Source organism: Notechis scutatus, chromosome 9, assembly GCF_049901735.1.
Source record: "Notechis scutatus isolate UNSWTSFEM ecotype Mainland chromosome 9, rNotScu1.2, whole genome shotgun sequence".
Classification (NCBI taxonomy): domain Eukaryota; kingdom Metazoa; phylum Chordata; class Lepidosauria; order Squamata; family Elapidae; genus Notechis; species Notechis scutatus.
The window spans coordinates 13,275,934-13,522,189 of record NC_142017.1 but is presented as its reverse complement, the minus strand read 5'-3'; the positions used below and the strand labels follow the sequence as shown (position 1 = coordinate 13,522,189).

The 246,256-nt window shown below is 37.7% G+C and overlaps 1 protein-coding gene across 3 annotated transcripts; it reads right to left on the bottom strand.

Annotated features, from left to right (window-relative positions):
- Nucleotides 1-3,271: 3,271 nt before the first annotated feature.
- On the bottom strand, nt 3,272-210,573 carry CDH8 (cadherin 8). 3 transcript variants are annotated; one of them, XM_087971614.1, is made up of 13 exons: nt 210,523-210,573; nt 186,936-187,390; nt 133,401-133,695; nt 110,681-110,800; nt 88,693-88,860; nt 73,651-73,838; nt 68,494-68,747; nt 56,859-56,995; nt 37,127-37,248; nt 26,870-26,987; nt 9,921-10,172; nt 4,727-6,786; nt 3,272-3,956 (listed from the first exon to the last, which is right to left on the bottom strand). In XM_087971614.1, exons 2-12 carry the CDS (start codon nt 187,185-187,187, stop codon nt 6,293-6,295), a joined length of 2,400 nt encoding a protein of 799 aa, XP_087827740.1. In that variant the 5' UTR covers nt 187,188-187,390; nt 210,523-210,573; the 3' UTR covers nt 3,272-3,956; nt 4,727-6,292. The 3 variants fall into 3 exon arrangements, with proteins under 3 accessions (XP_087827740.1, XP_087827739.1, XP_087827741.1); XM_087971613.1 differs by lacking the exon at nt 210,523-210,573 and adding an exon at nt 208,801-208,899; XM_087971615.1 differs by lacking the exon at nt 210,523-210,573 and adding an exon at nt 208,801-208,899 and having other exon boundaries at nt 6,604-6,786.
- Between the last annotated feature and the right edge of the window lie 35,683 nt (nt 210,574-246,256).

Sequence of the window (246,256 nt, the reverse complement as noted above, 5' to 3'; positions counted from 1 at the left end):
CAATGGTATCTAGCTCTGAAAAGGTTACTGATCCTTGAAATGTGGAATAGCTAAATAATAATAAAAAAGGTATTTGCTTTGAACCCTTTCCACTCCACAGCAGAATTTCTGTTGATTTCACCCACTAAACGCTATTAGATGAGACCATTTTCACAGGCACCTTAACATTTACCACAGATAGAAGTCTGATTAGTTCCCATCTTTCTTCAGATTCATTTTGTGCTTTAAAATTGCACAGAAACATAATTTAAAGAAGCACCCCATGATATAGGTTATTGCTACCTTTTTGACTGATGCCAATGAGATTTGTGACATGCTTTGATTCTCCTACAGTGGAGACAATAGCATTTTAGGAAAGGAGGGAGGGAATCTTATTACTGCTGTGGTCTCTGTTGCAGTTTCAATCAAAAAAAGGCAATTGGAAGGTCATATACTTGAGAGCTTCTCTGCAAAGAAACCTGTTAGACATAACATGAAGAAATGTAATCACAGGGAGGAACTACTTGGCTTAAATTTCTGGGCAACTTAGAAAGGTAATTCAATCCACATATTGGAATACTTGTATTTTGGATTGGAACATTGACATAAACCCCAAATTTCATCTATAAAAGCAAACCATATTTAAGTCTCTGTGAGTTTGTGCATGTGTGTGTGAGCGCATAAAAATTAGAATGCAAATCATAGTTTCATTAGTCAGCTGAAGTTCAAATTATCTGTGCATCATCAGACAACATTATCACAAACACCCGGATTTTCCATTGAGCACAACTATTTTATCCGCTCATTAAAATATTTTATTGTTTCTTATTTACTATTAAATGCATCCTGTGCCTTACAGCTTATTGAAGTACCCAATGTGGCTTGCAATATTACACCATTTATAGCCTGCCACCTGCCCTAAGGATCTCAGGGCCAATTACAAGCCATAAAATCCACAGGATAACATCCTGAAATGAAATAAAAAGAAACCATATTTCAGGACCCATAGTAATAGAGAAGTAAAGATTTTTTTTTTTTTTAGAAAGGAAAAGAGCAGACAACCAGGTTTGTAGCTGTTATGTCCAAATGCAAGAAAGGACAGTCAGAACATCCAGAGAATGAGATTCCAAAGAAATGAAAGTAATTTGACTGTTAAATACTAGGAAAGGTCTTCTTCAATAACCCAGTCTTGAATATACAAGAAGACGATGGAGTTCCTCTTGCTTTATGAGCTCTAAACATTATTCCAGCTGATGATCTTACTACTACATTCTGCCTTAGTTTCAAGGTTTTTTTGTCATCCATATAAAAAGCATTGCAATAGTCTACCAGGGAGGTTACCAGAAAACTATTCTATCCCAGTTTCCCATCCAGAGAAGCTCCTATGTCAGCTCCTAAACCAATTTTTGTGGTTTAGTGGCCTGGTGGTAGGGAGAGAGGGGAACGAGGCCATGTGAGTGGCAGGCTGGTGTGCATGTGCAGCTGGTGCGGCCCAGTTGTAAATAGGCCACAGCCTGGTAATTGGCCATAACCCAGGGGTTGGGGAACCTGTCCTAGGTGATGGATAGTTGGGCATTGAGCAATAGAGGCATTCAGGCACCATGTTTGCTCTTTCAAGGATGTGAAACTCTATCCATAGTTTTGTTTTGTTTTTTTAAACAATATTTTTCTCTAAGCCAGCTTACTATCAATGCTTTGAAGATAGTTTTACATTCATTTTATATTTTTCAACTGTTCTTATTCATTTTCACGAAGTACAGAGATGTCCCTTCCATTCTCTGTTGTTTTCCTGAGATAGGAGTTGGCCAAGGTGGCTTCTGTATTTTTCATGGGACAATTATTCCCTCCGTGGCCTGAAAATCTTGCAGGCCTATATTCAATCACAAGGGAAGACATCAGAAAGATAGAACTCCTTCTATCAAGGCTTTCTCAGCTCAGACAGGAAGCTTACAGAGTAAAGGAAAGTTGGGTAACTAAAAAACAAGTCAGTTAATGAATCTCTCCAGGATCTATTGACAATTAATTAATTATATTATTATAATTAACAACTACTTAATTAAATGGTATCAACATTGACAACAGTAAGGAATAGGTTCCAAATTACTATAACACCCCACCCCCCTACAGAAACATCCTGAGAAGGTGATAAAAAAATTGCAGAGAAATAACATTTCTAGGAATTTTCCCAGATTAAATAATTGTATATGGCTTATGGAGAACTATATTAAAAATAGGCATTATTTATTTTTAGTGTGTGTGTGGGGGGGGAGATGGGATTAACCATCACTTGGTGATGTTCATATGTTTTTGGGATCTCAATCTGCTGAGAGAAGAACATGAGTGAGGAAGAACTTGCAAGAGCTTCCAGTAGCCGTAGTTGTATGAGCATTATAGATACTAACATTAGATTCAGTTCTCCAGGTGCTGTACCCCCCACCCCCCCAAAAAAATAAAGGAAAAATGGCAATAGCGATTAGACATATATACCGCTTCACAGTGCTTTACAGCCCTCTCTCTAAGTAGTTTACAGAATCAGAGCATTGGCCCCAACAATATGGGTTCTTATTTTACTAACCTCAGAAGGATGGAAGGCTGAGTCAACCTTGAGCCGGTAAGACTCAAACTGTCATACTGCTGGCAGCTGGCAATCAGAGAAGTAGCCTGCAGTATTGCATTCTAACCAGTGCGCCTGAAATTATTTTCAAAAAACCCCAGTAGTTGTGAAAGTTCACTCTTCTTATTTCAAAAGGTTCAGAATGGCTGTATTTATCTGAAATCTAGCTGGTCAAGATTGGTCTCATGGCTGTGGGCAGAGTTAGCCTGAAATATTGCATCCTAACCACTGCACCACCATAGTTCTTGGAAGGATAGAAAGAAGGAAAATAAAATTCTCTAAAGAAATGGGGTCTTTTCAGAAAAAGTAAATATTGCAATGGATTTGTTCGTTAAGCATTGAATGCTAAACGGAAGGAGTTGTAGGGGAAAATGTGATGGGGGGGATATAAGGTCCAAGAAAAGAATACAGATGTGGAGTGAAATCTTCAAGAGGAACCCTTTATACTGCAACATTTTTTGTTAGTTATTTACATGAAAGATTTTAATCTGAACGTCATGCCATCATATGGAACTCTCCACCCCATGAAATTATAACTGCTTGTTAAATAACAAAACAATCTTCTTTTGAAGCAAACATGAAAACATTAAGTGCCACACTGGAACACTATTTCACCCTTCTGCACACACCCTTCATGCTGTTATGGTTAACTTTAATAAACAGCGATAAATGATCCTGTTTATAGTACATTTTTCAATTTATTTATGTTCTTAAGAATGTGGGAGGGAAGTGACATTTTTAAATAAATTGTAACATCGCCGTTATTACTTGTATCACACAGTCATTTGCTCACTTACATTGATACTCTATAGTACTGCATTCTCATTTTAATATATTGAGCAGAATGTTTTGAGATCAATAATTCAACTTTATTTAGTGGCTTTCAAGGATATCAGAGAAATGAACATTGAGGAAAACCTCCTTCCCACATTTATTTTATGAGTCCTAATGCTTAGTGGCTGATCTGCAAATTACAGATCAGATTATTAGACACACAAGGAATTTGTCTCCGCTGCAAAAGCTCTTGGTTTGGCATGTACTGCCTTTGTGTATGCTTGTGAATTGAACATAGAAAAGATAAGATAGAAAGAGTATTAATACTTTTGAAATTTGGTGTTGAAAATGAATCCTGAGATTAACATGAACATTGAAGAAAACAAACCAGTGAATCATTAAACAAGTCAACCCAGAGTTCTCACTCAAGGCACAGATGACCAGTCTCAAATTATCCTACTTCGGACACATTATGTGAAGTCCCAGCTCTCTGGAGAAGGCTGTAATGCTGGGAAAAGTAGAAGGAAAGAGAATAAGAGGATGACCAGCAGCAAGTTGAATGGACTCAGTTACAGTAGCGATGGGTGCACTGTTGGAAGACGAGAAAGACTAGGTTAGGGATAAATCAACACGAAGAAAAACTCTCTATGTGGTTGCTAAAAGTTGAAAATGACTTGATAGCACTTAATCAAACCAAGTGAGGGTGTGTGTAAAGCCCATTGTGTTAAATCATGCTATGGTTTAATTGTTTTGACATTGCATCAACCTAGCAATTCTGGCCATGGTGAATTTGAAACATGTACAGGTCTTCATAAAATCTAATTCACTTCTGCATCTTTTATTTTTATGGTTGGTCACACAGTCAGTTGTTTAGACTGGATTGCCATTTGTCCATCTATCGAGCCTTTCTCAAGGACCTGGCATAAGCAGTTGTTGTTGTTTAACAGTATTAAAGGCACTGTCACAAGATGTAAGATATTCAAGTAAAGCTGCCTTTTGCAATTGACTGGTGGATGGTATTCAAATTCCTTCTTTGGTTTCTTTCATCACAGTCATTCTACTTGAAGGGCAGGAAATTCATATATTGGCTGATATCCACATAATGTACTTATAATTTAAAAGACTTTAAAAGAAATTACAACTCTCTTCAAGATGCAGGTAACACCAAAAGAAACCGTGATCACAAAGAAGGTATTTATAAAAAAATATATATTTCCATAAAGTAGGAAACAATACAGGTATTTTGCTTTTTTTTTTTCCCCTTTTCTTTTTCTGAATACAATACATTGAGAATTTTTTTTTAAAAAAGAAAGCTTCCAAACAGAAATAGGGAAAAAAAGTAAAATGATTTTTATATACCATTTAATTTTATTACACAGACGCTACTTCTAAATGATAAGTTTCCATTACAAATTGAGGATGCTGACAGCTTCCATAGGTGGTTTTCTCTGAACAAGATTTTCATACAGAACTATGAATATTCTAAGGAAAAAAAGAAATAAAAGCTAAGAACATTAGCAGAAAATATATATATATATATATATATATACACACTGGATCCTTTTCTAGCACAGCAGAAAAACCGTATGGTATTTTGTGTGGAATTTTTAAAATTTAGAGTCATTTTTTGTTTGTTTGTTTTAATATTCACATGAACTGGTTTACTTCCACCTGTTTGTGCTTGTGTTGAACATAGTTAGAAGGCTTATGATATAAATATAAAAACATCCAAAGTTAATTTCCTCTAGGGACATTTTTTTTCACTCGCTAGCATTCATTTTTTTACTCCTCTACAGCTAACAATCCTTGTATTTTGTTTTTGAAAAAGCATGTTTCAAATAACATTCACTATATATAGAAGAAATCACTCTAAAACTTTTGTCAGTGGATGGAATACAATACTTTAGATGGTTATTTTTTTTCCTTATACACTTCCAAAACCCAACCTTAATAAATAAAAGCAGTAATGGACATCAATAAAATATTTATTTCAAGGATTAAACAAATAAATGCATTCTTTAGCAATAAAACCAGCTTCAGTTTCATATATGTGAGTCCATCTTTCACTGATTCCTTTCTTTTTTTTTTCCCTTATGAAAGTCAAAAAAGGATCAACCCGTCTAGAAAACAATCCATATTGTCAGATTTCCTCCCCACAACTGTGGATTTTGAATCCTGTCCCTGGAATGGATTAAGAACGTGTGAATATTTTAAGGCTTGACACAATATTTAAAGATGTTATTGTTCGGTCTGTGGTGGTTTTTTTTTTTTTTTTTTGCAGCCAACAATTATCTTATGTACAACTCTGAGTCACTGCACAGTTGAGGCCAAGAGGTTTGTTTTTTTTTTTTTTTAATCAATCCTGTCTTTAAGAAAAGAAAAATCAGCATTGGAAAGACGACTGATATTGCTTTAAATTTTTATGTTTTTTTTTCTTTTTCCCTTGTGAAATCTTGGTGGGTAGTAGGGAGATAAACTCTTTGTTCTTAATGGACTCTCAGAAGATAATCTTCTCTACCCCTCCCAAAAAATGTCCTACAGAAGTCCATTAGGAAGCAAAAGACCTTCTCCATTGCATTACTGGTTCCCGTTGCCAAAGATGATGAAAGCTCTAAACCCCATCTTCAGAGTGGTCATGTGAATATAGAATATCCAAAGACTTCTAGACACTCTACATACTTAACGCCACACTCCACGAGACTCGACCTCCTAACATATATATTTTTTGATTTATGCACTTTGTTTTTTTTTTTTTTTTTTTTGGTTCAACATTACAATGTAGTTGATTTTAAAAGATGACTGGTGCTAAAGTTGCCCCTAAACAAAAAGCCACATAAGTCATAGTGAACTGTGGTGGCCCTAGAATATTACATGAGAGTTTTAAGTCAAAGACTGGGAAAAAAAGTGAACATTTGTAATCCACTGTCAAGTTTCTTTGTCACTTTCCCCCACTGAATATAATTCCCCAAGTCTTTTAAAACGGGGTCCCCATTCACTGAGGTAGTCAAAATTTTGATCTGAGTCTGAAGTTGATGACTCTAAAGAACTTAAGGAACCAGCCACCGATCCTCTTCCCTCATAACCATATATCTGGATTGAGTCATATGGAGGAGCTGTGGGGTCATTATCAGCCTCGTGGAGTCTAACGTTGATAAATTCATCAACGTCAACCCCATTAGGGACTGGTGCCAGGCCCTGCCTGGGCATAAATTGAAGATCAGGTTTAATATCCTTACGGGGTAAAAATCCATTTATTCCGTCTGGGTTCTGCAACGTCGCGATGTCGAACGCTTCGGTGTCCTCTTCACCACCCCCTTCGTCATCGTACCGGATGATGTTTTCTCTCACGTCTTCATCATCTTTAATAATCAGAGGTTCATTCTTATGTCTCCTTAATGTTACAAAAAGCACCACAATGACTGCAAAGGAAATATCACAAAATGGTGAGCCCAGACAACAGTTTCTAATACAAAGTCTGGAATCATAATGAATGGAAGTGAGAAGAAATGAAAACATCCCAAACACCAAACTACTGACCCTCCATTTGAATCCATCTAGCAAAAATGAGCTTTTCCCACTCTAAATAATTGGTCAACTACTTCTTACTCCTCCCGCCCAACATTTGCCTTCCTCTGGATCATCCTACATTCTGGAAAAGCTGAAAATTCTTCAAGGTTGCTCTTTAATTTCTCTTCATAGGACTTAGGTTTATACTTATATACTTAGGTTGTAAGAGGCTCTTAAGTTAAGAGCCATGGTGGTGTGGTGGTTAGAATGCAGTACTGCAGGCTACTTCTGCTGACTGCCATCTGCCTGCAATTTGGTAGTTTGAATCTCACCAGGCTCAAGGTTGACTCAGTCTTCCATCCTTCTGAAGTCGGTAAAATGAGGACCCAGATTGTTGGGGGCAATAGGCTGACTCTGAAAACTGCTTAGAGAGGGCTGTAAAGCACTGTGAAGTGGTATATAAGTCTAAGTGCTATTGCTTCCTCTAATCACCCTACATCCCACATTGTAGAAAGGTTGACAATTTTTCAGGCTTTCTCTTTAGCTTGCCTTCATGGGACTTAAGTTTATACTTATACTTCTCTAAAATTTACTATAGCCCTTCAACCACAATTGCTGGAATCAATGGCCCAACCTGAAGCTATTTTCTCTCTTACATAGATAAAATGTGACACAATCCTTACAAGAAATGTTAATATAGGTATAAGAACATCCAAAGAAATAAATCCCACACACTATCTAAAGCTCCAAGAAATTGTAGTACGGGCGACATGCGTAACACGGGAACACAGCTACATACACTTTATGTCAGGATTGTATCCCACTGTGTCAAGTGTGGCCTTTGGCTATCAAGAAGTTCTGATTTAATTATTATTAGTTATAATTATTAATTATTTTAATTATTAGTTGTAATTATTTATGTGCCACTTAATTATTTATGTGGAGCTTTTGAGAGTTGAAGCTTAAAATACCTGGAGGACACTAACACTTTTTATCTGTGTTCTCTTAGCATAGATTTACTTCCATCAGGATTTAATTCCAAGTTCAGTTATTTGGAGCCAAATTATATTTCCTTCCCCTCCAGGAAAAGTGAGAAATTTAGCATACAAAATAAAATATTAAAATATTTTTAAATATCTTTAAAATATAGATGCACACTTGAGGTGTGTTTATGTGTACTATGGAACTAATATTTTACTTTCTTTAAAAATGGTTGGAGAAAGATTTATGCTTTGCTGAAATTTCTCAAAAACTTTATTCCCCTGCAAAAAAGATACCACTTGGAAACTTTTTCTTCGCTCTCTTGTTTTAAGTTTATTGGTATCAGAAAAGGTATTTTTGTAGGGTGAGTTTGTTGTTGTTACATTTCTTGTAAGGATTGTATAAACCTGAAAGCCCCCAGTTGTCCAGATCAACCAATCTGAAACAAAAAAGCACAACAACAAAACTCCCAGAAAAGAGTCTTTCTGTGGTCTTTCCTTCAGCCTGACGATTAAGTATGAAAAGTCAAGGAGAGAAGAAGGGGTATTCATACGCATCTTTGGTTATCTTAAAATTAAATAAATACAATAAAACAACAACTCTACTTGGGAGAATGTTCCCACAATTCTCTTGTCCTTTGGAAAACAAAAACAAATTTATTTCCTAAAATGAACATCTAGATTAAAATACAGGGTATTTTATTTTTATTTAGTTTGATATAATAACAAGGGCAGTTTGGAAAAGAAAATTGAAAACCAGTGAAGTCTTCTACAGATATTGACAAAATAAATCTTGGGTGTTTCTGCTTTATTTTCATTCATTACTAAGAATGCTTTTTCAATATATTTCGTTCTTATTTTTAGGCAAATTTATTTTCCAGCTTCTGTTGGTCTCTACAAGTCCTGCTTTGAAAAAGCCTATTTGAAATCTGAGAGCCAGGGAATCTATAAACTACAAGATGTGTTTTTTTTTTAAGAAAAATAATCATACACAAAAGTGAAAAAATGAAAAAGAGCCATGTTCACCTATGTACTAAATCAGCTTTCCCCAACTTGGATTCTCTCCAGATGTATGAACTTCAGTTCTCAAAGCTCTTAGCAATGGCCTCCTGCTGACTGGGGAATTCTAGAATTTTAACTCTATGGCGTTGTTATTTTAGTTCTATTTTTAAGCTTTGCACCTCCAGACTCAGCTTTTCTAAAAAAAAACTTCATTTATACTAAGATGTTTTGAAACTAGACAGAGATAAGTATTTGAGCCCGAAAGTTTGCCTGATAAATATATTTTAATGGAATGTCAACTCATTTTCAAAAATGTTTCCTTTCTTTTTATGTCACTATTTTATACTTTTTGCATCTCTCACATTGGGTTAAATTTGTATTAATGCTGTTAGGCATCTGGGTTGCCATTGACAGAAAAGTGGACATAATTGGAAGAAATTAAATGAATGAATGACTAGAATTGGCATATAAAAAACAGCAGGGGTTAGGTTAAATCAATCTATACTCATATTTCTTTCCCAGAAGTTTTCCCTGAGAAGTGCATTTGTTTATTCATGAGATTTATATCTCTCTGATCCAGATAATCAAGGCAGCATACATTTCCTTCTGTTGGTATTTTTTTCTTCTATCATAATTAGCCTTTGGTATGGTAGGGATATGAATATGATTTAGAAGAAATGCTTTGAATTTCACACAAGTCTAACCACAGAACCCCTCTGCTTTCATTAAAAGAGATGCAGATTTTCTTCAGGCTCGAGCTTGAAAAAAGTTGAGGCTACTTTAAGGGCCTCATTTCAAGGATTCAGTGAATGAGTTGAAACAACATTTTTAAAGCTCACACAGAAACCCAACCTCCCCCCCCCAAAAAAAAATGATTTAGGGAACATAAGAAAGATGTCTATCTTCTGAATCATTTTTGAAGTGGGAACACCCAAAGAGAGACCAGACCCAAGTCACCCTATGACCTTTTATGGCCTAAAATGAATTTCAATACTCGTCATCCCAGTTTAACATCCTAATCGCTGCAACATTTGTGTCTTTCCCAGCAATATATCCATACGTACCTAAAAGCAAAATGATGCAGGCCAGAATTGCTATTAAAGCACCCATGCTGAGACCGATTGGGAGAACATAAGCTTCAGCATTGCATGACTGGGCAATGCCATCATTGCTGCAGCCACAGACTTTAATGGTAAGAGTACTAGTGCTACTCATTGGAGGATTCCCACTGTCACTGATGATGATGGGTAAAAAATAGACTTCTTGTTTCTGCCGGCTGAATCCATTGCGTTTGGTCAAAATGTTGAACGTATTATCTGGAAGGGATGAGATGGACAGAAAATATTATTTTCAGCTTTCCTAAAAGTATTAGTCTTGTGGTACCTTCCTGGTTTGTTTTCTGTGCAATATTCTAAATATCTGTTATTAATGGAAGGGCCAACATGGTAGTGTTATAATATATGCTGCCTATTTTTTAAATGTTCATTTACCCAATATATGGGTTTACTTACCTTGCTTGATCTCCCTTCTCCTGGTTTTGTACTGTTGAGACATTTGCATTTGTAAGTGTTGGTTTTCCCTTTAAAATAGGATAATCAAGTTCTTGTGGTCTTTCTTTACCCTTTGTGTAATGCAACCCTGTGTTGTTGTTAGTTGCAAAGTTGTGTCCAACCCATGGACAATATTCCTCCAGGCCTTCCTGTCCTCTACCATCCCCCAGAGTTCATTTAAGCTCATGCCAACTGCTTCAGTGACTCCATCCAGCCATCTCATTCTCTGTTGTCCCCTTCTTCTTCTTTTGCCCTCAATTGTTCTCAGCATTACGCTCTTCTCCAGTGAGTCCTTCCTTCTCATTAGGTGGCCAAAGTATTTGAATACAACCCTGTACCTCTACCTTAAATTTATAGCTTCACAGTAGCAATGTGAACATTCATTCATTAGAAGTGCAGCCCTCTTTTGAACAAACTTTCCATTTGAGATATATTTTAATCAAAAAGAGAAATAATGAAACATCAGCATTAACACCTATGCCTTCTTTTCGTTCAGCAGTGCCCAACATTTGCACCTTGGCATCCTGGTGGAGGGAGGGAGGGAGAGGAGAACAGGGCTGTGTGAGTTGAACTGCTCATGTACGTGCATGAACGCCAGTCCACTGCTTGCACAAGTTGAGCTGTGCACATGTGTGTGTACCACACATTGCTTGTGTGGCCCAGTTGTGAATCAGCCACAGCCCGGTAATGGGCTGTGGGTCGGGGCTGGGAACCCTTGTTTTAATCTATGGGTAAGATGTCCCATACAGGTCCTGGAGATGAGAAAAGGCACACAAGGGAGAAAGGCAGAAATTTGACCATGGATTTAGAATATCCATTGTAATCCAATAAAGGAGAATATTTGTTGCTCAGTGCTGAAATGAAGGTTTGTTTGTTTTTTGGTGTTCTCTAAGCTTGGTTGCTTTCTTGAAGAAAATATTGTCCAAACTAAGTAATATCATCAGCGATGGGTAATGGAACATCTGCAAAAAACAGCCAAGAGTCAAAGAGCACCCAGGATCCCTCACCCATTGTATTCATTTGGATAAATGGGACAAGCAATGGCTTCAGTACAAATCATTATGTTTTCCCAAAGTGATATTATGTTTATTTTTAACAGCTTTGGGCCCAGTTGTCATCAGTAAAGCACTGGTCATTTAGCTTGTGTATTTACTGAATTTACTGAGTCCTTTCTTTCATTTAACATGTAAAATATAGCCCATGCTGCAAATGCTCAGGTGAAGTAAATGGTGCCTTTATTTAATAGCAGGTATTATGAGTATATTAAATCAAATAGCTAAGGATCCCTCAAGTAATTATTGAATTCATTTTATTCCTGAATGCATGAGATTTTTCTATTGCATTAGGGAACTCTACATTATTGGCAGGCAACAGCTTGCCCACTATTTCCCACCTATTAGCATCTCTGGGAGAGGCAGAAAACATTTCAGAAATGTAACGTTATTTGATGCATTTCACATTAGCTCTTTATTGCTTTCAGTTGCAGAATTATAAAGAGCACAATGACGGATGTTGGAATGTTCCTACTCAGAAGTCCGCACACTTCAGTTTGGCTCCCTCCCCACTCAAACACAATTTTTCATTTTCTTTTAGAAGTTAATTTGCAGGTACTATCCAATTAAGCTTTTTAGTAACTCCCCCCCCCCCACCTCAATATGGACTACAGGTTTTGTCTAGACTTTTTTTAATTTCAGGAAATCCGAAGCTTTCTTCCCATTTCTCCATCAAGCCATACTTATGGATAAAGCCACATGGGTGATGTTCTATTATCTATATTATCCAGCATCAATGGTTCTTGGATCAGTGGTTATTAATGGTCACCAAGTCTACCACCGGTACAGGTAGTCTATTTACAACCATTTGTTTAGTGAATGTTCGAAGTTACAATGTCACTGAAAAAAGTGACTTATGACTGGTTTCCACCCTTATCACTATTGCAACATCCTCATGGTCACAATTTGGATGCACAACAACTGCTTCATATTTATGATAGTTGCAATGTCTGAGCTCATGTGATCACCTTTTGCGAGTTTCTAAGAAGTAAGTCAATGTGGAAGTCAGATTCATTGAACAATTATGTTACAAACTTAACAACTGCACTGATTCACTTAACAGGTGTGGCAAGAAAGGTTGTAAAATGGGGCAAAACTCACACAAAGGGCTCACTTAGCAAGAGAAATTTTGGATCATACATCAAGGACTACAACCATTCGTTTACTGACAGTTCAAAGTTACAACAGCACTGAAAAAGTAGCTTACAACTGGTCCAAACACTTACAACCATCAGAGCAACCCCATAGTCATGTGATCAAAGTTTGAGCATTTAGTAACTGGCATATATTTATGATAGTTGCAGCATCCTGGAGTTACCTGATCACCATTTGTGACCTTCTCAAACATCTTCTGCCAAGGAAAGCCAATCGGGGAAACCTCAGTTAAGTATTTAACGAATTCTGATTCACTCAACTGCTGTGATTCACGTAACAATTGTGGCAAAAGAGGCAGTAACATTGTGTACGACTCATTAATAGCTGTCTTGCTTAACAACAGAAATTCTGGTCCCAACTGTGGTCGAAAGTTGAGGACTACCTGTATAAAAAGTCTTTGGTGTGAATTTCTCTCTTGCTGTCTCTCATCCAATCTCAGAAGATTTAATATTCTTACATGATACTAATAGATTCTAGTCATTTTTTTTTTAAATAAGCACAATTATTTAATGGACACCATCTGTACAGGTATCATTTATTAATCCCAACTGGCAATTTTCAGACTGCCAACTTTTGATCTTGGTGACTTTAAAATCTTTTAGTATAAATGGAGTAGCTTGCATAAAGGGGAAAATGTAACTACAATAATAGATCTGTCTTCTTGTTTGCTTGCTTGCCTGAATTTCTACAGTTTCAAATATTTTTTTATTTCTTTTTAGTAAAAAGAAAAACAGAAGAAAAACAAATAATGGGCCAGACTTATAGCAGCTCTGAAGATTTTTTTAAAAAAATCTGGTAGATACCAAAATAGTTTGACATAAAGCAGACCCATTGAGGTCTTAAATCCATTGAGACTTCTATGGAATCTTCTTATCTGATGGTGATTTTTTTTTTCAAGTTCAATCCATCAATTTTTTATTACAATCATAGACCAGATTCACTGTCCCACTAATCTTGAATTCCGTGAGATCTCAAGACAAGCTAAACCATTAATTAAACACAGAGAAGGTTGATACACTACTAACTACTACTTACACACTACTAACTAGAGCATACAAAACATTTGCTAGACCAATACTTGAATATAGCTCATCAGTCTGGAACCCACATTACGTATCTGATATTAGCACAGTTGAGAAAGTCCAGAAATATTTCACAAGAAGAGTTCTCCACTCCTCTACTCGTTGTAGAATACCTTATGCCACCAGACTTGAAATTCTAGACCTAGAAAACCTTGAATTACGCCGTCTTCGATCTGATCTAAGTATGGTATATAAAATCATACATTGAAATGTCCTATCTGTCAATGAATACTTCAGCTTCAACCATAACAATACAAGAGCACACAATAGATACAAACTCAAGGTTAACTGCACCAAACTTGATTGCAGGAAATAATAACTTCAGCAACAGAGTGGTCAATGTCTGGAATACTCTACCTGACTCTGGGGTTTCTTCCCCAAACCCCAAAAACTTTAACCTTAGACTGTCTACTATTGACCTCACACCTTTCCTAAGAGGTCTGTGGGGGGGGGTGCATAAGCGCACCAATGTGCCTACCGTCCCTGTCCTATTGTTTCTTTTTATTTTTCTTATATGTACCCATTTCATGTACTCATAACTATGTCTATACTTATACCTGTAATCTTATAATCGCTTGACAAAATAAAATAAATAAATAATAAATAAATAAATAAAATAAATAAAGATGCAACATTCTAAAATATGGTGGGTTAAAGATGCAGTTCAGAGTATATAAAAGTTGCCTGTGGTTGGGTTTTTAAAACCCTTCTGTACCATATTTTTTGTGCAATATTCCCATGTTAATAAGCATATTATTAGAGTAGAATATTTGTAGTTTAGGATTGAACTGTAGAGTCATTGGTGTTCTCTGAGTTTGGTTGTTTTCTTACAAATGTTTTATTACCCAACTGGGTGATATCTTAGCAATTAGTGAAGGTGCTGTTTGAGATCAAGATCAGAGAGCACCAAGGACAATTTTTTTTGACCCAGTAAACAATTTTTTTTGACCCAGGAATGTTTTATTTGGTTATTTAAAATATGGATTTAGAAACAACTTTAAATTTCATTTATAAATGGAATATAAATAATGGGAGAATTAGTGAAAAATATTGAAGGCAGTGGAGACTGACAGATCGATGTATACAGGCAACCATTTCCAATATTCAGTTCTTATGGTCTAGTTCTGAATCTGTGTCCAACAGTGATTGGAAATCCTTAGCATAATTACAGCATGATTATTTTTATTTTAATCAAGGATAGTTTTATTTATTAAAACTGGACCAATGCAGGGAGGTAAGAATTCAGGGGAGTTTAATGGTCAAACTTAACAAATGTTTTCATAAATTAGATTTAAAACATTAACAAGAAGAAAGACCAAATAGAAGAGAAAGCAAAACTGACAGATTCATCTATCCTTTGATTTAACATATTGCCTTGAGGTTACAGGGTGCTATCAAGGGGTTTAGGCACTTTTTATTGAGTTTCTCCAACTTGAGACTTACAGGCCACCTATCTTCCTGACTTACTAGATAAAATCACTTTATCTGACTGACTTTCCCTTCATGGCAAACACTTTAAAAATAGCACTTGAAAGCTGAGAAAACAGCAGGTGGCTTTTTGAGTTGTAGACACCAAGGCTACTGCATGAATTAGCTTGGAAACAGGTGTGCAAGAGGATAGTGGGTGTCTCGCTCTCCACTCATCTTCCCAATTAACCTCCTCATCCGTCATTATCTTGCTTTTCATGTATTTTATTTACCTGTGCCTTCCTTAACAAAGTAAAGCACTTTCCATGCGGAAATAAGTCAGTGGTTAATACTGGCTCTATGTATTGCTATGTTCTTCAACACTTATTTAGATAAAACTCAGCAATAATAGAAGAGCCAACATATGGGGGGAAGATAAATAATTGTATCTTACTTCTCCCCCCCCCCCTCCCTCTTCTTTCTCTGGTGTTCTGAAAATGGATTTTTTTTCCCCGAGGCCAAGAGTTACATCTGCCTTTGAGGGATATGGCAAGAGCCACACTTAAAAAAAAAGAAATAGATAGGGTCAGGACAAAAATTGAATTGGAGTTCATCCAAATTGAATCAAACAATAAGCTGCAGTTAATACTATTTATTTCCCATGTACCTAATGATTTCTTCTCCAGGTACATTAAAATTTATAATTTGGAAAGACAATTTGAAGGCCTTCATAGCTTAGGATTGTACAGACAGTCCTCTATTTACAACGTTTCATTTAGGAGCCATGCAAAGTTACAACGGCACTGAAAAAAAGTGTCCTAGATATTTTTTCACATGACGGTTGCAGAATCCCCATGGTCACATGATCACAAATTGGATGCTTGGCAACTTATTCATATTTAGGATGGTTGCAGTGTCCCAGGGTGATATGATCCCTTTTTGCGACCGTCTGACAACCAAAGTCAATGGGGGAAACCAGAATCACTTAACAGCCGTGCTACTAACTTAACAATGGCAGTGATTCACTTAAAACTGTGGCCATAAAGATCACTATATGAGGCAAAATTCACTTAACAAGTGTCTCACTTAGCAACAGAAATGTTGGGCTCCATTGTCGTCATAAGTCAAGGACTACCTGTACTTAGGTAGTTCAGAGACATGGTCAAAAAAGATAGTCTGTTCACTTATGAAGGACTTCCTATATTCTCCTTTCTTCTCTCTGACTTGGTTACATCATCCTTAAATATATGTAAAAATATCTTTTCTGAAGTCTGCAATATCTCTGATTGCTTCAACTTTTCTACTTAAAATTAATTTCTTTCATTGTGATCAGGACACTTTTTGAATGGTAAGTGTTGACATTTAATCCCACCTATTTAAAAAGGAATGTAATGGATGAAGCAAAGTGGATAGAATTAAATCATATTTTTGGTGGAAGTTACACAAACTTGTCCTTCTTCAAAACTTGTCTATTTCAGGACCCCCTTGGAAAGTCTGGTTTTCTTGCCTCAAAAAAAGTTACAGAAGACCTTCTTATCTATGATATTCAGCAATGTGAGAACTTGTCCAGAAGCTCATGTACCATCCATGATTGAGATTGGTGGCCTTTCCCCCCCACAAAAAAAAATACATTCACAAACCATTGAAATGATCTTTCATCCCTTTGTTGGGTGACCAACCATGAGATCTCTTGGTTAATGAGAAGAGTATAATATTGAAAAAGAACAAGCTGGTTTGTGTGGCATATGAAGGGAAGGAAGATTTTAAGCAGACTTGAGCCAATATTACAGTTGACTTAAAGCAGCAGGTCAACAGAAACAAACAAAAAAAAGTGCTTTCATGTCAGGCTACATTTGTAGACTGATTTAAAAGAGGAAAAGGATAAACAGCCTACATGTTAAATGTCTCTAAGCCATGCTTTTCTGAGAGCACCTGATGTTCCTTTACTTCATGAAACTTTCTTTAATAAGTAGACATCTGTAAGTTTCCCTGCTGTGCAACTTTCCAACTAGACGGCTAACTTTTCTTCTTTCCATTTTTTTTAAAATAACTGTTTAGAAATATCAAATCATTAACAACATTAAAGATTTTATTATAAGTTATCTGTGCTGGATAGGTTGCCTTTGAAAGGAAAGAAAAGAATTTTTAATTGGGAACTTTTACAGCTGGAGACTTGAGCAGCTTTGGCAAAGAACATTTCTTTATGTTTAGATAAAAGTTAGCCAGTCTCAATTGAAAATTGTGATGTTCCGAGTCCTTCTGTATACTTGGTTAGGAATTACAATATGCTATACTAAGAGGGGCATTAAATGGGATTTGAAGTAGGAGTTTTTTGGAATTCCATAGTGGTGTTTTTGTTAGTTTCGAAGTCATGTCCGTCCCATTGCAACCCATGGACAACATTCCTCCAGGCCTTCCTGTCCTCTACCATCTTCTGGAGTCCATTTAAACTCACACCTACTGCTTCAGTGACTCCATCCAGCCACCTCCTTCTCTGTCATCAATCTTTTCCAGCATTAGGCTCTTCTCCAGTGAGTCCTTCCTTCTCATCAGGTGGCCAAAGTCTTTGAATTTCATCTGCATGATCTGGCCTTATAAAGAGCAGTCAGGGTTGATCTCCTCTAGGACTGACCGGTTTGATTGCCTTGCAGTGCAAGGGACTCACAGGAGTCTTCTCCAGCACCCTAGTTCAAAGGCCTCAATTCTTTGGTGCTTAGCCTTCCTTATGGTCCAACTTTCACAGCCATACATTGCAACTGGGAAAACCATAGCCTGGACTGTACACACTTTTGTTGGTAGGGTGATGTCTCTGCTTTTTAGTACGCTGTCTAGATTTGCCATAGATTTCCTCCCCAGGAGCAAGGGTCTTTTAATTTCCTCACTGCAGTTCCCATCTGCGGTGATCTTGGAGCCCAGGGAGATAAAATCTCTTACTACCCCCATTTCTTCCCCATCTATTTGCCAGGAATTCAGATGGGTGGATGTCATGATCTTAGTTTTCTTAATGTTGAGTTTCAAGCCAACTTTTACACTCTCCTTCTTCACCCACATCAAGAGGCTCTTTAGTTCCTCTTCACTTCTTCCATTAGAAATTCCATAGTACTAGCCAGCAGTTGGAATAGCTTAGATCTCCTGATTAGTTTGGGGCACCTTTAACTATGCTGTACAGTTTCCCATTTTCATCATTCCATACATTTTGTCCTGGCCACTATCATTAAAGCCAAAGGATCCTGAGGGTTACAGCCTAGTATATTTTGTAGATTTTTTTCATAGGTTGTATTCCACCTTCTTAGATCATTTGGAATTTGGAATCAATGGCAAGGCTCTAGCCTATACTATCCAGATTTAGCCACAAAGATAATATAAGGCTTCTAAATCAAGATAAAATGTCCTGGAATGGGCTGAGGCATTTCCTAAATAATGTGTAACCAGAGAATTGGCTAGGTAATGGAGGTAGCCGAATTGTTAACCAAGCTAGAAAGTATGGAAAACACTAAGACAACGTACAAACCAGTTCAAAACCCAAGAAATTAATACCAGGAGTCTAGGGTAAAGTTACTATTCTAATAACAGCATATGAATTTTGTTTTCAGCACTGACTTGCTTCCAAATCACATGCATATAATTCACAAAGAATATCATGACTCAAAAGTAATTTTAGCTCCAGGGGACATTTAAACACTTTTGAGTCTTTTTACTGGAGGTCTATCTGGCCTCACGTTTCTTTTCAAGGAATCTGGAGCAACTAACAGCAGAAGCAATGAAAAGGGGGAAAAAAAGGTTGACCAAATAGCTTAGAAAGGATCACATTTTTTAAACAGTACAATACAGCAGGTTACAGACACCAAGCACAATATAAAAGACTCTTTATGTGAGCTTGACAATAAAGACAGAATTGTCCTATTTAGCCAGAAGGCTGATTAAAATAAATTATGCTACTTGATATTATCACTTTTATTGTCAAGCTCATATAAAGAGTCTTTTTATAAGCTATTTTAAAGGGTAATGTTGTGGTAACCAAGCTGTATACATGTAGACATTTTCATTAATGTAAAATGATAAATTTTCCATAAACATCAAGAATTTACAATGTATGTTCTGGAAAAATCAAATTGATGGCCACCATAACATTTTATGTTATAAATCTTATAGAACTACAAATGCAGAAACTATTTCATAATTCCAGATTACTCATTTTGTTTTGCATCTTATAACATCATCTGATACTCCGGAAACAACTATTACTACAAAGTATCCTGAATTCAGTCAAAAAAAATCACCTTGACTTGGTTCACTGGAACAATTTGATCTGAAATGATGATGATATTGATGATTTAATAGGAAAACATTTAAAAATCTACAATTTCTACATAGAATTCTCTGTTGAGAAGCTGGATTCTGGTATTTGATCCAGATAGGCTCAAGGTTGGCTCAGCCTTTCATCTTTCTGAGGTTGGTAAAATTATGACCCAGATTGTTGGGGCCAATATGGTGACTCTGTAAACTGCTTAGAGAGGGATGTAAAATATAAGTCTAAGTGTTATTGCTATTCTGATGGAGAGTGTAATGGTTTTCTTTTTAACTTTAATTTTGATGTTGGCATAGTTTTGTGATCCACTCTGGATTGGAGTTCATAATTTCAGCAGCCACGTAAGTCTAAAAAAGATAAAATAAATTCAGCTTTCAGGGACCATTAGTCAATGTCGTAGCCAATGTCTTAGCCACCTTGAATGCCAAATCTCACTATTCCTCGCCCAGAAATATTATTGTTTTAAAAGTGTCTTTCTGGTCCTGCAATAATTTAAAGTCTATACAACACCATTCAACAATACTGGAATCATTTGTAAATGAAACAGCAGAAAATATAGTCATATTACATTTATTGTAAGTGGTAGCATATGAGAAAAATAAGCTTACCCCTTCAAATCTTAGATATCACATTTTTTAAAAGAATCCTGGATCATCTCTTGGTATAAAAATATATAATAGGCTAATGGGTTTATAATCATGTTCAAAAAACAAATAATAGCATTCACATGAAAGATGAAAACAGGTAGAGAAGAACAACAATGAGCTTTTGGCCCATCAAATGACACCACTATTCCCCATAATGAAATATGACATGGAGATAATCAAATATTTTAAATCTTTGACTCTGGATAGCCGATCCTAAACAGATAGAAAATAATGACCTGTTGAATGTTTCTTTTCTGCCCTTTCCTCTTTAACCATCCCCTTTGGAACAAAATGAACTTTACATAATTATGTGTTTAATTTGTTCCTTTCAAAATGTCTGAACTTTAGATTCATGTAGATAATTGTCTCTAAAGCATGCCAAAACTTTTCTCTGATATTTTTCATTATTTCATTATTATTTTCTGACAAGAGAATAATATCCTTATAGGATCAGTTCCAGGCTGTATTCCTAGAACTTTTGATTTTTTTTCTCTCTTTTTTTCTAGGAAATTTCACAAAACTTAGGAACTCTAACCCTAATCTGTCCCTTCAGTATTCTTTTTTCTTTCTTTCTCAATTTCTCTTTTCTTTTTATATTTTATCTTATGCAGAAATTTAATAAAGTATATATATTTAGAAAAAAAACACAAAATTGTGTCTTTTGACCATGTCATGCAAGGGAATTCACTAGAGAAAGCAATGATATTTGGAAGAGTTAGTGGTAAAAGGAAACCAGGCCACCAAAGAACGTGATGGCTGGAAACGATCAAAGATGACACCAGCCAAAGCATAGAAAAACTCAAAAGTAGTGCAAGATCAGAAGATGTGGAGAGAACAGGCCCATAAAATCTCTAAGAATCAGACATGATTGAATGGATAAAATCATCATCGTCGTCGTCGTCATTTTTATGAAATTACATAACAGAGGTAGCATGTTAATGAATACCTAGTGTTTCTGATAATATAAGAAATAAAACATTTATTTGGTTTTGTGAGCTTTCTAGAGGCACTTGGCCAACTGATATCCTGGATGTTTAGATGAAGTAACAGAAAAACAGAACCATTCACATTATGGTTTTGTAGACTGTGTTAAAACTGCCTTTATACTAAGAGGAACCAAAAACTGACATGTTTTGTGCATACAATGTAAAGAGAAAATGACCAGAAATAATTATGCTTTGTGGCAAGTAGAAGGAGAAAACAATGAATAAAATGTATGAATAGGATTAAAGAGATTACTTGAATGTCCTTAGAAAAAACTATGGGTTACAATTAAATGCCGGTTAAGCCTCAATCCATAGGATCACTAGGAACTGGAATCAACTTGAAGACAAAAGAATAATTGGATATGAGTCAATCGGATCTTCTCTTTTACTTGTACTTGTTTGTGCTATGCTTAATAATTATGGAAAGGAGGAGGAAAATGTCTAGAACCATAGAAGTGAATTTTTCCTTCCCTGGAGAAAAGTTATTTTTGAGTTCAATACCAGAAAAGTGTGCTCGAAAGAGAAGATTATTTCTTAGTAAAGCTTGAATTTAGTATTCTTGAAACATTTACATTGATTTAATTTGTCATTCAGCTATTGAATAAAATCTGTCAAAGTCCACCCCACATAATGACCAGCTTCCTTGGCAATTTTATCTTCAGGGCTACAAGCATCCATCTCATCATAAACGCCACCAGACATGGATTAAATCATTCACCAAAGAACCTCACTGTGTAGGGGGATTTTTAACAGCTAAAAGGTGACAAGGCAGGTGACCAATTTAAATGCCTTTAGATCACACGTTCCTCCTCCCAGGTTGGATAATAGCTGTATCAAAAGAATGTTTGCCAGCTTTCCATGACTTCAAATGAAGGCTTATCTGCAGGAATATCCATTGATTTATCATCTACTGGATCCCAATGGTTAATAATAAAAAAGAAGAAGTATAGCTAGACAGGTTGAGGAGAAATTAATTCATATTCTCCCCAGCAATCCACAGTTGGAGAATACTAAATACAGCAATACTCCAGAGGTAGAACAAATGATTGGCACATAGATAGGAATGATATAAAACTGGCAAATTTAATAGTTTCTTTTCATTCTCCCTCTCTCTTTCTCACGCAGTGCACCCCTTTTCCAAGCAAAGGTTCATTTTCTAATACATCAGTTAATACATTTCTTTCTTTTTTTTAAAAAAAAGGAAAGAAGTTGCATAGTACGTGTGTGTTTTCCTGTGAGTAAATACTTGCCTATGTGTTTGCAAGCACCATTCCTTAATATAGAATATGCCTTTGCTACAATTTTTTTTCCTAACAGAACACAATTTATTCTTCTGTGTAATTGTTTTTTTTAAATTACATTGTGGAATATCAATGTGGTTAATAATGAAGGTAATATTTTTCCCATTGAAGTTTAACAGGAATTTATGCAGTTTACACCACTATTGCTAAAGTACATCCAGAGTGACGTTTGAGTTGTTTCCAAGCCAAAATTCAAATATATGCAAATGTTTTGTACCCCCCCCCCCCCAAAAAAAAAAATATTGAGAAAAATGAACATAAAATACTGGAAAGCATAAACTCCATTGAAATGTTTATGCTTAATACAACAGCAAATCAAATGAATAAACAATGGAAACATGGACCACAATAATCTTGTGATTACCAGGAAAAAAAAGTGAAGAACAGAACAATAATACAACAGAACAATAATACAATAACAATAATACAATAACAATAATACAGAACAATAATACAGTAACACCAGTTGAATCCCACCCCTGCATCCATCCACCCATCCACCTACTCCCTTATGTCCTTTTTTACCCAGATGTTTTTGTTCTACAGAAACTAACTTTACATTTTAGACTGCTTTCAAATTAACTGAAGTTTGGCACTCTCAGAATTTTTGTTCTGACTTACTTTAGGGGTGATTGCTTTATACCTGTTTTATGTTTTGAAGCAGGCTTTTTTTTAACTGTGACTTTTTCCTTGTATACTATTCAGGGATTCTTTGAGCAGAACAGGAAAAAAAATCACCTTCTTCTTCATCAATCTTTTTACAGTATTAAGAGCAGAAAAAGAAATGTTAATGACTGTGCCTTTCACAATTAGAACACTACTACAAGGCAATATAAGGAAGGCCCTTGTATGATCATTAGATCCTGGCTCTATAATCAACTGGACCCTTTATAAAATCTCACGTCACTAAACTTGAACAAATGGTTAGCTTGCTTTTGCCTCTACTCTCCAATAATTCATTATTTATTTGAAGTGAAAAGATTCTTCAATAATTCAGCTGCCAGGATGCTGATTTAATGAGTAAGTTTGAATGCATGTATTTCAAAATCTATTAAATAGGAGATAATGATTACTTTAAAAAATTGCAAACAAGTCTTGGCATTGCTTCCCCAGAATAAAGGTTATTTACTTAATGCAATGTCATCAAGTCATACAGAAATAGCATCATATCTATTTAAGGATAAAGTGTTCCTATGCCGTTGGGCAACTGAATTTAAGTTTCAGAAAAGAAACTGATTGGAGGGGAGAGTTAAGGATTATTTAGCATGCCTAAGCTTTAAAAATGCATGGGTGTGTTGCTTTCCCACAGTTATGAGTTATATTATTGCCATTTTTAATTAAAAGGAGGAGGGGTCTGATCCATGTTTGATGCAAGAAAGTCCGAAGTAGAGCATAAATAGAGATGGTTGTCCTATCCTCTTTGTTTTGCCAAGATCTTTGATCTCTCCAGATAATTGGTTCCAGAGGGGGTATTCAGCAGGTTCTGACCAGTTCTGGAGAACCAGTAGCAGAAATTTTGAGTAGTTTGGAAAACCGGCAAATGCCACCTGACTGGCCCTGCCCCAAAATATTCTCTGCCTCCCAAGTCCCAGCTGATCAGCTGGGTCTTCTTTTGTTGCCTTGCACAGGAAAACAGAGCTGGAAGGCAGGTTAGTGGAGTGGGGTGGGAATGGGATTTTGCAGTATCCTTCCCCTGCCATGCCCACCAAGCCATGCTACACCCACCAAGCCCACAGAAACGGCAGTAAAAAAAAAAATGAATTCCACCACTGATTGGTTCTGTTACCGAGTTAGCCTTTTCCTTAAATTTCTTCTAAAGTCTAAATGAATTGTATGTTACTGTCTAACATACAATTACGAGGCGTAAACCCATTTATTGGAAACAAGGTCTTTGGTTTTATATATAGCAATTGATTCAACATTAATGAAAATTTATCTCATGTCTTTCATCGGTCTTGTTTTCTCCTGTGTCAATACACTAAATTCTTTTAATTTTTCATTGCAGGTTGTTTCCTGAGTAGTTCCTTTATGGAAATGCAATAATTTGTAACCAAAGCATAATATCCAAAATCATCCACAACATTCTGCAGTAGGTGTTCCCAAGTATTCCCAAGAATCCCCAGTATTCTGAGGACTTCGAAAGGATGGTTGTGCAGACTAAAACTACATTACTATGCAGTTCTATCACACTGTAATTCATAGCCAACAGGTCTCTAGGCTATTGATATAACCTTAAAGACTCCATCTCTTCCTTTGACATGGCCATTAATGAGCTCTGGGAAAATCACTGATTGTGAATAGCAGTTAAAATTTTTGAACACATAAGTACAGTTCTCTTCCCTATCCAAAGCCTGCTGTTGTTATTTAACAGAGGATAAGCCTGAGAATAAATATATCATTAGGGGACAAGTAAGCCAGTAGACAGGCAAGCTACTAGAATATCTACTCATTGCAGAATACCTTATGCCACCAGACTCGAAATTCTAGACCAAGACAACCTAGAACTACGCCGCCTTCGGTCCGATCTAAATATAGTATATAAAATCATACATTGCAATGTCCTACCTGTCAATGAATACTTCAGCTTCAACCATAACAATACAAGAGCACATAATAGATACAAACTCAAGGTAAACCACACCAAACTTGATTGCAGGAAATACGACTTCAGCAACAGAGTGGTCAATGTCTGGAATACTCTACCTGACTCTGTGGTTTCTTCCCCAAGCCCCCAAAACTTGATGAATGATGATGAATGAGACTTCATCGAAATGTCGCCTAGATACTTCCAATTTTACGTGGGAGAAAACCCGAATAACCATATATATATATATATATATATATATATATATATATATATATATATATATATATATATATATATATATATATATATTCTTAAGTTTTCACGGTACTTACATGTATGGCATTCAGCTTTGTTGGGTATTTTCCCGTCATTGTAGTTGTGCTTTTAAAGTTGTAGCAACGTTTGGCAGAATCTCATCTGCCATCATCTATACAGAAGCCTGATGATGGCAGATGAGATTCTGCCAAACATAGCTACAACTTTAAAAGCACAACTACAATGACATGGGAAAATACCCGAACAAAGCTGAATGCCATATATATAGGCTTCTCTGATGATTCTGTGGCTAGGGTTTTCTATAGTGGCTAGGGTTTTGGTGCCATTGAAGTTGATGCTATGACCTGTGGCTTCCATGTGTTGGACTAGTGAGGAAGTGTGTTCCAGCTTTTTGACTTCATTTTTGTGTTCATCCAGGCGGGTACTTATTCTTCTATTGGTCTGTCCAATGTATGTGGCTGGGCATGATGCACAGGGGACTTCGTATATGCCTTGGTTTTCCAGGTCAAGGCATATACGAAGTCCTCTGTGCATCATGCCCAGCCACATACATTGGACAGACCAATAGAAGAATAAGTACCGCCTGAACACAAAAATGCAGTCAAAAAGCTGGAACACACTTCCTCACTAGTCCAACACATGGAAGCCACAGGTCATAGCATCAACTTCAATGGCACCAAAACCCTAGCCACTATAGAAAACCCTAGCCACAGAATCATCAGAGAAGCCATAGAGATTGAAAAAAGACCAGAAAGCATGAATAGAAGAGATGATTCCACCAGGCTGTCAATCATTTGGAAGCCTGCACTCACAAACAAAAAAATCTCCACACCACAAGCCAGGCAAACACCTGGGCACAAACAGATCCCCCCTGATACCTCCAGCTCAAACACACACCAACCAGGCACCCAGATGAAACCCAGCTTCCTAACTAATGATAGCCGTCCATTTACCTGAAGCCAAGCTGCACTAAAGGCCTCCAATAAAGTAACACAATGCTGCCAGCCAATCAAGATACAAAAAGAGCCAAAAACAGACAGAAGATATTAGAGACACCAATCAAGCAGAACACAGCAAACTCCGAGATCAATAAACACAGACCAAGACTCCCAACCAATCAGGATGAAGAAAAAACCATTCTGGCACAGCAATAGGCTGCCCCAAATTTAAATCTGAAACCACTGTAAAAGTCTGACTCACAGACGAACACTATACAGAGAAGCCTGATGATGGCAGATGAGATTCTGCTGAAACGTTGCTACAACTTTAAAAGAACTACAATGACGTGGGAAAATACCCAAACAAAGCCGAAGGCCATACATGTAAGTACCCGCGAAAACTTAAGAAAAACTTAAGAAAACAATATATATGTTTGTGTGTGTGTGTGTGTGTGTGTGTGTGTTTGTCCCTCTCCCTCTCTCTTTCTCTCACATACACATACACATACACATCTATCTATCTATCCATCTATCCATCCATTCATCCACCCTCCCACCCATCCACTCACCCATCCATCCATCCATCTCTCATCCAGATACCTTGAAAGCAAACATTGACCGTGTCATAAAAATTAAAGGCAAATGCTCATAGTAAAAGAGAGAAGGACATTAAGAACATTAGTAATGAACACAGTAAAAAGTACAACTGCCAATTATATTTACCTTCATTTTCCTTAATTGTAAAATTCGGGTTGTTGGCCATTTCAGATGGAAGGTTATAAACAAAATAATGTCCATTTTTGGGATCATCCTTGTCAATTACTCTCATGGTATGAATGACCTAAAACAGAAAAACAAATATATTTACATGTAATTCTGAAATGTTCAATATAATACTGACTAGAAACTGACCAAAATTTAGGTACAGTAAGAGGAATACGAGACAATTCATCTCCTCTAATGTCAGAACTTTCTCTTATTAACATTCAAGGGATATAACATTTTCCTAGGGATCAGGGAATTTTTTTTCCAATAAAATGTGTTAAATGTTAATTTAGGAGAGTCACAATAATTCTTTTTGAGATAAAAAATTTACTCTAAGGTGTCATTTTTCCAAGCTTTGGAGAATGATGGAGACACAGAAATAGTGACACTAATTGGCCTTGATTTCAGTGGTGGAAAGATAGGCAGATGCTTAATTATCCTATGGAGTTAAATAGTTCTCAGTTTTACTGTTTGACTTCAAAGTAATTCCTTTTGATATAAAGATAACTTTTTAAAGTGTTTTTAAGACTATACTTAGGATGTGTAATTTGAGCTACATTATGTTGTATGTTAGAATATATTTAGTTAAGTTCTCTAGTGCTCTCTTCCTTTGATAAACTAAGCATTTATCAAAATTTTGTTCATGCTAAATAAGGATGACTACAATGTTGTCATACATTAGTACCCTAGATGCTACATGTCCAATATCTGACTTATCTACAGGCCCTCAGATCTGTCTAGCAATCTTTTTGAAGAAAAAGTTTGGGAATCGGTAATAATACTACATTTTTACTGATAATTTGGCTCATGGGGCAAATGAAATAATGACAGAGAATTAAAAAAAAAATAACATTTTTTTTTAAAAAATAACATTTTTAAAAAAATAACTCCAGTGGAATACAAACTAGAAATATATCAGAAACATCCTGCAATTTTTCTAACTCACTTATAAATTGTGAAAAGATAAGAAAATGGGTTTCCTTCCAGATTGTCCACAAGAAGAACCTGAATATGTTTTCTTCAAGTAAATCTTATTTCCCCTTTTTGGTGTTTTCTAATGTTGTGAAGGACAGGAAGAAATTCACTTAACTCTATACCAAGACTGTTTTAAAATTTGTGCCATGATGACTTTATTGGGAGTCTGGTCAGACTCACAATTCAACACACCAAAAGCTTCTCATGATCTGCCTGTAGCATTCTTCAACCTGCCTTGTCACAAATGTGTTTTCCCCCCAAAAAGTAACTGGATAGCTTTTTCCTTAAAGAGGAAGGAGGACACTTTTTGCTTCTCATCCTGCAATATATAAGAAGCTTCACACTCATTCAGAGTGATGTGAGCTTGCAGCTGCTTCTTCCTTTTAACTGCTAGTGGGGGTGTGACTTGATTGGTTGGGGGCTTGGCTGTGTTCTGATTGGGTGGGGGTGTGTTCTCATTGGTTGGGGGTTTGGCTGTGTTCTGATTGGTTGGGGGTTGGCCATGTTCTGATTGGCTGGAGGTGTGTTCTGTTCAGGTGGGGGCTTGGTTGTGCTCAGGTTGGTCTTAGTTACTGGGGGATTTGAGCTGGTGAGCTGTGATCTTGCTGTTTGGCTTCGAGTTTGTGGTCGTGCTGCATCTTCATGGTGGGGGTCAGTTCGCTTCACCATGAAGATGCAGCACGACCACAAACTCGAAGCCAAACAGCAAGATCACAGCTCACCAGCTCAAATCCCCCAGTAACTAAGACCAACCTGAGCACAACCAAGCCCCCACCTGAACAGAACACACCTCCAGCCAATCAGAACATGGCCAACCCCCAACCAATCAGAACACAGCCAAACCTCCAACCAATCAAGTCACACCCCCCACTAGCAGTTAAAAGGAAGAAGCAGCTGCAAGCTCACATCACTCTGAGAAGCACAGAGCTGAAGACAGAAGCCTGAAGATGATGAATGAGACTTCATCGAAACGTTGCCTAGATACTTCCAATCTTACGCGGGAGAAAACCCGAATAACCAAAGATCCACATACAAATACCTCGAGAACCTCAGAATATATATATATATATATATATATATATATATATATATATATATATATATATATATATATATATATATATATATATATTCTATCTCTATCTACCTATCTATCAATCATCTATCTATCTATCTATCTATCTATCTATCTATCTATCTATCTATCTATCTAATTTTATCCTAACAACAATCTGATGAGATAGTTTAGGCTGAGAAAAAGGGACGGCTTTCACCCAGCATTCTCTTTGACCAAATGTTGGTTTGAAGCTGGGTTTCCCTGATCCCAGCCTAGCACTTTATTTATTATAGCAAATTTTAATGGTTGTACAGCTTTGCTTTAATGGGCAAATAAAGGCATGGGCAAAATGTCTCTGGTGTCCCTTTACAAAGCCCCATATTTTATTACTTCTAAGGAAGGAATCACATTGGCTGTGGGTACACTTGTACACTTGAAGGCACACTTGTTTTTATTGTACAGAGATAACCATATATAAAAATGTAGGCCAGATACTTAAATAAATGCAAAAATACCCATACTCTATCCTTGATAATTTCCTCTTTTCTTTTGCAAAACATTCGAAAAAACTGAATAAGTTTTCCTGAAGAAGGTTTTTTTTTTTTTTTCTGAAGAAGAACTAGTTAAACCTACAAAATGTCCTTCACATGTCTGATTTTCAAAAGGGATTCAAAATGTAGTTGAGATACTCAACCATCCCCATTCGTATGACGCATTGTATCACTAAGTGTGGGCAAACACAGGTATCATAATGTTGAAAAGTTATGTAACAGAAAAACAACACCATTGTAGTAGCATCTTCCCCCAGTTCCAAGACATAAATTAGTTCTAGGCTTTCTATGAGAAATTCAAATGATATTTTCAAGTATTCTGAAAAGAAAGTGCTGAAGTCTCTTTCATTGGTTGGGATGGGACAATTTCTTTTCAGAAATTTCAAGGCAAATTCCAGCACTGGGTTAATTTCTGTACTGAGAATGTCTTTTCTTTGCAATATATTTTCCCTCACACAGGGAAATACTAGAGCATATCTTAAATCTTAATGGATCACATTGAGAGTGATATTTTCCTAAAAGCAAAGAACAAAACATCCATGTAGATAAATGTATATCACAGCTTCTATTTTCAGAGAATGGGTTTGCATGTTTGATAATTTGTAGAGGTTTAAGTGGCTGGTATCTGTTTTGTTCTATTTACTCTTCTGATTTATGTCTCCTAAGATGGTAATCATAGCGTTTTCAAAAGACCAGTGTAATTAACTAGTGACAATCTGGTAGGTAATCTTCTGTGTTTGAATTAGATTACCCATCAGAATTTGGGCATTCCCACCACTAGCCAACATATAAAAGAGGGTAAATGAGAAGAAGCAATGTTAAGCTTGAGAAGAGGGCATGAAATGGATGGAAGGAGAATTGGACAAGTGAAGAAGCCAACAATTGGGTCAAGATCAAATAATGCATAGCCTACTTTTGAATATCTATACTTTAGTATAGAATTGAGGATCTGCTAGCCTGATCAGGACAATTCACACAACCCTCTTTTTGCAGCATTCAGAGCATCTCTTAATATTACTTCCAAACTGAATTAGCTTTATGAAAAAGTTAGTGCGTAGTTACTGAACTTAAAATTTAATGTAAACTGAAAGAAACTTAGTTTGGGGTTGAGTCTAGATCAATTCCTTGTTCCTTTACCACCCACTTTGGGGAAGTCAAACCCTATTGTGCTGCTCAAAAGCAAAATGAGGCCTCAGCATTCTTGCTGAATTGTAAGAGTTGTTCCAGTCAAAATCTGATATAACAACTATATTTTGATTCCCACAATGGATGAATGGCTGCAAAGGTAATGGAGTTAGCAGAGATGGCTAAACTGACTGCTTTGATTAAAGAAAAAAACCACAGTTGCTTTTTTTTTTCTACTTTGAAAACAATTATGTACTTCCAGAAAAAAACCGTCCAAAATTCTGGGAGGGGTGGGGGGAGAGAAAACTTTTGATTTTGGGTTTTACTAATTAGATAGCTTTGTTGTTATAGAAATGATTAGTTTATACTATTATGTAAAAGTAATAAATTGAAGTTGATGCTATTATCTTTTTCTACTGCACTGAAGGGATTTGGAACTCAATGCCTTTTCTTTCTTTTCCCCCTTTTCCTTCCCTTTTCCCTCTCCTGTTTTCCTTCTATTTTCTCTTGTATTTTTGTGTTTTATATTATGAATTATTTTTTTAAAAAATCTGACATAGCAACTAATACAAAAGGACATTAGAGGATCTGTAGTTGTCTTTCTGTAAGCTGCCAAGACTTACTACAACAGCAAGATGGGTGGCATACATGTAAATTTAATAAATAATAAATAAATCTCTAGACACCAGAATGAGCATGTGTAAAACTCATCCTCCCCTTTATTGTGAGATAAGAATATTTTATATCAAGCAGCCTCCCCCCAGTTGAAAGGAATGCCATAATAAACATTATTTGACATCCTTTAAAATGGAATTGAGTTGAGATAAAGTACAATGCCTTAGGAGATAAGAAATGATATTTTATACAAGTGAGTGCTCTTGAATAAAGGATATTTTTGGCTCAGTCCAATTTCTCTCCTTATTCAGATAGTGGGTATGATGACTCTTCTATGGGAGTTTTCTTTCCCAACTGGTGACTAATTAAATTAATTAATATTAGACTGTTGAGTAGAAAAAAGGAGGGGGAGGGGGGTGCCTAAGTCCTCAAAGTTGTGTAAAGAACACCCAATGCAACACAATATGCTTTTTCAGCAGATTCGAGTTTAGCAGTCAACTGTTACAAATTTGGAATAAAAGTGTAAAGAATTTATCTTGCAATGTTGTATATCAACAGTTTTTAATGTATTCATTCATATCATTGGCAGCCGTTGTTGCCGTTCTCAATTATAGCAGGATTCAAAATAGAACACATGGAGAAATGAACTGCACCAGATAGTTTACCCCGTATATTTACAGACTGCAAATCAGGTTTTCTAAGAGGTTGAGATGTAATCAACTCCCTTGAGGTGATTCAAACTCAATTTAACTTAGCTGTAAGTTAACCTGCAAATGTGTAAATGTATTCAGTGAGTGCATTTGTCCTTCATGTTATATGATAGAGATTTAACTTCAGAGAATCTGGGGAATTCAGTTTTAGATTAAAGGAAAGCACCTATAATTTAATAAGTATCTTCCAAAGGTAGTTTGTTATAGAATAGAATAACAGAGTTGGAAGGGACCTTCTAGTCCAACCCCCTACTTAGGCAGGAAACCCTACACCACTTCAGACAAATGGTTATCCAACATCTTTTTAAAAACTTCCAGTGTTGGAGCATTCACAATCTATGGAGTTGTTCCACTGATTTATTGTTCTAACTGTCAGAAGTTTCTTCTTAGTTTTAGGTTGCTTCTCTCCTTGATTAGTTTTCACCCATTGCTTCTTGTCCTGCCCTAAGGTGCTTTGGAGAATAGCTTGACTCCCTCTTCTTTGTTATGTATATCTACATACCAAATTGACATTTTAAAAAAAGCCCTCAGAAATACATTCATAGTCCTAAAAAAAACTTGTGTCATTCTGAATTATTGTTCAGTATCGAATCCCAGATATGTATAGCTTGGGTTCCCGATTCACGAGGCTGGAACATAAATGGTCACATCCTGGTTTGCTAGATTATATTAATCGTAACCCTGTCATTTCCAAATTCTTTTTTTTTTTTTAATGATCCAAAAGAGTAGCAGGAAAACTACAAAAGAAGGCAGGGTTAATTATAGTGAAGAAGAGATAAGTTAAGAAGTTCAATACTTTTACTTCTTTCACATGAAAGTTGAATTTTTTTAAATACTGAATTTGCATAATTTCAACTGCCTTTTTAAGGTTGTGATTTCAGTTTATCAGTGTTGTGATTTTAATTCATGAGATGGGTTAAGAAGGGATTCTTGCCTTGTAAAGCCAACATAGATATTATGAGATTTACTGAAATTGGTATGCATAATTAAATATTAAGTGGTTTATCAAGATGTGTTCTATCCTAAGAAGTTGTGTGGCTTTCTTTTTGGTTTCCATCCACCTCCATCTGCTTTTTCCATCCATTCTTCTAAGAAATTCACCTGTTCTTTTTAGCCTAATGCAATGCTTTTCGAATCTGGATAAATTACCCCAAATTGGGTAAAAGTGTTTTTTCATTGGGTATCAATTCATGTAATCCAAGCCCAATCCGATGTCTGTAATAGATAATGAAGTTAAAGTTTTGGGAAGCCCTAGTCTAGTAGTTATATACCTGCCTTTCCTTCAGCAACTCTCTCTCCATTATATGCCTTTTCTCAGCTATGTTTTCCTTTCATCATGCCACATAAAATTATACACTGAAATTCTCAGCCTATCATCACCAATTGGAGTTATTTCCTTCTTCCAAATCTATTACTTGTGGGGGTCCTTGGTTCTTGCTGAGCTAGATTGCTTTCCTGCAGACATTTTATTACTCAAATAGGTAATGCCATCAGTGCTAGAATGGAATGGGGCTTGGTCACTCCCCATTCACTTCTAGTATTAATGATGTTACTTTGTTGGGTAATGAAAGGTCATCAAGAAAAGGACAAAGCTCTGAGCGCACCAAGGACCCACAGTTCAAGCCTGAGTTACCTATATCCTCTTTTACTGGTAAGATACATTGTTAGTCAACATCTTATTACCATTACTTCTAACTCTTGAAGAAGTTAGAACCATCACAAATATTCCATCCTAAGGAAGCTCACCAAGTATGTCCTTGGCCACAGTCTTTTAGCAGTTTGACAGACAAAATTTGTTGTAGCTTTCTAATCAGAAAGTATAATCAGGGAAGGGGACTGGAATGGGATTGGCTGCTTGCCCTAATAGGGCAGCAATCAATCACTGATTCTTCTCATTTACAATATTTCTTTGCATGCTAAAGATAATTCTTTGAAAAATCCTCATCTTAGGGTCACTAGGAAAGTCAAGTGTTCAATCATTCAGCGATATGAAAGATCAAGCAATGATGATTTCTCCCACATAATGCATATTAAATAGGAAATTTTTTAAAAAGAATTGTGCTAGATTGTCCCAATGGCATTTTTCAAAAGGCAACTGTATTTTGTTGATTTTTTCCATGACAACATTTCGCTTTTCATCCAAGAATCTTCTTTAGTTCTGAAGAAAAAGAATGTGGTGGCGCACATGATTAGTTGAGTTGACAATCTCTAAGCTTGTGTTTGAGACCTAAGTGCTGCTGTGTGATGATATGAGTTTTCCTCATTTGCTCCAATTCCTGCCAGCCTAGCGATTTGAATGCATGCAAATGTGAGTAGATAAATAGGTACCACTTCCACGGGCACATTAAAAGGGACATGAAAGGAGCTCCCAACTGGGCATTCTCTGGGCCAGCGGTCGCCAACTGGTGTGCAGCTCAATTGATGTGGGCTGCAGAGAAATCTCACCCCCAGAGCACACACCCCCAAAGCAATTAATCCAGGCTGTGCAGAAACACAAGGCTGCACAGCCCACATGGCCTGTGGGAACCCTCCCTGTCTACTCACTCCTTACCCAACAAACTTGCCTCCTAAATTGCTATTTTTCCTTTTTCCGACCATCATCTGTTCTGCTGCGCCGGCCGATTTCGATTAGCTAGGAAACAGGAAATGGTTGGATTTCTTGCTTTCTAGCTAGTTTTTAGATCTTCGGTTCTGCTTTTAAGCACAGCTGAACCTCCATTAGGACTGAAGTTTCTATTATTCAGTGCAGACTCACAGCAAGCAAATTTGAGAGACTGAGCTGGCAGATAGATAGATCACTAAATGATTCTGTGAGCACCTCAATCTGCCTGCCTGCTTTGCTTGATTTTGGGTAAAAGTTGCTCTTTTGTTTATAAAAAATTCAATATTTATATAAATATTTAAAATATCTACATACAAGCCAGTCACATGACCACCAAGCCACATCCAAAAATTAGGTCATACCCACAGAACCAGTTAGTGGTCCCTGGGATTTAAAATTATGAGTTTGGTGGTCCCTGAGGTCCAAAAGGTTGGTGACCCCTGCTCTGGGCAATGGTGATGTCACTGGCTAATCCTTTCAAACTGGAAGCACCTTGGTATTTCTAACATGAATGAGAGTGCAAGTTCTAAAGAAGCTTCTTGGATGAGAAGCAAAAGGCTTTCAAGGAAAAAACCCCAAGAAAGTCCAGTTGTCTTTTGAAAAGCACCTTTGGGATAACCATGACCTGGATGATTGAGAATTTCCATAGACAATTGCTCTAAATGTTAAGTTCCAATTGAAAGAGTTTTTTTGCTTTGTCTCTCTCACTTTCTAAATACATGCAAGATAATTGGAAGAGGTATTTACATTTGTTCAAGGTTTTTTTTGTAGGAAATAACAGCATTTGTACCTATCTACTGTGAAATAATAGTAAGGTTCAATTTCCTGCCTTCCTCACTTCAAAAAACAGTATACTATCAGAAGGAAGGAATAAAGGGAGGGAGGGAGTAGGGAGGGAGAGAGGAAAGGAGGAAGGGAGGGAAGGAAGGATATCACAGGGATAAAAACAAGTGCCCATCATTATATAATTCAGATCAACTGTGGAAGCCATATTTCACTACTCTTATTATTCAATGTAGTAGTTGTTTGTTTGTTTTAACTGCCTGGAAATTCAGACTCTATTATCAGGCAAGCTGTTTTGGTAAATGGTGATTTTAATGACAAACCCCACAAGGCATAAAATTAGTTGGATTAACAACTTAAGTGACATGCTGTCAGTTGCTGTTTATTTAAATCAAAATGTCACTGCTCAAAAGTAAATCAGGTATACAGAAAGCTGGGGATTTCTGTCACCCATGGATTATAAAATTATTTGTCCTGTGTCACTTTCTAGGAGATAAGGGTAAATTATATCATTCAACACATTTCAACATTATGGGTCTTCCTGGATGATGGAAGTGTAGACATTTGGTGAGTGTTTGCATGGCCATCTGATCAAACAACTGGAAAGAACAAGTTTCTCCATCACTTATGTTGAACATGAACTTCCAAAATTCCAAGGCAGTTGCAGTCTTAAAGTGATGGGATTAGGAATCTAACACATTAGGGAATTCCAAGATGGGAAAAGTGTTATAGAGTTTATTTATTAGATTTATATTCTGGCTTTCCTCTAGGACAGAGGTGCCAAATTCAAGGCCCAAGGGCCAGATCCAGCCCACGGGGTGCTTAGATCTGCATTTGGGGCTGCCCTGGAAACAGTGAAGGACAGGCCCATGGTGCCTCTGCAAACAAAAATGGAGGTCATGGCTCTCCCAAGCTTTTCACTGGCAGAGGGTTGCAGTATGCCACCCCAGCTGAAAACAGAGCTTGTGAGGGCCATGTGTACCCCCCCCCCCAGTTCCGTTTTCACTCGCAGAGGGTTGCAGGATACCATTGCAGCCGAAAATGGAGCTCGGGAGCCCGTTTTCGCTGGCAGGGTGCTTGGGCCACCACAAGTACCCCTGACACAAGTGACATCATATGGCCATGCCCACCCCGGCCCTCTGAGGTCAAACACAACTCTCAAGCGGCCCTCAATGAAATGGACTTTGACACCCCTTTTCTGTGACCTTAAAGTGACTTATAGAGTAATCACTTCCCCAAAGTTTTCACAAGTCCTCTGTGAGATAGGGTAGAGAACAAAACTCACCCTGTTCAGCTTTCCTGACTGAAGGATGAATCTTGAATATTTTAGGTCCAAGATTGTAATTTTTAATACACTATTCCACATTGGCCCAAATATGCTTTTTCAAAAGGCATTTGGAATTTCTTTGTTTTTCCTTGAAGATATTTCACTTCTCAACTAAGAAACATCTACAGTTCTGAAGTTCTGTCAGAACTGAAGAAGCTTGAGAAGTGAAACATCTTCAAGAAAAAAAACAAAGAAAGTCCAGATGCCTTTTGAAAAAGCACCTTGACCTGGATGACTGAGAATTTCCATAGATATTTCACACTGGCTTTCTATACTGTTGAGTGACACAAATGGCCAGGGCTTGCTGTTACTAAATGGAGTAGAACTTTCAATGGAACAGGGCCAGTTTCACATCAAACTAGATCAACAGACAGGCAATCAAGAGGTGAGGGGGGGAGGAGAGCAGGAGAAGAGGGGGGAAGAGAGAGAGAGAAAAAACTGCTCAGGGCGAAGAACCAAGGCATATTTACTTTTCCAGTTTTTCCATTTTCGCATAAATACGCTTCATTCCCGGATACAAGTTCAGGAGCGTTGTCATTTACATCAAGAACTTTGATAGCAACAGGTACTCGAGATATTTGACTGGGATTTCCTAAGAGAAGAAAAACACAGCAGAGGGGAGGACAAAAAGAAAAGAGAAAAGAGAAAGGTAAGCATACTTTGTACCATACTACTAATGACATCCAGGGCCCAAAATAGATATACATTTTTTTTGTGCTGAAAGCTCAATGACCCTTTTCTAGTTCTAATAATTGGGCTGATTGATTTCAAATTGGAGGGAGAAGGAAATGAAGATACAGAAAAGGGTAGTATTTAACAAAGGGGAGAAGGGAGGACAAATAAATCACTACTGAAAACAGCTTCTGCTAGAGATTAAGTTGATGAAGACCTTGGATTAAATTGGTAGATGTCTTCTTTCTGATGAAGTTTGCATTGTCTTATTGATCAAGAGAATTCTGCATGGAGGAAGAGAGGCTGTAAGCAACCAAGATTTATTTTTATTCTTATCTTTCTCAGTTTACTCTATTAGCCAATCCGGACTACACATCTATTATTTCAACTTAGTAAAAAGGAAAGGGGAAAAGAAAGGAAGGGAGAGGGGGGGAGGGAAAGAGAGAGAGAGAGGAGACAGAAGGGTTAAAAAAATCCAACAGAAGGGTTCTAAAATATGGAAAGCATAAATAATAGAAGTTGAGAGGAATCATTAAAAAGAAAAGGACAAAGAATATCTCCTACTTATTCAAGATAGTCGGAATATTCTTGGGTTGATTTATTTGATACAGAAGTGGGCTTTTGAACTCATGAAAATTATGCACAGAGGGGGAAAAAGTCTGACCCACATTTATAACTACAATTTATCATACTTCTCTTAATTCATTGCCTGGTTCCTATGTGTGTTTGCTTTTATATATCCTATTTTGTTTCATACAGTTAATTTTCCAAACAAAGACCCAATCCAAAGATTTAGTTTATAATTGTTGATTATAAATAACATTTGCAGTCTTCTCCTTGACATATCAGGCTTTGAAGGTGACAATTTGCTGAAGATAGAATAGAATGATATACATTTGTTCCATATATGTGGATGCAAGTTAAGGCTGTATTGTGCAATTCCATAAGAATAAACCAGCCAGCCTTTGTCAGTATGTCAACTGCTCACTAGCTGCCAAGAAACTATATAAAGAAGAACAGTGAGAATCACTTTGTCATTCACTGATGTATGGTATACATTGAACATGAAAAAAACAATGTAAGTTCTTATCAGGGTGAGAATCATATCAGGGTATGTTCTTATTACATGCTGAATATCCAGAACTCACAAATATGTGCACGCACACAAAGAGAGAGAAAGACAGAGAGAGAGAACACATTGAATTTTCAGTGCCAAGTGTCACATTTAAGCACTCAAGATTTCCTTTTATCTAAATTAACAGAACAATGGCAGTTCAAATTTTAGAGACATTATACTGAAATGCAATTAATTAGATAAGCTTCTGAAGAAATTATTTATGTCTCTTGTGGCTGGTCCCAAATGTTTGTCTTTCATCTGAGCCACAAACATGAAACCTACAGTTATTATTCTTAGAAACTGGAAAACAATCTATATAACAATCTATATAACATTAAACAATCTATATAATTTGCAAAACTCACTGGAGAAAAACTTACTGAATACACAAATTGTCAAGATGGACAGACCAAGAAGATTACTTAAGACACAGCTGGAAAATTATTTTTTTCTATTTCTTTGCTCCTGTTGCTCATGAAAGTTTGATTCACTGCTGCCTGATATGTTACATAGCATGGGAGGATCTAAGTCTCAGTCCAGGTTTTGCTCCTGAAATACAACTATTTTTATTTCAGAGTCGAAGATCATCAGAAACCCTACACTGAATGTCCTCCCATAATGAGAAGTTGTAAGATGCTACATGGAACTAGTCCTTTCAGTGATAGCCTTCTGATTTGTTAATGTCATCCCTGATATATATTCGGAGTTGAGTTGATTGTCTTTTTGGTGTCAGCCAAATTTAGTTTATTTTATCAGACAGTTTAATCAATGCATGAACTAACGTTAAGCATGCATACCACTTAGAAACTTCTGAACTACTCTAGTTCTTGCTTGTAAAGGTTGTATTGTGTATTTTAATTAGGATATTTAATTGTGCACTTGTATTAGGATCTTTTTTTTAACAAAAACAATATGGTTTAGTATGTCATGAGTTACTCCTGAAAAAAAAAGAGATCCTTCAGAAGAGCAAGAAACTCTTTATGCCATTCCTGATTTGTATCCTCATCATGCTACCTAGCTGTATTGGCATTATGCTAAATCAGCCTTCACAATCACAGACAAGCAGAAAAAAATTCAATAGGTCATCTTCATCCTTGTGCAATACCACCTCATTTGGCAGTGCCCCATGCAGCAATAGAACCTATAATACACAATTAAACTGATATCGACATATTTAATACAAAGGCCTGGATAGTTCTTAAGCATGAACTCTTTTCAAAAAGAGATTGGACAACCATTTGTCTGAAAGGGTATAGGGTTGAACTCTTCTAACTCTGTTATTCTCTTAAGAGGTTTATCATTGTAGCCCAGATAGCAGCATATATAACAAGGTTTTATGCAACAGCATGGAAGATTCATCAAACCCTGGTGGGCCAATTTTCTTCAATGTATTCTATGTTACTATAATTCATTTACATGTTAGATATTATTACTTTGTTGTAATTTTAAATGTTATCACATTTAATAGAATTTTAGTATTTATGTTATACTGATACTTTAATATAGGCTGCCTCCTAAACCTCATAGATACCACTTAGGTTGTTTTACAAACATATTTTAACTCTGCCTTAAACTTTATTTTATCATCCATTAATATACTACATTCATACATTCATTCATTCATTTGTTCATTTGTTTGTTCATCCATCCATTCGTTCATTCATTCATTTATACAGACTGCTCTGCTTGTACCGGTCTACGCCTGCAATAAACTGAATAAGCCTATATGGTACAATGTGGTCCATGTTATTCAGATTTGTGTCCAGATTGGATTAGCAGATGCCCTATATCTTCACTCTCAACTTCACGGTCCATCCACTACACGAGAAGGATGCCACTGAATGGAACACTTACACTTTCAGTCTCCACATTCTACCCCTGTACTTATATAGGATATCACCAGGTTCTGTCTCATCCCTTCCAGCAACTTTCATTCCTTACTCCTGGGAAGTGATTCCATATTTCTCTCTGTGATCCAAGGCCCCAGTCACTCATGGCTATATTGCTGGCTCCCAAGAGTGGGCCATTCCTTGTGCCTATTTCATTGTGCCCATCCTTGACAAGCAACTTCCTTTCCATTGATTTACACAAGCCTTTAGAGGATACTCTTACCCCAAGGGACAGAACAAGTCCCTTTTACATTGCCTGGAGAACAGTGGGAATCATTTTCTGTTATTGTTCTGTTCTGGAATTTCAAGTGCAAATGTAACTATGCCACACTAATCAAGGCAAGATAATATGGGCCAAACTTGATTTTATTAAACTCGAAGTGTTGAAAGCAAACAAAATTTAATTATATCCATTATTTGGCTTCATATCAACCCTAAGTTTGCAGAGCTAAAGCCCTTCACATTTATATTCACATTGATCAAGATTGTATCTAGTTGTATAACATATCAAGATAACCTATTTCCCAATCACTTGTTTTTACTCTGTGTTGTTTTAATCCTTTTCTCCTCCTTCCTCCTGCTTCTCTCATTGTTATCTTTAATATCTGATGTGACGTGAACAATGTAGAGGGAGGAAGAAAGAAAGAAAGAAAGAAAGAAAGAAAGAAAGAAAGAAAGAAAGAAAGAAAGAAAGAAAGAAAGAAAGAAAGAAAGAAAGAAAGAAAGGGAAAAGCTTACACAGTTCCAGTTTTGAATAGCTTGGTGTTCAAGAAAAACATTCTGAAAGCCAGTCTGATCTAACGGTTAAAGCACCAGGCTAGAAATGGGAGTCTATGAGATCTAGTCAGCTGGGTGCCATTGAACCAGTCACTTTCTCTGAGCCATAGAAGAAAGTAATGACAAGGCACTTCTGAAGAACTTGCTAAGAAAACTTCATGGACTTGTTCAGGCAGTTGTCAGGAGTCAACACCACCTCCTGTCAACTGCTACACCCACTCCCACAGAGAGAGCAGGGGAGAGAGGGAGGGAGGGAGGGAGGGAGAGAGAGATTTGAATAGAAGTTGCATTCTGGAAGACACTTCTGAAGTGGAACTGTATGGAGTAGAACAGATGGTGGGGTTAAGACTGCTTGGCAATGTATCCTATATGGTATTTTAAGCACTATCCTTATTTGCCTGTTCATTTCCACTCTCATTTTAAGGTAGAACAAGAGAAAACAGAAACAGACAATGGCAAACAGCTTCTAGAGTACTGTCACAAGTGGTCAACATTGCTATTTTTGATTGTTTCAGAGGATACCTTTCTTTATAATATGTGCTTGTCGCAGAGTTTACTAACAATGACAAACTGTATTGAGAGACAACATTATTGTCTTTAAAAAAACATATAAAAAAGATAAATCATAATACATTTTCATGCCTTAGGAAAAGCACTCTGCATTCAGAATTTCCTACATTTATTTACTTCTTCAGTGAACTTAATACCACTATTATCCTTTTTCTCATTTATACAAGAAAACAATACAAGATTAGATATACTGACAGGTTTTTATCCATCAAACTCTCTTTCTTATGTTGTTTTAACAATGCACAGAACTGCATTTGTATAGAACAAAAAACTTGTGTATTTCTACAAATGTCTTTTGTAGGAGGGCAGCAGTGTTTAATACATCCCTGGGCTTAGGTAATGCAAAGGGTGATTGGAAAAGCAAATGAAAGTGAAATGTTGAAAATCACAGAGATGAAAACTTTACTTTTGTAAAAACTAAAAAAAAAATACTGAAAAGTCTAAAAAATACTACAAATCTAAAAATATTGAAAACCAGTGTTCTAAAGATTGTGCTACTGGTCTCAGAATGCACAAAGAATAAGACAGAGGTCACAGTGAAATTGTCAAAAAGAAGAAAGGGGCAACATCAGTCTCTCACTCCTACACATTCCAGGCTTTTCATAGATGTTTATAACTAGCTACATGTGAAATCAATCCTATGCATATTCACCCAAAACTCAGTACCTAACTGCATTTGTGGTCAAATTGTAAGCTATCCAAATACTGAAATTGTATTTAAAATGCTCTAATACAGACCTCATTTGGGACTGGAATAGGTGGAATTTAAAAGAATGGTTATTGCATTTCTGACATTTAATACCTACTTCGTTTAATAAGTGCTCAGTGGGCACACTGCCTCCAGTGTAAATGATTTTGGATAGCTTTCAAAGGACAAGCAGCTGAAAATCTATAAACAGTGGCAGTGAGCAATCTACAAGTCTGATTAGTGACTCTCCGAGTTTTTCTTGATTCACCTTCATCAGGTGACATATATCTGCCAAGGTCATTTACTATGTGAAGGATCAATAGGTGATCTGCAGATATACAGGCAAAGGTGAATTTTCATTCTTCATTTCCTGAAGTCACAAAGGATTTAGGATTTATAATCACATCAATGCTGAGGCGCCATTAATTTTTAAAAAAGCTACCAGGTCCAGTCTCAAGTTTCCCCACCAGATATGAAGTCCAGAGCATGTAAGGCAAAGTAGTCATCCATGTGCAGTTTCCTGGAAACACATCAAACCAAAATAGCTACTGCAAAGTTTAAGAGTGGAGTAGAGTAGAGTAGAGTAGAGTAGAATTGGACAGAACAGAATAGAATAGAATTCTTTATTGACCAGGTGTGATTGGACACACAAGGAATTTGTCTTCGGTGCATAAGCTCTCAGTGTACATAAAAAATGCATTCATTGAGAATCATAAGATACAATACTTAGTGATAGTCATAGGATACTAAATAAGCAATCAAATCATACTAGGAAACTAAATAAGACAATATATATTGTAAAGATACAAGCAACAAGGTTATAGTCATAAGTGGGAGAAGAAAGGTAATAGGAAGGATGAGAAGAAGAATAGTAATACAGTCTTAGTAAATAGTTTGAATGTGTTGTGGGAATTAGTTGTTTAGAAGAGTGATGGCATTTGGGAAAAGCTGTCCTTGTGTCTAGTTATTCTGATGTGCAATGCTCTATCTATAACATCTCCAGGATGTCAGGGGTCTGTAGATATTTTCACAGCCCTCTTTTTGACTCGTGCAGTATACAGCTCCTCAATGGAAGGCAGGTTGGTAGCAAATGTTTTTTCTGCTGTTCTAATTATTCGTTGAAGTCTATGTCTGCCTTGTTTGGTTGCAGAGCAACCAAAGTTGTTCAGTCAAGAGAAAAGAGAGGCTTCTGAGTGAAGGTAATATTCCTATTTTTATATACATCTATCCTGCTGACTCAGGTAGTGGTTACTGCATGCACAAACACTATTAGCTGGATAAAGAATCTCGTATCTGCAAATGCATCAGTGCTTGGATCAACTCAGATTCACATTTCTTAGGTTTATTCTGACCTCTGCTGAAATCTCAGGGTTTTAGGAAAACTTCTCTATCATCCTTATCAGAAGATGTTAGGTGACTGGAACCTTTTCAGTTCTCTGCATAGTTAATATTCCTTAACTGATTTGCTTGTTGGCAGGCAGCATAGACAGAGAGTTTTTTTTTTTTTTTATCAAATGTGCATGGTTATGATACCCAAGAGAAGTGGAGATTTATATCACAAAAATCTAGAAGGACAAACTACTGAAGAAACTTCTTGGATGAGAAGTAAAACATTTTCAAAGAAAACATGAAGAAACTCCAGTTGCCTTTTGGAACAATATCAGAAAGCGAAGCAGATTTTGAAATGATCTAAAAATGTGAAAGTGTTGATTAAAAAATACATTAAGGGGAAAAAAATTCAAAATGTTAAATCCAAGACAAGGGTAAAGTCTTCTGCAGACAAATTGATTGGAAAATGAAGAACTATATCTGTTGAATTCATCCTTTATTATCTCTTCTGTATGTGCTTTAAGAACTGCAGGAGGAAACCAGCCAAACCTGAACATTTTTATATTTATTGATCTCAAAAGGAGAAAGAAGGAGAATGTGCCAAATTCTCTCACTGAAATCAATGGCATTTAGATGGTCTCACATTTAAAGAGATCATACAATATACAGCTTTGTTTCCCTGAAACTTTTATTTTCCGAAGAATAAAAATGATTGCTTAATACACAACAAAATGTCAGAAAGTATTAGAGTCATATCTCAAACATATTGGTATTACTTCCTCTGCTCACGCCCGCAAATCAGGAAAACAAACTGTGACAAGAAAATGAAGCACTTATTTCTTTTTAATCTAATGATTTAGTTTGAAGGTAATAAAAGAAAAATTACCTTGATTTGAAAAATCTTTGCTTTAATCAGAAATAGCCATTGTCCATACCTATTACTTAAAATAAGTGATGGATTTATAGTACAAACAGTTGTGTTTAGTAGATATATCATAGGGATTCTCTAACTTTGGTGACATGAATCACAGAATTCCAATGCTTTCTCAGTGGGTAGGAAAAAGTCATTTCTGGGGAAAGCATTTTACTTAATTGTTCAATTTTGGAAAAGTCCCCATCTCAGTATCTGTATCTGTATGTGAAAATATTTACAGACCCCTCACATCCAGGACATAAACTGTTTCAACTCCTATCCTCAAAATGATGCTATAGGACAGTGATCCCCAACCTTTTTTACGCCGCGGCCCGGTATCCCCAACCTTTTTTATGGTGCGGCCCGGTACCGACATCAGCTGGGCGCGCCATCTTGTTTTGATGAAAAAGTGCTTCCGGTGAGCTTTCCCGGAAAAGCTCACCGGAAGCACTTTTTCATCAAAACAAGATGCCGGCGCCCAGCAAGCCAGCGGCCCGGTAGGACTTGTTCCACGCACCGGTACCGGTCCGTGGACCGGTGGTTGGGGACCCCTGCTATAGGACACTGCACACCAGAACAACTAGACACAAGAACAGTTTTTCCCTGAACACCATCACTCTGCAAATAATTCCCTCAAAACTGTCAAACTATTTACAAAGTCTGCATTACTATTACTATTCATCTTCTCATCGTTCCTTTCACCCATCTCCTCCTACTTATGACTGTATGACTATGACCTTTGGCCACGGAGTTGGCCAAAATACTAATTGCCAGAACCAAACCCCTGGTAGATAAGACACACATAAAGACTGAACTATGCACCCTGACTAAAGTACTGACAGATAACGGCTTCCACAAAAGCAATATCACTGGCTTGATCCACAAAAACACACTGAGACATAATGGAGACCAAGAAGATGAACAGACCTATGGAACAGCTGTGCTGCCCTACATAAGAGGTACGACAGACAAAATCAGTAAGATACTACACAGTCATCACATCAAGACTGCCTTCAAACCAGACACAAAAATAGCAGCCATCCTAAGAAACCCCAAAGATAAAATTGACCTGGAAAACCAAGGCATACATGAAGTCCCCTGTGCATCATGCCCTGCCACATACATTGGACAGACCAATAGAAGAAAAAGTACCCGCCTGGATGAACACAAAAATGCAGTAAAAAAGCTGGAACACACTTCCTCACTAGTCCAACACATGAAAGCAATAGGTCATAGCATCGACTTCAATGGCACCAAAACCCTAGCCACTACAGAAAACCCCAGCCACAGAATTATCAGAGAAGCCATAGAGATTGAAAAAAGATCTGAAAGCATGAATAGAAGAGATGATTCCACCAGACTGTCAATTATTTGGAAGCCTGCACTCACAAACAAAAAATCTCCACACCACAAGCCAGACAAACACCTGGGCACAAACAGACCCCCCCCCCGATACCTCCAGCTCAAACACACCCCAACCAGCCACCCAGAAGAAACCCAGCTTCCTAATAAATGATAGCTGTCCATTTACTCAGAGCCGCACTAAAAGCCTCCAATACAAGAAACACAATGTTGCCAGCCAATCAAGACAAAAAAAGCTATAAAACAGACAGAAGAGATTAGAAACACCAATCAAGCAGAACACAGCAAACTCCAAGACCAATAAACACAGACCAAGACTCCCAACCAATCAGGATGAAGCAAAAACCATTCTGTCACAGCAGTAGGCTAGCCCCAAATTTAAAACAGAAATGGCTGTGAAAGTCTGACTCACAGATGAACACAATACACAAGCCTGATGATGGCAGGTGAGATCCTGCTGAAACATCGCTTACAGGGTAGATAATATCGGGTGATTTAGGAGATTTATCCTTCCTGCCCTACCTCCTGCGAAACTGAACTGAACTGAAGCTTTCTATGGATAGCTGGAAATATATTTTCCTTATTATTTAGTTTAATTCGTACTGTAATGATGGTAGTAGTGGAGGTGAAGATGATGATGATGATGATGATGATGATGATGATGATGATGATGATGATGATGATGATGAAAGGAGGAGGAGGAGGAGGAGGAGGAGGAGGAGGAGAAGGAGAAGAGAAGAAGAAGAAGAAGAAGAAGAAGAAGAAGAAGAAGAAGAAGAAGAAGAAGAAGAAGAAGAAGAAGAAGAAGAAGAAGAAGAAGAAGAAGAAGAAGAAGAAGAAGAGGAGGAGGAGGAGGAGGAGGAGGAGGAGGAGGAGGAGGAGGAGGAGGAGGAGGAGGAGGAGGAGGAGGAGGAGGAGGAGGAGGAGGAGGAATTTCCATCCCTTTCCTCCCTCTCCAAAAAAACTGGTTAATTTAATCAGTCAAACCAAATCATCTCTCTCCTAACAAACCAACCTGGGAATGGCAGAAGAAACCTTGGGGAAGGGGAAGTTAAGACCCATCTCTTTGTTAAATACCACATATATTTCATATTCTGTTAACTGAAATAATCCATTGCTTCGGTTGGCCCAATAAGGTAATAAAATTATGGGATCACATCACAGAAAATGACATAAAAATAGAAAGTTTGATGTATTTCTAAAATATGAACCCTTGTATTTTGAGTAGTTGACTAAGTCTGTGACAATACTTGCCTGAGCTTATTTAAATAGAGCTAGACCCAATTTTTGCAAATGAATATGAAGTCCCAAGCAAGATGGGGAAACTACAAAAAACAACAACAACCACCCACCTTGAAGCCATACTTCTGCATTTTTATTAGAAAATGTATATAGATGTATTCATGAAGGCAATACAAATAGAGCTCAGTTCAAGGGAAATTATGTCATTTTACCAAGATAATATTTCTATGTGTACCAGTAAAGTAATAAATTCCTTTAATATGTATCTTAACTCTACAATTTAAGTAGTTTTTAACTTAGATATATGAATGGTCCAGGTCAAACATACATTCTGTGAGTTCAATTATCATTGTTTAAATTCTGCCTGCCTGTCTCAGTGTAGTTATCTGGTTGCCACTGTTATAATCTATTCATGTGATTCTGAACAATATTAAGTCCCCGTTTGTATCTACTGTTGTTTGCATCAATTAATTAATCATGACTGAAAGTGAGGATGCTACAGAACTATTATACCAACTTGGAAAACAATGAATCTAGAAAGATTTTTGCCTTGCACTAATAAGATTGAAATGAAGTCTATGCACTGTAAGCACAGAAAGAAGCATTGTAATTGTGATATGGGTACAACTGCATAGCACTGTGTAAATTTGAATAATCCAATCTCAAGTCTTAAGGAATTCCATTGTTCTCCATATATTACAGAGAGTAAGCATAGTGAAGTGGATGTTATGGAAGTTAAAAATAAATTTAAACACTCACAACATTTGATTTTGTTACAACCTTAAAACAGCCGTCAATAGAAATATTAATTGTGCACTTAAAGCAGAATCATAAAACCCACTAATGTGTTATTTGTCAAGCCTGAGGAAAAAAAACAGGAGAAATTAAAACTGCTAACAACTGCCAAGTTTTGGCTGTTCTGTTAGGATTTTCCACAGCAAATCCTGCAATTCAATCCAGAGAAAGAAGTGTAATACAATTCATTAAAATCAGTGGATCTGAAACCTACTTTTGGACTTCTTTGGGGTTTTGTACGTTCATAATACAGTATGAAAGTAAATTTACAGCTAAATCCTGTTCACTGAAGTATTCTATTGAAAAAACAAGCAAGCAGCAGAGCATAATTTAACAAGTCCATTGTAAGTCTTTATAATGAAGAGGTGACAGTAAAATTTGTTGGAAGTCCAGTCCAGTCTATTGAGATTCTCGCTCATCCAGGTCTTGTTTGTCCCAAAGGTGCTTTTCAAAAGCCAATCGGACTTTCTTAGTTCTCCTGAAGAAGCTTCTTGGATGAGAAGCAAAATGTTCTCAAGGAAAAAAGCCAAGAAAGTCCAGTTGCCTTTTGAAATGATGAAAATAATGTAATAATTCCAAGGGTTCCATGAAATTGAACTTGAGGCTGAGGCGCAGAAATCTATCTGAACAAAGTCAAAACAGAGTTTTGGGCATAGGAGTACAGACAGAAATTCTAACACAGGTTTCCCACAACTCGTTCATTCTAGAATGGCTTCTTTAACTCAAAGCTGATAGACCCCCTTCCAGTTTACAATTCTGATTCTGGAAGAGGCCACAATTCCTTTATAAGCCTGGCCCTGCAATCTGGCATTTTCCTTCTCTTGGTTCTTTGCTCTTTAACCCAGTTCCAGTGACATTCTTTTGGGATAATAAGTTAGGGGATTCCTCCAGGGATTGAGAAATGCAGGTTCCAAGACATGAAAGAGAATGACTTCTTTCTAGATTGCATCCTATGAGACAGAATTACATGCTTCAGGCATAATGCAATTCACAGAATCCCTGTGTTCACCTTCTGACAACTCTTCTTTTTGGAGATGGTCCAGGGAGATCATGGCAAGAAAATGCCACTGAACTGAGTGAGATCAATTTCAAGAGCAGCTTGTATAGAACTGTTGCACAATCTATTTTCTGTCAAAGTACAATCCCCTGGAAGCCACACAGTTGGCAGGCTTGAAGTGTTCTCACCTATTCTTTCTCCCTTCCCTTCGGATGTCTGTATCTTTCTTTCCCCAAGCTGCAGATAAAGGATTGCTAGATCTTGTGGGATATCTGATTTTTTTTTTCATTAGGCCTTTAAATTAAGGCTGAGGATGGAGGCACCTGCAAAGGGAGATCTGGAGAAAATGGCAAAAGCAACATCTTGTTGTAAGCTTGGTCCCATTGATATGTGACTGTGATGCCATGCATATAAAACACTTTTATCATTTGGATGAAAACTTCTGACCGCATTAATCTAACATCAAAACGAGGGCTACAAGTTGATCCCTTCCTTGCACAGCCTTAATCCTGTTGTGTAACTGTATAAATGATAGGCTGAGCTTTTTTCTTCTGGACCTTCTTTACCGCTTCTCACCAATACGAGGAAAATAAATTGTGGGAAGCCTTGTCATATTTTCGCAAGATTCTGCCGCAGAACACTCACCATCTCTGATGTTATAAACATATTGATTTGGCTTTGAATCTTCCTGCAGTAAAATTGGCTTCCAGGGTAAAGTTGACTTTCACTCAAGTTCTCTATTACATGTTAGAGCACAAAAATAGCCAATCCATTTTGCAAAGCGCTCCTTGTTAGCTGGATAAAGTATGAAACAACAACAAAGTCTTCAAGTTCAACTTGCTATATGATGTTTGTTACTTCTGAGTCATGCATTTACAGTTAGAGGAAACGTTTCCAATTCCTGGATGAGAGAGCAAAGACCAATCCCAGGAAACCAATTTCACTTCTTTAATATGTACTCTAAGATTGGACTGTACATTTCTAGACCTGAAGAGCTGGCTTGGCCTATTTTGACTGTGATTTACTCTGTGTCTTAATTTAACATTGCTCCTGATTCACAAAGGACTTTCTACCATCAAGTGTGAAGCAGCATTAAAAGGGAGAGAGAGAAGAAAACAAATCAACAATGGCATTAATCATTTCCATGGTTCCATTTTGATGAAACTGAGTAGCTGATTTTTTCCCCCTATAAAATATCTACTTAGCCCCTCGGAAATGAAGTTAAAAGTCCTGTTATCAATGTGATTTTTGTTTCGTTTCTTACCTAGTAATGGTTGAATAAAGGGAAAGGAAGGGAAAAGGGAAAATTGTATTCCATATAGTAATGAATTGTACAAAGGTTGGACCAGTGGTGGGATTCAAATTTTTTTACTACCGGTTCTGTGAGCGCGGCTTGCTGGGCACAGCAGGGGAAGAATATTGTAAAATCTCCAGTCAGAGGTGGTATTTGCTAGTTCTCTGGACTACTCAAAATGTCCACTACCAGTTCTCCAGAACTGGTCAGAACCTGCTGAATACCACCTCTGGGTTGGACTGGCTTTATATTTTATTGGCAAATTGCTTGACTAAAAGCTATACATCAGAATGCAGTTTTTCATAAATCCTAAGCCCCAAACCAACTGCATATTATATATTGAATCCTTTCATGCTTCTGGAATTCTATCTCTCATGTCTTTATATGTGTCTATTTAGTGCAAACAATCGCAAAATATTCCACATTCCATTCACCATTTTCTAATGTGAACACTTTAGGGAATCTGTACTGAGAAGATTTGCCTTCATATCCATCCTAAGTCATCACCTCCATTGGACAAACCTGGATCACTTGCTCTCATTCATGATGGATCTATTCATACTACTTCATATGACAGTTAAAACCACTAAAGCTTTATCTCTTTTTAGAATAGAAAGTAATTGTATGAAATTGATTAGGGGACTGGAGACTAAAACATATAAAGAACGATTACAGGAACTGGGCTTGGCTAGTCTGGTGAAGAGAGGACCAGGGGAGACATGATAGCAGTCTTCCAGTATTTGAGGGGCTGACACAGAGAGGAAGGGGTCAAGCTATTTTCTAAAGTGCCTGTAGGCCAGACAAGAAATAATGGATGGAAATTGAACAAGGAGAGATTTAACCTGGAAATAAGGAAAAACTTTCTGATAGTGAGAATAATCAACCTATGGAACAGAAGTTGCCCTTGGAAGTTGTGGGAGCACCATCACTTGAGACTTTCAAAAAGAGATTGGACTGCCAGTTGACAGAAATGGTGTAAGGTCTTCTGTTAATCTATTAAAATAGTACAAGCTTTCCTGCTTCAGCTTGTTGGACTAGATCTCAGAGGACCCTTTCAAAATTTCTGTTCTGTTCTGTTCCGTTCTGTTCTTTTCATGAGAAGAGTTACAGGTATGGAATGGACCATCCTAGATTTTTTTCCCCTTCTCCAGAAGTCCTAAGAGCTAAGGACCTCAGGAGCAAGTGAGTTGTTTTAGACTGGCCTAATGCTTGTGAACAGGCAGGGGACAATTCAGAAAGTAGGTTATCTGTTTGTAGTTTTCCTGAACCTTTTATATTTTTTGAACATATAAACTTAAGGGAAATCTATGAGAAACAAGATGACAAAAGAAGTATTTGTCCTAAGTAGAAATTATAGCCACTGTATCTTTTGCAATAACTCTTTTTTTTTTCCCAAAGAAGATGCTGTTAAAAACTTTTTGTAGTGAACAATGGTGCCTTTTGTCCAATCTATTTCAAATGTATTATTGTTGCTTAATTCATTAAAACCACACAAACAGTTTTGTCTTCAAAAGATGGGGCTGGTTGCATCTAGAAAGTTTTTTTCTTTTTCTGTTCAATGACTTTGGGGATTGAAATCTCAGTGCCTTTAATTCTTTAGAATAATTTCAAGGCCTAATCTGGCTTGGAAAGTCCATACAGTTTAGGAGCAGAAATAATTGGTTTATGACAAACATGAAATTGACTCCCAGGCTCCAAATAGGGATCTTTCTAATTTTCCAATAATTAGAACCCTTGATAAATATCCAGTGATGATTTCGGGAGGTTACCATTTATCTGTTTCAATCATTATGTTTATCACATATGCAGCAAGAAGAATTTATTCTATTTCTCTTAGATATAGTTTTCATGCACAGAGACACACATGTGGGGTGGGGGAGACTCCATATTTTCTTTCTCTAACATTAATTTTCTTTTTCCAAATCATTTCTACGAAGCCAAGTTTTTCTTCCCCACAGAATGCTACACAGTTTGGTCTTTGTTTCATTGCAATTCTACTAAGAATAGGCTTTCTATGGTGATAAATGCTGCATTGATGCAAGTTGGTAGGGATTATCTAAAAAAAAGCTTAAGATCAATTGTGTTTCTAAATTCCTTCTGTTGGATTCAGAAGCAGCATATTCTTCCTGTCTATTTAGTGGAATTATTAATACTAACCAGACGTGATTCAAATTTGAAGGAGAGATAGCCAAGGAATTCCCAAGACTTGGAAATTAAAATTATTGTCCAGAAAGTAAAAACAACAACATACAGCTTCAAAGCTATTGCCAAGAACCCTGTATGTGTCTATCCATGTAATTATCAAACATTGAGGTCAGCTCTAAATTCAGCTGGCTACAATTCATTTAGTTTTTTAAAAAAATCCAAACAACTGATGTGATAAAAATAAAAATAAAATTTTACATCTACTTAAGGGCTTGAACATTTGGCTTGAAGCATCATTAGATACTAGATGTTCACAAACATACATCTTTTCTCCTTTCTTTTTTCCTGACAGATCTTCTTAACATGATGGAGAAAAATTATATGTATGTATGTATGTATGTATGTATGTATGTATGTATGTATGTATGTATGTTTTTAATAAGAATCTACCAGACTGATAATATAATGATTATGGAGTTAGACTAGGACCTGCAAAGCCCACTGATCTTACTCAACCTTGGGAATTCAGTAAATAATTTAGGACCCATCACTTTCTCTTCAATCTACATCATGAAATTGGCAGAGTGATAACCTTGGAGAAAAGGTTTCTATGAACCACCCTAGAATAAATTTAAGAGCTGAAGACCAACACATTTCTAGATCAGTGGGTTTGAAAGAATTTTAATTTTAATAAGCAAAGTAAAATGTGGGAGACAACCAAACTGAGCCTGAGCGTGGGGTCAAATGCATCATTAGTCTGGCATCCCTGAAAGAGATAAAAGTCCAGTCCTTTAGATCCATTGACTCTGATCTGGCACCTATTTGCCCTGACCATTAGTAGATTAAATTCTTATGTGTAGGTTACACGGAATAAATCCACAGTGCTTTCTGAACTCTATAATTCCTGGTTTCTTGCATCTGATGAAAACTTATCTATGCTTACTTCCAATAGCTAATCTTGACTTTGATTTCAGGTCCTCCATCTTAAGTAGAAAGTGTCTCTTTAAATAAAAGTGTCATTGCAGCCTCTTTGCTAGAGAAAATTCATTCAGTAATGAAGTTGTCATCTTTTCAACAGCACTTGAACATTTATTTTAATTTACAAAAGCCTTTAAAAGAAATACATGATGTCTATTTTACTTTAATGAAACAGAATTTCCGCCCCCCATGCTTTGTGCAACCCCTGCTGTTGCTAATGTGCTTTTGCTTTATGTATCTGAATGATTGTTGTTTTGAACCATTTGCTTTAATTATTAGTACCACTGTTGTTTTACTTTACATGTTTGCAACAAGTAAACATTAAAAAACCCCAAACCAGCAATAGCAAGAAAACAGAAAACTGCCTGGTCACAGTTTAAAATTTATAGTTTTAGTAACTTAAACAAATACATACATAGATAGATGATAGATAGATAAGATAGACAGACAGACAGATAGATTTTATTTGCCCAATCTGGACTTGTTGGTTGGGTTTATTGTGGGAGAGTGAGTAAAATTTGGGAGTATAGAATCACAGCTCAGTCTAACAAAATTTTGTTCCATGCAGAAAGAGTCAGGAAGGGGATGGCATCTGTTCAAACTGCTATTTCCCCTAATGTCTAAAAGGTCTACACAGTTCATTTTTCTTCTGTTCTGCAAAGGTCACAATTTTTCCAACTGAAAATAAACTTTCATGTTTTGACTGTTCTGTGAGATCCTTCTCTGACCTCATTTGCCGGAAGCATTTCTAAATGTTCTTCTCCCTCTGGTTTGAATTCTCAGCTTCTAGAAGACTACAATTTTCTATGCCAAAAATTAGATTAATCTCTTCTGAAAAGGAGAGAATATGGTATGTTTGTGGAATGTACTATTATATATATACATACATACATATATAATACACAGATACTAAAAATGAAATCATGTCAGATGTCAATAATCTCAAATGCACTCAAGTTCATTATTAATAAGCTATAGCCCATACTGGACAATGGCACTGCATTTTCTCACACATTGAGTAGCAAATCCATAATAACATACAGTTCACTGCTCAACCTGAATTCTTACAAGCAACAGGAAACAACAGGTCAGTAACACCAACATGGCAGCCAGTTCCTGCAACAAACTAGCTATCTTCTTGCAACAAACTAGTTATCTACTCATATCTTTACTAAAGACCCATAAAACCTATACACCAGACAAGAAACACCTTCACAAGTTCTTTCTCCAATGTGATATATGTCATCATCTTCCAGTAATGATCCTCTAGATTCTACATGGAATAAACAGGAGAAACTTTGCATAAAATAATTAACAGACACAAGATTGACATCAGAACTCAAAAGAAGAATACCATAACATCAGAGCACAGGATTCAAAGTGACTTTAGCAAATTGGGACTTTAAGAATACCATCAAGTGAGAAACATCTAAATGTTTTGGGCTATCTCAGAAGGGCTTAACAAACACAATTGATTTTAATACATTGCAATTGCTAATCAGTTAAGTATTTGTAATCTGTCTCACATGTAACCTTCATCTGCATAAGTAAATTACCTTTCTTCCTCCCCTACCATTCATTTTCTTAAATCTTACTACTCTGTCAGTGGTGGGGTTCAATTTTTTTTTTTTTTACTACCAGTTCTGTGGGAATGGCTTGGTGGGTGTGGCAGGGGAAGGATACTGTAAAATCTGTCAGAGGTGGTATTTGCTGGTTCTCCAAACTACTCAAAATTTCCACTACTGGTTCTCCAGAACTGGTCAGAACCTGCTGAATATCACCTCTGCACTCTATGCATCCAATCAAGATGTGGCTTATGCTTTCTATGAAATGTTAGTAAGAAAAATAATTTATCAGGCTTTTGATTTATTTATTGCCATGATAGACTAACGCAACTTATTTCCTATATGGTCTGCTGCAAATGTCACACAGAACAGGATATGTGTTCTGGATATGAACTGGTCTTGCAATACACTTGTTAATTGTCAAACTCCACAAAATATTTTTTTCCTGACTTGTGCTAGGAATTCACCATCTAGCATTTTTTGTAAAAAAACAACAAAAAAAACAAACAACAGAATTTTCTGGATTTGCATGTTATAATTCTGCTGAACATTCCTTACAGCAGGTTTATGAGGTTACAAACAATCTGAGTATGTTAAAAAAAAAGTATTTAAGTGTTGCAAACTAGGGAACAAGTTTCAGGACCTCTTTCTGCCATGAAAACAAACCAAACCAAAAATCTACCTTACATTATTTAATGGCTCAGAATTGTGTAACAAACATCAAATCTATTAGCTGGAATTAGGTCGATTCAGTGCCCCATTGCTAGAAGTATTAATATTTACTGAGTTTTATTGTGCAAACTGAATATATTGCATTGTTGTATCCATCAGACTTCTTTCAGTAATTTATTTATTTGTTCAATTTTTATAACTGCCTGCCTCAATCAATGATTCTGAGACACTTTTCAATTCATTATGTATCTCCTACATCACCAGCCTGAATTGTTTGTATTACTTTTGGCTTGGAATTGTTATAGTAGACCCATTGCCCTTCATTCCCTTTAAATTAATTTTGTATCTGAACATACAAACACATTTAAAACTCAATAAATATATTTTAAACAATTCAATGTAGTTTTTGATACTTTTTGAGGTTGGTTGTTCAGATGCTTCATCACCCAACTAGGCAACGTAATCAGAGCAAAGTGAGGGTGGATTTGCTGTGTGCTTCATTCATATTGAAGCTGGTATTTTGGAACCAAATAATTTTTTTAAAAAAATTCTAGACCTAGAGTACATAAACCTGGTAAAATCTCTATAGAAATGTCTGCATTCCATTGCCAACACTCATTTCTGATTTGAAAATTTATCCATTTACTTGGCAAAACCTTAAAAGGAAAGGCAGGGTAGCCAAAGCTTTTTAGGAAACTAAACCAAGTAACTGGCAATGCTTTTTCAGGAGGCTGTTAAATTTTGTATAATGTTTATATCTCATGAAAGGAAAATGAGGTTGGTCCAAGCATCCAGGTATTATTTCAAAGGGAAAGAGAGAGAGAGAGAGAGAGACATCTACGTGCCATAAAAATGTCATTTCACACATGCTGCTGCAGTGTATTCATTAAAAGCATTACTTGGAGCATTTCCCATGCTATTCCATTCCTGGCTGGCATAATTTTACTCTGGTGGCATATCTGATTAAAAACAACCACAATAAACAAGAATACATGCAGATTACTCACTATAAACAATGATTTCCCTTTGTCTCTTTCTCTCTCTTTCTCTCTTCTCCCATCCCACTTTTCGGAAGACTAAGTGATAAATTACAATTGCTGGTGGCCTTAGCTCATTGAACCTTTCCAAGAAAATAGGAAACACACAACAGAGTGGCCAAAGACCAAATAGGCAAAATAAAAATGAACAATCACTTACTTTCTTCCATTGCTACAATGGTTATATTATGCCATGTGCTAGTTTCTCTGTCCAGCGGTGTGGCCAATGTTATCTTTCCATCTTGAGTATTAATGTTGAATTGTCTCTCAAGGTCAGTGTTCCGATCGATGGAAAACCTAGAGAACAAAGATCCTTATTAAATTATTCAACTTAAATACTTGTGCCTGATCTGAATAGCACAGCTTTCATAAGCTGACACATCTGTGTTTGGTTGAATAGCAGTTATGTAGCGTCCATGGATTCACGGAGCTCAATAATGATATAATTCATAAGGCCCAATAAATAAACAAATAAATAAATATAGACGGAGGATCAGGAAGCAGAATTATAATCCATGGAGTAATTAGCAATATGATCTCAGCGTGAAGGTTAGGAGCTGACACTAAGATCAGTCGGTAGCAGTCTTTTAAAAAACTACTGCGAATCAAGAGTTAATTAGATGATCCATCACTTTTATTGGACAATTCCTGTTGTATTTCATCACCACTGCTGATAATTCTGTCAATACATTAAGAGAGGAGGTTGTTTTGTACATGTCTGTGTGTTTTAAAGATGCAGCAAGCACTCTAACAAAAATGACTTTACAGTAATTAGATAAATATGTCATCGCTGTATGCTGTAAACCAATTCTCAAGACAATATCTGCTTTTTTAAAAAAACAACATCTTTTCACGGGTAAAATACTTTTAAAAACTGGAAAAAAAATTACCATTTTGTGAACTGATCTCATTGGTGTCTCACAAAACAACTTTGATCTGATAGCAGAGCAAACAAGAAGGTACAGGTGCATTATGCAGCCTAAATGCAGAAAGCCAATTTGACAAAGCAAAAAATTTCGATAGTAAATTGTTCAAACGGTGCATTGAATAAAATGGTGATTTAGAACTCCCTAAAAAATTTTCAAGAAAGCTTTTACGCCAGCCCATTTTCATGGAATTGTTTTATTAATGCATTACTTGTAAAAGAAACCAAACTGGGAAATTAAACCTTTAGATTTCTGACAGGCTATGCAGAGAGCAAAAGAGAAAGCAAGTAGGCAAAGGACTGAAGGGGAAAAAATGATATTAGTACCAGCAACCACAGCTTTTATGGTTCTACTAAATCCGAATGGAGAATTTAAATACAGAAGCATATTTGGTATCATTCTAAAATGTGACATCTCCAAACATCACACTAATCCATTTGCATCTATCTAATATTCTTCTGTACCATGCAGCTATTAATTAGAATTAGCTATCTCATACCACGGCTCAGGCTGTTGAATACTTGAGGAGTCTTTAAAATGTTTTTTCTCTCCAAATTTTGTTTTGACCTGATTTGGACCTGATTTGAAAAAAAATGCATTGTATTAAAACTTGGTTATATATCCAAATTATATATTTGTCATACATAACTTAAAGGAAAAAGAGGAAAAGGAATAGCAGTAATTGTAAATGTACCATGCCCCTATAACTAAATACCATGCAGGATAAAGCCCACATTTCATCCTATAACGTTGTAAAATTGGGGAATAAATATGGAGCTTCAAGGCCATAAGAACCTTCACAAATTATTATTATTATTATTATTATTATTATTATTATTATTATTATTATTATTATTATTATTATTATTATTATTATTATTTACAAATTAATAAGCATAAATTAATTCATTTAAATCAAGGGTCTTCAAACTTGGCAAGTTTAAGACTTGTGGACTTCAACTCCCAGAATTCCTGAGCTAACATGACTGGAGGAAGAATTCTGGGACTTGAAGTCCACAAGTCTTAAAGCTGTCAAGTTTGAGGACCCCTGATTTAAATGGCTTCACAGCATTTCAAGAGGAATAGTGTTTTAGTGCTTTTAAACCTTAGGTGATCTGACTAAAATGTAGTTTGAAAGGGTATTCATTTAAAAAAAAAATGGAGACAGACATGAAAAGTTTTGCAACCATAACCTGCCTCTTCTAGTATAGAAATATTCCATTGCTGGAGGTTTTCAAAGAATAAGGACTCTTCACTTGGGCAGGGGGTTGGGCTAAAAGACTCCCAAGGTCCTTTCCATTCCTATGATTCTAAAGAAAACATATGGTCTGATATTTGGATTAAATTTGTGAATTGATGAGCCATCAGAAGCTCTTTTAAATTGCTGGGTGGACCCTTATGCAAAATACTTTGTGTCAACTGTAGCAACATTATGCCAGGCAAAAAGAAGAGGTAGACCTGAAAGAAGGAAGGTTCTGCCTTCCTTCTTGTGCAGATTGCTTACAAATAGCAGCAATCTGTACAGAGATCAAATGTTGGCATGAGTCTTAGGTAACTCAGCCAACAGGTTCCATAATAATTCAAGAGAGAGATAACCAGGGCATGAACCAACTGCTTAGCCATCTTGGTAGTGAGGAACTGATGGATCCTTTGAATATTCATGAAATGGAAATGAGCACTTTTCATTTTTTTTTTTTAAAATGGAATGTTTTAAAAGAAACCTGTAGCTAAAGCTTTGAACCAAAGGGAGAAAGAAAAGTGAAGGAACGGAGATGATATAACCAAGATTGGGCTACAATAATGTCTGTCTTCTGTTTGCTTTCATGTTCTATTTAAGACTCATCCAATCAGAGATTCTGCTTGGACATTGAATGTCAAATCATTCAGAGCAGTGACAAAAGAATAAATCCGAAAACCATCAATATGGATGCAATAATTGCACTTGAAAGATAAAATCAAAGAGGGTCCCAAACAGTGAACCTGAGGAATCCCCAGGGATAATGGAAAAGATCAAAAGATCAAACTATTTCATGAAATCAGAAATGCCCAATGCAATAACAAAGCACCCCCTATGTCTTATGATCCCTGAGCTATCTATATATAAGCAATTTGACATTGTCTGTAAGGAGGGATGGATGGATGAAATTTCCAAATATTCATGAAACTGTGGTTTGATTGTTAAGTATACCAGTTAAATTGCCAGCTTTCTGAAGACAAAACAAAGCAGGATTTCCTTCTGCTCACTGTTCAGTTCAACTTAAGCCCCATCAGATAGATTTTGGAATGATTAAAGAACACATATTTAGAAAGATCACTAAATCTTTCTAATGAGCACTAAATAGGCAACCCTTCCATTAAAATGATGAACTCCAATTTACATCTGGAGCAAAAAGTCATATTTTCAATCAATTTTATTTAGTAACATAATGAATTTTAAGTTATAATCCCCATAGCTCTTTAAACAGAAGCAAAACTGGAGATTTGTGAAATTTTGCACATTGATTTTCAACAAGCTCTTTGTGAGATCAAATTGTATTAAAAAGTATTTTTTTTTCTAAAAAACAAAGCCAGTTTACAGGTTGGCAGGAAGAAAAAGCTTTCTTCCTTTGATTTCAGACCAATATATACTGTATATATCACATACGACGGTTTTGGTAATTATATGATAGTACCGTTCTTTTTAATGAGGGTATTGTCAAACATCTAAGCAACATATGAAGGAACATTTTTATCAAATGGAGGAAGGGCATGGAAAGAATAGCTTACTAATTAATAGCTTTTGAAATTGCTTCAGTGATGCCACAGTTTATTGAGTAGTGGTGGCTGGATGTGAAAACTGAGTTTGGAGGGAGTAGATGGCGAGCCACATTTCTTCAGTTGATGGTTCAGAAATATGGATTTGAATGTAACTCTACCTCCTTGCGGATATTCATTTCCACCAAAATGCTGTTTTGTATTGATGCAAATTAAAGCTTTACAACCAAATCTGAACCTTCCCAGCCTTTCAGCTTTTTCCTGCTGAGACGTGAATCACAATATTGATACTGTAAATCACTGTATCTCAGCATTGCCAACCAGAGAGGACATGCTACTAGGTGACTGAGATAAACAGCTATGGCTCGGGAAGGTACAAAATATTTTATCTGGAGTTTTAAAGCCTGCTGTGTATTAAGAAAATGATTTACTTTTGCTGAAGACAAAATACCCTTCTGGGCTCTATGTGTGGGAGCATATGCATGCACAAGTATTCTTTTCTTTAAAAAAGAAGAATGCAGAATGGAGAAAGACTAGATCCAAGAACCATTTGTCACCAAAATTTTTAAAAAAACAAGCACAAGTTTGGAACAGTGGTGGGATTCAAATTTTTTTTTTACTACTGGTTCTGTGGATGTGACTTGGTGGGTGTGGTGTGGTTTGGTGGGCGTGGTAGGGAAAGGATACTGCAAAATCCCATTCCTTCCCCACCCCACTAACCTGCTTTCCAGCTCCATTCTCCTGTGCAGGGCAACCAAAGAAGACCCAGCAGATCAGCTGGGACTCAATGGGAGGCAGAGAATAGATGGGGGGGGGGGCAGTCAGAGGGAGTATTTGCCGGTTCTCCGAACTACTCCAAATTTCCACTACTGGTTCTCCATAACTGATCAGAACCTGCTGAATACCAACTCTGCTTTGGAAGTATGGAAAATATCCCTCTCTGAATTCCAGAAAGAAGTGTTGGAAGTATATTATTTTAAAAAACATGGAGAATATAATATTTCAAAAAATTAAACTAACTGACATGAACCTATGGCTTTAATGCGTGGATTAAGACTTGGTTCTTTTTCTTAGATGACACCCTTCTCCAATTGTTCACATATCACTATACTATGCAATTCATCACAGCTCCCCTCAGTTTCAAATTACATTTTAAAAGGACTACATATGTTTGAGATTATAATGATTTTAAATAAAACTATGCCAACATAACTATAACTAAGAACATTTTAGTAAGGTCCTTGGTGCTCTCTCAGCCTTCTTGATTTCTTGCAGAGGTTTCATTAACCAAACTAAGGTAACATGATCAGTGATAGTGTAGCTAGTGTAAGCCCAGAGAACATCAAGGACACCTCATTTCAACCCTCGGCTGAAAATATTTTCCTTTATTGGTACATTTCAGAATCGACAAGCGCCAGGGAAATCAGAAGATACAGCTAGTTCAAATGAGTATAAACTTTTATTGTAAACTTAAGCTCCCTACAAGAATCTGCATTGCTAAAGGTCAAGGGAAATTAGTGGTAGTTAAGAACAGAAAGGAATTTGAGATGAGCTGGACTTAGATCTCTTGTAGGGACTCATAACTGATGATACATTTGATCCCTCCCTTGGTCATCTCCTGCAACTACAAGTATTTAGCAAACTTTGAGGTTCTAATATGCCCACACTTTGGTTACCCAGGTTCTTATGAAGCAACAGGGCTGCATGGAGATTCGAATCTTCTCTCCAAAAGATATTTCAGAGCATACAAAGGGATGAAAATATACCAACTGTATTTCTCCTCGGGACCATAGGATTTGGACAATGAATTTCAAGTACTGAACTTCCGTAGCTTGCTTCATAAAAGCAAGCTGGAAATGACTAGATTAGTTTGTCAACTTTAATACCAGCACAGTAGACAACTAACTCTTGAGATTTCTTTATTTTCATCATAGGATTTGAGTAAAGCGTTTAGGGAAAACTGTCAAACAGAAGAAAAAAGCCACATGAAAATAGACACATTGGTGAATGAATTGAAGAAACTAGAATTAAGACAAAAACAGAAGCCACTTTGGATTTAGACTAAAAGCTGGAAACTTTTAGTAAATAACTGGACTTAATGGATGGAATCGGACCAATGTGTTGTGAAGATGAAGTTTGCCAATTAAAAAAAATATATCTTGAAAAAGGTAGTAAACTAGATAAGATGCTGGTTTAGTAACTGCAAAAATGAGTAAATAATAATAATAATAATAATATTATTATTATTATTATTATTATTATTATTGTTGTTGTTGTTGTTGTTGTTGTTGTTGTTGTCATTCACACAGTCAACCAGATGATTAGATTCCATTTTTTAATCCATCTTTCAAGTCGTTATGATGATGATGATGCACAAAACAATGTGAAATAAACCTCTGCCTCCATTTCTGTGGAGCATTTATAATCTATCAATATCACTTAATAGTCATCAGGGTTCTTTTTTCAATCCAAACAGTCCACTTCAGCTTGTGTCCAGTTAATAATTCTAGTACTGTTTTGTCTCATAGGTATGGTCCAGGTATTGACAACTTTGATGTTGTTTCTGACATTCATTTTTATCTTTAGCAAATTTCCCATTCTTGATGTATTCCAAGATGTATTCTTTGCTAATCAGATTTTTGACTTGTCCATGCTTAATATTATCCAACTATGAAATGTTCAGATAATTGTAAGTTTTGTCCTGATGGCGTCTGATAGTTTGGTTATACGGCATTTCAATTCCATGACTGTGATTTTACACCAATTTATTGCTACTGTAGCAAATTTCTCGAGGCCAAATTCTGTTGCTGTATCTGTGCTAAACATTCTCACAGTGTTTGTCAATCATTGGATTTCAATTTTAGATTTTCCAAAAAGCTTCAGATTATGCATATAAAGCAAACGTGGGATGTTATTAGCATTGTTACTGTTGGATACCCAACATCTGTTTTCTTCAGAATCAAAGGAAAAGCAATTACAAATAATAAGGGTGGTAATGAATCGCCAGGCAGATGCCTCACCTAATGTTGATAAGGACTAATAAAGGCCTTATTTTTCATTTTCAACCATCAATTATTTCTTCCACTGCTTCTAGTTTAATGTTTTTATTGACACCAGTTGTTTCCAAACTTCTGATGATCCAACTATGTGGCAATGAACCAAATACGTTGGTACAATTGCCTCTGGTTTCACTGAAATAGCTGGTTTTAGTTCAGTTGGATGATTTGTGCCTCACAGCATTCAATTTTCCAAGTTATTGCTGTTATTCATTGTTTTATGATTTCCAAAGCTTCTTCAACTTTTCTGATGCTGAGCCAATATTTAGTTTTAATTAGACTTGTGTTGAGCGCACAGTCTATATATATTTTCCCCAGTTTATATATATTCTTTAAATTACTCGCATCTGACCTTAATTTCTTTACCTTTGTCTCCAGTCTAATTTTCCACTTTGGGACTGAATATAATTTTGTTTTTAGTTTTTGAATTTCAATTCCCATTTTTGTTGTATTGTAGGCAAGCTGATTAGCCTGTTCAATAGATGATAATTCTTGCAAGCATCTTATTAACATCCATTATAAATGCCGGGTTGTTTTTGGACACTACTTTCAGTGCAGGAAGTCTTTCTTTTGGTAGTTCTGCACCTAACACATTTTTCTTTTTTAATTTTCTTGTCTGGAGGTGAGTTTATAGTTTGCTTCATTGCTGGCCTTTACTGATTCTGTTGTTATTACTTCTTCTATCTTTTATGTAATTCTTATCAGCTGTTTTCTCCATTTTTATAATTGTTGTTCCTTCAACTCTTCTACTATTGTTTTGGAACTTCCATTTTCACATATATATTTTTCCTGAATCTCTTCCAATTGTGCATCCCTGAATAATTTATTTCTGGTAATGAACTTCCTTTGATCTGCTAATAATTACTCAGTGATAATTGATTCTGGATAGATTTAGATCATCATCATTCTTATTTCTATTGAGGATGGCAACAGATGTGTTTCAACAATGGAGAAGGTAATAAATCAATTTGTTAAATATTATTTTAAATTCTATAATAAGCATACTGAACTAGGATCAGATGGAAAAAATATCTAGCCATGGTTCAATTTATAAAATTAAATGAACAATACAAAGTTCTCAGTAAATCAATTATTGAATCTGAAACATGTGTCTTTCAACCATCTATGACAACTATTTCTAATTTATTTCAACATATTTTGCTAAGAAAGGGAGAAAAAGGGGACAAATCACATGTCTAGATGACTTACAATAGGCAGATTTACATAACTACATATTATGATATGCTTCAAGTAAAATATCTTTAGAAAGAAAGTTGCATACAGATATTGATTTTTGTACAATCTGTTTCCCTTCCCATTCACTCTTCTGATCACAGTTCTTTAGCTCACTCATCCAGTTGTGCTAACTACCTCTCGTCACGTCCCTAGATAGTACTGTACTCTGAAAGTCATGAAGAGTCATTGATGATGATTTAGCAACATTAATGAGGGCTACAGAACAGTTAAATTACCCAGGAAATATATTATTTGTATCCAAAGAAAACAATACCATATCTGAAAACAATTTCCTTTTATTTATCCTGAAATATATGGAATGCTAAAGTCTGCACTAAAAGTAAACAACCATAAGATTCTGCTCTACTTAACAATATAGGAGTCTATAATAGGACTGTGTATGCTTCAAAAAATATTTGGAACATGTGTTTTGGATCTTGCACAAGCACAATCTCTCTCATCCCTAAGGAGATCCTGACTTTTCTTAGGGTTTCATGTCAGCCTGAGGTGGGAAAGGATCTCACTGCTTTAAGGAATCTATTAATTAAAATGAATTTGTAGCAGATGACCAGGCAGAGTCACTTTGCATCCACAAGAAAGCTAAATTCAACCTCACTTGAATTCTAGTAGGAATTCTACCAACAATTTACTTGGACTGTTCGTAGTTCAGATTCTTGTTTACAGATAGTTTGAAATAAACTTGTATTCATTTTGGAATGAACCCTGGCTCCCAATTTTTTATTTTTTTTTGCCTGACAGAACTGAAATTAAAACATTGACTTGCTCAGAAACCACAGATCAGCAAACAGACATAAAAATAACCTAAAGAAATGCAGGCTGTAAGCATCATAAACATTAGAAAGGCTGAATCAGTATGCATATCAGACAGAATCCAGATGAGAAAAGGGAGACACACATGTCAGTTTTGTATATTTAATTAAAACACATGAAATGCCATCATACATGGTGGATTTTATGGGGCAGGAAATGCTCACAAGGCTTAAATAGGGTTATTGGCACGGAAAGATATATACTTTCAATAACCAGTCAGGAATGTCTGCCTCCAATTTTTTCCTCTTGTGACTTAATAACTTGAATTTTCTTATCTGATAAACCACCAGCCCTGCATAATCCTATTGCACAGATGGCGGCTTCAAAGAATTTGTTGTAGGCCTGCACTCATGAGGCAAAGTAACATTTCCAAAGCAATTAAAAATGAAGAAGTGCCTAAAGGTGATGGATTTAAGAACTTTTCCTCACGACATTTTCTGATCAGCCTGAATGTTTATGTAGATTTTTTTTTTTTAAAGGAAAAGAAAAAGCACCTTGAAGACTAGCAAATTCAATCTGTGGCATATATTTTCTTAAGCCAGAAAATGATCTTGGATCAGATGCACTTGATAGCCATTATATATAGTTTTTTGGATAAGGAGGAAGAGGAAGTGAGAAAAATGGAGAAGGTGGATCTTCAATACGGTGCCCATGGACATTAAACTACACACACACACACACACTCTTTTAATTATATTTAACATTTAAGCTAGCATGCTGCAAAGCAAAACACCAACCTCCAGTATCATTTTTATATCAAAGCATACCCTTGGGTGTATTTGTTTTGTTAGACTTATTATTTCTTGCAATCAGAAATTTCTTGGCAGTTCACAGTATGACCAAAAGAACAATACAATAAAAGACCTACCAGATATCATTTAAATTATTTCTAATAAAAAAGTCAACCTCTCTCATGGAAAAAAGAAACAAATGGATTACTAACAATAGTACAGTTGGAAAATAAAGACTGTAGCACTATACATTTCTATTTTATTTGTAAACATGCCCACTAGCTGGTTGGTGGAGGGTGAGCAGGAGAATAAAAATACTAACAATGGGTATCCAAGGATGCTACAAAATATGGAACATCTTAATTCTGGCAGACATCTTTTATGGCAGTTTTTTTATTGTTTGTTCTGAAGTTTTACAGCATGCTCAGTGGTCCAAAAGAAGCTGGGTGTAGGAAAGGCTGTGGAAGAACCTGGGATTGGAGTTAAAAGACAGACCAGCCTAGAATCTCTATGTAGCCACAAATAGACTAAGCCCAGCCACCCTTGAATCCCATTGAACTCAAGGAGAGGTACTAATTCTTAGTTGAGAAGATCCCTGCATAAACACAAGTAGCAATAAATCAATACATCAATTAAATTGGATTTTTAGGTGTAGACCTTGTCTTTCATGCTTGGCTCAGGGATCCTAATTATTATTTTTGTATATTATTCATCTTTCCTTTTATTCCAGGACAAATTTTTGAAGACCATATCATTTGAAGCTTGCAAAATATTGGGCTCTTATATATTCTTCCACTCTCTCACCATCTCCCCCACCCAAAAAAAGTCAGACATAACAGAGAGGATACTGTGAGAAATAGACACTCTTCAAGAATATTTATTTATTCATTCATTGGCTATTAGTTGACTTCACTTGTTCAGTTGGCTCAATTTAAAGGAACCCATTGGTTTGATGTTAAGGAAATCACCCTCCCCACCACAAACATATTTTTTTTTTCCAGGAATTACTTTGTCTTCTGTTTCTGCCTTCCTTATTTGTTCTTCCATGGCATTCAGAATAACCATGATCAGAGACTGTATAGTGGTTGTCCATCAGATGAAATAGAATAATTCTAATCAATATAAATCCAGAATTGAATCCAGAAAAAAATGAAAATGCTGAACACTTCATTTTGTTAACACCCCCCCCCCAAAAAAAATCAGTTTTAGGATCACTTTTTTTAAAACAATACCCAGAAATGTAAAATCATCTCTCTCTGGACCTGGAAAGATATTAGACACCAATGAAGCATGGGTATAATAAGGCCACTCAACAGAATTCTGTAATGCTGCACTTATTGCAAAATTAAAGACATCGGAATAGTTTAGATCTAGTCACATGGGAAGAGGAACACTGGATGATCCATTAACTTAAGTTTATTAGAAAATGTATGAACACAACACTGAGAGATTTTTACAGTAGCTGCATTGAAGCTTAACTGTCTGCTACAGTTAAACAAAGTGGTGTAGTATGCAGAAATAATTGAAGAACCGGTATTTCTAGGTGAGACAAACAAAGAAAAAATCCTCTTATTTGAAAATCTTGAAAACAGTGGACTGAGTAGACTTTTCTTAGGAGGAAAAATGATCTGACTAAATTTAATTCCTAAGTTCTCCACAGGGGATAAAAAGTCAGACACAACTGGATATTAGAGATGGTATCTCAGGTATCATGCACTATTCAGCCCTTTGAGGTGGCACAGTGGTTAGAGTGCAGTACTGCAGGCTACTTCTGTTGACTGCCGGCTGCCTGCAATTTGGCAGTTCAAATCTCATCAGGCTCAAGGTTGACTCAGCCTTCCATCCTTCTTAGGTGGGTAAAATGAGGACCCGGATTGTTAGAAGCAATAGGCTGACTCTGTACACTGCTTCGAGAGGGCTGTAAAGCAGTATGGAGTGGTATATAAAGTCTAAGTGCTGTTGCTATTACCTTCCTTCCTCCCTTCCTCCCACCCACCCATCCATCCATCACATGCAGTGATTAGAATGTAATGTTGCAGGGTAACTCTGCCCACTGCCAGAAGTTCAATCCTGACCAGTTCAAGGTTAACTCAGCCATCCATCCTTCCAAAGTGGATCAAATGAGGAACCAAATTGTTGGGGGCAATAGGTTGACTCTGTAAACCACTTAGAGAGGGCTGTAAAAGCACTGTAAAGTGGTATACAACTCTAAGTGCTATGACTATTGTTCAGCAGGAAGAATTGTTTTAAAGCAGGAGTACCTTATAGAGCTTGAAGATCCGTCTGGATCGTGGGCGGTCACCTGACCAATCACGGAGTTAATAGCCGCATTTTCGTGCACTTCCAGCAGATAAGTTGGTGATGAAAAGACAGGGGGTTCGTCAGCATCTTCCACTACAATTTTTAATGTTGCCGTATCTTTGAAGGGTCCCATGCTGATGAAACGTGGATCAATATAGACATTACTTGCTTCTATCTTCAGAGTATATGAATTTTTGGTCTCAAAATCCAAGGGCTGTTAATGATGACAAACACAAAAGCTTTTTCTAGATAGTCACAACAGCAAGAACAAGACAATATAGTGCTGATACATCTGCTTCTCCTCCATTTCTTGACATTAATGTAATCCCTTTTCCCTTTCTTTTCTTGTGACTGCAAATTTCATGAGTGTTTATTAATGTCTCATTTATTTGGTAAGCCTTAGTAAAACCCCACCAAACTGGAGATTTGCTGTCTCCATTTATTTATACTTTTTTAAAATAACAACACATATAAAGATTTCTCACTTGGATTTTTTTTTTCTTTTTTTCCCTTTTTTCTTTTTCTTTTGCTATAGAAAGATTTTTTTTTCTGCTAATGACCTACATTGCATATTAATAACTCCACTAATTGTCATTCTATTCACTGTAGTTAAGGAGCAAAGAGAGAGAAATTAGCAAATTTCATGTGGCAGAAGAATTCTATTGTTTGCAGAAATGTGTGCGTGTGTAGGGGGGAAACCAGACTGAAGGTATTGTTCTTTGATTGAGATCAAACAAGTCAGGACAATTGAGATCTAGTTATATGGGAAGGGGAACATTGTGGTATCCATTTCACTGAAGTTTATAAGAATAGTTGTGTATCATAACCATCAAGAGATCTTTACAATATCACTCTTGAAGCTTAACTTTCTGGTACAGTTAAACAAAGCAGCATTGGAGGTATGGAAAAGTTTTCAAGGTGTGCAACATATGTTTAGCTGTGCTTGGGATTTAACACAATATTAGCAAAAATTGAAGCATTTATGTCTGACAGGCCAACTACATTCAGATGCAAATCATACTAATTCCAATTCAAAAATGGCAAGAACATAATAGTATATATAATGGGAAAGACCTCTGCCTATAATCCCTATGAGTCAAAACAACAACAAACCTCTGAGAAAAAAAAGAAAGAAAACAAATTTGTCTTCATGGCATAAGTGACTTTAAAAATTACATTTAAAGTCCCCATTTAAACATGGCACATGTTATTTTCTCCTGGCTTAAAGAGACCCCACTATTGGTTTTATGAGACCTTAGAGTTGGTCATTGACAGCACAACTTGCAAGGAAATTCTGTGGCTGTTAAACTGAAGCTCATAGAATTAAGAAGGTGAATATAATTTTTAATCATTGAGAAACTGGTGGAGCACAGTTTTAGAGATTTAATCAACGTGATCTTTGTTTTCATGGAGGTTTAAGCTTTCTTCTCATTACAATCACAGGTTTTAGAGAGGTACCTTGAACAGAAAAAGTTGTTAAGTGCATAAGTGCACTGAAGATCTGAATAATTATGATTATATTAGTAAGCTAGTTAGTTAGTAACCTGCCCGTGACCCATAACCTGCCTTTTCAACATTTTCTCCCAAAACACTAGACTACAGGTCTCTACTCTTTACTATTATTCTTGGTCACAAAATCAGCCAGATGTTTAGATTGGGTTTAGCATTCTCATCTATCTATCAACTTCCTAAGGATCTGGAGTAGGCAGATGTTGTTGGATGAGGCTAAAGTTATTGTTGCAGGATATAAGCTGCTCTAAATAAAGTTGCCTTTTCCAATTGACGGATGGTGATTTTGTCAATGCCAATGGGTTTTATTATTATTTTGTGCACAAGGATTCCAAGAGACAGTATTACGAGACAAGAGAGTCAGCCCTCATACAATGGCTGTACATAGAAGCTGATGTGCAATTAAGTCAATTGTACATGCTATATGCAAAATGATCTTTGTATCAGGAGTGCCAAAAGAAAAAGAAAACAAAAACCCTCGACTTTACAGTTTCTCTGTAGAGCGAGAGTGATTGGATATTCATGTTCGCAATTTGCCAATCATTTCAATAGGCCTTGGAGAGAAGCACTTCTGATTGGTTTTGCTCATAAATATTTGAAACATGCAGATAAGAAATAATAATAAGAGTTACATGACTTTTTTTTTAAAAAAAGAGGCATCACAAATTTTATGACCACCCAAGATTAATATCTACTGCAACTTCAAGAACACTGACATGTACAGATTCACAACCCAACCCTTTGATGCTTCACAATGATTAACATTTCAAATGTACAAATTTGTCAAGCTTTAGAAAGATATATAAATTTGCATCACAATGTCCCATAGAATGGAACAAAAAGGAGGAAAGAAACCTAGAGAAGTTTAAATCTGCAATGCAAATACAAAGAGCACAAATAAAAATTCCAGAACTCTTTCAGAGAGTCTCGGAAAGCTTAAGTATATATTCATATTTTCATATCTTTTTTAAAAAAATCAGCAGAGTTTTTGAATCTAGTTCTAATGTAACTTTGCCATTTTTAGTAAACACGGCAAGCACTTGCTTCTCTGCCAACTCAGAAATTACTATGCCTTTGTACCGATGAATAGGTTGCTGGAAATCAGCATATACACAATTTGCCAATCACACAACGGTATCATTTGAACTGCTGCAAATTCAGCCGCAATAAATCATACGAGTCCAAAGCGTTTGTCAGCTTAGTGCTCCAAATGCACAAAGTTGTTATTATATACAGTATATTTGAAATTAAAAACAATAACAGATATGCATCTATTATGGTGTGTGTTACGTGAAAACTATGTGCTTGATTGCAACCAAGGTCTACTAAAGAGTGCTGAACACAGTGGAAACTTAACATCTCTAGAATAATCACTTTTCCTGAATCTATATAAGAAGCAAGTAGTAGCTTCTGATATAAAGGAGAGAAAGCAACATTTCATGGCTGTGGAAAATATCTTTTGATATGATATTTGAGCTGAATCACATTGTTCAAATGGAGTTTCAAAACATTAATTATATCTTAGGTTTATCTTATGGCCTCTATCTGTTTCCCACTTCAAAATGAAAGTTCAACAGTGATATTGGTAGGAGCCACTATCTGGTAACCCACTGCTCCTCTGCATGGAAGAGGAGAAATCACAGTGATTATTTTGCACTCGTGTCAGATAAACAGGTAACAGATAACAGATAATCAGAGTTGGAAGGGACCTTATAGGTCATCTAGTCCAACCCCCCACACAAGCAGGAGACCCTACACCATTTCTGACAAATGGCAGTCCAATCTCTTCTTGAAGGTCTCAAGTGATGGCACTCTCACAACTTCCGAGGGCAAGCTGTTCCATTGGTTGATAGTTCTCACTGACAGAAAGTTTCTCCTTATTTCCAGGCTAAATCTCTCCTTGTTCAGTTTCCATCCATTATTCCTTGTCTGGCCTTTGGTGCTTTAGAAAATAGCTTGAATCCTTCCTCTCTGTGGCAGCCCCTCAAATATTGGAAGACTGCTATCATGTCTCCCCTGGTCCTCTTCACTAGATTAGCCAAGCCCAGTTCCTGTAACCATTTTTCCTAAGTTTTAGTCTCCAGTCCACTCATCATCCTGGTTGCTCTTCTCTTTTTCTAGAGTCTCAACATCTTTTTTATAATGTGGTGAACAAAACTGGATGCAGTACTCTAGATGTGGTCTTACTAAGGCTTTATAGAGTGGTATTAATACCTCACTTGATCTTGATTGTATCCCTCTGTTAATGCAACTTAGGATCGCATTAGCTTTTTTGGCTGCTGCTACACACTGCTGGCTCCTATTTAGCTGGTTGTCCACTAAAACTCCAAGATCCCTCTCACAGTTACTGCCATTGACCCTGGTTTCACCCGGTCTGTATGTGTACTTTTGTTTTTTCTTGCCTAAGTGTAGGACTTTACTTTTCTCTACATTTAATTTAATTTTGTCAGATACGGCCCACTGTTCTAGTCTATCAAGATCCATCTGGATCTTGAGCCTATCTTCTTGGGTGTTAGCTATTCCTGCCAGCTTAGTATCATCTGCAAATTTGGTAAATTCCCCTTCTCTCATTGAAGTAGTTAATGAAGATATTAAAGAGTACTGGGCCTAAGACGGAACCTTGTGGCACCCTACTGCTTACTTCCCTCTATGTAGACTTAGACCCATTAAGGACTACTCACTGAGTATGGTTTGTCAGCCAGTTGCGAGTCCATCTAGTGGTGGTGCTATCTATTCCACTTTTTTCTGTCTTACTAAGAAGTAGGTTGTGGTCTACTTAAATATGTCAGAAGCACCGAGACAGTTTAGCCAATGACATCACCATTGCCCTGGGGACACCCAGTTGATGTCCCCTTGTCCCTGGCAGGAGCTTGAGTGGCAGCTCTTGGGTCTCCAAAATGGGCTTGCTAAACTCCTGCCCAGCATTCCAACCACTTGCATCACTGTCCTCCTAATTATGATAATGATGATTTTCCATCTATTAAAATACTTTGCACCAATTTTTTTTTTTGGGGGGAGACAGATGCCAAAAATGCCAACTAAACAAAATGACGATGGAACACAATCTATATTAGGAAAGAGTATATTGTTATTCAGAGGTGTTTTTTTTTAGGGAATTTAATAGATTATTGTAAAATGGCACTCCCTTAATTTGTGTGAGATCAGGACTAGCAGTGAAACTAGTTGGATGGACATTGAGAAAAAGAGTAGGATATAGCATACTGGAATTTACAACCACTGGATTTGGTGATGGCTTCAACAATATTACTAACTTCTTGGAACAACACATGACACATTCGTGTAATTCTATTGGCAACAACGTGGAAATGGTTTTTCATTATTTTCTTTTGGGATGTGTTTTTGACTTCTCAACTCAGTTTACAGTTCTTGAATTTCTTGGTGATCTTCCAAGAAATCTATTAAACAGGTCATATCCTGCTGCTTAGTCTTTTTGATATCAACCATGATAGCTAGGAAATCAAATATATTGAGCTGATCCATATCTTCTCTGGTCCCCACCCAAAATTGTGCACCTCTGCTTTAAGAGCTGCTTTGTGTATTGCCAGGGTTCACAAACCCATATTTCTTCCAGTTCCCATGCCATTTACCTTTCTTAATCTAATAATGCCTTCCTGAGATTGAGAGTCAGAGGTGATCTCAAAGATATCCATTCCATCTCCTTCAATAATGTCATAGGATGACTTCGCATTCTCACCAATGTCCAGGTCATTTGCTTTAACCCTTCCTATTGCTTCGCCGACAGCAATGTCTTCCAATACTGAGAAATGATACAAACCTGAGAGAAAGAGAGAAGAGGAGAGATGAAAAGAACAGCCATAGCCTAGCAACCTGAAGAACAGTAAAACTTATTGCATCACCTATTTTCTTCTTGTTCTCTATTTCTTAAATGTGGCAGTTTAGAATGTAGTCATATTTTTACAGGTTTCTTGGGCTATATGTCACATCATATACAGTACACTCTGCAACAGGATGACAAATAACTAGGTCTAAGAATGATTCATTGTTCTAGCCCACTTATAACTGATACTGCTAATGCAAAACATTCAGCTATTTTCAGCAACAAAATGAAAAGGAAAAAGAAAACATACAACTTTCCAAATGTTTTGAAAACTGTCTACTTATTTATAGATCAGCTGCTAAGGATATAAAAGAAATCTAGCACATATTTCTTTTCATTTTAAATTGTATGGTGCACCAAAGTAAATTCCATTATGGCATGGATGACAGCAACATGGGAATTTGATGCTTTTAACATGTTCAGTTAGAACAAAAAAGTAAGAAACATCAAAGAAGGTTTCAAAGAATGGTGTAAAACCAAGGTATAATTGGAAAAAGTACTTTTAAAATGAAGTTAAGCCAAATCCTCATTTAAATATTCCATATTTAGTGGGGCATTTCTAAAAGAATTCTTTGTTTTATGCTTTTGATTTCAGAAATATATTTGGGTGACTCAAGGTTTGGGGTATTAAAATGTCTAATGAAATATGGAAATGTGGGGTTGGCTATGTAGAAGCTCAGAACATTTTTAAGTGATTCATGGAAATGCAGAAATAGTCAAAACACGTTATATTAAATCTCTAGGTTGACCAGATCTGATGGGAATAGAAGGGGATGCCTTTAGTCTTCACCCAGGGCCAAATTCTCCATATATAATGGTCTGGATCTTTTAAAATCTTGATGCCAAACTCTGCAAGTGTTCAAGTTCTAATGTTCCAGACAAGTGATTTTTCCCATAGGACCATAGAAGGAGATGAAACTCCAACCTTGCTAAGAAACTTAATTAATAACCTTTTTTTATATAACTGGGCAGAAAAACAACATATCAGTTTCACTCCTCCATGGTATCACAGCAAAAAAAAACAAAAAACAGTGGAGAATTTATATATTGGCATACTAATTGCTGCTAATTAATTAATGTTTAATTATGGAGCTGAGTAAAGAGAGCAAGTATTGCCAAGTAGATGAATAAGATCTGGAAAGTTTTATCTATTTGGAGATGTTTGGCAAAATATCAAAGGAAGAGTATAAATGTAAAATAGAACAATGAACTCTTGCATTAGCTGAAATTTGTTCCTTCCAACTGACTACTTTAATTAGAATGTACCCTTTGTTTACCCTCTTTATTTATTTTATTCAGTCATTCATTCATTCAGTTTGTATCTACCACATTGAACCAAGCATTTTGAACCAACAGCAATATAACAAAACATCCATACTAAATGTAATAAAATCAATAATAATAAAGCCATCAGTCATTCATAGGTGCCATCTCAATTACCATAAGCCCTCTAAAAAGCTTCCAATTTTTAGCAATTTTCAGAAACATAACCACCAATAAAAATTATGATTTATGAAATAACATTCCATGCTGTTTATCATATCAGTGTAAAATATCCATAATTGTTTCAAATTGTCTGAGATAATTCAAACATTAAAAAAGGGAGATTAAGAATCCTAAACTTTTAAAGAACATTACATTGAGAATTGCAGAAGTTTCCTCCAAGACCTTTTCATTAAACTAGGACTAGTAGAACATGCTAATGGTTTCACCCATTCCTAATTCAAAACACAGGAAAATATTTCCTACCTGCTTAAACTGGTTTCCAACAGAGTATTTTACATCACCTATCAGTTTCTCATTACTTAGAGAAAGAATGGAATTGTTCATTCTAATGACATCTCTGACTTTTAGTAATGATCTGGAAGCTGGCAAAGCATGGGTAATCTCTGTCTCCTGAACATGTCTACAGATGGCCTAATTATGCATGCTTCTTAGTAATTCACTTGCTTCAGCTCTGGGTAAGAGGTGAAATTACCCATTTCAGGGACTACCTATCTCTGAAACCAATCAAATAGCATTCACGCATACCCGATGAGTCAGACAGTCTTAAATAGAAATACCAGGACTTCATCTTCTCATTTTTTGGTTCCTTTCATAGGAAGAATTTACTGGTGTCATAATATAATTGCCATAACTATTTGCACAGATTATCTCAGTATGTCTCAGAATGGTTATGAAATATATGTACCCAAGAAGCCCTGTTTTGGGGACACACATTTAGTTTAAAAATATTAATAAGTCTGTGGGTGAAACAGCATTATGCTAACAACAACAAAAAAAGTCTTTATTAATAAATTGTTTCATTCTGTTGACAGAATCCAACCATCCAAAAGAGATTTATTGAAAGATTTTGAAATCTATTGAATAGAACAATGGTAGACAACCTAATGCCTTCCAGATGTTTTGCATATTTTACCATTGTACTGTAGCTGATGATGAGTGGAAGTCAAAACATCTGGAGGGCACCAGAATACCTAACTTTAGGAGATAGCAACTCCATTTTAGGGTTAAGTTTAGGGAGTTTGCTATTTATGCTATGGATCCAGAAAACATTCTTTCTAATGGGTTGGAAGCTAACTGTTGATAATGGCATTTCTCTCCTGAATTGGTTGGTGGACCAACTTCTTGCTGGGCAAATAAGACATATGAATCAGCCTTTAGTCAAAGCTGGACATGTAAGGTTATTTGATTGAAGGCATTGTTAGAAAATAGAGGATGGTGATACACTAGTATTTGTTGAAGGTATATCCAGATGCCCAGAAAAAATAAGAAAAGGTAAGCTAAGCTAAGATGAAATTAAATGAAATGTATTCTGGGTGATAACAAGGAACATCCTTAGAGGATGAGTGTCAGTTTCCCTTTTGGTGCATGAATGCTTTATGACTGCTCACATCTACCATGACCAGCATGTTGGACATGTCTAAGCCACTTAGTGGCAGCTATTTTATGAAAGTAACCATGGCATATTTTCATCATTACAAATAGTCTCCTTGGCCCAACAGATTTGTCAACCTGAGCTATAGAGGATCACTCACCACACTTTAACATATGCTAATCTTCTCCCAAGTACATTACTCTAGATATGTGACACTAAACTTCCAGAATTCACTTCTCCCACATGACCTCTGCTAAGAATTCTGGAAAATGACTGCATACCTGCCTAACTACTAGCATGGAAAAGGTGATACAACACAAACATACTTAATACAATTTAAAAATTATTTCTTGTAGCCAAAAGTCATTGAAATTAAACTTCCAATGGGCCTTTAAAACCTAGGTATTTTCCAAGGATTAGATGGGGAAATAGAGTTGCAGTTAAAAGGCTGTGTATTTTTAAAGGTGCTACTTTTATTTCTTATGAATGTGCATTAATTTCTTTTCTCGTTGGTATAAATTTGCCACAGAAACTCAAGACCACCTTATAAAGGTGATGAATAAATTTAATAAATATATTTTATGTCTTGCTCTATTATACCATTACTGGCATAAAATTCAGATGTGTAACTATCCATTTAATGTTGCAAGCTTTGGTTTGGGAAGCTCAAAGAGGTTAGTAGAGATTAAACTGTGATTCAATCTAATATTTTGTCCGACTCTCGGAAGGAAATGAGGAAAAAAGGCTGCATGCAACTTTTCTTTCTGCCAATAGCAGCAAAAACAAATATAATATACTCTGCTTCATACATCTCCTTGAAAATCACCATTTGTGATGATTCAAGAGCCTTCGTGTAAAAATAAATATATAGATGAAAATAAAACCATACACTGGAAATGTTTATTTGTAGCCTTAAGATAGAATTGATTTCTTTGTTCCCTACATTCAGATTCTGTGCCCATTATATCTTATGCTTATTGCCTAAAATAATGCATTATGGGCTACAAAAACAAAATGGCAGTTAATTATGTACTGTATTTTTTCTTAGTGTTTCCAAGGTTGAAACATAGATAGGGATCTCACTGGCAACCACTAAAAATAATTCATAATATACAAGCAAGAAATGGAATTATAATAAAAGGCTATCGCAGGAAATTTTTCAGATGGGTTCTATTGTTTAATTAGGCATTTCCTTAATATATTCAAAAATACATGCCACAACTCATACTCATTTTTTCACTTTTTAAAAAATCTATAGTTTAAGGATATAATAAGTTGGATCACAGATTCCATTTAAAATGCCAGTACTGGACACAGTTTATACTCTTAATCAAGATGGTGACATGGTCTGATATATATTGTGGATACAATCGAATAGAAAATGAGTCCAAAATTATCTTCACTGAGGTGATTTCAAGAAGCAATCTTATAGAAGGCTGGAGGCTAAAACATATGAAGAATATTTACAGGAATTAGGTCTGTCTAGTCTAGTGAAAAGAAGGACTAGGGATGACATGATAGCAATGCTCCAATATTTGAGGGGCTGCCACAAAGAAGAGGGGGTCAACCTATATTCCAAAGCGTCAAAAGGCAATACATGAAAGAATGGATGGAATATAATCAAGGAGAGAAGCAACCTAGAACTGAGGAGAAATGTTCTGACAGTGAAAACAATTAACCAGTGGAACTGCTTGCCTTCAGAAGTTGTGGGTGCTCTATCACTGTAGCAGAGGTGGTATTCAGCAGGTTCTGACCATGTGATGACCCAGGGTGGGATACAAAAGCAACAAAGTCACAAAAGCAGGTGAAGTCCCTTTAATTCCTTCAACTTGGCTTCAAAGCTCCAATTATCATTGACTGGAGAAAAAATTCCCCCACAAACAGTTGCAAAAAGGGAGAACTTCTTCAAACTCAAAATACATATAAATTATAAAAGAAAAAACAAACTGAACAACTAATGAGACAAGGCAGGATGACTTGAAGACGTCCACAGATATAGAAATACACACATTGGGAAGGATGCCAGAACTCAGATAAGAACTGACAAACTAGAAATATTTTCACGCTTCGCATGCAGCACTGGCCCATGCGTCGTTTGTCCTTTTAAACAGTCCTCACAGCTGCAGCCCATGAAGGGGATCAAGGCCCTTTCCTCCCCCATAGACCACACCATTCACGTTTCTCCCTTATCCGCTACTCCCTGCATGCCCTAGGATGAAGAGGGGATGGGTCTAGGTCTTCCTCTGAATGCCCAGCCAGCCTGTGCCCTTCCCCAGTTTCCTCCACAACCTCTGGAGCCACACTCCCACTCCCTGTCAGCTGTTCATCCTCTCCCTCAGAGTCAGATTCTAACAGGGGCATGACAGACCAGTTCTGGAGAACCGGTAGAGGAATTTTTGAGTAGTTCAGAAAACTGGCAAATATCACCTCTGACTGGAGATTTTTCAGTATCCTCCCCCTGCCATGCCCACCAAGCCATGTCCACATAACCGGTAGTAAAAAAAAAAAAAAAATGAATCCACCACTGCACTGTAAGCTTTAAACAAAAAGGTCTGGACAGCTACTTTTCTGGAATGGTATAGGGGCTCCTGCTTGAGCAGGGGGTTGGACTAGAAGATCTCCAAGGTCCCTTTCAACTCTCTTATTCTGTTAGAATTCCACCTGCCCTGTAAGACACTACATAATCTCTCTAGAACCACCTGTACTGATCAAGACTTCCCAAAAAAATAATTTATTGGCCATGTTTTCACCACTGACAGGTATATGAGAAATGTTCCTCTTGATTTGATGTACAGGCCAGAGATAATATATCAGTAGACCTTTACATATGGAATATTTTTTTTTTTCTATGTGGAAAATTCACTGTTTCAGGAATGGAACATCTGGTACATCTGTTTGAGAAGATTTGCTTTCAGAAAACTGGATCCACAGATCCAGTTCATAGACAGATCAGCCCAAGCTGGAAGCCAATCCCAAAATTGTGAGTTTTGCACAAAGTCATTCACACCTAGGACTTTATAGGGTTCCCAAAATGGTTGGCTATGGCTTGAGACTCCACTTTATTAGGTAACTGCACAAAATATTATTCATTACATTAAGTTAAGTCTGATTCTGTATCAACTTGCTTCAAAATGCTGTACGGGTAGTCTTCGACTTGCGACATTTCATTTAATGACCATTCCAAGTTACCATGGCACTGAAAGTTATAACCCTTTTTCACACTCAAAACTGTCCAGCATCTCCATTGTCACATGCTCAAAATGCAGATGCTTGACAACTGATTCATATTTATGATGTTGCGGTGTCCTGAGTTCATGTGATCAACTTTTGTAAACTTCCGATGGGGAAGCCAAATTTACTTAACAACTATATGTCACTAACTTAACAACTGTTGTGATTCACTTAACTAACTATGGTAAAAAAACTATAAAATGGGACAAAATTCATTTGACATAAATGTCTCATTTAGCAATAGAAATGTTGGGCTCAATTGTGGTCGTAAGTCAAGGATTACCTGTATTGGTTTTTAAATTCCTTATTGCAATAGTCAATTTATATATACGGGAGCTCAAAGTTAAAAGAAATATTAACAATAATAATGGCAAAACCTTGTGAAAATTAAGACCATGCAAAACTTTGAGTTGAGAGTGGTTTTGAAACAAAATGAGAAAAAGAACATTTCAAATTAAATTAAGGTGCCTTCAAATAGCTCATAAATATTTTGGTCTTTTTAAAATGGGAGTACATATCATTACTAAATCAAATTCCTATGTCAAACAGATTCTACTTGGCAATTCAAATGGAAAATCTGAATTGACTTGACTTCTTAAATCAGATCCAAATTCAAAACAGATTTTAGTTCATTTATGCACCCATAGTATTTATTTATTCTTTTGGGAGAGGTCGTAGACTTTTGTGTTGCTGTTTTAAATGATGTAATTTTTAAAATCACTGAAGCATTCATTGTTTATTATCTTGAACAAAAATCACAGATTCTGAAAGAGAATTAATATGAGGAAAAATAATTTGAAAAGAGATAGCTATTTACATTGCTTAATACAGAACATAAAGATGAAATATGGCTTATGTAATATATATATATATATATATATATATATATATATATATATATATATATATATATATATATATATATATATATAATATTATATTATATTATATTATATTATATTATATTATATTATATTATATTATTATATAATGACGTGGGAAAATACCGAACAAAGCTGAATACCATACATGTAAGTACCCACGAAAACTTAAGAAAACATATATATATATATATATATATATATATATATATATATATATATATATATATATATATATGTATGTATGTATGTATGTATGTATGTTATAATATATATATATATATATATATATATATATATATATATATATATATATATATATATATATATATATATATATATTTTCTGAGGTTTTCGGGTATTTGTATGTGGATCTTTGGTTATTCGGGTTTTCTCCCGCGTAAGATTGGAAGTATCTAGGCAACGTTTCGATGAAGTCTCATTCATCATCTTCAGGCTTCTGTCTTCAGCTCTGTGCTTCTCAGAGTGATGTGAGCTTGCAGCTGCTTCTTCCTTTTAACTGCTAGTGGGGGTGTGACTTGATTGGGTGGGGGCTTGGCTGTGTTCTGATTGGGTGGGGGTGTGTTCTCATTGGTTGGGGTTTGGCTGTGTTCTGATTGGTTGGGGGTTGGCCATGTTCTGATTGGCTGGAGGTGTGTTCTGTTCAGGTGGGGGCTTGGTTGTGCTCAGGTTGGTCTTAGTTACTGGGGATTTGAGCTGGTGAGCTGTGATCTTGCTGTTTGGCTTCGAGTTCGTGGTCATGCTGCATCTTCATGGTGGGGTCAGTTCGCTTCATGTATGGCTCAGAGGGGTTTGAAGTGGGTAGTGATGCAGCCGCAGTGCGGCTTCTGGTCTGTGGTTGTGTCTCATCTTCTGTGTGGGTATGAGTCTGCTTTTTACGTGGAAGTGTGGTGGTGGCATCTTGTGTGGCCCTCGTGGGTGTGGGTCTGGTGTCATTCATCATGTTAGGTACTGTCTGTTCAAGAGGGCGGGTTTCGAAATGGCTGGTAAGCGGGAGGTGTCATCTCGTTTATTCATGCTGTGTGGGCGTTTTCTCTATCTCTATGGCTTCTCTGATTATTCTGTTGTTGAAGTGTTCGGTTTTGGCGATAGTTCTGGTATTTTTAAAGTCAATCTCATGTCCTGTGGCTTTGAGGTGTTGGACCAGGGAAGAGGTCGGTTCTTCTTTTTGATTGAGTTCTTATGTTCTTCAACGCGTGCACTTATTCTTCTGTTAGTTTGTCCAATGTATGTGGTGGGGCAGGCGGTGCAAGGGATTTCGTATACTCCTTGGTTTTCTAATTCGATTTTGTCTTTAGGGTTTCTTAGGATGGTGGATATTTTTCTGTTTGTGCAGAATGCTGTTTTAATGTTGTGTTTTTGGAGGATCTTGCTGATTTTGTCTGTAGTGCCTTTTATATATGGGAGGAGGGCTTTGCCGTTCTCTTGTTCTCTGTCTTGGATTTTGGTTGGGGTTTCTTTTGGATTAGATGGGTAATCTTCTTTCTTTGGAATCCATTGGCTGTTAGTACGTTGGTGAGAGGATTTAGTTCGGTTTTTAGGTGTTGTTCATCAGCTAAGCATTTTGTTCTGGAGATGAGTGTCTCAGCTACGGAATTGATCTGTGCTGGGTGGTGGTGTGAGAGTGCGTGTAGATAGCGGTTAGTATGTGTTTTCTTCTGGTAGATGGTGTGTCCTAGGGAGCCATTGGGTTTTTTGTATACCAAGACATCTAGGAAGGAAGTTGATTGTTAGCTTCTGTTTCCATGGTGAATTGTATTTTGGGGTGTAGGCTGTTGAGGTGTGTGAGGAAGTTGTTCAGTTTTTCTTTCCCATGTGGCCAGATTATGAAGGTGTCATCTACGTATCTGAGCCAGAGTTTGGGTTTGTGATCATGTTTTTCTAGAGCTTGTGCTTCAAAGTGTTCCATGTAGAGGTTGGCGATGACAGGTGAGAGGGGTGATCCCATGGGTGCTCCTTCTATTTGTTTGTATTTTTGTCCATTGTAGGTGAAGTATGTATTGGATAGACAGTAGTTGGTCAGATCTAGGATGTGCTGGGGGTTGTATTTGTTTTGGATGGCTGTCAAGGCTTCTTTTATTAGCACTTGGGTGAAGAGGGATATGACATCGAAGCTCACTAGTAGGTCACTGGGTTGTAAGTTTTGTTTCTTTATGATCTCGATGAACTGGAATGAGTTTCTTACATGTGAGTTGATGGATTCTGCATAGGGCTGTAGCTGTTTGGCGAGAAATTTGGCTAGGTTTTGTAGAGGTGAGCCTATGGAGCTGACTATTGGTCTAAGTGGAGTTCCTTCTTTGTGTATCTTGGGGAGACCATAAAGCTTAGGGCATCTGGATGATTTCTCTCTGGGTATGATTCTTTGCTGGATTTCTTCACTGATGGGGGAGGCTTTTATTTTGGATCTGGTGGTTTTTTCTAGGTAGGTGGTGGGGTCTGTCTTTGGGGTTTGTATGTGGGGTCTAGGAGTAGGTTGGTTAACTTGGTTTGGTAGTCAGATGTGTTCATAACCACTGTCGCGTTGCCCTTGTCTGCTGGTAGGATTATTATGCTGGTGTCTTCTTTCAGGTTACGTAGTGCAGTTTGTTCTTCTTTGGATAAGTTGCTTTTGGGTGGTTTGCTAGTGCAGAGGATGTTGGTGATTTCGAGTCTGATTCTATTAGCATCATCAGGGTTGGTTTTGGTCAGGCTGGTTTCAACTCCGCATATGATGGTTTCTGTGGGGATGTGTTTGGGAGCGACAGCAAAGTTGAATACTTTTGAAAGGACCTTGGTTTCGGCTTCGGTGAGGATCTTGTCTGAGATGTTGTGCACTGTTTGTTTCATGTGTGGCTGTGAGGGGAGGAGTTGGTTTCTGGCGTTGTTGTAGTTTTCTGAGTTTGTTGGTGTGTGTGTCTGTCTTGAGGGTGGTCTGTGTTTGGCTCTCCAGACAGCGAGTTGTTTGGATTTGTCCCAAAGTAAGGGGTGAATCTTGTTGCTGAGTCTGAGGTGAAGTGTGAGGAGATCTTTGTTGATTTGGTCTAGGAGAAATCTTTTTGTGTGAAGTTCATTTCTAATTAGGGCCAATTCTGTTCTTTTTAGGATGCGTTTGGTGGCTGCTGTGTTGGTGTGGAATTTCAATTGGAAGCTTGTGGGAATTAAATTTTGATCTCGGCAGTTGCATAGGAATGCGAGGTCACATAAAATGGAAGCTCTTTGGACTTCAAGTTTTTCATAAGTCCTGGTCAGATGGTGGGTTTCCTCCCGTAGAGGTGCAATATTTGTTTTCTGAGGTTCTCGTGGGTATTTGTATGTGGATCTTTGGTTATTCGGGTTTTCTCCAGCGTAAGATTGGAAGTATCTAGGCAACGTTTCGATGAAGTCTCATTCATCATCTTCAGGCTTCTGTCTTCAGCTCTGTGCTTCTCAGAGTGATGTGAGCTTGCAGCTGCTTCTTCCTTTTAACTGCTAGTGGGTGTGTCATACCCCCACTAAATCACTAAATCTCAAGAACCATAAAGCCTATAAACTTGAAATTTGGCACGTATGCTCCTCTTGGCTTCTTGGTGCTCGTTAAGAAAGGATTTTTTGAAATGACCATCAGATCATTAGTATTTCTTATACAGTAATTAACACGCTCTGATGCTAAGGAGTTCTACTCCCCTTGCCATCCGAAAAGAACTCCGTTCCAACTGCCAGTTGCCTCACATTCCGTTACCTTAGTTCAAACTGGCAGACGTTCCACTCCTTCATTTGGGAGTGGCCTGGGGCTCCTTACAGTACTAAATGTCGGTACTTCACCTAAATGTCTATGCCTTCCATCTATGGAACTGTTTCTGGACTCAAGGCAGTGGGAGCAATATTTCCTTATGTGTTTCAATCACCGACCACCACTGAGCCAACTGATTGTGAACCAAATTTCTCCTGCATAGCTTGATCACAAAGTTTCATCGTGAAGCATGATGAAAACTATCCAGCTAGTTTGATATAAGTGCCCCTAAAATTATTTTCAAGAGAACGCTGTAGTTGTGAAAGTTCACTGTTCATATTTCAAAGGCTCAGGAGGGCTGTATTTATGTGAAATAGCCATAAATACACATGTATATTTTGCTCAGAAACAATAAAGATACATAACTCTCTCAATACTGTCTGAGTTCATTAAAATTTATTGTGAATATGCCAAGTGTTACGTCTTATGAATATTGATTGCCTTCCTGTTCAGTGTGGTTCTACTGTAGCTATGAACATTCTGCTTTTATGCTTGTTTATTTTTATTTTCCCAGAAAATACATGTAACATTGTCTGTGTACCTATATATCTATTATATTTTTCCTCCAGGACTTCAAGGCAATATAAGTAGATATCACTAAGTACTAATTAGGCTACCTGTCAATTTCTGATTCAAATGTATTCCATGACTGATTCAAATGTATTCCATGACTGAGTAAGGATTCCAATCTGAATCTCGCCCTAGACCAAGACAATAATTACTATATTACTCTTATTTTCATGAAAATCATAAAAAGTTCTTCTGGCAAATATATAGAGTTGCTGCTGCTACTAATCTTTCCTGATAGCTAATATAGCTAGATTCAATTTCCTGTAAAATCAAACACAAAACTAGAGCTGTTTCAGACTGCCCAAAGATTTGAAGCCAATGTGTGCGGAGTTAATTTTTATTCCATAAAATATCCAATTAGATTAAAACAATGAGCAGCAAACGGATTACAGCCATAGCAGTTAATTGATGGCACCAAAACATTTCCTGTGGGAAACAGATTGTAATTTATCACAATCTGAGTGTGACTCTTAATGTGGTTCAGTCTTTTTTAAAAAAGGTTTGAGGGGCAATATAATATGATAGATTAAATGCTCACTATCAACCAGTATTATGTACAGGAATGGCCTATCCAGCGTAACTATGGAATAAGGAGTATTTTATAATTTCTCTAGCTTTAGCTAACATATAACCCATCATTTATGTGTAGTGGTTTATAATGAAATCTTTTTTTTTTTTCACTTTTAAGGGAAGAAATGAATATTAACTGCCTGTTCAAGTAGATGAATTCTTAGGTTTGTAGATTGGCTCTAATTCCTATTATTGATTCTTTTTTTTTCTTGTTCATCTAGAAATGATTCAACAGCTGAGAGATATTGAAATAATATTGTGATTCAACATTCAACTTTCTGATTTTAGCTATGAATGATTGTTTTTATAAGCTAACCAGAGTTCTTTTAGATAAGGAGTCAGACAAACCTTTTAAATAAATAAATATTGCAATATAAAACAGCAACCAATTTATAATTGTAACACAATGAGCAGCTACTATACAGGAAAAAATGCTGAGGGAATGACTAAGATTTAGGAGGTGGCCAATTGTGTTTGCATAAAGCACTTTACTTATTTTCTGAACTGGTCAATATTTTGGTTACACATAATACACTGACTATAAACTAACCAAATAAAACTGCAAGTCTACTAAGATACAGATGAAAATTAAGGTTAGCACTAACTAGTTTAATATGTGTGACCATACTTGCTCCATCATTCACTAACCTGATTAAATGTGTTGGGCAAACAGAAAATCTGTCTTTTTTTTTTTCTCAATTGTTCTGCTTCCCTTTCATAGACTGGTTATAATAAATGAAAGAGAAAAACAGCTAACAGTGATGGATGCTTATAAGAAAGTTATATCAGAATATACCTATGTCTAAATAAAACCAACCCTTATTATAACTCTCAAAAAGCACCATATAATAGATCAGCAAAGCATAGCACCAAATATGGATTTTGAATTTAAGATCAGCAATTAACTAGAGCTAGTATTGTTTTTCCAGTTTTTATCTTCAATTATGCATTGGTCGATTTCTTGCTTTTAACAACAACACTATGTATCTTTTTAGATATGTCACTCATTGATTCTAGCGTAACACTAATCTAACAGGGCTTTGAAAGCATTGGAGATAACAGAAGACTAAGAAATAGATAAAGAAAAAGACAAATGCAGAGAAAGGGGAAAAGGACTGTATGGATATCAATATTATAAACAGGTTTGTATTTTTTTTTCCTTATGGATTTCTAGGGCTCACATTTTTGAACTTCTCGTTAATTCAAGCCATGACCCTAAAGCTGTGTGACATTACTCAGTCCCAATGCTGTTATATATAAACCTTACATATCAATATTTATTCTCTGTATGTCAGACACCAAAAGTGCCTGTTAGAAGTAGGCATCTCAATAGGATGACTTGTTGGAATAGGGTGACCTGACTTCAAATCAATACTCATCCACCCTTCTCCTTTACACAGGTCAAATTTAAATTTAAATAGCTGCAGGGATCCCTAAACCTGTGGCCATCCAGAGATTGTTGGCAACATGATATAAAACAAGTCCCTGTGTTTATAATAAGCATTTTAAGGAGAGACTAAGTACAAGAAGGTCAAAAGACAAACTGTTTGAAGAACAATGAGATTGGATGTGTGATGAGTGCCAGGCAGAGAATACTGACTTCCTCCAAGCAGGAAAACAAGACCTTTTAGAGCTTTTGACATGGAAGAAAAAGTTTCTATTAGGCTTTTTACAGGCGTAACTTTCTTCTGCTTAGCAACTGGACAAATCTTTCACCCAGTTTATTTGCCCGTAGACTGGGAGGAGAAATGAAAGAAAGGCAATGAGAAGACAAAAGAGTCTAACATCTCTGGGTTGCTGATACACTGAATGATGCAACCATTTTATTTCTCTTTTCTGTTTCCCCAGATAGTCATATTCCAAATAGTCATATTAACCTGCTCGGTTGCGAGTTCTAATTGCTTGGCCTAGAACATGCCTAAATCTCACAATAAAAGCGTATTAAACCATGATGTGATCAGTGGGTTTGTTAGTTTTTGTTCTGCAGCTTGTGTGTTCAGTAACTTGACACTTCTTTGGGCTGAGAAGGAGTGATTAGTCTGAGATTACACAGCTAACCTCCATGCTCAAAGGGTATATGGGGCTCTATTAGCCCTTCGAGGTAGTCTGGAAAGATGCTCAACCAGGACTAGCAGCACTATGTTTATTGTAAGGTTACATTTAACAGAATCTTGCAAAACTGAAGGTCCCCTCCTCTCTTTTTAGTCTCTGGAAAACTAGGGACATTCTCTTCTGAAATGCTCCCTGTGTTTTTCTTCTACCTGCAGTCTGAAGTATCTGTTATCAGACCATTGAAATATGGTGGCTTAGTGGTTAAAATGCAGTACTACAGGCAAATTCTGTTGACTGTCAGCAATTTGGCAGTTTGAGTCTCATCGGCTCAAAGGTTGTCTAAGCCTTCCATCCTTCTGAGGTCAGTAAAATGAGGACCCAAATTGTTGGGATTGATATGCTTCCTCTGTAAACTGCTTAAAAAGGGCTGTAAAGGCCTATGAAGTAGCACATAAGTCTAAGTGTTATTGCTATTGTCCTGGCTGTGGATCTTCTTCCTGTTCCCCCAAGGCCATTCCCACACACCATCATAGTTTCTTTCATCCCTAGTCTAACACCTACAGCACTCCACTATTCAACTGTTCTATTTTATGCAATTAGCAAACTTCACAAATCATGCACTGTGGTTATTTACAGTATGATGTAAATACAATGGCTGGGTTTCACATACCACCTTAAAGAAGACACCCCTCTTTACAAACCACAGTGATTAGATTTACACAGTGTGCCAAGATAAAACCATACAAGGCACTTAGTTCCTTCCAATGATATGTATATCCAATTATTCTCTTTCTTGGCCTGACGTCTGATTATTATGGATGCATCAGAAATGTCACTTACTTTGTGCAAACTTTGGAGCATTGTCATTGACATCAGTCAGGGTAATAGTCACTGTGGTGGTTCCAGAAAGTCCACCCATGTGTCCACCCATATCCTTTGCTTGGATGACCACGGTATATTCCTCTTTGGCTTCCCGGTCCATGTTTGAAAGAGCAGTTTTGATGATAGCTGGGAAAAGAAAAAGAAAGAATAAAGAAAATATCATCCAAAAAATGGGAAGTGGGAATTTTATGCAATCTGACCAAAGCTGGATTTAATATTGGGGATGATGCTCTTGAAACTATATCCATTCAAAGGTAATATTTAAAATGCAGTAACACAAGAAGAACCCATCTGGATAAGGCCACTGGCTTATCTGGCCTAACATATTTAATATATATGAAATTTGGGGATCTAGTTTGGGGATTACTCACCTCCTTAACTGTCAGTTGATTTGACTTACCTGAATGTCTAAGTCAGGGGCAGCAACCTTAAACACTCAAAGAACCACAACCATCCTAACCAGAACCCCCCTGTTCATTCTGGAGCCAACCAGAAATCTGGTTCCCCCACCATATAGTCTCATCCTAGCATGGCGTCCTTTTTCCTCCGCCGACCGGAAGTCTGGTTCCCCCACCACAGTCTCCTCCTAGCACGGTGTCCTTTCCCCTTTACCTGCCCTAACCGAAAGCCCTATCAACTGATTGGCAACAGAGAGTCACAGCAGAGGGATGAAAGAGTCACATGCAGCTCCAGAGCCATAGGTTGCCGACCTCTAGTCTAGGTAAATATCCACTTTCTTCTTCACTGTTCCATGGATGTCCCTCCAGAAACTGCATGCTCAGTGGCAAAGGTGACTATCCTACTCAGCACTTTTATCATTCTATGGCTCAGGGTGTATGAGAACTATGTTTCTTTTGCACCCAGTAAACCACCTACACTTGGAAAGGAGTGCAATTGCCTGCTTCCACTCTACTCCCTGGAGAATGAGGTCAAGGCATGCTGGTAAGGATTCCAGAAGTAGAAACCAGACCACTAATAATAGCCACTAATAGCATGACCCTACCCAAATCTCTTCAGTTCAGTTCTGAAACCTTCTAAATTCACAATTAATTCTGCAGTTTAACTTCCACATTTGGCTCTCCTGCACTGTATGATGAGCTACTTTGCTTCAGGCAGCCCCAGGAAGGAAGGGAGATGAAAGGAAGGGGAAAAATTAAAAGAGAACTAATGCCTTCAGAATATATTTATTTACACCTATAGTTTAGCATGGGTAAACAGTTCCCTAAAAACAGGGAGCACACACACACACAAAACTATCCTGCATTTTATCTTTAATGATCAACTGTTAGTCTTCAAAGATGCTTCAGTTTTAGATTCCATCTATGTTTAAGTCAATCAGATAATTGCCTCTGGCAGTCTTTGTCCCTCTTCACCTAAAGAAAGATATTTCGAATATCAAGGAAATATGAATATTGTTGCTGTCCTTATTACCAAGCCAATGTTTCTATTAGTGATTTCCATTAGACTGGAAGTGCAATACATTCATAACAACACACAACCAAAGCATGGCCTACTTAGTTCTGGATGGATACCATATGTTATGTCTGGGCAGTGGGTCCCAAGGAGAGACGAGACTCGAAGTAGTGACAACAGCTCTTTATTAGGAAACCAGATACTGAGACAAAACTTCCAGCCACGGCAGCTCTTTTTATAGAGCTGGCTGCGGCTAGGCAGCCTATGACATGCTTTTGAGCTTGCCGCGCTTGGTTTTACCCAATCGCGGCAGCTGAATAAGAACCAATCAGAACGCTTAGTATTGTCCAATCATGGCCCGGCTTTTCCGGACCAATGGGAATGCAGGCCTACAAGCCTGCTAGTATGGAACACCCCTCCCCTCTTGGTTCCGTCCAAGGGGCGGGGTAACATAATCACGCAAGCAGGCGCGTCTTCGTACCTGCCAACTAGACTTGCGCTATTATTTGTCTAATTGTTCGTCTATTTTAGGCTTGAGTGCAAAAGGCACTCGGCACGGTTTGAGACGGATGGGAGCGATGTCAGGGCTGAGATTAAAGGAGATAGGGGACCCCTTGTACTTGCCTAAATGTTCACTGAAGACTTCTTGGAAGTCCTGGATGAGCGTTGCTTCCCAGTCTTCGTCTTCTGTGTGGTTGATGCCTGCCATCTCGATCCCCAATGGTGCGAACCACTGCAACCCGAGTAGGCTGGGTCGGTCTTTATCAACGATTGTGAGTGGTAGGATGGTGGTGTGGTTTTTGAAGGAAACTTTAAAATGTCCAGTGCCAGCGACCGGGATGCGATTACCTTGATAGTCTCTCAATATTAGCTTCTGGTTGCTTAGCTCTTGGCGGCAGATGCTGGGAATTAGTCGTTTTATGGTCCTCTAGGAGACCATAGAGAGGAAGGAACCGGAGTCTACCTCCATGGTGCAAGGTTGATTCTCGATGGTGACCTCTACACGTATCTTTCGTGCGTCTATTGATGAAGTGTGGCCGATGGTGACTGTTTGGTGCATTTCTTCTCTTCTGGGTACCTCGATGAACTTCCTGGGTCGGCTGTCCCAGTTCCATCGGCTGTCATTTTGGCGGTCCCGGTTCATGGTGGGGGTGCCATCACTTCTTCTTGGGCTGTTTCCCCGTCGTCGGGGGCTGGAATTTTGTTTGTTGTGGCATACTTTGGCAATATGCCCTCATTTTTTGCAAAAACGGCAAACAGCATCCAGGAACTTGCATTCGGAACGCAGGTGATTCCCTCCGCAGCCGGCACATTGGTAACTCGACTTACGACCGCGCCAGTCTCGTCGCTCGCGTTCCGACTGAAGTCTGTGAATTTCTTCCTCTTCACTGTCAGAAGGGGATTCGATGTCGCCGTGGTGGGTGGATGCTGTGTGTTTTTCTGCTGCGGTTGCCATCTCGCTGGTGGGTTGGCGGTCGGTTCCGTTTGAATGCCGCATTCGCGCTGCTGACTTATGTGTGGCCTCGGCTGCGGTGGCTTCGGCTACGGCGTCGGCGAGGGAGATGTCCCCTTTAGCCATCAGCCTGCTTTGGAGAGTTGGGTCTTTCAGGCCGAGGACGACTCGGTCACGCATGGCTTCGTCTAGATTGGCGAATCCGCACAAGCCTCCTAGGTTCCTCAGGTCGGCTACGAACTCTCCGATGCTCTTGCCCTCGCGCTGATCCCTCTGGTAAAAGTCATGCCAACGGATGAGGGTCGGCACCGCCGGTGCGTAGTGGTTCCGGAGGATGGGAGCTAGGGTATCCCAATCCATTGTCTTGACGTCTGCGGGCTTCGCGAGTGCCTTGGCCATTTTTAAACGGCGGGTCCGCAGTGTGTTAGAAAGACCGCTCGCTTCTTGCTGCCGGTGGTGTCCTTCAGGTTGTTTGATTCCAAAAACATTTGGAAACGATTGATGTAGGACTCCCAGTCCTCGCTGGCCGGATCGAATGGTGCGGGTGGCACGGCGCTGCTGGCCATCTTGCTGGTCGTCTATGTGCTTTCTGCCACATGCTAGTCAGCTCTGTAGTCTCAGTATCCCACCTTCGTCACCAGTGTTATGTCTGGGCGGTGGGTCCCAAGGAGAGACTAGACTCGAAGTAGTGACAACAGCTCTTTATTAGGAAACCAGATACTGAGACAAAACTTCCAGCCGCGGCAGCTCTTTTTATAGAGCTGGCTGTGGCTAGGCAGCCTATGACATGCTTTTGAGCTTGCCGCGCTTGGTTTTACCCAATCGCGGCAGCCGAATAAGAACCAATCAGAACGCTTAGTATTGTCCAATCACAGCCCGGCTTTTCCGGACCAATGGGAATGCAGGCCTACAAGCCTGCTAGTATGGAACACCATACAGTGCAGGGTGGCCAATACTATTTATTTTCAGTCTGGCCAGGAGAGATTTGGATGGACAAACAGGTCTCTTAAAGCATCTAAGAGTAGCTTAAACCATGGACATTTGGATGGCTTAAATGGGTGAATTGGGCGACTTAAATCCCTAGATTCTTAGCCTAAAAATGAAATGCTCATATAGAGACCTACAAACAGGATGCAAACATTGGTTTCCCCCATTCCAAAGCTCATCTGTATGAAGAATGGGAGATGCATTCAGTGCTCTGTGTGTGGGGTTAGGGTTAGGCTGCCACTAAGTTATTGTTTTTACTTGCACATCCCAAAGTTTCCCAAAGTTTCCGTACTCTAGCCATGCTGAACAACACCCTTAAACACCTGCAAAATGTTGTTATGGATCAGAAAATGACTGTGGTCTACTGGCTATGAGATCAGAACCAGTCTTTATATGTTGGCTTGGAAGGCTACTCTTGAGCAAATTGGCAGAGGCGCCACCCACTTTATGAGATCATTTGCAATTCCTTAGAGCACCCAACTCTAGTTTGGGCTCTGAAACTTAGAGAGGGAAAACCAGCATCCTTCCATCAGGTTTGCCCACAATCTCCTCATTTAAAAATAATAATAATAATAGAAAATATAGACATTAGAAAAGAAACCACAAAAGTCCATTGTAACAAGCTGAATTTCTTCACACTTTCTCTGCATACTGAACATGCAGTCTATAATAATGGATTAGTAGCCCCCCAGGCAGCAAGGATAAAAATGATAATACTGTCAGCTTTTGTGGCAGAAACTATCCATTTCCGGCGAGTGAAACTTGAATTTCCTTTCCTGCTTATTAAATAAATGATTGGTGGTGTCCATTCTTAGAACATCTGGCAGCTTAATGGGAGTACATGAAGATATTGTTTATGTATGTATCTATTTACATATTCTTAAAAATGTGCTAATTGCCTTCTTGGAAAGAAAAAAAGCAAATTTAATTGACGAGTCAGTTAAATAAATATCAGTGACAAAAGTATGGTCTGCAAAACAAGACATTCACAATAGGAAAAGACAGCTACAAGGAATGCAGCTTAAACCAACAGGAGAGTGAAACCAATTTTTGGAAGTACATACAACAACATATGTTTCTTTTTCTTTTGATAATATTTATGTTGTGATTGACAGGACTACTGAAAGATACCTGTAGAATATAGAATTTTCCTTACTTTAGGGTAAGAGCCCTTTGAGCATTGAAGTACTCTCATCTTTTTGCTTCCTATATACTGGAAGTCCTCAACTTGCAACCACAATTGACTCAAACATTTCTGCTGCTAAGTGAGACAGTTGTTAAGTGAGTTTTATGCCACTTTATGTTCTGACCCAAACCTTGTTCCAAAGAAACAAACACGAAATAGAGGTAACAGAAAAACCTTTTAATGATTATTTATGAATTCCGTTCATTCATGGTTAAAAGGCTGTTTCAAATTAATTATCTCTGATAAGAACGAGCCTTGCTAAGGTGGTGCAAGGCTGCCAAGAACACTAGATAAAGTTACTAAGAAATAATTCAAACACAAAGAGTCTCCAAACACCAACCAAGATATTTCAAACGTCCACAAGGCTTGAATGCAAAAGCTTCTTTGCTTCCTGCAAAGAACTCCGGTTTCTCAGCTGGCTTTTATCTCTTGAGGGAGGGGCCATTATCTTGCAGCCTTACTCCTGAGTCGCCCATGCTGATGCAGCTGCTCTTTCCTTCAAGCAGCCCTGCATGCATGCACACTAGGCACAGGCTCCTCGGGGTCCTCTTCCTCACTGCTGCCAGCCTCCACAATCTCCAAAGGCAGCATTCTACTCCCTGATGCTCCTGGCCCCATCCCTGGATCACACGCAGGCCCCTCATCTGTGCCCTCACTCTCCAAGACCTCAGCTGTCTGCACCTGCTGCCGGCGAACCACAAAACTTTATGACCTTTCTTGCCACAATTGCTAAGTGAATCACTGCAGCTTTTAAGTTAGTCACAGGGTGGTTAACGGAACACATTGACTTTGCTTGTCAGAAGGTCACAAAAGGTGATCAAATGACTCCGGAACATTGCAACCGTCATAAATGTGAGTCAGTTGCCAACTTGCGAAGCATCTGAATTCTGATCACATGACCATGGAGATGCAGCAAGTGTTGCAATTGTGAGAAATGGGTTTAAGTCACTTTTTTTCAGTGTTGTTGTAGTTCCAAAACAGGAACTGTTGTAAATCAGGAACTACCTATATAATCTGTTCATTAACTATGAAAAACAGGAAGGTGGTCTAGATAAGCCACGATGATTTCATTTTTGCCTTATAATTCTATGCAAATGGGGTCAGTGAGCAAATGATAATAAGGCAATAAAACTTAGCTTGAAGCTATGGTTTGCTTTTGATATACTGATTACAAATGTGCCTTAGAGTAGTATGTTAATAAGGTACACATGGTTCATTTAGAGTATTTTAGCTTATTCCTCATTTTTATATGTCCCTTGAACTTGTAATCACTCCCCGGGCAAAGAAAGAGTCACTGAAACAGTACAGAAAGCAAATTACAAATTGACCAAATAACTCATAATTATTGCGTCGATCCATTAAACCGCCTGTGGTTTATTTACCCAATCAAGATAAAAATAAATAATGTTTTAATGCAAGACCTGGGCATGAAATGTAGGATTGCTTGCCACTCAATCAAGATCTGTTTCATATCAGTTTTATGTGGCAGTTTAGCTGGAGGTCTGTTGTATTACCTCTCTTCATTAAAAAATGTTTTATGTTTTTTTCTGATTTTCTGTAGTAGATCTATTTGCACGTCAAACTTCCCAATACTGTTTGTATTTCTAATGAATGTCTTTTTTTGTCCACATGGTTGTACATGTAGTCCTTGATTTACAGTGGTTCGTTCATTGACCGTTAGAAGTTACAACAGTACTGACAAAAGTGATTTATAGCCATTTTTCCTCACTTATGACCATTGCAGCAGCTCCATGGTCTCAGCTGAAGTTCTGGAAACCGTAGATAGGAAATAGGAGTCAGCAAACTGGAAGGTTTGAAGTATCTTTATTCCTCTACGTACACAGTACTTAGTAAGAACGGTTTATTCCGATCCAGGTTAGCACTGGAAGCATCTGCCTTCCAGGGTAATTTATCCCCATACTCACCTAAATGCCTGTAACTCCGCCTTATGCTTGTTTCCCAATCACCCTATTATATCTAACCTTCCATAAACCCTGCATCCTACACCGCTCTCTCTCCTATCTCCGATTCCCAGCTAATTCCTTTTCCCCAATCCAACAGTTTTCCCGTTTTCAATTTTCCCGCCCCACAGGTGTTCTGGCTGAAAGATGTCCAAAGGCTGCTGGTAGGGATTCCTCTGTCGCCTCCCTTGTCGACATCATCGGTTATGTCAGGGCTTCCCCCACCCAACCATGGTTCCACATCCCTTGCTGCTCAGCTGCCCTCAGTGATGTCATCAAGAAGCGCTGAATCTTCCCGAGATTGAAGACGTCGTGGCCGTCGGGTGCCGATTCTCATGGATTCTCACACGGTCATGTGAACAAAATTCAGGAGATTGGCAACTGGCTCTTATTTATGACAGTCGCAGGGTCATGGGGTCATTGTGGAAGCCAGATTCCTTTAACAAACGTATTACTAACTTAACAACTACAGTGATTCACTTAACAATTGCAGTGAGAAAGGTTGTAATATGAGGCAAAAAACTCACTTAACAACTGTGTCGCTTAGCAACAGAAATGTTGGGCTCAATTGTTGTTGTAAGATGAGGATTACCTGTAGTTAACATATGTATTGTAAAATCTCAAGCACACAGGAATTTAATAAATAATTGTGCACCATCTGCAGAGAAGCTGAGGAACTGAGAATAAAATTAGGTCCTTTAAAAACACAGGCTAACCAACAATCTGTGATCATTACATGAAATTCCTTTTTTTAAAACTGTTGTTTCATGAACTGACTTTTGTGAATGCTTTTTAACATCAGGGAAGACGTATAAAACATTCTATGCCCTTGAGTATATAACACAACTCCCACCTTGTATTAAGGAATGAGTATTTCTTTGTCATCATTTTTTTTAAACTTCCTTTTTACCAATCAGCTATTGTCAGCTATGTTTTACACTGCAGATGCTAATAGGTGAATGAATAATTAGGCAACCATTTCCCAGCTGGCATGCAGTTCCCCTTTGTCAAACCTATTTCTCTTTATCATAAAACTGTCATAGAGAAACCATTTCACCATCAAATATCTGTTTAGAAAAGGGCAAAACAAAATTGTCAGTACTGTGACAGATGTAGAAGATGGCCACAGGGAAAGGGGGAGAGGAACCCCAGCTTTTTAAAAAAAGAATGAGAATTGGATTTTGGAAAATCAGTTCTGTTTTAAACTGCTTTCAGTTCAGTGCTTATTTGCAGAGCCATCACTCTGATAACATCAAAGGCAAATGGAATTATGTGGAAAAATTCTGGATTACATTTCACATCATTTACTGCCAGTTACAAGAAAAAGGTTAATGGAGCAAAGAGAGAAAAACAGAACACTGTACGTTGTTAGCTGACTTTAAAATAGGGTGGGTTTCCCCCCCCAAAAAAAAATCTAAGAAGAAACAGAAATGAATATTGAGCTAGGGCTAACTGGGAAGTTGGCAAAGTCAACTAATTAAACATCACTATTAAAGTGGTGAAGGGTTTGGTCTGCTCTCTGAGGTGCATATTTCTTCATTTTAGAAATTAGAGTACACCCCACTTCAGGGGTGCCACATCTTGTTGTGGACAAATAGCAAATGGCAAATCTCAAACAGGGTGCATGTAGTTTTCAGAGTGAGTAGAAATACTAACAAATTGCAAGGAGAATATAAGATTTTCTTTCCACTTTCTCCCCCCCACTCTGCAAATCCATATATTTCAATATCTAAGAAGGCAAAACCACAAAATATTTTAACCCTTGAAAACTATATCACAAAAGTGCTCTTACTTTGGGAATTCCTTATGAGTGATAAAAAAAAGGTCAGGAAATGATCTTAAGTTAAGTTTGATAGGTCCTAAAGGCAATATGTGATTGTTGTTACAAATCTATCAATATTTGCATCATTTTTGAACACACACACACACACACACAGACATTCTAAGAGAGGGGGGCAGAGGGAGAGCAGGAGAGAGGGAGAGAGAAGGAGAAGGAGGTGGAGGTGGAGGTGGAGGTGGAGGTGGAGGTGGAGGAGGAGGAGGAGGAGGAGGAGGAGGAGGAGGAGGAGGAGGAGGAGGAGGAGGAGGAAAAGACCTTGGTGCTCTCTGAGCTGTGTTGTTTTCTTGTGGATGTTTCATTACCCAACTAGGTAACATCATCAGTGCTAGAAAGGAATGGGGTTTGCTCCCTGTTTATATACAATAGCTTGCCCTGCCAGCATTGATAAGTTTCCTTCCAAGAAGAAGAAGAAGAAGAAGAAGAAGAAGAAGAAGAAGAAGAAGAAGAAGAAGAAGAAGAAGAAGAAGAAGAAGAAGAAGAAGAAGAAGAAGAAGAAGAAGAAGAAGAAGAAGAAGAAGAAGAAGAAGAAGAAGAAGAAGAGAACCAACCTTTTTTTCCTGATGTACTTCTTCCCCATCCACTAAGTAAATAGACTCTCAGAATCAGTCTTTTATTATTTTCAACATCCTTTCTCAAAACAGAGAGACAAAAAGAAAATGACAATGAACAGTAGAAAAGACCCTTCTAAGATGAATACCAGGTTTGCAAAAGCAGCAGAGATTTTTAATGGATCTGCAAAGATTGAATAACAGCTTTAAGAGTCTATCAAATGCTATTCCCTTAAAACTTCAATGTCATCAGCTGGCTTTTATAAACTCCTATCACAGTGATTCCCCCCACCCTCTCCAATGTGCTAATCATGCCATCACATTTGTTAAATCTGCAGAAATCTTTAAATGTATCAGAAACCTGGCAGTCCTCATCCCTGATACTCAGTGTCCATTGCTAGAGCAGCTTCCTTGAATTTTCAAATCTGCAATCTTTGTAAACCATCGTATTACAAGACAAAGGCTGGCAAGTTCTAACTTTTATCTGAACCATGTGCGGCAGCTGGGACAAAAGCCATACAAGAAGATCAGATACTGGTCTGACATGCACAATGTTCCTTTCAAAGAGCGATCTGCCCATTTAACATGGTGAATTGCTTCTTCTTCTTCTTTTTTAAAGTTGCTTGGGTATGCTGCTTATAACAGAGACACAGATGCCCAATCTTGCTTCGAATGCTCCATGAATGCCGATAATTCCATTTGTGCCCTCCAGATTCTTAGCCTTCTTCAATTTTAGTGGTTTCTCCATAGATTTTTTTTAAAAAAGCAAAAATTAGCCCACTGTGTTTTAGAGCGTAAACAGCCTGGCACCTATGGACTCCAATGTGGTCAGGCATATTTCTGTTGGTGAGCTCAATTTAACCTTTAAGATTTATAAAATAATAATAGCAATAACAATAATAATTGGGTAAGGGGGCTCTACCTATTAAAAAAAGAAAATACAAAGATATTGTGATGAAAGAAATTTGAAGAGTAACATGATTTATTTTCCTTGGCTCAAAAATTCGCAGGGATGGTGTCCATAGCCCTGAAATGAAAGGGTTGCACCTTGGGAGAAAAAACTATGAAACAATTGAAATGCAAATATATCACACTGATATCAAAGGTCTGTATTGTCAAGGCCATGGAGTTCCCAGCTTTAATGTAAAGCTGGACCATCAGAAAGCCTGAACAAAGAAAAAGTCATGTCTTTGATTTGAGGCACTGGAGAAAATTGTAGAGAACCCTTTGGACCAGAAGGAAAACAAATAATTCAAGACTAGTTGAAGCAAAACCAAACTGTTCACTGTAGGCATAAATAATGAAGCTACAGCTTACAGATATTAGACATACAATGCAAGGGCAAGCGTCATTGGAGAAGATTCTGATGCTTGCAGAAAATCAAAAGCTATTGAAAGGAAGGTCAACAGAAGAAAAAGTGCACAGAGACAGTCAATGAGGACACAAGAAAGTCACAGTCTTGATTACTGAGCTGGGGAAGGAAAGAAGGGAGACCGGGGAAAGGAAGGAAGGAAGGAAGGAGGGAGGGAGGGAAGGAAGGAAGGAAGGAAGGAAGGAAGGAAGGAAGGAAGGAAGGAAGGAAGGAAGGAAGGAAGGAAGGAAGGAAGGAAGGAAGGAAGGCTGGCTTGCAAAATTCAGGAAAAGCAATTACCAACTTGCAAAATGAAGGCAAAATGATGTTCTTTGGGTCATGAAGACTCAGAAGGAGTTGAATGATTAATCAACAACAAAAAGAGAGCATAATATGGATAGCTGGGAACAAACTTTACTAATGCACTGTATAGTGAGGAAGAATCTTTTGTGAAACAGACAGTCTTCAACTCAAAAAGGTGCTTCCTGCTGCAGAGACAACAAGATTCTGGATTTCAAGGCAAGAAGATACAATTCTTCTTGATGAGCTCTTTGTGTCAGCTGAACTGGCAGTTCCCATAGATTCTGTGCAAGTGTTTATCTCCCTGCCAAACTACAAATACACAAGAGCAAGTATCTAAACCTATCAGAACAGTCCTGATGTCTTCATGTTCTCATTATTGTACTCATTATATTTCTGGTACTAGATAGGTAACTTTCACAACAGAAATTCTGCCCTGTTTATGCAAGTTCTCTACAAGGTTTAGAACTTCGGTTATTCAACCATCAAAATAATTAATGTGCAAAGGCTAAGCCCCCAGATTAACTCTTTATCCTAAATGAGTAGCAACCGTCTGAAAACATTTCCCATTTCTTGTTATGGATATGGAGAACATCTCTAATGCTGGGTTCTCTTTTCTGGGTGGGTTGCATGGAAAATGTGAGATAGTCTCTCAGATTATTCTCCTCTTTGTAAGCTTTCAAACAATGCTAGAGACCACCCAGCTTCTGAAGCCGAGACTAAAATTTTGAATGAAATGTATGCAGTCACTTTGGCTGAAAGATGACCATCTGCCTTGGATACAGAAACAATGGAACAAGCAGTATTTTTTAAAACAATCAATCTATAGTCATATTCATTTTTGAAATTTATTATATTGAAAAGCTAAGACCTAGATTCTTTTTCTTTCTTTTAAAATAGCTTTACTACACTGAAGCTTTCATCCTTTAGATTAGTGCTTTAACATTTTAAGTTCACTCAGTTCACAGGGCTTCCCACAAGTCAAATAAGAAAGCAAGCTACTGTCTTAGTATAAGTAAGTGCATCTGGATTGTTATATACAGGAGAGAATCCTAGTGAGTTAAGTACTCACTGTTTCACTTTTAATTAGGCACAAACAACTTTTTGCGGGGTTTAAGAAACAATTTCTCACTTCTAATGTTAAGGCAACAATATTATGGTCTAATCAGGGGTGTCAAATTCGTGGCATCATGGCATCGTCATGTATGGTGCCTAGTGCATGACGCATCCAGCCCATGGGCCACGAGTTTGACAGCCCTGATCTATATGGTCTAGAGATTAAGGCACCAGTCTGGAAAACAGGAGATACTAAATTCTAGTTCCACCTTAGCTATGAAAGTTGGCTGAGTGATGTTGGGCCAGTCACTCTTTCTTAGCCCAACACACCTCATAGGGTTGTTACCATGGGGAAAATTGGCGGAGGAATATATATTGGATATGTTCCTCATTTTTTTTCTCTATCAACTTTTTCTCCATTGTGAAGAAATAGAAAACCCCAGGATATATAGTGGGATAAGTCTCGGTCCATTCCTAACGATCCAAAAGGCTTAGAATGTGTAAAGCTGCTCAGATGCTATGTTTGGTAGCATCTGGAGCATCAAAATTCCCCCAATTCAGTCTAATTCAAAAGGTGGGTGATCTATGGCTATTTAGATGCTTACAAATAATACCCAGAATTCTCATCCAGTATGATCCATGGTGAAGATGCTGGGAACTGTGGTTTTACTACCGCTGGATGATCACACTGTGGCTGTCTTCAATGTGATTGGTAAGCAACAATAGGATTACCATGTACCTTTCCTTACACACACCCAGTTTTTTTGTTTTCCTAATTATTATGTTGTTGAGGTTCTAATTAAAAAGAAGCCATCTATTTTCTGGGGACATGAAACCTCTTCATCTCCTCCTGATTTAAACAAATCAAACCTTTAAATAGAACCCAAGTGGTTGTGTTATCTAATTCTAGGACAGTACCTTTGACACTTCTTTTACACAGCTACAAACTGTCCCCTCACATGCCTTCATTAACACTTTTCAAATATTTGAGCAGTGAATTGGTAACCATCATAATTATCTCCTGCTCAATTGTTATCCAACTAATATCGCACATCAGATTCCATCATCTCTCTTTCTCTCTCCCTCCCTCCCACTCATTTTAACACTCAATTATTTTACCCCAGTGAAAGAACTCCAACACCGTTGCAATATTTCACCAAAGCAGAGTGATAAAATTGCATGCCACAGTAGGAGAAAGAAAAGGTGGGGAGAAAACCTCAAATGTGTCCAAGACTCTTGAAGCAAACAGCAGGAGATGCTGGAGATGAGCTAGATAGAAACGGTCAATAAATCAGAGATGGAGCCAAATTTTAAATTTGGTAGCCAAAGCTGGTGTCTGAATGAAGATTTGGTTCCTTGAGAATCAAAAATTGAACATTTCCTCACAAGGAAATACAATTGTATGAAAGTGCTTTCATTTTCTGATTTCTATAGTTTTAGCCTCCTTGTAACTCCAAACCAAGTACAGTGATTTGAAATGAGGGACATGAACTTTAGAAGAAGAAAGAAATGGTTACATTACATTAATTTTGAAATATATATGGAATTATCTTTGTCAGATTTATATCTTGAACACAACAAATATATACATAAAAATCACTGAAGATAAAAAAAAAGCCAGCTCCTTTTTACCAGTTGTAACTATGTTAGAATTCTCTCATAAGATACAACTTATATGAATCCCTTGAAATTCTGATTCCCTTGTGATTCCCTGATAAAACTTATGCATTACTTTATTTCTCTGCCCTTTCTACTCTGGCTCTCAGAGTGTCACATTTAGAAATAAAAAAATGCACCTCCAATGCAGAACAGATAACAGATAATCAGAGTTGGAAGGGACCTTGTAGGTCATCTAGTCCAACCCCCTGCCCAAGCAGGAGACCCTACACCATTTCTGACAAATGGCACTATTTCTGACAGATGGTACCATTTCTGACAGAGTCCAATCTCTTCTTGAAAGTCTCAAGTGATGGCATTCCCACAACTTCTGAGGGCAAGCTGTTCTGTTGGTTGATTGTTCTCTGTCAGAAAGTTTCTCCTTATTTCCAGGTTAAATCTCTCCTTGTTCAGTGTCCATCCATTATTCCTTGTCTGGCCTTTGGGTGCTTTAGAAAATAGCTTGGTCCCTTCCTCTCTGTGGAAGCCCCTCAAATATCGGAAGACTGCTATCCTGTCTCCCCTGGTCCTTCTCTTCACTAGACTAGCCATGCCCAGTTCCTGCAACTGTTCTTCATAAGTTTCAGCCTCCAGTCCTCTAATCATCCTGGTTGCTCTTCTCTGCACTTTTTCTAGAGTCTCAACATCTTTTTTCTAGTGTGGTGACCAAAACTGGATGCAGTACTCTAGGTGTAGTCTTACTAAGGCTTTATAGAGTGGTATTGGTACCTTATATGTTCTTCAAAGAATATGTTCTTCCTCTTTGCTTTGTTCATATGTTCTGCTTGCTTGTTAGATAAATAACATTTACATACAGTTGATTATCACAGGAACCACAGAATCAAAGAGAAGTTAAGGGCATCAACTTCAAATTACAAATAAACCCTGTTATCTTCTTCAAGCCTTTTAAGGTTTATAGGTTAACTCCAATTTTACCTGGAGACATCCACTCCTGAAAACCAATCAGCTCCAATCTAATGTACTCCGTTTAATAAACCGACTTCCTCATTATGCACCAGTTTTATGTTTGCATTACTCTCATGGTATATGGTCTCAATTGCCCACCTGTGCAACTACACAGCACTTAATGGTATGCTCGGATGTTACTAAGGGCATTGCTGAAAGTTAATAAGATTACAAAGATGACCTTGTAAACATTTTTTGGGAGGGGGGGGGTTTAACCCAAATAAAATAAAACACAACAGGAAACAGTTCATTCTCTCAGGTCACACCTGCTGGTGCAAAGACGTTAATAGGTGGGAGGTGGGAAGTGGGAAACACTTTTCAATAGAGGATCAGAAACCCATAAAGATACTTATATCAAAACTAGTTCAATTGATAGCATAAAGTCTGTTTCCAATTAATGTTCTCATAATGTTTTCTGAAGAGTGAACAGATTTGGTTTCATGACACTCACATTATTCATCCAAATTATGAGTTGGGTTTGCCTGAGATAAGTTTCTCTCAAGTTTCTACAACACATTAAAGTCTGGGCCATATGGATACCATCAAGCCAATTTACATCTCCCTAAGAAGAGTTGTGCTGTATTAGATGAAAAGCCAACAGAGTTGATCACTTTGATCGCAATTCTGATCGATCTTTGATCAAGATAACTACCTGTCTCTTTAGGTTCTCTAATAATCATTTACATAATTTACTAATAGAAAGGATTGATAAAATCATGAAAGGAACTATTATCGTTCAAGTCCTATAACATCCTATAAAAAAACTTCCTAGGACAGTAAAGATTCTCACAGTTTTGCTATGGAATTTTGATTTGAAACCAGTTATGTTGAATAACTTCACAAATTGCTGACCCAATTAATGTGCTAAATGTAAGTAGATGTCTTCAGATCAAATAAACAGTTTGGTGGTCTTTTGCACAATGTAATACAACTTAACCAAACCAAAAATGTGATTCCATCTGAATTTATTTAACTTGACAATTCAAGTTAGATTTGACTGGAGTCATTGAGAGAATTTGAACCAAACCTATATAAATCCATATCAATATCATTATCAATTTATATCTATTAATCTAATCTTCTGCAGTGCAAACAAGTTCAGCCACAGATAAACCTAACTTTCATATATATTTTCTACTTTTAGTGTAGGAAATAAGAAGAGGAACTCCTGTATAAGGAGTTCCCCAAACTCTGCAAAATGTTATAAATAAGAGAGACAAGAGAGACAAATGCTTTGAAAGACACCAGAAATGTTAAATACAAAACCATCCATCATGGATAAACTCCACAGCTAATTAAGTGGCAGACAACATTTGAAGAAGACACAGTTTTTAATCCAGTAACTAATGGCACTTTCAGGATCTAGCCCATCAATGGGTCTTAAGAAGCTTGTGGATAAAGCTGGTATTATAACTATTATAACCATGTGCTACAAGGAGATTAAGGGATTATTAGTTCTGGATCTGAACTAATATTCATTGGCAAATCTCTTTAGGAAATGAAATGGAAAGCTTTCATTTCTTGGAAAGCTATAGTACAAACAACTTGAGCCATAGGTAAACTTTCATTTTACACTGTTCATTTGAGAATGAAAGGGAAAGCTCCTAGTTGAGCCCTGATGCTTCAGCTACACATGCAGAAAACCCTAAATTCAGTGCCTGACATATCCAGTTAAAGGCTTACATTTATCACATGGTGAAAGTAGCTATACTTGGCACAAAATTATGCCAAGAACTTTGCCTGGAAAACATAGACAATGTGATCAGGAGATGTATAGAATTCATTTTTTTTAATCAGCTTATATTTTTAGGAAGTTGGGATGATTTATTCAACATGAGTAAATTCTTAACATTTAATTCATATTCTTAATAGGCCAATTTCTAGGCTTTTTTGTCAGTTGGTTTGTTTTTAAACAAGAGAAATATGATGCTGTAAATTGTCATGTTTTCATGTTTCAATTTGGAGGACTCCCAATTTTGAAGTAGACCTCATGCTACATTCAATCACTATGGCTTATATAGATATCAAAGTAATGAGTCTGGTATGAGACACCTTCTTGGTGTCTGTATCCACATTTGATAATGAAGAAAATATTTCTAAGTAAATGTGTTTCATTGTTCCTTGGGTACCAACTCTTCTTCTTTCTTCTTTCCTCCTCCTCCTCCTCCTCCTCCTCCTCCTCCTCCTCCTCCTCCTCCTCCTCCTCCTCCTCCCCCTCCTCCTCCTCCTCCTCCTCCTCCTCCTCCTCTTCCTTGAGGAATAGACTTAATCTTGCCCTCCTGACCAAAAGTAACTGCTGGTGAAATCTTAACTCTTTGTCCAGGCTGACAAACAGGTATTTTTTAAAAAAGATTTCTTTTCTTTTAAATATTGATTCATCTTACTTTAGTTAATGAGCACTAACTAAAACATGGACCCTTTAATGTTTGTTTGCCCAGAAAAACAAGTAAGATTTTACCATGGTGAAGAGAATTGACAATGTTGCATTACTAACCCAAAAGAACTGCCTAAAATGGATCTTGTAACAACATTTCAAATCCGCAAAGATCTCCAGCTATCCGAGGAACTGCATCTAGCAGAAAGGGGGAGATACGTTATGTAGAAATCCTCTATTAGTCATTGTCTCTGGAGGAAAACAGTCTCATCACAGCTGTTTCCATATCAGTTTGATATTTTCTTTCAGAAATGGCCACATAACAATCTTTTATTATTATTATTATTTGGGGTATAAACTTTGCCAGACCAATTCTTGAATACAGCTCATCCACCTGGAACCGACATTGTATATTGGACATTAACACAATTGAGCAGGTTCAGAGGTATTTCTCAAGAAAAGTACCCCACTCCTCCACTTACAATAGAATTCCTTATGCCGCTAGGCTTGAAATTTTGGGCCTGGACAATCTGGAACTGCGCCACCAGCGGTCCGATCTAAGCATAGTTCACAAAATTGTCTGCTATAATGTCTTGCCTGTCAACAACTTCTTCAGCCTCAATTACAATAATACATGGGCAAACAATTGATACAAACTCAAGGTAAACTGATACAAACTCAATTGCAGAAAATATGACTTCTGCAACAGAGTGGTCAATGCCTGGAACGTCCTACCAGATTCCGTTGTTACAACCCTAACCATAACCATAACCTCAAATTGTCTACCATGGACCTCACCCCATTCCTAAGAGGTCCTTAAAGGGGAGGATGCATAAGCGCAGCAGCGTGCCTACTGTCCCCATTTATCTGTATTTACTCTCTTGTTCTTGTTTATGTTCATAATTATACTTGTTATCTTGTACATATTTGACAACTAAATAAATAAATAGGTCCAAACATTTTCAGGAAACATTTGGAAAATGGCAAGGAGGAGGAGAGAACAATAATCAGATTAGGACAGGATTGTACAATTCCAGGATCAAATAATCAGAACAAATAATAGGAGGGATGGACAGAGAGAAGAGAAGACAGAGACACAGAAGGAGAAGAGAAAAAGAGACAAAGGATCAGATAAATGCATATCTCTGGGGTTGCAGAAAAAGAACAAATAGCAAACAAGATGAAGAATGACAATGAAAGCCACAGAATGAGGAAACAATGATCCAACTGGTCATGGTTTTCTAATATGTGTATGTTATAGGTATGGTGTGGAGATTAAAGCACCCGACTAGAAACTGGCAGACAGTGAATTCCAGAATCGTCTTGGCATGAATCCAGTTGTGCGATCTTGGAATTGAAGACACTAATATGGTAAATCTGCCACCTATCTGCACTTCTCAATCACAGGAAGGAAAGATAAATAGTTTCCTTATCGAATCTTTTTTTGTGATTTAAGTGCAGTCAGTTAGGATAGAGTTCACCAGAAGAGGTTTTTCTATAGTAAAAGAAAGGATAGTCATACATTCATCTCAGCCACTAGTTAAATGTCAGAATCCTCTCATGTGCTTTTCTTTGAAATTCTTCTCTCTGAAAAAAGAAAATAATAATAGCAAATTCTCTTTCACTGAAAAAGTGTTTTGGTTTTTCTTGCACAACTCTAAGAGATATTTTCTCTTCGCAAACATCTACTTTGTCACTCAGTTCTGTAGCCTGCCCACCGTTGCTGAATATTCTCTGTATTTATTTCACCTCTGGTGAACATAGATATTATAAAATCTGCAAAACTACTTTCTCAGTGAGGCTGTGAGAACTCGGTATCATTTATGTTTTATGCATGGGAGTCTCTGGAAAGTTTAAAATTCAGAATGCCACAAACTGCTGGAAACTCTACCCCTCTTTGTTCAGTTACTTCTGGCTTTCCAGCAACTTCATGTAAAACCTCATAAAAACACTCATGGTGCATATCATTTATTATCATACTTATTACTGAGAAGTGCTCCTATTATCAAAAAAAAAGGGTCTCTTTTCCAGCAAATTTCTCATCTTTTGCAAATATTTATGTGGTAAAGAAGAAGGTTTCTTGAATAACCAATTACCTACTTTTTTAATGATGTGTGTGTGTGTGTGTGGATAGATAGATAGATAGATAGATAGATAGATAGATAGATAGATAGATAGATAGATAGATAGATAGATCTTGCATTTAAAAAGTAAGCAATTGTTTATTCAAGAAACTTATATATTTAAGAAACCTATATTGCAGTGGGATGAACAGCAAACAAACTTAATAAAGTACTAAATCAATAAATTCCCTACCACCAGGAGACTGAATTTTATGTCACAAAATTGACTTCTAAAGAAGATTGAAGTACATTGTATGTATTATGTTTTGAGTAGTCAGAGCTTCTAATTCAACAATGTCATTCATTAGGAAGGGGAAAAAAGTCTCTCTTATTTCTTGAAGTTTTAAGAATCTTGTGTATTCATCTGAAATTTAAAGAGGGCATTTATATGGAAGGAAAGAAGGAAGGGACGGAAGGAGTATTTTTAGTAAAAAAAAATACTAAGAAATAAATAAAATGTAGCAACACACACACACACACACACACACACACACACACACACACACACAAGAAGCCATGAAAGAAATATTTATGCCTGAACCATTCAAAAGAAGAGCAGAAGACATAAAATTGTTTGGTGCACTGAAAGGCCATTTGAATCCAAAGAGTTCCACAATATTGTTTTCTGCAGCACAGTTCCTGACTGCCAGTATTAAAAATGCTGGTTCTACGCAAGAGCATATCTGTATATGCGCAAAGGGAGATTAAGAGAGAAAACATCTTCATAGACATCTTGTGCATAAGAAATATCACAGCCTCTGCACGTTTAACTCCCTCTGTGTATTTAAAACCTCTTCCTCCTCAATTGAAACCCTCAAATCCAGAGATAGAAAACAAAAATGATTCTGATTTAATTCTCTGAACTCTAAAGGTACATTGCAGTGTTACTTACATGCTCTCACATGATGAAAATGGTAAACGTTAAAATTTCTTGTTCTGTTTTAAGGATAAGCAATGATAATATAAGGGCACTTTTATCTTAAAGAATCAAGTGTATCTCTCACTCATCCTTTATCTATTGTCATTCTCAGCCAAATCTATAATCTAAAGGAGTGAAGCTGCATTTTCCCCCTCATTTAGTTCATAGTGCTGTGGAATCTCCTCCCTTCCCACTGCTTCCTGTTAATTTTTCTTCTTCTTCTTTTTAAATAAATTTTATTGTTTCCAAATTTTAAAAACATAAAATAAAACTTTATACATCTTCTTTTGATTTTAAAGCCTTAAGGCGAGGTCTTTAACTTTCTTCAAGACCTTGTTTGCTAAAAAAAAAAAAAAAAAAAAAGGTACATGAACCTGCTTTGAACCATTGTTATTGTGGTTCATCTAGCCTAGGATATAACCTAAGCCCAGAAGGCTACATGGTGCTTTCCCCAGAGTCTTGCAGGAACTCCTAGAGATCTCCACAATTGTTACCAAATGGTAAATATTGATATGAGAGAAATACAAAGGGAGTCCTTAGCCCAAAAGTTCTAGAGTCTACCCTGAGAGACTCTCCAAGGCTAGGAGAAAACCACATTTCACAGAGTCCTTGAAAAGATAAGATTTAGAATGAGAATATTGATTAAAGCATTGGACTAAAACTGGGCATATTCAGATGCTCAGCTACAAACTTGAGCTGGACTTTAAAACTGAATTACTGCAGAAAGTCCATAAATAGGGGGAAATCTTGAACTCTGCCTTAAGCTCTTTAAAGTAAAGGTAAATGTTCCCCTCGCACATATGTGATAGTTGTTCCCGGCTGAAAAGGGCGGTGCTCATCTCCATTACAAAGCCGAAGAGCCAGTGCTGTCCGAAGACGTTTTCGTGGTCATGTGGCCAGCAGGACTAAATGACAAAGGTGCACGGAATGCTATTACCTTCCCACCAAAGGGGTCCCTATTTTTTAATTGCATTTTTACATGCTTTCTAACTGCTAGGTTGGCAGAAGCTGGGACAAGTAATGGGAGCTCACTCCGTTATGCGGTGCTAGGGATTCGAACAGCCAAACTGCCAATCTTTCTGATCGACAAGCTCAGCATCTTAGCCATTGAGCCACCGCATCCTGTATGCATAACTAAGGTTCTTATAGAGGATATACTTTACATTTATTTACTGGGATATAAATGAAACCAATTACTAAAAAAATATAAATTTATCATTCCAAACTGGAGATGTCAGAGATTAAAAACATAGTCTCTTGGGTGAAAAACACATATTTTCTCAGTAACCCTTTCTTGTCTACATCGGTGTGTGAGCTAGTAAATTGGTTTATTTTGGTAATCACAAGTGATAACATAAGAATGCCACAAAATTCAATAAAATAATAAATAGTATCTCTGTTACACAACTTCTTCCCCCTCCACAAAAGTAACACAACTTTTTTGCCTCCATAAAAGTAACACAAGTGAGGTTTTATGACTGTAACAATAATTTGCATTCACAAATACTATCAAAATGAGTTCCTGTTCTTCATAAAGCAGACTAATTCACTGTTTGCTTTCTTCCTCTTACCATCTTAGTTACCTCAACAAAATTTATAAATGTCCTTGTTTCATTTTAAAGTTTCTGTTTTGTCAGTCCTTTGGGTGGAAGAGTGAGAAATGGCTCACCTGCTTATGCTCTACAGATTGAATAATGTTAGCAGCCATCTACCTACACATTACGTTTAAAAGCAGGACACAAAACAGCATTGGGGCAGCATTCCTTTTTCTCATATCACATATGAAAGTCAGTTGATATCCTGAAGCACTTACCTGTGTGTGGCTCAACTGAAAAATAAGGTTGTCCTTCCAAAATGCTGTAGACTAGCTTGGCACTGTTTCCATAAACAGGATCATCTGCATCGGTGGCTGTTACTTTAGTAACATAAGTACCTAAGGGCAAAAAGAAATGAATATTGGATTTTGTTCAAGGGTCTGAAATATGTTTCTCCCAAATATCAGTTCCATTATAACTTTCAAAGGTTGTAAGTTGAGGACTACCTGGAATCAGGAAAGCAAAATAGAAACAAATGAACAGAATGAAGCATCCGTGTTCAGAGACAATAAACCTCTCGTTGCAAATGAAGAGAACAGTGGAATCTTTCAGCAAGACAATGATCTGAAATTTACTTTCAAATGAACCAAGAAAACCATGAAAAAATGAGAAAGTCTTGAGGATGGTCTCCAAACTCCCCAGATTTGAATATCTTAAATTTACAAAGCCTCTAAGGATATGTAAGAATGTTTCTAATCTGGAAGTATGCTTCAAGGAAGAAGAGAGGGAGGGAGGATCCAAATTAGCAGAAAAATAGTTAAGATGGCTAGACTACACGAAATGTTTTGAAGTCATATTTTCTGTCAAAGGAAGAGTTGTAAGGAACTCCCAAATTGATAAGAGAGAATCGTTTGTGGTTTTCTTTCATGTTGTCTTTGAAAATAGATTTAACTAACGTTAGGCAAAATGAAGAAAAACTTATCAGCTCATCAAAGTAGAAACAGATAAATACATGCAGGCACCTCCCAAGCCATTAGAAGCTCAAATATGAATATAATTCTTCCAGTAATCATACTAATAGAATAAGAAAGCAGAATGATCTGGAAGATAAATATTCATTTTTAATATCATACCAATGTGGTCCTGTACATAGTAAATATTGTATTAATCTTGCTTTAATGATGGTAGATTCAGTAGTAAAATGTTTATCCTTGTGCACTGATGTAAGCATTGATCGATTTAATTATATTTATTAGGATTCACAAAATAGTCATGCTTTATCCCAAGAAGATCTTTTGCACCAAGGCAATAACACAGACTCCCTTGATGCTTCCATTAGAATTGTCAAGATAGGGCCAAGCTACCTTGATCAAGGGGGTTCCCTTGTTTCACATAAACACACACACAAACACACATAGTGGTTTCTGTACATGTGGTATGTGAGTCCAGATTTGACAGGCAAAGCAAAGCACAGTGTTCATTTTGCTCTGCCAGTTAGAAGCCATGTGTTGTGACACTTTTCAAAAGAGCTTAGAAATCTGCTTTGATCAACATGAAGTGTCCCTTTGAGGCTTTCTGCAGCCCTAATATTTATGTGCCATCCTTTGTTTTTTTTCTAAATCCGCTGCACATACAACATTGAGGTGCTGTGTCCTAAAATGTTAATTCAACAATACAAATCAAATATTTTAAAGCCACCCTCCCTTCCGCAGTCAAAGGGATAATCTCCATTGATTTCTGCTGGCCTTCTTCTTGTTCATTGACTTTTTCTGCAGTGAATCAAGTCCTATTAATTAATCACCCCCCCCCCCCCCGTTCAGTTTGAACTGATCTGCTTTAGCTGGACTGTTCTGATAATAACTACATCTCTTGAGTATCCTAGTTCCAGCCTTGTTATCAATCAAACCAACATCCACATCCTTTAGATGTACAGATATCAACTTCCAGAATTCTCTAACCAACATGAACATTGAAATCTAGACATGTGAAATATACTTAGGTTGGCAAAGAGTTAAACAGTGGTTTTCAACCTGTGGTCCATGAATCCCTGGAGGGGAATGCAATATCCTCACAGGACCTCCATCTCCTGGGTATCTGTGAGGGCTTGAAGGAATATTATGATTTAAATCTTGAATTAAGATTTCAGGGTCCATGGTGAAGAAAAGGTTGAGAACCACTGAGTTAAACTGTAGTTTACGAATGACCAAAAACATCAGTATTTTTTTTTTAATATATTAATAAAATAGGGCGCAGAGACTCTTCAATGAAACCTGCAATAGGCCTGTAGTACTTTGGAACTATCAAAATTATTCCTCGTTTAACATAAGATATTTTGTACATTTCACTGAGAAGCCAACTGATCCATGCTTCTTGGAATAAGAGGCAGAATGGAATACAGCCAAGATAGAACAACTTTCAAAGATGTCTAATAATTCGCAGCAATCTCAGCCAAAAAAGAGAGATATTTTTCTTCAGAAAGTCTCAATTTAAAATGGTGCATTTTAGAACACATTGCGAAGTGAGACTGCATGCATTGCAAAAGGGTTGAGCCATGCATGAATATACAGCATAGGCTGCAACACATTTTTTTTCTATTCATAAAGAAAAAGAGTTCTATGTTTTCAGTATAAAAATTTCAGGGACAAATAGTGTAATTTTATTTTAGAACAGTTACATTATTTGAGGTATCTTTTTTAATACTTTGTAGAGTGCAAAGCTACCTATCAGAATTGAGTGGACTTCCTAGCATTTGGGAAATAATCATATCAAAGGAGTACAAAACGCTAGATGAATAATATAATATATCATATTCCATTTAAGTTTTTTTCAGGAAGAGATTTCAAAGAACTTGGCAGTGGTTCAGCTGCCATATAGAAAACCAATGGTTTGAACGTGATATTTCTTTCTCTCATTCCCAGGTATAACAGCTTGAGGTAGCTATAGCCAGATTCTGAATATCATTTATTTTCTTTTCAATCACTTCCCTTCACTTAGTTTCTTTTACTTTGCATTGTTAAGAGAGTTCTTTCTTCAAAAAAAAAAAAATGAAATAAAAGCCCTTTCTTTAGCTTTTCCAGGTCACTCTTTTGATTTTGGTTGCAGAAAAAGCTAAACCGATCAAATCTGAGTCAATTCTCCCCGCTTTGTAACCCACATATCATTTACATCTATCTATTTGAAAAGGAGTGATGGCATTAATGCTTAGTGTGTCTAAAAACAACTATCAATAAGAAAAGTTGGCGGACAGAAGCTGATATGCATTCCTAGGCACACAAACTTTGACACAAGTCCCAGCTCTTACTTCTGAAAAGACATGTTTAGCATCTCATTAAGACTTGGCTTCTCCACAGGGATTCAGCGCCATTTCCAGGAATAAAATTCAGTGTATCACTTCCAAGTCAATCATTCCAGCTCCAGAATTGGCTCAATAAACCCAATTGCCACAGGAACTGTCTAACTGAAATCAAATAATAATAAAAAGCTCAAATAAGTCCACTGGAAGCTTCACAAAGTAGCTAGCCAAAAATTTCTGGATGCATAACCTAGGAGCATATAAGTGATTTTAGAGTGTAACTGTGAGTTAAGCCTATATGTATGTATGTATGTATGTATGTATGTATGTATGTATGTATGTATGTATGCACTGTATGTACATAGATAGATAGAGATATAGATAGATAGATATAATAGATATATAGATGTACAGTATATCACAGAAGTGAGTATATCCCCTCACATTTTGTAAATATTTAAGTATATCTTTTCATGTGACAACTCTTATAGCCTAGGCCAAGGGTCTTCAAATTTAAGACTTGTGGACTTCAACTCCCAGAATTCCTGAACTAACATGACTGGAGGAGGAATTCTGGCAGTTGAAGTCCACAAGTATTAAAGCTGTCACGTTTGAAGACTCCTGGCCTAGGCCATCTTTATGTAGAGCAACAATTCCTTTGTTCAGTTCCTCAGAGAGTTCATTGCCATGAGGTGTCATGTTGAACTTCCAGTGACCAGGATGAGAGAGTGAGAGCGATAACACCAAATTTAATACACTTGCTCCTCTTTCACACCTGAGACCTTGTAACATTAATGAGTCACATGACACCAGGGAGGGAAAATGGCTACTTGGCCATTTGGACATTATCAGTTAGGGGACATTATAACTTGGGGGTGTACTCACTTTTGTTGCCACTGGTTTAGACAGTAATGGCTGTGTGTTGTGTTATTTTGAGTATATTTACATTATTATATAAGCTGTATACTCACTATTTTACATTGTAGCCAAGTGTCATTTCTTCAGTGTTGTCACATGAAAAGATATACTTAAATATATACAAAATGTGAAGGGTGTACTAACTTCTGTGATATACTGTAGATATATAGATCAATATTAAACCTCATCTGCAGGATGCAGGCAGCACATGAAATCACGTCCCCTCCGGTCCACAGAGAAACCTCTCTCCATGGAAGCAGTCCCTGATGCCCAAAAGGTTGGGTGCCACTGTGTTATATAATCTATCTTTATAATTATATAATCTAGAGCCTTGGTGGCTCAGTGGTTATAGTGCAGCACTGCAGGCTACTTCTGTTGACTGCCGACTGCCGACTGCCGACTGCCTACAATTTGGCAGATCGAATCCCACCAGGCTCAAGGTTGACTCAGCCTTCCAGCCTTCCGAGGTGGGTAAAATGAGAACCCAGATTGTTGAGGGAAATAATGCTAACTCTGTAAACCGCTTAGAGAGGGCTGTAAAGCAGTATAAAGCAGTATATAAGTCTAAGTGCTATTTATATTGCTATCTTATATATTTTCAAGCAGTTGCTGAAGAAGCCTCACTTCATTCGGCATTTACTTCACTGTCTGAATCTCATGCCTGAAATTTTCTCCTCTCTCTCTTTTTTTTTTTTTTTTTGTGTGTGTGTAGAATGTAAATGCATCACTTTTCATAGCCTATCTTCAGTACCTAAAGGTTAAGGTATGAGTTTATTTGTTCCATAAAGCATCAATTACTTTATTTAAGCCTGTCCATCATAGCTGGTCTGTGTTCGGCACAAATACCTACAATTGATAAATCTAGAAGGCTGAGAGATTAAATATTCATCATATGATTTCACATTGTTTTTGTAATGTTGAAACTCCTTACACATTTTGGAACCAAATCTTTATGTCCTAAGATTTAAGGAAGAGAGTCCATTTCTTGTTTAAGCATGTAATCAGCTGAGTCTAGCTCATGTATCTCCACAGTTTGTGTTTTAATCACAGACTGTATTCACATGGAGATCTGTTGCTATAATGAAGACATATTAAACCTTAATAAATCTCACACAATGGATTACCTCTTCCACAATTGAAACTGAGGCTTTTAAAATTAGTTTGTATCACAAGCCACAATAATCTAATTTGGCTGTTGCATTAAAACATACTGGAGTAGACTGACACTAGCACTTTCACCTTCCCACAGAGCCTCAAGCCATGTCATTGTTTAGAAATCTCTCCCCAACCAGAACATCTCTTGCATTCTCAGTGACAACCATGTTGCCTGACATTCACAAACTTGGAAAGTCCCCAGAGTGAAGATTGCAAGGAAGAAAGTATTGAATTAATCATTGATGATGAGAACATCATGCAAGCAAATTGCATAAACCAAACAGAGAACCTATTTTGGTCTAGTGGTTAAGGCATCAGGTGAGAAAGAAGGAGACCATGAGTTCAAGTCCCATCTTAGCCATAAAATCCAATTGGGTGACTTTGGGCCAGCCATTCTCTTTTAGTCCATCCCACTTCACAGGGTTATTGTTCTGGGGAAAATCACAGGAGGAAGATGTGCTGATATGTTTGCCACTTCGAGTTATTTGTAAAAATAATACTGGTGGGATACAAAAAAAAAAAAAAAGAAATGTGAATCCACTCTTCTATATAAAACTATAAGCTCTGTTCCAGCATCCTCCTCTTCTGTTACTGTTGCTAGGGTTGCTATTTAATATTATCTATAATATATTTCATCACATATGGACCATTTAGCATCTGTAAACAGCTGGCAGACACTGACTTTTGAGATTCAGCACAGTATTTGACAGCATTCAACCATGTCCTGTAATGGATACTGAAATAAGTATGTATCTGTATGAATATGCATATGCATATGTGCTGCATATATGTACTTTTACTTATTACTTTATTGTAATTACTTACTACTTATAACTTACATGCTTATAGTTTTATGTATGTATAGGTATACATTATAATTTTACTTATTGCTTATAATAATTAGTTATTATAATTTACTTACGAGTAACTCTAACTTTTAAGTTATAATAGTTACTTATGATTTTATCTTTTTTATTCAGGTAATTGAGCGGGAAAAATAATTCATGGGTGGGTTTTAAATGTTAATTAAAAATAAAATAAAGCCCATCCATAAAGTCTAGCCATCCTGTAGAGCATTTACTTAAAAAAAAATCACGTATTTTGCAAATGCTGGAGTTTAAAAAGTTGACTAATTTTGCAGATTTATTTCCAACCTAATATCTCAAAGTATTTCATGTTATGTATGATTGGATTAAATGTTACTTTCCCCCCCTTTCTTTTCATTTTAAAGAATAGCATATTAGAACTTAGGGAAAAATAGTGATTAAAAGGGCATAAAAATAGCACAGAAGCACAAATTATCCTGTGAATTCACACTTAAAGGAAAGTCCTCAAATCTGCCCTAGATATACATGTTGCACCTGGATTCTACTGCAAGCAGACCTATAAATGCTCTTTATGGGAGTTGCACTTTACTCTGCTTTCCTAGTCTAGGTCAACCACTCTATCAAAGCATGTTACCAGCATCTCTGTTTAGATGACCCCAAAGCAGTGGTGGGATTCATTTTTTGTTACTACTGGTTCTGTGGGGCATGGCTTGGTGGGCATGGCAGGGGAAGGATACTGTAAAATCTCCAGTCAGAGGTGGGATTTGCCAGTTCTCCGAACTACTCAAAATTTCCGCTACCGGTTCTCCAGAATTGGTCAGAACCTGCTGAATACCACCTCTGCCCCAAAGTAAGCACAATTTATACAGGGCATATGCAATTTTGAATTAATTGTGTGAAAACTACCACGGACAGATGTTGTTGACAAGAGAAGTGTTGGCTGTTAAAAAAAAAAAAGATGACAATAATACAATCAAATCAGTTGGTCCTGTTTCATCCAGAAGAATTAAAAGCTAAGACGTGTTACTGCATGTGTATGGTGTGTGTGTGTGTGTGTGTGTGTGTGTGTGTGTGTGTGTGCATGTCTGTGAGACAGTGTGTATGTATGTGTACTGTTTATCTGTTTAATTCAGGCTATTTTCTGAGCTTAGCTTTCTTCTGCCATTGTCACCACAAACCTAATGAAGTAAGCCATTCTGCATTTGAGACATCTCTATTTTAAAGGAAGTGGCTGTTATTATCTAAATTGCACTTGATGTTGCTTATAAGAATATAAGATGTTTTGTAAAAGATGACTGCAATAATATCAGAATTATTTTTCTTCCTTTCAGCTACACAATTAATGCTCTTTTATTCAATATTAGCACATTTGGGATAAATATATACAGAACTTTTAGCACATTATTTTTAACAGCCTGCTGAATATGTGCTAATCACACAGTAAGTGCTGACTTCAAAGAAGAGGAATGTATATTAATTAATATCTTGTAATATGATTTAGATGTTAACCTTAATTCACCATTTTATTCTGTTTGTATCATGCTGAGATTTCACTTTGAAATCCCTTTTTTTATTTTATTTCACACCAGGGAGAGAGGATTAATGGAAATCTCATCCATGTCATCCTGCATAGAATCACCAACTATTCTACTCTGCTTTATTTCTTCCAAGTGCAGAATCATGCATTTGCCCCCTAAAGCATAGCAAAATACCCACTGCACAGAAGACAAATTAATGTTGCTAAAAAAAAAAAAAAAGACAATTTAGAATTATAAAGAACAGACAAAACACCCAACCACCACCAAGAAATAATCCAGCTAACATATACCTTTCATAAACTGAGAATGTGTGCCAAAATCTATAGCTATTAGCTACTTCAGTTGGGAAATGAATAAACCTTGGAATGAAAAAAAAAATGTAAGAAAGAGAAAATCTTCCACTATTGCCCAGGGTCCTCAGCTAATTTTAATGATATTGGAAACAGTTGGAAAGGCAGGGAGATATTGGTAGGGTGAAAACTTATTCATGCCAATGAGTATCTTGTTGAAAGTTTTTATTCATTTATTTACTTTATTTTGTCAACCTTGAATTACACCATCTTCGGTCTGATCTAAGTATGGTATATAAAATCATACATTGCAATGACTTACCTGTCAATGAATACTTCAGCTTCAACCATAACAACACAAGAGCACACAATAGATACAAACTCAAACTTGATTGCAGGAAATAGGACTTCAGCATCAGAGTGGTCAACGTCTGGAATACTCTACCTGACTCTGTGGTTTCTTCCCCAAACCCCAAAAACTTTAACCTTAGACTTTCTATCGACCTCACCCCTTTCCTAAGAGGTCTGTAGGGGGCATGCATAAGCGCACCAACTTACCTACCGTCCCTGTCCTATTGTTTCTTTTTATTTTTCTTATATGTATCCATTTCATGTATTCATAACTATGTTTATACTTATACCTGTTATCTTATAATCGCTTGACAAAATAAATAAAATAAAAAATAAAATAAATATAACAAAGGTTCATTTTCTTATTGTGTTTAAACACAGATTAGTCCTATATATTTCTCATCAAAACATATTAAAATCGCCTATAAAGTAAAGATATGTTTCTTCTGTAGTGTTCCATTCTCACTTTTTTTTAATGCAGAAGTCAGGGGAGCAAATCTTCACATTACTCAGAAAGAAAATTGCACAAACACCTTGGAGGTGGAAAGGTATGGATGGCAACTTGCCACTGAAATGTGAATATCAAGAGAGAGGGGAGGGAAGCTTACATGCCCTAAAGGAATTTGCTCACAGCATTTGAAATGTTCATGCCTTAATTTTCAATGAAGGGACAATTTTGTTGAAATATTGCAATGACTGAGAAATAAAATAACGGAAATATATATATCCATAGTATATAGCCTAAGAGGACTATTTCAGCTTCTACCTCTTTTTCTCCTCACATCACTAAACTCTAGGAAAATATTTCCACTTTACATCTTACAACATGTGAACAGTTTCAACCATATTTCAACTGAGAAATTGTGAACATCCTAGACCAAGCTGAATCCAAAATTGCTGGGGAATTCCTGGAAACTTGGTACTCAGACAAATCAGCCATCAACAGGCACATAGAGATAAACCACATTTACAAACCCCTAAAAATGTCTATGGGGATTCTCAGTCATCCAGGTCATGGTTGTTCAAAAGGTGTTTTTTTCAAGAGGCAACTGGACTTTCTTGGAAGAAGCTTCTTGGATGAGAAGCAAAATGTCTTCAAGGAAAAACAAAGATAATGCAGTTACCTTTTTGAGAAAACCATTGAAAAGAAAAAGTAAAAAAGCTAAGAAGGAAACAAGAAGACCAGAACACATCCACTTCACTACCCAACACCCAGATAAACAGGGAGTAACACTAGATAAACAATTAAGGAGAAAACTATGTCCTGATGAAGGAAATACCAAGGATAAAACTATACCACCATCAACATGGCAAGGCAACCTATTGTATATAAACAAGGAGAAAATCTCACACTCACCAGTAGTGCTGAATTTACCAAATCAGATAGTGAATATCTATTAATTACTAAAATTTTGCAAATAATATTTTTTCATGATCCAGAAAGGCTATTTTAAGTATGTTTAGTATCCCTAAACACACACACACTCTCTCTCTCTCTCTCAACTGACCACAGGAAGAAGTGATAGTTTATCTATAAAAGAGAACTAGAGGGTATCTAATCCTGAAGTCAACCCATTTCCTGTTCTGGATTATGTAAGTTTTCTGTCCACAATAATATTTGCTTAACTTCTTTCTCCTTTTTTATCATCTCATAGATAGCTGTTGTCATGGCAACTCAGTTCCTTAGACTAATGTTACTATAATCTTTCAGAAATCTGTCCAAATTGTTGACATGCAAATTTTTTGAAACAACTCTAAGAAACATTCTGCTCACTTCTATTCCATTAAAAATACATTTGATTCATGCAATGGTTATCCTTCAGATCAGAAATCATCATTCTGTTGTCTTATAAAAAAATCCCAGCTGGTTTTATGTGGTCCTCCTAAACCTAGTTTCAAAAAGGTTCCTTTGAGCAAGCAATTCACATTTCTATCCAGACGGTTTCATTTTTTTTCTTTTTTTTCTAGGAGACTACAGCTAAGGAAAGAGAGTGAGGGAAAAAAGGAACTATTTCCAAAAGAAATCCATGAAGAGTCAAAAGAGAGAGAGAAAAAAATATTAAAGACAAATTCTATGTGGCCTTAGTCATTCTGACTCTACCTTAACCTTGTTTAGAAGAAGTGGATTCTTAAAATAAATGATTGTCCATCTCTAATGTAGACTCATAGAATGCATGTAGTCCTCAATTTAGTTGTTAAGTGTGTTTTCTCCCATCTCCCATTTCTTGCCACAGTTGTGAAGTTAGTAGCACAGTTGGTAAGTGGATATGGCTTTCCTATTGACTTTGCCTAGCAGAAAGTGGACAAAAGTTGATTACATTAGCTCTGGACACTGAGGTCATCATAAATATGGGCCAATTGCCAACCATCCACATTTTGATCACATGACCATGGGAAGGTTGCAATGGTCATAAGTGTGAAAAAAAAGTCTTGTCACTTTTTTCAGTTCTAACTTTGAATGGTCAATAAATGAAAGGTTTTAAGCTGAAAACAAAATAGAAATGAATGAATAGAATGAAATATTCATGTTCAGAGACAACAAAGCTCTTATTTCAAATGATAGAACAGCAAGGCAATGATCTGAAACATAGTTCCAAATGAACCAAGGAACCAGGAAATAATGAGAAAGACTTGGGTATGGTCAACAAACTCCCAAGATTTGATTTCCCCCCCCCCAAAAAAAAATGAGTATCTCGACTATGCAAAGCCTGTAAGGATATGTAAGAACGTTTTTAATCTGGAAGAATGCTTCTGGGAAGAAGAGAGGGAGAGGGAACCCAAATTAATAGAAATATATGTGTTGGCTACAGGAAATGTTTCAAAACCATCAAGGAAGAGTTATAAGGAACTTCCAAACTGGTAAGGGAGAATCTAATTTGTGCTTTTCTTTCATTATCATCCATCATTCATTTCTTTCATTTTCTTTCATTTCTTTCTTTCTTTCTTTCTTTTCTGAATATGTATCAGGTCCAATGAAACCCATAATTTATTTGAAAAATAATAAAAACATGTATGGTAAAAGGTAGAAGTTACCCTTGCACATACGTGCAAGTCGTTTCTGGCTCTAGTATGAGAAGATACTAGAGTATCATACTCTAATATGTATGAGAAGGCACCAACAGACAAATTCCAAGCAGGTTGCTTATCTGTTTCACCAGCATTAATGCCCCAAAACCTTTGAACAAAGTCTTTAACACAGGGCTATTTTGCACAGGGGGGGGGAGGGGGCAATTCTGCAGACAATGAAAAGTTCTAGGGAAACACCCAAAGCAGGAACAAAGTTTGCCTTGTTGTTCTGTTAAATTGTTTATTTCCTATAGCAGCAAAAAATGTATCTGTATTATCCAAAATTATTACTGAATACAAGGAAATGTAAGCCAAGACAAACAGTCCCCAAAGGTGTGAAATACATGGCTAATGATCAATTCAATTCTGTACAGTTAACACGTACTTTTATAATAAAATAATGCAGCTATATATCATCCCCCCATTCAAAAACATAAACAAGTATATGTTTCTCTCTAAGATTAAGTTGTCTATAGTACGCTGTTGTTCTTCAGCTTTCTGGCTTTTTCACAAAGATCAAAACTGGTTGAGTATCAAAGCAGATTCAGAAACCTTTGCTAAGCTTACAATGAAAAGAAACTGTTTGGAAATAGGTGCAATCAAATGGTGAAACCAGCTGGTTTATAAAGGCTGATTCTTGAAGAAAGCACCATTTGAGATCTACTTTAATGTCTTATCTGTATGCAAGGAGGACCACTATATGCCTGGATTGCAGGTAAAGATAACGGAACTGAGACCAAACCACCATGGCTGGTTTATGCCATAATCTTTTTTATTATGTCAGTCATTTTATTATGTTAGTCAGCCAGATGTTTAGACTGAATTTGGCATTTTACCAATCAAAACTTTCCCAAGAACCTTGGATATTCAATTCTTATTCTTATTATATTAATATGAGACAAATCATTGCAATTCTAGAAAGTGTAAAAGAAGTACGAGAAGAATAAGCGAAATATTCAAGCTGATGTTTAGAACTGGTAAAATTAAGTTGCCTTCTTCAGATTATTATTATTTTAATATTGTGATTACAACAATTTGGTAAGATACAAAGGTACAAAAATCTTTTGGCCTGACAGCTAAAGTATCTGTGAGTAAAAACATCTAGTTTCCCCTAAGTATTTCAGGGGGAAATCCCAGGAACTCTCTTTGGTGCATGCACATGTGAGACAAACCAGTACTTCTCAATATGACACAACAGTGCCACCTAAAGCATCTGGTAACCCCAAGCTATCAGCCCTAAAGAAACCAAGTTCACATTTTCTTTTCCAAAACAGCTTTTCTAAGATGATCCTTGGCATTGCTGATGAAAACTCAGCCACATCTTTATCATTCAATCAAAATTTGTTAGAAAGGTGCATCGAACCAACAGATCCATGACATCAGAGACAGAAGATTTTGCTGCACTGACAAAGCAATGTTCAAAGGGGCTGCTATCAGTTGCTTCTGCATTCCACTGAAATGAGTGATCAGATAGAATAGAATAGAATAGAATAATGGAGTTGGAAGGAACCTTGGAGGTCTTCTATTCCAACCCCCTGCCTAGGAAGGAAACCCTACACCACTTCAGACAAATGATTATCCAACATCTTTTTTAAAAAACTTCCAGTGTTGGAGAATTCACAACTTCTGGAGGCAAGTTGTTTCAGAAGCAGGAAGTTCTGCTTAACAGTTTCTACATAGGAGGACAAGATAATTTCTCTTCATCTCCTCTTCATCTCCTCTAAAAATGCTGAATATTGATAATAGGGGAAAAATATTGATCTGGGAACAGACCGTTCTCGAGGACACTTTCCTCCCCTCAGGACTGTGCATTTCTTTTTTTCTAGAATCAAATTCTCCAAACTAGAAGCAATTTGAGGGGTCACAAACATGGTATTTCAGATTACAACAGGCTTGTTTCAGAACCATGCAATCAAAATTGAGCTATTTCTGGAGGATTTGCATTTGGAAGCCAACAACCAAACCACCCAGAATGGTATGGTCCTGGAGGATATTCAATGTGGTCTCGGAGAAACCAAAATTATTTAATTCTGTGGCACATTCCATTTTTGGATCCATTAATTCTGCATTTCCCTACTGGTAATCTAGTTCTTACTTATAGGAGGTGATCAGGTTGAGCTCAAGGGAGGGGTCAAAAGTGTCATCACCCTTGAGTCTCTTCACACCCACAAGAGACCTAAGTCCAGCTCACTCTTGAAGTTACCTTGAATTTCATTGACTTTTATCTACCACCAATTTGCTTTGACTGTTAGTAGTTCAGATTCTTGTAGGGAACATAGCCTTGCAATAAATATTCATCGAACTACCTGCATTTCTGATTTTTTGTGCTTCACAATATTACTCAAAATGTTACAAAGATATTAGATGATCCCATATCTTACAGTTGGATTTGTTTTGAATCTGAACATTGTCACTTTTACTTTTTTTTGTTTGCTAGAAGTCAGTGGCTTCCATTCCTGACACAGGCAACAGAAAATTAAATAAGATTCTACTCAGTTTTCTTAACTATTTCAGTAATTTCATTTGCATTGCACACTTAACAATGAATAATCCATTTTGGGGAGAATTGTGCAATGACTGAGTTCATATAATAAAGTAAATGGAGGTGCAGTTGATTAATTATTATTTGTCATACAAACACAACCATCCACTAGACAATCATGGCTTACTTAAACACAAATTAGTCTGACTCCAACACATATAGGAAACTGTTGTCTCTCCCTTTTGGATCCTGCCTGTGTGGTTTATGAAGTGAAAAAGAAGTCAACTTTGCCACCTTTACTTGGGAAAAGATCAGTTTGATCTTGTTCTCTTATGCAATGAAAACTGGGATTGATGTTTCTTCCTTGTGAATATCCAAGAAAAGTTGTGAACAGTTCAAGGCCTGAGAATCACACATAGCCACTCAATCCATTCTTGCAAGCCCTAACATTGCCAAAAATCAATAAAATTCTGTCCAACTATGTTGAATTTAGAAACACACAATGCCTTAAGTAGATTTAATATTCTTTTTTTAAAAAAGAGGGAAAAGAAATCATCCTAGAAAGAATGAGGTCCTAACACTAATACTTCTGTGTTGGAAGCACCAAAGCATCTCTGTGTTGAAATGATTTGTTGGTGACATCATGGTTGCCCAAGGGAAGCCCAGTTGGAGTCTCCTTTTGAAGTGGTGCCCATTTATCTGCTTGCAGTCACCTGCTTTTGAACTTCTGGGTCACCAAAGCTGAAGTATGTGATGGGACCTCACCCTGCCTCATGGCAGTAGCAAGTCTGCTGATCGTCATCCCAGCCTCCTAAACTCATTAGCCATTGTGTTTCTTCACCATAAAATCCTGTCCCTATCCATATATGTCTCCCATTATTCACTGCTGATCTAACCACTGCACTCTACAGTCTTCCAAAAATTGTACTTATGGTCTCTTAAATAAGAACCTGTTGCCCATTTCTACCCTGAATAGTCCAATATGGAATCTACGAAGCCCTCAAATTATCAAGACACAGTACAAGCTTTTTCATTTTTAGATAATGGTACAGTGTTATATGCAAGATAAAGAGTGAGAACATTAATCTTTCCAGCATCCCGCAAATAAAAGGCTTCTTTTTTTCTCAAGATCCCCGAGTTTTCTTTGCAGAGTGCTGGAGAGATTAATTCATTCACCCTTCTATCTTGCTTATAACTTTGTGTCATTATCTAAAAATGAAATGGCTTGTACAACATCTTTGTCGCTTGAGGGCTTTGCAGCAGACACAAGTTTGCTACGTCCAGGGCATGCAGCATCATACAGCAATATTATTTCAAAGCATCAATGTTTCATGTGGGAAGGAAGGAGGAAGGAAAGAAGGAAGGAAGGAAGGAAGGAAGGAAGGAAGGAAGGAAGGAAGGAAGGAAGGAAGGAAGGAAGGAAGGAAGGAAGGAGGAATGTCTTTGTATTTCCTTAGATTGCTTAAGTATTTATTTCAATTTTCTTTTTTGTAATATTTTTGAGCTGAGTTGCTGGTTGGAGGCAATACAATTGTTAATGTTAATTTGTTTTCTGTCACATCCTTCCACATTTTAAGGCCCCCATGTTTCAGATAGGAAAAAGCCCCAAAGGAGGACAATTCTTAGGATTTCATAAAAGCACAAGAACTATATGAGTCTGAAGTCCATTGAAGGAATTGAATTCATCTTTGCCAACTCATGATAAATGAGTTGGCAAAGATAAATGGAAGACCACTGGGTCCACCCATGAAAATTTCTTAAAAGCTCTTTTCCTCTTGGAATAACATTTGAAAACAAGTTCTTGAATAAGAACTGGTAGAAAAAGAGAAACACAAAGAGAGAAAGAGGGGAAAACAGTATTGCTATTTGTTCCTTCCCTTTTTCTATGCAATTGTTCCAAATTTTAAACAAACCATCCATCTGTTCTGTTTTCCAAACTTGGACCAAATAAGTGTTTCATTTTTTGTTTGTTTGTTTGTTTATGTATGCTTCTGAATCAGTGTCTGTGAGTACCTGGGCTAGTGTGATGACCCGGGGCATGGCACAAAGGCAACACAGTCACATTAGTAAGAAGAGTCCCTTTGATACCTCCAACTTTGCCCCCAATGTCCAGGTTACCTTTGGCTGGAGAAAAAAACTCTCCCAGGAGCAGTCTTTAAGTGGAGGAAATTCAGTCTGAAAACAAAGTACATATAAACTGTAAATAAAAATCCACACAAACCATGCTGCAGTAATTAACTGGACAGGGCAGGATAAGGCATTCCAGACTTGAAAGGCCAGCAAAACACACACAGTTGGGAAGATGCCAGGAACCCAGATAAGCTTCGACAATAACAGATAACTCACAATTGGCTTCCAACAAGTTGCTGCACGCAGCTTCCCTTTTTAAACACTGTGTTCCCAGCTGCAGCTAATGAAGGGAATCAGGGCCCTTTCCTCCCCCATAGGCCACACAACCCATGTTGCTCTCTTCTGCATTCCTCCCTGCATGCCCTAGGATGAAGAGGGGGTGGGCCTGGATCTTCCTCTGAATTCTCTCTGCCTTGCTCTACCTCTTCCCTGCTCTGCCCAGCTGAACTTTGCCCTTCTCCAGTTTCTTCCATAGCCAACGGAGCCACACTCTGACTCCCTGTCAGCTGCTCGGCCTCCCTCTTGGAATCAGATTCCGACAAGTGCATGACAGCTAATCCATGCAGTTTTCTTGGCAAGCTTTCTTGGAAATGGCTTCCTCTTGACTTCTTCTTCCTAGGGTGGTCGGTCATCCAGTTGATTTTGTGCCTAAGGTGGAATTGGAACTCATGGTCTTCCAGATTCTAGCCTGGAGCCTCAACAACTACACTAAACTAGATCACAGTTGCTTTATGGAAGCTCCAAAAATGGACATGAAAGCAATAGCTCCTTCTTGCTGTTTTTTCTTCTCCAATTTCTGATAGTCAGAGCTCTGGACCATGAATTTCCTTTAGCTATTATGGCCTTTCACTTTGGCTTCTATGATTTTGTCTTCTTTAGCATAATCTCTTAAAGCTATTAAATCTCCTATCTTGGAGCATTTCTTTTATCTCTTTCAAATCTGTCACCAAATTCACTAAATGTCTTCGATGAAAAAGTAGGATTTTTCTCCATTATAAATTCTCTTCCCTTTTCTCCATTCCGTGAATCACTTTTAATTTTTATTACGGTAACTTATAATTACAAATAATTATTAGCAGATAATAATTTGGGGGAGATGTATTTCTTTTATTCTTTAAAATTGTAATAATAATTGATGGTGTTACTTTTGTTTTTTAAGCATGTGCTAAGATTACACTTGTGAAATTGTCTTGAAGCTTTGACAATTAAATTAAAGTTGGGCTCCAAGTCAGGAATTTATCGAAATTGGAAATCCTCTGTTATTAGAAGTATAATTATACTAGAACAATTTAGGAAAAATAAAGTCTCCCTCTTGGACTTATGAGTTGAAGTTGCTGTTTGGGGATGAAGCTTGAAAAACACACCCTATGTATTAAATATTTCTCCATCTGTATCTCTGTATAACAGAAATGATAATCTTGAGTTTCAAAAGACAAAACACAGATATACACACACTAAGTTACCTGCCTTTCAAACCTCAAAGCTATCTAGAGCACCACTGCATGTTTAATTCTGAATTTTCTGTATTTTATGAGAGAGTTTCATTTCAAGCATAAGAACAAAGTATGTATAGAAATAAAATTGAATAAACATACAGGTTCAATTATGGCAGTAGCTTGACAATGTGCATATCAAAAAAGGACAAAAATGCAAAGTTATAAAGTTATACATTGACATGAAATATAAAAAAATGCAGAATACCTTTGCAAAATATACTTTTCACAAATGGGGTGATTTAATGTAGACCACTGCTGTTGCATAAACTTAGTTATTCTTCAGTGGGTATGTTTTATTGGTATATCCACTTGAGAGCGTGGCATTCATTGTATGTCTAGAACTTGCAACATGTCTAGTAAATTCTGAGCAATTAATGTAGAATCTTCAGCTTAAAAGTATTTTTAAAATTATTTTCAAGACTCTCCTGATTTCACCTCCAGCCTTCCACTGCATTGACAGTTTTTTTTTTCCCTTACAAGAAAATACTTAACATTGACTAAAAGCATGAAGAAAGCCAGTGAATGTGGCAGCAACAGGAAAGCTATTAAGAATAGTAACTGGCTCAACTTTTGAGTCTTGAATTTTCTGCTACATCAAAGGTTAAAAGGCAGAATTAACTGTTTACACTGAACTGCCTTTACAGCCATTTGTAGTTGGAGCAATTCAGTGAGACATGCACACAATACTTAAGAACAATCATCTCAGATTGAGGACTTGCAAAGGAAAGAGGCTAAACACCTATTACTCTGAGCTTCTACTGTGCATTCGGTTGGGAAAAAGGACACTTTGAAAATGTTTCTCAGGGTTTTTACACAACTGCCTTCACGCAACTGTCCTCCTATCTCATTTTCTGTAACGCAAGTGAGTAGCTAAGATTTCCCTCTCTACAGCTACATGGACAATTGCTGCAAGCCATAATGGCTATTATGTTACCACCTGGATCAAAGGTGTCTTGCCTATGAATTATCAGTTACTGAAAAACAACACGGAGTCACAACTACTATGGGAACCAGAATACTAAGCTAGAATGTCCCAAAGGTGCTTTTTTTTTTTTTGAAAGGCCACTGAAAATGTTTTGCTTCTCATCCAAGAATCTTCTGGATTATTCTGGATAAAAAGGACCATTTGTTTGGAAGAGACTTAACAGAGGCCATCTATGTTAACATGGAGGAGCCTTCTCTCAACAGAGGAGGAAAGATAAGACACTACCTGTCTTCTGCCTACAATATAGTCCCATGATGGCGAACCTATGGCATGCGTGCCAAAGCTGGCATGCAGAGCTATTTGTGCTGGCACGTGAGCTGCAGGCAAACTTACCTCACTGTGTATGCGCGCAACTGCCAGCTGATTTTCGGCCTACCAGAGGCTTGAGGAAAGCCTTCGCAGGCCGAAAAGCAAGCCCATTTTGTCATTTCCTGTATTTCTGGAAATACCGGAAGTGATGAAATGGGCCCATTTTTCAGCCTGCAAAGGCTACAGAAGTTTTCTTTAAGCCTCTGGGAAGCCAAAAAGGCCTCAAACGGGCTGAAAATCAGCTGGGAGGTGCAGTGCAGGTAAGGGTGGTGGTGGCGGGGGATGGCACATGCATGTGCAGGGGGAGTGGGGGGGGCGTGCATTGCCTTCTGGGTGCTGGCAGGTGAGCGCACGCACACTTTTTGCCACAGGAGCCCAAAAAGTTTAGCGACCACTGATATAGTCCTTTCTGAAGTTCTGAGAAGATTCTACCTTCATTTGCAATCTGATACAGTTGATCCTGAGGGGTTAGATAAACCCCCAAATGGCCTCAAGAGCTCTTAGGGAGAGTGATAATGACCAGATGACTGCAGAGAAAATGCAATCTTCCACGCCCTTCCCTCCTATTCCTGTTAGAACTAATCTTTCCATCGTGCCTACTATCCCCGCCAGAAGCAAAGAAGCTTCTTGGATGACAAGGAAAACATCGCTGTTTCCTTCCTCAGGGGAAAAATAGTCTGGTTGCCTTTTGGGAAAAAAAACAAAACAGTTTTGGGACAGCTATAACTCGGATGAATGAGTATCTCCACAGACACTAAGATAGAAGGGTATGTGTGGCATGATTTGGAAGAGTTCCTAAGGAACTCTGAAATAGCTTTACTGCTGTTTGATGCAAATGAAAACAGCCCTGTTGTCCTAATATTATTCCTGCATATATTTTTTTCCTTTTTCTAATTTCTTCTGTTGAATGGGAGAAAATCTCCTTTTAAAATCTCCTTTTAAAGAGAAGAGAAAAAAAAATCATTGACATTTGTAGGAGGTAAGATGGTTTCCTCGCCAAGTAATTGCGAGAAGATTGATGAGCATGTTTCCCTTTTTTCACTGGGCAATCACCCTTTCAACAGCCTTATTAGGTTCTGGCATGTATTTCAATAAAATTCCTAAGAAAGAAATCAGAAGGAAATGTGTCTCATTGGGCAGTCAGGGTGAGCCATGGAAATATATGCATGCATGCATACTTTCACACACACACACACACACACACACACACACACACACACACACACACACACACATCAGAAAACAAAACCAACTATTGCCTTCTCCATTATGTCCTTTGATCAAGTGCACTGAAAAGCATTGTAAAGAAATTCAAAAGAAAATACTCAAGCACTCTGAACAAAATGTAGAAAACAGACATTTCTTTTGCTAGGGGGAAAAAACACTTTTTTTTAGAAAACCCTTTTGAAAACTCATGCAGACTTCACTATAGCATTATAAAATGATAGCAAACTAAGCATGGGTTTCTTTTAAAACCAGGCAGTAGGGAAAATTACTTCAAGCACCATTCATGGGAAGGATTAGATGGACTAATTATTATTATTTTTTTAATTCAAGCTAGTAAAATTAATGGACCCAAATCTGATAGTGGTTTGGGCATCCCCATCTACTCCTATCTACTGAATCATTGTTTTTATAAGGGGGGAATCACATTGGCATAAAACAAAATTCCACTGATCTTGATTACTGTGAGAAGAAAGTAAATGGAAACGAGTCTCAAATAATCACTGTCACCTCTCAGTCCATAAAATATTATCTTCTCATTCAGTGTTCTCCATAACAAGCTATTCTGATCTCAAAATGACATCGTCACAATTTCATTGCCTCAGTGGTTGCATCATTTCCACCATTACAGAATCACATGCACGTCGTTATTGGCTTTCATCCCATCTTGGGGTGCTCAGCTTCTTATTTTGCAAACATCTCAGTCAAAAGATGAGGTGCTGACAACTCTACTCCTGCTCCATATAATAAGTCTCCAGATCATCACCATCTTCTCTATAGTCGCTGAAACTCAAACTAGGAAAGGATGAAGAAATAGTGATATATTGCGTAAACTTCCTGCCAAGTTTTTTTTTTTTTTTTTTTTTTTGCGAGCTTCAAGAAAAATCTTATTTTCCTGATGATAGAAATGTACAGCTTAACTCAATAAACTTTTCATTTGATGAACAACATCTTACCCAGGAAGCTATCTTTCATATGCTTTGCTTTGAATAGTAGCCATTATTAACATTCACTCAATATTCCGTATTTTCTTTGTTCTTTTCTCTTTTTAGTGCCAAGTGTTTGCATTTTCTTGCCAACATGGTGGCAAAAACATGTAAATGTCTAAGCCATAGCCTTTCAGTGCCATGGGGTATAATTAAAGGAGCTTAACATATTAAGCACACGTTTGAGTCATGGACACCAACACAATAATGGAGAACTCCTATGCCAATTTCGACAGAAGCAGTTGAAAGGAGCAAAGGCATTCAAACTACAGAAGAGCTGGAATTGACAAGCCAGCTCAATCTCAACTTTACAAATGCTTCTGGGCCCACTCCAGTTAGTACAGACGATTGCTTTTTAGAGCTGATTGTGCTGGCTGTCAGAAAAAGAGCATCATTGGCCTCTTACACTCAGTGTGGATGGCTGTACTTCTGCTTTAAAACTGCAATAGGACAGTCTATTGTTGTTAGATCCAAGACATGACACAACACTGAGAATAAAGCATCCAGGCATTTTTCCAAGTAAACATTTATGGGCAGATAGCTTTGACAGCTTTATAGAAATTGCTGAAAGTCACATTGTTGGCTACCTTCAAATGAAACAAAATTTCCTCGGAATGTCTATGGGCATGTATACAGAGAGAGAAAGAGACAGAGAGAAAATTTGCAAAGGAAACTGAGAAATGGTAAACAGGACTTTACAAAACCTTCTTTGGTTCCTAGTTAGCATGGTGAATAGCGAGGAACATGGAAAGATTTCATTTCTCATTTGAAATGTCACAATCTGTCATTATTATATAATTATATTTCCTGTACTTTATTCTAATAATTCTGTGAAGTAACAGGCTATTAAAAAATATGATGGCTCAGATCATGTCATTTATTTTCACAACAATGTGTGGATTTGAAGCTGGGTCTACATGATTCTGTCCACCTTTATTATAATGTGAAAAAGATCAATAAAGCAGCAGACTTTATTTGTGCAATTTAATTAATATTCATTTTTTATCAAAATCTGAAGGATGAATTTGAAATCTTCAGGTATTCTCCTTGAAGTAGATTAAACTGAAAGATCATGGAAGGTATTTTCAGACTAATTAATGATCACTGTAGTCCAAATAAGCAGTTTTTACTGATAGGGAAACTGATGGGTCAGTTCATATTTGATATGCCACATGGTTGAACATGTTCTTATCTATTAATTTGAAGTGACATTTGCATTTATCTCTATTAAAAAGAAGCCAACTGGATATTTGTTTCTCAATATATAGATCATTGTGTCTATCAAAATTTCTAACTGCCCTCCACTCCAGTTAGCAAATGTCACCTTGTCCAACAATTGAGCCGTCCTGCCAACTATAACTTTGTGCAAGAATTCTCACCAAACAACATATTCCAGTATGCAAAGCTTCATTACCAGAAAGGTGTTTTTGTCCCAAAAAGTAGTCCCAACAAATCTCCCCTATGTTTTCAGTGCTTCTTATTTTGCTTTACCTTCTCTTAGTTCAAACAGCTAATTGAGTAACACCCAACAATGGACTTTTTGCTCTCAGATACATTTTTCATAAAATCACTGTGAGCTAATTATATTTCAAAAGAAGTGGGCGTATAGGAGATGTTAACATGTAACCATAGATCCTAAGTGCTGCACATGAACTAGGGGAAAAAAAAGAAATTATCCAGATAGATAAATATTAACCTAACACTAATGATGTCACAAAGAAGTGCTGGAACAAATATTGATAAACAGTTTCAGCAACACTATTCTCACAACACCTGAACTGTAATGCAAAACAACTTAATTGTTCACCAAACAATTCAGCTTTCAGAGGGATGAGAAATAATTGTTTGGAAAAGAAAGCTCACTCAAACACAAATCTGGAAATGCAAAAGCCGGGTGGAACAAAACGCTTTGTGAAGAAATGTGGAAAATCTCATTCTGTCATACATACCTACAAGAGACATTTCTGGAACAGTTGCATGATATGGGCCATCTACAAATTCTGGTGGGTTGTCATTAATATCTTGGACCTTAATAATGAATTCTGAAGGAGGCTCCAGTGGTTTGTTTGTATCCCTATCGACTGCTTGAGCAGTCAACGTGTACTCTGCTTTTTCCTCCCGGTCAAGTCTTTTCATGGCATGGATGTCTCCTGTCTTGTCATTGATCACAAAAATAGTCCCAGCACCATCGCCTGACAAGATGTACTTGATCTTACTGCTTCCTGGATCCATGTCCGTGTGTAGCTGAAATTATAAATAAGCAATTTGTTTATTGTATTCATTCAGCTCCCCAGCTTTCTCCCCTTCCCCACTGCATATGGTATTTTTATCCAAGATCTATTGAACAGTCTTAAAATACACGTTATAAAATTTGCATCCATGTTGAAAATCGTACATATGTTTCTGCAAAGGTGTAAATCACTCTGTTTAGTCCAACCAACTGTTCTATCAATGCCTTCTGTTAGCCCTCAGAGATAAGCAACATTTCAAAGCACCTCTAATGCATCTGTGAACCTATAAGAAAGTAATGTTCATTAACAACTTTCTTACTCAGGCATTTATGTGGGAAAGTTTTGACTTTCAGTTTTCGGGGGACAGGGTTATATCTGAAGACAGCCAAATTTGATCTTATTTGTTTTGCTTAATTTGAGTTCTGGCAAAGGGTTATTTAATCTAATGATTAGAATAAAAAGGAAAGATAGAAGTATTATTTCTGATGAACTGCCAAACTGAAAATCAGCTAAGATAGGATTCTTTGTGAGCATGCTGCCTGAATAGTAAGTTACTCTCTATTCTCTGGATATTATGTATTTTCATTGGAATCATGATTAATCACTTTTCAAGTACTTTCCAGAGCTTGAGGATTTACTCATCTCTGCAAACTGGTCTTTTGATTTCTAGCAGCACACTGTCAATTTCACAGCAGCTTACATTACTACATACGAGGACAGTTTTGTCATGTTTCCCAACCACTGACTCTCTTCTCGTTCTCATAAGGATACAGACACAAACAGAAATACTAAATACTAAATATATCTTTGCATCACCAATGAATGAAATCTGTTTCTATTTAATGATTCCAAAACACTAACTGGTCATTAGAAATATGTGGAGATATTAAAAGTCTAGCTATCCAGTCTAGATGAAATAGCTTTTCTTTCTTCATTGGAAAGGCTATGTAGGTTATATAGATACGGGAGCTTCACACTGTTGAACCCTGGTTGAAGATGTTACTAAATTCTTCAATTCAATTCAATTCAGTTTATTATAGTCATAGACCAAATTCTTCAATGTACTTCATGATGATTCTAGATAAGTTTATTAGATTTAAACATATTTATCTTGTTTATTTCACAAAGAGCCACCTGAAATGTGAAATATTAGATAACAGCAGAAAGAAAAACAAGCTTTTCTTTTTTCCTAATAAATCTTCACTTTTGCTGCTGGAAGTCTAAACACAAGCTAATCTATCAATTCATTTCCTCCTTAATGTTAGTAATTCACTACGACTTTAATTATTTCCTCCTGTTAAAATCAATAATACATGTGGCAAAAAAAAAATAATTAAATGCATTATCAAGCCAGCTATATGAAACTCCCAAGTCATTTTTTTAAATAATAAACTAATTATAGAAAAATAATAAAACCATCTTTAAGAATGTTTCAAAATCTATGTCACTTTTCCCATTTTTTTAAAGTCATTAACCGTACTAATTTTATCTCCCAGGATGTAATTTCTTAAGTATCATAAAATATGTATGAGGATGTAAAGTCATTGTTAGGATTCAAAATTCTTTTCTCATGTCAAAGTTAAAGATAATTAGGTTCATAATTATGTGGGCCCACAATGAACAATAGAAAAGAATATAGGATGAGTTTCCACTACTGCTATTGTAGAGATATACACTTTTTTTAAAAAAAGTACCTACTATTTGTATCTGTAGCAATATCTTTGGGTTCTAGTTTCCAGCAAAGGAATTTAAGATTATTATATTGGATGGGTTAGGAATTAAATGTATTTCCATAAATCTGCATATTACCCTTTGAAGACTGAGGTTGCTTTTTCCAGTTGCCTATTTCAGATGATCAACCTTCATAATGCATGCATATATCCACAAGAGTACAGGGAGTACTCCAGTTACAATAGTTCACTTAATGATCATTCGGTTACAAATGGCACTGAAAGAAGTGACTTATGATCATTTTTCACACTTAGGACCATTACAGCATCCCCATGGTGATGTCATCAAAATTCAGACACTTGGCAACTAACTCATATTTCTGGTGATATTGTCCTGGGGTTTGTCATGCCCCTGTTGGAATCTGATTCGGAGGGGGAGGCCGAGCAGCTGATAGGGAGTGGGACTGTGGCTCCATTGGCTGTGGAAGAAACTGGGGAAGGGCAAAGGCCGGCTGGGCAGAGCAGGTAGAGCAGGGGAGAGGGAATTCAGAGGAAGATCCAGGCCCGCCCCCTCTTCATCCTAGGTTGCATGGCTTATGGGGGAGGAAAGGGCCCCAATTCCCTTCATTAGCTGCAGCTGGGGAAAAAAGTGTTTAAAAAGAGAAGCAAAGTTGTTGTGAGCAAATTGTAAATTATCTGGTATAGTTGAGGCTTATCTGGGTTCCTGGCATCTTCCCAACTGTGTGTGTTTTGCTGGGCTTTCAAGTCTGAAAGTCTTTCACTTGCCCTGTCAAGTTAATTACTATATCATGGTTTGGGTGGGTTTTTATTTACAATTTGTATGTACCTTGTTTTAGACTGAATTTTCTCCAGTTAAAGGCTGTTCCTGGGAGAGTTTTTTCTCCAGCCGAAGGTAACCTGGACATCGGGGGCAAAGTTGGAGGTATTAAAAGGAATATTCTGACTTATGTGACTGTGTTGCCTTTGTGCCACACCCTGGCTCATCACAGGGTCAAATTATCAACTTTTGCAACCTTTTGACAAGCAAAGTCAAGGGAAAGCCAGATTCATTTTACAACCGTGCTACTCATTTAACAACTGCAGTGATTCACAACAATTGTGGCAAGAAATGAGGCAAAATACACTTAAATGTCTCCCTTAGCAACATAAACTTTGGGCTCCATTGTGGTCGTAAACTAGGACTATCTATATATAGTATACCAAAACTATCTTCATCTTGACTAGGGTCATAGCTGCTCTACAAACAATCATTTATTTGCTCATTATACTAAGGATAACATCAGGGCTGTCTTAACAGCATTATGGGCCCCGGGCAAAGCAATGTACTGGGGCCCCTACGTCAACTACTCACATGAATAAAAATGTAAATGTTCAATAAAATTAAACATATATTTGAATGTTAGTATTAATAAAAAATGCAGTAAAATGTAATAAATATATTGCTGTATTTATATGATACATTGAAGGGTTAACATACACAGATTAGTATGGGGCCCCTATGCTCGTGGGGCCCATGGGAAAGTGCCCATCAGTCCCATGGTTAAGACAGCCCTGGACAACATGACTCATTTTTGGCTTGGTATACTATTTACAAAACTGTGATGTCTTGGGTGTGTTGGAAACAAACCATGATAGCTTGGTGCACTGCAGGCATCCATATAATTTTAGGAGGTTTATTAAAATGTTGCAAAAATGATGATTCAGTACAACCTTTGACTCAGTCACCATCTCAAAATGGTTTCAACTAATTCCTACATCCCCTTTCCCATTTGATATCTTTCAAAGGCGATGGAAGGATTAGCTGCAATTTTACTCCAACCAGATTATGTTCTATCACCACAGACTCATTCAATGATGACAAAATGAATCATCTGAGACACTGAAGTTTCTATCGCAGAAGAATATACAGTAAGTATGTGTACAAAACACTCCCAGTTAGAGGTAAATGTTTGTTTAATAAAAAGGGAGAACAAGAGGACTTTTATAAACCTTTGTGAGACAGAAAGTTGTCATGACAGTCTTAATAAAAGTCAACAATACAAAGGCTCAATACTATTAAAATATGTATTATATTTAAAGCCCCGGTAGCTTCTTTAATCTCTGTAGAAATAAACAAATACAGATCACATTGGGGATCTGAGCTTCTCCCTCATCCAAAAGGAAACAAACTATGAACAATTTTAAAAAACAAATATGCACACAAAATAATACAAAACATTTGAGAATTGGATACACAATTCCAGGTGAACACAGAAGAAGGTGAGATATCAGATGAAATAGCTTTACAATTCTCTCCTGTAAAACTTTCTTCAACTGAAGCTCAACTTCTAATGGCTTCATGGACATGTCCATCTCATTTTTTTTCCCTGGCAACAATATAAAAGTAGTTTGCCATCACCTTTTCCAGAAACATTTCTTTCAAATTTCTTACTCTAGAATTACTCCATTTAAGGAGTAATTATCTAAATAAGATTCATCCTGCTCAACTTTTCAAGATAGACTAAGGTTAGAAACAAATTGGTTTATTGTTTTTTTTTCTTCTTTTCTCTTCTCTCTCATTCTGTGTTGATCCTTGCAAACTACCAAACTATTTGAGTACTAAGAAGCCTAGGTTGTAAAGGTTTGAATTGGCTACTTGTGTTATATTATCACAATTTGGGTGCTGTTTCAGGCTGGGATTATGAGGTGTACTTGTTCCATGGATCACACATTACACTATTACATTATTAAATGTTTCAATTCAGCCACATTGTAAAGTTTATTGTTTAGTATAAATATACATCTAAGCTTAGTAACCTATTCTACAACTTGTAAGAAAATAGCTTATTCTACTTGTCAGTAAGCAAATTATAGTTTTGCATGCTTGCTTCTTCAGAATCTTTCAAAATATCCATCTAGCTTTCTTCCAGAAGACGTTAACTTTTAAAAGAACCAGTGGCTTGTTCAAGGAACAATAGATCATACTGAATTGGAACTTCAATTTGGAGGAGAAATTTCCTCCCTTGAAAATAAATGAATTACTGTTTCCCTTGAATGCTTATGCTGGTAAATGATCATTTAAAGGATATGTCACTGATGAATGCATTTATCATTCTTTAGGTGCCAAAAGTCACCAGTGGTAGTATAATATGTTCTCCTTGCCACCTAATGGCTTTTCCTCTATTGAGTGAATACAGAAATCATAAAGGACAAATAAGAATAATAAAGATAGGGATAAGAGCACAGCATGAAGAGGTTGTTGAATTATTTGAAGCAGTGGTGTATATTAATAGATTCTAAAGGTGTTGACATCTCTCACTTTTGAGCTTGTAAGCTTAGACTACCTGGCATCTGGACAAAAAAATGAAATAGAATTTAGGAATCAAAATCAGAACATTGCTAGGATTGTTAAATCTGTTTTCTCTCCCAAATTTATTGGTGAATGAATCTGCCAATTTTTCTCAAAATTTTGCACAATAGGGAATCTCTGATAGCTACAGTTGAACTTAAAATGGGTTTCTAAGTATTCAGTTTTGGTTTCAGATTGCTGATTCAAACACACACACAAATAACATATTCTCTGTTCCAATTATTTGCTTTATTCATTATGTATTATTTTGTTAGGTTCACCATGTATTCTACTTACAACTCTAACTGACATATTAATAGAACTATCCAAATAGTTAAGGTATTTTGATATGAACTAATAAACAAATGGGAATGTAAACTTAGTCCAAGGCAAATTGCCCACCAGAAGGAAACAAATTAAAAATAAAGTATACACACATAATTTCACCCCATTTAAAACAAAAAAGAATTTAAACACCTAGTTCACCCCTGCTTATTAAAATAATATGCGGTACGAGTTCAGATTTCATAGTTTGCAAACTATGGATTATGGATTAGTGTATTGTTTGAACCCAATCAATGATACTCAACAATTCAGTAACAGCCCAATTAAATGCTGTATATTATCTTGGATTATCATATTCATACAAACTAGTATTGGAGTTTGTCAACTTCCTGTCATCATCCCAATCAATGAACTCAGGGAAGTCAGGACTATGATGCTTGGATCAGATTCAGAAAGTCCTTTATTGAGTACATCATATCAGCACTTAGAAAGGTGAATCTAGCTCTAAATTATTCCGGCACTTAGGGATAGTTAAAAGAATGAAACCTCCTCGTCCCCTTTTGTCTCTCAGATCACATGGGCCAATCAGTCCAGATGTAGGTTCCCGTTCAACTTCAACAGGTGTCCTGTCAAGCCTGAATTATTTTGGTGGTGGAATAGTATGAATAAAATGGTTCTTTGAGGAATTTCAATGCCTCTCATTTCGTTTTATGATGATTGCATTACTTGGAACCTGACATGTCCATTGACATCACCTTGGTTCTCATGTTGGCTGGTAGATGTTGTGGCTACCCAGATGAGGCACCACACTCCTAAATTCTCCCATCCCTCTCCCGGTGAATGGCAACCAAGAAACGAAAAAGAAGTAAGCATGAGAAAGAATGGCTTTAGCTTAAGTAATTTTGCAGGTTGATCCCCACAATCTTCAGGCGATCCTGAATGTGTGCCTGATTTCCTGCACTGAACAGAGGATTGGAATTACAGAGCTCTCTTTTGCTGTGTTGTGCTAGGACTGACCCAATTATATGTTCAAGGAGATGGAGTGGGGCAACTTGCCACAGTCAACTCATAATGGCCAACTCACTGCAGGACAACTTGCTGCAGTTCAACTCAGTGTGGGACAGTTTAACAATTCTGTTTAATTATTTAAAATAAATAAAAAATATTTTAATTTTTGCCATTCACATTTTATTTTCATGTCCTTTCTTTAATGATTCTATTCTACCATTTTTTTTATATTAGTGTAGCTTTCGTCCCACAACAAGTTGTCAGTGGTGAGTTGGCTGTGGTGAGTTGTTCCACAGCAAGTTAACTGTGCCAATTGGCCCTAGCGAGTTGGCTGTGGTGAGTTGGCCTCGGCAAGATAGCCATGGTGAATTGGCCATGACTAGTTGTCATAGACCCCTAGGAGAAATTCACATGAGCAATCTTTTAAAAGGATTCTTTATGATACATGAACGCAACTGGAGAACAAGCTGTCCATTTGTAACCATAATTCTGTCTCCTAATCCATCTCTGAAAATGTGATTCCTTTGGTTCTCTCATTTCTTTCAAAAAGGCTAAATGACTAACTGCTTATCACAGTGGGCCTCATGAGTCAACCATTCTGCTGTTTTATTTTGAAAATCTCTATAGTGTTGGACAATATAATGAAGCCTCCTCCATTAAAAAATAAATTTACACTTCTCCTAAATTGAATTCATTTCCCTCTTCTGTGTGAATGCTGATATAATGAAAGAGACTAAAACTGCGACAAATACTGTTATGTTCTAGAAGTTCTTCAAATTTCAAGATGTAGTTTACAATTTCTATCTGTTCATGTAACATGTAAACAACTCAGGGCAACATGGGATTAATTGTAATCTGCAATGTTTTTCCCCTTTTCTGGATTGGCAGAGTTAGCTTGGCTAATTTTGTTTTGTTTTGGGGAGCAGGGTTAGTTTGATGTGCTTTGTCTATTTGTTTTTTAGTCAGTTTTGCACTTTGTAGTTCTGCACTCCCATTTTGCAAAATAATAATAATAAACAAGTAAGAATGTTCAGGTTTTGAGTTATAGGAATCAGTATCCTGCTTTATCACTGAGCAAATCAAATTGAACAAATGAAATTGAGGATAAATCCATAAATCCTAGCTTAACTTGGGTCCTGGACACTGTGAACAGAAGCATGGTCATTAATTCAGACATCAGTGCCTAGGAATCCAGATTCAGTACCAAGGAATTCAGTGCCTGGAAATTCAGGATTCAGTACCTAGGACAGCAATCTTGCAATTGAGGTAAAGGAAGAAGTGATAACAATTGTTAAGTATCACCAATGAATGAAATTTCTCACCAATTTTTCAGGACAAATATGTTGGTTATGTCAACAACCTGCAGTCCCTTAGGTCTAAGACTAAGAAGCATGAGGCTAAAGATGTGTTAAATCACTAACAAAAGAAAGAAATGACTTAAATAAACTGCCATGTGTATAAGAAGGTCCCATGTTTTATGATGAGAGAGCATTCAACCCCATAAAACAGCTTCATTCTAGCATACAATAAAGATTTGAATCAAGTTTGAGCTATAAAGCTTTTAAAGACTATCAGAATTTAAAGTTTGGTCCAGAGCAGTTGAGTGAGTATTTTGTTTTAACAATGGTTTGAATGGTACATGCTCAAAGTTGGGAGCAGCACAGTCACATTCACATCCACATTTCTGGAAAAATTACAAGGCTTAAATGTGGCTCCAGATGAGATCATCACCTTTGGTTTAGCATCCCTATTTACATCCAGTCATCGTCCCCCCCCCCCCCCCAAAAAAACCCTACCATATAAATTAACATTTTTTAAAAAAAACTAAAAGAAGAATACAACACAGATGAGAACAACCTAACCAGGACACAAATCATGAAGCTATTCCAATACTGCCAATATACCTTCTTCACATTCAAAAGGGAAATGTATGAGCATATAAAAAAGGCAATCATGGGATCCCTAATATCAGGAATTACTGCAGAAACTGTCCTGTGTGAACTAGAACACCATGCATTTCAAAACTACACACCTAAATTCTGATGTTGCTACGTAGGCATGTTTGTCATCATCCAAAGAAACACACTGAAAGTCTTTCATATGCTCTTGTCAGTTAACAGGAGTGCTGGCTTATCAAATACTTAGGAGATGAGGGCTTGGCAGCACAAGGAAATGACAGCCAATTGCCAGCCATCAACACACCAATCAGCCATGACATAAACATGACTCACATAACAGCCCAAAGCACATATTCCAGTGAGAAAAGTTCCCTGAAAATGGGCTCTGAAACCTTGGAAGAGTAAATCCCTGGTCCAAGTGACTGATTCAAATTCAATATCTATAGGTAGAAGAAAGGAAAGGAATATAGTGTTCCTTTCTTCAATATAAAGCAATCATACACAAACACAACTTTATAGTTCTAATATCTAGAAGAGCCTTCTGTACATATAATAGATATGGAAAATGATGTTTTGGTCACGGCTCTGAACAACAGAAACAGCTTGATTAAGTCAAAACATCTTAATCAGAAGAATCATATCAATCCATAGAACAAGATAACACTTGAGATAAATTAAAGGCATATTTTGCTTCTTCTAGAGAGCAGATTTTGAGTTTCACGTTCAACAAATCTACAAATCCTTCATTTAGAATGCAATGGGATATACTGTACATCTTTAAGTTTTGGAAATTTGGAAATGAAATATATTTTAGTAAATTCTTTTGAAATTTACTAATAATAGCATCTTCCTAAAACCTACTGATGAATGATTCTGCATCCAGTGATTCCTGATTTAGTGATGGTAGATACCCTATGCTGTATGTCCATCCATTATGGGTCATTATGTGCAACTATGTTTTTGATTATCAAGTCTGTTGGAGAACAAGATCTAATGGCGTGCAAGATGGATAGCAGCAAATGTTGTATCCAATATTTAGTGTACACATGAAAGAATAGATAAAGGAGAATATTAAGGACATCCAAAGAAATATAATCTGAAGGAATAAGGTCTATACAAAAACAATGTTAAAGATATCAGTTATGATCAATACTTCAAAAGTCTATTAGCACATACGTTTATAAAGCAAAGCATTTTACTACTGTCACTTAGATAAACAAACAAATCAAAAAGCTGAAAGCAGCAATAATCCATTTTTACCAGGTTTTTTTAAGTGGTAATAAGCCAAAATAAAGACAGTGGTGGCTGCCAGTTTCTTGAAGTTTTATGACAATGCTGCTCTGTTCATTGGTGCTTAATATAACAACCTAAGTGTTACAAACATTCACAAAATGGTTCCATGGCACACATAGACCAAAAAAAAAAAAAAAGATTCACATAGATCAAAACTAGGAAAAATAAAATAAATAAAATAAAAGTATCATTAACACACAAAAGAGGACACAGTTCCATATAGGATATTGAGGATTTTTTTTTAAAAAAAAAAATCAAATATAGACCCAAAGATTAAGGATGAGAATTGGCTATAAGACTTCAATGAGTATACATCTCTTTCTTCTTGTTCACATCCTTGTATTCCAATTACTTTCCACTCTGCCCCAGAAGGCCTTACCTGGATTTCCTAAAACTAATTCACTTCATTTTGAGCTTGGCTACTTATCTTGGCCCCAGACACAGAAAAACATTCCCATGGAAAAGAAGAATATTCTTACCACTTCTTTCACTCTATATACTTTGACTCCTCTACCTCAATTTGAGCTCCCAGGGAATTGAAAGGGAAATTGGAAAGAGTAATTTCTTTTTTTATTTCAGCTCTCATCTTTTATGAACTCTCAGGAGACAAATCAGTGGTGAAAATGCCAGGCAGAGACCTCAAATATTTGGTGGTTTTCGTTGGCACTTCTAAGCTACTCAAGTATAATATTTAAAAAAAAATAGTTATGGAGTCCTTTTTGCAGATCTTATGAAAAAAAAATAAGCATGGGAAGGATCCTCATACTTTAGCTCATTGTTACTAACTCACACTAGGTGTTCTAGTAAAGTATTAAAACATTAAGGGGAAAAAAGAACGGAAGAATTCAAAAACATGCCAAGAAGGGCATCACTCAAGTCATTATAAGTCTCTTACAAAATTGGCAGGGCACATTAAGTTTTGAGCTAAAAAAAAACATGCAACCATGAGCTATTTAACATCCAGATACCCCTTTACCGATTACAACTTATGACAGCTGGATTAATAAACAACCAAGACAGTGTTCTCAAAACATGTCCATCAAGAAATAACAAGTTATGCTTGACTGAGATAACTTTATCTTCAAGCATGCTCTGAGAGTTTTTCATTTGCTGAAAGCCATTTTGTGCTCCCAGTGAAAACGCAAGGCATATCTGACTAAATTTGACAACTGCAGAATGGTTCCTTAGTCAGGTTATGGAGCAATATGATGGACTGAGGGTAAATCAGGAGGAGGAGGGGAAAAGTGCCATAGAGGGTACCCCTTCCAAGTTACATCCACAGAAGGATGTTCTGTACCTTATAAAACAAGCAGTTATATACATTCAAAGACAGAGAGAGGGAAGGTCCTAAAATGTGGACAAATGTCCACAGCGGGCCATTTGTGGGACACCAGAGGCTGCAATATTACTTCTTCTTTTATGCCATTAGTAAAAAACAGAAAGAACAGAAAGAAATTACAAAACTTTTAGTGGGAGGAATCTGGCAAGCCGATTTTTGCCATTTGCTAAGGGACAAAAGGATCTTATCACAACCATGGCAACTGTTCTCTCTCACTAAACAAAAGCTCCTACACCACAGATATTTTAGTTGTTTTTAATTTTATTTTATGTTTCCTCTACAGAATAAACATTTATTACTCCGAGGGCAAACAGACATCCAACACACCATTGGATTAAGAGACTGCATCTAGCCCAAACTGAGCCATTGATTGGAAATGCTTCATGAAGATTAATAACCATAATTATTAACAATGATCAGGTTTCTATTTATTTGCTTCCTAGATTTATGTGTATCCTGCTTTGCTTTCAAGAACTTTACTTCTTCCTTTCTTTGTCCTCCCTTGTAACCATAACAACTCTATGCGAGGCTGGGCATAGACAGAATGGCTGGCCCACAAAATCTAATGAAATTCATGAATGATATTGGATTTGAATCCAAACTCCCAAGTTCTAATTCTGTATGTTAATTGTTATACTGAAGTGTTCCCTTATTAATTATAATTGCTAAATTGGAAGCCAATATTAATCACAGTATGTCATTCCTATGGGGTGTGAATATTATTTATTCTTCTTAGACATTTTCCAGAAGGCCAGCTGCTCGTCTAGGAGTTATGTAAGCTAGTAGCAGGAGCTCCCTAACTATGGAATGTTGTCTGTTATTGGTGACAGTGGTAATTGCTTTGTTTTGCTTTGTTTTAATGATAACTTTTGTTTAGTTTCCTCCTTTGTTATTTCTACAATAAGGTGGTAATCATATCCAAACACCTACTTCCTCCTATTTTCTTCACCATCATAAGTCTCTTAGGTGAGTTAGGTTGAGAGGAGAGTGACTGGCCCATGACTGGCTTTCATGGCTAAAGGCAGGAGTTGAACAAACAGTCTCTTGTTTTCTAACATGGTACCTTAATTGCTATACCAAACTGGTTTTTGCTTGTTTGGTGCCCAGAGTGTCTTTATATGATAGGCATCATGTAAATTGGACAAATAAATCTAAATTTCTGCTCAAGTAAGGATGAGGAACTTTTTAAGTATTAGTCTTAACAATATGAACATAAATTGACAAGAGATGATATAACAGAATCCTGAAATGTGATAAAGGTGTGCAAAATGAACAGGCAGTTATGTTTGCCTGTTGTGTGTTTTTTTTAAGTAAGAGACCTTGATGGCAACCACACTTATATCACCTCGAGATTGTCTTATTGCAATGTATTGTATCTGAGGTTGACACTCAAAAATTCTGGGTGGTACTAAACATGTCAGCTAGATAAGTCAGCCAGTATATTATATTGGCTTGCACTGGTTGCCAATATGCTTCTGAATACAGCTCAAAAAACTGGCTTTGATGTATAAATCCCACTATGTTTTGGGTTCTAGGTATCTTTAGCTAAATATCTTATCAATGTTGTCTATTTTTAAAATTTTGGGAGAAGGAGGTTTCTTAGTTCAATCCTATTTTTAGTTAAATGTTTCCCTGATATTGGTGTAGTGAATCATGGATTATGTTTTCACTTTTACTTATGTGAGTTGCCCAATGTTGTGTGATTTAAGACATCCAATCAATAAATCAACCAACTGGTCTTGCAAAATAGAATAGCTGTGCCATTCTCTAATCTATTATTTCCCATTATAGAACAATAGATCCAAAATATATGCTGCAGAGAACTAAGGAGGAGTATGGAATTTTGTCTTGTTCCAAGCCTATGACTTCAAGAAACTAACATTATCCAAAATACCTTGTAGATTACTTATCCTTATATGTTTGGTGCCCTGATTTAAAGCAGTTTGCTTAATATATACGCATGTGTACTTGTGCATACATGTCCACACAAACAGCTATTGGAAAAATAACTGCCTACTTGAAATATCTCTTTCTCTCACTCTCTCCAGTAAAGTATTGATGACTTCTTCTCCTTTTTTTAAAAAAGGGATCAATAAAATAGTCAATAGAGTTGATTCTACAAAGCACATCAGACAAGAATTTAACAAACATATAGCAGTCTCAAATTACCAAAGTTGCACTTGTACCCTTGATAATCACATTGGGGAAAAAAAACAATATCCATCAAAACCAGATAAGGAGACCTCTAAAATAATCTCCTGAGATAGGCAGGAATCAAATTGGAAAGAATATGAATGATTCTAGCTACAATTGTCTAGCAAATTGGTCACAGGGTTAAAGAACCTTATACTACCACCACCATTCCAAATCAAACAATTGCTTGACCAGCAAAAATACAGGATTAGTTTTATATATACACTCTTTTACTGTCCTTTATATATCAGCTGGCAGGGGGCTTTAACTCATTGATTAATCACATTCATGGAAGCTTAAACAACAAAATTACACTTTTGATCTTAGGTCACAAGGATAGTCCCAGATGACCGCAAACTTTTTTTCCAATATTTCCTGAGCAAATGAAGAGACAGATTCCTTGTTCACTTCACATTGCTCAAAAGATAAAAGTATTGATACAGGGAGCAGAGATTGGTAGAACCAACTTTTAATTCTAATCTACCAATACTGAATTGTATATCTCCAGGACACCAAAAAGAAAAGCTTAATTTTAGGAACATGTAGGTATAATGAATTATATGTTAATTGTTGAAAAATTGGGCCTCTGCTCTCCAGATTTCAATTATCATCTTTCACCCTGATAGTCTTCTTCTACTTTTAATAGATATTTCACCATGGTTTGGAGAATGGTGAGTTATTACAAAGTTCTTCAGAAGATGCTACATGTAAAAAACTTCACAATCAAATTTTCAGAGTGCACACTTTCACTTCTTAAGCATACCTAAAGCTGTGCAGCAAAATGATACATCCACAACACAAAGAAGATAAAGGTATATATATAAAAACATCACTAGTCTATGCCAGTGCTGTTTAAAGTTTTCTCCTGGGCTAACCTCAAATGTCCACACTATACTTTCCAAACTCTGGTTTGACCAGATATGTATCTATGACAAAGCTTTTGTGATCAGTAGATCCCTAGTTGCTAAAATCATCAATAATCCTTATTCCTAGGCAACATTTTTTCTCTCTAGAACAGAAATGTGAGTTCCTCCTGTAAAATAAGAATATGATGAGCCAGATGGTTGAATGTGCCAGAATGATTTGCTATGTACAAGCAAATATGACTCTTTGTTCTAGTGCATTGTTCCTCTATTTGTTAAGCCATGAGACATTGTCTTGGATAGGATAATTTAATGCAGTCTAAAATTTGCAATGCACATTGGTTAACTTTATTTTATATACAAATCAGATACTCAAATCCATACTAATTTCTTCTTAATTCTTCACTGACTGGCCTTTCATTTTGGAGTATGAAAAAAAAAACCACTATCCTTAAATCATCAGTTAAAAAATAGCAAAGCTCCAGGACACTGCGGATCTGTTTTTCCTCCTTGTTTATCCAAAATAACACCATTTTTCCAGTCCCTAAGGTTAGAATAACTAACTCCTCAAGAAGTCCAATACATATGAAAAGAGGTTAAGACCAACCTGGATAACTATTATCTAATCCTGCTTGGTTGTAATTAGTACATTATATGCAAAAATCTCTTCCCAAAATTTTCTGATCTGATAATCTCTGCCCAAAAAATTATTGTCAGAGGATACAGAAGCTTCTGACCATATTTTTTGATAAATGATCAATGGATTTACTCTGCACCGTCTGCCTGCAAAATATTACAGCAATAGGTGGCAATATTAAATAAATAAATAAATAAATAAATAAATAAATAAATAAATAAATAAATAAATAAATGTAAATCTGTCCACACTGTAGCCATAGATTTGAGAATGGATTTCAACTAATTTTCCAGAACAAGTAATGGCAAAACAAAAAACAAAAAACAAAAAACAATAGCTTCTTCTATGGATTGTTGTCTTCTTAACTTAATGATAATTTACTCAAAACATTAGATGCAGGTCTACTGTGTCAATGGCAGAGAACTGAACTAGTTTATACTCATTATCTTTTCAATGACTCAATGATAAGAGCTCTCACTGCACTTGAATTTCACCTCCCATCCTTAATCCTTAGTCTAATTTCCATACTATTATATGCTGATGATACTGTCATTCTCTGCTTTACAAGTGGGGCTGAGATGAAGTGTTTGTATACTGGCATCATTCTGCACAACCTCATGCTAGAAATCAATTATTCACAAACCGAGCTCGTGGTATTCCTAAGGCATTGTTTTAATCTGCCTTGCACATGGAAAATTAACAACTCTATTGATTGAGCAGGTAAAGGCTTACAAATATCTCAGCATTTATTTCCAACCCATCCCTTCAAAGGGCATTCACTGGCATTCCAAGACATCTTCCCCTTGATGAACATAACGGGGACATATAACAATGTTCCTTCCAAGATTGAGTATCTTTCTGATAGTAAAACTCAGACAGCTATCTTCCTGGCTTGCCCAATCTATCATTCCTGGAGAGTGGGACTGCTAACCCATTTAATTGCTGAATACTTGAATTGGCATTTCACTTAAGTGTTCAGTTGAGCCTTCAGAAAAGTGGCTAAAAGTTGTGCTATAGCCATTCCTGTGCAAAGCTACTGGGCTTAATTAGAATTTACATACTATAAAAATGTATATTTTACCATGTTCTTCAAATGTTATACAGTACTCAACTTCCTACCTTTCCCATTCCTTCTCTTGGTTTTTATTAGCAGGCATTTATTTATTTTACATTGCATTGATATTTTCTCCCTATAAGTTATTTTAAGCAGCTGGCCTTCAGTGGCAATAAAACAGATATTTCTCTTAGCAGGCAGGTTAAGGGCAACGTCCATTTTTTTTCCTTAATTGCCATCCCTTTTTGTCATTTAATATGGTAGCTCCTAATTTTTCAGTACTTTATCTGTGTTATATTATGCACAGGCTTGTGTTGGTGTATGCATTATAGTATCTGATTGTTGAAGGATATTGATTAATAAATACAAACATCTAAATTTTATGTAATTTAAACAGAATTCTCCATGTGCTTATTAAATGTAGATTTTTTTTCCACCCAACCTTAACTTATCTTGATGTGATTACTTATTCTCACAGTCCAGTCTGCTTCTGAGTTATAGATGTGTTAGTTCTTATCACTGAAGCACAATGCCTATTTTTCATGGGTGAGATATATTAGCAGGCAGATAACTTGATCTATGCGATGCTGAAGCACCATCTGAGATTGGATTTTAAAGATGTAGAATAAATGCTAGATGAATGCCAACAAGAGCTGCTTATCTCATTCATTTAAGGTCTTTAAAGCATTCGATAATATGGGTATTTTCCCAAAATCCATGAGTAGAATGTCAATTTTCTTGTTTACACCACAATAAATTTGAAAAGATGCCTCCCCTCCAAATTGCCTGCAAAAGACAGACTCGATACATGGGAGAGGGGGGAAAATGCCCCTAATTTTAATGATTTGTTATAAGTAACTAAAAGGACATTAGGGCAATCATCTACATGAAGTGAATAATAACTTGTTTTTGATGTAGTCTAGGACTGTGCTGCCAAGTATATAAGCCTTAAATGAACATACTTATTCTAGAGGCAACATATTATGGAAATCTAGAACAGAATTCTCAAGCCATCTGGGCTCTTGCATCCCTAAAAGGGACCTTTTTAAAAACAGCATTTTGTCTCAGGTGATACATAATAATAAATGGTGCATTGCCACTTTAAGAAAAATCCCATAAAAATAACAATGCATGCATACATAATCCATGCATACATAATCCACCTAACATGGTTGCTGTGGGGAAAACAGGAGGAGGAAAGTGTGTTGGATGTGTTTGCTGCCTTGAATTATTTGTAAAAAAATAATAATAATAAAGGTGAGAAGCAAATGAAATAAATACACAACCCAGAGAGGCATGGGTGCACACAGGGGTGGGCTGCTGGGGGTTCGCCGGGGTTTCAGAGAGCCCTTAGCTAAGATTCTGTGCAGTTCGGAGAACCCCCCAAACCCCACTTCTGGCTGGCCCCGCCTACTCCGCCCCTCCCAGGAGTCCCCACATGGCCTGTTTTGGATGCAGATAAGTGCAGGGAGCATGTAGAGGCTCGGAGAGGATGAAAAATGGGCCTCCTGGGCCCATTTCCAGCTTCCAGAGAGCCTCCAGAGCCCGGGGCGGGAGTTTTCACCCCCACAGAGGCTCAAGGAAAGCCTCCAGAGCCCGGGGAGGGCAAAAACCATGGTGCAGGAGGCAAACTAGGCCACGCCCACCATGGCCACAACCACCCAGCAACTGGGCAGAGAATCCTTTGCTAAAATTTTTGAAGCCCACCCCTGGGTGCACACACACACACAAACACAAACAATTGTATACATACATACACATACATACATATATACATGCATACACACTGATTTTATTTTATATGTGTTTTGCTTTGAAAAAGTCAGTTTGCCATAGTAGTTAAACATCAGTATAGAAACCAGGAAACTGATTTCTAACCCCACTTAGAGACAAAGCCAGTTAGGTAGCCTTGGGTCAGCCAGCCCAAGAAAGGAGGCAATGACAAAGCACTTCTGAAAACTCTTGCCAGGAAAACTGTGGGCACTTTTCTCTGTGAGAATTGAATTGACTGAAAAAAGTGTCTTGAAAAAGCCAAGTTGTGTTTTCCTTTGACTGCTCAATGAAGCCAAGAGCTGTGTTTTGAAGTAGCAAACATCTATTACAGCAAAGCTTAAATATATTTCCAAAGATGAAACTGGTGCCACCGCTGGGATTCTTGATTAATTTTTACAGAACTTGGTGGCAGCCAATTCTACACATTCATCCCCACGTTCTAGAATAGAGTAGAATAATAGGAGAGGAGAGGAGAGGAGAGGACAGGAGAACACAGAACACAGAACAGAATAGAATAGGACAGGATATAATAAAATAAAAACTTCATTGTTACTTTAAATATATATAACTCAGTATACATTAAAATGAAATTTCATTGCATTCAGCTATCAAAAGATAACCATTATGCATATATCCACATAAATTACACACACACATATATATATGACACAGAGAACCATCACCATTGTACACATATATATGGGGTGGGGGGAAGAATCCTGCAAGTTTATAAGACAGATGGCATATTATTGGCACAAGGAACAAAGCTGTTACAGAATCTAGTTACCATGCTACAGATACTTTGAAACCTCCTCCCAGAGGGGAGCAACAGAAACAGACCATAAAATAGGTGTATGGGATCTCTAACAATGCTTTGAGCTCTAAGCACTTAGTGCTTATAAGCAGTATCCTGAATAATGGGAAACAAGCTTCCAATAGTCTTCTTGGTTGTCCTCACCACTCTCTGTATGGACTTTCTATCTGAGGCACTTCTAACACCAAACCAAACAATGATGCAGTTTGTTAAACTTTCTCAATCGTGCCTCTGTAAAAACTGGCCAGGGCAGAAAGAGAAAGTTGTTCTCTTTTCATCTGATGCAGGAAATGCAAACACTGGTTTCCACACTTCACTAAAAATAATATATAAAGAGATCAAGTCAGATTGTTAGTTATAAGCAGCCCCAGATACTTAATGATTACTTAACATGAGCTTCAACACACCCTTGTTCCTCTTCCTTTAATCCCATCCTCTTGTTAGCAGGAGGCATAGTTTATTTTTGAAAAGTGAATAGCGCTTTTTGCGCAACAGAAGACCTGGTTACAAATTATGAGGCTGAGCCCTAACAACATACAAGCAACAATGACATCACATCGCAACCTCTGTTACAAGTGTACAAGTGACAACCTCATCCTGTACATCAGATCACCACAGGTGCTCAAGATTGGCTGCTAAAGTAGGAAACTGCAAGCATTTGTGTGTGTGTGTGTGGATGCTTAATCAATCATGCATTAAAGTATTTTGGGTTATTCCTTCCAAGAATACAAGCACCACATGGATTCATCATAAGCATGTCTTCTAGCCAAATGTACTCAAGGAAAAGCTATTGCTATGAATGGGGAAATTAATAAATAAAGTGGGGTTTCTCAGAATACTTTTAGTTTACTGGAAATCTTTGTGCCTGCCTGCCAACTGGAGATTCTTTCCTGAGATTTCGTGTTCCCTCACATTATTGGCAGAAATACATTTTCCAGGATAGCACCCAAATTATGGAATTCACCTTCCAGGCACATTACCATGACATCTTCATTGCTACCCTTTGAGTCTCGACTATTGTTTATTTCAACTTTTGATTGTTTTCCAGGATCATTATCTTCTCCTCTTCCTTCTCCTCCCTCCTTGTCATCCTCCTTTGTTTCTAATTTATATATTCTGGCATGGTAGTTTTATTATGATGCTTTTAGCTTTGTAAATTCTTTTTTCAGCTCCCTGATGTACATAGGGTTCATAAATTCTCAAAACAGTGGGAAAGGGAATGAGGTTACATGGTCAGTCCAGGAAAATAGAAGCATCTCCTAAGAGAGATTCATACTGCTCTTATTGTGTGAGATGATTTTATACCAGAAACAAGGAAATACCTTTGTGTGCTGTTCTTTTACATATTGTATTCCAATAAGTTTCTATCCTAAATTGTGTTTATACTGTATTGTTAACAAGTATACAAGGAAGAGGCTTATTGCTGAAGGAGATTTTAAAAGGTAGCACATAAATAAATTTAGAACTTACATTAAAATTACGTTCTTACATTAAAAACTCAAATATACATCTGTTATAAAGGAAACCTGGTCCACTACATATTAAAGTAAATATTTTATTCTGTTCCATTGTTCATAGTGATCTATTGTCAGCTGTGCAAACAAACTCTTTAAATTAAAGCAGTGTCCCCAAGATAAAATTTTAGTCTTCATTCTTGTATAATCAAAGGAAGATCTGTCTGTGTAGTTTAATTTAATAAATGAGGCATCATATCCAGCACTAAGAATAATAAACTCTCATCTGAAGCAAGTATTTTCATAAATTCATGCTGTTAAAAACTGCTTTCTATCAGAAATGGCCCAGACTCCTATGGTTTTCATTCAGATTTCCAGATTTAAACAGCAGGAGGGATTCTGTCCATGTAAAATATACTCTTATCATTACAGAATACCTCTCTGGTACTACAGAACTACTAGCCATAGTCATGTGGGGGAGGAGAGCAAATGGAGAAAAAAAAAGAAGAGGAAAAAGATGTTTTTATCTCTGGCTAAGTACAGAACAGCTATAAATTTCTGATTCCCTTCTATCCAATTTTTTTGCAGTCAAGTGTTTCACATTTTTATGCTACACAAGCTCCACATAATGAACACAGATGAATAATAAGCCACAAAGGCACCAAAGCCTCTGCCACAGTTGTGCATTTTTTGAAACAAAGCAGATTATGTTAGCAACTTGAATCCAAACAGAGGCACAAATCTTAACACTTGTGAATTAGATTTACTCGCAAGTAAATGTATAGAACACAGATCCAAGATTGAAATTCAGATTCCCAGTAAGATTCAAGGAATATAGATTTATATAATAGTCTATGAAATAGATTCGCAGACATCCAGGTCATGGTTTACATTACAACATAGTCCTTTCAACAGTTCCAAGAAAGTTACACCTCCATTTGCACTATTCAAGTGACTCTGAGTCTGAGGACATAGATAAACCTCCCAGTGGCCTCAACGACTCTCGGAGGGAGTGCTACTACCAGATGACTGCAAAGAATATAAATCCTTCTATTCTGCACCATCCTTCCATTCTCCACCATTCAGAGTGCAAGGAATATAATATGAAACCTTCCATTCTCCACTATTCATGAAGAAGGTTTTTGATAAGAAGAGAAATGTCTTCAAGGAAAAAAAAAAAAAAAGGCCAGTTACCTCTTGAAAAAGCTCCTATGAGATTTATATAATAGCATTCCATGCCTGAATTTTTATACCCATTAACTTTCTAAATGAACAAAATTTTCAGCTGAACCCAGTTCAAATTGTCTGTGTCCCATTGAAGAAAAAAAATGCATACTTTTAATATGTGCTTATATTAAGACAGAAAGAGTGAGACGGGAATGAGATTAGGTAGCATTTCTTGATAATAGGAATTGTTTGTTAAGAGTTAAAAAAAAAAAGGATTAAATATTATCAATTAAACAGTTTTACTATTTCAGGGAAGCAGCAGAATACAGAAATTGTTAGTCAATATAAACTACATGATGATCCAAATCCAATTTATGACATTTTTTAAAAAAATACTAGCTGCTAAGCAGATCCAGCTTCCTAATTGAACCTTTTTTGCAAAAAAAAGGTGGGGGTGGGGGGTGAAAAGAAAAGCTTTAAAAAATGAAAATCATTTTAAGAAGAGGCTGGACAGCCATTTGTCTGAAATGGTATAGGGTCTCCTGCTTGAGCAGAGGTATGGACTAGATAGAAGACCTCTAAGGTCCTTTCCAATGCTTATAATCACTGACGCTGCAACCGATCATAAATGACAGGCAGTTGCCAAGTGTCTGTAGTGCAACAGTTGTAAGTGTGAGTATAGGTCATAGGTCAATTTTTTCCAAGGCTGTCATAACTTTGAACCATTGTTAAAGAAAGTTTTAAGTCAAAGACTTTCTGTACACTTAAAATAGATAAAACCTATTCCACAGTGAACACACACAAACACACACACACACACACACACACACACACACACACACACACACCCTCTAAAGCCTAGTTTTCAAGGCTTGCCTGAGGGGAAAACAGGCTTGGGAATATTCAAATCTCTGCAGGAATGCTATTCAACAGAGCAGGCACCACAATAGGGAAAGTGTGATGACCCTGGGTGGGATACAAAATAAACACAGTCACAAAAAAAGGTAAATCCCCTTTTATTCCTTCACTTTGCTTCCAAGCTCCAAATATCCTTGACTGAAGACAAAAAAAACTCCCACACAAGCAGTTACAAGAAGGAGGAAATGCCGTTTAAATTATAAAGAGTAAAAGACAACACAAACCAGGCAAGATAAGGGCTGGAAGACGTCCACAGATATCAGGATACATAGTGGGAAGGACGCCAAACTCAGAGAGGAACCATAAACTAAAGATACACCCACGCTTTGTTTCCAGCACTCGCCCATATGCATGTCCATCTTCTTATTCAGTTGTCACAGCAGCAAGAGGATCAAAGCCCTCTCCTCCCAAGTAGACCATGTCTCTCCCTTATCCTCACCTCCTTGCATGCCCTAGGATGGAGAGGGGATGGGCCTGGGTCCTCCTATGACTGCTCAGCCAGCCTTTGCCCTTCCCCAGCCTCCTCCACCACCTCCAGAGCCACACTTTCACTCCCTGTCTGTTGTTCGTCCTCTCCCTCAGAGTCAGTCTCCACCAGGGACATGACAGAAGGTGTATCTCTGGAGTTCTATATGGTTTACATTGCTTAAGAGACGGGATCCAGAGATTGCCAACTTCATAAGCTGTCACAAAAACATGGGAGTCAATATATTTTTTCAAAGCACCAGAAGGCAAGACGAGAAGCAACGGTTGGAAACCAACCAAGGAGAGAAGCAAGCTAGAACGAAGGCATAATTTCCTAACAGTGAGAACAATTAACCAATGAATGTCTTGCCTTCAGAAGTTCTGGCTGCTCCATCACTGGAGTCTTTTGGACACTGGACAGCCATTTGTCTGAAATGGTATAAGGTCTCCCTAGGAGCTGCTGATACAGTTCTACAGAGGAATGACAATTTTTTCCTGAATGCCATCACTCTGCTAAACAAATAATTTGCCCAACACTGTCAAACTATTTACTAAGTCTGCATTACTACTACTATTAATCCTTCCATCACTCCTTATCACCCATCCCCTCCCACTTGTGACTGTATGACTGTAACCTTGTTGCTTGTATTCTTACAATTTATATTGACTGTTTCCTAGTATGATTTGATTGCTTATTGTGCCCTATGACTATTATTAAGCACCTTGTGTACCTTGTGTTTCTTGACTCCTGACAAATATATCTTTTCTTTTTATGTACACTGAGAGCATTTGCACCAAGATAAATTCCTTGTGTGTCCAATCATACTTGGCCAATAAAGAATTCTATCCATCTATCTATCTTGAGCAGAGGGTTGGATTAGAAGACCTCCAAAGCCCCTTTCAATTGTGTTATTCTGTTAACTGATCTTAGGAAGACAGGCAGAGACACTGATTTCTCAACACCTACACACCCACACACCCATGAATTCTCTGTCATTTGCATTGGCCAAATTCAGCTGATACAGCTGATATAACTGTACTCCACTTCCCTGCTCCCTGGTTACCCCTGAATAATTATGAAGAACACTCAAAACCCATTTCCAATCCACTTCATATTTCGACTTGTTGCATCTCTATTTAGTTAGAATTAATTTCAAGGAACTCTGCTTATGGCTGCATATGAAAGACTGTAGAAATGCAGAATCTGGTGGGGTGATTTTTTTTTTTACCTGACTAAATGCCAGCAGCATATTTCTATGTCAACATAGCTCCAAGTTACTGTATCAAAAGGAGAAAACCAATTCCCTAAACCCATAGAAATTATTATCTGCCGCTGAAATCAAATAATGGAATATCAAAATTAGAGAGCTTGAAATGCCAATTTCAAGACAAAGTAGCCCATGTAGAATAAATTATACGTATGCCATCTGACAAAAATAGTCAAGTGGAAAACATCAAGCTGTCGGGAACTCACAGTCCCCCTCAATAATTCTCTCTGTGGCTATGTGTGTGTCAGTGCGTGTGTGTGACGATAGACTTCTCACTTGTTCCTTAAGCACATTTTAATCCTCTGGGTCCTTTTTAAAATTGAGTATGCAGGGATAGCAAAGTAATGTAGTATATAATGTGTTGGAATTGAATCCAAGGAGTTCCAGCTAGAAGACTTCATTACACTTCTTTGGCCCAGTTGCCTCACAACTATCTCTCAGGTTACTTTGCAAGGAGGATAAAATGTATGAAGAGGATGCCCATGTATGTTATAGCAATAGCACTTAGACTTATATACTGCTTCATAGTGATTTACAGCACTCTCTAAGTGGTTTACCCAGCATATTGCCCCCAAGAAACTGGATCCTCATTTTTCCAACCTTGGAAGGATGGAAGGCTGAGTCAACCTCAAACTGGTCAAGATCAAACTCTTGGCAGTGGGCAGAGTTAGCCTGCAATACTACATTCCAAAACTATAAGGCAGCATTTAACCAGTAAATGAATGCAGAACAATACAATGTGTCCCTCAGCTGTGTTAGATACCCAACTTGAAGATCCAACAAACAGACAAAATTGTATGGGCTGCTTCCTTTGACTTCCTGTACTTCCATTAAAGCCCAAGAAAAAGCATCAGGAGGTAACTTTCTGCTGAGATTTTCTTTTCCACTAGTGATGGTGCTGTCATTACTAAGGGTGAAGTCCTGCATTTAAGAAGTGGTTGGGGAATTTCTCCTTTCCCTGGATGAATTCTCCATTCCGTTTCTCTGCATTTCGTGCAGATTTTTTTTTTTAAAAGGAAAACAGCATTTAGATTGGGAGATCCTCATTTTCCCCCAGCCGTTTCCTGAAAAAGAGGGGTGAAGGTTCTACATTCAAGACTGTGTCCATTTAGCACTTCAGGAGTCAACCTGGTGTGCTAATAAAATAACACAAGACAAAAATCCATCATAAGAAGACACTTTGCTTTCCTTTTAAAACAAACTTTGGGCTTCATCTGAAAGTGATGAGACCTGATTCCTGACTACCGACCATACTTTTTTTTTTGTCACATCTTTTGCAGAACTCAGGACTGAAGAAGACAAAATAACATAGCACCTGAATTCCTACACAACTGCATTACAGATACATTATAAAATAAAGGCTGAAATATTGTAAGACTGGTATCCCTTGACTTTACAACAGTTTATTTAGGGATAAACTTTTTCTTTTTTGATTTTTTAAATATTTTATTAATTTTCCAAAGTTTAAAAACATAAAATAAAACTATATGCATTGTTATCAACATCAAGACATCTTTCACATTTCCTTACATTTTTTAATATATGATTACTTATTCCATTACCATTACATCTTACACTTATTACAAATCAATATATTTTATCTTACACTTCAATCTTTTCTATAACATATATACATATTTACATACTTCCTCATTCTTTTCCTAATTGCCATTTTATTTTATTTTTATTTCTAAACCACTCATACCAGGCATACCAGGCTCTATAATATATTGAATATTTTTAGATAAAGTTTTTCAAGTCACTTAAAAAAAAAAAAAAATCTCACTTCTGGCCATTGCAGCATCCCCATGGTCATGTGATCAACATTCAAATGCTTCATATTTAGGATGGTTAAAGTGTTGTGTGATTGCCTTTTGCTACCTTCTAACAAGCAAAGTCAATGAGGATGTCACATTCACTTAACAAATGTTGTTACTCACTTAACCACCACTGTGATTCACTTAACAAATGTGGCAAGGAAGGTCATCAAATAGGGCAAAATTCACTTAACAACTGTTGTGCTTAGCAAATGAATCTTTAGACCCAATTTTAGTTGTAAATTGAGGGCTACTTCTAAGTCTAAGACAGGGGTGTCAAACTCATGTCATGATGGTGGCATCATGTGATGTATCGGGAATTTTTATCCCTTCACTAAACTGGGCATGAGCATGGCCAACGCATGATGCATCTGGCCCATGGGTCGGAAGTTTGACAGTCCTGGTCTAAGAAGTTCTTTCTTCAAATCTTCATGAACTGGTGAAGCTATTTATCCTCAACTAACTGACAAACAAATAAATAAATACATAGCTATAAAAATGGATACAACTATTTAGAAATCACTACTTAATCATTTCACATTTAGAAGTTTAACAGGTGTGTTCCAAGAACTCTAAATATCTGCATAAGCCCATTAACATTATTATTATGGCTAACACTGTTCAGTATATGGGAAGAAGTTAATTGTGTTGACAATCTATATATTCACTGTTGTTGATAATGGTTATGATGTTTTAATGACTTGACATCAAGGATGAGGAAAGAAGAAATTCACAAAATGAATTTGTTAGAAGAAAGCATCCACAAAATGGAGACATTAGATGGTTATGGAGACAAAATGTTGGAGAAAATTGCATATAAACCACATCAATTAGGAGAATAGCATATACAAAAAGAGAAATATTAAACTAACCTGGCTGGCAGTTCTGAAAAAAACATCCTGCTGGTTCACTATGTTTTTTTTCCAATGCATGGAAAGCAAATCGCAGAGATTAGCTTTTGATAAGCGGACAAATCACCAGAAAGTTTTAGAAGATGAGTTTAGAAGAATTGGGAGATGCAAAAACATAGTAACTCAGAGATTTGAAAACCCTGAGAACAGTCAAGTGCAGACCACAAAAAGATAATTAAACATTGTCATCCTATAAAGCAGTGGTCCCCAACCTTTTTTGTACCAGGGACCAGTTTCAAGCACAAACACTTTTTCAAGGACGGGGGGCGGAGAATCCGAGTTTGGTGGTTTGCTTGTAGACGTTTCATTACCTGACTAGGTAACATCTGATGTTGTTACCTAGTCGGGTAATAAAACGTCTGCCAGCAAACCACCAAGTTCAGGGAGCGCCTCGGCCCTGCCTCCCTCAGCCCCATCCCTCAGGTGTCTCCCTCCCTCCCTCAGGTGTCTGCCTCGTTCCTCTCTCAGTCGCTCTCTCGCTGCTCCACCAGCCCAGGAAGAAACTGCTTCAAAGAAGCCGGGGGGGTGGCTTTTCCTGTCGCCGCAGCTCCTCCGAGCGCCCGTTTACCCCCACCCCACCCCACCCGCCCGCGCGTGGTTCAATCCACAGTGCTCCGTTCTGCCTGCCTGCCTGCCTTCTTTGTTTCGGAGCAGCTTCGGCTGATAAAAAGAGGCGAATAGTTATTATTCTCAGCCGAAGCTGCTCCCAAACAACCAAACAGGCAGGCAGAACGGAGCACTGAATTGAACCGCGGGCGGGCGGGCGGGGTGGGGGTGAACGGGCGCTCGGAGGAGCTGCGGCACAGGAAAAGCCACCACCCCCCGGCTTCTTTGAAGCAGTTTCTTCCTGGGCTGGTGGAGCAGCGAGAGAGCGACTGAGAGAGGAACGAGGCGGGAGGAAACCGAAGCCGCTGAGCTAGAGAGCAGGACAGGCTTCGGTTGCTTCCTCCCTCCCCTTCTTTCATTTGTGTCCTTGATCCCCAATCCCAGCAGCATTCACCGAAGGCGAAGAAAGCCGCCATTTTTTTTATTTTTTTTCTTTGCGGCCCGGTACAGAGTGCTCCACGGACCGGTACCGGTCCGCGGACCGGTGGTTGAGGACCCCTGCTATAAAGAGATACTTGGTTTAACCATGGCTCACTGTACAAAATGCAAGTGACTGACTTGGGTTATCAAGGAGAGAATCAACCTAGTGCTCCATCACTGGAGGTTTTTAAGAAGAGACTCAACAGCCACTTGTCTGGAATGGTATAGGGTCTCCTGCTCAAGCAGAGGTTTGGATAGAAGACCTCCAAGGTCCCTTCCAATGCTGTTATCTCTTACTTTGCCATTCAGTGCTATATATGGCTTCATTCTTGACTGTAATAAAAATTCTAACCTGTCTGAATCAAAACTATTTTGAGGTCAAGAAACTTGTTTCAGATTGTAAGGAGAACTGTTCCTAATAAGATTGCAAAGGTCCAGAACAAACATTTCAGATTCAACACATTTGAAGTACACTTATCTATTTGTGGCATTGTGTGATGAAACATAAGAGGGTAACCCAGTATACGATATATCTGTCGATCTAATATTATATAAATTATTCTTTCACTGGCATGCCAATGATATTTGTCATCTTTGGATGCAGTAGTATGAAATAAACTAGAAAATATTTTGAAATATATATGTCAGTCACCTGCCCAACCTGCAGCATTTCCTTCAAGGCTGAAATTGTGGTTTATTTTATTTTAAGTGGAGGGGGGGAATCTCAGAGTTTCTGGGAGTTTTAATTCTTTTGAAAAAGAGCACAGCTTATTTCTCTTTGAAGTAATAAAAAGAGACAGTTCCCTAAATAAAAATGGAGATGACAACCACAGCGCAGTCTCCTGCTAGGAAATGTCTGTTTAAATAAAGTAGCATTTGTTGGTTTTATTATTATTATTATTTTCAACCCAGGACTGATAAGAAGTGGAGTTTTAAAGAGGGGGGGGGAGTTTGGGAGGGGTGATAGCTAGAAGCAATCTGGCAAATATATTGAAGGTACCAAATTGGAGTGCAACCGATTCTCAAATGGATGTACTAACAAGAATGGAGAACAAAAAATTATAACGGACTGGGAGAAGGGAAACTGTCTTTGGTAACTCCCACTAGTTCTCCTGGTTAATCTGGGGAGCAGACTTTCCCTTTTTCCTGGAAGTCACATTTAATTCGTCTAAACATTCAACACGTGAGCTGAGGAAGTTTCGGAATTAATGAGGGACGATGAAGAAGAAGAAGAAGGAAGATCTTGGTGGAGAGCCGAACTCTGTTTTCTTTTATTTTTAACCTGGCAGTTACCTTGGTGATAATGAAACCCAGGGCATTGTTCCACAAGTAGAAACATTTTATATTCAAGTACCAAGATTTATTTCTGATTTCTCCTCCACTTTCTTCCAATACTTTGAACAGGAGAGAAGCCTAGACTATCTGCTGAAGGTGGGTGCATGCCCTCTTCAACAGAGAAGGTTTTTAATCAGGGGGGATCTTTCAGGTAAGATTTTCTAAAAGGCCTTATTAGTTTCCATTTTCAACAGGGTTATTTTTCCCCATTGATCTTTTAAAACTTCTGGTTTCAGGATCAGCCATTATCCAGAAAGAAGCAATAAGGGATGTTAGACGCTTCTGTTAATTGCTCTTTCTTGGATAGGTGACTCTATAGCAGGTAAGTGAATCCCTGTTGTGAACAGAGAAGCAAAAGTGAGAGAGGTCTCTGAGGAGCAGCAATGTTCTGCAGCGAGATGTGACTTCAGCAAATGTGTGGAAATCCTGGACAATGTCTTTTTTTTTTTCTCCTGCCTTCCCACAAACGCCTTGTTTTGATTTACATTCTTCGTGACACATAGCAGATTTGGGCTTGCAACAAGTATTTGTTCTCCTTATGTCTCCACTGCCTTAGTCCTTCGTTCCCACTCTACACACGCACAAAACCCATATTAGCTTATGAGCCTGCATTTCAGAGGATCTCACCACCTGTCCTACAAGTTGACATCCTGGCAAGAGCACCAAATGAAATGAACCTAATGGAAGAAAGAAATGTGCTGGCAATTAAAGGAGGAAGACGTTGTCTCTAAGATGCATTTGGATTAGTCAGCCATTGAAGCTGAATAAATGTACAGGATTCCCTCTTTCCATCAAGTGTTAGGCTAGCCAATCATACTTGCCTGCTTCCTAGCTTCCTTCTTGTCCTGAAACTAGACTTTGTGCAGTTGACACAACTTTATTATGGATTTTCACAGTCAGCCAGGATCTGATATACTTTCCCAGGATCTGGACTAGGTAGATGCTGTGGCTTGATGGTGTTAAAAGTATCAACACAGAATGTACGCCGTTCCAAACCAAGCTGCCTTTTCTAATTGACTGGTGGTGATTCTGTCAGTGTTGATGGTGTTTGTTTGAGTTACACTATTTGAAGGTATTTGGACAATTACTAAATGGTAGCAGAATGTTTGGATTTGTCTGTTTCTTTTTTACTGCCATTCTCGGATACACTTGTTGAGTTAAGAATGCAGCTTTCTTCCATTGTGCTGTTCTTTGACACATTCATTTACTACCAACTTATCCTTTTCTCTCCCCTCTCCTTAGAATTCATTATCTGCTCCGAAACAACATCTTTATGCAGTGATTGAATTAATACATCATAATAACCCATGCTTGATTTGAGTGCAATACTTTACGTCAGGGTCCCCAACCTCTGAGCCAGAAGCCCACTATTGGGCCTTGCAACCAGGCCACAGAAATAGCAGGCGAGTGTGTGCACGCATCCCCACTTGCACAAGCAGTGGGCAAGTGCATGTACACACACTGTATTTGTGTGAATGGAGGGTCTGCATCAGAGGTGGTATTCAGTAGGTTCTGACCAGTTCTGGAGAACCGGTAGCAGAAATTTTGAATAGTTCGGAGAACTGGCAAATCTGATGAGATGGGTCTTCGTTGATTGCCCTGCACAGGAGAACAGAGCTGGAAAGCAGGTTAGTGGGGTAGGGTGGGAATGGGGATTTTTCAGTCACCTTCCCCCAGGAGTGGGAAGGGAATGGAGATTTTGCAATATCCTTCCCCTGCCATGCCCAACAAGCCATTCCAAACAAGCCACGTCCACAGAACTGGTAGTGAAAAAATTTGAATCACACCACTGGTGTGCATGCACACCACTTGCACAAATGGAGCTGTGCACACCTGCCCATTTGTCAGCCGTGTACATGGAACCATCTTCTCTGCGCTCCCTGGCAGTTTGCAAAGCCAAAACGGTTGGGGAACCTTGTTTTACAAGGTCCCAACATGGATTATACCTTGACATGTTATGTTAGCTCAGCAAACTTTGGTTTACTCAACAAACTGTGTTAAACAAAAAGTGGATTAACATATATAACAATCTAGCTGGCATGTTGATTTAATGTAACTCTTTTTTTTTCACTGAAACTTAAAATTCTTACTTTATCTCAGCATGATCTGACTTTATGCAAGATTAGCGACACTATTTACTGATTTATTTTACTCAGAATCAGAATAATTAACTTTTTAATGATTTTCCCCAGTCACAACCAACTTTATTTGAAATGTCCAGCATGGTTCATCATTAAACAACCAAACTGTACTTCAGCACTATACTTCTGAAATTTTATTCATGAGATTCTTATTTTTATTCATTGATATAATGTCTTCAACAAACATTTCATATTTCCCTTACAGAGAGGCATGTGAGCTGTCATTCTATGAGATCATCATATACCACCAATTGGCATGGAGAAAAACACAATAAAATATATTCTTATCCCATATCTACTTCCTTTCTCTTTCAATATTACATTCAGGACTAACAGCACTAACCTAGCAGCCGTAGTTTCAAAGTGAACAAAAATCTTCTTCATATAATGTATAATTAGCTAATGGACTTCATTACAACACAACATAATGTTGTGATCCCTGCTAGCATATATGGCTTTGAAAATGGGTTCAGCATTAACTGGCTGCAATTGTTAAAAATAGAACACTAAAGGTTTATGGTAAGTGAACATTCACTTAGCAAATATTGATGAGAAGGAACCATTGATTTTGGGAAGATGAATAGATGATGGATAGATAGATAGATAGATAGATAGATAGATAGATAGATAGATAGATAGATAGATAGATAGATAGATGCTTTCAGCCATCAATAAAATGGTGCTAGCCTCATGATATTCTAAAACTGATCTATTGATAAAAGCATATATGCAGAGGCAATCCATTGAAAATGTCCACTCAGTGTTCAAACATCTCAAAGTCATCCAATTCAATGCATTGGCGGATTTAATTATTTGTTTTGAAGATTCCATTCAGAGGAGTCATTTGATCAAATTGTCTTCAAACTAAATCATGTTTTGCCGAAAACTGGTCAGCTGCTGGCAGTCAAAAGAGAGAATGGTTTAATACATTCATATTCAGCCATAATGGAGTTGATTGTTGACTCAGCATCATCTATATAATCTATAAAATTACTGTGCAATCTACAGTAATTTTTGAGGCATAAAGTACAGTTTGAAACCATGATTTGCTGAGTTTCTACATCTTTTTTTTTAAAGTACTCCTCCTTGATGATTGTTTGATAATTCTGAATTCAATATCCTGTTTTGCTTTTGTGCTCTGGTTATTTCTTGTGAGCAAAGAAAACAAAAATAACACAAAATTGAGACAATAAACCATAGTTACTTTTCTTAACCCCAGACACTGACTTTGGTTTATTCAACAATTAGACACTGGCTTAACACAAAGTTCAATTCAGCCAAAACTGTGTTATACAGATTATATTTAAGGCATATTTTCATAGATATTATGATGCAAGATTACCCTTTTATTCCTACATTTCATATTTTATTCAATTATGTAAATGTTTCAATTGCAATATCACAATCAGTGTTCGTCACCCACAAAACCTGTGAATTCTTATTCATTTTTCTGTTTCAATCAAAGGTGACTCCCTATGTTGTAAACAAAGTACACAATTTTTGGTGGTTTGTTCTTCTCTCTTTGAAGTAATTACTTATGTTTAATTTCAAATTAGTGCAACAATACTAATGTGTATGAATAATAACAACAATAACCTAAGCTAATGAGATTTGAAAAATAATTGTTAATAGACCAACACTGAATTTTCAAAGAGATTGCATTGTCCTAATCTTTTCCAGTACAATAATATGCTTTGTTTTGAAGACTTAAAAAAATAGTGCTTTTAAAATCAGCAATTTTTTCTCCTTCCAAACAGGGGTGGGGGAGGAATGCTGAGTTCATTTAAAGTCATTTTTATGAAATAGAATTTTTACTCTTTTGCAGTCGGTCAAGGTTTGATTTCCACAGCTGAGCATCACTGACTGTTTCATATCTGAAGATTAAACAGTACAGCCTCTTCTGGACCATTAACTAGAAAGCGAGTGTGTTTGCAGACTAAAATCATTATGTCTCTCTGGTAATGGTATGCTTAGAGAAGATGCCACTATACTACAGAGGAAGAAAAATAAAAGAAAAGAAGGAGAATTGGGGAAGATGCTTAAAATGAAGCATTGAGAGCAATCATGAAGGGATTTTTTTTTCTCCTTCAGCTATTGTGTATGGAATTAAAGCCTTTCACAGTTATCAATGACTCAAACCTATTTGAATTCCCACAATGTGGTAAGCCATAATGGATTCGGCTTTAGCCTGCTGAATGAAACCAACCATTGTCGTTCACTAGCTTAGGTTTGTGGTGCAGGATGATGGGCGAACCCAGCACACCCTAATTTAATCAGGAGAAGCTGACTATCAAATCATGGCTTATCTGCAACCACCTCTACTTTTTTCTCGTGGTGATGGTGAATTCCTTTTGAAGCATGGGAAAACAGAGTGGCTGAACAGAGACATGATGTTCTATTGACTTTCTTTCAAAATAGGTTTTGAAAGCTATTTTATTTCTTAAAATTCAACAACGAGAAGCAGTGAACAAATGCAGGAAGTTATTTTTTCTCCATCTACATGATAAGCAGGCTCACAATTGGGTAAACGGTGGTCAACCAGTTACATTGGGAAGGTAACCACTCTTTTGCTCTGGCTGTTGTTCTTCTAGGCACATCATTTATGATTTGGCAAGTATATCTTTCTCCTTTTGTCCTGGCCAGAGGCTCGACTGAGAGCATTTTAACAAACTGCATCGCTGTTTGGTTTGGTGGCTGCAATGATTCAGGGAGAAAGTCCATACAGAGAGTGGTAAGGACAACCAAGAAGATTATAGGAAGCTTACTTCCTCTCATTCAGGATACTGCATATAAGTGCTATGTGCTTACAGCTCAAAGCATTGTTAGAGACCTCACATACCAACTTCACGGTCTCTTTCTGTTGCTCCCCTCTTGGAAGAAGTTTTGAAGTATTTCTAGCAGGACTACCAGATTCTGTAACAGCTTTGTTCCCTATGCCATCGGTCTGGTAAACTTGCAAGATTCATTTTTCTCTCCATGTACATGTATACATCTGAATTAAACTGTTGTTTCTCCGTGTCATATAATATTATGTGGGTATATGCATAATTTTTTTTATTTGTTTGTTTGTTTATTTATCTATTTAATCAACTTTATGTAGTATATATTAGAAGTGGAGAGCCTTTGAGAACTGTATGCAACAAAATTTCATTTTAATGTATGATGATTAGTGTACATTCAAAGTGACAATAAAGTTACTCTAAGTCTAAGTCTCTAAGTGAAAGAAGGTTTTATGGATGGGGGGATTGTTAAAATCATCACAGTGGCAGCTGATGATAGATGGAACAATGATGTAATAAATAACCATGCTGAGCCCAAGGGAGGGGGTCAAGCACACCATAGGTTTAGAGACCCACAAGAGATCTAAGTCCAGCCTTGAATTCCCTTGACTCTTATCTTCCACCAATTTGACTTGACCTTTAGTAATTCAGATTCAGAGAGTATGGAATAAACTGGTACTCATTTGTACAGCCTTCATTCCTGATTTCTCATGCTCGCAATTTTGTACACATTCAAAAGGGGTGGAGCTTGTTGGAAGATGTTCTGCCTGCCATCTTGCCTATTCTGACTCCTCTCCATGGTGGATGCTACTGGAATAAAATATGCATTTAATAATATTAGCCCTCAGCATCTTAATCTTCCCTTTAAAACTACCTAAATTTGTGTGACAGTCCTACACTGTGGACTCTACACTGTGTAACTGGGTCATTTATTTTATTGGTTTGGAATCATATTCAGGAGTCAACAACAGCTGATCATGAATTCTGACATCGTGAGATGTTAGTCATCTTTTCCAATTCTGTCAATGCTGACCTAGGCAAAAGGTCTACTGAACGTGGATCTTATTTTTCCATAAGTATCTATAGGATTGCAATAAAACAGCTGATGCTTTTCATTTGAGAGAATTAGATCTGCTAAATTTAACAGGCTTTGTTCCCAAGGGAACATACAGGAAGGAATTCTTATCCTGTGCTTGTCAAAACTGTATTTCTGCTTACATTCAAATGTTTTGCTTGGGTTGGGATGGATGGGAAATAAATGTTTTTACATTAGAGTATAGGACCGTCACTAATTTCATGACACAAGGAAGAGACATGAGGTCCAATGAGTAGAGAAAATAAAAGAAAATTTAATTCCTGTGCAATTTGGCTCCAACTCAATGCTCCAAACAATAAATAATGGGATTAAGGTCTGAAATACTATGCCCAGCTATTTTCTCCTGTAGCAATTGCCTTGAGGAATGAACTTTACATTGTCTGCATTTTAAAGAGCTACGATTGTCCTATTTTTTTTTCTCCAGCCCTTCCATCATTTACGATGCCCTTACTGAAAATAACTGCAGTCTAATGAGGAATGTAATTGAGGCTGCCTCTTTTTAATTATCAAATTTTAAACAGAAAGCCATTCTTAACTCTGATGGGCAGGGGACTTATTTATTTATTTGTAAATCAAATTGATAGGCTGCCCAACTCATAGGCACTCCGTGAGACATAGAAGAGACAATATCAGCCCATAGAATACCAGGAATCAAAGGAGATAACATTGGAGGTGTGGAAATCATACTGAACAAATTAATAAGATCCCCACATTGTCACATGTTTCTTAATCTACCACCTAGGGGTGGGGGAGCCAGGTCTTTGGATAGCAAAGTCTGGGCCACTTGAGGGATACATTTCCAGAGCTAAGAAGGTTCAAAAAGAGAAAAAAAAGAGAAAAATCCTTGGAAGAGTTAAAAGGCAGAAAGACAGAAGAAAGAGAGGGATAAAAGCAGTCTTGTGGAAAATATCCTTTGGAAATTCAAAAGTGTCTTGCTTCTATAGGAGCTTTTTCCCCCTCTATTTTAAGAATCAAAGAAAGCAAGAAGCTAAATAATACCTCGTGTGGCAGTTCAGACAAGTCTGTTGGTCTATTCTACAATGAAAAACACGACAGAGGAAGGAGGGAACCACAAACCTGCTGAGGCATACAGAGGACTGCCTCTCCCTAAGGATATCTGTCCAATACACCAGATCAGATAGAGTAGGCCTGCACCAGGTTGCTCTCCTTAAATGTTGCCATCTTGTGGGGCTTGAAAATATGCCTTTTTTGGGGGGGAGGGGGGGGAGAGTCCCAGTCCTATGGAACACCCTTCTCCTTAAGGACTGGCAGGCCCCTATCCTTTCAATGCTCCAGAAGGTGATAATAATACAAAGGTAGCAAACTATTAATGCCTTATTCCCTAAGCAAACAAGAAAACGCATCCATTCTTTGGAGAGGAGGGGAAATGGAAGCAAACCTCTAATCTCATTTATATCTATGCTCTATGGTTCAGGACACCAAATGTATATATATATATATATATATATATATATATATATATATATATATATATATATATATATATATATTTGTTTTCTGAGGTTCTCGCGGGTATTTGTATGTGGATCTTTGGTTATTCGGGTTCTCTCCCGCGTAAGATTCAAAGTATCTAGGCAACGTTTGGCGAGGTCCCACTGCCATCTTCAGGCTGGTGCTTTCGGCTTAGTGCCAGTGCACTAAGCCGAAAGCACCAGCCTGAAGATGGCGAGTGGGACCGCCGCCAAACGCTGCCTATACTTTGAATCTTACGCGGGAGAACCCGAATAACCAAAGATCCACATATATATATATATATATATATACATACATATATATATATATATATATATATATATATATATATATATATATATATATATATATATAGGACTCTGAGAACATAGAGAGTAGAATAATACGTTTGGAAGGGACATTGGAGATCTTCTAGTCCAACCTGCTATTCAAGCAGGAGATCCTATACCATTCTAGAGAAATGGCTGTCCAGTCTCTTCTTGGAAAGCTTTAATAATGGTGCACCCATAACTTTGGGAGGCAACTTGTTCCACTGATTAATTGTTCTCACTGTCAGGAACTATCTCCTTAGTTCTTGGTTGGATTCCATATTTTACTTCTTGTCCTGCCCACAGGGGCTTTGGATAATAAGTTAACTTCTTCTCTGGGACACCTCTTATGTTTTGGAAGGCTCAAACAGTATCACTCCTAGTCCTTGCCTTTGTTAATTAGACATATACAGTTCCTTCCATGGTTCATCATATGGTTTAGCATCCAGACCCATTATCATCTTTGTTGCTTTTCTTGGCACTCTTTCTAGAGTCTCAACATCTTTTTTATATCGTGGTAACCAGAAATGGACTCAGTATTCCAAATGTATTCCACCACCAAATAAACCTGGTACTAAGATCAGGCTGCCAATTAGGATGAAGGACACTTACTAGGAATTCTAGATATGTTAATGGGCTAAACAAAGACTGAAACATAGCTCAGGAGTTGAATTTCACGGGAGATCTGTGAAGGGTAACACTGTATTATGCCTTCCCAACCTGTCAAGTAAATCAAGTCAAGTCTTCACCACATTCTCCGCCTCACCCAATTCAAGCATTGGGTTTAAGAATTGTTTTAATTGAATTTAAACAAAGAGGAAGCTAGCAGGTTGCACACAGGTGTTCATACAATGCACCAGACCTTAAACCTTAAGTCAAAGGAGTAGCTGTGTTCATATAAAATGCTTTGATGAAATAGACAAGCCATGGTTAATGGGATAGCCTATTTACACAACATGCTATAGCAGTGGCTGGATTGTTCAAGAACATGATTGATCACATTACCCAATTTATTTCATTTTGATGTGTTGTGCAATTTCAGCCATTTATTTGAAGGAATTTCTTTGGAAATCCCAAGGTCTTGCCTTGAAGACTGAGAAACCCTTGGAGAGCTATGCTATATTTGCTACTCAAAAGAGTGCTCTGGAATCTAATATGTTGAGGTTTAGCGTTAGCTTTTATTGGAAAATGTAAATGCTTGAGTCAACTGTGAGTTAGAAAAAAGCCAACTTAATAGATGTAACACATTCTTATGGACGTGGGAAATAATATATTGGCAGTTCTATTTTAGATCAGTGCTGGGCTTTTTAAAAATCATTCTCAGTCAGTGATTGGGAAACAAATGGCTTTGATTTTATTATCTAAACGTGCAAAAAATGTTGAAATGTTAATTAAAGTAGGGATTCTTTAATTATTCTGATTATTTGATGTCTGAGAAATGTTGAAAACATCCTTTTTTTCAATATATGTTACTCCCTTTCACAGTCTATAGTATCCTTGGCTTATTATTGGAGCAATGGTGGCACACTTCTTAGAATGCAGTATTGCAGGCTGACTCTGCCCACTGCCGGGAGTTCAATTCTGACCAGCTCAAGGTTGAGTTAGCCAACCTTCCTTCTCAGATTGTAAAATGGGGAGTCAGATTGTTGGGGCCAATATGTTCACTCTGTAAACAGTTTAGAGAATGCTGTAAAGCACTTAGGGGTGGTATAAGACTACGTGCTGGTGCTATTATTTTTCTCCAGGTACATGACTTGCATAAAAATTACTATTCCATTATACTGCATTAGTTGTTTTTATGATAGACTGCAGCTTGATGAAAGCCAACTGTAGAGCATAGTATAAAAAAACTTTTAAAATATCACGATTTAATCATTTTTTTCTAGGAATTCTATAAGAAAAGCATGAATTCAATTCTTCACTCTTAAACCATATCCTTGTAACCGTCAAGGGCTTAAATTTGGTGCTATACACAATCTGTGCTATTGAGCACTCAGATCAAGACCAGCTGGCAAAGCCCTTGTAGCCCAATGATGCTCCAAAGAGTTGCAATGGTTGCTTAACATCTTTTCTTTTCTTTGCAGACTTTTCCAAAAATGAGTATTCTGTGGTATATCAAAGCTTCAGACATTTACCCTTGTCATCTTAATTTCCTACACTGATATGTTGCTGGAAGGTTTTCGGGGAGAGGCGGGGGAACAGGGGAGAAAAAGAGAAAAAGAAAGGAAAATATATTTTTTTTCTGTAAATTTATTATTACTTCCTGGGAAGGAAGGACAGTGTTAAAAATAATGATGATGACAAGGAAGCAAATGTCTGAGATTGAAAATGACAGCAGACTACGATGGGAGAGTGTCAGTCTTTGCTATTGAACGCCTGCCATAGAAAGGCAGACAGAGATGAACAGATGGAGAGTAAGTCAGAAAGTGAGTATAACATAGCAACTGCTCCTTCTGCTTCATGCCATCCTGTAAGAAGAGGGGAAGGGAGAAACAAGAAGGGCTGAAAATGAAAGAAAGAAATCTTTTCAAGGAGAATATGGGAAGGAAAAACCAAGAGGCATCCTCTCCTCTCCTTTCCTTTCCTCTCCTACCATTCCCTTTCCTGCCCTTTGCTTTCCTACCCTTCCCAAATTATATTTGGGACTTATTAGTAGAGAAGAAGCTAATTAGTGGGTAACTAAAAATTTCTTAAGTCCTAGCACTACAATACTGCAAGTCAATGGAATTATTTCCCAGAGCCATCTGTTTGAATCTTTCATTAATTCATACACAGATTACACACATACAAATATCATTTCCTCTTCTAATATCTACTTAACCCCTTCTTACAGTCTTTCTCAAATACATGTAATGGCAGTGAGTGCTTCGTATTAATTAAATGATTGATTGGTTGGCTTATCAATCACACAGTTTGGTCTCCAATATATCCTTCTATGCTATTCCTAATCTTTCGTAATAGATGTTGAGGGTGAAGAGGCTGGCCTAGCAATGAGTTGCATGAAAACTCTCCATGACAATACGATGAGTGAACAAACACAGAGTAAACAACCTGTCCAGGTTAAACTAAGTCAAAAGTCCATCAAGCAGAGCTCACCCAGATTCTTCCATTTTATTTAGTTGGTGATGTACATCCTTCTGAGAGTGACATTCACTCAACAGACTAACTAACCTTGTTTTGCTAGAGTATTTGGAACTGGAACTGGAGTCCTAGCTTTAGGAACCATTTGTTACATAAAGCAATCGTATCTCTACAAATCTATATTTTAGAGTCCCTCAGCACAAAGCAACATCTGCTGATATTGTCTCGACTTGGAAGTTAACAAAGGTCAAACCAAGTTAATACTTGGAGAGAAGCCCAGGGCTGTAGGTTAGTAGAGAGAGCCCCAGAGATGACCCTGGAGAAACTATGAAGAAACAGTTACAAAAAATAAAAGCATTCTTTGCACCTTGGAAACAGAAAGTATTAGAAACAAGCTTGGTCTGCCTCTGTCCTAAATCACCAGGGTATAAGAGGGGTGGAAGGAAGAATAGGATTTCCAGAGTTGGTTACTTTAGCCTGCATCCATAAAGTAGACTTCAAGTTGAGCTTTCAGAGTGTACTAATGGCCTGGGCTGCTTCACAGAGTTGACTGGCTGGGAGGTCCTCCCCCCCAAAAAAATCACATAAAAAGACAATGGCAAACAAGTTCTATGCCTTTGCCTGGAAAACTGCCCAGGTGTGCAAAACGAAGTCATGAAGATATTCACTCAACATAAAAGAAACATTTGCATTTTCATATTTTAAGGACTTGTCCTGTTTTAATTTGAGTGAAAGAAGAATTAGCAAACACTTTCAGAAAGTGAAGGAAGATTGTTGGAGCTCTGAATTCCATCAGAAAAAGCAATAGGCACTGGAGAAGCATGCCATCAGTCTGTCACCAAGTTTGGTGTTTTCTGCTGAATTATTCAGTATTGATTCAATGATTTTGTTTAAAAAAAGAGAGAGAAGTTTTTGTCATTTTCAATCCTCCACTGTATTTACATTAGCTGCCTTTGTCTCTCACCCCCAAATTCAGCAACTACAGCTGTAAAGCATACATTAAATCTCCATGGTTTCTACAAAAAAACAACCAAAAAAAACAACAACCAAGACTTCATGTTGGTTCTTATGCCATTGACTGCTCCACCCAATTATGCCTTCTGTAATACTAGCAAATGAGAAGCTGCAGTAGCGTGCCTATAAATGTCATTGCCATGTGGAGACATCTAACATCTTTTCTTTATTTCACTGGAGTCTTTCCAAATTCTGCTTTTGTCACCAATGGAAAGAACGGTAACATTTGATGCACTGCTGATGACTTCTCACATCTGCTACCGAGTTGTAAATGCATGCTGAGAAGACTCCAAATATAGACCAGTTCTACATCAAAGAACAGAGAGAGAAAAAGAGACTAGAGCTCTTTCTACCCGCATCAGATCTGCAGGAAAAACGTCACTAGACGTATCATTCCAAAAAAGAATTAGGTTGCTGTTTCTGTCCCAATGAGAGAGAGAGAGAGAGTGGGAGGAAGGGAGGGAGGGAGGGAGAGTATGTGTGTGTGTGTGAGAGAGAGAGGCAAGGAGAGAGGAAGAGGGGGAGGGAGGGAGGAAGGAGAGTGAGAGAGAGCGAGAGATAAAGAGGGAAGGAGAGAGAGGGAGGAAAGGAGGGAAGAAGGGAAGGAGAAAGAGAAGGAGGGAGGGAGGGAGAGAGAGAGAGAAAGAAACTTTTCAGAGTTATGACCTCTGCAGCATCCCCATGGTCATGTGATCAAAAATCCAGATGCTTGGCAACTAGTTCATATATATGACCAGTCTCCTAGGGTCGTGTGATCACTTTTTGCAACCTTCTAACAAGCAACGTCAACGGGGTAGCCAGATTCCCTTAACAACCGGGTTAGTAACTTATCACCTGCAGTGAATGACTTATTAACTATGGCAAGAGAGGTTGTAGAATGGGGCAAAACTCACTTAGCACATGTCTTATTTAAGAACAGAGTTTTGGGGGCTCAGTTTTGGTCGAAAGTTGAGGACTACCTGTACAACTTTTTTGTAAAAGCTACTGGGATCTGAACCAGTCTTGGCAGTAAATAAAGACTGATCGATTCAGTGGGATCAAATCCTAAACATGCAGAAGGCAGCATGCTTGCCGTGAAATCCCATAGCAATTCAGAAGTAAGCTTCAAGGCCTTTTGAGTTTGAAGTTATGAAGGCAATTCTCAACTAAACAGGCATTACGTTTATGGAAGTCTTTCTTTTTTAAAAAAAAAAAAACCACTGCAATGTCTGTAGGAAATGGAGAATACTTTGCTCTAAATAGGCTTCACGATGGGGTAAACTTGTTTAATGACAAAAATCTACTAAAAAATGGAAATCTAAAAGGAAGGGCGCTGCTGAAAGTTGTATGTAAACAGTAACGGTTACATTCAAAAGGAGAGTTTACCTAAGGAGAAATTGCATTGGGAAAAAAAATTCTAGCATTTTGGAAATGTATGTGTCAAAGAACAAAAGCCAAGCGATTTGCATTAAAAAGACCAATTCTCCAAGGCTTCAGGCTGCTTCTCAATGTTGCAGACAGAAAAACAAAATAAAATAAATCACCCTGGAGATTCCGGGAAATGAAGGTGCATAATTGTGGTTAATTATACAAGAAGTGAGATCCAAATCTTTAAGAGCTAAGCACTCCAAATCCACTTCTTCTCTCACATTTGATTTTTTCCCCCTTTTTCAGACATTGCCTCCACTCTCTTCTTTTATAGGATGATGTTTACTCATTGAGAGGCATTTGGTTTTTTTTTTTAAAAAAAAAAACATGCATCCAGCAACCTGATCACAACATTCTCAGCCATCCCTGGTGGCGGCTGGATTTGTTTGAAGAGAAAGGTGGATATCTGTTTGTTCTATTGGCTCTCATCACAATCCTCACAAAAGTTCAAGCACACTGTTGCCTCTCCAGATATCAGGGAATTAAAAGCTCCGATATGCTTCACCAAGAAAGCAAATTTACATGTGTAAATAAATGTGAAGTATTTGGTGAAATAAACCAACAACAAAAGAGCCACAGAATGGCTTTAGGTGCTCTGCCAGCTACACATTTGAGGGCTTGGGGTGTGGGGGGAGTGTTACAGCCCTAATAAATCCATGCAGGCTTTGGCCTACTTTCAATAACTATCTGCAAGAAAAACAGTTTAGACTTCTGGCAGGAGCAATCTGTCCATGTCTGCAGTCACTGGAGGGAGGGAAATATAGCCATAGAGGGAAGAGGTGTCAGAAATAGGAATTTAAAGTACCTGAATTGGAGAAAATGATTGTCCCGGCTTATTTTTAGCTTTGGCTCCATGTAACTGCTTGTTTAAAGTCTATCAAACATTGCCATGCAATCAGACTTGTCTGGGTCACAGAAGGGCAATGAGAGGGAAGGAAAGGCAAGGGATCAAATATATACTACTGTGTCAAATTGCAACTCTTCCACTGATGTACATGTCTGCCTTGTTGCCACATATGTAGAAAAGAGCAGACCTTGGGTCATGGTTCACCATCTCAAGGTTGGCCAGTGTTGGTGCTTTTAGGGTTAGGGATAGACTCCAGCTTGCAGTCCCAAACAAATGAGCACCCCGATAAAACTGCAACTCTGCTGTGCAAAGAGTTTGCAAAGAACAAAGCAACTAGCATGGTTCTTGCTGCAGCCCATCAGCTAGATGGTGCCTCAGTAAATGGAAGAGGGAAAGTTCATGCATACTGAATGCAGTGTCTTAAAAAGTATGTACTGTATACATTTCACAAACAGAAAAGCTTTCCTTTCCTGAAATCAATCCATCAATTCATCCACCCACCTATCTATCTATCTATCTATCTATCTATCTATCTATCTATCTATCTATCCATCCATCCATCTATCTATCTGACTTGCTTGCTCCCATCACACCTAGAGGTGACTCTGGGCACCCATACAAACATTAAAAGTCAATAAAACATTGAAGCAATAACTACAGGAATAAAAACAGGAATAATTTACAATTAACAAGATGTAGATGAAGGGGGCAGGATGTGCATGGGGGCGGGGAGGATCTTAACCTGTCAATCACCTCCAGCATGATGACTCCCCATTGGGCTCCCAGGCCAACTTGGAAGGTCTAGAGCAGGGGTGGGCAAACTTTTTGGCTTGGGGGCCGCATTGACTTTTAAAATTTGACAGACGGGCCGGGTCAGCACAAGATTTTTGGGAATCGCCCCCTTCCCCCTCTTCTCCTCCTTCCTCCCCTCGGAGGCTCCTCCCCTCGGAGGCCCCCTGAGTCAGGAGTTGCTACCGCCGGCGCGCGCTCCCAGCGCGGCTCCAGTCCCGCGTGCCTCGGGAAGGGAAAGGCAAAAGGAAGAGCCGCGGCGGTGCTTTGCAACGGGAGCAGCGGCACCGGAGGCTCAGGCTCAGCGGCTCCTGGTTTTGCCTTTTCCTTCCCAAGGCAACGGGGACTGGAGCCGCATGGAGCTGCGCCGGGTAGCAACTCCTGACAGCCCCAGCCGGACACCTGAGCGGAGCCGGGCGAAACTGCCTCTTGCTGCTGCCGGAGCACCACCGGGTCACCTCCTCCAAGCAACCTGCCCGCCCACCGGGCTTCCCTCTGCCGCGTGGCTCGGGGCCAGGCGCAAGCGCCCGCGAATTAAAAGGAAGCCGAAAGTTGCTGGGAAGTTGCTCGGGTGCTGGGAGCAGGCTTTAAAGTGCCGCCCGAGCAAAGTTTAAGCAGCCCGCCCACCTGCCGGGCAGAACCCTTCCCGCTCCTCGGCGGGAAGACGCTCCAGCCTGCAAACTTTGCCTTTGCAAAGCCCTCGAAAGCGGAGCAACTTCCCAGCAACTTTCGGCCCGTTTTAACTTGCGGGCGCCGCGCCTGGCGGAGGGGAAGCCCGGAGCCTCCTCCAAGCAGCCCGCCCCGCCGGGCTTCCCTTCCGCCGCGCAGCTTGGGGCCAGGCGCGAGCGCCCGCGAGTTAAAAGGAAGCCGAAAGTTGCTGGGAAGTTGCTCGGGTGCTGGGAGCAGGCTTTTAAAGTGCCGCCCGAGCAGGACCGCCGAGCCGGGAAACGGGGCACCAAGGCAGGGCAAGGCTCCACCAGCAGCGGCCTAGCTTTAGGTGGCTCCAAGCAGCCCGCCCCACCCGCCGGGTGGAACCCTTCCCGCTCTTCGGCAGGAAGACGCTCCAGCCTGCAAGCTTTGCCTTTGCAAAGTTTAAGCCTGGAAGCCCCAGGAAAAAAAGGGGATCGGTGGGGACTCACCTTCGGAGAGGTTGCACTCGAAGGTGATTTCGAACTCCCAGCCGAGGCCTTTGCAAATTTTTTTCTTTCCTACCCCTAGATCGCTCCGCACTGTTTTGCAGCTTTGGGGGCCACGCGGCACAGGGCAATTACGCCACGCCCAGCGATTTTTTTCAGGGCGGGCCAGATTGGACAGACCAATGGCAGCGATTTTTTTTCAGGGGCGGGCCGCATTGGACAGACCAAGGGGCCGGATGTGGCCCGGGCCGTAGTTTGCCCACCCCTGGTCTAGAGGGTGGGGGCAGATCTCACTAAGCTGGGAGGGGGGATTTGCAAAGGGCAGGAGCCACAGCAGAGATGACTCTTCTTCTGGATCCCATCATTCCTGGAGTCCTCAAAATCCTCCTTCTGCTAGCACAGGTCTGGGTCAGTTTCATTGGGGTTAGATGGTAGAGCCAGTGTTCAAGATAAGGTAAGAAGTGTCAAGGTAAGAAGGCAGAGTATATTGGGAATATTGTCCTAGTCATTGCAGGTATGTTTGCTTACGTACTTATATATTTGACTTGTATGACATCTCTCCTTGGAGTGACTGTAGGTAATCCTTGTTTAATAACCATTAATTCAGTGATCATTCAAAGTTGTAATGTTGCTGAATGAGTGGCATTTATGATTGGTCCTCAAAGATCCAACTATCTCAGCAGCTTTGCAATCACGTGTTGGCCTTCCCAGATAAATCAGACAGGTTACAGAACTAGATGACCTAAATCTACTTCATTGTTAGGCTACATTAATAGAATCTTGCAAGTATGAAAGTACTAACTTCTGTAATCCATTTAAATGCTCTGTTGATGGATGACAATAAATATTTATTTATTCTGTATTTCTATCCACCTTTGACTATTTTAGCATTTTTATCCCACTGTTATGTTACAGCACAACTTGAGAGTAATGTTAACAGCTACAATTGAGATTAGATTGTGTGTGTGTGTGTGTGTGTGTGGCTGTTGTAATCTTATATTCCTGTTTATTACTGGTAGCCTTTAACTTATGACCCTAATTTAAAGTGGAATTTCTTTTGCTAAGTGATACAGGAATTAAATGTTTCACACCCAGTTTTACAACCTCTTTTTACTCAATCATTAAGCAAATCTCCTTAATAATTACATTGCTTGGCAATGGACATTCCAATCCTGATTGTGGTTATACATCCAGGAGTATCCGCAATTCAGAAAATCAGTCCAATGTGATTCAGATCATTTCAGGGTTGGTTGGTTTGTATAGTATTTTATCATTTATTTACAATTATTGGACACCTAACTCCAGTGGACAAATCTAGAAAAAAAAAAAAAAAAAACAGATAGAAACATTAAATCAGGCAGACAGCCCTAGCTAAAATGATCTAATAAAGATCAAAGAACATAACGTCAATCTGGCTTGGAAAGTTGATTTGATTTGGAGAATCGATGGAAACAGTGTTAAATTGAATCTCCATATAGCAGTTTATACAGGTGTGTTTTTGAATAGCATGATGGTAGCATAAAATCAGACAGCAACACGAAGGAAGAATTCTTCCTCAATGTGGACAATAATGAGATTTTTTTAAAAAAAATTATTGCACTCATGTCAGAAGCACTGAGGCTCTTCCAGGTTGAAAGGATTAGCCAGTGACATCATCCTTGCCCTGGGGACCCCCAATTGGGGGGCTCCTTTTATGTCCCATGGCATTACCCAGGGGTCTGCTACAGTGGTAGGATTCATTTTTTTTATGTCTCACGACATTAAAGTGGGTCTACTCTGCTAACCTCCTTCCCAGTGCTCCTAATAATCAGATTTTATAATGACTATAATAACAAACAAACCAAAATAATCTCATGGTACTTGCCAAATTTTTGCAATCTCTGACTTAACAATTCTAAATTTCATAAGATTTCCACGGTATTTTATTTTACTTACTATTTTACAGAGTCCCTTGTGATTGGACTCAAACAATGACAGGGGCCGTTGTACTTACTGTTAATCTTACAAAACATATTTTCTTTAAAAAAAACCACAGATTTTTTTTTTTGTTATGTGCTTATGGGTATAATACAAAGAAGATTGATCTGTGCAAATAATAGTATTCATCTTCAGAATAACAAGAAAATGAGAATGTGGGGAATTAATAAATAAAGTCAAACATTTCCATTGTAATCCTTTGAGATTTCAAAGAGGTAGAAAAAATTCGATCATGGGGATAAATGATCCTATTTATAAATCAGATTGAAGGTTTTTCAGGGCTGAAAAAAGTAAGAATAACTGTAAATAAATCTATTCTTTTCTCCCTACTCTGGCATATTGATTACATAATCATTACAACTGGCACAATTCTGCTGGAGGCTTAAAACTCACAAATTGCGGGTGTAGGTTTTTTTGGTGCTGATTTAAGCTGCAGCCATAATATAAAGGTAGAAAATATTAAAATTGAATCAGTTCAAGGATTGCACAAAGAACCTGATCCTTATTCAGATCATCTTAGTTCATAGTTGATTATGAACTTGCTTCACTACTTAATTCAGTAAGTGAACAGGCAAAGAGTCCACTGTAAATTACTATTCCTAATGCTATATGTGACACACAGGTCATTCATCAACATGTATATAAATGGACCTTTACAAAACAGTTTATACAGTCTTCGAGTTACACTTTACCCTTGTGATTTTGTGAGAATTTTATGAAACATGTTACTTTTTTAGGGTTTTTTAAAAATTGTTTGGCCAAACCCTCTGTAATTCTATACAAATTTCCCAGCTAAATATTAGTCAGGTTCTACCCTCAGTGATTTTTACATGTAGATAGATGAAATTTTTTGGCCGAAGACCAATTAATAATTAGAACGGAATTCTAATTTCAACTAGAGTTCCATAGACATGAAAAGCTCCACTTATATCAACATTCAATTTGGATAGAATTTTCAATTCATCTCTTGGGAAATGAAGAGTTCATTGACATGCTTTGAACCAGTCATAATATTTGTGAAAATTGAAGCAAATTTATCATGTGGGACCCTGATCTTTCCTCTTTCCTTGCATATAGCTGTACAGCAGTTTACAGGAATGGTACTTGCATATCTGAATTTGGTCTCAGTTAAATGCTTTATCGTTTTTGCATGGTTGGTATCATTTCTTTCTAAATACGCTGGTTGTTTGTGTGCACATGCATAAATAGATGCACAGGCAGAGCAAATTTTGTATGATCAATGAAGGAAGAATATGCAGGCAGTGAGTACAGGGATTGTGAATTCAGGAACAGATTCAACATCCTCTTCCCTGGAATCAAGTTTTGCACTGTTCCATCTGTTCTACAGAATTCAGAAACTATAAAGTGGTCTCTGTGAATTAAAAGAAAAGAAAAACAAAAACATAGAAGAGCAAATGCTTTTTTTGAAATATCTTCTAGAAAATGGACATGCCTGTTGCTGTTATCTTGCCTCTTTCTTCTCCTATGTATTTAACTAGTGCACTTGAATAATGATGGAAATTAAAGGAAGGCAGGATGCTTTAATGATGCCGTAATGCAGAGCATTATGTGATTTAATGTGGTGGTGAAAGAAAGCTCCCAGAAAGCAAGCTCCCAATGCATCTCTTGCCCTGTTTGTATCAGAGAAATTAGCACACATAAGGTCTGTAAGACAACACATCTTTCTACAACATTATGTAGAAAGAATCAAGACAGGGGCAGCCATCTATTTTAACTCACAATTTGTTTTTGATTTGTTTTGTTTGTCAATGTGTTTGATTGATACTTTAAATCCAGTTGGGAATATGTTCCTATATATATATATATATAAAAACCAATTATATGTGTATGTGTATTTGCATTCAAAAACAACAAAATAACTGTAGTGCACTTCAATAAATTCTTTAGATATACAGGACCCATAATCAGTGGATTAAATTTGGCTCATATTTGAATGAATGTAAAAGAATGTAACAAAGGCTACAGTCTTATTGCAGATTAAGAATTTGAATAAGAAAATAATTATTTCCAAATAAATTGGACCGTGTGTCTTCTTTGTCTTGATTTTGCTAGGTGTAGCTATTGCCAACTCTGCATCAACGTAAGATAGAAATGCATGACTTTGGGGTAAATTAATTCACAGGGTTAGCTCAAGATATTTTGCTGTCTGCAGCAGAGACATAAATGATAATCCCATCCAGCCAAATCAGAAACATAATACCCAGAGCCACCAAACTTTTTCCTGTATCTGGCACAGTAAAGCCCTAAAGCATTCTCTCTATCTCCAGTAGCCACAATAAAGCAGTAAAATGGTTCACAATTGCCTGTCTTCCCATGCTATCCAAAGTCTGATGCTTAAGATAGCTGTCTCACCATCCTAATTGTAGGTCCAGCTTTGTTAACATGCACAATTAAGAAGCAGCTTGGGCCTGCAGCAAATATCTAATTCTAAATAAGATCAGGATTCAAGATTATTCAATACATTTTCCAATCTATTAAATAACAGGCTATGAGAAGTTTTATATGTCCTTAAAATATATCTCCTTTAATTTCCATCAATGTGTATTTTCAATGGTAGATTAAAATGGGAGGAAAGTGAGATAAAACCAAACAAAATATTTTTTTTCTATAATGATTGTATCTTAACTTTTACCCACCACTCTAAAAGGTCTGCTGAAGGACAGTTGGACTATATAGTTCAGCTATGGTTCTCGATTGCTTTCAACACTAATATAAAATATTCTTAATTACACTCATTTTATTTCATTGAAAAGTTATTCCATCTGTTTCTTTCTCTCTCAGCAAAATGTGGTAGTCTATAGGGTAAATTTCTCAGCATCACATTCAAGATTATCTCAGAATATCAACATCATAAATGGAACTTTGTGGCATATATGACTAGACTAATAAGGGAATAGAGAGACTAAAATTCAGAATATTGTAAGAATCTAATCTTCGGTTTAACAGTCTATGGGAATCGGCCATTACATTTAGTCACAGGATGATTTACATTCTTGGTCTTAGAATAATATTTGAACACATGAAATAAGCTTTGCTATCCAAGGTTTTTGGATATGATTTCAAGAGCCATTTTGATGCACTGGTTAAGGCATCAGGCTAGAAACTGGGAGATCTCGAGTTCTAGTCCTGCCTTCACCACAAAGCCATCTGAGTGATGTTGGTCCAGTCATTCACTCTCTAGGATGCAATGGCAAACCACTTCTGACAAACCTTGACAAAAAAATCACAAGGACTTGTTCTCTGAGAATCAGACACACAACTGAATGGAACAAAACAAAATCCAAGCTTTAGAGTGTAGGTTGTGTAAACTTGTGCCTTTGAAAGGAAAGAATGTTTGGTAGACTACAAAACCAGCATTTAATAAATAAACCTCAGTTGGCTTCTTGAATGGTATTGAAATTCCCCTATCTAAATATGGCCAAACTCATGGTGACTATTTTTTCATCTCACCCTTTCAGCCTAGCCTTGTAAATCCAGGGTGCAGTGTAAATGTATACATTTAGTGTTTTCACACTTAAGGGGTTACAGTACCAGGACTTCGAGAAGAGATTCCTAAGATATTTCAAAAGAGCAATATTGATATGTAAATTGAGGTACGGCTTCAAGATTCAAATCCATCCCTTTCTGTTTAATGTTTCATTGAAAGTACATCTGGGTATCATTTTTTTTAAAATCATCTGCAAAAATATATGCAACAGTTACAGGCTCTACTGAAACTGGTAAAGAGACATTGTTGATCTAGTGGCTGCTTTAGACTCCTTTACTGTGACAGTAATTTCACTTTCTCCAAATGGGAACTAATGAAATTAGAAATTAGAATTGTACTTTGTAGTTCTATAAAGTATTATCCCTTCTTAATTCTGAACAGACCTGATTGTCTATTGCTGCTGAGAACTACCACTCCTTTCACAGAAGCGTGGGTGATAATGAACCATTAACCTAAGCAAATAGGAAAGCAGACTCAGTAACTACTGAACATTGGATGAAAGATGAAAATAGGGGTAGAAACTTTGTGGGTTTCCTGGAATGGATCAAATCCTGTTTGATTGCCTAATGATTGGAACCATTTGGGAATCCTTTGTAGGTTACATTCTTAACTCTCTTATCCTATTCAATGTCAGATTCTCTTTTAGACTTTGGTCCTAACTCTAAATAGCAAAACAGGATAAAGATTTAAGAGCAAGGTCCAATATATTCTAAATTTACTGTAGGTAAACAAAGAGTATTATAATCAAAAGGCCTGTTTTTCAATTATCACCACAAACTTCACCATCTGATTCCCTTCCTCCGTATATTTTTCTACATCTTTTGGATTGATCTCCTGTGGTATACAGTGCTTTACATATTGTGGAGTTCTTAAGCATCATGACTGAGGGTCTAGAAGGACTTGCCAGAGCCAACTTGTCATGGCTAACTTGCAGCAGGACAACTATCCACAGCCAACTCACTGCAGGACAGCTCACCATGGGACAATCCAATGCTGTATTAATCATTTCATTCTGGTACTTTTATTATTGGTGACCATGTTTTCACTGAAATTATTGTAACTCTTTTATTGCTGGATTAATTAGCTTTATTATTACTGACAAGGTGATAATGAAATTAATGTAACTTTTGAATTTGTTGAATTGTCCCACAGTGAGTTCTCCTGTGGTGAGTTGGCAGCAATGAGTTGGCCATGGATATTTGGTCGTGACAAGTTGGCCAAGGTAAGTTGTCCCATTCCATACAATAGAGAACTAAACCTGACATGGGAACCACAAGACAGTATAAATATGCAACTCAGATTATAATTTTAAGTAACAGCAGAATAATGCCAAGAATAAAGAGAGTATTTAAGGCTTCATCTGCAGCTTCCTTCATGGTGCCATCACCACCCTTTTATGGATTTTTTTTCCTTCTTAAAAAGCAATCATACACATCACCGATAAATTGGAACTGCTCTTGTAACTGCATTTAATAGTTAGAATAAAACAGGAATTAGAAAGAGGATAATGTTGAAATAGTAAAAGTTAAACATGCTATGGCATGAGTGGTTCAAATAATCTCATTCTTTTTAGGGTCTGTTTCTACTTTTCTCAGTCTGCATTTTGCTAGGAAATCAAATGGTAAAACTTATTTAGTGTAAACCACTTAGAGTCTTTTTTTAAGGGGTGGGAGCTAGGGGTGGATTCTACTGGTTTGGACTGGTTGTTATGATTCTCTGTAACTCAGAGAACAGGTAAACCGGGCCTCTGGCTGGCCCCGCCCATCTCCGCCCGCTTCTTCGCTGCTTGCCCGTCAGTCCTGGGGCTATGGTACAGTAAATGAAATGAATTTATTTAAATATAATCCAGTAAATATTTGAGCTGCTATTTAGACCGGCATCTTTCAGCATCTTTGCAGGAAGATGCTGAAAACCTGGCGTACTAATTGTGCTGCTTCGGCAATTTCAACTGTGATTTCCAAGATGCTTGATAATATAAGTGGTTTGTAGTTATTCCACATTGTGATTGACAATAGAATTAAGTCTTCAGCTTAGTCTTTATTCATTTCTATTTGGATGGTTTATTTTGGTGGGAGGGGGGTATTTTCTTTTGATTCCATGGGAACATAATAGGTATCATTAACAACAAAAATACAATATCTTTATTTTTTTCTAGGCAGAAGGCAGGTGTTAAATAATTGTTACTCTGAAGCATACTTATTTGCTTGAAAAGAAAGAGTGTGTATATGTGAGAGATACACAGAGACAGAGGGGGAGATGAGAGACACGTTTTGAGATTTACACCCCTCCAAAAATGCTTTTTTTTATTCATTTTCTTTTCTTGTTGCCAGTCTTGTTGCTTCTTTATCTGTGGCCTCTTCTTCACATCATTAGCTCAAAACCTGGCAGGTAATTAAACCTGTCTTTGAATTAATCCTCTTCTGTATTTGTTTCAGTAGGCTGCTTTGATTTTGGTCCCAATCTTTTTTTCTTTTTCTTTTTAAACTGAGATTTATCAGACTTGAGGTCAAATCAAAGAGATGCCTCTCTTCCCCTCCAAATATTCATACAGCCAGCTTGAAAATATTTTCATGCAGCCTGGAGAAAATCATCCCTGCCTTCATCCATCATGTTATGTGTCCTACACATACACACACACACACACACACACACACACACACACGTAAGACGTTTAACCTTCCAGCAATATAGGCCTAACAAAGTTTTAACTTTACATGTGCTCAACTACATATTATACAAAGCAAACCAAAAATGTGAAGAAGTACCAAGATAAGTTGAGTAGGCCCACTTGGTGGTCTCTTATTGGTCAATGACTGAAAGTTCTGCCTGTCTTGTCTGTCAAATGATCCATACCAACCCCAAAATACTCATGCTCCTTCCATTTTCCTTGACTGTAACATGCTAACCACATAAAATCAATAATCATCCTTGGCTAGAATCAGAGCTAACTATATCCTTGTCCTTCGTAGTTCTTTCTAAAGGCAGAACATTAATCAGGGGTCAGCTCCTTTTCTAGTTGACTTGTAGCATGTCAAAGTATTCACGGGACATAGAATTACATGGCCAGTTTGGGGAAACGATTCAAAGAAATAAATACATGTTATCAGTCTCACTGGAGGATTAAAAATATTGACTTACCCGTCCAACTAATATAGGTTCAGGTCCGGAAAATTCTTCTAACACAAACATTTGATTCCATACCCAGCCTCTCTTTGAACGGTTTAATACTCTTTGTTCTTCACTGAGTTCATTTAGTCCTCTACTGGACCTACTGGGTAGAACTTGAGAATGATTCATTGGAGCCATGTATATTGATGGAAATGCAGTAATCCATAATATTACTAATGGAGCCCATGTATCCATAAGCATTTCTGCTAGTCCTTCTGGCATTGTTCCACACACTAAGCAAATCACCACTGAAGAAGACAACCCAATTATTCTGCTTCCTTCCAGATTGTAGTCATCCGATTCATCCTGCAGCAACGAAGATCTACTTAGTGTTCCATTGTGGTTTTAGACCAATGTAAACATAAGGAGAGACTGCTCAGACAATAGAAATGCCCTCCATTAGAATTTATTATCTTCAAAGAGACCTAAAAAAAATTCAGAGAGAAAAAACTGTAGTTAGCAATACAGTAAAACGATTGGGAATGTGTGACTTGGGTTTTTTCAAACCTGTAGATTCTAAGTTTGTACATTCTATTTTAACAATCCCGTTTAAAAAACTCATTTCCAAGCATTTTGGGAACTAAACCTTTGCATCTTTGAAGCGAAATGGAAGCCATTCAATAATTTCTTTGGGTAGGGAAACTTTTTCTTCCTTCCCACCAATCAATATGCACTACCATTTTTTTCAAACCATTTTAAATTTTTAATGCTGAATTCACATACCTCTTTACTGGCATTTACATAGTCTTCAAAAATAATTTGTTCAATGGTGTTGAACCTAAGTTTCTGATTGTAGCAATGATGCTAATGATGATTTAGTTTGTTGTTGTTTTTGTTTAATGCAACTAACTACAAAAGTTACTGGTCCTTGTAAAAATGGTGATATTGATGGTAGTGATTATATTAATTATTTTAACAACAAAAAAGTTCATTCTGGAGCACTACTTGAACTCCATCAATATTGAAAAAAAAATACTGTCAATCAATTGTAAAAGGCAGCATTACTTGGAACAGCTTATATCCTTCAAAGCTAATTTTAACACTATCAAACAACATCTGCCTCTCCTGTAACATTTATATTTTGTTATGTTTTACTAATCTAGGTGGAATGTTAATATATATTGCTAGTCCATGTATGATATGCTATACACTAAGTAAACAAACATTTCTCCTAAATCCTTGAGAAGGAGTCAATGGGCAAGTAAAATGCTAGTTCCAGTCTAAACATCTCTTTGACTATGCAACCAGCCACAATAATAATAAAGCACAAGCTTTTCTAAATAAATTATTCTGAAGCAACAACTGGTGGTGACGCGATCAATAAGACATTATCTGATTGAATTGTGACTATGGAAAAATACTTAGCAGGACTTCTCTTAAACTGGAAATATGGAGAGAAGAATACATGGGACAGTCTATAAATTATATTTCAATGCAGCAAATAAAGACTTTGTGTCTCATTTTGTATGTGGAGACTATTTTGCAGTTATGTCTTTTCCTGCCATATGCTATTACTTTAATTAAATTAATTAATTCTTTCTATCAGAAAGAACAGAATTTTGTAGAGGATTTCTGTGGCCAATTTTTAAGGGATTCTAAAAATTACAAATTGAAAAATAAATGATGTTCTTGACGGGGCGGGAAAAGAAAAATATCTGCTTGAAATGGTACTGTTTGCTATTTTGTTCTTCTCTTCTGTTTTCTTGTTCTTCTATCTTTGTGTTATTTGAGTACTAACTGGTTACTTTCTGTGAGACCTTTGCTCAGCTCTGCTGGCCAATTTTAAAAAGATATGATTTCTTCTCTAAGACAAGCACACAGAGAGAGAGAGAGATGGAGAAAGAGAGGGAGGGGGAGGGAAAGATTTGCATCTCAGATTAGAAGCAATTAGAATCATTGTTCATAATAAATTTTGCTTCAGTTACTCATACCAGAAAATTGATTCCACTTTCTATTTTCTCTTTTTCTCCCACTTTTTGTTGCCCCCACACTTTTTGATTTTACTTATTCTTTGTTTTTATTCATTTTTATTTTAAAACTTCAGTAAAACTATGATTTTAAAAAAAAATACCAGAAAATTAATTCTATTCCATAAGTCAATATTTGGCATCTGAATGAAGCAAGTTGGCCTCCATGTTTTAATAATTGCAAATATAAATGCTGGAAGCCAGAAAACTTTGCTATCCTTGATTTTTTTTTTTTTTTTTTGTCAATAGCCCTCAATTAAATTAAAATTGTGTGGGGGGAAAAACTCTTCTCTAATTCCAGAATGTCTTCATTCAATTCTGATTTTTTGATCTTACCTGTTCCCACTCTCCCAACTCAACTCAATTCAGCTCAACTAACTTAATGGTCTTTCTGCGCCAACTCAGGAAGCTCAAACTGCCCAAGGAGCTCTTGATCCAGTTCTATAGAGGAATTATTGAGCTTGTCATCTGCACCTCTATAACTGTCTGGTTCAGTTCTGCAACCCAACAGGACAGACACAGACTTCAGAGGATAATTAGGACTGCAGAAAAAACAATTAGTACCAACCTGCCTTCAATCAAGGACCTGTATACTGCATGAGTCAAAAAGAGGGCTGTGAAAATATTTACACACCCCTCACATCCCAGTCATAAACTGTTTCAACTCCTTCCCTCAAAACAACGCTATAGAGCACTGCACACCAGAACAACTAGACACAAGGACAGTTTTTTCCCTGAACACCATCACTCTGCTGAACAAATACTTCCCTCAACACTATTTACTAAGTCTGCATTACTATTACTATCAATCCTCCCATCACTCCTTATTACTCATCCCCTCCCACTTGTGACTTTATGGACTGAAACTTTGTCGCTTGTATCCTTACGATTCATATTGACTGTTGCCTAGCATGAGTTGATTGTTTGTTGTACCCTATGACTATTAAGTGTTGTACCTTATGATTCTCGACTCCTGACATATGTATCTTTTCTTTTATGTACACTGAGAGCATTTGCACCAAGACAAATTCCTTGTGTATCCAATTACACTTGGCCAATAAAGAATTCTATTCTATTCTGTTCTGTTCTGTTCTATTCTATTCATTATGTCTGTCTGTCTAAATGTCTCTGCCTGCTGCCTGACTGCCTATCTCTCTATCATCTATCTATCTCTCTATCATCCATCCATCTCTCCATCCATTCATCCATCCATCCATCCATCCATCCATCCATCCATCCAATTAATCCAATCTATCCTGTAATCCTAAGTATCCATAAACAAATCTAAGGGTAACATGCACAACAAAATTGCTTTTTCAGTACTAGTTGGTTTGGGGAACATCCTATCTCTGGGAAGGGGACTGTATAAAGTGAGAAGGCCTATCAGTGTCTTCTTGTCTGTTAACATCCCTTTACGTCACTCTCTCATCTTCTGAGCTGCCCTTCTTAATTACCATTAATTACCATTAAGAATTTTCCATGTGATGTTTTTACTTGGGGTTTAATTGCAGTGGGAAGACACAATAATGAATGAGGGACGCAGTGGCTCAGTGGCTAAGATGCTGAGCTTGTCAATCAGAAAGGATGGCAGTTCAGCAGTTCGAATCCCTAGCACCACGTAATGGAGTGAGCTCTTGTTACTTGTCCCAGCTTCTGCCAACCTAGCAGTTTGAAAGCATGTAAAAATGCAAGTAGAAAAATAGGGACCACTCTAGTGGGAAGGTAACAGTGTTCCATGCACCTTCGGCATTTAGTCATGCCAGCCACATGACCACAGAGACACCTTCGGACAGTGGTGGCTCTTCGGCTTTGTAACTGATATGATCACCGTCCCCTAGAGTCAGAAACAACAAGCACGTATATGCTAAGGGAACCTTTACCTTTTTAAAGACACATGAAAAATGGTTTTGCTGGCAAGAAATAAATCTCTTGCAACACTTTCAATCACTTTCTAAGAGAGGTTAGAGGATGGCTCTACACATCCCATCATAGAAATAGGATCAAAATGTTCTCCTTTGTTCTCTTGTTTCCCTTCAGTAAAATTAAGAATGTTAAAAAGCTGAATCAGAAACTGTATTTTTAACACTGCACAACAACTCTGTGTATTTTGGGGCACCTGACAAAACTCAGCATAAACCTTATTAGAAAACTAAAAATGTTGTGACTTAACTATAGCTGCCACATTCAAGAATGCAAGTGCAGTATTCTATTTTTTTTTTTTTTTTGTTAGCATGATGTAGGAAGAGAAAGGGAATTAGCTGACTAGAAGTGCTATTTTTGCAAACATACTGTCTGTTCAGGTGCTTTTAAAGGCACGCATGCATCCATATTATACACACAAACCACATTTGACAGGAGATTTAGACTTCTTTCTCTCTCAACTCAGAAGTGTTCAATTAAGTTTCCATTGAGCCATCACTAATGCATCAAGATTCATTAGCCACAATTGAATCCAGTCTTGGAATAGCTCTGTAGGAATAGCTAGTATTGCCAGACTCACAAAAAGCAGCATCAACCACAACAGAGAGAAGAAACAACAGCCACGATTTAAATGGATTTTACATTAAACCTAACTTGATTCTTGAGTTATTTTAGGCAAGCATGAGCCATAAAATGTATCAGTAGAGAGTTATAATCACAACATGACAGTGCCTGGATGCTAGCTTGTTTTAATGCCAAGGAACCCATTTGGCTGAAATATTCTTGCTTCATTTATTTTATAAACTCTGCTTTTCCTGTATTACAGGCACACAACAAACAATAATGACCATATGCAAGAGGGAGTGATTTCTCTTCAGATAACAATAGTAAGGAGTTTCTGAAAATGTAGTCCCTATAGACAGAAGTAACAGGTGTTTGTTTTTCTGGTAGCAAAAACAAAGGCCCCTAGTATGTGGAAAGGGATTTGTTATTAGAAATTATCAGAGACCTGAAGTTAATGCAGTAGATGACAGGAAACTGTTGACAGATATAAAGAAACAGATCACCCTAATGTTTATAGAGTTGTGGTATAAAAACTGCTTTGGTAGGATCATATGAGAACAAAAGGCATTTATAGAAAAGGAATATCCAATTTGTGGACCTAATATAATTAAAGGGAAAAATTATTAGGAGTCACTGACTGTCCTGCCACTTCCACCACCCTACTCTGATTTCAGTAGGACCATCTCCAAAACTCCAGAATAAAGAAGAGAGATTTACCAGTCAGACATCAACATTTAAAGAAATATTCATTGACTGCATCTTATCTCTTCCATGCTTGTGCATAAGTCTCAAGTTAAGAATGGATAAATGATAATGTAGAACCTTTATTATTTAGAAATAGTCTCATAAAACCAAAGGGCTTCCATTCAGATAACCATATAAAGGCTTGTATTATGAGACCAAATCTACCAGGTGGGAACTATGAAGCTATTTCTGTATTTGCTTCATTTAAGTAGTTGTTCTTTTGAAATCAATGAGATTTAAATCTACATAACATGCTTAGGGTATAAGCAAAAGGATGAAATATGACTAAATGTACTTGCATATATCATCTAATTGATTTTCCAGGTTAAGACAAGGCATATGATCATATAAAATGCACTTAAGTGCTTTGATCTTTATGGTGTAGTATACAAACAATGCAATTTTGTACTTAGGGGCTGTTGTAATAAGAAAAGCGATGCATTTCAAAACCCCATTATTAACTTCCTTTGGCTTATTTAAGAAACTCACTACATAAAAAGAACTGCACAAAAAAAATCTCAAAGACAAATAAAGTTAATTTTTAAGACGTGTAATGAAGAACCCCTTTTAATAAATACAAAATCATTTTTAAGGCTGTCTTAAACTACAAACTGGCTTTTTATCAAATAAGTGTCCATCACATATTTCCACTTTGATTTGCATTGTAATCCCCAGGGTTGCACATATTTACAACATCTTGAGAGTTGGGACCTGTTTAGAAATAACACTTCCTTTAGGGGTAATCCATTGCTAATTCCATTTCACATTCATTGCTGCCTTGTTGATCATTGTGACTACAAGTTATAGATAAGTCCTCTGACCTCAACAATTCATTAAGGTGCATTTGATCGATTCCCAGACATTTGTTGTTACATTTCTAATGCTGCGGTATTGATTTAATTGAAATAAATTACACTGCCAAGGGTAAACAATTAAAAACTTTGTTTGATAGCTCTTTTCGTATGGAGTTATGGCAGAAGCAACGTTTGAGAAGACCACCAGTAAGGAGTAGTCAACTATCAGCTTGGCATCATTCAACGTAGGAGAAGAAGTCAAGAGGAGGAAGAATAATTGCAGGCAGATTTCTTTATTCTTACTCCAATTCAGTCCCTGGTTTTCATTTACCTTTGCTTTATAAAGAGTTGAGTGTTATGATTAAGACATCAAGGTACAAACCAGGAAACCATGAGGTCTAGTTTTGCCTTAGGCACAAAACCAGCTGGGTGATCTTGAGCCTGCCATATTCTCTCAGTTCTAGGAAGGAGGCAATGGAAAACCACATGCAAAAAACCTTACCAAGATAACTGCAGAGACTAATTCAGACATTTGCTTGGAGTCAAGCGCATGCACTTGCGGGCATACAGACATGCACAGACACACAGACACAATCACAGACACACACACACACAGACACACACATACACAGGCACAGAGAGAGAGAGAGCTCTTGAGTTTAGCCTGATTTCCGGGAGTTGGAAAGATAGATCCATGTAGTTTTCTTGGCGATAATACAGATATAATTTATCATTACCTTTTCCCATGATATATCGGTACCTGGACTTACAACAATTCATTCAGTGACTGTTCAAAGTTACAACGGCACTGGGGTAAAAATGACCTATGACCATTTTTCACACTTACAACTGTTGCAGCATCGCCATGGTCATGTGATCAACATTCAGACACTTGGCAACCGATTCATATTTATGTTGGTTGCAATGTCCCGGGGTTGTGTGATTTATCTTTTGCAACCTTCTGACAAGCGAAGTCAATGGGGAAACCAGATTCACTTATCGAGGGTGTTACTAACCTCACAACTACAAACAACTGTGGCAAGGAAGGTTGTAAAATGGGGCAAAATTCACTTAACAACTGTCTAGCTTAGCAACAGAAATGCTGGGCTCAATCAGCTGTCTCACTTTTGCAACATGAAATTTTGAGCTCAATTGTGGCCATAAATTGAGGGCTACCTGCATTTTTAAATACCTCATGCCTATGGTGTTGAATGTCCTGATATTCTGAGCCTTCCACATGCTTTAACATTGGTTAACACATGCTTTCACATGCTTTTAACATTACAAAGAATTAAAATCCCACTACAGCATGGATGGTGACATGGAACCCACCAGATATCACTGAACAAAAAATTCATGCCCAGATTTGTTATTCAACAACCATCTACTTCCTAGGTATAATTAGTATTCCTTGCAGCATGGGTGAATTCCCCTTAAGTGTTTAATTTGTACTAACTGTGCAAAGTAAAATATAAAGAGCGCAAATTAAAATCTATGTGAAGCCTAAAATAAAGGAGAGAGGGAGAACTTGCCTACCATATTTTCACATTTTAGAAAGCAGTATTCTCTTAAAAACCATTCTTAAAATAATAACAACAATCTAGGAATGGAAATAAATTTGTATATTCTTCATTATAATATGAATCAGTCTGTTTTGCATTCTGGAATTAATATCCAAACTGGGGTTTGAGTTTCCAAACTGAGTAACGCAGTTCCATAATGTAAATTACATGCTGAATGCATGGCTTAAGAAACCTGAGTCCAGAATGGCCAGAGAGGTAAAAATTGCTGATTTCCCCCACCACCTCCAAAAATTGTGACTATTACAAAAAATGTACATTGGAACAATGAATTATTTCTGCATGTAAGCTTGGAAATGTAGGTGAATTTGCATTCATATTTTTATAATAGCTGTGAACTGATACAGAATTACACATATGTGTTTAGGCTAGCGTACAATATAAATAGACAATATAAATAGCCATACATTTTAATAGTTAATTAATCTTTGTATTACATTGTTTATAAGCAATGCTGGAGATTCCTTTAAATAGCTTGGGTCTCTAAGCATTAATGCTGGCAAGTCAGTGTCACTGTCTTCATCTTATTTCTCAGTTTTTTTGTTGTTGTTTTTTTTTAAATTTCAACACACTGAAGCTGCCTGAACGTGCAGAGTGGAATTATACATGAATATATTTGTGGTCTTCTACAGTATGTAAAAACAGATCAAAATGTATATACTTAGTCCCAAATGAATATATTATGCTGAAAAAAATAGAATTAAGGTCAGATAACAATCCTTTTCCATGTGTTTACTGAACATCTGCCAAATTAAACTTGGCATTTCAAAAAAAAATAAGTACTTTTAAAAGTTAAAAAAGAAAGAAAACAGACAAATAAGAGAAGAGAGAAAAAAGAATAAAGCACAAAATCATTAAGAGGGAATTCACAAGCATCATAAAATTAGGTTACTTTTTTCAATATTCATAGATTAGTCTTAAGTGACTGAAAATGTATTGTTTTATAAATGAAAGATAAAGTTAAAATCTAAATAATATATGGATATCAACAGTATAAGTAATAAAGTAAGATTAAGCATATCACAGTACATTTTACCTAAGAGGCTGAAAATCTATCTTCATGTCCTTGAGAGCTTGAAATTATTGACTAATTAATAAAAATGGCATTGCCAGTGCTTCAGAAGCAAGTTCATTTATTATAAAGAAGTACTTTATGCGGTATCTTCTGGAACAGGTAATGATTAATATATATCAAACAGATCTAAATAGGTAAAATACACAAGGAGTCACACATCACCCCCATTTCAAACCTCAGTACAGTTAAGTATAGTGAAATGTACATTTTGGTGCCAGTCATCAAATGTTGAGGTAGAGAACTTAGAGAAACTCAAAGTGGTGGAATAAAGAGGAAAGACAACGGCCTATGGCTATTATCTTGTTTTTCCCTCCTTGAATTCATTTTCTAATATGAAGTTTGGACAACTCATTAGGTAAAATCGGGCATAGTCCCAATTTTACTCCTTGAGTTCTTTGATTATAGCAATAGCACGTAGACTTGTATATTGCTTCACTGTGCTTTACAGACCTCTCTAAGATATTTACAGAGTCAGCATATTGCCCCGCAACATTCTGGTTCCTCATTTTACCGATCTCGGAAGGATGGAAGAATGAGTCAACCTTGAGCCACTGAGAATCAAACTATCGGCAGTGGGCAGTGAGTTAGCCTGAAATACAACATTCTAACCACTGTGCTACCACAGCTCAGTATCAAGATTATCCTGGAAGGACCCTGTCATTTTCACTGTCATCCTGTCTCATACACATAACGCAGTACAAAAATACCGACTCCCTTTGCTAATCATTCCTCACAATTCTGTTCATCTTCACTTTCCCTTTTCTTTGCCTTGAACCCTTTGGATATTTCCTGATACTGGCAATCAGTTATTTCAGGGAAATCAAACTGAATGCATAAATCGAGACCCACGTATTCTCTCATTCACCAAGCTTCCCACCCACTGCCCCCAAAAAGATTATTTTACATTAACAAAAAAAAAAAAAAAAAAGAACCTGGCTTGCCACAAGGAAAATCATAACATTATTATTATTTTAAATGTGCAAGAATGCTTGTGGCTATTTGAACCCATAGACATTCTTATCACATCTGCATATATAGGGAGTGGCTATAGGCCAGCATTTTCTTTGGAGATAATGTAAACAGGCACAGAAAATAGCATTGAGGGAGATGGTAATATTACCAGTTTATCCTCTGACAAATTGAATTTTTTCTGGCTGGTCCTGTAGATTAGGGCAACCTTTATATGAATATTCAGCTCCTATCCACCGCCCCTCTATGGAAACACTCATGCTCTGTTCTCTAAATTCCAAATGTGTCCATAAATCAAAGTCTCCCTGTTCTGACGCAAAGGAAAAGAAAAAAACACGAATGTGCCACTTTCTTCCTTGGTTTAAAGGGCTTTGGGACAAATAAAATCCCTCTGTTTCAAGAGTTTTCCTCCATGGAATTTACCCCCAGATGAGGATAATGAGGAAGACACTTTGGGACGCCTTGCAACAATTCAATCAGAGGTTTTTTTGTTTTTGTTTTTAAAGACAGTACCCAAGCCAGTCAACAACAACAGAAGGGTGAAGGAAGAGATGGTGGGTTTGTTTTGTGTGTGTGTGTGTGTGTGTGTGTGTGTGTGTGTGTGTGTTGGTATTTTACCATTTGCTCTGAAAGGAGCAAACTACACCTTTCAAGGTTGAGGAGACATGCAGATCGTTTCCTGTGCGACAGATGGAGGCGCTTCAGAAGTTAGGATCTAAACAGCAAACAGGGGACTCACAGTGTTCCCTGCTAATGGCAAGACACTGTAAGTTGCTACTGAAATAAAGTCACAATGTCTTGCTCTTTTCCTACAAATTATCATACACAGGCTCTGTGCAAAGTCTTACGGACTCCCTTTTGTTCTTTTTTCCCCCTAATCCTTAACAACACATTTGAGCCATAGCTTTTTCTTTTCCTTTCCTTTTCTTTCTCCTTTCCTTTCTTTCCCTTCCCTTTCCTTCCTCCTTCTCCTTCCCTTCCCTTCCCCCCATTCTCCTTTCCCTTTCCTTCCCTCCTTTCCCCTTCCCTTCCCTTCCCCTCCCGTTCCTTCCCTCCCTTCTCCTCCCATTCCTTCTCTCCCTTCCCCTTCCCCTCCCTCCCTTCCCTTCCTTCCTCCCTCCCTTCCTCCCTCCCTTCCTTCCTTCTTCTCCTTTAAGAATTTGGACCAGTCTTCTTTTTCTAACAGTGCAGGCAGTTTATACCAGGGCAGAACAGATTAGAAACACACACTAAGGAGCGATGAAATGAATAGTTCTTGTTCATTGCAGCCATCCAGCATTAAGCCTGCTAATTTGATGCATACACAAATGCAAAACTTTAAATGTTTTCAGTAGTTTCCTTAATGGAAGAACCTGAGTGCTTTCTCTCGGTAATTACATGAGCTTATTGCGCTACTCACTTCTTGACTTTATTCAAACTATGCCCCCTGTTGCTTATTATCTTTGTTCATTGCAAGGATCTAAAAATCAAGTTCTTCAATCTGTTACCTTCCAGTTGTGTCAGGACTGTAACACTCAGAATGCCAATTCAGTATGGTCTTTTTGGCCACACTACCTCAGAATTCTGGGTATTGTAGTCATAGCCCATCTTCAAAGCACCCAACAAAATATTTCAAGATACCTATTCAAAATGGACACAAGCTCTTCAAGGCAAAACTGTTTCACAATTCAAATCAACGGCAATCTAATGTGGGGAGAAAAATAATGTATCAGTCAGGCCATCTTTACGTCTTTTATAACCTGAAGCCATATTTCTCCTTTTGGGCACAGCTCCAGAAAAGGAGAAGATGAACTTTTACAAAACTGGATGAGGTTTGAGAAAAAAGTCCCTTTTATCACCATCATTACCATTTATGTTTTATACGTGTATGTGATAGAATACCAGAAACAATTGAAATTTCTGGATTATTGACAATCAAAGCAAAAACCATCCCAATCCAAAAGAGTTGAGTGTGTTTTCAAGTTGAAACAAAATCGCTATTGATAAGAATAATGGTAGATGAATGGATAGATGGATAGATGATGTATTAATTAATTTTACCTAGCCAAGTTATTTGTTCAGTGAAAGGAGTCCCACAACTGAAAACCTCACAGGAACCGCCACTGTATGTTTTTTAAAATTTTCCTTCTTTTTCCTATTCTTGTTGCTTTTGAACTGATCACACAATGGAGTGATAATTTACAATGAGAGCAAACATACCCACAGCCAAATGTATCATGACCAGATGACACATTTCCCAAAAATATTTTCCCCAATTGTTAATTGTTTGGGGGACTGCAAAAATAAGGGCAATATTGTTCTTGGATACAAGTCAGAGAAAGGAATACACCAAGTAGAACACTAAGTCAGAAATTATTGGCATATTCCTAAATAAGTGTTGTTGTTTTTTAAATAACTTTGGCACATTTAAACGTAACTATCTTTTGAGGGTGTTATATAGGATGAACCACACTGAAAGAATTCTGTTTTGTGTTCTCTCTCTTCCTCCCTCCCACTCCATTTCCCTACTCTCTCAACACACAAAACGCAACACAACATTTGATCTGAAAAGTAGAAAGGCATTTTGGTTTTTTCAAATAATGAGGGATTTAAACATGAGATTTAAACTGCAATTCCAAACTTCCAATTGTCATATATTGGGGAATGCAGTGAAGATTAAGTAAATTTGCAAAGTTTTCCTTCCTTAACTTTTTCACCATTAAGAGGAAGACAAATATGTATAACATTCAGAAGTGGAAAAATCACGTAAGATAAGACAGAGTTGATAGCGTTTCTAAGAGAGACAACTGTGCTGGATGGAACTGCACTCTCCCTGAAGAATCAAGATTACAGCTCTCAAGTTCTCCTGGACACAATATTCATACTGGACAGTTAGGTATCATCATGTACAGGAAAGATTTACTCAGAAGGTGGAAAAAGTGAGCTAGTGATTCATGAATTGATAATGGTAAGATTGGATTGTGATGTACTCTTTGTGAGTCAGCCCTTGAAGATAGTCCAAAATGTGTGAATGTGGAATTGTGTCTTGCATAACTCATATACAGAAACCAGTTCATTGGCTGCCAGTCTAATGTAAGTTGCCCATAATGATATATATATCTTCAGATGGCTTTCATACAAGTTATTTATAGGAATACGTTCTCCCTTTTAATTCCTCTATATGCTTAGGCAGTGGTGGGAATTCAACCGGTTCAACCACACCACTTCAGCCGAACAGCTTGTTAAATTGTTGGCTGGCCATGCCACGCCCCTCCCAGGAGTCCCCACGCACTCCATTTTGGCTCACAGGTAAGTGCAGGAAAGCATGTAGACCCGAAACAGGGTGCGGGGAGGTACAGCATGCTCCCTGTCCCATTTTTGGCCTAGGGGGGTGCAGGAGGCCAAGTGCAGCTTGTCATACCCTCTGTCCATGCCCACCATGGCCACTCCCACTCAGCCAGTCATTAGAGCAGAGAACCAGTTGTTAAATTATTTGAATCCCACCACTGTACTTAGGCCATCAGTGGCATGATCTGTTGCAAGTCTTCCCAATAAGTTTGACACCTTTAAGTTATGTCTTCTTCCTCTGAGGCAGGGATATTTTATGGAACAAATTGCCATTTGGTTTCAAGAAAATTCTCTTCTTTGTTATAATTTAGGAAGAAACTAAAGTCTTACTTATTAGTGCAAGGTTTTAAATGCTGTATTTTTTAATGTTGAGTATTTATTATATGAGTGTACATATGATTTTTTTTTCCTTTTTAATAATGTTGCTACATCTTTGCAAGCTGTCCATAATTGTTAAACAGGTAAAAGGCCTAACATTTTTTCTAAACAAAATATAAGTAACCATACATGTTTATAAAATGAAATTACTGGTAATCCACAAAGACAACAATGATATTCTCAGTGGACTTTAGACTCTTCACTACTCATCCAGCCCCTTGAAAAAAAAATGGACATTGATAGAGAAAAATATTTATAGCTCAGAGTTGGTGCTCTCTAAGCTTGGTTGTTTTCTTGCAGATGTTTTGTTACCCAAACTAGGCAATATCACCTGTGCTGTTACAACTGATGATATCACCTAGTTGGGTAATGAAATGTTTGCAAGAAATCAACCAAACTTAGAGAGAATCAGGGATCCCTCAAACTGAACACCTACATTTTTTAACTTTGCAATGTGCCAGCAACAGATGTTGCCTTTGCCAAGTTCGGTGAATATAAAAGCAATTTCATTTTCTCAAAGATGTTCAGCATTTTTTAAAATTAAAACATTGACTTTTTATCCATGCGGATCAGGATAACCTAAGGCTGGGAGGGACATGGGCAGTTCGCTAGCTCAGAGGAGAGTCGTGATGCACCAGAACTCAACATAGGCAGTCAGCCATTTATGGCCTCAAGTGGCTTGAGATATTCCGGGCTTTGTCACACTCTTGGGATTTCAAATTCAGGAGCTGTCAAGCTCTAGTAAAGCACAGGGCATGGCTGGGTGGTCTGCGTTCAGCTTGATAGGTTACAAGTTTCTGCTTGTTTTATTTTTTCTCTTTCCCAGCATGGTGCGGGAAAAGGAAAAAAACCTTCCAGCTCCTATTTTATTTCTCAGTTCTTTTACTTTCAAGTGTCCTTTGAAGAATATATTATGTATGAAGCCATCTACTAAATGAGGAGAAAAATATGTTTGGAAAGGAAGTTCATGTGCATGCAAAGAATAAAGGCATAATATTTATGTAAACTACTCATTCAACAAAGTGTTATTTTTCCCATCTCTGACTGCAACGCTAAAAATGGGCCCTACTTACTATGATAAAGTGAGCCATTACTAAAGGAAATGGATTATCTCAAGTGCTTAATGTCATAAAGGACAGACATAAAAGAATTTATTCATCAAAAATGATGCTACCGGAAGCAGTAATACTCTATTTTTAGCTGTGGTTTTTTTAAAAAATGTCCTTCATAAGTTCACCTTTGAAAACAGTGTTTTGCATGGAGGAGGACTTATACTGGTTTTTCAACCTTTCGATGCTCATGTGTCTCCACCTGTAATGATAATTTTGGAGAAACTGCACTTACATAAAGATCGCACCATTGGGACATTGGTTATTATATAGAGACATTGATAAACTCAATAATAGGGTTTGTTTTTCCCTTCATGCTGTTTGCCAATTAATCCCAAGCAGATGTAAAATCCATAGAGGTATTTCTTCCTTAACAGCCCCCTTTTCAGTAACTATTTGAACTTATGACAGCACTGATCTTTCCACCAATTCTAGTTACAACAGCTACCTTGAGGTCATGTGATCTCCATCTGCAATCTTCACTGCTGGCTTCACTATTGATGAACAAAAGCAATGAGGAAGACAGCAGAAGGATGTATAGGGTGACTATGTGATGTCATGCTTAATGACAGGGCAGGATTTACTTAATGACTTTAGAACCATGTTGCTTAGCAACATAAATTTTGGTCCCAATTATTATTATTAACCAAGATCTACCTGTAATTAATAATTTACGGGAGAAGAAGGAGACTGAGGATGCTTTTGGAAGTATACAAATTCAAACTATATATATTCTCTCCAGAGGTGTAGGAAGAGTTTGGAAGTTGATATTTTTTTTAAAAAAAAGTCCGTGAATGTAGATTTCAACCTAAGTGCAATTTTTGTGCATAATGTGTTTTCGTGTCAGAAAACCATGCTATTAATTCTGGGAAATTGCAGAGGTTCTACAGACTACAGAAATGTATTGATGGCTCCCATATCCTGAGGGTCAAAAGTTTTCCACCCATGATTGGTTTACTACATCAAAGAATTACCACTGCACTCATTGAGGATAGTTTTAATCTGAACATTCAACTAATCATAGCAATTCTATCATCCTTATAATTTGTTGTCACTGAAGTTGTAATGGCCCACTTTGTAAAATAAAACCAAAAAAATAGCCTAATTTCTATGTGCTCCATCAACCACACATAATGGTCGTGAGTTGGAGGAGGAGGAGGAGTTGATGATCACCCATGCACATTAAAAGTGGCATTCTAGATGATTGCCTTTTAATATCAAAATAGCAGGGAAATTAACATGTTCCTGTTTTCTGATCCAAAATTAATCCACATATTCCTTTCATTTTAAAGAGATTTTTTAATGTAACTGGTGAAAAAAATGCATTACACATTTTTATGTGTAACTGGCAAAAATATGCATTTGTGGTGGCACAGTGGTTAGAATGCATTGTTGCAGGCTAACTCTGTTGACTGCCAGTTCAATCCTGACTGGCTCAAGATTGACTCAGCCTTCCATCCTTTTGAGGTTGTTTAAACATGGACCCAGATTGTTTGGGGGGCAATATGCTGACTCTGTAAACTGCTTAGAGAGGGCTGTAAACCTCTATGAAGCAGTATATAAATCTAAATGTTATTGCTACTCCACCTGAATCACAAAATCAGAAGAATAGCAATCAATTATATGGTGGTAATATCCTACATAATGATGTTTACCATTTAAAAGATATAGACAACAGCTATTACTGATAGGTCCATATGCAATGCAAGGTTTGAAATACCTTCCCCTCATCGTCTCTGCTTCACTCAGAAAACCACTGCTTTTAAAATATGTGAATATTTGGAGCAAGTGGAAACAGTACCCCTTGTGCAAAATGCCCCCTAAAACAATTATTTCTGTTCTGCAAACTGTTTCCGGCATGCAAACCTTATATGAGCTGCTGAAAGCAACACTTATTAGTTATTTTTTTAATCCCAAGTACTTTTTTTTAACTTTTGTACAGGTTTATTTGTTCCAAATAATTGTGTTTTATTCTGTTACTACATATGATGAGCTGATCAGAGTCATTCTGGAGTTGTGTGGCAACTAAATCAATAATTAAAATTAAATTAAATCATTAAATAATTTTAATTTGGTTTTGCAGCAAATTACGCCACCTCAACTAGAAATGTAAGACCAGCTAGGTTCTTTTGTCTCGCACAGTCAGTGGCCCATAAGCAAAAAAAAAAAGTTAACTTCCTGTCATCAGTAAACATCAGCCAATTGCATTGCTGTAATATCTAGTGACAAACTGTATGAATTTACAACTATAAATCTAATGTGGGGACCTTACAGTATCTCAGGCCATAGTGCTTTTATATGTAGTCAGCTCATACATTCTGTCGCTAGCCAAACAGTGTTGTGAGCATGTTCATGCTTATAACTATATATTTAAAGCAGGTCCCGCAGTTATAACAACTCCATGGTGGCAGCAAAATATGAAATTGTCAGACTGATATTTTATGCTTCAAATTAATGCATATAGTACATTTCATCAGCTTTCCTCATAATAGCATTTCCAAATGTATTGGACCACAACTCCTACCAGTTCCTAACTAGCATTGCCAGTGCTAGTAAGAAAACATAGGTATTATATCTAGACTATGCCAAGCCAAAGAAAGGCTTCTTCACTTGAATAATGTCTGAAATGGACTGAATCCAGCTAAGCTCTTTGTTTTCCCCTTCTTTTGATTCCTTATTCAATGATTGCATTCCTATTTTGTGGCCATACACACATCGTCATTCTCCATAAAGTAATACAACAAGATATATAACAATCTCTGATCCCTCTCATCTAGGCTTGACGTGATCGGAAGCATATTGTGCCAAACAAATGTGTCATTTTAAATGGAGAAAGCTAGAAAGTGGATATGCTAAGCTCAGTGAAGAAAATGAGAAGCTTTCAGTCACTACGTTGTGCCTCTTCTCCACTGAGGAGATTCTGCAAAACTAACATGAGTGAAACTGGAATTTTATTTGCTGAAAAGTCCAAACAGATGATGGTTGACAATTCAGCACTCTTTAAGGCCAAGACACATTGCAGATTATCCATAATAAATAGTTCATCACTGCATTACTCTGAAGAAGCACCTCAGCTTCCCTTAGGAGTAATTCCCTGCATTACTCTGAAGAAGCACCTCAGCTTCCCTTTCAGATTTTGCCATAGATCAAGAAGAAATGAACGTCCAGTTTTGAAGACCTATCAGCCTTTTAAACTACTTGTATTAAAAGAATACATTCTACTGCTTGAGATGGACAACTTTCCTGTCCGACTGTGTTAAATATACAGATTAGAAACAGACCTTTAGAAAAGTACTGAGGCTGATATTGCAGAGACAAGACAAACAGGCTGGTGTAGAAATATACCAACTTTTTGTATTGTTGCTTCGAGAAACGAAGATTGTGTTTGTGTTCAAACATACATATTTCTGCAAAATCTGTTATATATATAGGGTTCCAGAAAAGGTTAATTGGGTTCATTGAGAGAAAACTGTACAAACACACACACAGAGAGAGAGAGAGAGAGAGAGAGAGAGAGAGAGAGAGAGATCTGAAAAGATTTATATCGTAGATGAAAGACCTTTAATTGGTTTCGCCCTCTGACCCTCTTTTTATATATATATATGTATGTATGTATGTATGTATGTATGTATGTATATATATGTATATGTGTGTGTGTGTGTGTGTGTGTGTGTGTGTGTGTGTGTGTGTGTGTGTGTATATATATATATATATATATGTGTGTGTGTGTGTGTGTGTGTATCTTCATCACATCTCCTGAAGTCAAATTCTACAGTTCTGGTGACCTTCCAGTCACATCCTAAATCTCAACTGTTCAGCATGAAAATGTAAAGAACAATGAACATTGATTCCTTTAAAAAAACAACGAAATACCTTTGAGCAGAATGTGATCTGTAAAACAGATATGCCATACGTGGCTTTTAAATACTTACTGTATTTAATGTTGTCTAATACTATCAATGTCCTGCATGCATTGGCTTTTCAAATTACAGAAATTGCAAAGTGGTTAAAAAAAGCCTCTTTGCCTTCATAATCTGCTGCTAGGTTTCTCGGAGGCATATGCCTATCTTTTGGTGCAAGTAACTCTTCTATATTCTTGCTGCTGATATAACATAGAAATACTCACTCATCAATGGCAAAAACAAAGAAAGAGAATCCGATCAGTCTAGTTCAATATGAACACCAGTTATTTCCCAAGAATTAAATTTAAGCACTAGAAATTTAATTATTGGATTCCTGAACACAAGCAACCAACTCCAACCCAATTTGAGTCAGAGTTTTTCTCTGAAAAAAATTCAAATCCCTACAATACATCAATCGACAAAATAGTAAGCAAAAATCCATGCTAAAGCAGGGCAAGGAAAACTATATAAATGAACTTTTAGGTATCCATAGTTTAACAGAAATGTTATTCCTTCTTCCAAACACTTTTTAATCAAGTCCCATTCTCAGAATTTGTTCTGCTGTTTCTATTGGTATATAGAGTTCATTACCATATAAAATTCTGATAATTTAACAGCTCAAAAGTTTACAACCCCTTATAAAGTTACCAGTACACTTATTCAATACCTAGTAGTCTAGAACATATACTACCTAAGAAATCAAATGAAAATCAAATCAAATGAAGAAAGTAGAGTGCCAACTTGGCAGAAACTCTCTATAGTAAAATATAGCATAAATTACTCTATTGATAGATAATAATAGATAATAGATAATAATAAAGTGTGCAAATGTGTGTCAAAAATTCTACTGTCTGTAAACTAAATGTAAAAATCATTTTAAACAAAGTACTTAAAACAAAGTATTTAAAGAAGTTATAAGTATGTATATTTATCTTACGTAGGATTAGAGAGCTCTAGAGTCACTATTAAATTGGATTCTCCATAAACACAAACTGATATCACTCAACTTTTACTACTGGTCTTTCTGAACTATTTAAGATCAAAGCGAAAACATAACTACATTACGAGGAACACAAGTTATATTTCTTCGCATTCCATTCATTCATTCTTTCATTCATTCATTCATGAAATCTCTGTGCTTAAAAATCTGCAACATTAAATAGCAAGACTAGAGCACTATCAACGCCAGGCCATCTATTTGATGTAAGTAAGTGAGTTCAATAACAAAAACATAAAGGTAAAACCTGAGTTTCACAATCTCCATTCTGTAGGTAGCTGTCATCCTTAAAGGTCAGCCTGAGTTTTGTTTCCTACTTCAGTGCAGGTATGTTGTAAAACAAAGCATTCATGTAGGTACAATGACAGCAACAGTTTTCAATCTCCTCAACTCCGTTGAAAGCATCCCCTTGTTATGGATTTCCTTTCCCTTGTTGACTTTATCTCTCATCATGACAACATCTTGGTTGACCAACATTGTATTTTTCCCCATTAAAATGATGTTATGTATGACTATCCATGCTAGATTTGACCATTAATATAAAAGCATTTCTCCAGTGCTCAAAGATGTCCAACTGAAAGACTCTGATGGGACAAATATAATTCTCAGAAATCTTTCAACTTGTTTATGTTAAACTTCTATTCCAAAAAAGACAATTTAATCTGTCGACAATAAATGTATCTGGGAAACCAGGTGATTAAAATGCCTGGATCTATTTATTTTTTCCCCCCAGAAAAGGGTATCAATAGCATCTAGACAAAAATGTTAGTGCATACATGTGTGCTTGGACACCCATATGGCCGGAAAAAAATATCAAGCTCTTTACATCTTTACTTACTTTCTCCAAATAAATAAAACTTGCAGAGAACAATTTTATATAAAAAGCCAATAATGCTGACAGTTCTATCCACTGCCGTGATAAAATACAGTTGGGGCTATTTTATATGGATATAAACCCAAACCAAACCGAAAATAGATCTAGACTGAACTGGAACTACTTTGGCAACCTTTTAATTACAGCTAAAAGCAAAATTCAAATAAGCCTGGTTCTTATTTTTTTATAGGTTATGATTAGCAGAGCTCCCTGCCAGGATGTTAGAGAAAGATTCTTTTTTTAAGAGAAACAGAAAAAAATGTGGATTGTATGCAGCAGATAGAAAGTTAGCTGGAGAGATTTATTTAAACTGTTATTTGTCAAGAACTCTGACCTTTGATTTAAAATGCACATTTGCCTTCTAACGTTTTTTGAGGGGTCAACTGATTCCATGTAGTAGAAACATATATATATATATATATATATATATATATATATATATATATATATATATATATATATATATATATATATATATATATATATATATATATAAATTACACACACACACACACACACACACTTTGATGACAAGTGATGGCTGCTATTTATTTCCTATCTGAAAGGGTCCCTCCCTAAGTTTCAACCAAGTACTTGTCTGATCATGGTTACCTATGATATGATGCATCATATACTTTAAGCTTGAGAGAGGATGAAAATTATAAAGAACAATATTTCAAAAGGAAGAGCAAAATCAGCTGCATTTCATGGGGAAAGCTCTGCTGTCTGATATTGGGTCTGCATAGATGAAGATAGGTATGCAAAGATTAAACTACTTCATAGCTACCCTTTGTTTCCTCCACATGATTTTTTTTTCTCCCCTTCTCATTTTGTTAAAGCCAAAGTGGTCAGCAAAAAGCTTACACAACAGTTATGATAAGCACAGATTGTTTTATGCATATTTATTGATAGTGTTTTCATTTAGTGATAATGAGGGATGCTTTAGTGCCATTGCAGCACGACACTATCATAATCTTCAGCTTTCATTGCTTAACATACCATAGCTTTTCTAACCAGCCTCATAACTGACACCATTTACAGTTGGATCATTCTGGCTTGGATACTTTAAGCAAACTTGTATTTCTGCAAAAAGCATTCCCGGTGTCCATATTTTCAATTTTAATTTGCAAAGAATCCTTGCTGGATTCCTTACCTCTTCACAAAGCCTCACATAGGACAGCTCTATTCAAGTCTACTTCCAAAGAAGTTGCAACAATGTCAAGGGAAACAGGCTTTCAGAAAACCCAATTCATTTGTTAAAACTAAGTACCTTATTCCATCCCCAAGAAATTTCTTTGGTGTTTTTTTTTTAAAGAGTGAATGAAATTGAAAAGGTCTGGCATAACTCCATTAACTCTCACACTGTTTCCTTGCAACTGAAGTGGACAGATGATAAGATTTCTGTTTATGCAAACACAGTTAAGCTTTGAGACCACCAGATATTAATACTATGGGGTCAACTTATAAAGAAGCAGAGGTATCCCCTGGTATCAACAGTCAACTCCCTGTCTCTCTTGACCTCTTGGCCCTTCTGAAGGATCAATAGTTTTCAAGCTAACCATGCATCACAGGTATTTCTCTAGCCAAGGGAAAGGGAATTTTAAAAAATGGGGTTTAGACTTAAGAGTTTGGTACCTGTTGGCATCCGTATTTCATTTGGCTTTGGAATGGTTCCATCTTGTTCGCTCTTCAAGCTGTTCAAGTTAAGATAGAAGCTGTAAGCTTCAAATCACCATGGAATCTGCATTTAACTAATGCTGTCGGTCCACAAGCATTTACTAATGCTGTCAGTCCACTATTTTTTCCTACACAGTCTTTCACCATCACCATGTCACCCACAGGAAAGGGCAGATCTGCAGGCAGCCCTCCCTAGCCTCCGAGCCTTCATCTGGTTTGCTTCCTCCCCCAGCTGAACAAAATGTTCTGCTATGGCTCACTGTACTCTGCAGGGAAGACTGACAGCTTGATGGGGATGTTGCCTCCAGAAGCTGTGAGATTTAAGCAGAAATGCAAAAGAACATGTTATTCTTCCGAGCCCTGACCCTTCCTCGATTCAGAATGAAATGCTGAAGGTGGGGGGAGGGGGGCGGTTTGGAGAGGAAGAGACAGATGAAGAAGAACTGCCTTTGAATGTCTACTGATCTCGCTCTGTTTGGCAAAGATGCCACTAATATGGGACCGGAGCTAAGGTGATCCCTGCAAGTTTCGTCTTGCATTAAGCTGCTCTGCTTCTGAAGTAGGATAAATAAGAGTGAATAAATAGGAGGAGGAGAGAAACAACTTGTAGATAAGAGGGCTGCTTTCTGCAGGGATTCCCTCTATTGCATAACTCAAACACTGCCTGCTTTGGGAAAACGGGAGGAGACTGGATAGCGAGTTCTGGTTCTCCTGGGCAAGAAGCAAGGAATGGATGGAGGAAGCTCCTTAGAAGAAGTTCCAACCTGGGAATAAGAGGAATTTCCTGAAGGTGAGAACTATTAAGCAAGGGAACAGTTTGTCTCCTCCGGAGTTGTGGGAGCTCTGTCACTGGAGGCTTTGAAGAAAAGATTGGACATTCATTTGTCAAAGATGGGATGAGGTGCCTTGGGTGTGGGGGATTGGACTAGAAGACCTCCAACCCTACGATTCTATGATTCCTCCTTCAGAGTGGTCCAGGAGACGTTGCTATTTTGAAAAAAAGGGGGAAGGATCCCTCTCTTTCCATCCATTGCACCTTCCTCTTCTATCATATATGGGTCTGATGGACGGATGGCTTCCTTCCCCTTCTTTTTTTTCTTTTCTTCCTTTTTCATTCTTTTTCTATGGGAGTGTGTGCGGTGTGTGTGTGTGTGCGTAAAGGGGAAGGGGGTTTAATTTCAACGTCTTTCAAAATCTGACTGTAAGCCTATCTTCCAGCTAAGTGGAAAATAAGGAGGTGGGGGGGGTGAGAAGAGGAAGATGGAGAAGCTAGTGCGCTAGAGCTTGAAAACCCAAGCTCCCCCCCACTCTTCAATAAGTGCACCTCCCACCGCAAAACTGGCACCTTCCGCCGTTTCTCCCTCCTCCCCAGGAACGGCAGAGCCAGGAAGGAGGCAGGAAGAAAAGAAAAAATTCGTAGCTGAACGGTCGGAGTTAGACACACTTTTTTTGCCTTCCAACCCGACGGAGCCATCACCACCCCCGCAACAACACCCCTCCTCCACACACACACATACATACGCGCCAGTCCTTCCACCACCCCTTCTTCTGACGTGAGAACCTTCCTCGGGCAGGGAGAAAGGTGCCACTTCTGATGCGGGTGGGGGGGGGAGGATGAGGATGAGGAAGATGAGGATGAGGATGATACTCATAATAACCATGCTCCAAAGCAGGACTTACGGGGTTGTCTCCGGCTCGAAGGAGAGGAAAGAAGAAGAAGAGAAAAAAAAACCGTTTGTCGAAGTCCCACCACTTCAGGGAGGCCGGGGGAGGGGGGGGGCAGGTGGGGGGAGAGGAGAGAAAGAAAGACGGCGGCTCAAGCCCGGAGAAGCCGGTGCGCTTCCAAAAAAGGCTCGGACCGAGGTGAGGGAAGACGTGTCCGGCGGCGTCCGCCTTGCCTTCGGTCAAACGAGAGAGGGCGAGCGGTGGGTGGCCGCCGGTCCGGGCGAGCTTGCTCGAGCGCCCGCCGCCGCCGCCGCCAGCGAGCCACCCGCCTCTTGGCTCGTCGGCTGTCGGGTTGCGGGGCGCAAGTGTTGCTCTTCAGGCACCCCCTTTGAGCCGCCTCGCTTTCCTGTCCTGTCCCGGGGAGGGGGCGCTCGGTCTGGCTTCACTTTCGGAGGGTTCCTCCGCCGGGAGGCTGTGTCGGGGCTCCGTCGCTCTTTTTCGGGGCGAAAGGGCGGCGGAGTTGGGGCTTCAAACCCCCTTCTCCCCTTCCCGGCCCTCTCTCTCTCTCTTCTCTCTCTCCTTCTCTCTCTCTCTTTTTCTTCTTCTTTTCTTTTCAATGCCGGGGCTTCGTCTGTCGGTGCGAGGCTTTCCGGCGGCGGCGGCGGGTGCAGCGGCAACAGCAACAGCAGCAAGCGCGGCTGCCAAAGCCCATCTCCGGCGACGCGAGCGGGAGGGAGGGAGGGAGGGAGGGAGATTCCGAAATAAATCCGCTCATTCAGACGCCGACGGGCTCCGCGCGCGCTCTCCCTCCCTCCCTCCCCGCCCGCCTCCCTTCCCTTCCACCACCACCACCCCCCCGCCCGCCCGCGCGCGCTCCCGCGCTCCCCCCGACGCTCGCGCCCGACGCCCCTCCTGCTCGCCGAAAGGGAAGCGCGAGGTGGGAAAAGTGAGCGAGGGAATGATGAGTGAGACGCCTCCTCCTCCTCCTCCTCCTCCTCCTCCTCCCCCCCTGACACTTCGGTCTAAAAGGGCTGTGATGGAGAGAAAGTGAGGAGGGGGCCGGGGGAGGACGGAGGAAGGAGACGGGCTGGGATGGGAGGTGTGTGGGGGGGGCTTTCCCGCACACCCTCCCGCTTCTCCGCCCAGGCTAGCTAGCGTTCAACTTTCTAGCCCTCATGATGGTAGGGGGGGTTTGTGTTTAAAGACATTCCACCACTACCACCCCCTTATCTGCCAGAAAGCCGCGATTTGCACAGTTCTTTCTTTTCTTTCTTTTTTTTTTTCTCTCTCTCTCTCTTCCGCGCGGCAAATTCTGTCTGCTGGAATGCCTGCTGGGAATCCCCTTCCTTGGGAACGCCGTGCGGAGAGTTGCGGGGGGACGGACAGGCTGGAAAAGAGAGAGGGGAGAGGGGAGAGAGAGAAAGAAAGAGAGGGAAAGAGAGAGGGAGGAGAGAGAAGAAAGAGAGAGAGGAAAGAGAGAGGGAGGAGAAAGAGAGAGAGAGAAAGAGAGAAAAGAGAGGGAGGGAGAAAGAGAGAGAGAGGAGAGAAGGAAAGAGAGAGGGAGGGAGAGAGAGAGAGAGAGGAAAGAGAGAGGGAAGAGAGAGGGGAGAAAGAGAGAGAGAAAGAGAGAAAGAGGGAGGAGAGAAAGAGAGAGAGAAAGAGAGAGAGGGAAAGAGAGGGGAGAAAGAGAGAGAGAGAGAAGAAAGAGAGAGAAAGAGAGAGGGAGGGAAAGAAAGAGGGGGGAGAAAGAGAAAAGAGAGGGAAAGAGAGAGGGAGGGAGAAAGAGAGAAAAGAAAGAGAGGGAGAGAGGGGAAAGAGGGAAAGGGAGAGAGAGAAGGAGTTGAGAACAAGAGTAGGGCATTGGGCAAGGAGGAGAGCTTTCTTCACTATTGCATTGAAGATGCTACTTGGTTAGGGTAATGAAACACCTGCAGAAACCAAGCAAGTTCAGAGGACCTCACCTGGGTTCATTTGCTTTTGAATTTTGGACTCTGAGAAGATTCTTGAAGGCGGTGCACAGCCAAGAAAACAAACAGATGGATCCCAAAGGTGATTTTTTCAAAGGGCAACTGGACTTTATTTTCCCTTGGGGACATTTCTCATCCAAGAAGCTTCTTGGATGAGAAGCCACATGTCCTCAAAGAAAAAAAACAAAGTCCATCTGCTTTTTTTGGGGGGGGGGGGGAACACCTTTGGGACAACCATAACCTGGATGACTGAGAATTTCCATAGACAAACCAATGGGTCATTGAACAGATCAACCCAGACATCTCCCCTGAGGCACAAATGACCAGCTCTAATTGTCCTACCTTGGAGACTTGGATCTCTGGGGAAGGCTCTAAATGCTGGGCAAGAAGGAAGGAAAGAGAAGAGGACGATCCATAGCAAGATGGATAGACTCAGCTTCAGTGGTGATGGAGATGAGAGGCAGATCATCACAGATAGACTCTCAAAGAGTCCACAGGAACTGGATGGCATGTAATCATCATCCTTCACTTACAGGAGAAAGATGAAGGGTGAAAGTTTTAGATAGGATTTTCAGAATGAGTGGGCAACATTCAGATCTTGGTCAAAAACTCAGTTTTCAGCTCCCAGCAGGACCATAGGATGAATCTGGTTTCTCCTGAAAGTGGTACTGGTGTTGTCTTCTTACTCAGAAGAATTCCATGTCCGATAAGCTGAAAGTTCTCTTTAGTAAACGCTGTTTATTTTTAAGTGACTCTTTCCCCCACACCCAAAAAACCCTCTAATTTCAGTGAGTTCCATCTTTTCATGAGGGTTGTTGGGCTACTTTTCCCATAAAGGATAATATTTGTAGCTCAGGGTTGAAATACGAGGTCCCTGAGCTTGGTTGTTTTCTTGCAGACATTCCATTAGCCAAACTAGGCAACACTATTGGTGCTCTGTTGAGGTTTTCCCTTCTGCTGGTAAAGCCAGTATACATTTTCCCTCAGTATCTTCCCTTCTTCCTCCTCTCCTTCTTCATAACCACTTGCAAAAGGAGATAGAGAAAGCAGGAACATTCAAATAATCATACACCTATGTGTGTATTACTCTTACTCATATATTCATGCTTTATTTTTGGATCAATGAATACCATTTCACGAGCCCCATTCAAGTACTAAGAAAGCACATCCCACTTCCAATAACGAAGTTGTGTCACCTGCTGAGACAAGAAGCAATGCAATTCTGCTTCCAGTGAAGAAAAGAATATGAGTTCCTTGATCACAGAGATAAATCTCCTTGCCTTCTGAAATTATTATTTTAAAAAAAAATCAGTGCATTGTATGATATCCATTGTCCTCCTTTAGTTTATTGTTACTCTCTTTTGAATATCTTCTAAAAGGTAGAGTTATGAGAGGCAGAGAGAGAGAGATTAATTTCAGTCTAGCATTTCTCTCTTTTGGGGGGGTCTTTATTTCAAATGCCTCGGGTATCTCAAAGCTACCAAACACAAGAGAACAACAAAAACAACAACAACAAAAAGCTAAAGCATAAAATTCAGGGACTACTTGAAAGTCATTGTGTTTTTCTAATGTGGATCCAGGGTTGTTGTTTTTCCCCTCATTACTACAAAAGGAATGAATATACTCTGGAATACTCGGTATAGTAATACTCATGGACTGAGCTAAGGTAGGGTGTGATTTGCTTCAGTTTGGCTTAGCATGTTTATAAACCCCAAAATTATAACATGTAAATTAAGTTTTCTGGAGTCAAGCTCAATTCAAAGAAATGTTTGCCTTGGCTTGTAACACTGTAGACAGCCATTTAGAAGAGTAACCATGGATGGAACTGACATTCATGAATGTATCTAGTTTCTTCTTTAAAACTTCCTAAATTGTGGTCATCACCATATCTGGTGGCAGCAAATTCCATGGAAAATTTGTCCTGTTTAAATAAATCCATTGATGTATTCACCTTACACACATCTACAGATAATTTTATCTCTACAGCACTTAGCTAAAATGATATCCATCCATGGTTGAGTTAGCAGAAAGTTATACTAGCATAAAATTGGTGGCCCTCATTGCCAAATATCTGTTTGCTAATGTGATGGTTTTCAGATACTTCCAATCACCCGACTTCCTCCATAGGTAATAGGAACCTCACAAAGTGTGTGTGTGCACGTGTGTGTGTATACCACAATATGTTCTTTGCTTTTGTTCTTTTTCAAATAAACTTTATTCAGTTTTCCGACAATTTAAAAAACATAAAAAACACAATTACATCAATGTTGAAGACATCATTTACATTTCTTAACCATATTCTTATGCCTAATTTTCTATTACATTGCAATAACTACATATTACTTTTCCTATTCATTCTCTATTCCTTACTCCTTCCTTGTAACACTTGTTACATAGTACATTTTCTGTTAATTCTACATTCAGTATATATAACTTCATATTCTTTAATTAGTTACAATATTACTTTTCTTTCTATTCTCAAACCATATATACCAGGCGTCCCAGACTGAATAATACATTGATTCCTCTCTATCCTTTAACTCTAAAGTCAGCCTGTCCATTTCTGTGTAGTCTAGAATTTTTCTCACAATATGGTCTTTGAATAGTGTGGAAAATGGGAGAAAAATTGGAGACTTGTCTCATCAGAACCATGATGAGGAATCTGGATGACTCTGAATATGAAGAAGCAAAAACAATAGAACCTGTGAAAGGTCAGCCTCAGGACACAAAGCCAAGACTGACATGAGGCTGATCAAACATAGGTGAAGAGTTGGAGCATTCAGATGAGGGTAATATAAGTTGGAGTGTAAAGAGGAAAGCAGAGCAAAGGTGTTCTTGGCATACAAGGTTACAAAACTTGATTAGTGACAGCTTGCTGTCAACTGATTTAAGAGGCAGCCCTGACCCATGTTCTTTTGCTGGAACAATTGTCTGATCTCTGACCATTGTGTGATGCTCGTGTGTTGTATCCTTGGACTGGCTGACAAATCCACCTTGGCTATCTGACTTTCAGACTGGATTTGACTTCTCTTCTGGATATTCCTATTGGAAGTGAAACTATTCAGACAAGCTTCTGTCAGAGACCCTGCTTTGTTGACATTACTTCTCTGCTGTTATCTCTTCAACTTTGTGTAAAATTGCTGAGCTCCGCATCAACCATATTTGAGTGTGTAGTTGGAAACCTGATTGAGGATACGTCTAAAATATTTTCCTCCAAGGACTAAGTGAGCTGTCCAAAAGAAGATGGCTGTAGCTGAATTTTGTTTTCACGGCTAATCAGTGGCTCTCTAAAATTTGTGACTAGGCAGCTTTTCTAGTGACAGAAGAATATTTCACATGCAAAACACTGAGTGGGTGGGGAGGTTGGGAAGGAGGAAAGGAAGGAAGGAAGGAAAACACAATTGGAAGAAGTTGAGCTTTCATGCTCAGCTCAAAAAAGCAGAAAGAAACCCAGAAAAAAGGCAAAACAGAAAAGGAACAGAGTTGCAAAAGAAAGAGGAAAAAAAATAAACCAGAAATATTTGGAAATCATTTGTAGCAGAGAAAAGTGGGCAAGGAGAGCCAAATGAGGACAACAGATAAGGAAGTGAAAGCAGTAGAGGTAACCTGTGAAGCTGCAAAGGTGGGAAGCCTACCAAGAAGAGGCTGAAGGAGAAGGGCAGCAGAGAAGAGGCCAAGACCAGCAAGAACAAAACAAATGAGTCGCCAGTTACAGACTACTATAGAATGCTACTGGAGGAGAAATTTGCTTCTTTTCCTTTGAACAGAATAGCCCCTTTGCTCCAGGTTTGAAGACATCGTTTGTATTGTAAACCACTGAGGGTTTTGTTGGCAGTATAATAAGATAAATCCACTCAAGAACAAAGAATGGTGTCCCTTTCTTTAGGGCTGTGGAATTGATTACATACGTAAGGCCTGCTAATAATGCTCTTTAGCTTTGCTTTGCTCAGCCCCAACAGGTAAAAATGGGATTGCCTCTCATTGGGCCAGTTGTGGATGGATCTTCCTAGTTCTCATTTAAACATAGCTTTCTTTTTCCACTTTACAAGCCCCAATACCCATGTGAACACCTGCTAAGTGCTAATGGCCAAAGCATAATTTGTGGAACCATGGTCCATTGATTAAACAACATTTGGCTGGATTTGCAAGTATTGAAACTTAAGTTATGGTTGACAGTGGCTTGGTTCATACAATGTACTCAATGCAAGCCAAACAACTGTGGATTGACGGGTACTATGAGCTCAACTTATTGCTGCTTTCACTTCCTTCCTGCCCCACCAAAGTCAGCTCTTTTGGTTTTTTTTAAATTTGTTCCTTTTTTGCTTTTAAAATAATGATAAAAAGAGGGGAAAACCAGAACATAAAGATAAAATACATATATTGTTAAAAAGAAAAAAAAAACATTAAAGTGCTTTACAAAGTAAAACAATATAATCAAAGGAAAATATTTTTAGCACTCAATAGCTACAATTTATATATGTATGTATGTATGTATGTATGTATGTATGTATGTATGTATGGCCTTCGGCTTTGTTCGGGTATTTTCCCACGTCATTGTAGTTGTTCTTTTAAAGTTGTAGCAACGTTTCAGCAGAATCTCATCTGCCATCATCAGGCTTCTGTATGTATGTGCGTGTGTGTGTGTGTGTGTGTGCGTGTATATATATATATATATATATATATATATATATATATATATATATATATATAAACTACAATTATTATATAAGTATGTGGTTTTTTTTTAAGTATTGTAGTTTGTGTAAATGAATAGGAAATGTAGCTTGGAAATCACAAAGTACCTATTTAGTGGAAATCTTGGACCAACTGGACCAAAGTTTCCCTTTGAAAGAGAACCAGGCTATTAGAATTGGACTGAAAAAAAAAATCGAAATGATGACAGGTGGAGAAAAAAAAAAGATCTAGAACATTTACTCATTGCTGTCATGTACTAGACATCTGGACAGCCTCAATTTGGTAACTGTTCTGACCAAGGCTTCCCGAGACTGTAATTAAGCACACACTTAGTTAAAAAAACTCTTGTTTTATTTCAATGCTGGGAATTATGTTTATTCCCAGCCCCTAATGAGTCCCAACCAGTCTCTCAAGATAAGCACCCACCTTTATCTCCTTTGAGTTGCTGCCAACAACTAAAGGGCCAAATGAACTAAAAAAAAAACCAACCGAAGTACAAATTCACACAGAGCTTCAAGGATTAATCCAAACAGAGTGAATGACTTTGCTTCCTGCAAAGGTTTCTCTATCTTTGCATTTCCTTAGGGGAGGGGTAATCACCTCCACGCCTTACTCCTGAGTCACCCCTTTTGTCTCAGCTGCTCTTGCCTTCTAGCAGCTCTGTGCACACGCGCACTAGGAACAGGCTCCCCTGGTTCCTCTGCCTCCCTGTTGCCAGACTCCGGCTCCAAAGTCAGTACACAACTCCCAGATGATCCTGGCTCCAGCTCTGCATCGGATGCAGGACCCTCGTCCAAGTCCTCCCCAGACTCCCAGACTGGTCCTTGTTCTTCCCCGCTGTCCGATTCCGCTGCCGGCGAACCACAGCAGGCTGCCGGCGAACCACAACAGTAACACCATTACTGTCTACCAAGACTTGAAGGCATAAAAAATACAGTGTCTGCCTAGGTGAATAACTGTTCATTTAGAAAGCAGAAGTCATGAGTAACTTTTCCTCTGCAAGACTAAATGAATAAGAAGACTGAAAGCAGCCAATGGCCTGTTACTGAAAGCAGCACAGGTATAAAGCCTAAAGTTACTAGAAAATGGTTGCTGGAACACTCTCTGTTTACCAACTCTCAATTAGCCTTGACTTGTTTCCTTGCTGGATTATTTTGTGCTTGACATTGTTAAGTGTTTTGCCGTACACCAAAGTGCCGTTTGATTTTTCCCCCTCTATTTGTGATGTCCATTGATTAGGCTTCTAAAATAACCAGTATTCCAAAGGAATAAGTCCGTGCATTGTCGATAATCATATTACAATGAACGCAAAGAACAGTAAATGGGTGGGAACTGACTGAAAGATGAAGAGCCAAACATAGGAGGATATATTATTTTGGCAGAGCAAATAGGGAAAAGACCAAAAGAAAAGAAAAGCATTGGAATTAAAAAGGGAAAGTAGAATAGTAAAGGGATTTTTTTTAATAAAACAAAAGCACAAGATATGATAAAATAACTTGCCTATGGCAAAATTATTTTACTCAGATTGGGTCAATTGGTTATAATTGTAATTTCATTGGTGTAGCTCTTTTATCTAAATTATGACTCAAACAGCATGAAATTCATAATGGTTAAGGCATCAGGCTAGAAACCAGAAGACTATGAGTTCTAGTCCTGCCTTAAGCACAAAGCCAGTTGAGTGATTTCGATTCAACCATTTTCTCTCAGATTTAGGAAAGAGGCCATGGCAAAATCTTGCCTAAAAAGCAGCAGGGACTCGTGCAGGCAAAGATGTACAAACAAAGATCATTATGGGGTTGGAGAATAAAACATATGAACAGTTTCAGGAATTGGGTTTGTCTAGTCTAGTGAAAAGAAAGACTAGCACAAAGAAGAGGGAGTCAAGCTATTCTCCAAAGCACGCGAAGGCAGGACAAGGGATAATGGATGGAAACTAATCAAGGAGAGAAACGACCTAGAACTCAGGAGAAATTTCCTAACAGAACAATTAACCAGTGGAATGGCTTTCCTTTGTGGGTACTCCATCACTGGAGGCTTTCTAGAAAGAAGAGACTGGACAACCATTGTCTGAAATGGTATAGGCCAGGGTCTCCTGCTTGAGCAGGGAGTTGGACTAAAAGAATTTCAAGGTCCCTTCCAACTCTATTGTTCTGTTTTTGTGACAGTTGTCAGGAGTCAACATTGATTCCAAGGCATGCATGCACACAAACAGCTATTCTGCATATTTGTAAGTTGTGCAGAGCAGTTAAGGGAATGGGCTCTTTTTAAAAAGAAAAACTTGAAAAGTGTTTAAAATACTGGGTATTAAAAAAAAAGAATGAATGAATAAAAGATAAATACCTATTTAATGTATGGGAAAGCCAGCATTAAACTGACTTTTCGTGTAGTGCAGACTGGAAACCAGGAGACCACGAGTTTTAATCTTGTCTTAGGCACAAGCCAGCTGGGTGCTTTTAGGCCAGTCACATGTCCTCAGCCCTACCGAGGAGATAGTGGCAATCAATAACCAAAAAGCCTGCCAAGAAAGTTAAATGGCTTAATTCAGTCAACCACCAGGCTTTAATCAGCGAGGTGAGTTCTGAAATTTCAGCGAAGAAAAATATATTGATGTAGGAGTCAAGGAATAGTAAAGAGAGAGAGCGACTATAAATAAATGTTCTGCCTTTCAAAAATTTAAGAAAGACCTTGATGAGATCTACTTTCAAATAAACATGAATAGGATTGTTCTGTAAAAAAAAAAATTAATTGACCGTAACTTGTGTGAAGACTAAATCCTATACATGCTTACTTGGCATAAGTCCCACTAAGATTAATAGAGCTTGCTCCTCAGAAGATATGGATGGATAAGATGACTACGTACTGTACATTCAAAATGCCAAAAGCCAACTTCTCATATTGTTTCACCTTCACATATCATCTTCTTCCCTTTCGCTATTCTTTCTGTTTTGTTCTGCTTATCATTGAGCTGACATTCTATTTTGATTTTTCAAACCGTGCTACTTTGGGTAGGCTGCCATAATTCTATATTATTAAGAATCCTCGTATGATCATATTTATTCATAGATTTTATGTAAGGAATGCGAGAGTCAGTGTAGGATCCTGATTAAGGTGCTGAATTAGGAAAGGGGATTCAGTTACTAGTCCTCCTGTAGGCACAGAAGCCAACTGGATCAGTTCAAGCCACCAGAATGATATACAAAAGTCCATGAACTTCAAAGAAGAGAAATGTATTTGCTTTAATTAATTTGATTTAGCACCACTTGAATGACCCTAAGATGACAATATAACAAACCTGGGTATTTTATGGCTCATGGGCCACATCTGACCCTTTGACTATATCTGTCTGGGCCACAGCATTGGTGGCATTGGGAGATGGGGAGTTGGGGTTGGGAGATAGGCCATGGGCAACATGGATGGGTGGTCATCCACAACAGTCCTAGTTTCTGATGTGGCCCTCAATATAATGAAGTGAATAAAATACAATGCAATTTTAAAAATGCAAAGACAAATAATAGGACAAAAGAAAAAAAAATGGTTTATCTTGCAATGAACCTGAGTATGATAATAACAATAATATATTCAATATACAGGTTCATCTAAATAAGTTTCAAAACATTTTTAAAAAGACAGCAACTTCATGTTATTTTTATGTTTTTAGAGAAATAACAAGCAGCAGAAAGGGAAGAGGAAAGAAAACTACATACAAAGTTAAGAGATAATATATTTTTTTTCTTTTTGTTTACAATGTGGATTTTTGCTTGCACTTTTTCCTTTCTTTAGAAAATAAATGTTTATATTTCAGCATGATGTGTTTTTCAGTTAATTGGGGACAATTTATGTAACCTGACAGTTGATTATCTGAATGAAGGGCAGAGTACAGGAGAAAGAAAACAGGAATTATTTTTTGTGCATGCCTAATTGTTTGCTTGCAAGTTTTTTGTTTGGACTTTTCAGATTTTTTTTCTTTACAATTTTCCTTGGCTTTTGAGTTTTTTTTCAGTACATGTGGAACCAACGAATCCAGAAAAACCATTGAGTATATATTGGAAAACATACCTGCAAACCAACCAAAAACCGACCAAGTGATGCTAACCATTACTTCTGCTAGGTATATATCTAGTAAAAAAACAAACAAACTCGACTGCACTTCAAATACAGATCTTCAAACCACATGATGGACTTATTGCCTGTAACATGTTCAATTTTAGCTGATTTTTTATTATGTAATGTTCTTGAAAACATAAACCATATGTATTCTTAATCTTTCATATCAATAAATAAAACAATGGAGATTAGAGAAAAAGTTAAAAAAATATAAAAACACTAATAAAAATCACACAATTTTTAATTTTGAATAGGAAAATACATTGAGTTTCTTTTTTCTAATTATCTTCCTCTGGATTTTTAAACTCCATTTGTATTTTTGAGATTATTGCTAATCTGAAAACTGTATATGTAAGTATATCGCTATATCTGTACCTAGGGTATATATTTCCTGTTCAGTGGTTATATTTACTAGACAATGCTGTATTACGTCCTAGGATTGAATTGATTCCCTTGGGCCACTATAAACACATCAGACATGGAAAGAGATAACATCAGAGAATGTGGCTTTCATACATATACATATACATATACATATACATATACATATACATATACATATACATACACACACACACACACACACACATATATATATATATTTAATCACCATAATTGCAAAGCTGGCACGCTAAAAAATAATAATTAAAAAGCAGGTCTCTCTCCAACATCATTATTATTATTTTTATTTCCAACAATTCCAAAATGGAAATAATTTTCTTGCAAAATGAAATAATAAGTAGCTGCAACCAAATACTTTGGAAATGTACTCCTATATCAAGAAAAACTATGCCCAATGTTAAAGCAGATGTAATAGAAAGCCTTATTTTGCTGGTAGTTAGTTTGCAAGATTGGCCATATGTTCTCAAAATGTTCACTGGTAAGTGGCCCAAAAGGACAAATGGTATCATATATTGTTCAGTCACTCAGTTGTTTTCAGCTCTACATGACCTGGATCGAGGGGAAAGAACCCTGTCGTTTACTATCTTTGATTTTTGATTAATGGTTCTCTCAGCCATTTCTATAAGAATATACTGCACTAAATGATAGAGCAGCACCATTTGGGAATGAAATTAGTCAACTATTAGTTCTTTGTTATAAAACCAAATTTTCTCCTTTTCTTCCAATATTAATTGTAAAACTGACTAATCCCAAATGAAACAAGATAGTCAGCAAATAGGGCAAGAATAGAACAATAGACTGAAGATATTTTTACCTTATTTTCAAAGCTTGAGAAGATCAATAATGACAGAGAGATGATAGATGATAGATGATAGATAGATGATGATGGATGGATGGATGCATAGATGATAGATAGATAGATAGATAGATAGATAGATAGATAGATAGATAGATAGATAGATAGATAGATAATAGGAGAGTGAGAGAGATGGAAGGAGGCGGGGGGAGAGAGAACATCAATTATTGCAGAAACTCCCATTCTCATGAATGGAGCTAACTTATTTTGGGATACATAGTCTTTGTTGTATGTAGGGGTATAAAATTATGGAACTTCAAATCATTTGGGCTATATTCATATTTTCCACTATTAAAGTAAATGCATGGTTTACTCAAGCCAATATTCCAGTATCATATACAACACTGAACAATGAAATGACCACACAGGATGGGATTATACAGTACAGTTTAGCAGGAGAAAACCCAGCAATGATTGGCTAATTATCTATTCATGCATGATGTGAACATAGCCTTGTCTTTAGTTCTTGGGGTTTGCAAAATGCTTGCTATTAGCTTGTGGGGCTATGCTGGTCAGGAGTTCAAAAGTAACAAAAAATGATATTTGGCATTAATAAGAAGATTTTCCTACTTAATAGAGGAAACGTGGTCATGGGAAACGGAAGTGCAGAAGTTCATCGCAGCTATCTTGCAATTAAGGAGAAATTGAAACTAGAGCTAAAGACCTTTTCTGATTGACTAAAAGGTTAGAAGAATAGTCTATTTAAAAAAATAAGGAAGATGTACCGTGTTTCTCCAACAATACGACCTCCACCAATAGGAAAGGCCCAGCATGATTTCTAGGCATGAGGTGAAATTAAGCCCCGTCCCCCAAATTTAGGCCTATTTAAACCATGCGTTTCCCCACCATTTCTCAGATCGTTAGAACTACATGAGGTGAAGAGAAATGGGGCGGAAGGGTGGGATGGGTGGGGAGAAAACTTGCCTTTAGGAGTGCCCTGCAGGTAGCCTAGGCTAGAAAACCCCGATAGCCAATAGAAGCACCCCAAAGGCAGAGTCCCCAGCCGCTTCAGGGCGTGGCATGACTGCCCGTGTCCCCTCGCCTTTAGGCAGTCTCTTTCGGGTGATAGAAGCTCCCCAAATGCAGTCACCAGCCACTTTGATCGGCTGGTAGAAGTGGCCTCGGGCGAGGAGTGTGTGTGTGCGCCGCCCGAGGCCGCTTCTACCGCCGATCAAGTGGCTGGTGACTGCACTTGGGGAGCTTCCATCGCCCGAAAGAGACTGCCTAAAGGCAAGGGGACAAAGGCAGCCAAGCCAAGCCCTGAAGCGGCTGGGGACTCTGCCTTGGGGAGCTTTCGTTGGCCGATAGAAGCGGCCTTGCGGCAAGGTACGTGCGTATGGGCCGCTCTAGGTGGGGGAGGAAATTAAGTCACCCCTGAAAAGACGGCCTAGCCGTTTTTTGGGGGGTCAAAAAAAAAATAAAGCCCGACCTTATTTTGTGAGAAACATGGTAGTTACTACTTAAAGAAAGTGCAGATCAAACTTTGGAACGGGAATCAGACTATTGCTGGAGAGAGAAAAAATGGCAGTGGAGCTTCGAGGAAAACTTACTTGCAGTTACTTTAAATTGTCTTATATTGATTTGGATTAAGAACCAATCTACAATGGACTGCTCATTTGTTCCTCAATGGTTTGTCTGATAGCACAAGTTAAACCTTTTTGTCATTAGAATAGGATCCTTTATTTAATTAAACAGAAAATCTAACTGTGATTTTCCAATTTCACCTGCAGTGATCAAACAGAATAACAAACCACGGTTGTGATTGAGATGCAATTCTGAAGCATCCAATCTATGATGTTTAAGACACCATTGTTACATTATTTGGTGGGGGGAGTAGACTTTCAAGTATGCAGTTACTGAACCCAAAACCCATTTTCAGTAGAAACATCTGTTTTTCAGAAAGTTGCCTTCCTATTGATTTTATTTCCATATATATTTAGGCTGGCCAAAATAACTTACATTGACCTGTCAGTTCCCAAGAAATAAAAGAATAAAGTGCAGTGTTAAAGAAAAGAATAGCAGTATAAATATGTCTCACTTGCAGAAAAAGAAAAAAATAACTAAGTGGAATAATAAATTGTAGGTAAAGCAACAGGAATAAAGATCAGAAGTTATTAATACTATACCAGATTCTGCCTTGAGATTTCTCCAAGATTTTCTTTCCCTTCAAAGTAAGGTGTGGTTCTTTTTTTTTTTTTTTTATTTTCAGGCTGTTCCAGAATGTCTTTCAAATTCTGAACCTAAACTTACTCTGAGAAGTAGTTAGTATTTTTCTTCTTGTTCTCTGTTATATCTCTTTGCACCAATCTGAGTCTTCCCGGACTGATACAGCTTCCAGAACAAGGAAATAAAAAAAAAAAGCACCATGTGAAGTCTTCTTTTGAGATTTAATTGTTGTGTGGGGGAAAAAAAAAATCACTGAAGAAGAGACCATAAAATGTTCCTGTTGTCCACTAAGGGAGGCTCAGCCAATATCATTGTACACATGTTGTGCATTGACAATAGAGGTTTGAAATTTGAAATTTACTGTGTCACTAAATTAGTAGATGACTATCATATTCCACCCATGAAAATAATATTATTTTTTCTGCTTAAAATAAATTGTGAATGATGATGATGATGAAGAAGCAGAGTTGAGAATGTGGAAAAAGAACTAAAATCCTATCTTTGTATTTTTTGCACACTTGTGTGTTTGCCACAGGCACTTCTGCTGAAAAGGCCTCCTATCCTTTTTCCAGGTGATCAGCCCAACCTGGGACACCAACACACTTTGGAGAGGTGTAAAAATAATGGCTTTTAAAATAAAAACCAGATTAAACAACACAATAATATAAAACATTCAACCTTATGATAAGAAATGTTGCTTAAACTAAAAATGTCTCAAAGGCTGTCCTTTGGCCAAAATGACCCTGCACCAATCCTGTTGCCTCTCATGGCAGCCAGAATACAGGTAGCCCTTGACTTAGAATTGTTGGTTTAGTGACCGTTCAAAGTTACAATAGTACTGAAAAAGTGACTTATGACTGTTTTTACACTTACAACCGTTGCAGTATCCCCATGGTCACATGATCAAAATTCAAACACTTGGGAACTTATAACTTATGACTTGGGAACTTATGGCAAGAATGGTCGTAAAACGGGGCAAAGTTTAACTTAACAATGGTTTCCTTAACAACAAAAATGTTGGGCTCCATTTTGGTTGTAAGTCGAGGACTACCTGTATATAACAAGTAAACAGATGAAAACGCTTCAGTGCACCCTAAAATAGAAAATTTCTACATTCTACAGATCACCTACAGTAGTCCTGTCAATCACAACATAAATATTATCAAGGCTCAGAAGAAAAAGATGTTATTTTTGTTGTTGTTGTTCTCGCTTAGGTCTCACTTAGCAACATAAATTTTGGGCTCCATGTGGTCGTAAGTCTAGGACTACCTTTATAGTTTCTAAGCCAAGATACCACCATCCTCTCTTCCTTGTTTAGAATGAACGAATAAAATATAAAATTGGAGTTGGAAGGGACCTTGGAGGTCTTCTAGTCCAGCCCCTGGCTCAAGATGGAGACCCCATATCATTTCAGATAAGGGACTAGTGAGACTTTTCTTAAAAACCTTCAGGGATGGAGCAAAACCTTCGATTTCTGGAGGCAAGCAGTTCCACGGGTGAATTGTCCTCAAAGTTAGGAAGTTTCTCCTTATTTCAGGTTGCTTCTCTCCTTGATTAGTTTCCATCTGTTGTTTCTTGTCCTGCCTCCTTTGGTGCTTTGGAGAATAATAATATCTCTCTGTCTGCCTCTCTCTCTACCTCCCTCCCTCCCTCCTCTCTCCTTCCCTTCCTCCCTCCCTGCCTCTCTCCCTCTCCCTCCCTCTCTGCTCTCCCTCCCTCTCCCTCTCCCTCCCCTCCCTTCCCTCTCCTTCCTCCTGCCTCCCTCCCTCTCCACTCACCCTCCCTCTCCTCTCTCCCTCCCTCTCCCCTCCCTCCTCTCTCCTTCCCTTCCTCCCTCCCTGCCTCTCCCTCTCCCTCCCTCTCTCCTTCCCTCCTCCCTCCCTCCCTCCCTCTCTCCCCTCCCCCTCTCTCCTTCCCTCCCTCCCTCCCTGCCTCTCTCCCTCTCCCTCCTCTCTCCTTCCCTTCCTCCCTCCCTCTCCCTCCCTCCCTCCCTCTCTCTCTCCCTCTTCTCTTCTTCCTTCTCTCCTGCCCCCTCTCTCTGTCTCTGTCTCTGTGTCTCCCTCTCCCTCCCTCCCTCCCTCTTTCCTTCCCTCTCTCCCTCCCTCCATGTCTCTCTCTCTCCCCCTTTCCCTCCCCCCTCTCCCTCTCTCCTTCCCTCCCCTCTCTTGGAGTACATCCTCTTTTCCTCATAGCAGCTTCATTCTTTTCTCTCTCTTTCAAGTCATTTTTTCCCCCTCTCTTTAGCTGCTCAAGTCCATCCTCCTACTCCCACACAGTCTGATTCTTTCTTTCCCCCATCGAGGACTACATTTCCCATCAGCCACCACCAGGCCTCCTGCCTGTCCCAATTCCAGGGAAGAGGTCCCAGCCACTTTGCTAATCAGGAAATGCTGCTAATGTTTAACAAACAGTGGTTAAAATGGAATGGTTTCCCACAGCTCTCGTGCTCTCGCCAGAAAGATTGTCTGCCTTGCCCTCAGTTTTCTTTCTTGGCCTAGATTTTGACAGGTGAAGCGAGAGGGATGAATAGTAAGGTGGACATACACAAACATGAAAAGGTATGTTAGCTCACCTGGTTCTAAGTACAGATAGTCCTTGACTTACAATAGTTCATTTTAGTGACCGCTCGAAGTTAGAACGGCACTGAAAAAAGTGACTTATGACCATTGTTCACACTTAACGACCACTGCAGCATGGTCATGTGATCCAAATTCAGATGCTTGGAAACTGGTTCATATTTATGACGGTTGCAGCATCCTGGGGTCATGTGCATCCACATTATAAAAAAGATGTTCAGACTTCTAGAAAAAGTACAGAGAAGAGCAACCAGGGGACTGGAGACTAAAACATATGAAGAATGATTACAGGAACTGGACTTGGCTAGTCTAGTAAAGAGAAGGACCAGGGGAGACAGGATAGCACCCTTCCAATATTTGAGGGGCTGTCAGAGAGGAAGGGGTCAAGCTATTTTCCAAGGCACCTGAAGGCCAGACAAGGAATAATGGATGGAAACTGAACAAGGAGCGATTCAACCTGGAAATAAGGAGAAATTTTCTGACAGTGAGAACAATCAACCCATGGAACAGAAGTTGCCTTTGGAAGTTGAGGGAGCTTCATCACTGGAGGCTTTCAAGAAGCGATTGGACTGCCATTTGTCAGAAATGGTGTACTGTCTCCTACTTGGGCAGGGGGTTGGACTAGATGACCTATAAGGTCCCTTCCAACTCTGATTATCTGTTATCTGTTATCTGTTCCCCTTCTATGACCTCTCTGACGAATGAAGTCAATGGGGAAGCCAGATTCACTTAACAACCGTGTTACTAAACTTAACAGTGAGTCACTTAACAAGGGGTGTCAAGAAGAGTTGTAAAATGGGGCAAAACTCGCTTAACAGATGCTTCACTTAGCAACCTAAATTTGAAGCTCCATTGTGGTCGTACGTCGAGGACTACCTTTAGCGCCATGTAAATATTTAAAGATGTAAAAATTATTAGTGGGAAAGAGATTCAGCAGCTCTATTAGAAGGTGGTCCAACATGAAGATTCTGAAGTGAATCATTAAATCACTTTAAGGGGTGAAATTGAATCGTGTGCATTTGAATTAATTTAGAGATTTAAAGTGTGTGTGCCAATACACGTTTAACCAAATTAACCAGGTGAATCACCTTGATTTGATGACTCTGATCAATGGACTGAATGAAAACTTGACAGATAAAATCAAAGCAATGACTCAGGTTGACTCAAGTTGTTGAATCAAATCAGTGATTAAAATTAAATATTGGATGATTTCTGCATTCCTCATTCCAAGCTTTGTAAAGTCTTATTCTTTAAAGATTCCTATGCTTTTGAGTGGCAGAACTTACATGATATTTTTTTTTTCTCATACTGTACCAATCCTTCCTTTTCTTCAAGTCAGTCAGAGTTCATGAAAGAATGTACAACCTTTTTTTTTTTGAAGAGGGAGTCAAGCTATTCTCCAAAGCACATGAAGGCAGGACAAGAAGCAACAGATGGAAACTAACCAAGGAGAGAAGCAACTTAGAACTAAGGAGAAATTTCCTGACAGTTAGAACAATTAATCAGTGGAACAACTTGCCTCCAGAAGTTGTGAATGCTCCAACACTGGAAGTTTTTAAGAAAATGTTGGATAACCATTTGTCTGAAGTGGTGTAGGGCTTCCTGCCTAGGCAGGGGAGTTGGAGTAGAAGACCTCCAAGGTCCCTTCCAACTCTGTAATTCTGTTATTTTTTTTCTTCAAAAATGAAAAAGCACAGCTGAGGTGCAGAGTCAATTATCATTGTAGTCAACCAAGGGATGAATATTACATTATTTGAATATTTAGCAATAATTTGGGTATATCAACATTGTCAACTTCACAAGGACTCTAGAAACAAAAGAGAAATAATGATTCTCAAAGTACAGAAAATTTACTTTACACTCTGAATTATAGATTTATATAGCATGTTATTGGTTAAAATTAGCAGTAAAGCATCGGGTTTTATGGATAGAATTACTTATTTTTTGTTCCCCCTACCAATATCCATTTTTTTTCTGAAAATGCAATGAATATATGTTTAATCTGAAGCAACATTCAAGTAGTATTATTCAAGGGGTGTAACTCATCCTGCTGCATTTTACTTTTGGAATGATTCCTAGCCAACTGAGATCATCGAACTTTGTGATGGCTTGCTGGGCATATGAAGGTATGGATTCTGAATCATTACAAAAAAAAATTAATAGCCAGGATATCAAACAGAAAGCAAGGTAAAAGAGCAGAGAATGTTTCCCCTGCTATTCTTCACTTAGGAAAAGACATGGTGATATTTCAGCAACAGCTGTATTCACATTTTGAATCTCACTCCTGATTTCTTTGGACTGTTTTTACTCCCCCCCAGAGGCAGAAAAGAGAAAGAGGAATAAAAATAAGGTGCCTGCTTAAAAAATTTATGTCTTTGTTGATGGCTGCTGGATTGATAGAGCAGGGTAAGTCCCCAGATTATTTTGCCAGGAACATTGTTTTATAAACGGATACCCTTAGAAACGAGGTCCCAAGAGAAAAAGCTCTCTTGAAATGTGAAGAATGACATTCATTTACAAATTAGGATGTTTTCTTACCTTTCGCTAATATTGTGCAGTACTATGCCAGAACAGTGGGTGTGTAATGAAATAGCATTCCAAAACTGCTATTTGCAATTTTGATTTCTTGCTGTCGGGTGGAGTATTAAGATCAAAGAAATATACATTACTGGAAATCATAAAATTTTGAACTGAATAGCAATAGATCAAGCAAAACTCTTTGCTACCTCATTCCTTCCCCCTTAATTTTGGGGGATGCAAAGTGAGAAGGAAAAAAAATAAAATAAAAGATCTACTCCTACACCGTTGGTTTGCCATGAATCTTGTCTAGGGGAAAGTTTCAGTTTCAGAGGCTGCAAATATACATCTTTTGCTCTGCTTCAAGTGTCCTCTAGTGTGTGATAACTAAGCAGGTTGATATATCTTCCTCCTTCTCCTATTTCAAGTTTTTACAATCCCAAAGCACTCTATAATGTGTATTTTTTTTAATCTCAAAAGCCATGTCAATGACATATCTTGCCATTTTAATTGTTTGCAGGCATGTACAAATAGCATTGATTTTCTGTAGGAAGTAAACTTGCTAAGATTAATTGGCAATGCTGAATTGGGTTGTATATTTGGATGGAAAAGTATGTTTCTATTTATTCATGAGGCAAGTTTCCACCAAGTTAAGTTCAGCTTCTGGTGATCTCATAGACATGTCCATTAGTATGGAAGTGTTTTTTTTCCAGAAAGTTTGTCCCAATCTTGACTGTACTCCTTGTGCCTCCTGGCAGTCTCACCTCCAAGAATTAATCAGGGGGGTCTCGGTTAAACTTCCATGCCCAAACAAAGTTGCCAAATATGTAAATTTATATTTTAAAAAAATCATTTGTTCTTCTTTCAAATTCAATACATTGTAAGGGTATTGTATTTTCCTCTGATGAGTTTTTAACAAATTAATAACCAATTTAATTATTCACTTTAGGTTTCTTTGCACAGTCAACTAAGACATTGATGTAAATGTCATCACAGCATATTAAGAAGAGCTATCAGAGTCTGGTATAGAGAGATATAACTGTTGAAAGAGTAATCTTGGCATGAGAGCCATAGTCAAGAATGCCATCATTTTGGTGTGTGTGATGTCGGAGGGCACGGTAATGTTGTGTTGATGGATTGGGTTAAATAAAAGATAGTGGGGCACTTTAAATCTGTCTTTTCAAAGGCCCCCAGAGTGCTCTAAGATTTTAAGGCATGTGATCAAGGTTTATATTTTGCTCCACAGAGTTCAACTCAATTTTCCTTTCTTCCCTTGTTCTGATCAATAACTATAAGCCATCTGTCTTTTGGTGTCTTCTGTTTGTCCAGCTAACTTAACCATGTCATTTCTGATTCATAGAGGCTCCCCATATTAAGAAGGTAATGTGTATTCTGTATTTCATTAAATCATGCTTAGTTTCATCATGGTTTATTGGGTAATTTACAGTGACTGTTTTGACATAACATGGTAAACCACAACCAAACAAACTATGCATGATGGATTGATGCAGTGGATGTACTCAGTTTTTCACTTCACTTGCTTCTGTTCTCTTTTCGGCTGAAGATATTCAGGATTGCACCTGCAGACTTTGTGTGCCAAATCACGAATTACGGTCTCACCAATGTGGCCATTTTACTCCAATGTATTTTGGAATTCCTTGCCTGTAGAAAACATTGATTCAGAGAGAAGGAAAACACACAATTGGCCTATCTGCTTTGGGAAGGAAAGCTCCTTATTGAGGAAAGCAATTCCTATCCATGAAACTTCTTTTTATTAAATCAGCCAATTGACCTACCAACTGACTACAGATAGTCCTCATTTAGCGACCACAACTGATATCAGTAACTTGATTGTTAAGTGAAACAGTCCCTAAGTTAAATCACAACTGTGCTTACAAACTTACTTCAGCTTTCTTCCTTTGCTTTACAGACACAATAGGGTTGTAAATGTGACAGCTGGCCAGAAAGTTATTTTTTTATCAAACAAGTTGCTAAATGAAGCAGCCTATAGCTGCTGCAGAAGATAATGAGGACTACCTGTATTACCTTCATCACTCCTTTTAAACATACTCCTGAGATGTGTTGGGAGTAGACAATCTGGAATTACTAGACCAACATGCCTTTTTTTAATCTAGAAAGGATTTTTTTTTAAGGCTACCATATGTGAATTAGAAATTTCTAGATAGAGCCATGATGGCACAATGGTTAGAATGCAGTACTTGATCTAATTCTGCTGACTGCAAGCTGCCAGCAGTTTGGTAGTTCGAATCTCACCAGCTCAAAGTTGACTCGGTCTTCCATTCTTCTAAGGTGGGTAAAATGAGGACCCAGATTGTTGGGGGGGGGGATATCCTGACTCTGTAAACCGTTTAGAGAAGGCTGGAAAGCCCTGTGAAGTGGTATATAAGTCTGTGCTATTGCTATAATCACCAGATCATGGGTGTCAAACTCATGGTATCATGTTGCTGTCACATGACGTATCACAACTTTTTTCCCCTTCGCGGAGCTGGGGAGGATATGGCCTGTGTGTGACGCAGTTTGACACCCCTGCTGTGATTAAGAGCAAAGAGATTCAGAAACTCTAATTCTTTAGCCTAAATTTCTGCAACTGAGATATATCAGCCCAATCCTAGATCTGTATTAATAAACAGCCTTGTTTGGATACAGAAGCTTCAACATGCTAAGCTACTGTGTACATTTTCATTGCTGACTTTATGAGTTGCAAAAACAAATGATTGATGGTTAAATTCCAAAATTCTCACCTACGAACGCATCATGAAATTTTTACTCATAAAATTTACATCTGATCCCGAAGCTGTCTGTTGTTCATCCTTAACACAAAGGTTTAAATTCACTGAAAAGAGTAAAAGTATTGTCTTTGCTTGCTAGGTAAAAATTTGCAGCTTTTTTTTAAAATTATTTGGCAACATGTTTTCCAAAGTAACAGATGAAAAGGAAAGAAATATGTTAAATAAAAACAACATTTATTAGAAAAAGTAATTCTAAATATTTAATGGCACAATTAAGTCTTATTAATGCAATACTCTTTATTCTTCAGCTTTAAAATGCACAAGGATAATTTCCTCTTTCATCTTTATTATGCAGTATTTTCCTCCAATTATTTGTTATATGTTCTCATAAAAAATTTACTCCTGTTAAGATTTTAATTTTAATGTTCTAAACATGAGCCTTTTCCATGAACCGCTTCATAGTGGTATGAAATTTGGAGTATAAATACAAATGTAAGTTATACAGGTGATGAACTGGTTCTTCTATCATTTTCCCCTACATTAGCATAACGCCAGGTTTATCTTAGAGCCCACAAACATTACTCTGAGATTAGATTCAGACAAATGGTAGACAAAGGGAACTGCTTAACTACTAGGATTTTACAGTTTCAGAAACAGTTTCAAAAAGGAGCTTTGAGATCCACAGAGGAACAGATCCAGGTTCTGCCTACAGCGCCCCCCTTTGGTCAGAATTACATGGCTATCCTCCATATCTGGATCTGTAATTGAAAAGATGCTTTAAAACAGGGGTCCCCAACCACCGGGCCCCGGACCGGTACCAGTCCGTGGATCATTTTCTACCGGGCCGCCGGTTTGCTGGGTGCCACCATCTTGTTTTGACGAGGAAGTGCTTCCGGGTGAGCTTTTCCGGTTGGAAAGCGGTGTTTGGGTGCTGTTGGAATCCTCGCGTCTTAGTTTCATCGAAGGGGGGGGCGGCTTCAAACGAAGAGCCGTCCCGATGGCGAAGGAGATTAAGAAAGCACAAAAAAGCACAACAAAAGGTACAAAGGAGGAGTTGAAGGTGGTGGGGAGAAGCGGGGGACAGCTGGCTGGCCAGTCGCTTGGCTCGCCTTGCCTTGGTCATGCGTGCTGATGCCGGTACCGGGCCGTGGATCATTTTGTGATGCCGGTACCGGGCCGTGGCACAAAAAAGGTTGGGGGCCACTGCTTTAAAAGATTGCAGGGTTTACAAGACTATTTACAAATGTGCACTGTGACAGCCAGTTTATTGTAGTGGTTAAGACATTAGCAATAATAATTAGCAATAATAATAATAATAGCACTTAGACTTATATACCTCTTCACAGTGCTTTACAGCCCTTTCTAAGCGGTTTACAGAGTCAGCAATTTTGGATCCTCATTTTACCCACCTCGGAAGGATGGAAGGATGAGTCAACCTTGAGCCTGTTGAGATTCGAACTGCCAAATTGCAGGCAGTCGGCAGTCAACAGAAGTAGCCTATAGCACTGCACTGTAACCACTATGCCACCGTACCTCATTATGCTACAAATTGGGAGATCCTGAGTCCTAGTCTTGCCTTAGGCACAAGAACAGCTCATTCTTGGAGACTTCCTGGACAGATCCCTAGATTTTTCTGACTTGTGCCTAAAGCAAGGTTAGAACTCATGGTGTCCTGGTTTCTAGTCTGGTGCCCTTAAATACTACCCCTTATTGGCTTTCCCATGCATTAAATAGGTGTTTATCATTCATTCATTCATTCATTCATTCATTCATTCAGTGTTTTAAACTTAGTTAAACTTAGTATTTAAATATATTATTATTATTATTATTATTATTATTATTATTATTATTATTATTATTATTATTATTCACAAAAATGACAGTATACACAGCAAATAAGATAACCACGCTGGGTTTCGTATCACAGATCACTAGTCGAACACTTCCCAAGTGTTTAGGACTGCGTGATGTATTGGTGGATTATGCGAGCAGATCCCAGTAAGGTGGCCTTCTGCAGCTGACCAATGGTGATCTTGTCAGTGCCAATTGTTTTCAAGTGCTTGCCTAGGTCTTTAGGCACAGCACCCAGTGTGCCGATTATCACTGGAACCACCTGCACTGGTTTGTTCCAGAGTCTCTGCAGTTCGATTCTCAAGTCCTGATATCTGGTGACTTTTTCAAGTTGTTTCTCATCGATTCTGCTGTCACTAGGTATAGCAATGTCAATGATCCACACTTTTTTTCTTCTCCACAATCGTGATATCCGGGGTATTGCATTCCAAAACTTTGTCAGTCTGTATTCGGAAGTCCCATAGTAGTTTTGCATGCTCATTTTTGACTATTTTTTCAGGCTTCTGATCCCACCAGTTCCTTGCTACAGGCAGATGGTAGTTGTGACACAAGTTCCAGTGGACCATCTGAGCGACTGTGTTGTGACGTTGCTTGTAGTCAGTCTGAGCTATTGTCTTGCAACAGCTCAGTATGGGATCAATGGTTTCATCTGCTTCTTTGCAGAGTGCATTTGGGGTCATCAGCAGATTTTTCTGTTCTGGCTTTGATTACATTCGTTCTGATGGCTTGTTCTTGGGCTGCAAGAATCAGGCCTTCTGTTTCTTTCTTCAGTGTTCCATTGGTCAGCCATAACCAGATCTTTTCCTTATCTACTTTTCCTTGGATCTTTTCAAAGAACTGTCCATGAAGTGCTTTGTTACACCAGCTGTCAGCCCGAGTTTGCATCGCTGTTTTTCTATATTGATTCTTGGTTATTATTATTATTATTATTATTATTATTATTATTATTATTATTATTATATTCCTTAATTGTTTCTGATACTTTACAAAAGTACATTTACACATGCATAAATACATAGAAACATACATAGGTGTTTATGGGTTGTATGTGTATCTTTGTGTGTGCATGTATGCCTTTGAATCAGAGTTGACTTCTGGCAACTGCCTGGGAAAATATCTGCTATTTTCTTGGCAAGATTTCAAAAGTGGTTTGTCCTTGCCTCCTTCCTCGGGCTAAGAGAAAGTGAGTGGCTCAAGGTCCCCCAGTTGGCTTTGTGCCAAAGATGGGACTAGAACTCATAGTCTCCTGGCTTCTGGCCTGATGCCTTAATCACTACAATAAACTGGCTTTCATTTACTTGATACCTATTGATGAAATAAATGCACGTATATCCTCAATACACCTCTGCACATTTTATTAGCATTGTCTTCTCTTTTGAAAGACAGTTTGAAAGTGATAATCTTTCTTTAAATTGCTTGAGAACTTTTTTATCCTGGCACTAAGCAGAATGCTTGAAAATATTAAGAACAGGAAACACAGGAGTTCTAGGCAGAAGGAACAGCTGGATTCCCTGCCATGAACAATAGGGAACGCAGTAATTTATTTAAAATGTATTTAAATGATTTTGGGCCACATTTCAGAGTACATCTCACCCCCACCAAATAAAAGAAAGCAATAATGGGGAAAAACTTAAATACTTAAATACGATTCTTAAGGATTGAATAGCTAAATTGATAGGTTTTTTAAAAATAATAATGAAGTAAGAGCAAAGAAAGGAATAATTAACAAGGGAATGGGGAAAAACTTCATTTCTTGCGATTTTGAGAAAATGTGAGCATCTTTAAACTCCCTTTGGAAGCAGTTCCCCTCCCCTCTTTTTTCTTTCTTTCTCCTGGAGAGCTAATTGAACTCACAATGGTCTCAGAAACAAATGTTTAACATTATTAACCATAATACTGTTAATCGCCTTGCACCTGTAAGCAAATGAGAAGGAAAAAAAATGAAATTAGAAAAATAATATCATGGTCCCCATTTCTTTGTATCACTGTGACCAATTGCCACCAAGCGGTCTTCTCATTTTTATTTGAAGTATAAAATTGTGCACTAAGCTAGCATGTACCAGTGGACTAGCCTTTGCTCTGTGGAAAGGGAACTTCACGAAGACAGTAGTGTCACAAAAACAGGAAAAGCCCAAGGGGAACATCAGGTCAGCCAGAAAACAAACTTACATAGGAAAAGGAATCAAATAAAAATTATTAAAGAATCCCTATAGACAAAAGCCTAAGTAATTAAGAAAACTAGACAAATAGGAAAAGGAAACAAAAGAAAATTTAGAAAACCCTTACAAACACAGGACATACCAAATAAGCAAAACAAAGAGACAAAAGACACAAAATATACATTACAAAAGGGACAGACAGGAGATTGCCACAGAACAAATATGAAAAACTATCTTAAAGCTAAAAGAGATTACAGAAAACCAATGATACAATCTGGCCACCCTGCGGAGTTTGCCTTCCGCACCCCGCAGAGTTCGCCCTCTGGCGGAAATAAAGACAAACTCAAACAGATTTGAAACATTAGGCACAAATACAAACACTCACACAAAATCAACTTACAAAGGGAGAAAAGGGTATAAAAAAACCAGGGACTTACCATAAGAAGCTAGCTAGCCCAGGAACTCAGACTTCTCGCTGTTCTCCGCCTCCCTGAAAAATAAAAAGATCCAGCTTTCAAGCAGTTGTCCGTATCCTTCGGAAAACTGAATCCTCGAAAGAAATTTGACACTTTTCAACAGCTCTATCAGCTAGCAACCATACTTTCATTTTAGTTCTCTCCCCCCACCCATGTTATCAACTTCTAGGTATGATTTATTCATGCTCCCCCCTCCATGTTTTTCTAACTACTTTTAATCTCTTTGTGTCTCCCTGGTTTTGTTCCATTGACCTTGCTTTTAGAGACTTTTTTCGCTCCTTTCTTGAAATACTTCCCTTCCTGCCTAGATTCATCTCATTTATTGTGATCACAGAAAAGTTTATTCCCCACTCAGCTCACAAATGAATAGGGTGGCTTGCAGAGAGCGCTTTGATTATACACGGCAGGGTCTGTGTGGAATACTAAAGTATCATGCAAATCAGCTGTCTTAAACCAATCTTTTGCTTTGGGAACTGCAGAAGAATATTTCTTCTTCTTCTTCTTCTTCTTTTTTTTTGGCAAAGGGAAGGGTATTATATCACCTGAAACACAGTACCAAAAAAAAAAAAAAAAAAAAAAATACAGCCTCCACTTAGCAGAAGTAAAAATTACCCTATTAACAAGTGTTACATTTAATCCTGCATATAATAACAGCAGCAAGTTTAGCACTCGCACAATGTTGGAAAGGAGATTCTTTGCCAACAGATAGTTTAATTATCCTAAAGATCTTTGACTGCGTGGAAATGAACAAACTTTCATTAGAATTAAAAGAGGAGGACTCAGTTTATTATACAGTATGGGAAAATTGGTGCCATTGGTGAAATGATAGCAATAAGCAATTAAATAAATAAGGAATGTATAACTTGGAAAGATAGAGATATATATTTAAGAACAAATAGGAGTATAAAATATGCACTGGAATAACAATTGAAATGTAAGCATTGTCAAAATGGATTATAATATACATAACACTTTCATTTTAATATTTGTATTGTATTTTGTATTTTAATGTTTTAATTTTTCAGTAAAGGTTTATTATTATATTAAAAAAAACCAAATGTAATATTGCAAGTCTTTAGGAGGACCCAGATTAAAAGGAGAGATTCTACTCCCTATAATTTATATATTCTTGGTTTTGTTTTATTTATTACTGTTTTATTATAATTGCATTCAATGAAAGTTCCCATGAATTAAACTGTCTTGTATATTTCCATGATTCTTATTAAGATAGGCATTATGTTTGTATGCATTCAAACCATATGTTCAATGGAGAATCTTCCTCACCATATCTCACTCCCATCATGGTTGTGCTATTGTTCCTGGTAGCATTTTTGCCAAATTTAATTACTTGGCCTTAATTCCAGACTTAATCTGTTAACATTTATCAGTAAAACCCCTATACCTTCCATCGCTACAAGACTCATCATCATGGTTATTTTTAAAATTGTCAAGTGACATATTATTTTCTATTTGACAAAAATAATTCCCTTTAAATTCTCCATTATCTAATTTGCTAAATAAATAAACAATTCATTTCCCTCTTTAAACCACACAATTTGCCTGACCAATAACTTTTGTAGTCTCTACATTTTTATTATTTGGCACAGAGAATAAAAACCTAAGTGTTCCTCGTGTACAAATTAGTTTGTACATGTTTATGTTAAGATGGGATATACCAATAGATCAATATGTAAAGATGTGTTAGGCAAGAGATTAATCATGAATTTCCCTGAGTGTTATTCATCTAGACCAGGGATGTCAAACTCACATCATCATGGGGGTGTCATGTGATGTATCGGGACTTTTTCCCCCCTCAGCTAAACTGGGCGTGGGCATGGCCAGTATGTGACGCATCTGGCCTGTGGGCTGCAAGTTTGACAGCCCTGATCCTGACTAAGCCACATAAATGTTTTACTTTGTTCAAAATGCAGTAATCAAACATATTATTTAATGTTTCCTTTTTCTGTGTAAGGATATATATCCATTATTCTAGAAAATTGTCCATTAAGTTGTTAAATCAGCTAAAACAAAATAACTTTGTTGTGCTAAGAAAGCATGTTAACAGTGAGAGAGGAAAGAGACAGAGAGACAGAGAAGGAGGGATGGAAGGAGGGAGGGAGGTCACAAAAGTAATACAGATTTCAATTTCTTAGAAGTCCTCTTCCTCTTCCACACTGCTCTAGACAATTGGGAAATAATTTCCATTCAATATCATTTGACTAGTCATCAGCTTAATGCATGATGATTTTGAAATTCCCTATTTATCACGATTCCCAGCAGCCCATTTATGAAGTTTGGAATGAAGGGTTCTCTGTCCTTTCCCTTCATGAGTGTTGACTTGCGTATTTTGTTACTGAGCAGCTCCCAAAAACAAATTTATAGGAGCTACCAGCTGCAAACTATTTGGTTAAAACAGCCATCTTGCAAAGACGCTAATTTGCAAAGAGAAATTCAGCACACCTTCAGAATGGTGGGTTATCAAGAAGACACTGACTGAGGAGGTACGCTCTGCCTTATTAAAGCCTTCCCTGGGATGGAATCTTTATTTTTAACATAGTGAGAGAGTTTAACAATGTGCAAAAGGTTGTTGTAGCTCAGCACTAAAGCAGACATGATCCAGATATCTGTGTTTGAAAAGGCTAAGTGCTTAGGTAGGAAACAATTTATGGGAATTTATCTTACTTCATCTTACTTCAGTGCATGGGCTGCCTACATTTGTTAGAGTAATCCAAGGAGGCTGTCACTCTGAAATGTGTGCTTTCATCAGCAGGAAGATCAAAATCACAGCCTGATATCAGGAAGAAAGCTCTCACAGGAAACAAGGTTAGCTATTACTACAACATCGGCTTTGTGCTTGTGCACCAGCCTGAAGATGGCGAGTGGGACCTCGTCAAAACGTTGCCAAGATACTCTCAATCTTACATGGGAAAAGATCTGAACACACCAAAACCTGCATACCTGCACCAGTGAAAATCTACGAATATATATATATATATATATATATATATATATATATATATATATATATATATATATATATATATATATATATATATATATATATTTTATTAAGAAAAAACACACACACACACACACACACACACACACATATGTGTGTGTGTGTGTGTGTGTGTGTGTAGTTTGCGGGTACTTACATGTATGGTATTCAGCTTTTTTTGGGTATTTTCCCACATCTGCATAGTTGTGCTTTTAAAGTTGTAGCTACAACCATTTGAAGACATTACATTAATACCTTGATTAGGCATTCTTAACTAAAAAAAAAAAAGATTAGGTTTGTGTTTGTCTCTTTCTTGTGACACCATCCAAGGACAACTCCAATGTATATTAAGCTGTTCAATTTAATTCTTTACCTTGAAGAGAAGTCAGAGAGTTGCAGTGATTTGAACTTGGAGCAAAAGAGGCTGGCTAGGGCTCAATCAACAATGAGGACTGTTAATTTCCTTTTTTTTTTTTTTTTCCTATTTCTGATTGTTATGGCGTACCCTGTAAATTGAGTAGAGGAGATAAGTAGGGGAAATGATCAACCCTGAATACGAGTCAACAAAGTTATATGCAGTGGTGGGATTCAATTTTTTTTTACTACCAGTTCTGTGGGTGTGGCTTGGTGGGTGTGGCAGGGGAAGGATACTGTAAAATTTCCCTTCCCACCCCACTTAACCTGCTTTCCAGCTCTGTTTTCCTGTGCAGGGCAACAAAAGAAGACCCAGCCAATCAGCTAGGACTTGGGAAGCAGAGAAAAGATGGGGTTGGGGCCAATCAGAGGTGGTATTTGCCGGTTCTCTGAACTACTCAAAATTTCCGCTACAGGTTCTCCAGAACTGGTCAGAACCTGATGAATACCACCTCTGGTTACATGACTGCAAATAGAAAACCAAGTATTGACAGTACAATCAAAATTTTAGTTTCCATTTATACCTTCCCGATTTTTTGGAATGATATCATTCTCATCAATGTCCCTTTAACTTTATTTTTCTAAAAGAAGTAAGGGCAGGCATTGCATAAAAGCAGAGGACAAAGAAAAAAAACAAAAACAATTTAATGCATTCCAGTTCCCTAGCTTAACATATGTAATATACACATGTTTAAGCCAGAATAGACTGTGCTGTTATTCTCATGCAGGTATGACCTCATGATGCCGACAAAAAATTATGAGGGTTTGTGTACCCAACAGATATCCACCAGCTCCTTTCCCCAAAGAAAAATAACGCTGACATCAGTGACAATAATCTTTCTCACTATCTCGTTGTAATTCAGTGAAAAGGAATTCAGATGGCTGATTGACACCCATCGCTCCAGGAAGGCTTCATAAAGCTTCCTACAGTTGCCCTCAAACAGACCTTTAGTCTCCAATCCGCAGCTTGCTACATACCCTGCACCTCTGGGTTGTCTCATGCATAATAGATGCGATTAATGCAAAAGCAAAGCTAACATTAACAATACATAATCTTGAAGGCTGGAGAGGCAATACCTGATTTCTTAATGGGCAACCAGAATGATCTATAAGTGGGATTTAAATAGGTACTCATTGAAGATTATCTGAACACAATATGTTTTGTACTCTTTGCCTATCATTCCCAGAGGATGGGGAAATCCATTATCCTATCTAAGGTAGAATTAATATATATGCATTTTATAATAAGCGCTGTGTTTGGATGCTAAAGTCTGTTCCTTCACAGGCTCTGAAGCAGCACAATTTGATTCTGTATTCTATCATTTCAAACCATCCATCAATATCTTATCAATCCATCTTTGATAAATTAAGATGCATGTGCAAACTATTCACTAATAAAAGTAGCATTGTCTTGGAACATGCTTGTATTAGTTGATATAGAAGTTTCATCGTTTCTGATTAATTTATCATGGCATAACCACATATTCAAGTAGCTAAATATTGCAAGGGTCAGAAAATGACAGACATTCCTTTATATACTCTTGGAAAGTTACAGGTTTTTGGTAGCTCAGTGGTTGATAATTACCTTCTGTTGATGTTGATTGACAAGTAACTTGACTAAAAATAAAGACTTAACTTTACTGTATATTTTAATGTATTTATTTTTAACGTTTTGCTCATTTAAAAGTGTTCAATTAAATAAAATAAAACAAACCAGCAGTGCACTGATTAGATTAGATCACAGCCAATTTGGAACATTGATACAGAAAGCAGACTAGATTAAACATGGATTTTTCAAACCAAGCATAGGAGATGACCAGGCTGAGCCCAAGGGAGGGGTCAAACCAGGGATGGACTGCTGGGGGCTCGGAGGAGTTCGGGAGAGTCCCTAGCTAAGATTCTGTGCAGCTTGGAGAAACCCCAAATCCCACTCCTGGCTGGCCCCGCCCACCCCACCACTCCCAGGAGTCAGGTGTCAGGCATCCAGAATTGTCCATGGTAATCAATCACTCCGAGACAAGTATAATCTCCAACTGATTTATTAGGAACAGCTCTGGTACTTCTATTGAATTTCCAAACTGAAAGTCATTTTCAGCGCCATTTCACAAAATCCACCTTCTCTCCTCCCACTTCTTACACTTCATTAATCACGAGAACCAATTAACCGCAGCTGGAATTTTGTAATGCGACATATGAAATAACCTTGAACTTTCCAACTCCTCCACCACCACCCCACCTTTGCATCCCTTATAACAATCTTGGCAGCTGAATCTCATAGCTGACATCAGGTAAATGCAGGATGTGCGCAGAGGCTCGGGGAGGGTGAAAAATGGGCTTCCTGGAAGTTTGGGAAGGCCAGAAATGGGCCCATTGCCAGCTTCCAGAGAGCCTCTGGAGGCCGTTTTCACCCTCCTGGAGGCTCAAGGAAAGCCTCCAGAGCCTGAGGAGGGCAAACTCCCCCTCCACCATGGTGCAGGAAGCCGACTAGGCCATGTCCACCATGGCCACGCCCACCCAGCAACCAGGCATGGAACCCATTGCTAAAATGTTTGACGCCCTCCCCTGGGTCAAACAGGTCATCAGTCACAAATCCCTTCCTGCCCACAAGAGATCCAAGTCCAGCTCATCTTGAATTCATTTGACTCTTATCTACCGCCAAATGCTTTGATCATTAGTAGTTCAGATTCTTGTAGAGAGATTAAGTTTGCAATCAATCTTTACAGGTATTCCTCAATTTACAACCACAATTGAGTCCAAAATGCATGTTGCTAAAGTTAAACATTTGTTAAGTGAGTTTTGTTCCGCTTTACGACCTTCCTTGCCACAATTGTGAAGTGAATCACTGCCGTCGTTAAGTTAGTAACATGGTTGTTCAGAGAATCTGGCTTCTCCACTGACCTTGCTTGTCAGAAGGTTGCAAAAGGATAGTCACATGACCTTGGGACATAGCAATGGTCATAAGTATGAACCAGTTGCCTAGCATCTGAATTTTGATCATATGACCATGGGGTTGCTTCAAAGGTCGTAACTATGAAAAATGGTCATAAGTTACTTTTTTCAGTGATGTTTTAACTTTGAGATGCCACTAAATGAACTGTTATAAGTCGGGGACTACCTGTATATCTATTTGAAGTGCCTGGATTTTCTGATTTTCCAGGTGTTTCACACCAGGTTATCAAATTTCAATTCTTTTAATACTTTTCATTTTTTTAAATCAATATTTTCAGTTTGTAAAAAAGTATTTTCTTCACATGTGCCAAAACCATCAAATTTATTCAAAGTAACTGATTCACTTTGATAGTCTGAGCCAAACGAATTGTTAGATTTGCAGATAAATTTTGATTTGAAGATTTGAGTCACCCACTTTCAAAAAAGAAACTGGTCCCTTTTTTTTGGGGGGGGGGGGGGGGGAGGAAATTCAATTTGTCATCACTTTTGAAAGCAAACATTTTTGCTGTTAGTAAATAGCAGCCACACCTTTACATGAATTGCAATTCATTAAAAGTTACATTAAAATAAAGGTAAAATAATGAATAAACAAAACAATTTATGCGTATCGTAGAGCAAACTTCCCCCCCCTTTCTTCTAGTTTTTAAAACAGATTTGATGCTGCAGGAAAGTGAAAGCTACAGCACTCTCATGCATTCTAGATCCATTTCAACCCACCCAGCATAGAAGCAGAAGAAATTCTATTATAGCATTTAGCTGTTGGCCCAACATCAAGGACACACGGGTTCTAGTCCATCTTTTGCCAATAAGCCCATCATTCTCTCTCCCCCTCTCTTTTATAGGAGGGAAGAGAGGAAATGCCACGTATGTTAAGATAGGTGTGCTGAAACAACATCCTTCCAATCTGCAAGTTGACTTATCTCCAATAATCTCTGGTCATCTGTGATGAAATGTCATCTTGGCTTAGAAGAACATGTTGTGGTTTGCCAGCAGCTGGTGCAGACAGCAGAGGTATCGGATAGTGAGGATGAAAGTGAACCAGTCAGCGAGTCTGGACAGGACTTGGATGAGGGTCCTGCATCCGATGCAGGGATGGGGCCAGGACCATCTGAGAGTAGGGTGCTACCTTCGGAGTCTGGCAGCAGAGGACCCAAGGGAACCTGTTCCCAGTGCGCATGTGCACAGAGCTGCTAGAAGGCGAGGACAGCTGAAGCAGAAGGGGTGACTCGGGAGTAAGGTTGGGAGGTGACTGCCCCTCCCATCAGGGATAAAAGTCAGACCTCAATGAGGAAAAGCTTCGCAGGAAGCAAAGCAGTTCAGTAATTTCTGAGTTCTTCTTGAAGCTCTGTACTCTGGTTGGTTTTTTTCTGGGGTTTTGGGTTGGTTTATGTTAGCCTTAATTGGACTTCTGTTTCTTGGCAGCATTCTACAGCGCTGAAAAGCGTGCTCTTATCTGGAGGAACTGTGTATAATTAGTTTTGGCTGGGAATGCAAGTATTTCCCAGCGTCGCATTAAAATAGGTTTTACTTTTAAAATCAGTTTGAGCTAGATTAAGTTTGACAAAGCCTGGGTCAGAACAGAACAAGAGGAGAATTACAAAACTCAAACACTTTATCTTTTGAAGGCCAGCTCAAAGGTGCTTTTTTTTCAAGAGGCAACTGGACTTTCCAGTTTTTCTTTGAAGTCATTTTGCTTCACTTCCAAGAAGCTTCTTTAGCTCCGACTGAAACGTCATTAAAGAAAAACCAGAAAGTCCAATTGCTTCTTGAAAAAAAGCACCTTTGGGATAATCATGAGCTATGACTCTTGGGATAATCATGAGCTATGACTCCATAGATTTTGAAGGCCAAGTAAGCTCTCCCAACTGATGTCTTCGAAGAAGGATGGCGTGACTTCCAAAAGAAAAGGAAATTTAAGATAGCCAATCTGGAGCTTGGATCTTCTGGTTAGCCGACTTCTAGCCGACTTACAGAGCCTGCTAAATATTGGGCTAAGTCATAGTAAATTCATTCTGAGATGTGAATTCGAGAGACTGTTTAATAAAACAGTCTAAGAAATGGAGAAAGGAGCTATGATCTATTCATTGTTAGTGAATGAACCAACAAGTTTGTAACACATAACCCATTGTTAAAATCACCAAGCATCTTTCCCCTTACAGAAATAAAGGCATAATAAGATACTTAATTCAGAAGCAATTTACATATAAACAGGCTGGAAGTTTCCTTATATACATGTCCCATATTTTTTTTCTTTTTCCTTTTAACATCCTGCCAAACTTTTGCAAAGCAGCTGAAGTTTTGGACTGACCACCTGACACGCTCTCCATTTTTTTGATCAAACATCACTTGGCGCATGTCATCAGTATTCTTTTGTTCATCCCGTACCAATCAATTTCGTTCATCAAAGCTGTCTACATTTTTTTTTTAAAAAAAAGGAATGTGGCAGAAGGTTGCCATCTCATCCCGGCTGCTTATGGAAATCAAGAACATGATTTAGGCTTAGCATAAATATACATAAAAATGGACTTAAAATTATATGCTGCAGCTTCTGATCATTTTTGGATTTCTAAGTCCCATCGTGTGAAATAAAGCATTCTGTTTGAGAGAGTCAGGAATGCTCAGGTGAAGAAAAATAATCACAAAATGGAAATGCGTTTTTCAGCAGAAGATATTAAGGTTATTTTCATCACAGCAGGCGATCAGTAAATAAGTCTTATTGCTATGAATACTCAATTTTATTTACAGGTGGCTTTTTTCTGAGGGGGGGGGGGAAATCCAAAGCAAAAATATTATTCAGACTTTAAAAGCAAATTCTTAATATATATTGGTTTGATTTAGAAGAAAGGAGAATGCACAAAGAAATTTTGCA

Excerpts from the sequence above, each read along its gene's own strand:
- CDH8 (XM_087971614.1), bottom strand. The coding sequence starts at position 187,187 with ATGCCAGAAGGACTAGCAGAAATGCTTATGGATACATGGGCTCCATTA. Across the intron at positions 88,861-110,680 it reads TTCAGTTGAGCCACACACAG|CTATCATCAAAACTGCTCTT; the intron begins GTAAGTGCTTCA and ends TTCTTTTCCCAG. Across the intron at positions 37,249-56,858 it reads CATTGTAGCAATGGAAGAAA|GAAATCCCAGTCAAATATCT; the intron begins GTAAGTGATTGT and ends TTCTTCTCTTAG.